Raw genomic sequence first — 288358 nt, 5'->3', positions numbered from 1 at the left:
AAGTTTTTCATCCTGATTGTTATTTTATTAATTTCTTTTTTTGAGGGAAATTGAAGATTTCTTGCATATAAAGTATTAGATAAAAGTACCTGCTTCTTCAGGAAATCAATCTCAATAAGAACAAGCAGTACCTTAACATAGAAGTAGATTTCCACATGCTTCAAAAATTGAGAATAGGCCAGGCACAGTGGCTCACGCCTATAATCCTTGCACTCTGGGAGGCCAAGGTGGGAGGATCATTTGAACTCAGGAGTTCATTACCAGCCTGAGCAAGAGTAAGACTCCGTTTCTACTAAAAATAGAAAGAAATTAGCTGGACAACTAAAAATATATAGAAAAAATTAGCCACGCATGGTAGCACATGCTTGTAGTCCCAGCTACTTGGGAAGTTGAGGCAGGAGGATCGCTTGAGCCCAGGAGTTTGAGGTTGCTGTGAACTAGGCTGACACCCACTAGGCCCACACTCTAGCCTGGGCAACAGAGTGAGACCTTGTCTTAAAAAAATATAAAATAAAAATTGCAAACACTACTTTAATGATGACTGTATTCTTTCCTATGTATTCCCTATTTGTGACCAAATTTTATTACTATCTAACTATATATTCACAAAAATATTTCTATGCCCTAATGTATTATTGTCTTATTTTAAATAATTATCAATAAAATATGATTTTAATACAATGAGAACTCTAAAATTGAAGCTTCTAAAAATTTAGATATTGGCGTAAATTACCAATTTTCCTTAACAAAGATTTTAAGGAGAATGCACATTCAGAAGGCAAAATCATGCACTGGGGTATACTGCAAATAACACTTGCAATTTCAAAGCAAACAAAACTTAATTTTGTGCATGGATATCAGAGAAAGGATAGATGATTCATGCCACTCCTTTCAACCACTACCACTTACTGGGCATTTTCTTTGACTATAATAGGCACTAATACAGTCAATTTTACCTTTGCCCATTATGTGAATATTTTTCAGAAAACTGAACTTTAGTTTGAACAACCAAAAAATCCAATTCTAGTTTTTTAAAAAGAAAATATCAATTGAATGGAGAAAATGGATGGTTACTGATGTATTTACAAGCTGTGTAGGCATTAGCTTGTAGAAATGTGTTCTTTATATCTTGTCAGGAGTATTCCAACTCTTTTTGAAATGGTCTCTGCAATAGAAAAAGGACAAAGCCTAGTAATGGGCTCTTTCATAGATCATTTGCAATACATCAGGTAGGTTCATTGCAGGAAACAGATGGTACGTCTAAAATAGAATAATTCCAAGAGAATTTTTAAAAAGCACTAATTAAAAAGACATGGGAAGCATGTAGGAAAAGCAGGAGGGATTATGAAATTCCCTGGGATTAGTAACAGTGGGACGCAGTTACCACCCCTAAACCTGAATGAATGATGGGGAAAGTGGTCATTCGCATAGAGCAGGAGACTCATGGAGGGTACCAACTTGAGAGGAGTTGTGCACTTAATTGAGAGACATGACCAACTTAACAGTAATACACAGAAAAAACTGAGGGAATAAATACCCAACTTCAATCTTCTTCCTTCCTCCAATCTCCTGCCAGGGCTTCCCATAGGCCAAACTCAACTGGAAATTGGAATTTCAAGGAGCAAATGGATGCTATTTATAGAGCTCAACTTCCCAGAATAAAGAGCAGCATGCAGAAGGATAAACATGTACCTAGAAAGGGAAACAAAAATATACAACACATGACCCAGTGGTTGTAAATTTTTAAATGAAGACTTAGAGTCTTAAGGATAAAGTGACTTGCTCAGGTTCAACCGGTAAATCAGAATCAACTAAAACCAGAAACTTATTCCCAATCTACTCCACATCTCATGGAAATCTGCTGTGTCCCACTTCCAAAATATCTTGCTTTAGGGAAACGGTCCTGATTGGAAGGGATCTGATGAGACTCATGGCTCAAAATGGCAAAGTAAACACATGTAGTTTTCTTCCCTTTGTTCTGGTGATAAATCCATGTGTTATAAACTACCTCAAAAATGATGACATTTAATGGAAATAATTGTATTGAAGTATATTCTGGATTGTGTGAGTCAGAAATTTATATAGAAGCAACAGGGGTGACTTTTTTATATCCTCAATGTTTAGGGGCTAACTGGGAAGACTTGAATGGCTGTTGAATATAAAATGGCTGGAAATTAGACTCATCTGAGGACTTCCTCATTAACATGTCTGCTACTGGGGCTGGGATTGGAATGACTTGAAGACTAGGCTGAGCTGGGCATCTACACATGGCCTTTCTGTGCAGCTTGGTCTTTTCACTGCATGATGGATAGATGCTGAGAGAGAGTCCTGAGATGAGGCATCCAAAGAGTAAGCACTCCATTGAACCAAAGCAAAGTAGCAATGCTCCTTCTGATCTAGCCTTGAAGATCCTCTGCCAAATTCTTTCGGTTACAAGTCACTTAAATCCATTCCATATTCATGTGAGTTACTGAATCTGCTCCACCTCGTGATGGGGGAAAGGCAAGTTCACATTGTACAAGAACTTGTAGGCTAGTAGATATTTTTGTGGCCCTCCTAGTAAAATACATCCTAGTAAAATACAATTTCCCAACTCCTTCAAAGACCACATTTAAATAAAAGCAAAGAAATTTAAAAGTATGAACTAATGTTGAAAAAGGGAATGGATCTGAGAGTCATCTAAGGAAAGAAAAAACAACAAATTTTTGGAAGAAAGAAAGTGAATAAAGGAGGATGTAGCTGAGGAGGTAGAGTAGATAAAGCTGAATCTAGTACAGTTGACTCTTGAATAACACAGGTTAAACTGCATGGGTCTAAGTACACATGCATTTTTTTCAACAAATATATGGAAAATTGTTTGGAGATTTATGACAGTCTTAAAGAACACATGGACAAATAGCATAGCCTAGAAATATAAAAAAAATCAAGAAAAAGCTACATATGTTGTGAATGCAATATATATATATATACACACACTAGTCTATTTTATCATTATGTATGATAAAACATGCACAAATCTATCATAAAAAGTTAAAATTTATCAAAACTTACACTTACAGACTATACATGACACCATTCACAGTGGAGAGAAATGTAAACAAATGTAAACATGCAGTATTAAGTTATAACTGCATGAAATTAACTGTAGTACATATTGTATTACTACAATAATTTTGTAGTCACTTCCTGTTGCTATTGTGGTGAGCTCAAGTGTTGAAAGTATCTGCTTAAATGATATATTACACTAATCGTCTTCATGGGAGCAGTTTGTCTCTCCAGCAAATTGTGGACGGCAGTAAAAAGTGATCTTTTGTGATTCTCCCATATTTTTCATCATGTTTAGTGCAAAACTGTAAACCTTAAATAACACCACGAGACCTATACAAAATGCCACTAGTGATTCTGGCTGTGTTCCCAAGAAACAAAGAAAAGTCAGGACATTACAAGAAAAAGGTGAATTGCTTCTTATGTGCTTTAGATTGAGGTCTGCAGCTGCAGTTGCCACCATTTCAAAATAAATGAATCCAGCATAAGAACAATTGTAAAAATTGAAAAGGAAATGTGGGAAACCATCACTGCAGAACCTTGCACTTTTTGCAAAAGACGTTTTTATCTCATATTAAAAATTCAAATTGGCATTAATGGATCAACACCTAAGTGGAAATATAGGAAAAACATTTATTGGGTGACAGGCAGGTGGGAGTGGGGAGGAGGGAATGGGTATATACAAACACAATGAGTAAGATGTGCAACATTTGGGGGATGGTCACGCTTGAAGCTCTGACTTGATGAGGGAGAGGGGCATGGGCAACATACATAACCTTAACATTTGTACTCCCATAATATGCTGAAATAAAAAAAAAGAAAATTGAAAATAAAAAAAAATGCTACTTTTATGTGGGTGCAAGATTGCTGTAAGAAAGGCATACCTATAGATTCTAAAATGGTTCCCCAAAAAAGAGATTTCATCATATGACAACTTAAAGCAAAAATAAAGTGAAGGATCTAAAGCTGGATAATTTAATGCCAGGAAAGGATGGTTGGGTAACTTCAGAGGAGGTTTGGCTTTAAAAAAAAATGTCAGGATAACAGAAGTAGCTTCTGCTGACCACAAGGCAACAGAGATTCCCAGATGCCATTAAGAAAATGATTGAGGAAAAAGGATTTGCACCTGAATAGGGTTTTAATGCAGATTAAAGGGTCCTATTCTGGGAGGAAAATTCCACAAAGGGCATTTATTAGTAAGGAAGGGAATGGAGCACCAGGATTAAAGGCAGAAAGGGATAGGCTAACTCTACTGTTCTGTGCAAATGCACTCAAGTTTATGATCAAGACTGCCTTTATTTATAAAGCTGGTAACCCTTGAGCTTTGAAGGGAAAAGATAAACCCCAGCTGCCAGTCTTTTGGTTTGTACATGAAGACCTGAATGAAAACCCTATTTTTGGATTGGTTCCATTGATACTTTGTCCCTGAAGTTAGGAAGTACCTTGCCTGAAAGAGACTGCCTTTTTTTTTTTTTTAATATTTGACAGTGCCCCTGGCCACCTAGAACCCCATGAGTTTAACACCCAAAGATATCAAAGTGGTCTACTTGACCCCAAACACAACATCTCTAATTCAGCCTCTAGGTCACCGGGTCAAAAGGACTGCTAAGGTACTTTATGGAAAGGACAGCTAGCGCTGTAGAAGAGAACCCTGATAGAATATCAGGAGAGTCTGGAAGGATCACACCCCTGCAGTTATAGAAAAAGCTGTGAAAGCCATCAAGCCATCAAGCCCAAAACAACAAATTCCTGCTGGAGAAAACTGTGTCCTGATGTTGTGCAGGACTTCACAGAGATGATCAAGGAAATCATGAAAGAGTTTGTGGAAATGGCAAACAAGGTTGGGGGTGAAGGATTTTAACATATGGGCCTTGGAGCAATTCAAGAGCTAATAGACACCATACCAGAGGAATTAACAGAAGATGACTTGGAGATGAGAGCTTCTGAACCAGTGCCAGACGATGAAGAAGACATAGAAGCAGCAGTGCCAGCAAATAAGTTGACAATAGACAATCTGGCAGAAGAGTTCTTATTATTCAAGACTGCTTTCAACTTCTTTTCTGGCACAGACCCTTCTATGATATTCATACTGAAACTAAGGCAAATGGTGAAAGGATTGATACCATATAAAAACATTTTTAGAGAAATAAAAAAGTGTAAAAGTCAACATTATGATGTATTTCTGTACAGTAACACCAAGCATACCTGCCTCTTTGCCTCCCATTCCACCTCCTCCACATCTTCCACTTCTGCCCCTCCTCCTCTTCCTCCAGCAAGACCAACACTTCCTCTTCCTCTTCTTCCTCAGCCTACTCAATGTGAGGACGATGAGGATGAATATTTTTTCCATTTATGATATTCCATTTACACTTCATGAATAGCAAATATAGTTTATCTTCCTTATGATTTTCTTAATAATGCTTTCTTTTCTCTGGTTTACTTTTATACAAGAATACAATATATAATATATATAACATACAAAATACGTGTTAGTTGACTCTTTATGTTATTGGGTAGGCTGCTGGTCAACAGTAGGCAACTACCATGTTTCCCCGAAAATAAGACAGGGTCTTATGTTTATTTTTCCTCAAGAAGACACCCTAGGGCTTATTTTCAGGGGATGTGTTATTTTCTTTAAGTATGCTACAGTAATCTACATTTATTCAAATATAGTTAAGTCGTCTTCTTCTGGAACATCATCATAACTCTCCAAACCCCGAATTCCATCCTAAGTTTCTTGCGACTCTATTTCCTTTAGAACCACTGGCCCAAATCTCTCATGTTGAGCAATAGAGCTCTCATGGGGCAGATGGGAAGGGCTGCTCCTCTTCTTTACTGCTCCACAAGGAAATTCACGGGTTGTGCAGATATGCTGTGTAGCCACGCCCATCACTAGGTCTTATTTTCGAGGTAGGGCTTCTATTGCACAAATGCTTAGAAATCCTGCTAGGGCTTATTTTATGGGTAGGTCTTATTTTGGGGGAAACATGGTAGTAGTTAAGTTTTGGGGGAGTCAAAATTTGTAAGTGGATTTTCCACTGCTGGGGTGGAACAGAACCTCTAATGCCCACACTGTTCAAGGATCAACTATATATGCATAAACTACAAAGTCCAGAAGAAGATAGTCTTTCTCTAGACATGCAGAGAAGCTCAGGACTTATAAAGACCAGATGTAACAGGAATATGGAATGTGAAAACAGGGCTATTAACCTCTCTGTACATGTACTAGTCAATATTCATTTCACACCTTATAGCAAAATTCATGTAAACTTGTCATTAATGCTTATCTATTAAAAAATTGATATTAAAAAAATAATGGATTCGCCTCAGGAAATTGAGCAGCTACAGAACAAATACACTAAACTTCTGGCAGTTAGTTCCCTACTCAATGATCTTACACAATTTTTTTCCTGAAATTTTGGAGGAAGGAACACTTCTGAATTGATTTGAATGGATTAACATAAATCTGACACCAAAACAAAGCACAATATTACAAGGAAAAAAATTGAAGATCAATAGCTTCAAGCAACATAAATGAAAAAATTTGTTAGAAAACAGCAATATATGAAAAGAATAAATATGTCATGAGGAATTGAGCTTTAGCCCAAGAAAGCAAAGTTAATTAAATATTTTTAAAAATCAATTAATATAATTCTTATAATTAGCAGAATAAAGGGAAAAATCATGATAGCTCAATACATGTAGAAAAAGCATTTCACAAAGGTTTATATCTTTTATGGTGTTAACTTTAACACACTAGTAATATAAGAAAACTTTTTCAATTAAGATAAAGGAAATCTATGATAGAGCTTCAGCAAATACCATTCTTTTTGTTGAAAGACTGAACACCTTACCACTAAGATTGGAAAGAAGGTGAGTCTATCTGTTCTCACCACTCCTATACAAGATTAAAATTTTCCCACAATAAAATCTCTAGGCACCCAAAGGTTCCCTGATGAATTCCTACAAACATTCAACAAAGAAATAATATCAACTCTAACCAATGCTTCCAGAATATTGAAAATATCTCATTCCATGGGGACAGACACTCATACCAGACAAACTCATAAAAAGAAAACTATAGGTCAACATCATTCATGAACATAGATGCAAAAAAAATCATTTAAAAAAGTAGCCAATTGAATTCAAGAATATATGTGGAGTTCATCATGTTCTAGTCAATTTTGTCCTAAGAATGCAAGGTTAGTGTAACATAAAACAAAATGAACCATTGATATATACAATAACATAAATAAACATGAAAATAATTACCCTGAGTGGAATACTTAGTTACATACTTTATGATTTCATTTATATAAAACTTTAGAAATGGATACTAGTCTACAATGACAGAAAGTAGATCATTGGTTTTCTGGGGTTGCCCAGATACGGCCAAGGGGGATAAACTCTGAGGGAGAACAATAAAAATTGGAGGGTAATAGGTATATTAACAAGATTGTATTGATAGTTTTATGGTTGCTTATACATATCAACACTTACAAAAACTTATCATAATGTACATTTTAAACATGTGAAATATATTATTGACAATTTTGCCTCTATCAGTCTGTTCAAAAAATACTGTTAACTGAATAGGCAATATAGGCAGAAAATATTCCACACATACATATCTGGCAAAGGGTTTGAAACCAGAATATATCTATTTTTAAATTTTCCTATTTTTAGAAGTTAAAAAGTTTTAAAAAATTTTAATGGGCAAAAAAATTAACTGGTAGGTCACAAATGAAGATATATAAATGGCCAATATGCACATGAAAAGATGCTCAAAATTTTCATCATCATAGAAATACCAATTAAAACCACAATGGATATGACTATATATCCATTATAATGGCTACAATAAAAACACCAACCATCCAATATTGGTAAAGATATGGAGGTACTAGAAGTCTCACATATTGCTGTAGAAGTGTAAAGTAGTAATAATTTTACAAAACTGTTCGGAAGTTTCTAATAAAGTTGTTAACCCTATGACTCAGCAATTTCACTCCTCGGTATTTATTTAAAAGAAAGAAAAAAATTTGTGTGTAGTCTTTTACAAGAATGTTCATAGCAGTTTTATTCACAATACCCCACACCTGGAAACAACCCAGCTATTTATCAATAGGAGAGTGAATAAACAAATTGTTGTATATTAATACAATGAAATATCACTCAGCAATAAACAGGAATATACTTCTGAAATAAGCAAAAACGTGAATGAATCTCAAAAACATGCTGAGTAAAAGAAGCTATACAGAAGAGTACATACTGTGTGATTCCACTTATATGACATACCAGAAAAAGAAAACTTACCTACAGTGTTATCAATCAGAAAAATGGCTACATCTAGTGAGAGTGGGACAGCAGTTGACCCTAGCAATTTGGGGAGTGATGAACATGCATTTTCTGTATCTTGTTTTAGGTAGTAAGTATTGCATGGATATATTCAATGGTTAAAACTGTACCTTTAACATCTGTAGGTTTCACTGTGTATAAATTAGACCTCAATTGAAATAAAAGAAGAAAAACAGTGAGTTAGTTTCCAAGCAATAATAATACAAAGAAATTTCCCCCACAAGAAATGTGTCATTAACCTTTGTCTTTAAATGAAACAGCCCACTGAAAACTCAGAACAGTAGATTCTATCCCCTAGCCAAACTGTCTTTCAAACATATAAAGTCTCTTTGAGAGATAAAATGACTCAGAAATGCTTTTCTTCCCCTCTTCCATAGTGGGGAGTTAATTGAAAATTGAAAAGATATTCTAGCAACATAAGAAAATAGTTAAGAAAGAGAAAGATATGTATCTAAAAAAAATAGTAAAACCAAAATGGGAGAGTAATAAAGTGAGTCCCCAAATTAACAGTTTTACAGACATGTAGGGACCAATTTACACAGATTAGAAGAGTCCCTGGAGGGAGCTGTCTGGGGAAAAGGTGGATTCCTGAGACATATAGTTTAGAAAAACCTAAGAAGATGATAAATATTAATTGTATATGAAAAATTGAAACAATTAATCTTTTTCTTATTTGTATAAATGTATGGGGCACAAGAGCAATTTTGTTACATGCGTAGTTTGCATAGTGGTGAAGTCAGGGATTTTAGAGTACCCATCACCCAAATTACATTGTACCCATTAAGTAATTTCTCATCATCCCCCTCCCCCAGCCCCTATATGCCAAAATAAAGAAATCCAGAGTGAAGATCCCAGGGGTAAGAAGGACGACTGGGAAGTATGGATTCCTTTAAAATACAGACTGAACAGGAAACCATATGACAATTCTAAATGTCATTTTAAATAAGTTTTTTCCCCTTAGTTTTGGAAGGATTATCTAGAATCTAATATTTCTTTTGTTGGAAAAAATAACCCTGAAATGAAGCAAATATTTGTTTCAAGTCAATTTTATTTCCTTCTGTTTAATTCATGAAAAGATAAATTTCATATCTTCTCACCAAAAATATTTTATGTAAAGTATGATCCCATTTTATGAAAATTATTACTCAGTCTATTTACCTAATCATGCTTCCCTCTATGTACATATGCACAGAGAGCTGCCTGAAACCATGCCTGTCTAATGTTCCTTGTATTGCTCAGTGGTGGTGTTTGAGTGACTTTCTTAAAAATCTCATCTTTATACATTTTTATAATGCTCGAATTTTTACAATGAGAATGTCATTCCTATAGCAACAACAAATAAGAAAGCTCTAATAAAGGAATCTTCACCAAAGCTTGAGAAATGTGTAACAGCCTAAATCTGCATTGGATTCTATCATTTCAACAAGGAAAATTCCGAGGCCAATTAGAAGCATGGGAGCTAGCTGCTCATCCAATTTACTGCTAGACCTCAAAGGCTTGGCATTTGCCCTTGGCCTCCTCTCTCTCTTATTCTAATGGCCTTCCTTTGAGGGAATTGGCATGGCCATAAAACACTGCAGCCAATATGCTTGGTGCAAGAAAAACAACTGCTTAGTCATTTCACTCTCAATTGCAATAGAATTAAGAGAGATCAACACCTTCAGTCCTTTATTTATCAAGTATTAATTGTTGAGAACCTGACGTGGAGCCTGGTGTTAAGTATGTAGGGTAAACAGGATAGATTTGTTTCTTGCCCACTTGGTACTTCAATCTATTAGGCATGAGAGAGACTAACAAAGTAGGTAATTGAAAAACTGAGGTAAGGACTAAAAAGGTGGTTAGAGAAGGCCTGCTTGGAAAGAAATGATCATTAGAGACAAGAACTATAGAGTGAGGACTGAGTCATGGGTCATGCAAAAAGGGTGCAGTCCAGGGCTCTTCTTGCAGAAAGTGCAAGGACTCCAAGGTGGGAAAGGGTTTGGTAAACTCAAGGACCTGGCAGAGGGCCAGAGTGGCTGGATGGTTGTGAGGAAGGGGACCAGTGACTTCTGAAGTAATGGCTTCAGACAATCCAAGCCAGCCGTAGCGCTCGGAGCCAACTGGTGAGCTGTACTGCCTTGGGCAGCAGAGCTCAGGGTCTAGCCTCAATACCATAACAGAGGACATTTTCTTGACGTTTGCTGAATGGTGATGTCCCAAAAGATATGTCCATTAGAATCTGTGAATGTGGCCTTATTTGCAAAAAGGGTCTTTGCAGATGTATGAATATTTAAGTTAAGGACTGTAAGATGAGGTCATCCTAGATTAGGGCAGGTCCCATATCCAGGGTTAAACATCCTTAGAAGAAAAGGGGAGCACACACAGAGAAGGCCATGTGAGGATAGACATAGACATGGTAGTCACACTGCTTCAAGCCAAGGAAGCTCGGGAGTCACCAGAAGCTGGAAGAAGAAAGGAAGGATCTTCCCTGGAGCCTTCAGAGGGAGTATTTTCCTGCCAACACTGTGATTTATACTTCAGGAATCCAAAACTGGGAGAGAATAAATTTCTGCTAGTTTCAGACACCCAGTTTGTGGCAATTTGTTATGGCAGCCCTAGGAAAATAATACAGCTGCCAATGTTTCCAGCTGTTTTCCTTTTCAAATTCTTTCTCTCTCAGAATGACTTGGACACAGAAGGTGATAAGATTATAAAAAGGGAGGGAAGACAAGTTTCCTTAGAAACAAAAGATCTGGCTGAACCTACCCATCCCTCATGAGTGCACCAGCATTGTCCAACGGGCACAGCTCAAGGCCACCGAGCCCTGGCTATAAAACCCTCTTGCCCTCTATATTTTAAAGAACTTTGGCTGTCTCTGCCTTTGGCAGATGTTCGTCCTTTTAAAGATGTTCTCTCTTTAATGCTCTGGGATCCCAGTGTGCTCTTCAGCCATCATTTAAACAGTTTACATCAAATCTCTTGGGAAATATGGCTGTTGATTTGTTTCATTTAGTCTTATTTACCTTCCCACCTCTTGCAGGATGCTATTCATCCTTGACTCTGGACTTTCACACTCACCTGAGGAGGGATTTCAGCTTCAGGATCTGAGAGCAGAGTTTTCAACTTAGATTCATCTTGAGTGGCATCTACCTCCCCAAGGAACAGACATCCCTTTTAATGCAGCCATGGACCATTCTCCTTAAAATTTAATTGTTCCTGCTGACTGGCTTGCTAGAACTCTGTTTGCCCCACGGAACCCAGCAAGGAGAACTTCCCTCTGCACAGACATGAAAGGGGCCTCAAGACACATCTTCCCAGTTTCCCAAGAAAGTCACAAGTTACTTAGGGCAAGACTGCCTTGCGGAATACAAGGGAGAGTCAGGTGGGTAGAATGCCCCCTCCTCCAGTAGTTTGGCCTGCCCAGTAGGACTGTGTCTGCCTGCCTGGAAGAATGAGTCTCACCCTTGGCTGCACACAAGGTCAAAGGTGGAGTGAGCCAATTAACCAACACTAAACCAGGGAAAGAAGGGGTGGAGCCCTGGGGAGTGCGGCTTTGGGTATGAAGCGAGGACTCTAGGGGGAGAGAGCAGGAGTTAGGAAAACAAGGTACATGCAACAGAAAGGGTCCCATAGACAGAATACCAAGGAGGACTGTTGCCCACAGATGAGTCCTGGATGTCAGCCCCTGTGCCATGGTGGTCAGCCAGCTAGACACCAGGCACCAGAGCAGAGCCCCAGAGAAGCCTAAAATCTGCCTGTCTTTGCCGGGCTATTGGCATGTCCAATGACAGTGGCTTGCTCACCTGCCTTCTCTGCATGTCAAACCTTCTCCAGAACAAATGTCAGAGCCTTAAATTGAATGGAAGCTTTAAGACAAGTCAGTAAAACTCTCTTAATTATCCTCAGAAATTTTTGGACCAGTCCATAGACCAGACCCACCACAGAGAATATTCCCAAATTGTTTACATTTTTTTTGCTATTTCAGAAGTTCTCAAACTTGGCTGCCCATCAGAATTGGTTGGGGGAACTTCTTGAATTACAGACTGCCAAAGCCTTACCCTTAAGTAATACTTGGGAGTAGGGCCTAGAAATATACATTTGAACATATATTCCCTAGGTATTATGATATAGCTTGTCCAGTGAGGAAAGTTTTGGGAACAATTGTCCCTATTGGATTAGTGTCAGGAGTGAGACCTTGTTTCACACCCAGCCCCTGGCCTTGTGCATGGAACATGGGAAACAGTGAATTCGTTGGGGCCCAAACTGAACTAGGACATGCATATCTGAAGTTTGGCAGGATGCTATGGGGAAGCACCTATGAGGATAAATCACACAACCTAAGGAACAGTCAAGCTGAGCATCAAAAGCTACATGGGAGATTGGCAGGTACACATGGGGTGAAAGATCAAGAACCTTTCAAACAAGAAGTATTTACAAAGAGCTGTGGAAGAAGGTGGAGGACAGTGGGCCGAAGGTGGCAAGGGGAGATACCCTGCTCTGCTCCTCTTTACTTTATTGGGGCATTTTTGCTCTGCAAGGTGCTTTCCTGTAGGGTATTTTGTTCAACTGTTACAACAAGCTTGTGAGGTAGCTATTACTAGCAACACCTTATACATATGCTCACTGAGTTTCAGTAATGTCTTCATCCATTTGTGTTGCTATAAAGGAATGTCTGAGGCTGGGTAATTTATAAAGAAAAGACATTTATTTATCTCATGGTTCTGCAGGCTACAGAAGAAGCATGATGCCATCAGCTGCTTCCTATGAGGACCTCAGACTGCTTCCACTCATGACAGAAGGGGAAGTGGAGCCCATGTGTGCAGAGATCACATGGCAAGAGAGGAAGCAAAGAGTGCAAGAGTGGAGATGCCAGACTCTTTTTAACAACCAGCTCTTGATGGAACTAATAGAGTAAGAACTCATTCATTACCTTGAAGATGGCACCAAGCCACCCATGAGGGATCCTCTCCCATGACCCAAACACCTCCCACTAGGCCCCACCACCAACATTGGGAATCAAATTTCAACAAGAGTATGGAGGAATCAAACAAAGTATAGGAAGTAATGTTACCCTTATCACACAAGCTTTCTTCTTCTCCTGTGTAGATGCCTGCTAAAATGGTTTGCACAATTTCAGTGACCCTCCCTGATTGTGTATTAAGAAGTAGATCTGCATTTTCAGATTACCAGTAATTATTAAATGCTAATGTTCTGTTGTGTCAGAATGCAAGATTACAAGAGAAACATTTTCAGGGACAGTTCTTTATTGATAAATATATAAATATAAAGGAAATTTTTGAAGGTTTATCTCTATTTAGAAGCAATTGCTGCAAAGAAGAGAAAATTCCCAGTAGAGTTTGGACTCATTTCCTGGTTCAAGAGCTTCACTCTGGCTGGAATCAGAGTTCCAGTGCAATTCCTTGGAGAGCAGAGAATACAGGTCCTATAGTCTCAATCAACAACACTGAATGGGCTCTTCTAGAGAATGACTGGTTTCCCTTTCAAAAAATAAAAGTTTCAGTCTTCCAATTGCCTAATATAAAATGGGAGCAGCAAGACCAGCCAAAATATGATTTGATGTTGAGTAGAGGATGGCAAGAAACTGAACAGCCTCTCTAGTTTCTCCCCTGAGAAAGCAAAAGTGATAAAGAACAAGCTCACACATCCCTCACTAGCACCGGACACTCCACTCCCACTCCTGTGTTTTCGCAGAGACCTGCCATATCTCTAAAACAGTAAGCAGCACAACCGTGATCACTGGGTTATGTGCTTGTCTGACACATATTAAGCTCTCAGTAATTCTTTTACTTTTTTCTTTTATATCAATAATGATAGAATGCATACATGATTGTGTGCTAATTGTGACTTTGTTTCTAAAGGTGACACTCCCAGATTCAGCAGAGAAGGGGTGGGTGGCAACAGGGCACTCTTTGATTGTACAGAGTTATCTTTGGGAAGTGACGTCCCACCCAGGAACAACCTTACCTAACCCCCTCCATCTAGGTATGACCCTGTGAACAGCTATGTGAAGAGAAGGAAAGTAGAAGTGACAGATGCCTCGCCAGGCTGTCTTAAGCTTTCTATCAGCCAGATGCAAAGAATGGTGAATCTATCACTAGTCCCTGGATCCCAAATAGAAGAGAGCTGCCTGACAAAAAAAAAAAATGCCCATCTCAGACCATTATGTACAGAAGAAATAAACTTCTTTTGTATTGGGGGGGGGTCTATTTGTGAAGGCAGCCTGGCATCCTCAAACTCATTAACGATAGGAACATGTGTTACAGGTTCAATCTGTAAACAATGATATTCACTCATACACCAAAAATGGCTCATATCCAGGGGACCCTGTCACCTTGCAGGAATTTTAGCCCACAATTCTGTATATCGACATTAATGCGACCCAACTCAAAAGTTTAAACGATGGGAAGCAGTTTGAATTTCACTCACACAGGTGCATGAGGAAACCATTAAAGTGTTTTAAGCAGGGAAGTGATGTGATTAGGTTTGCATTTTAGAAGGAAAACTAGTTCAAGACCAAGAGCAGAAACCAGGTTGAATGCTATTGCTGGAAACTAGGTTCCTGGCAGTGTAGACAAAAGATGATGAGTGTATTCAAAAGTCCAGAAAAGGGAAGGGAGAAAGGGCAGTGAGACATTTAAGAGACAGGTAGAGACAGAAGAGCCTGCTGAGGAGGCTAGAGAAAGCATGTATGGAAGCACAAGGGAACCAGAGGGCTGTTTTGCGCAAGGAAGGGAGACTGGGAGAGAGACTTTCCGGGGCGGGTTGTAAATAGAGTCAGATAGTGCTGAAGGGCAAATGAGCCAAGTATGAAAAGGTGCCCATGGGATTCAACAAATGAGAGCCACGTCCATGGGGTGGCCGGAGCAGGGGTGGCTGTACCACATTGCCCCAGGTAGAGGAGCAGATATAGCATGAAGTCATGGAGATGGGATATTTCAAAAACTCTTTCAGGGGGGGTTGATTGTGACAGCAGGAGAAACCAGAGAGGCAGAGAAAAACAGGTTGCAGGAGTTATTTTCTTTTTTTGTTTGTTTGCTTGTTTCTAATATGAGAGGATTGTTCAAATGCGATTGGAAAGGAGCATGCAGAGAGGAGAGAGAATAAGCAATGCAGCGAGTCCCTGGGGAGAGAGCTATAGGGGCTGTGGGGCAGAGTAGGCAGAGAAACTGACTGTTGGCAAGAGGAAGACCCTCTTTTATGATAAAAATGAGAAGTGAAAAGGAGGGAGTGCAAACAGCAGTCATTTCTGTTGAACAGAGTAAATGTGAATGGATAATGGGAGCAAGAAATGTGTGTTGTCTGCAGAAGGGGAAACAGGAAACATCTATTAAGCCTATTAGAATTTCTATTAGTTGAAAGGAAAGCAAAATGGCCCTACATGTAAGTGTGACTTAGAGGAGGGATACGCATGAAAATGATCTAGACAGAATCCAGGGGAAAATATCAAGAAATAGGTTGACCATATAATCTAGTGGTTCAAAATACAGCCTTTGGGAAAAGAGAAACAAGATTTTGCATTCCAGTGTCACTTAGTACTGGCTGTATAATCTTGTACCCTTTGCATGTTCATTCTAAGACAGCAATTTCTAATGTATGCAGTGGGGTTCTACACACAAAACAATGACTATTTGGGATAGCACATTATTAGCTCTCAAAGTGCTTTTGGCATAATCATTATTATCTGTCAAAAGAGCTAATGAAACTATGATTGCATATCAAGTATAGAAATGCAGGGATTACAGGTAGGAATGGAGAGACAAAAGGGACAGCATCCCACAATCTTCAGGAGATGAACAGAGATTTAAACAATGAGAAAGTCAGTGCATGTGGAGGACAGATATGACTAACTGATATTCCAGAACAAAATATCAGACAAAGAGTAACAGAAACTATAATCAAAGATACACATCTAGGCCGGGCGCGGTGGCTCACGCCTGTAATCCTAGCTCTCTGGGAGGCCGAGGCGGGCGGATTGCTCAAGGTCAGGAGTTCGAAACCAGCCTGAGCAAGAGCGAGACCCCGTCTCTACTATAAATAGAAAGAAATTAATTGGCCAACTGATATATATATAAAAAATTAGCCGGGCATGGTGGCGCATGCCTGTAGTCCCAGCTACTCGGGAGGCTGAGGCAGCAGGATTGCTTGAGCCAGGAGTTTGAGGTTGCTGTGAGCTAGGCTGACGCCACGGCACTCACTCTAGCCTGGGCAACAAAGCGAGACTCTGTCTCAAAAAAAAAATAAAAAAATACACATCTATATTATTGCTCTGTTTATCAGTTATTGGACAGTACTCCCACATGTTTATAAACTGCCCACTTTTGCTACACAGAGCCGGACTTTTCCCCACGTCTACAATACTGAAGCTGGTTGCAGGCAGCGTAGAGGCATGCCTCATAAAGTATTGCTCGTACATGTTTCCATTTGAGGGGTTAGAGTTTTATCTTTAATAATGTTTTAATGTGTTATAAAATTGATTCCCAAACACATTTAAACCATCACATGTAATTTACAGAGACCAATAAATAAATACATAAATAAAAGTTGACAAAACGGCAAGCACCAATATTGCCATTATTATCAAAATCCCTGTTATTTCAGGAATTTTTAAAAAATATAATTGCATAATGATAGAGATTGTAATTATCTATACTATGTAATTATTGATATTTACAGCTTAAAGCTGGAAGTTTCTTTTCCATTAATAGAAGCACAGCAGTTTTTATATTAACGTTAATGATAAAATGTATGCGTTCTGCCCACTAGCTAAAGCTTTGGAGCCTATTAGGCTTGCATGGCAGGGGCTAATTGCATCAGAGTGCTCGGCTGACCTAGGGACACGGACACGTAAATGAAATGGTTCTCAGTGCAGACAAAAATCAATGACAAGAGATTCATGCTAGGAGCTATTTTTCTAATTACATAGATAAAAGAAAATCTTCAAATGTCGAGTTTTGAGATGATGATAATATAAATCAAATCTTTTCCCCAACTCACACCTCTAGGTTTAGAAATCGGGCAACACAGATGGAGACTGTGAGTGCCCTATTGCTGATAAAACTCGTAGGGGGATGCAGTGTAGAGTTGGTGCCATGAGGGCACCATGATGAATCTATGCTGCTCAGTGCCCCTCTCGGAACAGAGTCATGAGCAGAAGTAGATGACCTCACAGCTCCCTGACAGGCAGAAGGCTGCTTACACATGGCAAAGGAAGAGAGATGGAATGTTTTGGTGGAAGAGTCTTTGGGTTCCTGAGTGCTGTGTCTCCAGCACAGTAGCCTGGACTTCTTACATGGCATCTCACAGGAGGAAGCAGACACTGCCAGTCCTGCTAAGGACTAGCCCCTAAGCTGGCACATCAACATCATTTCTACCATGTTCTACTGGTCAAAGCATTCAGGCCAGCCCAGGTTCAAGTGGGTGGAAGAATAGATACCGTGAGTCAATGAAGGACTGGCATGTGTGTACAGAGAGGGAAGGAATCCATGGTAGGTAAGCCATCTCACACTCTAAGGGATGTCAGGGTGCCTTATGGTCACCTTTGTTAGGTCTGGGGCGGGGGTAAACAAGTGGCAAGGGAGTGGCTAAGCCTGGAGAGCAGAACCAAATTGTAGCTAGGAACCAACTTGTGGCTAGGAACTGTTCCCTGGGGGGAACATACATAGTAAAAACTTCTCAGTAACCTTTAACTAACCTACAGCTCATTACCATCTAATTAGCATAGCATGGTGGAGATTGAGGAAGGATTCTGTGGAAGACCCATGTGCAAAAAGGGAAACTGTTACATAACCAACCTGTTATGTAACCTGTTCTATAACCCCCAGCCTGTCAATCACCCTCAAAGGTGGGAAATGGCAACCAATCCTGCCTGAGAAAAGGCGGCACAAACTAATGGGCTCATGAAGGGCAGCATGTTCTTAGCCTTTGGGGTCTTTCTCCACTCATGCAGACAGACCTGTTCCACTCTCTCCAGAATGTCTTTTCCTTTGTGTAGTGTCGGTCTTTACTTTCATTCTTTCTTTTATGTGATAAACTGTTTGTATAAAGTTGCTCTGTGTTTGTGACCACTTCATCATCAGACTGATTTGGTACCAGTACTCATTCTAGACACTGGGAACCAGGGGACCAGGGAACATCCACGCAGATAAACCTAACATTTGGTGCATAAACCTGGGAACTCCTTCTGCCTTTGGAACCCCTTCTAACTCTGGTAAGGTAAGATGACAGAGGGATGTGTGTTTGTTGGAGGCTGTTTTGTGTGTTTGTTGGAAGCTGCTTTGACAGTGCAACAAAGCAGCACTGTCTTTATGTCAGCTTATTTCTCCACATTTGGTGCCCTAAGTTTTCAGGACCTCCGTTTCCTTCCCCTGTCTCCACCATGGGAGTGGAAGATAAATTATAAGCCCCTGTGTATTCCACAGCTTCTCTGTGCAAGGCTTTGTTCAGTCCTTCTCTGGTGCTTCCCACTCGCCCTATCCCTACTGGGAAAAGCTGTACTCTGTGTTGCAACATTTGTTTGGCTGTGTTGCATCTTTTCTCCTCTAGTCTTTGCTTTCTCAGCTAACTTCGCAACGTTTAGCCACTATTGCCTTGTTGGCTTTCTTAAAGGGAAAGAGAGGGTAGAAACCTTGTCCTTACTAGTTCTCAGCAAGGCTTAGGGGCCTCCCTAAGCCCTGTGTCTAACGGAAAGCCTGTTCAAGATGGAGGTGACGGCAGGCATCCCGCTGGGATGCCTTCTTTACAACTGGAATTAATTTAGAGGGTCTAAAAAGAAAGAAATCTTATTTCCTTTTATGTCTCATGATTGGAATTTGGAAGGAAAATTGGATTTTTGTTTGTGTGGTTTTGATAAATGGGACCAATTTTTGGTATTATTGGTTTGGTGAAAACAGCTAGGTCTTCTGCGTTATTGGTGGAAATGCTCATGTGTTTAACTTTGGGGGTCTTACTATGGTGAATGCCTGGTTTTCATAGGCTATAGAATAATAAATTAGATAAATATAAACAAAATAGATGCTTATAATAGATAATTCAAAATTCCCTTTTTTTTATTTTTTTTTTTCACTGAAATTTAAAGCTACTAGGGATGGAAGTTCTGGTCAATGCATGTGGTTCTATATATGGGGTGAACCAAGAAATGAAAGTTTTATAAGCCCACTAGTCTGTCCTGCCTTTTCCCTGGCAGGGTTGGTTGCCATTTCTCACCTTTGGGGGTGACTGACAGGTTGGAGTTATGTAACAGTTTCCCTTTCTGCACATGCGTCTTCCCCAGAATCCTTCAGCAAGCTCCACCCATGCTATGCTAATTAGATGGTAATGAGCTCTAGGTTAGTTAAAGGTTACTGGGAAGTTTTTGCTATGTATGTTGCCCCCAGGGAACAGTTCCTAGCCACAGTTTGGTTCCTAGCTACAATTTGGTTCCACTCTCCATCCATAGCCATTCCTTCACCACCTGTTTACCCTCCACCAGACCTAACACCTCTGCTTACCAATTTCAATTCCGCGTACATGTTATACATGTTTCCATCAAGCAATGTTGTTCTGGGCTCTGAGTGTGGAATAAAAACAGCCCTGGCATGCACAGGTTTAATAAAATTCTCCACTGTTATGGATTTTTATTGCTCTCTGACTCAGATAATGATACATGAAGCTTGTTATTCTCTGGCTATTCAATGAAAAATGAGTCTCAAGAAAGGTGAATCAGTAGAGCCTGAAGATTTTATTTGTAACAAGAGCCTCATATTCTTAATGCTTAAAATAATCCCTTGAGTCTAAAAAGCTGTAGAAAAATTATCATAATATGTTATAATTTCTACATTTTTACATTTAAAAAAGTGTTTTTTCATACATTATTTCATTTGACTCATCACAGTCCTATGAGAAATTGTTAGGCCTGAATAAAAACTTAGGCTTTCTCCCTTAAAAATAAAACGGTTTTTTTTTTAGTGGTAAAAATAATAAATAAAATAATTTTTTTAGTGGTAGAAAATCTAGACAAACCAAAAGCTTTAGAATTAAAAACATTCCCTGTAAAAGTACATCGTAAAGATAAGCATTATTACCCTTGTGATTTAACTTCCAACATACTCGAATCTGTTTCCCCTTCGTAACCAGCCATAAAAAGACCTTAAAATCTACCAACATCACATGTACAGTTTACAGCTGTAATCATACCATAAAACAACAACTATGTATAGCTTTGTTTTTCCTGTCATTAAACAGTGTTCAAAACATAATTAGTAAATATTTTAATCTGACTGTATAAATGGATACATTGTAGAATACTTCGAAGGTACAGAGAAGTAATAAGTAGTTAATTTTTTTTAATTCTCTGTATGCTCTTTACTCATAGCCAGCAATTGCATTTTTATTGTATTTCCTTCCAAAAATATTTTATTCAATATGGATAAAGGGATTGAAAGTAGGATATACATATCTATCTACATCTCTCTCTCTCACTATATATAAACACTCATACATATAAATATATGAGTCTATATATACATACTCAATCTCTCTCTCTATATATATACACACACTCAGCATATATATATATATACACACACATATTTATTTACAAAATTGTGATCGTAGTATAAGCTATTTTATAACCTTCACTTCATTTTTATTGAACAACATATGGTGAATATTTTCCCATGTTTGCTTTCTATAATACCATACCATCCAACATGTTATTATAAAAGTTTTCAAACATTCAGAAAAGTATAAAGAATTGTACATTGTACACCCATATACCCACCACCTAGCTTCTATAATTGTTGACACCAATTCTCAATTCTCATTACTCTTTGGCTGGGAGCCTTACTTTGGACTCTCTCTGGCACTCCCGGCCTGCTGTGCAGTGTGTGTGGACGCGTGCAATGCACACCACTGCAGACAGCAAATACCCTCTGGCAGTACAGGGCTAGGGCAGACAAGGGAGTATGAGTGGGGCACTGACAGGGTAAATTGCAGAAAGAGATTATCTATGGTAAATGGCCCCAGGTCAATGCTCTATTACCCTTCCATTCATCATACTGCAAAGAAATTGTTTTTGTTCCTGATAAGTGGTTGGATTGGCCTTTTAGCCTTTATGCACATAATCTAGAATTTCAACTACCCTTGCTGTATGAGAGTGCAATGATCCACTTAGAATAGCACATTCATATCACATAAACACATTGACCACAAAAAAATCAGGAATTTGGTGGAAAAAATACAGCACTCAAATTCTTTATAAAACTCTCTCAATGTCTGCGATCTAAGTGGTACCCAGGCAACTGCAAAGAGCTAGAAACAGCTGAGTGGACTCCCCTGAAGTTTAATCCTCTTTAAGTAAAACTAAGGGACTTCAGAAAGAAAGAGCTCAGCTTTCCACCAGGTAGTGAGATTTCACTCACTCTCACAGATCAATAAACCCTTAATCTTGACCTCTGCATTCCCACTCCCCTTTTTCCAGGGTAGGGTGAAGTGGAGAAGAGCTTTGAATTTCTCCTTAAGAAAAACAAGTTATAATGATGGAACATTTTAAAATAACCATAAACAGTACTGTCCTTGACATTATTTCATTTGCAACTCTGTGAGGGATTAGAAAATATTACTTACTCCCTATGTGTGAGAGCAAGATTCAGAGGCTCACACAAGTATTCAGATCTAGGTCTTCTGACCCCTCACTCACTGTTCCTTCCACTCTTACAGAGTGGTAAGGAAATGTGATCAAGACAGAAGGCTGGACACAATAACAGGCAAAGTGACTTTATTAAGAAACAACTGTTTGACAGCTTTTTTCATTCCACAATATGGTGTCTATAAAATGTGTGTTGCCTTCAAGGAATTTAAGAAGTTCAGTCTTCCTCCTTTTCCTTGTGCAACTCCCTGCAAATTGAAAGCTATTCTGACAAAATGATTAAAGGGAGCAGCATGCTAGCTTCAAGGTCTCTTAACTCTCATTCTGCTAAAATGAAATTATGAGGTAACTGCCCACCTGAGAAACTTTACACAAAGTAATAGGGCAGGGCTCATTAATCAACAGGGCATTGTTTACCCCAGTCTGCTCTTGGCTCTCTGAGGACCACCTCCTCAGTCTTTGGACCATGGAGGAACGTCAATAATTTGCAGTCATAATAGGTAAAATCACTATATTGGAGCGAAGTCAATGAGTTCTGTGCAACTAACATAAAGTGATTTTTTTTTTCTTCCCAAAAGCACTCAGATAATAGGAAAAGAACTAAAGCACAGAATTTCCAAAGAGCTTCCTCTTGTCTTACACGATACAGTTAATCTGAGTTTCTGATTTTCACTCAGAGGACACTAGTCTACCCCCTCAAATAGAGATCCATAGTTCTATGAACATGTTTTTCTGGAAGAACCATGAATGTTGCCATATCTGACTCAGGTAAACTTTGATTCATTCTCCCTTAACTAATAATGTATATGTTATCTCTACAGCGGTGGGCCATCTTAACTTTGATCTTTAATTGGCTTTTGAAAGATTAAAAGCTCACACCTGAGCCTCTGGCACTTGGCAATTATTACTTCCAGCAAGTAAAAAAACATAGAGGCAGATAGAAATTCTGAAAAAGTAGGCCTTCCCCTGAATGAAGCGAATACAGAAACTCAAGTCTCAGTAATTTTTTAAAAAATACTATCCTAATTTAGATTCGCTGTTTATTTCCCTTGTTCTTAATTTAGCAAGCCCTTAAGGCTTTCAGGCCTGTTTGATCTTTCAAGGACAAAATCCCAGAGATTCAGCAGCCTTGCTCTCCAGAAGGTCTGCTACAAATCAAGGTAAGCAATTGTGATGATTTCCTTCAGAGATCAAACAGAAACACTACCAAATTTTCTACTGTATTGAGTTCTAGGATTATTTCTAAATCTACAAAATCAAGCTCTTTTTCTGCTTGAATTCCTAGTCAACATGGAAATTTGAAACTCAACTAAAGAATCATGAGGTTTGTAAATTTGGAGTGGAGAGATCTGCAGCCTGTAGGCTGGCTATCAGCACACTGGACAGGGTGGGCTCCAGCAGAAACTGGAAGCAGGCACTGTAAGGGAGGGAAGGGTGTCATAGGAATTTTTGCCAAATGGGTTGGCTGAGTATACATATTTAACAGGTTATAGGAGGAGTTATGAATATTCATGATGGAGGGGACACACATGCATAGTAAGCAAACACGCATGTTACATGCATCTCATATTCACTTTGGGGTGGAGACTTAACATTTAAATATATTACAATTAGGCTCCATGTGTCAAAAGGTGAAACGGAGGACATAGAGGCATCTGCTCATTGCCTCTGTAAACTGGCTAGAACCAGTCCATGGCCAAGTAGTCTCTTATCATCAAGGAATGCTGGTCAGTTGTTGTGTAAATCCACAGTGGAGCAAATGTTTTGGAAGGGCTGGTGTTCTGGGGTGGGGCGGTCTATGCAAATATACCCACAAAGACCAGGGAAGTTGAAAGGCCAAAGAAAGAGGCTGACTTGTCCAGCTTCTCAGCAAGAACCATTTAATAGGGATTTACAAACAGGAGCCATGTCCCAGGCACTGGCTAGATGAGAAGAGGTGCTGGAACCTCGTGCCATTACCCCAGAGATCCAGGCTTATATATCACAGGGAACAAGTGTGTAAGACCATTGAAGTCAACTCCTCAGGGAAAGGCAAGAATGCTATGTGAATATGCCTAAGAGCAAAACTTATGGTCAAGGTTGTTTTGCTGAAAGGGTGACAGTAGATAAAGTAGAAATCTAGAGGCATTCCTGGAACTGAGGTTAATCAGAAGTCATCATCCAAGGTGGAGTTGCTTTAGCCTCCACAGCTGGTTTCTGTCTAACTCTTAGGAAAGAAAGCTTAATGGTGGTTAGCGAGGGAGGGGCTTAAAACAAGGAGTGTCCAACTGCCTGTTTCATCATGGCCAGGAACTCAGGTTTTAAGGCTTCTCTGGGGTCCCCTTGGTTAAGGGGGCATCCATTCATTCAGTTGGGGAGTGCAGGATGTTATTTTTATTTCTCAAGACAAAATCTAGTAATATTTCATGGGATGCTTTGGCCAGCCTGGCCCCACGTGGTCACATAACCGTGTTTTTTTACCTGTAAAATCAGCCTGTTGTGTTAATATATTATGCCTCCTTCCTGACTGCTGCTTCCACTAACCTTCCCTTCTTATGTTGCTGTCCAAATCTTTATTTTAATAATAACTTGTGATGTTGACATTAAGTGGTTTTCAATTATTCCTGGTGAATCACAAAGTTGGAGTGGGAGGAAAAAAAAATGGAGATCACCTGGTCAAACCATTTTTCTTTTTTTAAATCAAGAAACTAAGGCTCAGAAAATTAAGTGATTTTCCCAAGAAAATCTTGCTTGTTTTTGACAGAAATTCTATGCTGATCTCTGACTCAACACTGCACTCTTTCCTCACACACCATGGATTCAGAATATTTTTAGTCCCTGGACTCTTTCTGCTAATTCAATAGTATGAGGAAGGCAATATACAAGAAAGATAAATTCCAAGCAGAGGTGGATCCTAGAGACCCACCTGCTCATAGCCATACAAATGGAAAAGATGCTCAACATCAATAATTATTGATGGAAATGGAAGAAATAGAAATGGAATGGAGAAGTGGAAATCAAAACTACAATGAGATGCTACCTCACACCCATTAGAATATCTACTGTCAAAAACCCAGAAAATAGCAAGCATTGCCAAGGACATGGAGAAATTAGAACCCTTGTGCACTGTTTGTGGGAATGTAAAAAGGTACAGCCACTGTGCAAAACAGAATGGTGTTTCTGCAAAAAATTAAAAATATGATTACCATTTAATCAAGCAATTTCACTTTGGGATATATGCCCCAAAAATCTAAAAGAAGGGTCTTGAAGAGATATTTGTACATCCATGTCCATAGCAGTATTATTCACAATAGCTAGAACATGAAGCAACCAAGGGTCCATTGATGAATGAATTAATAAATAAAATGTGGTGTATACATGCAATGGAATATTATTCAGCCTTAGAAAGGAAGGAAATTCAGACACATGCTACAATGTGGATGAACCTTGAGGATATCATGCTAAATGAAATAAGAGAGTCACAAAAATACAAACTGTATGATCTCACTTATATGAGGTACTTAGATCAGTCAAAAATCTTAGAAACAGAAAGTTTAATGGGGAGTTAGTATTTAAGGACATAATAGAGTTTTAGTCTTACAACATGAAAACAATTATGGAGATGGGTGTGATGATGATAGCATAATATTATGAATGTATTTAATACCACTGAACTATACACTTAAAATGGTTAAGGTGGTAAATTGTATGTTATGTGTATTTTACCACAATATAACAATAGGGGGAAAAAGAGATGCATCAGTCACAACTATAGGACCACATTAATGCATACTGATGGTCACAAGTACTGCCTTGAATGGGCTACTCAGAACAGTCTATAAACCAGCACATTTTGCAATATTAGCAAGGCTAAAGGTGGAAAAAAGTAAGCCATCCAGCATTTCATCATTTAGAAAATTCTAGAGATTTGAATTTACAACATTGTCTGATAGAGGGGCTCATGTGTAGTCTCAGATTAATTGTATTGTCAACTTCCTTTGAAAGAAATCACATTAAAAAATACAGACTTAAAGTTCATGTCTTCAGCTAAGCAGAAAAATCTCCACATAACGAATAAAAACTTTGCTAGAATTTCACACGGGGATAGCAGGAAGTGCCAGTAATCCATGAAAAATGGCAGATATTTGAACAAAGAGTTCAAATAAAGTTTGAAGCTTGTGATTTTGTCTATGTGTGTAAGTGGAGGTGGTTTTGAAAAGTAATGTGGAAACTGAAAACATGTCTTAGAAGAATCATACTTAGAAAAGTAGTTAAAACATACGTACACACACACACAAATCCCAAGAAACCTTTCCATCACTTGGCAGAAGGAAAAAATCAAGAAGCTGAATCAATGTTATTTTCACATCAAGACTACCTTTTTCTCAGTGGAGAAGGTAAATATAGGAAGGAAATAATCAAAACATCTGGAAAATGACAAGCAAATAAATTTGATTGGTTAATGTTTTTCATTTGTGCATTTTCTGATTCCTACCCTGGGATGTTCTGTACCCTAAAGACAATGTCAATGGGCATGTCAGACTTTCCTCTTTGCTGTGGTTTGCATGTATGTATACCTCCAAAGTTGGTATGTTGGAACCTGATACCCGATGTGATAGTAGTAAGAGGTGGAGTCTTTGGGGCAGTGATTAAGTCATAGGCACTCCACCTACATGAATGGAATTAATGCCCATATAAAAGAGGTTGAAGGAAGAATCCTAGTCTCTTTTGCCCTTCCACCTTCAGCTTTGTGAAGACACAGCATTGACCCCTTCCACCACATGAGGACACAACAAGGTGCCATCTTGGAAGCAAAGAGTGAGCCTTCAGCAGACACTAAATCTGCTAGTGCCTTGATTTTGGACTTCCCAGCCTCCAGAACTGTAAACACAAAATTTCTGTTATTTATACATTTCCCAGTCCAAGATATTTTGTTAGAGAATCTGGAACAGACTAAGATACTCTTCAAACTCAGTTTACGATGTAGAGTACAAACTGTGAAGCCACAGTTAGAACGTTAGAGATCGAGACCCTGTTGGATCACATAATTTTCCTGGCTCTAGACAATTATTAACCTTTAGGAGTCTTGGTTTCCACATCTGTTAAATGTAATGAAGAATTTTTTACTAACTTTATTGCTAATATAATAGCTGAGAATTTTAAGTTTACTGATATTATTGACATTTTTCTGAGGGATAAGAGAATGACTGGAGGTGGTATATGGCCCTGAGGGCGACTTATTTTTCTAGAGCCCACAAAGGATTAGAAAGGAAGCTTCAAGGAGCAGTCTTCTAATCCTCTTCAGAATTGAGTGGCTTATTGGGAGCTATCAAATCATGTTCTAGAGTGATGTGATATGTTTATGTATCTATGTATAAAACCAAGCATTCAAGAGAGAGTCAAATATTTATCTCCAAATCATTTGTTTGTTTCCTCTCATTGTTTGTTGCAAGCATAAAAAAAAGTCCTAAGGGATATAAATAGATTCTACATCAAACTTACTTGTATCATTTTTTAAAACTGTATATAACAAACACTTGTACATCCCTTACTGCATATAGGGACTATTGTAAAAAGCTCTTTAAGTATTAACTTATTTAAAGCTCAAATCTGTGAGGTAAAATATCCCCTTTAACAGATGAGAAAACTGAGACACACAGAGGTTAAGTAATTTTATCAAGGTCACATGGTTCATAGGTCATAAGGTTAACATTCAGACATTCAGACTCAGACATCTCACTCCAAAGTTCCTGTTCTTACCTATTACATGTTGCTTCATCACTGAAAGTAAAATATTCTTTTTTAGAAGTTCCTTGACATTGTATTAGCTGAAAACTGAAGTTGTGAGCCTCAAACAATGTACTAAGGGTCCTTGGGAGCCAACAAGCAAAAGGTAGAATGATTTTCCTAATCTCCTTTTACCTGCTGGATTGTATAAGCACTTAATCCTCTTCAATGCTGAATATTAATCTTTAGCAAGTGGGTGCTTCCTGAAAACTCTGCAGGATAAACTAAAGTGGGTTTTACAAACAAAAGCTGTACTTTAATTGTGCTCTCTGGATTAGCAGAATGGTGAATGAGCAGATCTCAGGCTACAGTAAAGTCCTGTTCCAATAGATTTCCTTCTAGTAGGCTTTCTCCAGCTTTTCAGAGGCTATTTACGCAGAAGCTACACTCAACACTATGCACATAAGGTTGCAATGGCTACTATTTAGGGGTGGTCCCTTTCCTGGGACTAAGGAAGAGACTTAAGTAGCTGAGTCAAAGCTCTGAACATCTGTTTTCTTTACTAAGATCAAAGTGAACTTTTCCTCCCTATGAGAGACCCAAATCATAGCAGTAAAACACAATATGGCATCAAGTACACAAATGCCGGCCAGGCGCTGATGGTTCACGTCTGTAATCCTAGCACTCTAGGAGGCTGAGGCAGGAGAATCGCTTGAGCCCAGGAGTTTGAGGTTGTTGTGAGCTAGGCTGATGCCACGGCACTCTAGCCTGGACAACAGAGTGAGATTCTATCTCAAAAAAAGAAAAAAAAAAAAAAAAAAAAACAAAGAAAACAAATGCCTGAACGGAAGCATATAAAGACATCTCTTTGATAAGAGGACTTCCACCTTTGATGATTCAGTTAACATGGGCTTTTGTAACAAGAATGGGTTCAGGAATCAGGAATGAGGCTATAGACCAAGGCAAGGTCAATGCCATTGTTAATAATCAAATTTTAATTCCTCGAATGGGCCAACTCTGGTTTCTCTTCAGAAAAATATACATAATCATAATAGCTGTGTTTTCCTTTAGATTATCTAGGAAAAAGAACTACGGCCCCATTGATGAAGAAAGCAGACATGCAGTTTAAGCCAGTTACACCCTTCCACACCACACAACAAATAGGACATCCCTCCCCTCTTCAGAACCAAGGGAAGCCCAGATAGAGAAAAACGTCATTAACACGGGGCTGCAGACTGGGTGAGCATTTGTGAGACATGTGGAGGGACACCGGAAGTTGCTGGGGCAGCTGGTATCATATGGGAAGAATGTCCTGAAACAGGGGGTAAGAAAGGAGAGGGGAAGCACAGAGGATGGTAGGGATGGACAGAGTTGGTTGAAAGAGGGAACAGCCTCATGGGACACCACCGAAGGCCTAAGGAACGGGTCTTGTCTCTGACTTCTCCCCCAGTCTCTCACTCTCCTTCCAAGTTCAAGGGTATGGATTAACTAGATAAAGTCAAAATTTCCAGTCATCAAATTTGATACTGATTTGGGATACTTATAATACTTGAGCCCTTTAATAAGAAAAGTGTCATGGAGATATTTAGGGTGAAGAAGGTGGGGTGTTGGTAAGACACATCTTTAAAAACAGCCCTGATTTGTAGCATTTGCCAATTGCCTTAGTGTAAATTGCTGATATGAAGCTACCAAGGTGATGCCATTGTCTGAATGCAGAGTTTGTAAGTGGTGCCCACAGCCGCTGTCTTCTGAGCCAGTACAATCTGGCCATGGCATCCCACACCACTGGATTGGGTCCACATTCCCTTCAGATCAAGATCCTATGTCCTATGGGTTCTTAATTTAAAAGTTTATAAATCAGCAAATGATGAAACACACTTGAGAGACCACAGACTAACTTCTGGACCTTTTCCTTCATGCAGAAGTTATGAAAGGGATGAATGTAACTAAGGTAACGACCGTGAAAATACACAGTGATTGAAAATACATCTGTTTGGTGTAACAGCACCATGATCCCCAGTGTTCACACAGACCAAGTGCTGAATACTGCACTTGGCCTTTGCAATACCCATGTGCTGGTTGAGATCCACCTGAAAAATAAGTCAAATAGTAAACAAAATACCACCTTATCACTGGAAACGGCTACTAAGAGGCAGGGTTGGAGAATGGTGCTTATATCCGTGGACAAGTGGGCTTCTACACAGGAAGCTCCCTGGAAGGAAGGGTTGGGGAGGAGAAGACACTTTTACAACGAGAAGCATGGAAGAAAGTAACTGAAAGTCCATGCTATCTGCAGGAAACGTAATTCTCAAGGGACTTTAGAGGGAAGAAGTGATGGGAGGAAAGTGACTTAAACTAAACAGATAACCTGTCCTGCACAAGCAATTCTGGACCAGAGCAGGGCTCCTAAAGATTTTTATGAATCCATGATCTTGCTAAGGGGTGAGAATTACAATGTGGGGGTGGGGGGCAGAGGGAAGTATTCTTCTGAAGGGCAACTTCAACCAAGAGGGAAGGGAGAGAGAGTGACTGAACATATTTCCTCCATATAATACACAAATCAGATCAGTAACTCCCAGGGGCCAGGCTTGTCACAATTATGGATGTCCCTCCACATGAAGGGAGAGACTGGCACCAGCCCCACACCCTTACACTGCCTGGCTTATTTTTTATCTTAGTCTATTGGGCTTCTGGTCACCCAGGAGTATGGCTGCTGCCTCAGGGGAGATCATCACAGGTCTGTCGGGCTGACCTGCCCCCACCTTCAGTCGGCCCCTCCCCAAGCACCAACGTCTGCTTCTCCATGTATCCTCATGGGGCTGCTGATGGACAATATTATAATTTGCCTTCATAAGATTCAGAAATTGGTCAGAACGGCTAATTTATTAGGACAGCCCCAAGGTCATTTTGTTCTCAAGGCTGAAAATCTGCCCTCTGTTTTATGTCTTATCCCAAATTATGTCCAGACAGCCTATAAGAGGTTCTGCAATAAAAAACAAATGAATAAAATGCTAACTAGATAGATATGCCCTGAATTTGACTACTAAAAACTTCGTCCTTAATCAAATTTCAGAGATAAAGTTCAAAGATTAACACTTTTGGTTGTTAAACTCCAAAATTGATGCCTTCTGATTTCATATTCTGCTCCTGTCCGGTAAGAGGTTATTCTAGAGCCTTTAACTGCACCTGGAATGGCTTCCTGCAGAACTCTCAGGATCAAGGTCATGGGAGAAGCCACTCAAATAGCTAACTCACCTCCTTGTGGTTTCACAGACTCCATGAAGCAGTGATGGGCCCAAAGTTCCTTGACTTGCCTTCCTGCTACAGCACGTCCATATGCTTTTTCATTTTCTGTGTCCCTCCTGCTCCTTTCCACTGCCCCCCCCCCGACCAAAAAAAAAAAATGAATTAGTTTGGAACTGAAATGCACAGATGTGCAGTTGTCTCACCTTCAGGTTTTATGTAGTCAAAGACTTCAATGGATACTCCTAATTGCTCAGCAAAATATTGCAAACTGGACTTTTGGTATGCTGTTTTATCTGTTGTTACATAAGTATAAAATTCAAAAGTCTCTCCTTCTTCTGTACTTTTAGAAAAGTACAGATCTCTATGGTTCATCCCTTTGCCAAGAAGGGTTGCTGTTATCTAGTAAGAATCTTCTCCTCTTACCTTCTGGGTATTTCTGAGCATTAAATATCTTAGAAACAACAACAACAGCAAAAAGGAACATATTTATGCTGTGCTATATTAAGAGAACCTCAGCAGTATTGTCCTTGGGGACCATGCCACATAATGAGACTCATTGGTTTGGGAGCATTGCTTCATGAGGAAGTAAAGTCGTTTTACTTACCTAAAACTATAGTATCAATTTTTCTACTTCGCTAATCATTGCATCCAACTTTGATAAGTAACTTGTGGCTTTTAAAATGCAGCTCTCGAATTTCCCTTCTCATTAAAAGGAAAAAAAAAATAGTTTTGGGAATAACCATCCCTCCTGGCCCCATTACTGGATGATTCACTTTTTAAATAAATGCTTTCACTATAAAAGTAGAGCATGCGTACTAAAGAAGGTCTGGGTACCCATGAAAATAGAGAGGAGGAAAAAAGGCACACTCAGCCCCATTACCCAACAAAAACCATTGTTAACATTTTGATGGTTTCATTTGTGATTTCTTCTTAGTTTTTATCCTTACAAAATATTTCCTCAAATTGAAAATAGGTCAATTACCCATAAATTAAGCTATTAATTTAATGTAATTCTAAATTGCGATTCCTTATTAGAATGCAATTCTAGCATAAATCCTCATGGGTTTCTTTTAAAGCTTGATTAATTCACTCTAAATTCAACCTAAGGTACAAATGGATTCGACTATGTAAGAAAAAATTTAGAAATAGCTAAGAAACAAAGAGCCTGGTAAAATATACTAAAATTAAAAATGCATATACTCTTTGATCTAACACTCAATTTGAGGAAACATTCCTTAAAAAGTGCAGGACTAGTATGCAAAGATATATATTAAAGGGGATTTTGGGGTGGTTTTGTTTCGTTTTGGAACTGCAGGTACAGAGAGTTGAATCCCTTACACTTCTCAACTCATGAAATATTAACTTCCATCATCCACACATGGAAGGACTATCTCTTGTTATTTCTCTTGGGACTCATTCTTGTTCTTTGTTTGCTTCCTTTAGATTCCCAGTTTTCATTCCCTTTTTTCTTCTTTTCCCAGTAATCATATACCAAATGACATGATCCATTCTTTTAGGAATGGCACCTAAATTGCCCTCAACACCTTTTTATCACAAGCAATGCAGCAATGAACATCCCCATGAACTTTCCTTTATGGACCTCTGTAAATATTTAGCAGGGACACAGGATAATATATATAAGAATATGTATTTTCTTATTTTCTCAAAGTACCTTTGAATTGCTTTCCATATGGTTTCTACCATTTTTTTACTGTCATCTACTGATCCATAAGGTTAATTTCCTCTCGTTCTCACCAATACTTGTTATTACCTTGTGTCAGTGTAACAGGGATAGTGTAGTGGTTCACTGCTGTCATAATTCACATGTGTCTGATTAGTAAGTTTGACTATCACTTTATATGGTTGAGAGCCATTTAATCTTTCACTTCTGAGATTTGCCTACTTTTTCTTTTTGGTGTTTTGACATTTTCCTAATAACTTAGAAGGAATCCTCTAAATATTCTTTATTTTAATCTCTTGTCAGTTTAGTTTTGACAAATATCTTCTTTCAGTCCATTGTCTGTCTGTTAATTTTGTCTATGGTGTTTTTCATTTAATAGAAATCTCCATTCTGATGTAATCAGACTTTGCTTTTTCACATTGTGGGTTATATATTTTAAGGCCTTCTTTAGAAATATTCATCTGACCTGAAGTCAGAAAGATGACCTCCTATACTTTTTTCTTGTTAATATCTTTATATTTGACCATTAGTATTTATAATTCAATGGGATTCATCCTTGTATTTTTCTTGATATATAATTCTTCATATAATGAGCTTCTATTAATAATCTACTTTCTCCCCCATTGTTGTGGTACTGCTTACAGTAAGTTCCCTTAAGTTCTGACTTTCCATTAACTTCTGTTCCTCAATTTGTATCTGAACCAGGAGCTCATCTTTTATGACAATGTCTTTGCATTAAGGCTTATTTTCTGGTAGGGTTAGTCCTCACTATTTGCTTTACTTTCTAAAAATGATTTGAAATTTTAAAATCCAATATAAGAAGACAATAGAATTTAAAAAAATAAAAAATTAGTAAGGATATATAAGATCTGAGAGATAAAATTTTTAAAAATTGACCTAAGTGGCATATACAGAATGTTGCATCCAACAATGGGAGATTCCTCATTCTTTTCAAGTGCACATAGTATATTAAGCAAAAATTATCATATTCTGGGCATAAAATAAGTGTCAACAAACTTTAAAGGATCAACATCATTCTTTATAAGTTCTCTGGTCATAATGGAATCAAGCTAAAAATTTTAAATACAAAAATAAAAATAGAAATTAAACAATACCCTTCTAAGAAATCTATAGGTCAAAGAAGAAATCCCAATGGAAATTTGATAGTATATAATGGAACTGAGTGATAATAAAGAAATGACATAGCAAAACGTGTGGAATGTATGGACTTCATAGCAATAAATATAATAAAACATGAAGAAGAAAGGTAGGAAAAATCCACCATATAAATTTCCATTTCAATAAACCAAAACAATAAAAAACCAGGAGCAGCAAATCAAACCCAATGAAAATACAAGAAATAATAAAGATAAGAACAAAAATCAATAAAATATTAATACAAGATAAGAATACAATATAGAATATCAACAAATTCAAAAGATAATTATTTAAGATGAGTAATAAAATTGAAAAACTCAGCAAGATTGATCAAGAAAAAAACACAGAAGATACGAATTACCAATATTAGGAATGCAAAAGGAGACATTTCTGCGGATTCTACATAGAGTAGTCCCTTGGTATACTTGGGGAATTAATTCTAGGACTCCCTCCGCCCCCCCACCATGGATATCAAAATCTGCACATGCTCAAGTCCGTTATATAAAGTGGAATAGTATTTGCATATAACCTACTCATATTGTCCTATATCCTTTAAATCATCTCTAGATTATTTATAATACCTAATACAATGTAAATGCTCTATAAATAGTTGTACTGTTTTTTATTTGTATTATTTTTATTATCGTATTGCTATTTTTTATTATTTTGTAATGTTTTCAATCTGTGGTTGGTTGAATCCACAGATGCAAAAACCATTGGATGAGAAGGGCCAGTGTTACATGAAGCAGAAAATTAACTTTATAATAATATTTATGACACTACATTATAAATTAACAGTTCTTTAGAAATTACAAGATAGACACACAAAATTAGAACTGTGAGTAGGCTTCCATATCCAATAAAGAGACTTATTCTATTATTAAATGTTTCCACAAATCAAATTATATAGCCTTATAAGTATTCTTTCAAACGTTTTAAAAAGAGATAACACAAATCTTACACAGACTCTTCTAGATAATAGAGAGAATAATATTAAACACCTTTTTATAAGACCTTTTATAATCTTGATTTCAAAACTTTTTCAAAAGGATATTATTATAAAAGAAAATTATCAAATAATCTCTTTCATGAGCATACATGCAAAAATTCTAAACAAAATAATAGCACTGAATCCCATTGCATTTATGTAGGATATTTTATCACCAAATAGTATTTATTCTAAAAATATTATGTTGCTTTAATGTTTGAAAATTAATGTAATTAATCAATATAATTGATTAATCAATTGTAATTGATTAATGTTTGAAAATCAATGTAATTCTATACATTAAGTGAAAAATTTTGAAAACCATCATTTCAATAAATGCAGAAAACATATGTGATGAGACTTAACACCAAATTATAATAAAACCCCTTAGCAAATAGGGATAGAAAAGAACTTCCTTAATTCGATTAAAAGAATCTACCCTCCCTCCAAAAAAACACAAAAAATGTTAATCTTAGTCACAAAATGTTGAAAGTTTTGCCTTGAAATAGAGTAAAGAGACAAAGATATCACTCTTATAGTCAGCACTGTACTGGAGTTCCTGCCCAGGACAAGAAGATAAGAAAAAGACATAAAGGTATATATGAAATGGTACCAGGGTTGTCCTTCTACTAGAAGGACAGTAGATGAAGTGCCTTACATGGTGAAGTTTTCATCAACAACTTCTGCCCTTTCCCCAAGGTTTATACCCGTTTAGAGGCTTACTCAGAGGGATAGGAACATTGTCAAAAACTGGTGATTTAAAAAATGGGCAGGATCCTGTGACCTGGAAAGTTTAGTGCATATAGTAGCTAGCTTAAACCTCTCTGAAATCATATGAACAGGAAGGAAACTTTGGGCAGTCTCTTTCCTGGAAAAGTTCTAGAGAAAGGTAAAAGGAGATCTCCAGTATTCAGTGCATTAGGAGGTAGAGAAGGTGCTACAGTTTGAATGTTTGTCCCCTGCAAAACTCATGTTGAAATGTAATTCCAATTTGACCACATTGGGAGGGGAGACCTTAAAGAGGTGTTTGAGGAGACTAACACCATTATTGTGGGAATGGGTTTGCACTCTCTTCCTCTTTCTCTCTCATCCTCTCTTTGCTCTTTCACCATGGGATGACATAGCAAGAGGGGCCCTTGAAAGATGCTGGCGCCTTGATATTGGATTTCCCAACCTCCAGAACTGTAAGCCAATAAATTTATGTTGATTATAAATTACTCAGTCTGTAGTATTATTATGACAGCACAAGGGGAAGAAGCCCCCAGCAGAGCTCTCCCTTAGAAAATAAATCTTAGGGATCCTGAAGAAGCCCTGTAAATGGACAGGAGTTATCCAAACTGGAGAACAGAGAAGGGGAACACGAGCTGCTAAAACAGTAGGTATTTTCCATGTTTTCTTATGTTTACCCTTCATATCTCAACTTAGGGCTACAGTTATACAGTGAGACTCTGATGTACTCTGAGGCATGCAGGATAGTTCTTACCAAATTGCCCTAATTTCCCATGGAAGGGTTCTTGAATAGGCTAAAATCCCTCTGGATTTAGAAATGTGTAGCAGATCATATTTCCTTTCCTCTGGGCACTTGAATAGTCTAGGAAGTCAGCTCTTCATCCACAATGGAAAAATAAATATTTCCATTATCTCAGTACCCAAGTTTATGGAAAATTTTAATTTAGTAAAATGATTCTATTCACATACCTCCTTATGAGAGGAAAGGAACAGATTTTCAGTGAAATTTTTCAAAATCATCCTCTAGTCTCATTAAAAAACACAATGCAAAAATCCATTAGGAATGTATGCTTTCTTTTTATATGAAAGGTCACTGTAGACAATACTATAATAAGAAAGCTCCAAATGAAAGAGAGCTGGAGATTATCCTGATAAACATTCAGTTAGCAAAATACCACAATTTCCAGAGCCACATTTCCTTTATTTTTGCAATAACTGAAACAGTGGCTGAAAATGTAGATCAAAATGGATTATTTTCAAAGACTGCATGGACAGCTTCTATCAAGAGGTCACAATTCAGGTTGCTCAAAACATGTTTTCTGTACCCAACATGACAATTTGTCTTAAGCTCTTATCTTTAGAAACAGAGTTTTAAAGAAATTAAGATTTTTACATTCTGTAGGTTGTCTATTCACTCTATTGATTGTTTCCTTGGCTGCACAGAAGATTTTTAATTTAATCAAGTCCCATTTGTTAATTTTTGTTGTTGCTATGATTGCCTTTGGGGTCATCTTCACAAATTCTTTGCCTAGGCTGATATCCAGAAGAGATTTTCCAACATTTTCTTCTAGAATTCTTATAGGCTCGTGTCTTAGGTTTAAGTCTATTATCCATCGTGAATTAATTTTTCTGTTTGTTGAGAAGTACAGATTCTGTTTGAGTCTTCTATGTGTGGCTATCCAATTTTCCCAGCACCATTTATTGAATAGGATCCTTCTCTGACATATATGTATTTTTCTGCTTTGTCAAAGATCAGATGGCAATATGAGGATGGTTTTATATCTGGGTTCTCTGTTCTGACCCATAGGTCTATGTCTCTTGTTTTTGTGCTAGTTCCATGCTGTTTTGGTTACTATAGTCTTATAGTATAACCTGAAGTCTGGTAAAGTGATGCCTCCCAATTTGTTCTTATTGCTTAAGGTTGCTTTGGCTATTCAAAAAAATATTTGCATGCTATACATCTGATAAAGGGCTGATAACCAGAATCTATAAAGATCTCAAACAGTGAGAAAAAATCAAGCAATGCCTTAAAAAAGTAGGCAAAAGATATGAGCAGAATCTTCTCAAAAGAAGATAGACTAACAGCCAATAAACATGAAAAAATGCTCAAAGTCTCTAATCATCAAGGAAATGCAAATCAAAACCACAATGTGATATTACCTAACTCCAGTGAGAATTGATTTTATCAAAAAGTCCCAAAAGAACAGATGATGGTGTGGATGTGGAGAGATGGGAACATTTATACACACTGTTGGTGGGACTACAAACTAGTACAACCTCTATGGAAAATAGTATGGAGACACCTTAAAGAGCCAAAAGTAGACCTATCATTTAATCTAGCAATCCCACTATTGGGTATTTACTCAAAGGAAAAAATGTCCTTTTATGAAAAAGACCTGTACACTCAAGTGTTTATAGCAGCACAACTGAGAATTACAAAGATGTGTAATCAACCCAAGTGCCCATCAATACATGAGTGGATTAATAAAATGTGGTATATGTATACCATGGAGTACTACTCAGCTATAAAAAAAGGTGAATTAATACCTTTTGTGATGGAAAAACAGAAACCACATGTACTCACTATTAAGTTGGGACTAATCAATCAACACCCATGTGCACATATGGTAGTAAAACTAAATGGAAACCAAGCAGGTGGAATTGGGGAGGAGAGAGATGGGTAAATACACACCTAACTGGTACAATGCACATCTATCTTTGTGATGGGCACACTTATAACTTTGACTCAAACTGCACAAAAGTAAATCACATAACCAAAACATTTGCACCCTCCTGATACTCTGAAATTTAAAAAATTATTTTAAAAAGGAAAAAAAATATTTTTAATACTTGGCTTGGTCCTCTTTTTTTTTTATGGTCAATATATTTTATTAATGACTTGGATGTGGACAGAAATGGTCTGGGGATCTGATAACCCTGGTCAGAGGGTATGGAGAGGGTCAGCCTGGCTGCCCCAACACAAGAAGTAGATATTAGCATATGATCAGGTAGAACCAGGTTGCAATACGGCCCACTGTATCAGATGGGAGCTGTTCTCTATTAGCCAACCGTATGCTTATGTAGTTGCAGATTTGGTGAAAATTAATAAAGCTATGTGACTTCCAATAGAGTTGATGTAAGTCTTAGCCTAACATGGTATTGGGAAAAAAATAGGGTCCTAGTCCCAATGTGTCCTGAGCCTGTCATACAGTTCAGCTTCATGACAGAGTTCAGTTCTGGATCCACCTAAGAACTGAGGGACCCAGAAGAACTGGAACGTGTTCAGAGGAGGTGAAAGCATGAAAGTATTGTTACATGGCGAGCTGTCAAAGAAACAAAGAGAAGATAAGATCCATGGAAGACACACGTGTGTCCTCACACACTTGAAGGGTTGTCATGCAGAAAAAGGAGAAGACTAACTGCAATTGCAGCAGGGGCCGACTGCACACCCATGTCGAAAGAGCTAGAAAAGAATAAATAATCTGCCTAAGTAGGAAGTGAGGGCCCCATCTCTGAGGAGTTTAAATAGACAGGCATGTGTTGGGGAATGTTTCAGAGGGATGCTTCAGTTAGAAATAACAGGCCTGGAAGTGTCTGTGGATTAGAAGAATGGCCGGGGTAGTCTCTGCTGTGCGCTTCACACCAAACTCCTACAAGGCTGTATGTGTGAATCGGATTTCCCTGCGGTGTCTCCTTCCCAACTGTCACTGTTGCATGAAAGTTCCTTTTTCTGTGTGCCACCTTCTTCAGTGGCCCCAGACAGAGTTCTTCTCCCCCTTGTTTTTACAGCCTTTACAGCACCATCTCCTGCCTTGTACTTGCTTTTTTGTTTTTCACTTGTCAAGTACTTCTGTACTTGCTTTTTTTTTTTTTTAATTTGTCTTTCTTCCCCATCTGACTGAGTTCTGACAAATTAGGAGCAGGCTCTCACTCCCTGTCAACTGCATGCCCTTTATCCAAAAGCTGCTTGTCAGATGTGAGTATGTGCATCCTTGTAAATAGCTACACAAGTGACTCTGAGGAAAGAGAAGAATCTTCTGTAAGAAAAAGGGGATTGGTGAGAGACCTCAAATACTCATTTTATGAAATGCAAAAATTAAGGGAGTAAGCCAAAGTGTAGATGCCCCTTTATATAACCAACTGGAATTGTACTTATGTAAAAAAATAATTTCTTCTGAACTGGAAAATACCATTTACACATTGAGGAAACTGGTGCTTTCTGAGGTCAATCAGATTACTGCTCAGGATAAAAAGGATAGAAATCAGGAATTCATGAAAACAGAGTAGGGGCTCATTAAAGCCTTCTTTGAGCCCTGGGGTTCTGACCGTGCTGGATCTGACATGCTGGACAACCAAACCCAAAGCCAACAACTGTCAGTTTTCCAGAATCATTATATGGAAAATCCTGTCTAGCAACTTCCTGGACATGCAGCTTCTTCATGGGGACTCTACCTGGTTTACTTGAGGCTAGAGTTAACTTGCAAATTTGTGACCTTCACTCTGCAGGGAGAAGTTACGAGATGGTTCTTTTGGACTCTGCATGTGCTGGAAAAGCTACAGCCGTGGGTGCAGCCAGGGGAGCTGTCAACCCTGCCACCCACAGTTACAATGGCTGAGGGAAAAGCAAAAGCGCACATACTAAGTGGGAACGGACATCTTTGAAAGCAGTATATTTGAGACTGTCAAAAGTAAATGTATTAGGCCGGGCGCGGTGGCTCACGCCTGTAATCCTAGCTCTCTGGGAGGCCGAGCCGGGCGGATCGTTTGAGTTCAGGAGTTCGAAACCAACCTGAGCAAGAGCGAGACCCCGTCTCTACTATAAATAGAAAGAAATTAATTGGCCAACTAATATATACAGGAAAAAATTAGCCGGGCATGGTGGCGCATGCCTGTAGTCCCGGCTACTCGGGAGGCTGAGGCAGTAGGATTGCTTGAGCCCAGGAGTTTGAGGTTGCTGTGAGCTAGGCTGATGCCACGGCACTCACTCTAGCCTGGGCAACAAAGTGAGACTCTGTCTCAAAAAAAAAAAAAAAAAAAAAAGTAAATGTATTAGAAAAGTTTCTTTTAGTGGCAAAACTAGAATATGCTTTGATGTCATTGGTTAGAATTAACTCTAATATTTAAATAATTTGCCTGTGCCATCTGTCCATACATTTACTATCTGGCAACATCATATTACAAAAGAAGGCAGAATAAGGGGTCCCTGGCCTCAGGACGATTACAATCATTTTGGGGTGTGTATCTGGGGTTTACCCCAGGCTAATGCCAGAAAACGAGGGACAGAGGAGAAGCGAAGAGGGTTGAAGTAGTGAGCTCTCCTTCATTAGAGCACATGCTGCTGAGAAAGCCAGTGTACCTGAGCAATTTGGGGCTCCAGCGATTGGGCAAGCATCAGAGCCACAGTGCCGAACCACTGACCAGGAAAGAGCAGCAAGAGAGTCCAGGATCCCAGGGTCCAGCTCCGCTGAGGGGTGCCACGCTTCTGACTGATCTCACTGTTCATGGCATGAGCCCAGCTTGGGGCTGGGGATAGCAGAACAGGAACCTCCCTTGGAAGCGGGTAACAAGAGCTGGCCGCCAGCAGGGCAGGGCCAAGGGAAATTAAAGGGGACCACCAAGGACATCATCATATAGGTTCTTCCAAGGTAGCAGATCTCAACATGTTCTGCTGGGCCGTAGGGGATGGATGATGTTCACCTGCACAACGCAAACCCATGATTGTAACCCAACCTTGACAGATACATCTCCCCTAAGAATTATTTGGCAGATGTTTTCTAAGCATTTCAAAAACTATAAAAACAATGAAACCAGGCACTTAAAAGAAGTTATCGTTTCAAAGAAAATAATAATAAATGTACTTAACCTCATTGTTTAAACTTTTAATTTAAAAACGAGTGGCATCTGTTGCCTGTGAGGCCCAGCTGAGAAAGGTAGATGGGGTTGTTATAATTCCAGCGATATTCGCTCCCAGGCCAGCCCTTTCTCTCCCAGTCAAAGTTCATGTGCTAACTACAGAATGATCAATAACCTATGCTATAATCTCTAATTGGTGATGAAATTAAAGTATCGCCATAACTTCATTCAGTACTGGAGTACCAGCAAACCCCCTCAGAATTCATCATAGCCCTCCCCTGTGTCAACACCGGGTATGGGAGGAATGGGGTTCTGGGACCTGGTATGCACTCTGAAAACCCCCGAAGGAAATCTCCTCTTGTTGTGGAAACATCCTTGCATCCAGGCCCCTTCTCCTCTCTGATGCCACTGTCTCTAGACATCAAAGGGCAAGACCTTAATCTAGGAATAAGTGAGAGGAGGATGAATGGGGACCCAGTGAGAGAGACACATGCACAGAAGAGAAAGACAGAACAACTTCTCCTTCTCCTCCTCCTCCTCCTCCTCTTCCTTTCTCTCCCCTCCTTCTCCTCGTCCCCTTCCCTCTCCTACTCTCTTTCTCGCTCTCATTCTCCTTTCTCATCACTGTCAGTTCAAGGAGAGAGGACTAAATAACTGCAGGAGATTGTTACAGAAAAGTCCAATTAATGTGTGATAAAAGGGCAATCTTTTCTTTCCCACGACCTTCATTGGAAACTGAAGGACCAGAGTATTCTTCAAACACAGTATCTAGCCCCAGATAAAACCCGGAATATTGGGTTATTGACTTCTCTCGGTCACTTAATTATTCTTCAAGTAGAGGCAGGCAGGACAGTGGTTAAATGCAAAGGCTTTGACATGTGATCAGGATGGTTCATGTTATAACCGAACTGTTTACCATCTGTGTAATCTTGGGCCTCAGTAAAAAGTGATCATGTATATAAAGTGATTAGCACAGTTCCTGACATGCAGTAAGCACTCACCTCAGGCCAGCTGATGAATAAATCCAGTATTAACAAAAGTGACAATACAGTTGGCCCTGTGAATCCGCAGTTTCCACGTCCTTGGATTCAACCAACCACAGATCAAAAATATTTAAGCAATAAATAAATAATAACAGCACAATAATAAAAAGTAATACAGATGAGAAATACAGTATAACAACAATTTATATAACATTTACATTGTACAATCAGTCCTCCCTATCTGAGGTTTCCATATCTGTGGATTCAACCAGAGATCAAAAATATTTTTAAAAAATGTCTGAACATGTAAGACTTTTCTCTTATCATTATTTCCTAAATAATACAATGTAACAACTATGTACATGGCATTTACTTTTTATTAGGTGTTCTAAGTAATCTAGAGATGACATAAAGTATATGGGAGGATGTGTAGGCTATCTGCAAATACCACATCATTTTATGGAAGGGAATTGAACACCCACAGATTTTGGTATCCCAGGGTTTTGCGGGAAGGTCCTGGAATGAATCCCTCATGGATACCAAGGGACAACTGTAATGACTGCAAAGCATGTGGACTCTGAAGTCACACACTGCCTGGGTTCAAATCTTGGCTTCAGTTCTTTATGTGACATTGAGTCAGTTACTTGCATTTCTATGCCTCAGTTTCCACATCTGTAAATGGAGATAACAATGGTACCTGCCTTGCCAGATTGCACTGAATAGTAAATGATATAATCACAAAAATGTTTGCAACACAGCCCTCATAACTGTTAGCTGTTAGTTGTTACTATCCAGCAGAAGTGAGAATCATTCCAGCCCGAACTCCCCCAGGTGTATAAGAGATCAGCACACATCTTCCCCTCTCAGATTAACTTACAGTTGAATTGGAAACCAAAGACAGTGGCTTCCTTGAGCTGATTCTAGGTGGTTGTTTGTGCCCCTCCTGCCAATGGGCATTCTAGTGGGCTCTCCCACTAGCAATGGCAACCTACTCTAAGCCCCAGTAACTGTGAACTTCTCAACGCTTCTTAAACAACTCTGGACAATCATGGGCAATCCACGCTTCCAGGACACTGCCCATAGGGCACCTTCTCTGAGGCACACCTTTCCTCACCTCTCCTCGCCTTCCTGCAAATTCTTGCTCAAGTCCATGACTCCCCACCTCCCTTAGTAGAGACAGCGTTTCCTCCACTCGGGTACATGGCTCTTGTTCATAACTATTGTGGGATTTATCCTGCGGTATTTTGACTGCCATGGGTCATCTTTTCAGCTAGACTGTGAGCTCCCTGAGGTCAGTGACTGCTCCTTTCATCCCTTTCTTCCCAAGGTTCACCCGAGGCACAAAATATGTGCTCAGTAAATCTATTAACCTAAAGAAAGTAAATATGTTCAACATTTCAGTATATCATATTCTTAGCTTCTTTCAAGTTCCCCCATCACCATTTCTAGCCTGAATGAATCTTCAGGGCAGGGATGGTGTGTGTGTGTGTGTGTGCACGCGTGTGCGTGTGTGTGTGTGTGTGTGTGTGTGTTTAAATCTCTAGAGCCCCAGGACAGCCAAGCACATAGTAGATACTTAATAATCATTTGTAGGATAAATAAAAGGATGGATTTCTTTTGAATATGAGCTTTTATTAGCATATAAATTAAATCAATATTTCTTGTATCAGATAAATAGTATGACAATCAAAATTAGGTATTATGTTATAAGTAGAATGTTTAGTTGATACAATAAATTATCAGTCATCTAGAGATCCTGATGCTTGGTCCTCAGGCAAATTAATAGCAATGTCTATCACTTGCTTTTAAAATATGTGAGCTTTTAAAATATGTGTTCTCAGGTTCCTACTCAACCTGTGAAATCAGTCTCTAAAAATGAGCTTAGACAGATCTTTTGTTTTGTTTTTCCAAATATCTCCAAGATGTGAAGTCTGTGTTGAGATCCATTTTGGCCCTATAACTTGCTAATCCTGTAATCTTCAGCAAATTTTTAATTTCCCTAAGCCCCAATATCTTCATCTGTAAAAGGAAGATAATTATGTCTACCTCCTAAGGTTGAGTAATAATTAAATGAAATAATCCCATAAGAAGTATTGAAGGTGGTACCTAAACTACCGAAATCTCTTTATAATTTGTCTTATTAGCAACACCATTTTTATCATTGGCATACAGGTCACACCACCACCCGTGAGCCACTACTGCCACATCTTGGCCAAATATCATAACTGCAGGTTCCTTTCTTTTGTTTTTGAATAGTTAGCTTTGCTTAACAACCGGATACGTGCGACATCAGGCGATTTTGTCATCGTGCAAACATCAGAGAGTGCGTTTACCCAAACCCAAATGGTATAGCCTACTACACACCTAGGCTATACGGTGTAGCCTGTTGCTCCTAGACCACAAACCTGCACGGCCATGTTACTGTGCTGAATACTGCAGGTAATTGTAACACCATGATAAGTATGTGTGTATCTAAGCATATCTCAACATAGAAAGGGTGCTGTAAAAACACAATATTAAAATTTTATGGGACCATCATTGTATGTGCAGTCCGTCATTGACTGAAATGTCATTATGTGGCACATGACTATACTTGAAACTGGACCAACCTTCTACCCCAAACTAAACCTGTCAGGTCAGAGAAGGGCAAGTTCATAAATTTCCAACTATTTTTCCTTCTATCTGCTAACAAGATCCAAAATTTCCCCAGCTATTTCTAAGCGTTAAATTATTTGAACCTCATTTAGGTTTGAGTTTACTGCTTCCCAGAGGAGAAGGAAGCCAACAGAGAAAATACTGTAGAATAAAACTTCCTAAATATTTATCCCCAAGGGTGAAAAGATGGCTTGAGAAAATCTGTTAGGAAATTGTTTTGAAAGATAATTTGGATTGATTCATTAATTTCCTTTATGTTATCCCTCTAAATGTCCTTATAACTCTAGGAGGTCTCTGCAGTGTCCATTTCTATGGCATTAAAAAGGAGCTAAATGAGTACATTCTGTGCAAATCACAGCTCACATAAACTCTCTATGATAAATTCAAAAGCCAATTTCTATATTAATAGGAGGGAAAACAGGTAAATATGTATAAGGAAAATAAATGCTTAAGGGAGGAAAAATGAGCCTCCTTAAAGAAAGCGGCCCGATAATCTTTACATTCTTCTAAGAAAATAGAGGTGAGAGGAAAATATTAATAGAAACAACATTCTAACCTTAATAAGGCATCAACAGAGTGTCTTAGAGACAACACCAATACAGTGTCTACTACCTACCTCATCTTCACATATATTATCAAAGATAATCTTCCCAGTGACACTGAGAGGAAACTATTGTTATCCCACTATTACAGATGAGTAGATGGAGATGCACGAGGTGGGACTTCACAAATCCACACAACCGTTGGGTGGCAGAGCTGCGTGAGACTCAACGCATGGGTCATTTCGTGCCATGGTTCACCTCCTTCTATCAAACTATCCTGTGTAGCACAGAGAAGAATCCACAACTGTCACAACCCTTGCTAACTAAGACAGAATATAATGTGATTCATGCATGAGAAACGCTCCAGAAATGAGCACAAGGCTCAGGGGGAAGAGTTTGTTGTGTGGAATGCTACCCCGTGCTGCCTAAGGGAATGAATGGTTGCACAAGAACAGGTTCTTATTCATTTGGAGGTCATGAATAAAACAGTTCTAAACTTTGGAGCAGAAAGAAATTGGTTAGGGGGCTATGGGATGATTTTTCCCCCTTAGGTCTTCATATTTTAATTAGTGGAAGATTTCTTTTTCTTTTCTTTTCTTTACTTCTTATAAAAAAGAAAAGTTGTCCCCAGGACCGCACTGGGACATTTCTTCTGTCTTGCCAAGTTAGGAGGACTCAGCAATTTTGTTTTGCTCTTCCTTTATTTCTACTATAAGAACAATAAAGCTTTTAATAAAAGTATTTGCTGTTTTCCTAACAATTCCTCAGAATCTTACCATGTGTTGGAAAAATCCCAAGTCTTCCTGAAAGCTCAATGCCTCCTTCTCTTTACAAAAGCCCAGTGAGAAGGAGGATGTTAAAAGGATGATATTTGGAGAGTACTCCTAGGGCTAGGTTTTGAGCAAGTAATCACAAATTTACCACAATGTCTGAATTATCTCTGTACTTTGGTTTCTTAAAACTGACTTGTATCTCACAGAGTTCTTATGGGGAAAAAAAGGAAAAAAAAACCACAAGGGTAAACAAATCCTTCTGCAAAATTCTACTAGTTTTAAGTGATAATTTTGTGCCAAGTACTAAGCTCAGGTCTTCACATATATTGTCTCATTTAGTACTTAAGACAACCATTATTATCCTCTTTTATCAGAAAAGGTCGCTGAGACCTAGAGAGGTCAGTTAGATTTCCCAAGGCCATGCAAATCCTGAGAAGTGGAACCCAGTTTCCTTCATCCCTGACCTGTGTGCTTGTGCGGTGTAAGGACTTCAGAGTCGAAACGCTTGGCTTCAAATTCTCACTCCACTAGCTGTGTGACCTTAGGTCAGTTTCTTAACTTCTCTGTGCCTTAGTGTCTTTGTCTCTAAAACAGAGAATAGTCATAGGAAGAGTACATACATCATAGGACTTCTGTGAAAATGAAAAGAGTTCATATATTTCAAGAGTTTAGAACTGAGATTCCCAGCCTTTGTGCCAACATGCCCCAGGGCACCCGTGGTCAACTCATACAGGGCTGTTGGTTGAAACATTTAAAATTTTCAAGGGAAATGTGGGGATACACGACATCTGTCAGTCACCGAGTGAACTAGCTAGAGGTAGTTCACAGTTTCAACATTAGATCACACCACACTCCTTTTGATGGCAGTATGTCTTCACAAAGCTGGGTTTTCAGCTATTGCTGTGATGAAAGGCATGCACTGTCTGAAAATCGATGTGGAGCAGGGAAGGAGGATGGAGGTGTCCAATCATGACTCCAAGGTTTCAGCACCCAACAGGTGCACATGTCCCATTAGTAACTATTGTGTTATTTAAGAATGAGATAAAAGTATTATCATTTCTTTCAATTTATGCATCTTAGTTTTTTTCAAATCTCTACCAAGTTGTCGGGACATAAATATGTATTAAGTTGTTGACACATAACTACTTAGTAAATGGGTACAATGGGTATTTCTGTTGGCCGATGTGCTATGACAAAATTACCATTACTCTGAATGCCATGAAACGAGAACATTTGGAACTTCTGGCTTGGAACAATTCCTATTTGTATAGTCACACTGTAGATGGCAGCTGTTATTATCAACCCCCACGCTGAATCTTATAAGAAGTTTTGCCAGTTCCATATGATTAACATAGCTAATTTTTGTGTCTACACTCTGCTTAAACAGGTTGCGAGAAGCAAAGGGCTGATTTTTACAGAAAAGAATGTCGGGGTAAGACTGGCATGTGACTTGTCACTTGGCTAGGTCCTAGGTCACTTGACCCACACAAACTTCCAGAGAGAGGGGAGCACTTGTTTCTCTGAACCAGGGGTTCTTCAGAACAAAATGACACAAAATAAGAAAAATTTTTACAAAAGTCAAGATTCTTTTTGGTTTTTTTCCTCCACCATGTTCAGTCCTTTTCTTTCTTCCACCATCAATTCATTTGAAAATGTGTTATTTAATGATTTTGATGAAAGTGTCACTCTGCTGATTGGGAAGATAAATAATCAGAATTAATTTTCTTCTCTAACTGGGGAGGCTTAAATTAAGATCCCAGAATGTCATTGTGGAATTCAAATTTCTGTTGCTTCTATCTCCATGGAGACAGGAGCCTTCTGCTGCCTCCTAGGGACCATGGCAGGCTCCACTGAGACCCGGGCAGTAGCTGGGATGCTCTAGTGTATGGACTCAGTTCTGCCATTACTAAGAAGTGAGGGAAAATAGCACGGAGAAAAGATTCCGTTTGATGCCTAAGTGTGCAACTGGAGGCAGAGCCTTTTTGGACTGTTTCAAGAAGCTGCATTGAGGGGGTTGTGCTTTGTTGGTTGTTTATATTATTTTTTAATTTTTCCCCTTAAATATTTAAGGTATTGATTTACTTTTAATATTTTTATAGCATCCCCAGGGTCATTCCAAGGAAGTACTTTATATCAACTGCAAGTAATTTGGCTATTTCTGCTAGTTAAGGGATTCTACAAAAGGTGCTCTGAGAAGATGAGGTTCTCAATGACCTTCAAGTGTCCAGCTTTAAGCCTTTAAGCCTCTGCACCCATCCTCTCCTGCCGCTTACTAGGCACCTTGTGAAGGGCATGCTCTGACATACATGTTCTGTTCACAGACTCAGAGCTCAACTGCCTTAATGGATTCCCTGAACCTCCTTTCTTGCCCTATGACCTCTTCACTGCCCAGCCCCCTGAGTCTGGCTCTGCTGCAGTGACTGGGGCTGTCACCTTCTTAGCTGTGAATGTGATTCCTATCATGAGGCAAACATAGTGCTGGACTTCTCATCTTAGCAACACTTTGACACCACCTTAGATCGAACCACTTCTTGTAGTTTGCACCAACCCCCATGGACTTTCCTTCCTGGCACCCTTAGCATTATATGTTATCAGTATTATTAACATAACCTCTATTTTATTAATCCCACCATGTTCCAACCAGCCTTATGTTCTGGTTGGTGATAAGGAGATAAGCACATCTAATTTCTAGAATCCTTGCAAGACTTAAATGTCATGATGAAGGTCATGCACTTAGCCCAACCTCACAGGCTCACAACAAATGAAGCCTTCGTTGTTATGCAAAGGAGCCCCACCTCTTCACTCAATGAGGACAAACAGAAACTTAAATCTTGAGGAAATCAGAAGGGTCTCCTATGATGTCCACACTCTCTCTTATCCCTGGATCCTGTGAAGATGCTACAATATGTGGCAAAAGAGATTTTGCAGGTGTGATTAAAGTTATGGACTTTAAAATCAGGAGATCAGCCTGGATTGTCAGGTGGGCACAGTCCAATAGCATGAACCCTTAAAGGCAGGAGAACCTCCAGCTGGAGTCAGCCAGCTGTGGCAGAAGGGGAAGTTAGAGATATTCGAAGTGTGAGAGGGACTCAACATGCCACCGCTGGAAGGGCCGTATGGAAAGTATGAGACGGAATGCGAGCAGCCTCCAGGAACAAAGATCTGCCCCTGCTGGTGGCCAGCAAGGGAATGGGGACCTCAGGACTAGAGTGGCAAGGAACTGAATTCGGCCAACAGTCTGAATGAACTTGGAAACAGATTCATTCCCAAAGCCTCCATTATAAAACACTGTCCTTCCGATACCCAATTCCAGCCTTGTGAGACTCAAAGCAGAAGACCCAGCTGAGCCACTCTGTGTCCAAACTACTAACCTACACGACTATGAGATAACACTTGTGTTCTTGTAAACTGTTAAACCGGTGGTCATTTGTTACCGTGGCAATAAGAATCTAATAAAGCCTTTAAGCCAGATTAGGTCTGGTAGGAAAACGATCTCCAAAGAAATGCAGAAGAGCTGCATTTCAAGAGCAACACAAGAAGAGCTGCACAACAAGAGCAACAGCCATAGGAAGCCAGCAGCCGCCTTGATACAAGGCTTGGCAGAGGGACTTAGACAATAACTCTACTTTTAACAGTGCTGATGGCCACAGCCAGGAGAATTGTGAGACCTCTGGCACCAGAGCTGAAGTGTAAAGAAACTGGGGGAGGTGGCATGCCAGCTGGCAGGACTGGGCCAAAGGCCAGTGTGTTGCATCTAGCAGCCAGATGCATGTGCTGCTATTATGCACCTTAAGGTCAGTTTAGCAAGGATTGATAGTGCTACCAAACAGATGAAGTTGCTTTTCTGTCTTTTTACTGTTGCACAGATTTGGCGAGCACTTCGTTTAGCACTTCTAAATGAGTGACCCTCTAGTCCTTGATACCTAATTAAAAGGATAAAACACAGGTGTCCCCGTGCTCAGAGAAGTTAACCTCTGAGAGAGCTGGGGACTTCAAACACATTTAGATCTGGTTTCAATAACAGAGCCCACCTGTCTCCTACGAAGTGTACTTTTTCTCTTTATTCTATAAATGTAATTTATGACAGAACTGTCTCTTGTCCTTTTGTATTAGTAACTCCTTCCTTCCCTTGGCCCACAGTCTATGAGCATCACAAATATAGTATTCTCATTTTCTTTTATAATAAACAATATCAGTACTACCTGTTGAAAAAATAAAGACCTCCATGATCTGGCCCCTGCCAGTCATGATTCTGCAGCAGGGATGGTGCTGTCCAGTCCTGTCCCACCCTTTCTGCATATAGTTTTCTGTCTGAAATGTAATTCTTTCCTACCCATTTAACTAACTCCTAATCATGCTTCAGATTTAACTCAAAGCATTTCCTCTTGATAACCTTTCCCCGCTGTACCCCCAGTCATTCATTTTACAGATATTGTGAGCCTTACTCAAACTTCCTTATGTTATAGAACAGAATTCAACATGTACCCTCTAAATCTATAAAAATAAAAATTTTTTAATTCCTCAGGTTAGGGATATAGAAGTGAATAAAAATGAAACGATCTCTACTTTCATGGAGCTCACAGGTTAGTGGATGAGTTAAACATTAAGTAAATAATTCGCATGTAATTACAGACTGTGATAAGACTGCTATGCCAGGATGATGATGTATTAATAATTTAATAAAGAAATTACCCTATTCCTTTTTATTCTGTAGATAATTTATTAAGAAAAAATATGAAGGTATTTTTTTTCTCTACCCCTTTATAAAGATACTCAGGCTTTGAGTAAAGTAGTTTCAGGGCTCCCACTCTCTGGAGATAGAGTTTCCAAATGGGAAGGGGCCCGGGCCCCTGCTCTGGAAGGTTTAGAACAACACTGTATAATAGAAATGTAATGAGTTACATATATAGTTTTACATTTCCTAATAGCCACATTAAAACAAATAAAAAGAAACAAGTGTAATTAATTTTTGTAATAAATTTTATTTAGCCCAATATCTGAAGTATTATTTGAACATAATAAACATAAAACTTAACTTATTGAGATATTTTACATTCTTTTTTCATATCAAGTCTTCAAAATCTAGTGTGTATTTTACTCAAAGCACAGCTGTGCACACAAACTAGAAAATCTAGAGGAAATGGATAAATTTTTGGAAATACACAACCTCCCAAGTTTGAATCAGGAAGAAATAGAAATCAAGAACAAACAAATAATAAGCAGCAAGGTTGAAAAGGTAATAAAAAATCTCCCAATAACAATAATGACAACCACCACCACAAAAGCCCAGGACCAGATGGATTCACAGCCAAATTCTACCAGACCTACAAAGAATTGTCAACTATTCTACTGACACTGTTCTATAACATCAAGAAGGAGAGAACCCCTCCCCCAACTCATTCTATGAAACCAGTTATCACCCAGATACCAAATCCAGGAAAGGACAAACAACAACAACAAAAACACTACAGACCAATATCACTCATGAACATAGATGCAAAAATCCTCAAAAAATACTCGCAAACAAAATTCAATAGCACATCAAAAAGATAATTCATTATGATCAAGTGGGTTTCATCCTAAGGATGCAAAAGATGGTTCAACATACACAAATGAACAAATGTGATCCACCACATAAACAGATTTAAAAACAAAAATCATATGATCATCTCAATAGATGAAAAAAAAATCAATAAAACCCAGAACCCCTTTATGATAAAAACCCTCAACAAACTAGGCATAGAAGGAACATACCTAAATATTATAAAATTCATATATGACAAACCCACAGCCAACATCATACCGAAAGGGGAAAAACTGAAAGCATTCCTCCAAAGAACTGGAACAAGACAAGGATGCTCACTGTCACCACTTCTTTTTAACATAGAAATGGAAATCCTAGATACAGCAATCAGGCAATAGAAAGAAATAAAAGACATCCAAATTGGGAAAGAGGAGGTCAAACTATTCCTGTTTGCTGATGACATGACCTTATACTAGAAAAGCCTAAAGACTCCACAAAAAGATTCCTGGAATTGATAAATAAAGTCAGTAAAGTCTCAGGTACACACAAATTAATGTACACAAATCAGTAGCATTCCTATACACTAATAACAGGTAAGCTGAGAGTCAAATCAAGAAATCAACACCATTACAATAACTGCAAACAAAATAAAACACTTAGGAATATACTTAACCAAGGAGGTGATAGATCTCTACACAGACAACTATAAAACACTTATGAAAGAAATCATAGATGATACAAACAAATGGAAAAACATCCCATGCTCATGGATTAGAAGAATCAATATTGTTAAAATGCCCATACTCTCCAAAGTGATTTACAGATTCAATATAATTCCCATCAAAATACCATTGCCACTTTTCACAGAATCAGAAAAAAAACCCCTAAACTTCATATGGAACCAGAAAAGAACCCAAATAACCAAAGCAACACTAAGCAAAAACTACAAATCTGGAGGTATCACATTACCTGACTTCAAATTATGCTATAAGGGTAGTAACCAAAACAGCATGGTACTCTTATAAAGGTAGACACATAGACCAATGGAACAGAATAGAAAACTCAGAAATAAAATTAAATATCTATGACCAACTGATCTTTGACAAAGCAGACAAAAACATGTGCTGGAGAGAAAGGATGCCCTATTCAATGATGGTCCTGGGAAAATTGGCTACCATATGCATAAGAATGAAACTGGATTCCTACCTCTCACTATATACAAAAAATAACCAAAGATGGGTTACAGATTTAAATGTAAGATCTGAAACCATACAAATTCTAGAATAAAATGTAGAAAAAACTTTTCCATTCATTGGCCTAGGCAAAGAACTTATGACTGAGACCCCAAAAGCAAATACAGGGGCCATAAAAATAAATAAACAAGATTTAATTAAACTAAAAAGTTTATGTTGGAAATAACTAACAGAGTAAATAGACAACCTACAGAATGGGAGAAAATATTCTCAAACTATACATCTAACAAAGGCTAATATCCAGAATCTACAAAGAATTCAAACAAATCATCAAGAAAAAAACAAACAAACAAATAACCCCATCAAAAGTGGGCAAAAGACATGAACAGGGTTTTTTCAAAATAAGATAGCCAAATGGCCAGTAAATATATCAAAATATGGTCAGCATCACTAATCATCAGGGAATTGCAAATTAAAACTCCAATGAGATATACCACTTTACCCCTGTCTGAATGGCCACTACTAAAAAATCAAAAGACAATATATGTTGGCATGGCTACAGCAAAAAGGGAATGCTTATATACTTGATGGGAATGTAAACTAGTGCAATCTCTAATGGAAAAAAGTGTGGAGATTCCTTAAAGAACTAACAACAGTAGACCTACCATTCAATCCAACAACCCTACTACTAGGTATCTACCCAAAGAAAAATACATCATTTCACAAAAAGACACCTGCACCCAAATGTTTATCACAGCACAATTCACAATCACAAAGATAAGGAATCAGTAACTAAATGCCCATCAACTGAGGAGTAGATAAAAATAATGTGATAGATAGCTAGATGATAGATGATAGATAGATAGATAGATAGATAGATAGATAGATAGATAGATAGATAGATAGATAGATAGATACCATGGATTACCACTCAACCAGAAAAAGGAATGAAATACTGTCTTTTGCAGTGCTTGGGTAGAACTAGAGACCATTATCCTAAGTGAAGTACCTCAGGAATGGAATAATGAATATCACATGTTTTCACTTGTAAATTGGAGCTAAATAAGGGCTATATGTTTTCATAAAGTGGTGTAATGGACATAGAACACTGAGCAGTGTGGAGGGTGAGGAGGCGTGAGGAATATAAATCTACCTGCTGGGTACAATGTACACTATACTGGTGATGGGTACACTAAAAGCCCTGACTTCAGCATGATAAAATTCATTCGTGTAACAAAAAACACCTGTGTCCCCTACATCTATTGAAATAAAAAAATCTGTAATTTTACTATGCCTTTTCTATGTTTAGGTACACAAATATTTAATACTTACCATTGGGTTACAATTTCCTACAGTATTCAGTACAGTGACATGCTATACAGGCTTGACGCCTGGGAGCAATACGCTATACCATATAGCCTAGGTGTGTAGAGGGTATGGTATTTAGGTTTGTGTAAGTACACTCAATCATGTTCACACAATGGTGACATTTCCTAATGACACATTTCTCAGCATGCATTCTCATTATTAAGCATGCATTCTCATTATTAAGCAACACGTTTGCACAGTGAATATTAGATCTTAGAGAACTATTAGATATTAGAAAACCATACTAGTTTTCTTAAATGCGATAACATAGCTAAGTGGGAGAATGCCCTACTTTGGGGAGTTTCACAAAGGAGTGTTTAGGAGTGAAATGTTTTAATGTGTGCAAACTTAATTCAAATAGTTTCACAAAAATGATGACAACAACAACAAACACACACACACATGGGGGATGGGATGAGTGGAGAGCAAATGTGATCAAATATGAATAATTTTTTAACTTGGTTGTAGGGCATTGTACTATTGTACTATCCTTTCAAATTTTCTCTATGGTTGAAATTTTTTATAATAATACATTAGGGAAAAATAAAGAAATTAGGATTATTCTATGGCGTTAAAGTTTGCGTAAAGGTCAAGGCAAGATCTAAGAAAATCTTTAGAAAGAAGGTGGAGGTGGTGACTGGAGACATTTAAAAATGTGTCACCGCTTGTATGATGAGGGTTGAAGTCGGAGTAGAGGGGGTTTGGAAAACAACAAGGCAGCTTGAGAGGTTCACTCACTCTGAAGCAGCCGTCTCCAGCCTTTCTGGCACCATCGACTGGTTTCATGGAAGACAAGTTTTCCATGGACAGGGATGGGGGAGGTGGAGCTCGTGCGGTGATGCAAGTGATGGGGAGTGGCTGTAAATACAGATGAAGCTTTGAAACTTCTCTTGCCCGCTCATGTGCTGCTTACCTGCTGTACAGCCCAGTTCCTAAGTTTCATGAAAGACAATTTTCCACGGAGCCGGTGGGGGAGCCAAGTTCAAAGCGTTGGTGCTGCTGGTTCCTAACTGCCCACGGACCAGGACGAGTTCATGGCCTGGGCGTTGGGGACTGCAGCTCTAAAAGATAGGAAATTGTAAGAAGAAAATGGGTTGAGTTGCTAGATCAAGTACTAAATTATTGATTTTTAATAGAAAAGACAATATCACAGTAGTATTAAAGGACCTTTGAATGAGATAATGATAATAAACTATCCATTATTCTACCGCCCTCCTTTATATTAATTGTATATATTACAGTCTACATTCAAATTTTACTAATATTGCCATGTGTGCTATTTTATAGTCTACTTTAACTGAACATTATGTTAACACATAATGTTACCACATAATGTTTCCATATTGGTAAAAACATTTCCAAAATAGCTTCATATTTTATTATGCTTTTGTGCATAATATTTATTTATTAATCCATTGCTCTATTAATTGCTTAGGTAGAGCATTCTTTTTGCTAAAATGTATGGTGATGCAATATATATAATTATGTACATATTCTTTTTAATAGATTATATCTTTGGTATTAAGTCATAGGAATAAAATAACTGGGACAGAATGTATGAGGAGTTTTATGTTTTATTATGCTGCCTTCCAAAGTGTTTTGCCCATATACAATATTACCAATAATGAATAAGTGTATCTGTTCCACTCAGACCTCATCTGACACCACTATTCACCTGTCGTCAGCTTGAACGGGTAGTCAAACCTCTCTGAGTCTCTGTTCCTTCATGGACATTTCCTTGTAAAAGGTGGGCAGAGAGATGCTGAGTCTTAAATGTACACATGGCCTATTAATATCAACCACACAGGATATTATGAAAAGCAAAGATGATATGTCTAAAATACTTAGTATTGTGTCTTGTTCATAGTAGGTACCCAATAAATATACTTATCAATCTCAATATCCTGCTGAAATGATCAGAAAAAACTATACCAATGCTGGAGAAACAGTTACCCTATTCTCAGGACAGAGTCATCCATGAACTTCTAGCTCAGATGGGACTACATGGAGATGAAGCTCAACCAACTCATAGAATAAACATACTTGAGAGTATGTTCCAGAAGTATGTGGAATGTCTTCCCAGCAAAATCCATTATACAGTCCCTACCTCAGGTAAGTCGGGGATAGAGGCTGGATTAAGCTGTAGCAGCTGAGAGGAGGGGAGGAAAGTTTTACCTTCAGTAATAACTTTGGGAAATGCACTAGCTGCCATGGAGCTCTGAGCTCTGGGACCTGAGTTATTGCTAGAATACATGTGCCATTCAGCAGGCAACTAAACAGGACAAAGTCAGAACCACAGAGAGCTGAACAAAGGCAGTGCCTCGTTTAGAGATGATGGGCAAAGCCACAGCAAATACATATAGTTGGATACCTCAGATATTTCATAGGGTACTTTTCCAACTTAGTGTGACAGGGTGCCAGAAATCACCTGAAAATCTTTAAAAGTGGCCGGCCTGGTAGGGTAGAAGGCTGTACTCTAGAGTTCCTTGGGAGATTTCTGCCAAGAACTGAGGATATAGAGGATCCCTGGAAGCATTTGGAACACTCTCCCTTATGACGCTGATGAGAAATCTCACTGTTCACTTAATACAGGAATAGTTGGGCCTTTTCTGATTTGAGAGTCTAACCTTACCGCTTGGATATAGAGCCATAATAACAGAAGGGGGCATTAATTCTTCATCCAAGAGAGGAAGGACACCGGAAGGAGGCCTGATCCAGGCAGAGTTCCTGATGTTGGATGGGGACCTGGGAAGAGGTTGGGTATGGAAATAAAGAGTCAAGCTCTAAATACCCAGCATGAGGCCTCCTTAGTTGAACCCGGGATTTATAATGGTATGAAATAGAAACATTCCAAGCACTGCATGAGAAAGCAATGTGAAATACATTAGGGCATATCATTAAATGAAAACCATTCAGTGTCAGGGTCCTTGTCAGCCACAATCCAGTCAGGGAATTGAGCGTACAGGTGACAGAAGAGCTGAGAAGACAAACACGGAATGAGGAGTCAATGCAGAGAGTAGCAACAGCAGGAAGCTCCCCTGAGCCTGGGCTGATGACAGGAGAAAATGATGTTTCTGGAACTAGAAGCTGAGGCATTCCTGTGGGAGCTAGGTCCCACAGGGACCGGGGGCCAAAGAGGAAAGGACAGTCCTGTTCCTACTGGAGCCAACCAAGAGGCTCAGTTGCTGTGGGAAGTCACACCCAAAGCAAAGGGAAAGGTAGAGAGATACCCTGACTTCTCCTTTCCAGTCTTCTACCAGGTCCTCCCATTGGTGAATCTGACTGGAAGTTAGAGGTGAGGGAGCCTGGGAAATAATTCCCTAAAATTCAGAAAGTTGGGGGTAATGAATCAGAGAGGAAACAGCAATAAGCTGACATAGCTGTTATATTATGTAGTACTTACTGTTGAGGAAAAAATATCCATGATATACTTTACGGGAAAAAAAAAAAAACAGGTTACACATATTTTTATTGTCCAAATAGTCATATACATACACATATAAGCACATAGAAAAATGTCTAGAGAATATACACCAAGATATTAATATTAACATTGACTGGACAATAGCATTTTTAACTTATCTGAATCCTCTAGTTATTCTAAAATAAATATATAACACTAGTGACAAAATAATAAAAGAATAATTGTGTTTCTGTGTTTAAGAAAAGAACAGCTAGATTGCTAGCTCCTTGAATACAGGATATGAAGTGAAGCGATCTTTATCATTTTTAGATTTCTTATTTTAGGGGCCAAAGGTTAAATTTTTCTACCAATATGAAATACACCACTGCATCTACTGATCTTTACCATCAGACAAAATGTTCGCTGTATTTTCATTTTTGGTTACCCTTTTCTACTTCCATGTATAATTGAAATAATAAGGTATATTATATCTGATTCCTTTTTATCTCTTTCAATAATACATTATGAATCATCTCCTATAAGAATTCCTTTCACCATGGCTTCTTTTATTGTCATACTAACTTCTATAATTCATAGGGTTCTATTTTGTGGTTTTCATAGTTCAATATCATTTGTCTTATAACAGGTGTTCCCTATCCTTTTGTTTTTAATCTTGCCCCTTTTCTCCCTCAACACACCTCAACGTTGTATTTGAGGAGTAGTAGAGGGTAGATCTTAGTGTGGAAGGATGATCCTGACACCAGCTAGAAATGGTAAAATGAGAAACCCTTACTTCTCCATCAATCAACAGTCCCCCTTTTTCTCAGCTTGTCTCTGTCAGTATCCAGTAAGAAGATAGTGACCACACCGGTTATTTGCATAGAGAGCATTTAATGTGAAGAGTATTAACTACTCTTCACTCAGGTATTGGAGAACTCACTCAGGTAATACTCAGATATTGGAGAACTGAAAGTGCAACTCCAGGACACTGAGACACTGAGATATTTCAGAGGTTGTAACTGCAGGAAAATGCAACTACTGCCTTGGGTTAAGAGAAAGCATTGCGATTATAGAAGTTTAGAGAAGGGGTCCCAAGGAATCGGGTTGGACACCTCCAAGGCAAGGGCATTCACCACCTGACTGGTGCTGGTGTGACGCTTCAGGGACTTGCAGGAGGCACCCTGTGGAGCTGGCGCTCAGACCTCTGGGCTGGGGGCTCTCCTGGCCAACACAGCCAGTGCCACTATCCCTGAGAAGATACCATGAGGCAGGTTCTAATGACAAACAGGATAAGTAGTGCTGCTAGCACTCATTGCCACTGCCAGGGTGGACCACCACTGCCGTGGTGTTGCCGAGGTGAACAGGAGAAGACGTGAAGCAGCAATGCTTGTTCCCTCTTCCATCTGGCCACCCTCCCTCTAGCACCCCCTACGGCAGAGCCTAACGGGGCCCCGCTGATGGAACCAAAACGGGGCTTGCCAAGTCCTGGCCCAGGTGGCAAAAACTGAATCCAGAAGGGTGGTCTGAAGCTGAGAGGTATTGACACACAACGCCTGTCAAGAGTATCTGAAAGTAATGAGACTCTTTGCCTATTTGTGAGAGTGAAGAGGAGGACTGAGAACCAAAGAAGAGTAGAATAGGCTTGGAATAAAAATTCTGAGACTTTATCCTACCAAATAAGATACCAAGGGGAAGTACCTCCCGCTAACTCAGCCATTGCTCCAGGCAAACACGCTTTGGGCGTTCTGATGCCAAGACCCTCCAACTGTATCACCACGTACATTTTGCTGTCTGACTATGCGGCTCCAGGCAGGTTTTGCCCCATTTCCTGTTATTATTAGTCCCCATTGAACCAGATAATGAACGAACGAGTTTGGATTTTTGAGTTTTGACCCCGACAGCTTTCCATCAGGTACAAAGTGTGTATGTTCGCCCTCTGGCCTTTTAGATGATATCCCTGTCCAACAAGAAGTGGTCAGTAGTATTCTACCTTGGTATTACCGTTTCCCATAGAACCCGTGCTGGCTTAAGAGAGGCTGAGAGAGGCCTGCTCACCCATGCACCAACTCATTCAACAAGAGTTGTTTGGAGGTTCTGTGATGGGCATTCTTCTAGACACTGGAGATAGAGCAGTGGGCAAAGCGGACCAAGTCTCTGCTGTGATGGAGCCACACTGTAGTGGGAGGACACGGGGAGAGGCAGGGGAGTGGCAGGCAATACACCAAAAGATACATGTTAGCAGATGATGGAACCTTAAGTCCCATAGAGAACAATACAGAGAGTGACCTGGATGTAGGGACATTAAAGTGATCAGAGAAGGACTCTGAAAAAGTAACAGTTGAACAGAGGTCAGAATGATAGGAGTCACAGGAACATCTATGGAAAAAGCGATGCCAGGCTGAGAAGATAAGAAGTGCAAAGGTGCTGAAGCAAAAGCCCTGAGCACTGAGCTGAGCAGACAAGCAAACAAGCCAGTGAGGCTGGCAAGAAGCTGGCCCGGGTCAGATATGGGATGACATCAGCAGGAGCAAGTCACACAGGGCTGCACGGGCCATGGTAAGGGCCTCTCAATGCCTTCCCATGTGAAAGAGAAGCAACCTGGGGGGAGTAGAACAGGAGACAGAAGTCTGTTGATTTGCATTTAAAAATCATCGTGGCTACTATGTGGATATCATAGACTCTATAATCCAGTCAATTAGAAGGAACACCGTTGTTGTGGGGACCACCAAGAAATTGAAAACACTGCTAATTAAACTTCACATGAAGTTTTCTTGTGACTCAGAAAATATTTTGCAATTGTTTAAAGAGTTGTTCTAAATTTAGTGAGACATAGGTTTTTATTGTGTAGCATTCTTGTGCATGTATAAAAAGGGAAATATACATGGAATTAATTGGTTAATTCCTAAGTCTTCATCAGATTCAGAGTCCAGCCCTCCTGAGCCACTTTTTAATTCAAAGTCATCAAGGAAACCAAAATATTCATTGATTCATTCATTTATTCAGCACATACAATCAAGGATGTACTATGTAGCAAGCACTGTTCTCAGTGCTAAGATGTAGTCAAAAATATGACAGACGCAATCTACAAAAAATAAGGGAAGAGAAGGGCAATAAACACAAAACAGAGACAACACTTCTGCCAATGGTCTGTCCTCATAAAATGTTGTTAACAACAGGAACTTGAATGTCAGACAAAACTGGCTTTGAATCTTGACTCTCCATTGACCATTTATGTGTCCTTGAACAAATTATTTGACACCCCACCCTGGGTCATTCATTTTCTTCTAATATATAGAGTTGTTATTAGGGTAAAATAAAACAGTGTATGTAAAGCCCTTAGTAGAGCATTAGCTCTAATTTCAGAATTCATGGTTACTACATGAGCATATATATTTTCGTGTTTAAGCATTTTTATATGGTTCCCAAATTAATTCATATGGATCATGATACCTGGGACCCTTTGTGAGCACAGCTATAGTGCCTTCTTCCTTCTTTCTGTAACCCTTAAGGGGTCTTCTAAATATATGCATGCACAAAATTGTAGCAACATGATTATTTTGTCTTCTTATAATTACGTATTGGGTTGACTTCTTGTTTCTCCTTCTAACTCATAAAATCTCAGTAAAAGCATCTCTTGCTAACAATTATGTAAAAGATATAATTATTACTTACCTCTGTTTGGCAGAGGTAAAAATTGAAGAACTGAAAGGAGATGGGAACACAGGCTCAAAGACACTGCAGGACAGTGCAGGATTATTGTAAATAGCTAAGCTGATTAAAGGAAATACTGAGGAGTTCCATCTAGGCACCCCCATTGCTTACTTGGTTCTTCTGTGAGTGTTGATAACAAACAGTTTTCTGTCAGTTTATGGAGTTTCACGTCAAAGGCCTCTTAGGCCTGAAGCCAGAGATGCTGCTGATATTCATAATAACACACTTCATGATCCTGTTATTGCAATCTTTCTACTAACAGAACTGAAAAGTATCTATAGCCTGGTCATCTTTCTGGCCATACATTTAAAGGTCTGATTGGGCACTGTTTCTATTCCAAAAAGCCTTGTGTAGAAAAGAAAACCATGACTACAACCTCCTTATCTTTTAAAGCATAAATGATGTAAATTGTTTCTTTGCTGAAGCTTTCTTTGTATAAGTTTCCTTAAAGTAAAATGCATAATCTATCTCCAAAATGGAGTTAGATTCTATTTCTCTTCTAATTTCTCAAACTGACTGGAGACTTCATTTGCCATCTGGCTCATTTGTGACAATCCCCACAAAAATTGGAGTTATGACCTGGAAAGAAATACATCTTTCTTTATGTATTGTTTGTGACTATATGGCATAGTGTATGTACGACCAGTGATATGTCCATGCATGTGAGAGGGCCATCCTGCTCCATGCCCACCCTCTCTGTTCCAGAGTTGGTGCAATGCTAAAAATCAGACAGTATGTCAACAGGATTCTGTGGTCCCAATATGACTATGAAAGCATAAAGTACCTTTCAACTCTTAAATATTTTTAAATAGAGTAACTTGGGGCACTGTGAATCTAGAGTATGACCATAAATGGCTAATGATTAAAGTCCCATTACAATCAAATCACTAAAAAACAATGAGATTAATGAATTCTTATCCAGGCAACATATGGTCTCCACTATAGATACATGACAATGTTCTAGGTTTATAAATTTCTAATTTTTCAAAATATTCCAAGCAGCTCAAATTAATTTGTGGCATTTGTTGCTTTTTAAGACACATTCCATCTTTCAATTCATAAAATAAAATTAATTTTTTTCTCTGAAATTTAACTTATACTGATAATTATGTGTCAACCATGTAGATGGAACTCATTTCATCCACATTGTGGGCAAATGGAATTTTAAGTCAATGATGTTTATATCTTTCCAAAGTCTCTCCTATCCTACTTTCTGCACAATTTCTTTCATGTCCTGCTCTATGTTATACAGTAATTCCTCCATTTTTAACTCGCCAGAGAAAACTGTGACTCTGAGACTGGAAATACCTGGTATAAGGTTTACTCATGGTTCCCACTTTCCTCTGAAATTTTCTAATTTACTCCCTACACTTATTGATGGTTAATGATGATGATGATGATATATTTTTTTATTGATTCAAATGTCTTTCAATTGTCTTGTACTATAATGCTTTTAAAGTACTATCATATTTATTACCTCATTTAATTCTCATATTAACTCTGGTATGGAGAGGGCAATACTATTTTATTTATTTTTATAAACAGTATAAGAGAGATTAAATTATAATTTTTTAAATTATAGAATTATTAAGGATTGGTTCTCAGACCTCCTTACCCCAGCACACCATGTTCTCCATGATGTCCTACTTGGGAAAACTTGAGTTTTGCTATTGCATATATCTCAGCTGGAACTTTCTCTCCACTCTTCCCTAGCTGGGGAAATGTGACTTTAGGTAAACTCTTTAAAACTCTTCTTGAGCTTCAGTTTCCTCATTAGCAAAATGGAAATAATAAACAACGTATATAAAACACCTGGCCCAGGCCCCGCATGCCCTAAGTTTGTAATAAGTTGTTGTTGTGAGGGTCCTACTGGGTGCATAGCAGAAGCTCCATAAATGCAAGTTTCTCCTTTTCCAACCAAATGACATCATGGCTCATTACAAATGATATGTCATTACAAATGACATAGTTACTAAATGAGAGGATGGAAGGAGTAAAAAAATACAAATTAAGTTGAACAACTACAAACAATAGTTAATATTTATTTAGCTCCTACTATATGTCACATGCAGTCTGCCCTCACAGTGAATCTCATAGTGCTTTATATGCAAAGCGAGGTGCTGTTAGTATCTCCAGCTTATACATAAAGAAACTGAGGCACTAATAGGTTAAGTAACTTCCCAGAATTACACAGTGAAGGGTAGCAGAGCTGGGATCTGAACAAGTCAATCTGGTTCCAGCGTCCTCCAACTATAGGTCAATTGCCAATATCAATGCTATGTCCAAATTATTACAGAAAGTACTAGTAGTAACCTTGATGAGAACTCTAAGGATATACTGGGACATAGGGCGTCCAAATGCTGTGATCCACCAGTGGGTGCGGGACAGGCAGCAGGCGTGGACAGTGGGGAATGTGCCCAGGTCTGACATAAGAAACGAGAACGTGGTGGTGCAGTATTAAGAAGTTGCTTCTTCTCTTGGCTTCCTCATAGCCATTACCCAAATCAACTATTACCCAACTCACCTACTCTACAGCCATTTTCAACACTCTTCTTCCTTTTTGCTTCCTATTACTAAGTATTTAAAAGCCAGGCACTCATTTTCCAAACTCCTTTATGTAGGTAAGGATTGCTATATAATCTAATTCTTGCCAACAAGAGAGAACGAGGTAATTGCCAACACCTTCATGAGCATTGTGAAAATATTTTCCTCTTTGAAAAGGGAGGCAGATAAGAAGAACATATTCCCCCACCCCCACCCCCCGGACCAGCGTCTCCACTATACCCAGCACCATTCTTGCTTTCTGCTTTGGATGCTGACATGTAAAGGTAAGATGCTTAGGGTCTGGCAGCCATTATGTAATCATGAAGGGAGCCATCTGCAGCATGACAAAAATGACACAGAGGAGAATGAAAGGACTCTGGGTCCCCTGGGGCCTCGTTGAGTTACCAGACTTACCTTGATACTGCTCACAGCCAGCCCTCTGTGCTATAAACAATACGTGGCTTCATGGTTTCATCTACCGTGAATTAAGTCATCTTCTCCTTGTGGTCCAAGGCATCCTAAAACCAATACAACAGCAGTAACTTTTTATATGCTGTGCCCTTTTGGGCAATGTAGATACAGGCTAGAACAAGAAAGTCACTGAATCTCTGAGTGACATTTGTGTGAAGCTACAGAAGCCAAAAACACAAGTCTTAAAACACTTAGCTTTTATTTGTAAGAGCCAGATGGCCAGATTCTTGGGAAAATTCCTGATGGACTTGGAGCCTACAGTTTATACAGTGAGGCAGGAGGAGGAGAATTCTGCCTGAGAGTTGTTTTCTCCCTGTGCACAAAGAAAATAAGAATATTTTCTAGAGAGGATTGGTAATGGAGAGCAAGACAATAGATGCTGATGTTGAGCCCTGCTTGTTGGCTGCCCTTTCCTGCAGGGTTTACCCAGTGGTAGGAAGTTGAATATAGCAGGCTTGGGGATCTGAACACAGAAAGGGCTTGTACCACACACTTCCTGCCTGGAACTCAGAGAGGAGACAGCCTTGCAGAGAGCCTTGCATTGACGTAAGCAGACTGCTGTAGATACGTAACATGGCATAGCATAGCAAAACCAACCCATCTCAGGCCTTGGAAGAGATTTCAAGAAGTTCCCAAGCTTCCCCCAAAGGGGGCCAGAGGACAGCTGAGAATTAAGAGCCGGTGTGCATCAAGATTCGCATGCCCAGAGCAGAGCCTCAGAAAGTGGTTATGCCTGAGAGATGGGGCATAATGAGTAGAAATGAGAATGAGTAGAAAGAGAATCATGCAGACAGACTGAATTTTAAAATGAATTACCTCGAAATGGGAAGCTAAAGGTTTTATTCCACTACAGAGCAAAAGTGATGGTTCATGACCTATGTTCATTTCTCTTAGGAAGGAAGTTGTGTTTTGCCCATCTGAGTTGATATTATAAAATTGAAAGTTGCTGCAGACAAAGTGACATCCCTGGAGTGTAAGACATTAGGATGCATTTCTCTGAACTAGCAAAGGCTTCCCAGTAGAGCTGCCAGTGGCAAGCTGCCTGCTGTGTTACCATCACTCTGACTTGTTATTTGTCTGAGCCAAAAGATGTTATCAACTCATACTTTCATCGGACCTAAGGGGAAAGACCCAAGTTGAGAATCTCCAGGTTCAGAAATCCCACATGCTAAGAAGTTGTAAGCATATTTCACAACCATGAAGAGCAGGCACAAGTCCACCAGATGAAGATGGCTTGATCAGCCTCTGCAGCACTGGCTGCACAGCACGTCCATGCTCAATCATAGAAATAGACCTGGTTCAAAGAAAGCCACATCACTCCACTGGATTTGCTTCTGATACCAAGTTCCTGGGAGCTACTGACCTGTCATGAGTCATGTTTCATTTTTGGCAGATAGGCTTCTTAGCTCACCGTGGGTGACTTTTCATGCCATTTAAAGCTCTGAAAGGCCCAGAAAGAGAATGTTCAAATTAGGAACCAACTCAGAAATAATGAAAGAGAGCTTAGAGAAGTTGTGGGCACTCTCCTTCATTCCTCCCATCACAAGTATGCTTTTCCTATTCTATGCCTGGGGCCCTGGGTCTGGCCAGATGTCTGCAGACCACCACCTTCAGGCAGAGGAGCCAGATGCACTGTGGAACATATTTGGCATTGGAGTCAATAGAGGACAAAGGACAAGGACAACTTGAACAGCCCATGTCCTATTGTCACAGCTTCTGCCTTGTTGTGAGTTCATGGTCAACCATGGTCTTCCCTGGAGTAATTGTTACAGAGAGCATCCCAACAAAGAGGGTATAGACAATTTCCCCAAATCTAATTCATGGATCAGAAGCCAAGATGGAGAGAGACCAAGGTCAGCAAATGAATGGGAAGTTGGAGGAGCCCAGGCCAGGCAGGAGCAAGCTTGGAAGAGTGGAGGAAAGGTCTGGGGTATGAGGGTGCAGGTGTGATATGGAATTGGAAAGCGCCACTGAATAAGCACAGCAAGGAAGCAGGGAGGCAGTAAGGAATCCTTAAGGACTATTTCAGATTCTCTTCCTCCATCCCCACCGCAATCAGACACACACAGGCATTGGTATTTTTGCCTCCTGAATCTCTGGGATGACACATCAACCATATCATTTGCCCTGGGGATAGGGTCTTTGAAACTAGCACAATAGCTCTGATTTTTCAGCCAAACTGTTAATCAGAAAGTGGCCTAATACATAAAGAACAGGGATCTATTGCTTTTGTAGACTCCTTATTCCTTGGGCAAGACATAATTCTAACTTGCCTTCTCTGATTTTACTCTAACCAGGGGTGTAACAACCATCTCAAGCTTCCCAAGCTGTCCCTTTTCACACCAATAGCTGAATTTGAAAAATTGGGGCAGTAATTTGATCTCCTTCTTGTAAGGCCCAGTGAATATATGTTGCCAAGGGACACTTTGAGTGTTGGTTCTCTAATCCTGCAGAAACTTTTTAACTAGTTGAAGTTACTGAGATCAGAAACTGTACATCTTTTGTCACCCTGTATTCAGAATGCTAATCTGTATTTTCTTTCTTTAACGCGTTCTATAGATCAAATGGCAGATGCGTTCTCTGCAATAATGACAAAAGGGGCACTCTTTGGGAGGTCCAGTTGGTCTACTGAGTTGGAGGGAACCTTCCCTTCAGCTCACATACACAGAGTACCTGATATAATCAGCATGCATTAGGCTTACAGCAATAAATCTTCTCTTACTTAAGTGACAGGACATTGGAGTTTTAATTTTATTTTCAGCAAATGTATCTTAATATGGATATGTCTAAGATTCTTTACAGCACTATAATTTAGAAGAGTTTAGTGTGCAATATGGAGCATGATGTTCTGATTTTGATAGCAGTTAGGTCATAAATGAGAGAAGGGAGAAATAAAAGGCTGGTCTTTCAGATAAGAGAAAATAATTGGCTGGAAAGATTTTATATTTGAGACTGATATAAAAGTGGAAATTGAAATCATTGACATGAACTGAGGACTTTGACAGACCTTTACTCTGGAACTGAAATTACCCAGCTGTGCCTGGCATCATCCCCTGGGAAGTCAGGGGTGGGGATATAAACCTCCCCTCTCTCATTTTACACTAACCCAGCCTGCGATAGACATCTCATCCTTCCCCAGATAGTCCACGTCCCTTCAGTACCTGACTTTCCCACCTTGCTATCTGTGGATCAGGGCAGCAATTCAATTGCCTTCTCATACGGTCCAATGAATATGTTGTCAAGTAAAGTACAAAGATAAGAGCTCAAGAAATTTTCTACTATATATAACTGAGTTTAAGTCATAGTAGGCTATGGATGAAAACAACACACAAATCACCAAAGACTTACTAATTAAAGTTTCCCATAAAATATCCTGGTGCAGTCATTGTCAAATTTGTGCTATATGTCAAAATCACCTGGGGAACATGGTAAAAAATACCTAAACCCAACCCCTTACCTATTTCCCGAGCCTGAGCCTCTGTTCTTTATTTCCTCTCCAGGTGATTCTGAAGCACATTTAAGTGTGAGAACCACTGACACAGTGCTATGGAAATTAAGTAGAATAAGGATGGGCTGTAGGTAAGATGGCAACATTTTCTGTCACTCTTCTCACTGCAATGTTGGAGTATTTTGAGAAGCGGTTTAGCTGGATGGGAAAGCAAGTGCCCCTTTCCATTCTTTTTCACTGAACAGGCATTGTTTTAACTGTAGAGCCTTCTTCCTCTGACTTGAGGGAATGTTCCTTACCCATACTCGTGTTACAAACCTGAGGTTATGTGGCCACACAGTCACATGCAAAAAAGACAAGGACCTGTTTGTTTGCCAATTAGACACATAGGGACATGCTGTTTACCCCAGATATGCAGAAACCCTGCAGGGGCTGTGCTGTTTCATTCAGTACTTCTTAACCATGGCCACACATCAGCATCACCAGAAGAATGTTTCGAATGCCCTAATGCCCAAATATACCCAAGCCAATATACCCAAATAATGCCCAAGCTGTACCCCAGACTATTTACAGAAAAACCAGGAGGTAGAACACAGGCATGGGTGGTTTATAAAGCTCCCCAAGTGATTCAGAGTCTTACCCAAATTGATAAACACTGGCCCAGATTCTCACAAATGAGACAGATTCTCCATAGATTAAGAAAGCAATCTGTAACTTGAAGGATACACCTTCTATTGCATACTCTCATAATTTAATATCAGATTGAAGTAGCTTAAAATATGAGAAAATGTGCAGAACAAAAGTCCTAGAGATATGATCGTCCATATTCTTGCAACTTTCCTACAGGCCTCAGTCTACATGCAAATGAGAATATAACCCTGCTCTTTTCAAAAAGAAAACACCCACAGCACTGAGATATGGAAATAACAAAGAATATAGACTTGATTCCTTTCTAAGATGAGTACAGAGGTAAATGAAAACAACAGGTATGGAATTCAGAATTTATAAAGAAGTCTTACAACTCTATAAAAGTGCAAGTAACCCAGTTTTTTCAATGGAAAAAAGATTTGAATAGATATTTCACCAAAGAAGATATACAAATGACTAATAAGCACATATAGCGATACTCAACATCATTAGCCATTAGGAAATGCAAATCAAAACCACAGGAGATAACATTTAGTCCTCACTAGAAAGGCTATAATAAAAAAATTTTAAAACCACAATAAAACTGATGTCAAGGATGTGGAAAACTAGAACCCCTAGTAATCTATCCAAGAGAGGAAACATGTCCACGCAAAGATTTGCATATGAATGTTTATTATTCATAATACTGAAGAAGTGGAAACAACCCAAATTGTGGTACTTTGCATTGGATCTCAGGGCCTCCCTGTCACAGGGGAACACAGCACAGGTCAGAATGCTGCTAGTGTACACAGAGGGAACATTTGGGCCATTCTGGCCAGAGGGAAATCCTCCACCTGGAAACCTAAGTTACAGTTAGCCCCACCAGCCAGCTGACAAAAAATGGCCTGAGGCCTGGAATAAATTTGTGAGGCAGTCAGGCCACCAAGATTACAGTGGTTGGGCAATTCATGCGGCTGTGATGGCTTGAAGCCAGTGGACTAGGGGTGCACGTGACCCAGTGAGACACCAGTGCTGGCAGCCAAGCCAGGGACTATGTCACCCCTTCCTTAACTCCAGGCAATGCAGCTCAGGGAGGGTCTTCTTCCACCTGAGAAAGGAAGAGAAGAATTTAGAGGGCTTTGTTTTGCAACTTGGGTACCAGCTCAGCCACAGTAAAACAAAGTACCAAGCAGACTCCTGAAGCCCCCACTTCCAGCCTTAGTTCCCAGATAACATTTCTAGATAGAACTGCCATATGACCCAGCAAACCCACTGCTAGGTACATACCCAAAAGAAAGGAAATTGGTATATTAAAAAGACATATGCCCTCCTGTTTATTGCAGCACTATCTACAATAGCCAAGATTTGGAATCAACCTAAATGTCCATCAATTGATGAATGGATAAAGAAATTGTGGCACCAACATACAGTGGAATATTATATAGCCATTAAAAAGAACGAAATCCTGCAATTTGCAACAACATGGATGGAACTGGAAAACATTATGTTAAGTGAAATAAGCCAAGCGCAGAAAGATAAATCTTGCATATTTTCATTCATATGTGGGAAATAAATAGTAAAGCAATTGATATCATGAAGATAGAGACTAGAATGATGGTTACCAAAGTCTGGGAAGGGTCATGGGGGAGGGGAGATAAAATGAGGATGTTTAATGGGTATAAAAATATAGTTAGATAGAATGAACAATATTTGATAGCACAACAAAGTGACTATAATTAACAAGTTAAGGTATAGTTTAAAATAAGTAAAAGAGTGGAGTGTTCCTAACACAAAGAAATGATAAATGCCTGAGGTGATGGATACTCCAATTACCCCGATTTGATTAATTCACACTGTATACCTGTATCAAAATATCACATGTACCCTATAAATACATACTATTACGCCCATAATTAAAAATAAAATTTTTAAAAAATAAAATAACAATACACATTACTAGAACCAAAAAAACCTTGTATATCTTTCATGTTACAGAAGAAAATAGAACTGAAGAAAACTTTAGAAAGATAATGTAAAGAAAAAAATGCAAAGATAACACAAAAACTAAAGAAAATATTTAAAATAATAGGAAAGGACAAAAAATAAAGGTAAGAATCAGAAAGTATATAAAGAGACCAAAGATAGGATGCCTAATACCAAATATAAATGGTTAAACCACTTTTTCATTAAAAGAAAGATACCCTCATATTACACACACATGAAAGTAAAATCTATTTAAAAGACATACCTAAAGCCAATGATTAAACAATATAGAAAATAAAATGATGATGAAAGATATGCAAAGGAAATTAATAGAAACAAAAAAGACATTCATGTCAGAAACTGCTATCTATCTAACCAATACAGTCAGCCCTCCATATCCACAGCTTCTATATCTGTGGATTCAATGAAACATTAATCAAAATATTGGGGAAAAAACATAAAAAATAATAATTCAATAATAAAAATAATACAAAAAATATAACAACTATTTACATTGCATTTACATTGCAATGCATTTACATTACAAAGCATTTACATTGCATTAAGTATTCTAAATGATCTAGAGATGATTTAAAATACATGGGAAGATGTGCATAGGTTTATGCAAATGCTATGTCATTTTAGATCAGGGACTTGGGCATCCACAAATTTTGGTATCAGCCAGGGTCTTGTAACTAATTCCCCATGGATACTGAATGACCACTGCAAGCTTGTCTGACTTGCTTAACAAATCCTGATTTGGGGGCAGGTAGCAGTGGCTCACATCTATAATCTCAGCACTTGGGAAGCTTGCTTGAGGCCAGGAACTTGAGACTAGCTTGGGGAACATAGCAAGACCTCACCTCTATGAAAAAAAAAATTTAACCAGGTATGGTGGTGTGTACCTGTAGTCCCAGCTACTTGGCAGGCTGAGGTAGGAGGATCATTTGAGCGCAAGAGTTTGAGGTTGCAGTGAGCTACGATGATGCCATTGCACTCCAGCCTGGTCAACAAAGTGAGATCCTGTCTCAAAAAATATTAATAATAATAATAATAATAATCCTGATTTTATGGGGTGTGACAATATTCCCAGCCTCCCTTGCAAATAGGAGAAGCCATGTGACTAAGTGCTAGCCAATGAAATATAAATAGGAGCTACTGGGAGAAGCTTCCAGGAAAGCTCCTTTTAAAAGAGCTAAGCTCCATTTGCCTTTCCCCCTTGCTCCTTCTATTACCTAGAATGCAAACATGATGGAGCTCGAATGTCCATCGTACAGCCATAGGGTGACCTCAAATGTGGAAACACTTCATCAAGGAGACTGAGCAAGAAGATACAAGGAGCCTGGGTCATTGATGACATCCTGGGACCACTTTACCACCCCCTTAACATTACCACTAACTTCTTCCCATGCTTTCCTACATTAATTCAAATTTTACTTAGTAGAAATTGTTTTCTGGTATTCAATGCTGTGAGGAAAAAATCCAGGATATTATTTCTTATTTACTTACTAAATTAATTAATACTTCTTTTTAAGTGACTTACTTCTATTGAATACATGTGAGGCTGTTTATTAATCCTTGACATACAGGATTTCTTGGTATAACCACTTTTTCTTTTTACTATTTTTTCCTCTATATGGTGAACACTTTAGTGTTACAGATTTAGTGTAATAAAATAGTTAAAAATAAAGGCCTTGAAGGCTTATATAACTGAAAGTTTTGGTTGTATAACTTACCAACTATAGTTCTTAGGCTCAAAGTAGATCATGTGATTTACCATGTGACTTTAACAACTCTTTGACTCTCTATTACTTGAGGGGGGGAAAAACTATCCTGTTTAAACTACTCTTTTTCAGGACTCTGTTATTTGTATCCAAAAGCAATTCTTAACTGATACCAGATCATAATATTAACATAGAACAAATCAAAATCCAAGGTGAAAAAAGTTAAATGTGATAGGGTATTTTTACTTACTGATTAATATAACACAACATAAATATATGTGTCATAAATCTTTCTATGACAACAATACAGAATCAAAATGTATAGAGTAGACCTATAGGAAATACAGGGAGAAACTTACAGGGTATTGATAATAATGGGAAACATAAAAAAAAGTCTCTGTGTCTGACAAATTAAATAGACAAAAACTAATAGGTAAAGAAATGATATTCTGAAGAATACACTGAAATTAATAAGTGTATCAACAATATGCTTAGAAAAATATCTGTGTGTCTGTCTGTCTGTGTTTAATTATTTTGTAAATAAAATTCCAGGTATTTTTTTCAAAAATCAAACATATATTCATTTTAAATGTTTCAAAATATAGATTTTTGTCTTTGAAATATAATGCAAGAAATAAATAAAAGTATAAAATTAAATGAAACTCAACAAAAATATAAATATTTGGAAGGCATTCACCAGCAATTTGGTCTAGGAAAAAAATCAAATATATATTACATTTATCATAGGACATAATAAAAATAAGAACACTACATATCAAAATCTCCAGGTCATAGCTAAAGCATCTCCAGAGGAAAATTCATTGACTTAAACACTTCAATTATAAACATTAAAGAATTATGAATTAATAATATTAATGAAAATAAATATTAAGCATTTAATCCAAGGGTTTGGATTTAAAAAAATAGAAGGAGAAGGACTAGATGAAGGAGAAGAAACAGCAAGTATACCTCAATAAAATATTTTAATTAAATAATTAGACAAGAGCTCAAAAATGTTCAGTGATCTGTTTCTGAAAAATTAGAAACAATTTTAATTTTAGTTAGTATAGGGATTATTGAATAAATCATGGCACATCACATATTAGAGTAACAGAGAGACACTAAAATAACACTTATTATTTCTTTATATAAAAACCTACAGTATGTGAAATAGAAAAGTAGAATGCAAAGCAAAGTATAATATGATCTGACATGGGCATTGAGTATTACGTTAGTAGTTATAACTTGTGTCTTTCCATGTTCAGAACTTTATTCAGAGTAGGCACCTTTTACTGTTATAGTTAGAAAACGCAACCCTAAAAGCATAGACTGTGAAATCATATTTTTTCTAGTATCTTCTTTAAAGCAGAACATTGCATTCCATTTCTTAGGGGAATCTATCTCGTATTCACTGTAACATGTGTAAACTCTCATCCCTATTAGAGCAAGCAATTACCAGATGTAATACTGCATTTGTCCTTTTTCCAGAATCCCAAGGATTTCGCTCTGTCTTCAAAGCAATCCTCTCTAACACTGAGCAGAAGAGGCTATTATTTCATACTAATGATTTAGAGCCCTCACCACAATATCAGAATGCCAGGCCAAAAATAAGGTACTCTGAGAAGTTACCTGGCAAGGAAAGTCAATGATCATTTTTCATTCTGTTTCTCTGCTTGAAAAACTTTCCTTTATCAAGAGCTCTCTGCACTTTTGCTATGGGAAAACATGTGCTCAATTTAAAGAAACACTCTGGGAATTAAATGCTGTGACAGCTGTCAAGCACCCAGCACAGTAGTTAGATGGAACCCCCCCTTTCCCTCCCCCATATCCTTTCTTGCTCCAACCTCTATGACTATAACTCTTCCAATCAATCCACTTTTACATAGTTTCTAGAAGAGCCACTTACAGAGTAAATGTCCCCGTGCAGCAGCTGTGGCATGCCTTATTTAAATAATGGTTGCACCATTATGGCTCTTTCAAGCTTAAATTGTCAATTCATTCCTTTGAGAGAAAAGTCATGGGTGTGGGTGTCTATTCACACCTTAACTCTCAGAAATTGAATCTCTCTGCAGGCAGTGACACTTGCTCTTATCAGAGGATCAAAGTCCCGCTGCTGGAAGTTTATTTCCTTTGTCCACAATCCGCTCTTATCCACCATTCTCCACGCAAGTGAAAAAAGAAAACTTTGTGTTCTTTATCCAAAGTAACTAAAAGCACACACACACACAAAATTTAAACCTCAAAACTCTGATCTCTGTTTCCGCTGAACTCAAAATATAATCTAGAGATTAATCACACTCTGCCTTTATCACCGACTGCATTTGCATTGTTTTACTCCACTTCTGTCATTTAACCTGTAGAGTTTATGTCTGTTCTCCCCAACAAAACCATGAATTTGCCCATGTCAGAGACACTCTGGCAGCATCTGACCCAATCTTTTCCTCTTTTGTCATTAGCTAATACATTTCTTATGACTGAATTGTCAGCCAAAAACATTTTTTTTTAATAACTTGCATTTTAAAACATTTTGGAGGTGTCAAAAACCAGTTTGGTGCTTAGGTAAGAAGAGGCTTTATCCAAAAATGCTACCAAGAGGGGGACAGAGGCCATCACAATAATGAGGGGGGAGATCGTAGTGTGGAGAACAATCGTTCCTATTATAAGGTCTGCAAGCAGCTCAAGGGTTAGGGGACAAAAAGGTTTTCTTTTATACAGGGAAGTAAACAAGCTTAGAAAAAACCAGGTGCGGAGTAGTGGGATGACAGGAATAGTGTGATCTGTCAGCAAATGAGGGGACTTCTTACCCCTGCAGGTAACAGCGAAACAGTCTTACCCAAAGTTTGCTTAGCTGGTGTTTCATTCTGATTGATCAGTGGGGACAAAACAATCTAGCTAACCATTTATGAGGCAAAGGAAGGGAATTTGGAGGGTTTGCACTCGGCCTTGTTCCCGGGTGTTTATGACCCACGAGGGCTCGTCAGTGAGTCTGTCCTGAGTCACAAGGAGAGCCAAGGTTCCTTGCAGTAAGCTGTTTCAGGAACACAAAGCCATGCGGGCATTTCTTAACCACCTCTGTTTTCTAGGATCACAAGGTTCTGGTAAAGTTCTAAATTGTCAAACAATACAAAAAGAAAAGGGGCAACGTCTCCCTTAAGAAATTTGGAGACTAGATGAAGAGCCAAGAAAAAAATCTCACATACTAAAAAAAAAAAAAAAAAAAAAAAAAGTAACGATGAAGGAGAAAAGCAAGACAATCAGCATTAATGGATAAGCATTATCTCATTTAGTGCTCTAACACCTTCGTAATGCAGGCACTACAGTCTTTCCAGTGAGCAGACGAGGAAAAAGAGGCTTGAGGCTTAGGGGTGTTAAGTAAGTAATCCGAGGACTCACAGACAGGAACTAGCAAAGCCAACTTTGAATTCAGATCATGTTAACAGCCCTGATCACAGTTAATACATGAAAATGCCAAAATTTCAGCTACAAAATGCATTCTCTAGGCAGTTAGAAAATACCTGCAACCTCCAGGATTTTCTGTCTTGTTTATGTAGACCTAATAAGAAACCTCTGGACTTTCATCCTGCAATGAGGCAGAGTGGCAATCCCTATTGAGACGGACCCCAATGATCATTAAAAATATACGCATAAGTAACAAGTTTCAATATTTTGCCTATAATTTTTATTCCAAAGCTTATGAACTCTTTCCTTTTAACATTACAGGAAAACAATGTATTTGTTCAAGGACGTAAATTTTGTAGCCAGGACTGCCATAATGAATGTCTGAAGCAGGAAGCTGGAGGGAATTCATGGAACCTTGAGCATCTCTCGTCCAAACCTCTCCATCACTCTGTTTGCTGAAGCTGAAACACCTGTCCCAGGGGCAAAGCTTTTCATCCTGGGAAGGTCAAGATTTAAAAATGTTCCTACCAGGTGGCTCCAAGGGGTACATGACTGATAGGAGGCTGATTCTGAACAAAGGCTTTCCTAATGGAAATGTAGAAGGGAGCCAGCAACCTGGTGAAGGTGACCTTCCTCTAGGAAAGGAAGAGGCTGGATATCCAGTTTTCCTAACATCATTTGTTATAAAAGAAAACAAGCAAAAAGGGGAAGGGAGAGTGGGAAGAGTCCAGGAGGGAAGGGTGAAGAATACCAAAAGGTCTCAAAACAAAGTCAACAAAATCTTGCCCCTTTACAATGATCAAAATATTTTAAGATAATATATCAAATGTAAATTGGTATATTCCTTTCCCTCCACACTTATAAAATCTCATTGTCTGTAGACCAAGGTCATCCCCCTGTCAAGCTTGAAGAGCTGGACCCTAGTGACCCACTGCTTTGGAGGACAGTGGTCACTGTTGGGGGTCATTTGTGAGCCAAGGACAGAGGCCTTGTGGAAGTGCAGTAGGCTCCCAGCTATTCTTTCGTTGGCATCTGGTAACAGCCCACTGTCCACAGTGGCCAGCACATTGCCACCAATTGTCCATTAGGTCTCTGCCCCCTTCACACCCAAGCCACTCTGGCAATGGAGTGGGAGGCAGCTGGGAGCAGAGCCAGCCAGATTCCATGTGACCCTGACATTGGCCACAGAGGACATTTGTTTCAGCTGAGGCTTTCTGGTTTTCCATCTTACCTGCAGGGGAGGACACAGCACACGTTTCAATACCTACTGGAGATTGGAGAGTGACCAAGGTGATGAGGGAGGAGGGGTTGTTTCACTGAATGCCACTGAGTGATGTGAGATGCCATCTTCCAAACTAAATGCGTGAATGACATACATCAGGAAGAGGTGGGGTGTCTGAGCAGAGGAGAATTGTGCTGGGGACAAGGTAAATCAAGAAAAAAAGTGAAACTCTCCAGATGTCACCTCTTTTCCAAAGCTCCACAGCCTGAAGTATAAACTGTGCCTCACAAAGCCTCTTCTTAGTAGTTTGTGTGGATTTCTCTTTTGGTATCTCCAAGCCTTGGTCAAGTCTTAATGTGATGCCCTAGTCTGGTATCCATTGCATTCTCAGGTATGCGAACAGAGACCCACTTTTCCGAGATCAGAAAGGCAAAATAAATTACTGAGCCACCCCAAAAGCAAGAAAATTTAAGAGATGTAGTTGGAGTTTTGTAACCTATGTTCCCTTTCTTACCTGGACATTCTTTCAGGCTCATGTTGGATATTTTTTCAATAAGGCAATACTTAGTCCTAGAAATGTGATCCAAATTTAGTGTCTGAGAGTCTCTAAAAATGGATGTTACCTTCCTGTTGCTGAGAAAGAGAGAAAAGCTGGTGTCCCAAAGATAAAGAAGTAGAAAAGTTGACTTCCTTTCTCCGCTCCTCTGAGACTATGGCTACCCGAGGGCTAAAACTGGATCTTAAGAAAGCAGAGCACACAAATGAGGTCAGGCTCTCTGTGCGTCCCAGCTGTGCCAGCAGCAGCCCTCGGGGCTTCAGACCAGGCAGGACTGGATAATTAAGAGAGAAGCCCCAGAATGAAGACTGCAGGGCAGGCAGCAAAAACGCAGACTGGGAGTAGGGACATAGAATTGCCATCCTCCTGGGACTGGGATTCACCTCCTTGGATATACATAAGAATCACCTGGGGAGCTTTAAGAAATCCCAGGGCACTGGTTGCATCCCAGAGCAATCTTTCTGGAGCCTTAGGAGGTGCTGCCCAAGCATTAGTATTTTTTAAAGTACTCCAAAGCATGCTCCAAGTGCATCTAAGTAGATGCTCAGTGAGGACTGAAATTCCCTACTCTGGTAGGCAGCAAACATGTAAAATGTGGGGCTTTCCAGTCTCCACAGGTAACACAGAGATTTGATGCTCACTTTATTGCAATCTGTTATCAAACCACTTACTAAGGCTTGTGTTAGGGGATGGTAGGGAGGGGAATGCCTAGCTGGCTCTGCTGATAGAGTTAGCAGAGACCAGGACTCTCGGAGCAGAGTACAATCACTGTGAGAGTAGCTGCCAGGCCCTGCCTTGAGCCAGTTTCCCCAGCACCATTGGATATTCAGGGGAAAGAGTCTGAACTTCACCATCACCACATGCTTGGGTTTGTAGTTGTTGTCATTGGTTAATACCTAATTCATAAAGTTAAAGTCTGGCATTTTCAAATGATTTTCCTGTTTTTGTTAAATTGGGAAACTTTCAAGGTTTTCCTGTAACAACGCAATACTCATCCATGTGCACTCTGGTAGGTTAATTCATTCAACAAATATCTAACACCTGCTATATGCATGCCAAGCATTGAGTTAGATATCAAAGATAAGGCAGTCAGTACAACACCTGTGGTCTGTGCCCTCTCAGAGATTACTGTCTATCAGAAGGCAGAAATACTTAAAGTATTAAAATGAGATGAGCATTATGATGGATAGAGAAAAGGCTATCAAAGGGACACAAAGCAAAGGGCTCTTTCTTGGCAGAGGTAGAAAATCCCCTTCTTGCCATGAGACCTAAGTGGTGAGTAGATGCTGAGGGAAAAAGCAAACGATGATGTTACAACTAATGATGAGGAATTGCCCAGAGTGAGGAGCCTACCTTGAAAGCTATTAATATAAAAGCCACCATCTCTAGAGGAAGTTATTAGTCATCACAATAATTAGCTATCATAATACTACAATACAGCTTACCTCCCTACAGATTTGGTTAATTCATCAGAATCTCAGTGATACATGGGAGGAACTGTTCCAGGCCTGTGCATCACATTAAAGGAAAGGTCGAGAACCACAAAACTGTGTTTGGAAATATGGCAAAAGGTAATCACATTTATCTTATGCCTAAAGGCCAACGGATTGATGCATTTCTATCCCTCCATACTCCCACTCAGGCAAGTCCAGCCAGTGTTATCATTTCATTCTTCTGATGACTCTATAGCCTTCAACATGCTTCTCTGGGATAGTGCTTCTCAAACTCCAGCAGGAATCAGGATCATCTGAAAAGTTTGTTGAAGCAGATTCCTATGCCCCTCCCCCAGAGATTCTGATTCAGTAGGTCTGGGTGGGGCCTTGGAATTTGCATTTCCAGCAAGCTCCCAGGTAGTGATGCAGATGCTCTCAGTCCTCTGACCATACCTTGAGCATCACTGTTCTATAGCACTAGTTCTATTTCCTTGAGAGGAAATCCCAACACATTTGTAGCCAGCTGAGATTCTGCTCCATTCTTTCCTTTTGACTACAATATCCAGAGAAGGTTCTGAAGCAGGATACAGACTTGGAATCTGCTGCCCCCATATTTTTATTCTGTAACCCTTAGAAAGGAACTTCCAGAAGAAGGATTTCTAGGTGTTGGCTATTAAACTTCATGAATGTAACAGTCCAATATTTGACCTTTCTCTCTGATAAATTTATATCGTACTAAGCAGTGCTCTCAATCATTGTCTAATGGAAGAAACTATGTAACAAATGATAAGATTTTAAAAAGTAATATCATTGTATATAAAATATAAGTTTATTTGTAGAATGGTGTCAATAAATTTCTTAGACCATATATACATTTTTATTTCTTTAAAAAAATCATTTGGGAGAAAAAGGGGGCAAGATGGCTGATGGCTGACTGGAAAGATTGGTGGCCAGATCATCTCAGAAAGAAAGAAGTTTTAGAAAAGCTTTAGAGAAAACTCTTTACAGAAAAAACTCTGTAGAGAAAAAACATAGCTCAGGTGTAATTCTGAGTAAAAAGTACCAAAACCTACTGGAGACTCTATAGGAAAAAGTTGCAGAGCAGAACAAGAAGAAGAAAGATATCAGCAAAGATCAACCCCCAAGAAACTTGGAGTCCCATGGGAAGGGTAGGTGGGGGGTTTATTTCTACTTCCCTCACACCTCCACTAGTCAGCAGCATCCCAGGCTACTGGAGAGCTTCTCCACTCTCACAAGCCCAAAAGCTGCTGCCACCAGTAAAACAGGAGCTTCTTGAAAACAAAGCACTGGGCCACCACCTCTCCTACTCCCCATTCCCATGAACCCAAGCAGAGATGGCATGCCATGCTGGTTTTCCACCCATTTTGTGCCTTTGTCTTCCCCTGGGACCATCAGCCCTTTAGTTTTTATGTCACTGGTGCCCACACAAACAGTTCCCAACTTCTGCCCAGACTGCAGGGGCCACACGGGCTGGTGTGCCCCAGGAGAACTATGGATCCCGGAGCTTGGACATTCTGGGTGGGCTGCCTTCTGGAAAATGGGATAAAAGGTATAAAAGTGCCAGCTCTCCTCCATTCAGATTTTTTCCTCCCCCACCCCTCCTCTACCCACTGCTGCTGAGTGTCACAGGTACCCCAAGAGAAGATCTCAGAAGCAGCTGCTGTACCCCTATTGGCACACCCACTACACTAAGGCTTATACAGAGAGTTGGGTTCATGCTTTTGCTCTTAAAGATCCACAGAAGAGCAGGGCATACCCCAAAGCAGAGGGACCCCATAAAGCCTGCTTGATCACTCCATGGGCAACTCGGGACCAGCAGCCTTCTCCCTGCTGCAGTTAGGGATTGAACTTGGGGGACCAAGAGACAGGACTTCAGTCCAGATACCATACCCTCTGAGCTTGAACATGTTGGTTGGGGGCATGGAGGGGAGATTTGTAAACTAATTTGGGGAGGCAAGGGAGTCCACATGGGCAGAACTGAAAGGAAAGTACAGTGTGGGTCTGAGCCACAGCACACTCTTAGAGCACCCATAGGAAAGCCACACTTTCTGTCTGGGACAGATCTTTGGCAAGGAAAGTCCCAGCCACAGCACTGTTGCTGGTGAGCTCAGCTAGTTGGGGCTACTGCTTGCAGCCAGATGCCCAGAAGGAGACCTTGGGGCAGGGAAGGAGAGAGAAGAGCAAAAACCATTCCCAACAGCTAACTGTGAATCCCAGAAAGCCCCTCCCCCACAACCAGACTTTCTGGCATGGTGGGGCCATTTCACCTCTCTGTGATGACTTTTCCCACCAGCCTGGGATCTGACCCGTAATCCCTGTGGAGACAGCTCCCTTACTGGCCTTTATGGAGCCTGAACACAGCTCATGCAACCCAGCCTGGCCAAGACTTGCTCCTCCACCCATCTCGGCTGTGGTGGAGAATAACAAGTCCCCTGGGAGCTCCAGGGCCCTGCCCACCACCTGTGGCATCAATATGCTTCTCCTGATGGACTAAAGTGGTCACAAGTCCCAAAAAACAACACTGCAGGTGGCTTTTTCCTGCAAGCACCACCTACAGGGAGGACACCTGGCAAGGAAAACAACTTATACAGCCCATGATACCATTTACTAATTCAATCATACAGAACATGGATGACTCTTACCCACAAGCACCACTCAGTGTCTCAGAGATTTAACTGGACATCCAAATATAATTCACACAGTTAAGAAGACCACAGGGCCTGGGAAAAACAAAATATTTCAAAGACTTCCATCTTCCCATGTCAACAAGAGATAGAGCATCTGCTTATGCACATAGTATACCACCAAGACATCCTGCAAATAATGAGCAATTAAGAAAACCACCACACTAAGGATATCTATTACTAAGGTATCCATCCAGAACTGAGATCCCTATCAAAGTACCTACAAGCAAATCCAAAGGCCCTATCCAATATATGCTGTGGATAGATACTTAAGAGTAGAGTGGAAGGAAAGCCCCATCTAAACAAAAGAAAATCCTAAAATAAGAAGCAACAGCTGTTCCAGATGAAAAAGAATCAATGTAAGAACTCTGGAAGTATGAAAAATCAGAGTGAAAGGGTACCCCTAAAGGAGCACACCAGCTCACTAGCAATGAATCCCAACCAAAATGAAACACTGAAATGACAAATAAAAAATTCCAAATATGAATTGTAAGGAAGCTCAGTGAAATACAAGAGAAAATGGAATACCAACTCAAAGAAATCAGAAAAATAATTCAGGAAATGAATGAAAAATTTAGTAAAGAGATTGACATATTTAAAAAAAAAGAAATAAAATTTCTGGTAATGAAACATTCATTTAGGGAAATGTGAAGCACAGTGGAAAGTTTTAAGAATAGACTAGACCAAGTAGAAGAAATAATTTCAGAGCTTGAAGACAATTCATTTGAATTAACCTATTCAGTCAAAAATAAAGAACAAAGAATCAAGAGGAACAAAGTCTATGAGAAATATGCCAAATGTAAGAATCATAGACATCTCTTAGGGTGAAGAAGAAAAAGCCCAAGACCTGAAAAACCTATCTGAAGACAACTTCCCTGGTAGAGATTTAGACATCCAGATACAAGAAGCTCAATGAACATCTGGAATATTCATTGCAAAAAGGGCATCACCAAGGCATGTAGTCAACAGACTGCCAAAGGCAACATGAAAGGGGAACTACGGTGAGCTCTGAGGTGAAAATATCAAGTAACTTATAAAGGAAAACCCATCAAACTAACAGCAGATTTCTTAAGAGAAATCATTTAGGCCAGAAAGGAATGGGATCCTATTTTTAGTCTCCTTAAACAGAATAATTGTCAGCCATGAATTTGAATTTTGTATCCTGCTGAACTAAGTTTCATAAGTGAAGGAGAAATAAAGTCTTTCCCAGGCAAGCAAACAATAAAGGAATTTGTCACTAATAGACCCACCCTACAGGAAATGCTAAAAGTACATTATACAAGCAACAGCACAAAAGACAACAACCAGTGTAACAACACCCAAAAATTATAGCTCACAGCCCTTATAAAACAATACACAAGGGGAAAAACAAAACAATAAAGTATCATTGAATATGATGAACAGAACAACATCCCACATATAAATACTAACGCTCAGTGTGAATGATTTGAAGGCCCCTCTTGAAAAGATGTGAACTGGATTAATGGATGATAAAAAACAACCGAAATATCTGTTGTCTCCAGGAAACATGTCTAACCCACAAAGACTCACACAGATTCAAGGTGAAGGGATGTAACAGAATATTTCACACAACTGGAAACCAAAAGTGAACTGGTATGGCTGGTATATTTCTATATACTAATAACAGTCAAGCAAAGAGTCAAATCAAGGACTCAATATCATTCACAATGACTACAAGGAAAATAAAATATCTAGGAATGTACTTAACAAAAGAGGTTAAAGACCTATACAAGGAGAACTACAAAACACTGAAGAAAGAGATTGCAGATGACACAAACAAATTGAAAAAGATCCCATGCTCGTGGATTGGTAGAATCAATATCATTATAATGTCCATATTTCCCAAAGTGATTTACAGATTCAACACAATTCCCATCAAAATATCAATGTTTTATTTCACAGATGTAGAAAAAATAATCCTAAGCTTCATTTGGAACTAAAAAAAGAGCCAAGGCAATCTTAAGTTAAAAGGACAAATCTGGAGACATCACATTACCTGCCTTCAAATTATACTAGTAGGCTTTACAACAAAAAGTATAAAAGTAGAGACATAGACAAATGGAACAGAATAGAGAACCTAGAAATAAAACCATCAATCACAACCAACTGACCTTCCACAAAGCAGACAACAACATATACTGGGGAAAGGAAGCCCTATTTAATAAATGATGCTAGGAAAATTGAATGGCCACATGCAGAAGAATGAAACAGGATTCTTATCTCTTATATAAAAATTAATTCAAGATGTATTAAAGATTTTAATGTAAGTCATAAAATCTTTTAGTCATCAGCCTAGGCAAAGAATTTATGACTAAGAGCCCAAAGGCAAATATAGCAGCAACTAAAATAAATAAATGGGACTTTATTAAATTAAAAATCTTCTACACAGCAAAGGAAATAATCAATAGAGTAAACAGACAACCTACAAAACAGGAACCAATATTCATAAATTATATATCTAACAGTGGGCTGATATTCAGAATTTACAAAGAACTCAAACAAATCAGCAAGAAAAAATCCAAACAACTCCATCAAAAAGTGGATGAAAGACATGAACAAAAATATTTTAAAAGAAGATAGACAAATGTCCAAAAACAAACAAAACAATGCTCAACATCACTAATGATAAGGAAAATGCAAATTAAAACTACAGTGAGATAGCACCTTACCCCTATCAAAATGGCCATTATTGAAAAGTCAAAAAATAATAGATCTTGGTGTGTATGCAGAGAGAAAAGAACCCTTATACACTGTTGGTGGGACTACAAATTAGTACAATCTCTATGGAAAACAGTATGAAAATTCCTCAGTGAGACAAATGTAGACCTAACATTAGATCCAGCAATCCCCCTGATGGGTATCTACCCAAAGGAAATAAAGTCATTTTATGAAAAATACACCTGCACTTGAATGTTTATTGAAGCACAATTCACAAGTGCAAAAATGTGGAATCAACCTAAGTGAGCTTCAAGTCATGAGTGGATAAAGAAAATGTGATACACACACAGACACACACACACCATGGAGTACTACTCAGCCATAAAAAGGAATGAAGTAATGTCATTTGTGGCAATGTGGAGGGAATTGGAGGTTATCATCCTAAGTAAAGCATCTTAGGAATTGAAAACAAAACAACCATTTGTTCTCACGAATAAGTGGGAGCTAATGGATGGGTACACATCGGCACAAAGTGACATAAAGAATGTGAGAAACCAAAAAGAGGGGGAGGGCACGAGGGTGGGTGCTGGATAAAAGCTTACAGATTGGGTACAATGAATGCTAGTCTGGTAACGGGCACACCAAAAAGTCCTGACTTACAGATTACAAGATATCCATATAATAAAAACCCTTAAAAAATAAATTTTAAAAATCACTTGTTATTTTTGTCAAGATCATCTGACAATCTTGAGTACCTCCACCAGAATAAAAACTGGCTCATTTTGGAGCCATGAATGTTTAAAAAAAAATTCTTATATTATGCTCACCCATAAACCTTAGCTTTTCTAGATATAAGATTATAGACTTGAAGGTATTTTTTAAAATCTCCAAAACCATTACTCAACTATCTTCTCGCATCCAGTATTGTTATTGGCAACTCATATACCAATAGCATGCTTATTTCTTTGCAAAAGTTCTGGGTTTTCCTCTTTGGAAATTTTTAGGATTGTCTCCTTGTCTTTAATTTTCTTAAATTTTACTACTATTTTTATTTTCTTCTCCTGTTTCACACTTGCTGTATCCTCTCGATTTAAGGATAATTAGATGATAACTATCATCTAATTATCCTTTATATGATATTATATCTCTCTTTAATCTTGAGAAATTTTCAATAATTATTTCTTCAAATATTTTCTTGTAAATTTTCTCTAATATTTTATTGTAAAAATTTCCCCATAGAAAAGAATTATACAGTGAAGACTCATATAAAAATCTCTTATATTCTATCATTATTTTTTTATTTGTCATAAAACTCTCACTCTATCTCTTTATCCATCCATCATTTTAGGTTTTTGTATGAATTTCAAAGTAAGCCACAGACATCAGCATACTTCCTCCAAATATTTCAGCATGCATATCCTTATATTTTTCCTTAAATAAATGCATACAAATATTTGTTTATATTTCCATTTTGCCTCTTCAGATAAAAATTATGTACAATAAAATACACAGATTTCAATTACATCATCCAATAAATTTTGACAGATGCATAAAACTGTGTATCCTAGACCTCTATCAAGATACAGAACATGACCATCACCTCGACAGTTCCTTATGCCCCTTCCAACCATCTCTACATCTAGCCCCATCTGCTTGCCCACAGATGCAACCTCTGTGCTTAAATTTTCCACCACGAATTAGTTTTGCTTATTCTAGGACTTAAGATGAATAAAGTTATATAGCATGCATTCTTTTTTTTTTTTTTTTTTTTTGAGTCAGAGTCTCATTCTGTTGCCCTGGCTGGAACACCGTGGCATCAGCCTAGCTCACAGCAACCTCAAACTCCTGGGCTCAAGCGATCCTCCTGCCTCAGCCTTCCGAGTAGCTGGGACTACAGGCATGCGCCACCATGCCTGGCTAATTTTTTCTATATATTTTTAGTTCGCCAATTAATTTCTTTCTATTTTAGTAGAGTCGGTGTCTCACTCTTGCTCAGGCTGGTTTTGAACTCCTGACCTTGAGCGATCCACCAGCCTCGGCCTCCCAGAGTGCTAGGGTTACAGGTGTGAGCCACCATGCTGGGCTCTGATATGCATTCTTTTAAGGTTTCTTTTCATTCAGTATGACTATGAAATTAACCCATGTTGCACCATGTATTGTTGTTTTGTTCCTTTTTATTGCTGACAGGTGTTCCATTGTATGAATACATGGTTTATTTATCTATTCTCCTATTGATGAACACCTTGAATCTTTCCAGTTTGGGGCCATTTTGAATAAACATAAACCTCCATGGCGGTACCATTTTTATTCTTCCCCCAGCAGAGTGTGAGAGTTTCAGTCAGTTCGCATCTTTACCATTCCGTTGTCAGTCTTTTGAATGTTAGCTGTTCTTGTGAGTGTGTAGTGGCATTCATTGTGCATACCTCTGACCATTAATCATATGAGCACTTTTTCAAATGCTTATGGGCATTCTCATATCACCCTCTGTGAGATATCTACATAAATCTTCTCTTTATTTTAATTTTTTGTCTTATTATTATTATTATTGATATATCTTTGATACTGGTTCTTTGTCAGATATATGTTTTATAAATATTTTAACATCTTTTTTCCAAAAGAAGACATTTTTAAAATATATTTTGGTGAGCATAACATTTCAATTTTAATAAAGTCTAGTTTATCAATTTTTCTGTTATGATTATTGCTTTCTGTATCCTAAGAAATATTTTCCTAACCCCAAGTTATGAAAACATCCTCCTGTGCTGTCTTCCAAAAGCTTATAGTTTTGAGTCTATGATCCACCTCAAATTAATTTTTGTTCCTGGTGTGAGATAGAGGCCAAGCTTCATTTTCTTTTTTACGTGGTTACCCAGTTGCTTCATACCATTTGTTAAAAATACTTTTCATTCCTCATCAGATTATTTTGGCACATGTGTCCAATATCAGATACCTATACAAGTGGAGGTCTATTTCTGTATATATAAAATATTTTATTCCATTAATCTATTCATCAGTCCACACTGTCTTGAATTCTGTAACTTTATGGAAAATCTTGAAGTCAGGTAATTTAAGCTCTCCAATGTTGTTCTTCATTTTCAAGAGTACTTTGGATACTCAAGATTCATTGCATTGTCATACAAATTTTCATATCAACTTGACAGTTTCTTCCGAAAATCTTGGTTTGATAATGACTAGAATTTTACTGAATCTATAGATCAATTTGGAAAGAATTGACATCCCTAACAATATAGAGCCCTCCAATATAGAGCCTTATTTGTTAAATAAGAATTTTAAATTCCTAAATTTCAGGAATTACTATGGCTTATAAGTGAAATTGTTTCATGAATCTTATTTTTCAGTCCTTTCCATTTATTTTTAACTCTTCCACTGGAGCTCATATAAATGTTCACACATTGACTTCTGTTGTACATAGTCCTTAACGATTTTTCTCTCACTCCTTTCATGATTTTATCACTTTCAATGTCTTCTGAGAGTTTTCTACCTGCCTTTTTAGCTCATTAATTCTTTTTTTCCTGACATTTGAAACACTTATTAAGTTCTTTTTTCCAACTATTTATTTTTATACTCAGTATTTCCAGTTGATATGCCTTAAACTCTTAGTTCCACTCTACCCTGATCTTTTCCAAAAGCTGCCTCCTTAGCTGTGAACACCTAGCCCAAGGAGTGGTATAGAGGACAGACTTTAAGGTGACGTGGTGATACCAGACACCTGGTATTCACACCTTTGTATAATCCTCTCCTCTTGGGTGTGAGCAGCCCCTGACTTGCTCTCAGCCAATGGAATGAAGCAAAGGTAAGTAAAAATATATGCCATTTCTCCTTACTCTTGTCAACGCTTGGGGGTAGTCATACCCTAGGTAAAAGTTCTTATAGTTTTGAATTGCTTTTCCTTAATTGTTAATGTGGATGAACATTTTTTTCACCATGTTTTTTTTTTATTTTGCCTGTGAGAATATGCTGTGCTCATTTTGTGATTGATTGGGTTGTTATTCTGTTTTGACCTTTCCCTAAGAACTCATAGCTCATCCAGTTTTCTGGACAACTCCCTCTGTTGGCTGTCCCTTCATTATGGACTTAATGTTACCTCGTTACTAGCACACTGTACTCTTCTTGGGGCTGGATGGGTCATGCTAAAGCTTTGCAAGGAGGCCTCAAGAGGGCCAGGTCTTTTATGATGGTCACTGACCCTGCTACCTCTTATCCCAGGTGTCATAAACCAGTGGGGGTGTGAGGGTCTATTTGGCTCACAGAGTGTTCCCATGTGAGTAATCAGGTACGATGCTTGGTTGCAATACAAGCAGCTCACTTTCTATTGTTTTACACCTGGCTGCTACCCTTATCCATGCTAACTTCATGCCCTGGCAGGCATTTGAGCTTTAATGCAAATCAGTGTCTGTTACGATAAAAGCACCGCTGTCTAAGAATTTCTGAAGAGATGGGTTATCAGCTCATTTCTGTCAGCAGCTGTGGGATCTTGAGTAAGTCATTTCACCTCTCAGAGCCAGTCTCTTCTAGAATAAAAGGAGAATATACAGATGCTAATAGTTTCCCTGCCTAACTCACAGAATTGTTTTGAAAATCCAGTGAAAGAACATGTAAATGTGCTTTGTGAGTTTTTTTGATGAAACACGAACAGCTTTTATTATTCTTGCCCACTCCTGTCTATAGTGCCAAGGACAGACATGCACGACCACTTTCTACCCTCACCCTGAGGATCGGTCCTACGCAGGAACTGAGGAAAATATACTAAAGGCAACAAGAGAATGAGAGTCTTCACCAGACACCCCTAGTCATATGTTAAGGGTTTCTGGCTTATTGACATGCAGACCCTGTGCTCTTCTGAGAACTGCCCTATGACAACTTCAAACTGCAGATATGAAACACAAATGTACCATTTGCCTACATTTACGGAAATAACATGCATGCCAGTAAGTAAATGTCAGGGTGAGGGTTGTGAGCAGAAAGCAACCTCAGCCGACACAAATGCACAATTATAATTTGATTTCATAAGTGCAAACATGACCTGAATTAATGGACCTGCTAATTAGTCCAAATTCCTGTATTGTGGAAGCTGGATCAGAGGTAGGGGTCCATTGTGAAAGTTAGCAAAAGCACTCCAGGGCAGGGAGGCCAGGGCAGGGGGCCACGTAGAGGGCTCTCAGGGTAAGGCCTGGGCCCTGGTCCGGACGGCAGGGTGGTGAGGGCTGTGCTGGCTGCTGGATCGGATCATATCTGCCAAGGAGAGAGCAGCACGTGGATCCTCCTGTCGTCAGGCAGAGCTCTTCAGTGAGGTGGGCTCAGGGAGGGCTCTGTGCCTCTGCTCAGCCGAGCTCCAGCCAGAAGCCTTGGGAGGCAGAGGAGGTGCTGAGCTGCAGCTGCTTCCCTGCTCTCCGGAGGCGAGCTGGGCTCCCTCACTCTGCTGCAGGCGCAGGGACAGCGAGGCTCAGCCCCACCTGAGCCATGGCAGCCCACCTCACAGAGGGCAGCCCCAATTCCAGCGGGACCACGCAGACGCTGGATTCTTCTCCAGTGGCTTGCACTGAAACGGTGACTGTCACTGAAGTGGTGGAAGGAGAGGAGTGGGGCTCCTTCTACTACTCCTTTAAGGTAAGTTTCCTGCCTTCCACTCTGAACACTGACTTGAAATAATGAGGCGGGAAGCACTTAATAGAGCCGGTTAGAGTATCATGGCCAGTGTTGTGAATGGGTATTGTTTATTTCTTTACTAAAAAGGATTTTAAAAAAACCTGATGAGCTAAAGCAACATGCTCTAGTGTACAAAGATCCATATTGTAGTTTCTCATGAATACAGGTGTTCTTTTTTTCTGCTGCTGCTGAAAATCATAAGCAATATTTATGAGTGAATGATTTTTATTTTCCCCCTTTCCTTAGGCAAAAGCACCTTTAATTAATAGCAGTGCTTGAAATGTCTGTTTCTAGTAGGGGTTAGAGCTGTGAGATTCCTGCTAGGAACACCAGAGGTGTAGAAAGCCCATGTCCCAGGGGGCAGTGACTGATGGAATGAGAGACAGCAATCAGCAAGGGAGCGCTGTCTTTCTTTATTGATCCTTTTCACTGAACATCAGTGAGAAATTGATTCTTTGACGGTAGTTAGTGGCACTACCTTTTGCAACAAGTTGCTTCCTATGACAAATGAAAGAATCAGAGTTTGTTAAGTTTCAGCTTCAAAGTATCCAAGGGTCACATTGAAAAAAAGATCTTCATTAAGCCAATACTGTGCTTTGCCCTATTCTGCAACAAGATCTTGTGAACAGGAACAGAGCAGGCAACTGAAAAGCAATAGTTCTTTGCTTCTTGCATCCAAACACTGAGTTGTCAGGTTATGTCCGACACTGCCTAATGGTGCATTTAGTTGTTGCAATAATTCAAGGTCTCAAACTGGTTCTTTATATCAAAAAGGGAAATACTTCAAGAAAAATTCTAGTTGTTGCTTTATTGTTGTTGTTTTTTAATCCTCTCCGTGTTCTTGAAATGATTTGGTTTCTTCACAATAAGTTAGAATTACTGTGTCATCCACCTCCTACTGGAGGTTCGCTTCTTTGCGAACACTCAGAATAAAACTTTCAGCAGGGAGCTGTCCCGGGAGTCAGCCTGGCACTCGAGGGCTGGAGAGACTCTGTAGCGAAGCAGAGCCGGCACAAATCACTCCTGGCTGCAGCAGGGTCCGGTCCCTGGGAATCACCTCCTAAAGCATGCACACGTGCACCGCCCAACTGCTCGGCTCCGAGACGTGGCATTGAAAGTGAAATTAGAGTTTGTTGCCATTTACTGTTGACTCAATAATCCCCTTTATGAAATCAACCTGCAGATCCAGAGATTCTATCTCGGCAGGCTTTGTGCACCCGGGAAGCACAGGACTCCGTTCAGTGACGCTGCCTGTGCAGCCTCCTTGATATTTATAGAACAAGACAGCAAACAGAATGGAGACAGACTGACCGTCACAAAGGGGGTAATAATCAACAGTGAGGCAGTTGTTCTGAGACTCGGGCCATAATCAGTCTCGGCTGAAATCTCATTTGCCGGTTTTTGAATACAGCACCTAAGGGGATGCTTTGAATATGTGAACAAACAAATCCCGGCTGGCTGGCTCTCTACAAGTGTTTGTCCTCTCTGAACTAGCAACATCATCTCTAGGCACTAAAAAGAATCACATCATCTTTATCTCATTCCTACTGACATGTTTGCAGCAAAACAGCTAGACCACTGGACAAAGAGATAAGCAGGAAGAGAGGAATTATGTCTTGCCAGGAGCTCAGAATGTTCCACCTCATTTTTTGAGAGATACATTCATTAACTAAAACATAGTGATTTTTAGTTGCACAGCGATCAGTGGTAGTCTCTGTGGAAACCTAGCTTAAATTTCTTAGTGTAACTTTTTTCCTTGGTCACCTTTGAGCTCAAGTAGTTTTGATGCACTGTTGATACAGAAACTGTTCTAATGCAAATGATTGTTTACTGAGAGTCCTTTTGTTCCACGTATTTCTGAAGAAGTAAGTCAAAACTCTGCCCCTTTGCAATCTCTCAAATGTGTCCTTTTAATCCCCACTGCCTTTACCGAAAGCAGCAAAAATAGCACAAAAATAAAAATGGTGAAAGTAGCAGAAATAATAGCAACAGTGGTAGCCACACCTCTCATTTGCTCCGGGCATTTTTGGTGCCAAGAGTCTTAGCAAGACTCACTTAGCAAGTGAGCTCTGTGAAGTATCTCATTTAATTCTCACACCCCCTGGGGTAGCTTTCCATCCAGACCTGCCTCCCATCTTCAACTGCGTTTATTTAAATTCTACCCATTCTTTAAGGCTCAGCTTCAGTGGCTTCCTCCACGAAGCCCTCCCTGACTCATTCCTCCTCTGAGTTTCAGCTGTCACTGACTGTACCTCTCTTCTTGCCACACAATGCAACTCTGCTTTAAACTGCTGCTTCAACATGTGTTGGGTAAATGTGTTACAGTCATTAAGCTCTTTGGGTGAAAGGAATGCCTTGTGTTTCATGTTCTCTTTAGGCCCCAGCGCCATGCTAAGATACCAATAAACATTTACTGCATAAACGAAGTGTGGTGGTGTTTTCCTGTCAATTGCCAAACTTTGTCAAAATGGGCAACAGACAGCTTGCTCTCCCTGTGCCAGAGGTGGGGCGGGGGAGAGTCTTGTGAACCACAGTTCTACCCCGCAACCTCTCCTCTCCCTGGTCTCTACCAGCTGTACTCACCCAAATCCTATGATCAGCTCATCCCTACCCCATTTCTAAGCCACTGGGACCCAGGTAAATTACAGATCCTGGTGGGTGGGGTATAGAATGAGTTGTGGCACTGTGGGCTGCTGTCCAGCTTGGGTTAGCCCTGGAGGATCCGTACCCACCATGGTGCAGCCTTACCTAGTCTTAGCTGCCCTGCTTGGTCCACATGCCTGGGCGTCTACCTTAGCTTTCCACCTCACACTCTAGTTCTTCTCCTCTGAACCCCTAAACTCTCTTGGGGGTCTAGTTCTTACTGGCATCCCCTTCACAGGTTCAGAACCTTTTCCTTCTTCCTGTCTCCACCATCAAATCCTAGCTTCTATTTTCACCACTCTAACCTACTCTGCCAACCTAAGCACTTTGGGCTCTTGGAAATCAGCAGGAAGGTTGCGGGTGAGACCACCTACCCCTCCTCTATCGTGGGTTTGGTTTGACTAACGCTATTCGGTCTTGGGTTCAAAGTTCTCAGCTCAGACACTGGTTTTTATTTTTCCATTTTGTTCCCAATTTCTTGTATTTTCAAAGTCACATCCATCTCACCTCCTCAATTCCTACGCCCCAGCATTAAGAACTTATATGGGCTTCCAGAATCCGCTGGAAGTGGATTTAAGGAGGCTGGGACCTAGCTCATCAGAAAATGAATGGGGCATCTGAGTATATGGTTGTCCAAATGGAAGACAAACACAAAACTCACACAAAGCACTTAATTTTGCCAGTGAATTCACTAACAATGTTTCCCGAATCTCTGATTCTTCATGATGGGAAACCTAATTAGAAGTCACTGGAAGGGATACCTGTCTGAATTAGTAAACTACCTAAATTATAAAATAATGCAAATGAAACTCAATTTTATTACTCTTTGTAGAAGAGAGAAACATGAACCCACACTGCTAAATATCCCCTAATGACTATCTTTTGTTGAGCCTCCTTCAGTGGGTAGTTACAAATGATATGTGATTAGTATAACCATTGTTTATATGTAAATCTTTGCTTCTCTGTGCTTGAGGGTGATTGGACACAGCTTGTTCCCTTTGTTTGTGTACTCTCCCTTCCACCACACTCTTTTACTGTTAATTTTCTTAACATATCCTTCCTCCATGAATATAACAAAACCAATTTCAGTTCAAGGCATGTCCCAATTATCTCACACTATGTTTTTGCAAGAGCTCAGTTTAAGGAGCTTAAGTAGGCTGTGCTTGTTTTCATTATGGTTAGGTTGACAACTCATTTTTATGACCTCGTTCTACCTTCTGGATACTGGCATTTGCACCTCTGACTGTCACCTCAACTCCTCTCTGCCCACTTGCCTGCTTCCCTGTGCCCCCTCCCCACCCTCCCCGGCTCTCCAGGGCTCCTTTGTCTCCCTTCCTGCCCTGGACCCAGGATGGTGGTAGGGCTGCCCTTCCCGGAGTCCAGGAGCCCTAAATTCCCGACCTTCCCATGCATTTCCTGAAATTTGTCACGAGGAGGCTTGCATGTACATCACGTAATTTTTATCCTCTTCTAATTAGTCTCGCTCAGTATGTTCAGTTTGAGTTTCTACAGCTGAACACTGTGGCTGTTCCTAAGGGAATTACTACCAGTTTTACTCAGTGAAACAATTATTAAAGGTTTGATTTCTTCTGCTTGGCTTGTTCTGCTCCCCACACCTGGCACTCCACTTTCCAATCCCCAACCTGCCACCACGCAGCATGTCCGATTTCACTCCATGCGAATGAGAAAGGCAGAGGATAGCACGCAATTTCCTTCTAGCCTTTCTTAAAGCGATAGACACTACTGTGTGAAAAATGAAATTTTCCTCAATTAAACTGCTCTTGGCATTACTAATACATTGGATGGCAGGAAACACAATCTTAGCTAGTTCAGAGCAAACCCAGTCATTGCAGAGCATTTCAGACTAGGAAGAGTTTTCATATTCCTCGGTTTAGGGAAAGCATCTAACTCTAGGGCCATTGCTTTGTAGGGTCTTCCTGTGGGAGGGGATGGGAAGCGGGTGGTGGAGGAGGCTTGATCTTGTAAGGAACCTGGGAAAATTAGCCTCAGCTGAAACAAGGCCTGTGTGCCCCTTAGACATGGTCATCCTTGTTCTGGACCCTTGCCTGGGTCCCCATCTGACCCATGTCAGGACCACACTGCTTTCTCTCTCCAGGTACCTGGTGCTCAAATCACCCTCTCTCCCTTTCTCAATCCAGACTAAATTTCCACATCCTTACTAGCAATGGCAAGTCTGACTGCTCCCCACTCATTTCTGGGCAGTAGAAACATAGTGACATTATCTCTGACCCTCTCTCCTGCCACATAGCCATCTAAATTGTCCGACTCCCACCTCCAAATACCTGAGAAAATCCGGGAGGCTGCCCTTCCTCAGCCCCTACACAGTATGTAGACCTCAGCACCCTTCTGATCCTGTGCTCCTCAAGTTTAGCAGATGTCCTTTCTCTCTCTCTCTCTCTTTCTCTCTCTCTCTCTCTTTCTCTCTTTGTGCTAACCCTTAGAGGGGGGCAATCCAATGCCATCTCATAGGTGTCTGAGCTCCCCCGCATCTATTCCAGGATGCTACACCACTACTGGACCTCCTAACCCTTCCGTCTCCCTCAGCCTCCCTTCTCTGTCCTGGGAAATTGACCACACAATGCTCCTCCCAATTTATTATTCTGGGCTCTCTGCTCTGAATGTTCAAAAGGCAAGAGCCATTTCTCTTCAAGCTTCTTATGATCGCCTCCGGGGGGTATTTTGAAAGCTCAGAGCTGACTTGCTCCTCCCAGTCTGCCTTGGTGGAGCTGAGGTTGCACCCCGAGGGCAGTTGGGTAGGGGCGGGAGCTGCCTGGGCTGGGCAAGGTTGTATCAAGGAAGTGGGAAGCAGCACATCCTTTAAGGCTTCAAAATGTCACTCTGTCATCCTTGAAATGATTTCCTGTTGATACAGTGAGTAAGAATGTTTCAAGCGGTGCACTCAAGCAGACAAGAAATTGAACTTTGTTTTTCTATAACTAGACTTAGCTTCTCTCTGGACCGGTCAGTCCACCGATTGCAGAGAAGGCGGCTTCGTCAACCCAGGTGAACTCAGCCTTGAGCTTTCTCCACCAGTTCCGTGAGGCTTTAGGGCCAGACTGCTGGGGCCAAATCCCAGGGCCACCACCATCTAGCTGCGTGACTTGGGGGCGGTTCACTTCTACCTGTGCCTCAGTTTGCTCATTCAACAAACAAGGCTAATAACTGAATGTTCTTCAGAGGGTTGTTGTGAAAAGTCAAATGACAAAATGCTTGTAAAGCCTTTAAGAACAGCAAGTGGCCCAGAGTAATAGTCAATGTTAGCTATTATGTTCCCAAGAATTAGTCATTTCTCTCTTTTCTGAAGGCTACAACTGAGCGGTGAGAAGCCAATATTACCTATACAGAAGCAGCTTCTAAACACGCTTGGAGAGACGCTGCAAGCCGAAGCACTTCAGCACAGCTTTAATATGCACCTTGCCCTCAGACACTGGTGGTGGATTGAACTGCTTCTTTTGTTTTCTTTTTTAACTAGATCATGAAAAACTGTAGACTAAGATATATATATATATATATATATATATATATATATATATATATATATTTAGGGAAGATTCCATTTCTTACTTTATCATCCTGATATTATACCTGACTATTATCTAGGCAAGCTTAATGGCCCACTACATGAAAGGCTATTTGCAGAGAGGAGAAATTATGCCCTGCCCAGAGAGAGAAAGAATTGGCTTCTTCTGTGGCAAAAAGCTTTTTCCCGGCCACAGATGGCAAAACCCAAGGTCGTGATGAGGTTGTAAGCAATAATCAAGGTTCTTGTTTTCCCACTTAGGCAATATTGATGGCTGCCTAAAAGTGATGGATCTCTTACTCTTGTCGCACATTATAGTTTGCAATGTGATTTTGTATCATCACAGTTGAACTTCCTATCATCTCCAAGGGGGGTTAAGATAGCATTTTTTTTTTTAAACTAGATATGAAAAGATGAGAGAAGTTAAAGTGTTAACTTCCTAAAAAAATAAATTAATAAAATAAAAAGGAAAGAAAAGAAAAAGGATCCTAAGCTGATTTTAGTCATGATAGGTCAGGCACAGCAGCAGTAAAAACCAAATTCTGAATCTCAGTGGATTAACACACCAAACGATTATTTCTCTCTCACATTGTGGTTGCAAACAGGCCAACTTGTAGCTACACTTTCTTGACCAAGTGGCTTCCAGGGGAGATGGCAAGCTCTTATTGGCTTTGGCCTGAAGTGACACATAACTTTGGCTCACCTGCACTGGCAAGAATCTGACAGGCATGGGAAATGCCCCCGTGTGGGGGACATAGTGCATGGCTTTAAAGCTTTGGTCCTCACCTTCTGCAGGATAAAACCCAAATTCCTGGGCCCCCTTTGCTCCTCTCCTCAACCTGGACCACGTTGCAGTGAGTGTCTCACCACAGTCCAAGAACAGAAGATTCTGTTTACCCTGTTGGATATGCCTTTTTCACGCCTTTTTCTTCTGTTATCACTCTAAACTCAATCTCCCCTTCTTTGATGCAAGCTTCAGATTGGTTTAGTAGTCCAGTGTCATCACTATACCTGTGTTCCTGAGGCATCTGGAATCTCTGTGCAACACGATTCATCTCCTTACATGCGTGTTTGCCTACACACGCACATATGCACAAACATACATACAGCCATGAGTACATACACACGGACACACAGAGACACAGATATATACACACACAGGTACACACACACACAGACACAGACAAACACTAGATGTCAGTCACTTAGGCACAACTCCAGGTCCTGCTATGCCTAGTGCAGTACCTGACACATAGCAGAAAAATGTCAATAAATAGTTTGTTCAATGAAAGAGCATACCAAGGAGCAATCTGTATAACAAGTTTATTGCTCCAGCCTCAATAAATCCATGTGAAGGGATTTGGGTGGATGCAGTCTTAATCCTTATTCACCAACCATTGGGTTTGGATTTTAAAGGTGCCATAATTTGGGAGGATTCCTGACACCATGATAAGCCATGTTGAAGGGATGCACGGACAGGTCTTTAGAACGGAAGCAAACAACATCCAAGGCCTGTCTCTTTCCCTTCCTGTGCTGCCACATTCCACATCCCAGGCCTTGGGATCAACCACTTCTGAGCCCCAGGAAACCAGGCAGGCATTGAGCAAAGCACAATGTTAACAGTCACATCTCTGCTCTCCATATGTGTCCTGATGCTGATTATAAAAGCACAACCACAGAGAGCTTCTGCAGGGTGCACCGGGCAGAGGGCACCATTCATGGGATAAATGGATCCAGCCCTATCTACTAGAATTCTCAATCAGGCAGTCACATGTGATTACTGCCTCTGGATACTTCTAGAAGATACGGCAGTCCTGTCAGCAGTGAGACTACAGCTGCTTTCTCTGGGTTGAAGCCCATACCAGTACTAGAAAGCCAAAGAGGATTTATTACTGTCCTGAGGCTGGTAAACTAATGTGATAATCCAATCAATATTACTATAAATGATTTTAGGCTTGTAAATCCTAACACTTAAGGATAAATATAAATATTTCTTACTCTTATTCAATTTAATTTGAATTTTAAAATTAATATGATGTCTATAAACAGTCAAAGCATGCTAATGTGAAATACATGCTTTTAAACTATATTCTTTCCCTCCCTATTACAATAGGCATCCCTTCACCCTGCTATCTTGAGAATGACAGATTGGTTTGACCAAGTAGAATCGTCACTCAGTATCCATGAGGGACTGGTTTCAGGACCCCTCTCAGATACCAAAATCCATGGGTGTTAAGTCACCAATATAAAATGGTACAGTTTTTACATGTAACTTATGCACATCCACTTGTATACTTTAAATTATCTCTATATTACCTATAATACTAATACAATATAAATGCTATGTAAATAGTTGTTGTACTATATTGTTTAGGGAATAAAAACAAGAAAAATGCCTAACATGTTCAGTATATAAGCAATCATCTATTTTTTTTCCAAATATTTTCTTTAAATTTTTATTTTTGAGACAGAGTCTTACTCTGTTGCCCGGGCTAGGGTGCCATGGTGTCAGCCTAGCTCACAGCAACCTCAAAACCTGGGCTCAAGCAATCCTCCTGCTTCAGACTCCTGAGTAGCTGGGACTACAGGCATGTACAACCATGCCTGGCTATTTTTTTCTATATATTTTTAGTTGTCCGGCTAATTTCTTTTTATTTTTTCTTGGAGACAGAGTCTCGCTCTTAAGAGCTCAGGCTGGTCTTAAAAACTCCTGAGCTCAAACAATCCACCTACCACGCCCCCCCAGAATGCTAGGATTACAGGTGTGAGCCACCGCTCCTGGCCTCAAATATTTTCAATTCACAGTTGGTTGAATCTGCAGATGAGGAACCCACAGATGGGGAAGGTTGACTGTATTACCTTAGACACTGGGAGTTCAGAGATAGACAAAACAGGTGCCTTGCCCTCAGGCAACTCTATTGGGAAAAAACAAACATTTGGTCAGTAATTACTTACATACTGGGCACAGTGGCTCACACCTATAATCTTAGCACTTTGGGAGGCCTAGGTGAAAGGGTCACTTAAGGCCAGGAGTTTAAGACCAATCTGGGTAACCTAGTGAGAACACATCTCCATAAAAAATAAAAAGATTAGCTGAGTGTGGTGGTGCACACCTGTAGTCCCAGCTGCTCAGGAGGCTGGGGCAGGAGGATTGTTTGAGCGCAAGAGTTTGAGGTTGCAGTGAGCTATGATGATACTACTGTACTGTAGCCTGGGCAACAGAGTGAGAGACCCTGTCTCAATTTTTAAAAAATTACTTATAATACAAATGAAGAAGATGTAGTCATTTAGATAGAAGAAGAAAAGATGGGGGATGGGGTAGGGAGAGGTATAAATAAATGTAAAGAAAAAGGATTTCTGCATAGAACATTAAGTTGACCTACATAGTTGGAATAAAGTTTAGGGTTTAGGTAAAAGAGTTAGAAAAGTTAAAAAAAAAACCCAAAAGAACCAAGTGGACCACCAGACTAAAAAATATGTTTTTTTTTCTTATATGCAAGAAGAAATCTTTGAAGTATTATTAGCAGAAGATGTTAACTGTTCAAAATTATGATTTTAGAGAGATTAATCAGGTTGCTGGGTGGATTTGGGGGAGAATATGCTGGGGAAGGGAGGTCAATTGTGATGATCAGTGTTAGAGGTTGGGTGTCCAATCAGCCAAGATTGTCCAAGACGGAGGAAGAAGCACCGGGTGTCATGTGGGACCACATGTGGGGCTGGGGAATCATGAGAGATTGGCAGAGGCAGAGAAGGAAAAGAGATGAAGGTCAAAAATTGATAAGTTGATTCTACAATTTATTTAGACAGACAAAGGAAATTGAATATCCACAATAATTCTGAACAAGAATAAAGTTGGAGAACTCATACTACCTGGTCTACGGTCTTACTATAAAAGTACAGGGTAGTATTGGGGAGAGGACAGATGTCCAGATCAATAGAGCAGAAGAAAGAGCCCAGAAATAGCCCCCCAAACATATATGGTCAATTGATTTTTGACAAAGGTATAAAGGCAATTCAATGGAGAAAAGGAAAAATGGTGCTGGAACAAGTGGATAGTCACATGTAAAAAGTGAACCCCAACCCATACCTTCAACCCTATAAAATTAATCCCAAATGGACCATAAACCTAAGGGAAAATCTAATATAAAGAAAATATAGGAGAAAGTCTTTGTGATCTTGGTTTGGACCAAAGTTTCTTACATACACCATTAAAAGCACAATCCCTAAAGGAAAATTTTGATAATTTGGATTTCTTTAAAATTAAGAACTTCTGTTCTTTGAAAGATGCTATTAAGAGAATAAAAAGGTAAGTTCCATACTAGGAGAAAATATCTATAAATCCCATATCTAATAAAGAATTTGTATCCAAACATATAAAACTTCTTAAAGCTGAATAAAAAGAAAGCAATCAACCCAATTTTTAAAAATAGCAAAGGATTTGAACAGACATATCACCAAAGAAGATACACAGATGGCAGATAAGCACATGAAAAGATGCTCAGCATCATTAATCACTAGAGAAATGCTAAATAAAAACACAATGAGATGCCACCACACATTTATTAAAATGGCTAAAATAAAAAACAATACGGATAATACCAAGTATCCGTAAGAACGTGGAGGTACTAGAGCAATTATACATTGTTGATGGCAAGCCAAAATGGTAAAGACATTTTGGAAAACTATTTGCTATTTTCTTATAAAGTTAAACATACATTTACTATACAACCTAGAAATCCTACTCCTAGGTACCTGCCCAAGGGAAATAAAACACAAAAGGCTGCACATTAATATTTATTGTGGCTTCATTTGAAATTGCCAAAAACTGAAAACAACAACAACAAAAAACACAAACATTTCTCAGCTGGAAAATAGATAAACAAATTAGTACATCCACATAATGGAATATTATTCAGCAAAGAAAAAGAAATATACTTCCAGATTATACAACAGCATGGATGAATTTCAAATGCATTATGCTAAGTGAAAGGAGCCAGACTCAGTTGCTACTTACCATAAGGATTTCATTAGTATTATATTCTCAAAAACACAAAACTCTAACAATAATAACAAATCAATTAATGCCATGAGCTGGGCAAAGAGGACAGGGTGACTACCAATGGACACAGGGAAATCTTTTTGAATGGTGGAACTGTTCTATGTCTTAATTGTAATGATGGTTACATTTGTCAAAACTCATAGAATGGTGCATTAAAAGGGTGGATTTTCCTCTTTATAAATTATACCTTAATTAAAAAAATAATTACATAGGGATTTATATCATGAGTTTAATTTTCAGCAAAGCATGTTTCAGTTTAAATCGTAGATCTCAAGTGACAGCATAGTGACAGTATAGCCGAAGCCCCAGGAGAACCTGAAATGGGATGTAGATTTAGAAGTCATTAGTACAGAATTAAAGATGGATAAATCCCCAAGAGCAACAAGTGTGGCGCAAAAGGGGCAAAGTGACAAAGGCCTCACTTGGGTCTCTGCTCAACTGTCACTTTCTCGAGGGTCTTCTTCGATCCAGCCATCAAGAATGGCAACAGGCCCATCATCACTCTCTAGCCTCCCTCAGGGTCTATCTTGCCTTATAACACTTGCATGGCATTATATGATATGTTTATGCGTGTGCTGTCTATCTCATAGTTTTTAGAAATTATGGTCCATAAAGACAGGAGCTTCGCCTTGTTCCACTGCCATGTGCCCAGTTCCGGTAACCATGTCCTGCCCAGACTGGACTGTCACAGAGCCGTGGAGAGTGAATGAATCCTACTACAGACTTAGCACTCAGATAGGCATAAACTGACAAAGAATTCAGGACATAGTTCTAAGAACATTTCCCACTTTACAAGTATGCATCATTCACCATGAATCTTTACTATATTTTATTTAGTACCAGTAAAGAATAACGACAATGCTACTGAATTTTAGGAAACGGCAATGGCATTGGTGAAATGAGGCACTAGATGAGCCTGGAGAAGGGAAAAGGAGAGGGAATGGATTCTTAATAACCAGTGATGTTGTTTGCTTGACCCAAAAGTTAGTTGATCTCAATCCCTTTCTCACTTTCCCAGCTAAATACTGACTCTCCTAGTCTCCCTTGCAGTTAAAGGTAGCAGAGTTTGGGAAACTTAAGGAAGTCTCTGAGATTTCTGATAGATGTTTTTCCTTTGCTGATGAAAGGAGAAAGACATAGCTGGCATTTTAACGCCCACCCTTCCTTCCATTTGAACTCAGATGCAATGCATGGTGCTACAGAAGCTATTTTGTGACCACAAGAGAAAAGCCAAGGTAACCTCCGTGAATTGAGGTTGGCAGAAATCTATCTTCAGATTTCTTATTATATGAGAAAAATTATTTGTTTAAGCCACGATTGAGTGGACTTTCTTTTATTTTGTGCTGAATATTTTCCTAAGTGATACGAATACTAAGTGTAATACAATGTTAAGAGTATTTTAAGCCAAGGCCTTAAAAAGTGGCCCACGGAAAGTCAGATGAACATTTCAGTTATATGGGCAGTGCAGAGGTTGGCTCTGCCCGTGTTTCTCGTGCTGTTGTTACCTAGATTACAGAGGAGTTAAATAGATTCTTATAAACATTGATTAACACTAGATTTTATGTTTCTGAATAACCAAGAAAAAGAAAAGTCTCTCCCACTCCCTAAAGAAAAAGAGCCTTACTTTTTCAGATGATTCTCCACATTCTAGATAATAACAATGCCATGCATTTTTGTAATTTTATGAAAAAATACTAAAAGCCCTCAAAAAAAATACCCAACCATTAGATTATTTGGATTATGCAATCCAACAGAGCATTTTTTATTCCCCTTCAAAAAGCATAAGGAATCTCATCCTTTCCTGGCATTTAAAACAATCAAAATAAGTGTGAGTTAGAGACATGTGCTCTGGACCCAGCAGCCAGTATCATGCTTTGGGAGCCTGAGCACATCACGCAGCTGCTCTGGTCCCAGGCAGCTCTGCTCCCGGTGCAGAAAAATGACAACCACCCTCCCTGGATGGGGAAGTAGGAGGGAAGCCAGTTCTCATGTGGGAGGCAAAGTTGTGGGAGAGAGAAGAAGGGAGGTAGACATGGAGAAGTTCTGCTCACTCATCCCCTGTGAGGGTCCTCTCAGAGCCCAGAGCAGGAGGGAGGTAGAGGAGTGATGCCCCTCCTTCTCAAACCCCAACCTCACAGCTTCTCTGTCCGGCCAGCTTCTCCACCCTCCCAGCTTCTCCATCCACCCACAATCTTTCCAGACTCTCCCTCTTCCCAGATACTCTACCCTCCAAGATTCTCCAGCCTCCTAGCTTCTCCATATACCCTGATTGTCCACCTTTGCAGACTCTTCATCTTCTCAGATACTCCACACTCCCAGATTCTTCATCTTCTCAGATACTCCACATTCCCAGACTCTTCATCTTCTCAGATACTCCACACTCCCAGACTCTTCACCTTCTCAGATTCTCCAGCCGCCCAGACTAATCGCCCATTGCTAAAGGTGAATAAAGCAGAAACTTCCTGGGACTCCTCCCCCTTCTGAGTTCCATTTTCGAAAGGAAAAAGAAAGTTCTCCTACAGGCAGGAGTAGAAAGTTGGGGAGGAATAAGAAGCAAGCATAACCTCAACACAATGCATAAGAACCCAGAGTAAGACTCCCTGCCCTCCCACAGCCTCTCTTTCCCCACCTCCTCTGCCTGCCCTCCTCCCCACCAGGGTATTCAGCTGGGACCTCCTCGCATGCTATGTTTTTTAAAAAACTTTTTTCTCTTTCCCCTAGTTCCTCTTTTATCTCATCTTAACTTTTTTCCTTGATAAACCAATTCCGAGTGTTAGCATTAAAACCATTCTGAGTAAACCACTTCCATCCTGCAGTGTCTCTCACCTTAGTCCCCCTAACTTTCCATGGCTGTTTGCGTTTTAAAAGAGGTCTTTGCCAAATGTAAATAAACTCCTATTCTCCTGAGCTCCCCTGGCATGACATAGTGAAGGTCATATGGGGTCTAGAAGATTCTTGGAGTTCCTTGAAGAAGCTATAACTCTTCTGCTAGGCCGGACCCACGATTCACTCAGGCCTCTGAATCAGACAAGAGGTCTCCCCAAAGCACTCAGAATTCCGTTCACATACAGAGATTGAATCGAAGTGTTTATTCAAGGGACGTCACTCGCAAGTCGTAGTTTGATTTAAAAAAAATGAAAAGAAACATTGCAAGTGCTCAAATGTAGGTTTCCCTTCTTTTGTCTATTATTGTAGACTATAACCCTTGGCAACAGATAGCAATACATGCAAATAGAAGATATTCTTATGACTAAGAATATATTTGATTCCTTTTCCAACATATTTAGTCCCATTTGAGAATTTTTGGCCAAAGTTATGTAAACGTGCAAAGTGTATTCAAGAACACAGAAACTATTGGCTGAAAATAAAACTTAAAATAATTTATTGAATGCTAGCTCTGTGCAGCCACTTAGTCTTTTCCATTGATTATTTGATTGACTACCTCATGAATCCAGTTAAGTTGGGTTATGCTGAGGTGACAAATAACTGGGTATTCTCCTGGAGTTAAAACCATTATGCTTCAATGTTTATTTCCTGCTCCTGTCCCATGTCCATCACAGGTTAAGAAGGGGCCTTGGCTTGTTCTGTTCTCTCAGGGATTCAGACCAATGGTAACTCTGTCTCAATACAGGCTTCCTCAAGGAGGAAGCTATCTCATAGTTTTTAGAAATTATGGTCCATAAAGACAGGAGCTTCGGGACAGGAGCAGAGCTTGGGGAGGATCTTGTCATAGTCGGCCAAGGGGTGTATCTCAGAGAAATTGAGATACACAATTTCAGGAGGGAAGAAGAGAGAGAGAATAACAAAACTTGCCCTGGCTCTCATATCTTCTTTCCAGAAATGACACATATTACTACCACTCACAACTCACTTGCCAAAAATAAGTTCATGGTCAAGTCTGATATCAATAGGGCAAAAAATATAATTATATTGTTACAGCAAACAGGACCAGGAAACAAACAGAAAGTCACACTAGAGTGCTGCAAAACAGGCTTTTTATTACACCTGGGCTCAGAGGGGGTCTCACCTCCAAATTCTGAGCAAATGGGGTTAATAATATGCTGTTTTTATATGCTTTGTTATGAGGAAGTTGGTGGTTACAGAAGAAAAAAATAGTTACAAGGCTTGTATGAGGTAAGGGCTACAAAAGTTGCTTATCCATGCCATTTGGCAGTTCTGCTATTGTAAAAGAGAAGTTACAAAGGTTGCATAAGGGCAAGGTTTAGTCCAGTGGTTTCTTTTTTTCTATAGTTACTTAATCCTGTTATTATTAGGAGGAGAGTGTAGAATTTTTCCCTTACAATATAATTCTCCCTCTGGGAAAGGCAAAGGATATTGGTGCTCAGTAGCCATTTACTGGGACTCCTAAAACTCTTAGAAGAAAAGTGAGGCTCAGAGAGGATGAGTTCACACACTACTTAATAGTCCAAAAATATGAACCCAGACTTGATTTTCCCATTTCATTTCTTTCTCCTGTCTCTCATATCAACTCCCCTGACCCTTATTATTTTTTCATGCCTCAAACACCAGTTGAGATCTTGGTAGTGGCTCTTGGATTAGACATGCAACATATGAATTCTATCCTTTGGGGAAAACCCATTTTTCCAATCACCTGCTGTTTTTCTACCATCACTGGGATGGGCTGAAGCATTGAGTGTGCATGGACTTCCATGTCAAGTGGACAAAAGCAGGAAGATGGATCAGACAGAGGTGGGCATCAGGCTAGAGCATCAACCTGGCCCTGGGTAACCAGGGATCCACCAAAATCCAAGAGACTAGGATCAGCATAATACTCCGAGTCAGACAGGCAGCTGCATCTACAGACCTCAACTGGGTTTCCATGGAGTGGCTGATGAAAGCTGGAAGAAGGAATGTCTGACCCCAGGCAGGGGACTTGCATGACACAGACAGCACATGGTGGGCCCAGAAATGCAGGCAAGGAAAGGAGAGGACAAATGAAAACCAAGGCAGATGACCAGCTGTATGAATTGGGTGCACACTAACTCATTAGCCTTCTAAATCTTGCTGACCAGCCACCCAACTTAGTTGCAGAGAAAACAAAGTTTCTAAGAGTAGCAATTTAGGATGTTGTCCCAGGAATCTTCCTACTGTACCTCTCTCATGCTTCTCTCTCCTACCTGCCATCACCTCCCAGGATGTTCAGCTCCAGGTGCTTACATCTGCTTCTGCTCTTCCACGCCTCAACTCTTTCTGCTTTCTTTTATCTACTTGATTTTGAGCCTTCTGGATGGACCGGAAATATCAGAGTCTGAGCCGAGGTGGGCCCCCAGGGGAAAGTTCTCACATGCTGTTGGTTAGCTTCACTAGGACAGAAAACAAATTCTTGCAGGTTTTGTTTTTTTTTAAATTATGCAGGTCATCAGGAGCAATACTTCCTTGGTATTTTTATTACATGGTAATCACTTTGGTTTCTACTACATTGTAGAAATTTGGACCTAATTTACCCAAATGGTAGTTTTCCATATTTCAAGAGTCCAGAGCTTAAATAGCAATTTAAATGTTAATCTTAGTTCTTGGTACATAGCAGACATTTCATTCGTTTACTCAGCAAATATTAATTACTACATAGACCTGAAGCCCGGTGGGTTTTCAGATGATTTCTACCATCTGTGGTTTGGTATATTATGGGAATTCAGATGGAATCCCAGAATTTAATTGTTTCAAAGCTTTCAATACATCTTATTTGTGGTTAATCTGGAAGTCCTCTTGTGATCCAAGAAAGAATAGCAAGAAAGGATTCACATGAAAATGAATGCAGACCATTAGTATTTCTGTTTCTGGTGAGATCCATGGATTCACTAGTAACCAGAAAGCTGAATCAGACAGTAATGTCAATGCGGTCTCACCTGCCAAGCCCTGATTGAAATGAGAACAATTAGGCAGAGGGAGATTAGCTTTGTTAATAAAACATGATCTCTGACCCACAGCACTGACTATAAAACATTCCAGAACAATAACTGACCGTTCCCAGCCAGAGCAGAAATGGCTAATGCAATTTATTCAGCGTGTCCTGAAGACTAAACTAAGAAATAATGTGTTAGGCAATAATCCAAGGTCCATTGAATGGCTTTCCTGCCCAGTCCCAGTCTAAAGGTGCTAACATTATGTTCTGTCACCTGTGACAGTGTATTGAGAGGTAGGGCACAGGCCATACAGACAATGAAGGCAATTGAAGAAGACCCCAGATGGACAAGAATCTTTCCCCTTGGCAGCAAGTCCTTCTAACTCTGGATCATGACGCAGGTCCCGGACCTTGTCCCGTTTTTTAAATAAGTGGTTTGGTTTTCAGGATCAATCTCCAGTTTCCCATCATAAATCTTTCTCTGCTGCTACCACACCTAATGGGCCTGGATGGCCACTATCTGTCCCCACTAACCTGTAGTTCTCACCCTTCACCTTCACTCACACTACCGCCGGGCACCCTACTTCTTAGCTTGGCTACTTCTACTCATTTGTTCAGGCTCAGCTCACATACCAATTTCTCTGAGACACACCCCTTGGCCGACTACGACAAGACCCTCCCCAAGCTCTGCTTTGGGATTCCACATCTCTGTCACAGATGTTCACATTGAATATTTTGCTTTACGTACTTTCCTCTACCATCAGACTCGGAACTCCTTGCCTTAGCCTTCCTTATGTCCCCAAAGTATGTCGAACTTTGCTACTAGATTCTCAAAACATGTTCATTGAACTTGATTATACAGACTAGAAACCAGTATAACCATGTCCACAGTTCCGTGATTCCCAGGACAGTTTCCCACTTAGGGCCTGAATATCATTTCCACACCAACGTGCATACGCCAAGGCTCTCCCCTGGGGTAAATGTTTCCCCCTCCGTCACACTAGAGTTCACAGAATGACTCTTAGTCCTCAACTAGTTGGGACCCTGTGGTCCACAGCCCTGCTCCTCACCTCAGCAGGCCTAACGTCAACTGCAGCCCCATCCACGTTCTCTGTTCTTCACGCAGGAGGCCCCATCAGCTTGTCCTGCCAGCCCCTAGACAGGTCCAGAGGTCCTGTAGAAAGTGCCACTTCCATCCCTGCCCTAGGCCCCTGTCAAAGTGATATGAAAAGTCTTACAAAGTTAGTAAACCTTGCACTACTATCAACCTTTATATGTAGCTTTATACAGGTTTATTATTTTTTTGTAATCATGATGAATTAAAAAGCCTTGTCATACATGTTTTCATAATCCCATATTAGAAAAGACTACCTTGGGTAATCCAAGATAGAACACCCATAGCTGTAGGTAAAATAGTTAGAAAAGGTGAATACATAACAGTGATTGCGATGACAATGATTCAGCTGTATTTGCAAGTGTATCTCCCAGCTGGGTTATGGGAGTTGGGGGGCAGAATTTCAAAAAGGGCATCATTTGATGAAAATGGCTGTAGGGAAGGAGGAAGGGGGTTCCCTCCTGTGCTGGCCCAGTCCTACCTCCGGGCCTCCTCGTTGACCGTGGCTGGTTGTTAACCACCCAGCAGTGCTTCTGAAGCAGCAGGTGGAGTGAGATGTGGGGAGAAGCTGGGACAAACTCCTAAATGACAGGTTTTCAGTTACTGCTCTGAAGTCACCAGATCCTCATAATGTAGTAACGTGTCTCTGTCTCCAAGTCTAACTGAGCAGCTTCAGGAATCCAAAGCTTGCTATCTATTCCTACTTGTTTCACTTAAAATTTAGTGCCCCTGTGTGCATGTGCATCTCTGTGTTCCACCATGACTCATCCTCAATGGAATTGGAAACCGCAGTTCTTTGCTTGTGGTGTTCCCCACCCACCTGAGCAGGTTAATGAAGCTTGAGGCTTTGAGTAGGCCTAAGAGCCTGGGTGCTGGAATGATAGAAGCCACACAGATCCAGTAACAGGACAGCAAAACTTCTCTGCCTGTTCACTGAGAACTGACATTGAATCTTTTCTCTGAGACTTCATTCCCTGTCTTAGAATCGCTACTTGATATTCCCTGTCTTGATATTAACTCCTTTCTGTGTTTGAGATATTCCTCTTCAACATCACATAAATAACATTCATAAAACAAATCTTGAAAACATGAAGGGCACAGAAAGTCTTGTGACCCCCAGGAGTGATGATGTAGCTACATCTTGTGTGACATTTATGGCTACTGCTGTGTGGAAGCCACATGTTGTTCCCGTGTCCAACTGTTCATCCAATGCATTAACTTTACACTCAGTCCTGGGAGAGACAGTCATGAATCTGACCAAGGCATGGAAACCCAGCTTCAGACAAGTTTTGGCTCAGAAGGAATATGAAGATTTTTGTTTCCCACTTGAAAATTGAAAGTAAATGAAGCAAATCTACTTTCTCTGAACCAAAATTTGAGCAGAAAACCACTACAGTAAGCAGAGTATGGACTTTTCAGTCAAGCAAAGCCATGTTCAAATCCCACTCATCACTTATAAGCCAGTGACCCAGATGAGTAACTTCTCTGAGCCTCATTTCCTTACCTATAAGACTGAAGACAGTGATAGCTCATTGGCCAGGCTGTGATGGTTAAGTGAGCAGTAAGTAAAGCTTCTCAAATGACGCTTAGCACCTGACAGTTGATCAACAGCAAATATTTATTGCTCGCCTACTATACATTATAAACCAAGTAAGCCAGGTGCTGGATTAATGTGATTCACTCAAATAATTTCATTCCCATTCACTGTACAATTGTTAAAGATACTTGGACTTTTTATCTTCCAGTTTCCAGGACCTTTCTGGAAAAGAGGATTATCATTCTTTGGATCTGGATAAGTCATATTTTCCACTCCCGACAAGCCTGGCTTGTCCAGATTCCATTAGAGTAACTGAAAGTCCAGTGTTCCCCATTTCAAATGACCTTTTCATTTGAATGATCCCTATAAGTACCCTTGCACTTGTCATCAACCATGTATCTATCCATGCAACCGATATGTATTAAGCACTTTCTGTGGACCAGACAAATGTTAAGCTTGGAGTGGTGACCCAGACCCAGTGCTTCCCTCATGGGCATCCTTTTAGCTCTGGAAGCATGGCCCATGGGAGCTGTATCCCAGGTATTAGCCCTGTTGCAGCACCAGCATCATGAAGAGAACACTGCAGTTCATCTCTCTAAATCCCAGCTTGCAATTCTTGGAATCTGCAGAGTGCTGATGTCACTGCACAGCCTGAGCAACTTGAGAATGAAAGACAACCAGTCATGTGACAGCAATCATGTAACTGAGCTAAGAACACTCCAGCCTTTAGCTACTGAAACATCTTAAATACACTTATTTTCAACTCAGTATTTGAGCGTCTGGCTGGGGTTTTTCCTCACGTAACCACTAGGGGGCATTTAATCTCTAACTATATTTTGCAATAGATTCACCAATAGTGTTGAGTAAGACATCATCAGTACTGTGGGGTGGGGGTGGGAGGTGGGTAATATAGGTGGAGTCCTTATTAGGTGAAATTCCAGTAGATCTGTACTGCAAATAGGATGAACAGAGTGAATTCAAGCATCATTCTGAAAAGGTAGTGAGTTATTTATCACTCCTCAAATGTATGTATGTAGGCAGTTCATACCACTAAGAAAGAGGATAACCCAGTTTTTATTGCATGCCTACGAAGTGCAAGGCACTGAGCTAAAAATCTCCACCTTCATCATCTTATCTACCTACCACAACTGTCCTGATATAGGTTTTGTTTTTAATCCTTATTTTATAAATGAGAAGATCAGAGAGGTTATTATGACCAATCACACCTCTAGCAAGCAGCAGAGACTCTGAGTCCAAGTCAGTCTGGCTTCAAAGCCTACCTCCTTTTCTTCCATTTAGCTCACCTGGTTGTGATGTTCTGACTCCCCTGAAATTGTTTCCTCAACTCCCATTACTGTAACTCTCCAAATTCTCATATTACCCTGGGATTTGAGTGTATCTGTGTATGTGTGTGCATGCACACATGAGAATGCTGTGAATAAACAAGCCTTCAGCTAAGTATTTTCATACTTAGTGACCTTTACGCTATTTGATGAAACAGAATTGAAACTTGACTGAGTATAACTTATACCCTCTACATGTTTTTTTCTCTCTTGTAGGATCAACACTTTACCCTGTGTCTAGTACATAGTAGACAATTAATAGATGTTAGATAAATTCATAAATAGATAAGTAAACATAGCTCTAAAGAAGACCCCAGAAAGCAACAGTGGGAGCTTCTTGCATCTGGAAGCTTCCTGAAACCTATGGAGAGAATGTGAGATTCTCTTCAGAGGGAGTGGAGGGGGCCTGATTTCATAGGATTTACTCAGCCTGCCCTAGGGACCATGAGCCAATCCTAAGGATTATAGATCCCAATCTATTTACAAAGCTCCTTGGACCTACCAGCCCAAAGCAGATTTACCTCAAACTCCTAAGAAAAAGGCCCAGTCCAAGCAAGCCCTGGCTATGAACTTCCCCCTTAGCGTTACGTTTACTGTATCCCATAAATTTTGTAAGTCTGTGTCATCTTTGTCACTCAATTCAAAATTTTTTTTAAATTTCCATATTGATTGCATCATTAACCCAAGGGTTGTTCAGCAGCAAGTTGTTTAATTTCCATGTATTTATGGATTTTTAAGAGGAACCCATAGAATTGATTTCTAGTTTTATTCCACTGTGGTCTAAGAAGATACAGGATATGATTTTAATTTTTCTAAATTTTCTAGGACTTGTTTTGTAGTCTAACACACGATCTATCTTGGAAACTGTCCCATGTACTGATAAGAAGAATGTATATTCTGCATTTTTTGGATAGAATGTTCTGTAAATGTCTGTTAGGTTCATTTGTCCTAGAGTCTTGTTTAAGTCCATTGTTTCTTCGTTAATCTTCTGTCTTGTGATGTGTCTAGTTCTGTCAGTTGAAGACCCAGCTATTATGACCTTGCTGTTTATTTCTTTCCTTAGATCTAGTAGTATTTGTTTTATAAATCTGGGAGTTCTAGTGTTAGGTGCATAACTATTTAGGATTGTTATATCTTCTTGTAAAATTTCTCCCTTTATCATAATATAGTGACCATTTTTGTCTTTTTTTTCACTATTGTTGATTTAAAGACTATTTTATCTGTTATAATAATAGCTACTTCTACTCATTTTTGGCTTCCATTTCCATGGAATATTTTTTCCCACTCCTTTACCTTTAGTCTATGAGAATCTTTGTGAGTGAAATAGGTTTCTTGGAGACAGCATACATTAGGTTGTGCTTTTTAACCATTTCACCAGTCTACATCTTTTAAATGAGGGCATGAAGACCGTTTATATTCAATGTTATTAATAGTATTGATATATGAGATATTGTTCTGGTCATCATTTTGAGTGTTACCTAGTTACTTTGTTCTCTCCCTTGTGTTACTGTTTTATAAGAACTGTGAGCTTTAACTTTGGGGTGTTTTTACACTGGTGGGCATTGATTATTGTGTTCCATGTATAGAACACTTTTAAGCATTTATGGTAGGGTAGACCTAGTGGTGACAAATTCCTTTAGTATTTGCTTATCTGGGACAGACTATTTCTACTTCATTTATGAAATTTAGTTTTGTAGGATATAAAATTCTCGGCTAGTAGTTCTTCTGTTTAAGGAGTCTAAAGATAGGACCTTATTCCTTCTTGGCTTATAAGGTTTCTGTGGAGAAGTCTACTAGTAGTCTGATGGGTTTTCTTTTGTAAGTTACTTGATGTTTTCATCTCACAGGTCATAGGAGTTCCTCTTTCAGATTGACTTTGTCCAGTCTGATATAATAATAATAATAATAACCCCATATTTCTCATATACTGTGTTTATTCACCTTGATTCTTTGTTCTTTATTTTTTTACTAACTTAGTTAATTTGAAAGACCTGTCTTCAAGTTCTGAAATTCTTTCTTCTGCTTGCTTGAGTCTATTCTTAAAACTTTCCACTGTGTTTTGGATTTCCCTAAATGAATTTTTCATTTCCAGAAGTTGAATTTGTTTTTTTTTTAAATATGTCTATCTCTTTAGTAAGGTTTTCATTTATTTCCTGAATTATTTTTCTGGTTTCTTTGAGTTGGGAGTTGGTTTTCCATCTTCTCTTGGATATCATTGAGCTTTCTTACAGTTCCGTATTTGGAATTCTTTATCTGCCATTTCAGCAGTTTCATTTTTGTTGGGATCCATTACTAGAGAGCTCGTGTGATTCTTTGTGGGGAGGGGGAGCAGTCCTTTCACTCTGATTTTTCATAGTTTTGGAGTTTTTGAGCTGATTCCTTCTTATCTGGAGAAACTGTTGCTTCTTGTTTTTGGATTTTTCTTTTGTTTGGATGGGACATTTTTAGCCCTCCCTCTTAAGGGTGTGCCAGGAGCGTATGTTAGGTAAAGACATTTGACTCATCCTTTTATCAGGAACCCAACCTGCAATAACTAACCCACTTAATCCATTCATGATGGCTCTGCCATGAGGTGAATTGAATTAATCCATTCAATCACCTCTCAAAGGTTCCATGGAAACACCATTGCATTGGGGATTAAATTTTCAGCACATGAACTTTAGTGAACACATCCAAACCATAGCACATTATTCACCAGAACTTTGTTATTGCTATCCTCTGAAATTATGTCAAAAGAAAAAGAGAAAAGAGAACCCATAATCACACTACCCTCAAGTAACGACTCTTAACATTTTAGTGTACTTCAGTGTTTCCTTGTGGGTATAAATGTGTATAAATGTGGGTATAAAAGAGTTGTGATCATACCCAATATATAATTTTATCATGTTTTCCCCCTTACCATTATAAGTATTTTTAATGTTTCTACACAGTCTTTATAACCATCATTGTTAATAGCTACATCATAGTTCACTGAATTAAAGTGTTTTAGTTGGTTAACTATCCTGTTATCTTTAAACAATTTCTAATTTATTTTTACAATAATATGCACATCTTTGTGATTATAGTATTTTTTTTTCACACCTTGAACTCTTACACCAAGTTAAAATTACTTGGCCAAAACGACTTTTTTGTTTTTAGTTTCTTGACATGTATTTCCAAATACATTTTTTTTAAAAGAGTGCATCATCAGTTTACTCTGCTACTGGTATACATGAGGATCATTTTATCATTGTTACCTTGAGAGCACAGCTTTGAAAGGTGGGGATATGGGACCAGAAGAAACACAGCCCTGCACCAAAGCCTGGGCCACACATTCTGTAAAGTGCCCTGGTCCTCACTGATATCCTGGTGTTATGTTGCTATGTTTTCTTCCAGACTGAGCAGTTGATAACTCTGTGGGTCCTCTTTGTTTTCACCATTGTTGGAAACTCTGTCGTGCTGTTCTCCACATGGAGGAGGAAGAGGAAGTCAAGAATGACCTTCTTTGTGACTCAGCTGGCCATCACAGGTAGGTCACTGAAAGAGGAGGAAGCTGTGCCCCGGTTCCTATGACTTCCTGCTTTGAATTATTTTACCAATAGAAATGTAACACAAGCAGTCCAAAGGCAGGAGCAAATTTGGGAATAGTTTCTATAGGGATATAAAACTCCTGTTTGAATATTTCCTCTGGCATATTTAACATATCTCAATGTCTGCAAGGTTCCATTATAAAAATAATTCACTACACTGATGGAAATACCATTATCAGCACCACCACCGGGTTCTATATGGTTTCACTCTTAACCACAGCAAGCTCCATAGTTCACTAAGGTGACATTTCTATATCATCCCATATTATGTGCTTAAAGAATACATGGGAGAAAATGCACCGGAATTATTTCTACTCAATAATAAATGTGAAATCTCAAATACTTTGCAGATTAAAGCCTGCAAACATTGCTTTTGAAATGCAAATGATGTGTAACACCACTGCTAGGGTAGTATAATGAAATAAAATACTCTCCAGGATGAGGATCCTTAAATGTGGGCTTTGGAAATGACCATTTCAGGAATGTGAGCACAACACACCTAGAAAAGGAAAGGTGGAAATCTTCCCCAGAAAGAAAATGATCTGAGAAAGATAGACTCCCCCAGGAATGGGTAGAGGCCAAATTGATAGAGCTCATGTTCAAGAGGAAAAGGAAAATACAACCATGGGAAGAGTCCTGTTCTATGGGCCAGAGAAGAAAGGGGGCAAATGGGATTCACAGATGGTCCTGCATAAGCCAGGCTTGGCGTCCTGAGCTCTGGGAGCAAGATGGACTCCGATATTACTTTAATTTGGATCAAACCATAGGAAAAATGAAAAAAAAATTTTAAAAGTGTTAAGTGCCTACAAAGAGAGATAGTAGATGACTTTCAGAAAGGGCTGTTTGGTGCATTTCAACCTGTACTATCATCTCATTTGCAGTAATGACAGTGCCATTCTTGGGAAGTTAGTCTTGAGCCACAATATGAAAAAATATGACACTGTAACTTACAAGGGAAACTTAGCCATACATTGTTGGTGATATTAATGGAAACAACCCAAACTCTGTGAAATAATTCAAAGAGGTTTATTCAGAGTTGAGTGTGTGGTGTGTGACTGACAAGCCCAGAGCACATGTTCCCAAGAGGTTCTGAGAAAATGTGCCCATGGTAGCTGGTTTACAGTTTGGTTTTATACATTCATGGAGACAGGAATTACATGTAAGATTATATAATAAGTCAATATGTGGAAGGAATTCATTGGTTTAGCCTGAAAAGTGGGCCACCTCCAAGTGGAGGCTTATAGGTTATAGGTGAATTTAAAGATTCTTTGATGTATATTAATAATTGGTTAAAGAAATGAAGCTTTGTCTAAAGGCTTGGAGTGTTTTACATTAAAATAAGGCTGTCTGTTAATCAGAGACAAACCACTGGGGACATTTACCAAAACTCAAGTAACCCATAGTAAACTGATGGCCTACAGGGATGGTTTAAGCTTTGTCTTACATGGCCTTGGGCTTGTTAATGATTTATTAATCATATCTTGTTACAAAGAGTAGCAGAGAGGGAGGAGGCATAATGAGGTCTGTCTGATCTCCCTTCTTTTCACGGCTGGCAACTCAATTTTAAGTCTGGGGTCTCCTTGGCCATGAGGAGGTCCATTCAAGTGGCTGGGAGGGCTTAAGATTTTTAGTGCAGAATAACCTGAAACCCCCCTTTTCCTTTTTAACAAAGTGTAGCAAGCCCATCCTGCGTGAGCTGGGTTGTAGTGCCCAGAGTGAAAATCAAAAGCACCATTGAAAATTATAGGGAAAGTAAGAGGAGGCTGAGTCACACAGGTAGAACTTGTGATGGGGAAAGGCTCCTTTAATCTTTCCTACAAACACGTGCCCCATTTTTTCATTCCTATGATTGTAGGAGTAGAGGATAGTTAGGATTATCCAGCAAATGCTGAGCTGCAAAATCTTTGGATGAGGACATTATAGCTTACTTCTGTGATATTTCTTTGGTTGTAGTGCTATAACCCACACTCTGTGGAACCATATATTCTTTTAGAGTGTAAGGATTTAGAGGTGGCAAGGATATCAGCTTAGAATCTAACGTTTTTGTCACAAATAATTAATAAATGAATAATTGAAATTTTGCCATCTATTATCAGAGAGAAAAATTGTGTGTTCTGTTCTAATTCACAGTCTGCTGTATCAACCTGGGCTTGAGTTCTCATGAATACTCCAGACAGTTTGTTTGTATTTGTTGATTCCTTCTGGAAATCCCAAGGAGTCAGGTCAGAAGCATTTCAAGTGAACAAGAATCTTAGGTGAAAAAAAGCATTACCAAAAGTCTAGGACTGAAGCTCAAGGGTCTGAAATTGAACTCCTTATATATTAATATTAAAATTTCTTCCATACATATTTCACCATGATTGAAGATCCTTTGATAGAAGAGGTAAGAATAACATCTGAGTCTTGAGTTTGTAAACAACAGTTACTCAAGCATTACTGAGGGACCCTATTCTTTGAGATTTATGTAAATTGGGTTTGAGTGCCCTATCCTACATCTGTGTCCTCCTCAAGATGTCCTCAAACTTTCTGGGCCTTATATTCTTATTTATCATTTTAGATTCTTGTTTCCTACCTCCAGTAACTCCGCTGTCTCTCATCTTCTTCCCTAGTTCATCTTTTTTTTTTTGTTCTATGCTACCCCTAACAAGGCACTCAGCCCTCATTTTCTTTATTTTCTTTGAAAGCATCCACAGAAACATTACTTCATATGTTTAAAAAACTTTTCTGAATATTCCAGGCAACATAAACATACTATTTTGTAAATATCGCTCTTCAAATTGATTATTTCATAGTCTCAAACCATTTAGCTTCCACCAGAAATTTCTCAATATTACCTTGCTCCAGCCTTGTGTCTTGTCTTTATTTTCCTACTTTCTCTCTCTTCTAAAGGTTTATTATCCTATGCTAAGAATCTTTTAGTTTTTCTCTGCTTTTTTTGTTTCTTTGTTTTGTTTAGTTTTTATTCCGACCAAACCATGAACTTGGGGACTGAATATATTCCAAAAAACAAATGTCATGCTGTTTTCTTTAACAGAGGAAGTTGCTCCCTAAAATAGAACCCTGGAACCAATAACAATGATAAACAGACAAACAAACATATATGCTTATATTTTTATTTACATGTGCCATGGCTAAATAAACTAGTCTGAATTGTATAAAACTGTAAGATGCACAGTGATAGATTAAGAACTATTATGTGATCAGCTTTCAAAAATTTTAAACTCATTTATTTAAGACCATTACTCCTATCTATAATACAATAATTGGAAAATCTGGACAAAGTGTAAACATCCATTAGAAAGTATCCCATAGCTACCCAAACAGCTAAGACTTGGGGGGCCAAGATGCCACAGAGTAGAAAAATTCAAGAGTTAAATACATTACTTGACGCTACTATGCCCTCAAAGCATTAACTGATTTTAAAGCAGAGACTGGAAGGCTGAAAACCTGAGTAGAGCTTAATGGGGCAACAATTAATCTGCCAAGGCATAATAGCTTTGGTAAAGACTCCTGATTTTCTGTTGGAACTACTGAAGAGCTAGAACCTGCAAGTAAGAGTGAACTGAAAATGGATCATCCCTCACAAAGACTGAAATATAGCTCAAACCCTGAATGGAATCAGATCTACCTCTGCATATACCCAAACTGTCTGCCAGGGCAAAAGTAATTCCTCTTTGGAGGAAGAGTGCATTATCAATAATACCAAATTAGCTATGATTTTTCATGACCAATGCTCAACACTTGATTAAAAAATAACCAGGAATTCAAAAGGATAAGAATTGATCAAAAACAAAAAGAAAAAAGGATGACAGAGTTGCACAAGAGATCCAGCTATTGGAATTATCTGACACAGGATTTGTAAATGTTAACTAATCTGTTTATGAACTGAAAAATGAGATGAAAGATTGAATGTCCTAGAAAGGACTAAAACAAAAAATTTAGAAGTTGAAAATTATCAAGTAACTGAAGCTGAAAATACAATAGTTGAATATAGCAGCAAATTAACATAGCCAAAGAAGAAGTTTGTTGAACTAAAAAATAGATCAGAAGAAAATAATCAGATTGAAGCATAGAAAAACAAAAAGACAGAAAATACAGAAAGAAAATTGGAAGCATTTGGAAACAATAAATAGGACTCCCAGAGGAGATAAGACAGAGTGAACAGAAGCAATATTTAAAGATATAACGGCCAATGATTTTTCCCAAAGTCTTGAAAGATATCAAACCACAAATTCATAAAGCACCATGAAAGGCAGCAGGATTAACAAACAAACAAACAAAGAGAATTAAAACACATGAAGGCCGGGCGCTGTGGCTCACGCCTGTAATCCTAGCTCTTGGGAGGCCGAGGCGGGCGGATTGCTCAAGGTCAGGAGTTCAAAACCAGCCTGAGCAAGAGCGAGACCCCGTCTCTACTATAAAATAGAAAGAAATTAATTGGCCAACTGATGTATATAAAAAATTAGCCGGGCATGGTGGCGCATGCCTGTAGTCCCAGCTACTCGGGAGGCTGAGGCAGGAGGATCGCTTGAGCCCAGGAGTTTGAGGTTGCTGTGAGCTAGGCTGACGCCAAGGCACTCACTCTAGCCTGGACAACAAAGTGAGACTCTGTCTCAAAAAAAAAAAAATAAATAAAAAAAAAAAATAAATAAATAAAACACATGAAAATGATGAAATTAATTAAAATCTCCATAATATTGAATTTGAAATTGAAGTATCTATCTATATTAACTCACAGTTATGCATAAAAGGAATCTTTATCTTTTAAAGACATATACGGAAATGTTTGCAAGTAAATTGATAACATGTTTTGGGTTTACTTCAAAATAATTTGAGGGTGGAGAAAGGTAGAGATATGGATGTAACAAAATTGATATTGATAATTGTTGGAGCTCGGTGGTAAGTACATTGTGTTCTTTATATTTCTTTTAAAAAAAATTCAGAGACAGTGTCTCACTATATTGTCCAGGCTAGTCTTGAACTCTTGGCCTCAGGTAATCCTCCTACCTCATCCTCCCAGTGGGGTTCTTTTTATTTCTTATACTATTCTCTCTACTTTTATATATGTTTGAAATTTTTTATTAAAAATTTTAAAATAAAAATAAACAATACACATGACAATAAGAGAACAAAATAAAGACATTTGGAGAGTTAAAGACGTTAAAGTCCTTGGATTGTCTGGATGTAGTGAAAGTACTAATTTCTATTATATTTTAATTTCAAAGAGGTATGTTGACATCTCTGGGATAATCTCCCCAAATTATGAAGTTATATTATTAGCAAGCTAAAAGAGATATAAAATGGAATGTTAAAATATGTATATATATAAAAATTTATATAAACAGTTGTCCCACAGTATCTATGGGGGGTTGGTTCAAGGACCTCCCATATAAAAATTTGACAATGCTCATCTTCTATATAAAATGACATTATTTGCATATAATCTATGTACATCCTCCTGTATACTTTAAATCATCTCCAGATTACTTATAATACCTAATACACTGTAAATGTTTGTAAAAATTCGTTATGTTATATTTTTGAAATTTGTATTATTTTTATTATTGCATTGTTATTTTATATATTTTCTAATAATTTTGATCCACAGTTGGTTGAATCCACAGACGTGGAACCTACAAATACAAAGGACCGAATATAATACATATGTATCACATATAGTTAATCTAAAGAAAGTTAAGATAAGAGAGAAAAAATGTTAGAATTTTTGGAGTAGGTAAAACAAATAGGCTAGTACATTTAACCTCAAATACATTAGTAATTGCATTAATTATAAATAGACTAAATATTCCAATTAAAATAACAAAACTGTCAGAGTAGACTTTAAAATTACCTATTTTATTCTATTTATAGAAAAATGTGTACCTTAAATATGATGATGTAGAAAGGTTACAATTAAAAAGAAAGCTAAAGAATATTAAAGTGATTAAAAATAATAAAACAAGAAAACACAAACTGAAAGATAGCCAATGAAGCTGTATGCTTATACCAAAAGTTTGTGTATTCACTGTGCTTCTTGGCATTACCTGAAGCCTAACCAATGTCTTAGCATTTGCTTTGAAGGGAACACCAATGCAACTAGCTTCTAAACCTAGTCCTGTTCAATTTATTGATTTTTCTTGCAGTTATTTGGGTATGCTCCCCTTATAAGAATTCACCAAACTATATGCTTGTGATTCTGTGCACTTTTCTCTATGTAGTTTATTTAATAAAAAGTTTACTTACAAAACACATCACATCAATACAGAGCTGGGGTTGCAATCTCAAATGCCTTCAGGAACCAAGCAGATAATGTAAATGTATAAAAGAACCGCCGGGAACAGACAAGTGAAATGAAAACCGAGATAAACTAGAGAATGAATGCCCTGCCTAAAGACAGTCAAACTCAATTTTTGTCAAACGCTGTGCTGATGAAACAAACCATACATGCAGACCAGATTCGGCTGAAGGGTCACTTTTTTATAACCACTGCTATATGCAATTTAAAAAAGCAGAGTTTGAAAGCTTATGCCACGTAAAACTCCAGCCCATCTCTAAAGTATGAATCCCACCTTGGGTCTGTGAGGTGGAATAGTAATCTTTTGTGGTGAGTTGTGGGAATTGAGGGCAAGGGGCTGGAGAGCTTAACATTTACAAAGGTTGAGAAAAATCACGTTTAAAAAGTTTTAGAATTCACTCTGTTCAAAGAAGATGTTATGTTAGGACTTTCTTCTCCAGTTTTTTTTTATTATTATTATAATTTTTTTAGAAATATGAACCATTATATGCCTCAGAGACCCTAAAAGTGGGAATGAAAATATAAAGGAAATTTTCCAAAGGATAGAAAGCTCAACCTGATAATCTTCATGATTGTCAGATAACCACCTAGATCAAGGATAAAAGTCAAGGTTAGCAGACACTCGTATCTGCTTATCACCAGAATTCTTCCATTAGCAGACCATATATTGAGTTTCTCTATATGAGGGGGAAATGAAAAACACTGACAAGTTACTGGCCCTGTAAAAATGATATTAAAACAGAGGCTACTGGCTTAAGCCTAGTTAGCATGGATGGGTTGTTCTCACATAAAGATGCTGTTATTATTAGTGTTTCCCTGTAATGCTAATATGCTTACATAAATATAGCTATGATTTTATAGGCATTTTCCTCTTGGCATCAAAAAGGGAGATATTTTTATGATGAGGGACTGCCATGCCAAAATACGACAGATTGGGTGGTTTAGACAACAGAAACTTACTTTCTCATAGTCCTGGAGGCTGGAAGTCCAACCCTAGGACACCAGCAGGATCAGGTTCTGGTGGAGGCCTCTCTTCCTGGGTTGTAGAAGGTGCCTTCTCGCTGTGTCCTCCTTTGGCCTTTCCATGATGCCTCTGCACAGAGAGAGAAATGGTGAGCTCTTTGGTGTCTTTTCTTATAAGGACACTAATGCTATCAAATCAGGGCCCTACTCATAATCTCATTTAACCTTAATCACCTCCATAAAAGTCCTGTCTTCAAATACAGTCACACTGGGGGGTTAGGAATTCAACATATGAATTTGAGGGCAATTCAAACATTCAGCCCATAACAGGTGGAGAGAGCTAGGTACATCGGGTTGGGTGGCACACAGCTGGTGGACAGAGGTGCCGGAGGAGAGATAGCAGTAGCCAGATTTGAGGGTGGAGGGCAGTGATAAGAGGAGCTTTATAGTCCTTGCTAAGAAGTTCAGGCTCTACTTCCTGCTAGCTTTGTTCAGGCCATTATTGCCTTTTATGTGGGTTACTACACAAGCCACCCAAAGTGAAGGAAATAAGAAAACACATATGGAAATTAATCCATGGCCAGGTTTTGCAGGTAACATGGGAACACAGTAAGGCAAGAAAATTAACCTTGTTGTCAAGAAGGCGAAGCAAGTGTTGAACCACAGAGACCATAGCTAAAGAAAGAAATGAAAGCAGGAACAATCAGAAAGCCATAGAGACAATAAAAGGCCAACGAATCAAAGGTCTTCATAAAGGTATAAGGTGGGTATCAGAAGAGCACCTGAACCACAGAACTGGAAGGAAGGAAGGACGTGTTCAGGAAGCAAGGTATCCACAGATGAGTATTGCAGAGATGGTGCAGTTCAGTGTAGTCATTGTGCTGGGTAGCCAAAGTAGGATGACAGGGAAAGTCACTAGCAAACAGGACCATAATAATAGAAGCTAAGGTCTATGAAGTGCTTACCATGTACCAGGCTTTGTGCTAAATGCTTTATGTGAATTATCTCATTTAATTCTTACATAGAGACTTAATCCCCACATTTTTCCAAAGAAGATACACAAATGACCAATAAGCACATGACAAGATGCTCAATAGTCACTAGTCATTAGGGAAATTAAAATCAAAACATTGCTGAGACATCATTTCATACCCATAAGAATGCCTGTTCTATAAACAAATGAACTAAATCACTCTTTAAAATACACATAAAATTCCACAAACTTGCCTCTTTGGATGAACGTTTTGCTCTGCCAGTGTTTTAGGTTATTCAGACTTGAATTTAAATCTTAGCAATTCTGCTACATAGCTCTGTGGCTTTGGAAAACAGACAAATTCTCTGAATATAAGTATCCCAATCCAAACAGTGGGGATAGCTCTTAGAGTTGTGGCGTGGGTTAAATGAGATAATACATATAAGTGCCTAGTACAGTGAGAAGCACATTATTGTTCAGTAAATGCCAGTTGTGAATGCTACTGCTGTGGTTGTTTCATTCATTGTAAAAATGATCAATTTAAACCCCTTCAAGTAACTTGCTGAAGAGCGAAAGTTCTTCAAAAGGCCTAAATTTCATTGCAATCCTCCTCACCTACTTTGCTCTTTTATTCAGGACAATTAACACTGCTTAGGTGTGTCTTTGGCTCTCGAGTGTTGCTTCGAATGATAACCAAACTTTTTCATATAACATTCTTGAAAGAGTTCAGGACATTCTATCCCCAAATATGCTGCTTTGGTATATTGATTATTTTGAGCCGAAAGCACTTGAAAAATAGCAACTGCAGAGAGAGGCTTTCTCTGAACTATTCTTACCTGCCTAAAGACAGATCCTCCAAAAGGAACTCAGTTGTCATAAATTCTCTCCCTGGGGTTTTATTAAGCAGGGAAGATTGACAATTATCACAGGAGAGGAGACTAGAAATCAACACCACACTCAGATAAACTTTTTCTATAAACTATTTTATCTCCCACCTCTTCTTCTAAGAATGCATTTATGTTTTCTAAAACATAATCATTTACTTTCTCCTAAGTGACCCACATCACCCCTCCCATTCCCCTATTAAGACAGTGGATAAGCTCTTAAATCTCACCAATTTTAGGGATATTCATTTTTTGCTTGATGCCCCCTGCACATAATATTAAAAATTAATAAATCTGTATACCTCTTCTCCTGTTAGTCTGCCTAGTGTCTGTTTATTTCATGGACCCAGCCATCAAATCTAGGAGGGTAGAGGGAAAGTCTCTCCTCTCCCACATTCTTAAATCATGAGATTCAATTGACATCAGCAATGGCACAAATACTTGGAAAACTAAATTCGGAGGTATTCTACCTGGCTCTTCTGAGAGAAAAAAGTAAATGCTAACAGACATTGTTGAGTAAGGCAATACTAATGTTCATCATTAAATAATATTGTTCATCATGACCCACATCTTGAAAACAGCTTCCTACTTATGGACCAATAACCCTGAGTGATTCTTTGAGGATCGCTTTGATTTCCATTTGATTATTTATTTAGTTGATGAATCAGCTGGAATTAGATTCAACTGCACATACCGTGTTTCCCCCCAAAATAAGACAGGGTCTTATATTTATTTTTCCTCAAGAAGACACCCTAGGGCTTATTTTCAGGGGATGTGTTATTTTTTTTTAAATATGGTACAACAATCTACATTTATTCCAATATAGTTAAGTCGTCTTCTTTTGGAACATCATCATCACTCTCCAAAACCCCGAATTCCATCCTGAATTTCTTGCGACTCTATTTCCTTTAGAACCATTGGCCCCAATCTCTCATGTCGAGCAATAGAGCTCCCACGGGGCAAATGAGAAGGGCTGCTCATCTTCTTTCCCGCTCAGCGACGAAATGCATGGGTTGTGCAGATACGCTGCGTAGCCACGCCCATCACTAGGTCTTATTTTGAGGGTCAGGCTTCTATTGCACAAATGCTTAGAAATCCTGCTAGGGCTTTCTTATTTTCTGGCAGGTTTTATTTTTGGGAAACACGATACATAAAATCCAGATAATGCCGGCTTAAGTTTATATAGATTTATTTTTATTATATATGAAGTGCTGAGGTAGGTAATCCAGGGCTCATACTGTGTTTCCCTATCATTAGAAACCCATACCCCTCTACATTTCTACCCTATTAAGAGACTTTCATCCTCACGGTACGCATGGCTCCTGGTTCGAGATGGCTGCTAGAACTCTGGCTGTCATCCCGAATGGAAGGAAGAGGAAGGAAGAACAGAGGAGCTCATGCCAGCTGTCTGCCCTCCTCTTAATTGGCATTCCTAGAATTCCCTCCCGTTAATTGTTCCTTGCATCTCATTAGCAATCTCTAACTAAAGAAAAGCCTGGGAAATGTTTTCATTCATTCATTTATTTATCTTTCAACCTGGGCCCATCGGCCAGCATAAATAAGGTTGATTTTCCTAAGGAAGAAGGAGAGAATTGAGTTAAGCAGCAGTCTCTGGCATAGCTTGTCTTCCATACTTTTACTTCCATTGAGAACTGAGACATTTAGACAACAAATCATGTCTGTCTACTGTTCCCCTACTTTGACAATGCTTCCCACACAGTGCCGTGTTCTCACCTAACGACCTATTATCTTGGCAGGCCGTGGTTTGTACATTCTCCATATGCTGCTGTGATGATCGTTCCATTACGTAGATAAATTCCTATTGCTGGCTGTTTACATTTTTCCTCCCAATTTTAGGCTAATTTTCAGCGATTCTGCAATGAACGTTCTCATAATTAAATCTTTGTGAGCATTCTGTATTAATTACTCAGGGAAGGTTTGTAGGAGTGGACTTATTGCATCTGAGAAAGATACTTTTGTGGCTTTTGAATTGTCCAATGTCCTTTTAGGTCACCCACATCTAAACGATGATGGGAAATGCCATGGGACAAATCTTTTAGATGCTGTCAGCATAGACTTACACTGAGTTTTGTTTAAAAAGATTCCTGAAAACAAAAGCCTCATTGATTTTCAATAGTTATAGAATCATAATCAGTTCCTTGAGGGCAGAGATCGCTATTCCTTCCTTAATGATACTTAACCACCTACTCACTGGTAATTTGCTTATTTTCACAAGGAACATTTTCTTCCACTCTAGCCAGAGCATCAGAGAAGAATCCATGCCTAATTGTCTTCTTTTCCCCATAGAGCCTATAGAAGCACTCATGTATCTGTGAAAAGAGAGAACATAGCACCTAGCAGAACATTTGGAGGAAGTGTTTTAATATTTTTCTTCCATGTTTAAACCCACCTTCCTCTTCTTCAATTCCTTCCTCTTCACAATTCTGACCCCTTCAAAAAAATGTTAACTAATTCCTGCGTATATATTCCACTGGGACTTCTGGCAGTAGGGTTAATCTTGAGGTTGGAAAGAAAACAAATCTTGAAGCCGTGATTTTGGCACATTCTGCAACTTTTAGCACTTTCATGCTAACAATTTTCTGGATGAATTTAATGACTGTTTATATTTTATGAGCTAAAGTGCCAATTAAAATTTATTAGTCATTTATCATCTTCAAGACTAACTTGTCTGTTTTATTCAAATGCAATAAAGAAGGGAAACTAATGAGAATAAATCCCATTGAGTGCTCAACAAAGGAAAGAGAGAAAACATATTTTTTGGCACACATTCAAATAATTTCCTTTTTCTGGTAGGGCCAAATCATATTGCAAAAGGAAATTAGCTTTGCCTCAAAGAATTTTCTGGAGGGTAATTTACTAATGAATGTAGGAATTTTCTACCCTAGCATCCCTCCTATGTATTACTTGAAAGCAGAGAAAATAGACAGAGATTCAGCAAGGGAGGTGAGGCCAAGAGTGAGGTGTCCAAGCCCATGGGCAAAGTTCACTACCACTTTCCTCTGTAGATTTCATTAATTTTTTTTCCCTGGATTTTGAGTTACATGCTCAATTTATTTATTTATTTTAATTCTTATTCATAATGAAAACATTGAAGCCTATGCATTTTTTTAATTCATACATTTTTATATGCAATGTTATTGTTTTTATTTTCTAAATATTTTAGTGTTAAACTAGTTCCTCTTTCACAAGATAACCACTTAATAGCTTTTGTTGTTGTTCATAATTTCTAGGGGACTTTATTTTTCTTCAACATTTTGTAATTTACATTTAATTTTATTGCCTTATAGCCAAAGAATATTTTTGGAAGGGATTCTGCTCTTTGAAACTTATTAAATGTGTCTTTGAGGTGTAAAAATGTAATCATTACCTTGAAAAAATATTTACTATATACTAAAAAAATAAGACATAATTTATGTTGTAGAATTAAACGAAGACCACCCAAATGAGAATGAGCAACAGCTATTTATTTACTCGGATATTGTGATAGCAAGGGAGTTAGTCACCATCACCTGTGTTGATAGAGACTCAAAGGCAAGGAGAGGAGTTGGAAAGTTTTGCAGAGGAAAAAAGAAAGTGAAAGTTTCAGGTGTGCCCTGGCTGGAGGCTGTTGGCCTGGGGAAGCTGTAGGCAGGCTAAGCAGAGCACAGCATCCTATGCGATGGGTTGGGAATGCATATTTAACTCTCTTGTTGGTCTTAAGTTGGAAGCAAGGGAAAAAAAATGCAAGAAGTTATCCATCATTAATCAAGTTCTGGATGTTTGGGGGCAAATGCTACTAGTGGTATTGTTTGGCTTTGTCATCCAAAAGACCACCAGGTTGGCTACATAGTAGAAAGAAAAGTTTTATTGGCAATATTGGTTTGCAAATTGGGAAGAGAAAGTCTCCAGGTGCTTTCTTTTGAAGAAGGCACTGTTCCTCACTGGGCTGATATCATACATATTCAGCAGGTTTTAGAGAAGAGTTGTATATATTTATGAGGGAAGCTGAATGCACGTGCAATGGGCAAACATGTATATAACATACATCCCATATTCACTTGGGAGTAGGGTTTTAAAATGAGGTCGAATTTGGCTCTTTCCATCAAAAGGTGAATTATGGCAGGGGTCCCCAACCTATGGTGAGTTGTATAATTATTTCATTATATGTTACAATGTAATAATAATAAAAGTAAAGTGCACAATACATGTAATACACTTGAATCATCCCAAAACCACCCCTCCCACTGCCCCATGGTCCTTGGAAAAATTGTCTTCCATGAAAACGGTCCCTGGTGCCAAAAAGGTTGTGGACTACTGAACTATAGGACACAAAGACAACTTGTGCACAGCCTTTATAAACTGGCTGAAACTGGCTTAATGTTTGCAATAGCTTATCAGAAAAGAATATTTTTGTAAGGCTGGTCCTCTGTCTAATCAGAGTTGTAGTGGTCTGGGTTATACATAAGCCTGATAACTCCCGTTGTTAGGGAGGTTAGCAAGGGTGTGTTTTTTCTTGGAGCTGTAGGAATTTAGATATTTTTCATACTAGCTGTGCCCTCAACCTGTAAGTCATTTTAGTTTCCTTAACCTTAGGGCCTGCCTTCATTGATAAAGCAGCATCTATTTTGACCTCTCAGATCACAGCTTCCTGGACTGGTTCCTGTACACGGTAGTTTCACTTCCTGAGCTAGTTTCTGCAAGTTGTGCATCAGAGTTCTATTTTTATATAGTCTGGCCATTGTGTCTATATATTCAGTTTCTCAATGTTTTCTTTGTACTTATCTTTTTAAAGTTGCCTCATTAATTATGGTCTCCAAATTGTCTCTATTTTCATATATTTCTTACCTGTTTGATATTTTGATCCATAGGTTAAAGTGATTTTCTAGATTATTTTACTGATGTCTTTGAATATAGACCATCTTCCATTTTTCCCTACCTCATCTTCAGGAACACTTACTATTCACACATTAGTAATTATAGTATTTTTCTACCATCATTTAACTATCTTTGTCCTATTCCTCTATGTCTGAAAGAATTATTTAAATTTTTCTAATCAATGATTTTATTTTGATTCAATTATTGGCAGTGTTAACTCTACTTTTTAGTGTTACTAAAATATCTTAAAAGTTGCTTTGCCTATGATAAGTTTCAAAACATTCTTTCTTTATATTATCTAGTGCCTTTTTATTTCTGTCAGCTTCTCAGTATTTTCCTTTTCACAACTTATCTAATGTCTCATTATCCCATCTTTCACCCTTTTATTCCATAATGTCAAAGTGTTCCCAAAATGTAAAAAGAACACAAAACTGATACTGCGTAAAATTTAACTGTGTTTTTCCTGAACCAACTTTTTTTGAATATATATTCTTTTTGTGCTCTTTTTTACTTACTTTATGCCAGGACATTTCTCTGCCATATGACTCACTCACTCCACCAAGAGTTGCTTAACTGGCCAACATCTGAATAAATGCACGCATCTTTTATTTAGATTATTCCTCCAGTAGCCGCACAGTGCCATCAGTGTTTCCTCTTCTGAGAAGAGATGGTCTCTGTTCATAAAGAAAATCAGTTTTTCTCAATCAGGAAAAGAAAGGCATTGTCCTATCTCTATGGGAATAGTTTAACTAAAAGGAATGAGCTGTTCTCCCAGTAAAGCTTTTTCTTCTTCAGAAAAATTGGGTTTCTTTATGTTCCCACTTTTTCTCCACCATTAGCACATCATTAGACCTTGGGAAAGCACTTAACCTTGTTAAGCCTTTATTTTCTCTCCTCTAAAAGTAAGGGGTTATCTCCATGGTCCTCAGGGGGCTGGAAGCAACCTAGTTCTAATGGTCCTTTGCTTCTAATTAGAAATTTCCAACTGTAAAAGTTGAGGGGAATTCTCACATTTTCAGAAGTCTACCAATTACACAACTTTTATTGTAATGAGTGCCAGTCACCTTTATGAATTAGCTTCATCACTTAATAACAGAAATATCTGACTTCTGGCCCATGCAGCAGGAATGTGATCGATAAAGTGTAGTAACAGGTTGACTCTCATTCTCCTGCTGCTCTGCTGTCTCAGTTTCCCAAGTCAACATATTAATACTACAGTTCCATACTTTGCTTGCTAATTCCTTCCTTGCTTTACTAATTCGACAAAGAGTAGTAAGCACTTACTGTGACAAGGCATGAGTCTAGGTGCTAAATACCCTCACATATTTGGTTACAAGTTACAGCTCAAAGAATAAAGCAATAAAGGGGATAATTTTTCTTCTGTCATGTAGAGTTCAGTGGTAGAGTGGGCTTTGAGCATGATTTGCCATAGCAATTCAGCAATGGCAGAAGGCAGAAGGGAGCCTCAGCCTAAGCCTTGCTCTACATCCTGATACTGATTAGTCTACCAGGGCTGCCATAACAAATACCAAAGACTGGGTGGCTTCAATAACATAAATTTATTTTCTCACAATTCTATAAGCTAGAAGTCTTTGATCAAGCTGTTGGGTTAGGATTTCAACATATGATTTTGGAAGGACACAATTCGACCCATAACAGATGCCTACTAATAATTTCCAGGGAAACCTAATCCACATGTATAGTCTATGACTTCTAGAAGCTTTCTTAGATGTGTAGGCAGAAACTCTTCCAAGCAGGGCTCAGCAAACCTGTCCATGTGCCTCACTGACTTGAGTTCTATGCTTATATTTGAACTAATCCATGTGAATGAGACATGGATCACACTGATGACTTAAGGCTAAAGACAAATGCCCCACCCTTAGAGACCCAGTTTGCCCCCAAACATTGGAGTAAGTGGAATGGACTCTTGAATTAATAGCCTGGGTGCTTAACAAAAGAAAGAGGAATAGGTGCTTGGGAAGTAATCCCAATGACCACCGCTATGAGGAAGAAAGACAGAGTTCCTAACATGCAGGAGCTTACAGTTAGAGGAAGTCAAAATACAGCGTTTCTCAGGGCTTCAGGACTCGCCGAGCTGGGCGGTCAGTGCCTGGACTCCAGAGCAGGGCAGAATACGCCTCTGCCCACAATTCAGAAGCCTTTTGAAGATCTTTGAAGATTAAAAACACTGTAACACTGAGAAAAGTAATTTTATGAAGTTATAAATTTAGCCTATTCCATTCAGTTCAGGGGGACTTGCACAGATCAAGTAAACTGCAATGTGTTTCTCTCCCTGATATTCTCATAGAAAGACGAGTGGTGAGCACTAACTTCACGATATTTACAAATATCATCCTCACTTTCATCCTTACACCAGCCTTATGAGGTTAATATTCCCATTTTCCAGATGATGATAATGAAGCTCAGAGAGGGTTAAGTAGCCTGCCACACTCTTCCAGCTGAATTATAACCAGCTTGATCTGCCTTCTGCATTCCACCATCCTGCCTGTGAGGGGCACAGGAACGAGGAACCAGGAGTGACAGGTATTTGTTTTCCTCTAAAGAGGTTTAAGAGCCACCAAGCATCTGTTCAAGACACCTTTGAGAATTCAACAGCCTCCCCAGCTTGTCAGCAGTCCTTGGGGCCACACTTTGCAGATCCCAGGAGGAGAGTGAAAATATAAGTACTGCAGCCTCCTCCTGTGCAAGTGTGCCTTGGCACAGCGATCACTGACTCCATTTGGGGTGAACTCTGCCAGAAACTCATAATGTTAATACCTATTGCCTGTTCCTAATTTTAATCATTAGGAGAAGTTTTACAACTTCCAGGGACTTTTAATTCCATTTTCTTTGGCTCACTGCCCCTGGGTAGTAACAGTGTGGTCATTGTTGTACAAACAGCAGCTAGACATGGTCTATGATCCACTTCTTCCTCCACAATAATCTCTCATTGCATCCTCCTTAATTATCAAGGCTTTTGTACAATTTGGTCATTGTTTCAAAATCTGAGGAATTAAGACTTGTGTTAAAACTGCGTTCTTGTAAGATGCTGTTTAGGCCAGCCAGCTCAGGGCACTCCATCCGAACTCGTATGCTCACTGCTTACCCACTATGTCTAAAAGTCCCCTCTTTATGCACAGTTTTCCAGTCTCAGTTGATGCCAACACATCACATCTTTGAAGTCGCCCAGGATAAACATGAAACCATTCTAGACCTCTCTCCTCTTCTCACACTGCACAATTGATTCATCAGGAAATCATCTGAATTGAAAAAAGTAAAACTAAACTGAAACTCAACCACTTTTTGCCATTTCTGTTACTTCCACTGTGGCCTGAGTGACCATCATCTCTTGCTTGGAAAGCTTCAGAATCCTCCTAGCAGGTCTTCCTGCTTCTATATTTGCCTTATAGTTTGTGCCAACCCTAGCAAACTATGACCCACAAGCCAAATCTGGCCAGCTGCCTGTTTCTGTAAATAAAGTTTTATTTGAACATAACCAGGCCCATTTGTTTATGTATTGTCTATGGCTGCTTTTGTGCAAAAATAGATGTGGCAGAGATTATATAGCTTGCAAAGTCTATAACATTTACTATCTGACCCTTTAGAGAAAAAATTGCTGACTTCTGGATGATTTTCAACTCTGCAACCTAAAAGGCCCTTTTGAGATGAAAATCAGATCAGCTCATGCCTCTGCCCACCTCCCTCCTATGACTCCTCATTCTAGTTGCTGTAAAATCCAAAAGGCTTTATAGAGGTTGTCCAGGCTACATGGTCTGGCCTTTCCTTTGCCTCTCTGACTTCCTCTTCTACTACTCTACCCCCTCATTCACTACACGCCAGCCCAAAGGACCCCTTGCCATTCTTTCAACATGCCAGGCATAGTCCTGCCTCAGGGCCTTTGCACATTCTGTTCCTCCTGCCTGGAGAGCTTCCTCCAAATAATCTGCATGGCTCACTCCCTCAGGTCCTTCAAATCTTTACTCAAATTCAGATTCATATGAGGCTTTCGTTGACCAACCTAATTAATACCTCCTGCCAGTCCCAGACCCCAGCATTCCTGACTTCCTTTACTCTGCTCTATTTTCCTTTCTTTTTTACCATTATTGTCACATTCTACAATATTATAATTTATTTACTGAGTTTATTATTGATTGTCTGCCTACTCTCCGTAGAAGACAGGGATCTTTGTTTTAGTCTTTATTCTCCAATAACTTAGAACAGCAGTTATTTAATAAATATTTGTTGAAGAAATGAGTGAGCAAATGAATGAGTGAAAAATGAATATAAAAATACTTAGCTCCTAATACTCTACTAAGCACTATGAGAAATATGCAAAAATAAGTGACATGTTTCTTTACCTCAAGAATTTATTATCACATACACTGTTGAAGGGATTCATTAAAATATAATTAGCATTAATATCACTTGTATTGCTGAATATAACAAGCAGATTTGAGTAGAAGAGAATAAAGTAGCACAAAGAGGTTTAAGAAGGGTTCCGTGGAATACCATGAACCATTCCCAGAAAAAATGGAGAGAATGACATAGACAGGAAGTGGGTGGAGGGAGGGTTCCATAATATTCCAAGTAGAGGTCACAGCATAAAAAAAAGCCAGGGAGACAAGGAAGAACAATCCCTACCCCAGCTGACGCGCAACAAATTATTAGCTAGCACTAGCTCAGCACTCCAGTTTTGAAGTTTTGATCTTTCTCTATCAGTTGATCAATCAATCAGTCAATAGGACATTGAGGAGCTTGGCCTAATTCTCCAGGAGGGTTTGTGCAACAAAGGCAAGCTGTGGAAGGGGACATAACCTTCTGAAGGACACCTAGCAAAGTGGTGCTGGAGGAAAGCAGGTGCGGGGTGTGGCTTTAGTGGAGCTTCTTTGAGTTTGCATGTAGGAAATCCTGGTGGGCCTTCAGGAAGCCTCTACCCCAAGACACAAGGGTGAGGAAAAGAAGGTTCTCTTTTAATAATTAAATTTACTAAACCGATCCATGATGGGAAAAGACGAGAGTCTTCTGGACCCACTGAAATGGCTATTTTACTGTAGCTTAAGCAGTGATACTAAATCCTCTAAATATGTAATGCAATATATATTATATGTTATAGTTTTACATAATATATATTATAATATATCATTATTACTCATATCTGCATCTGTATCATCTGTATATATAATATATACAGATATATGGTACATATATTGTATATTATATATACATATACATATTTTATATATAGATACCTATATATCTATATTTTCATATGCACAAATAGAGATAATAGATACATAAAATTCAAAGAGACTAACATTCTGAATTTTTTTTAATAAAAAGAAATTGTAGAATCAAGTTACCACTACTGGTCAAGAGAGAGGCACTTAATCAGGTCGCTAATGTGGCATTCTGTCCTTTGAATCAGCGATACCTCATCTGTCCTTGATTACGTATTCATTCAACCAGCCAAAACCCTTTGAGCTTCAAGCTCGTGTTAAGTGCCAGGGATCAGGTAATGAAGCAAAAATGACAGCGATCCTGCCCTGCGTAGCCTCAGCCTAGCTGAGATGGCAGAGATTAAACACACGCTGGTCAAAGAGGTGCGAAGAGCCTCCAAGACCAGTCACCCCTTCTTGCTCTGCCTCTATCATCCTGAAGCAATTTTCCAATGACTGCTTCAGGCCCTCAAATAGACGGTTATCAGGAAACTGTGCGGGGCTTTGAGAGGAGGGCATAGCAGGAGGGCCAGATTGGAAGCCCAGTTTCTAGACCCTCCGTGCTGAGGACAAAACTACCCATAGGCCCTGGCAAATTCCCCATGGGAAGGCCAACCAGTAGTCTCTTGCAGGCCTTCTTGGAGACATCTTCCTGCTTGCTTTGAAAGTCTTTTCCGGAGAAATTTTTTCTTGGACTTTCTTTCCTTTTCCTACTTACATTTTTCCATTTCTTCCTCTTTCTTCTGTTTTCCATAAGTTTTCCTTAAAATAAGCTTTTCTTGACTTTCCTTGGTTCAGTTTTGCCAGATTGTCTGTTCTTGATGCAACATCATTCTTACCCCTCTCTGGATTTTCCTGCGCTTCACAGGAGAGAAGCCTGCGTTTCTCAGAATTATTTTTCCCATTTGCTCCCAGGTCAGGTTCTGCCACTGAGGGGTACAGGCATGAGGTTTGGAAGATAGGAAAGAAGGGGAAACCCTTATTCTCTGGTGGCAGGGCTAACAGCACATGGGCAGATGGCAAACATGAGATTAGCAGCACCTTCTGGGCTAGCTTCTGGCAATCAGCTGACTTCCTGGTGCTTCCAGAGATTCCTAAGGTTTTCAGAGACTCTTGGGTGAGCTCCTGCAAGCCACCTGTTTTGGTGCTGCGGACACCTGCAGTAGCTTTCTAGCCATTCAGGCTCTTGCTCACTTTACAAACTCAATCCATAGCTCCCGTGACCTTCTCTTCCTGAACACTCTTCAGTTTCCAATCCCCTCTACCTAAAACCCTTCCTACTTGGAACATCTAGAAAGGCTACTTTCTGACAACTTGATAACTTTGGCAGGTTTATAGAGGGAGGATAATTAGATTATTCCCAATTATTTTGACCCTCACCTCAAGTTCCTAAGAGCAAATTTACAATCGCCCCTCTGCAGGGAAAAGAGAGAAAGCTGAGGAAAGGAGGACAGGCATCACTATGAGTGAATTATCTGTTACTCCATTCTATTAATGATTGAAGTGCCCTTTGAACTTTCTGTATTAGATTATCAAAGGCCATGAATGATTAAAAGTTTGAAGAGAAGTACCCCAGCCAGTAAGAGAAAGTCAGACCTTGACATCTGGCCTGATACTGGATAATGGAGACGCTGTCCTCGGTCTATGGCATGACTCAATGAGCAAATACGAACTGGGAATCTGTTGCACACAAGGCACTCTGCTAGGCACATTGGGGAAATATTTGTAGGAAAATATTTGTAGAGAAATATTTGTAGGAAAAATAGTCTTTCACTGAGGGCCCTTTACATAGCAGAAAAGACACATTGAAGTTGCAAATTGAAATGGCACAAGACAGAAGGAAAAGGTCATAAGAAAAATATTCATAAAAGCAAGAACTAAGAAGGATGTCAAAGAAAGTGAAAGTTAATCCTGATAAGGCATCACATTGCAGATGAGAGAATTCAGCAAGGCCTTTCTGGAAGTGATAGATCTTAATGATGGGTAGGTTTCCCAAAGAGATAGGTGAGGAGACCATTCTAACCTAGCAAACAGGATACCAAGAGGTATGCAGCATTTTCAGAAAATGGCAAACAGGCTTGCTTGACTAGAGAACAGAGACTCCATAAAAGAATAGGTTCATAAATACAAGCGCTAGAGAACCCTGCAGAGTCCAAGGCTAGTGGTTCTCAATCATCCATGCTTATAAAAACCAACTTCAAGAGCAGTTAAAATACACACACACACACACACACACACACACACACACACACGCACACACGCACACACACGCACACACACACTAACATCCAGGCCTCACATCAAAGATTCTGATTTAATTAGTCTGGGGCCAAACCGAGACATCAGTATTTTTTTAATCTGCAGCCAGGGTTGAGAAACACTGAGAAACATGAAATGCCTAGCACAGGGCCTGCTCAGAAAACGTCAGCCTTTGTTGCCTGCTATCACTGTTTGGGAGATTGAGACTGGGGCCCAGGCTTCCTAGGGGATTGTTCTATCCATTGCCTCACAGCTGGCTGGAAGTGGTGGAAAAACTGACCATATGGCAGCACTTCTCAGCACCAGCTACCCATCTGAATCAATGAAGGAGCTTTGCCAAAGTTTGCAAAAGATGCCCAGGTCTTGCTCGGACCAATTCAATCAGATTCTCTGGAGGTGGGACCCCGGCATCCACATTAATTATTTTTATCATAATTATTTATCCCATTAATTGTTCCACAAATACTCTCCACATGATCGGCTCTGTTTCCTCACAATAACTGATTTGCACTCCTCCATGCCATTGCAGCTTTCACAGGTGCCTGTATTACCGCTGCTTGTTTATATTCTCTCTCCCACTGTGAACCACTGGAGATCAAGGACGACGTTTTGTTTTGTTTATTTCTGCTTTTATTCACTCCCTTTCCCCTTGCACTCAGCACACAGCAGAGGTCTGACACATGATATATATTTAAGGAATATTAATTTCATTAATTGTCAAAGACTGTAACTACCCAACTATAGGATTCTCTTGACTCTTCCGCTCTACTTTTCCATTTGTCATGTCTTCCTTGTCATGTTCTTAAATCCTTTTTCACTCTGTAGCCAAAGTGATTTTTTTTTTCAAAATTCAAATCCACTTTATTATGGAAGCTAGGTAGGTGATGGGGATAATAATATAAATGCAATGGTATAATTAGCGTGCAGTTAGCTACAATGTTCCATCTATTTTTGCATAGGTGCAAAGCCATCTATCATTCACAAAGTTTCCCAATGATTCAAGAATGCTACCAAAGTTAAAAACCATGGCTGTAGGAGTAGGTTAAGGCCAAACTGTAGAAGCCTCCAAGATGCAGGACCAGGAGCTGGAGTGTAATGAATTAGGGCACTGAGTCATCACTGAACTCCTTGAACAGAGGCGCTACCTAAATAGACATTTTTAACCTTATAAACCAAAATAAAACTTACAGCTTGAAGGAGACTTAATTACTTTAAGAAAAGCCCTTTATTCATTTCTCGATGGGCTTATGTAACCATCTCAGTTCTGTCTCCTGTTTCCCTCCTTCCATAATTATGTTTTCTCCATTTACTTGCCCTGATGGCCTTATACTCATTTGGGTATCTGTCAAAAGGCTACATTTCAGTACATTAATTCTCTTGCTGAATGGTAGCAGCTTGAATTCCCATCTGCTAGTTTTATTAAGATCTAACTGGAGAAAAGAATCCTCTACCTTATCTAGGAGATCCACGTGAGCTGCCTGACCCCATTGGCTGTCATCTGGTGGACATGGATTACCAGTGGGCATGGTCTTAAGGACACAGCTCTTTGGTGGCTGTTAAGAAAGACACAGACTGGGTAGGGTGGTACCACCTGATCAGTAGCCATCAACGCTGGTTCCCACAGCAAACAGAATTTCCATTGTCAGATCCAGCCTGGTGGAACAATAGAACACAACTGTGAATTTAATAATTTGGAAACAGAGAACACAATCTCACTTTTCTTAATGAGTTTGTGTCTTTAATAAGAGTCAGCATATTCATGGTTGTGATAGCACAGTCTTGTGGTGTAGGGGGCAAATGCACAAAAATATTCTAAAGAAAAGATGGGGAATGCAAGTTAAAAAGTCAGATGGAGAAGCCTCTGGAATTCTTCCTTTCTAGCCCATCCTCATACCTCACTCCAAATTAGAAATTCTAGGGAAAAAAATATTTAAAAAATAATAATAATTTAGCTCAAAAGTAGAAAGTGAAATTTCTAGGTGTCCACCAAAAATGAAAACCAAATGATTAGGTGGGAAGGCTCTAGGAGTTGAAGTTCTGCAGAACATTGTGGGGATCAAGATGCAATATTTAGAGGTTGGTGTTTTCACTCTCCTGTGGGGAAGTCAAGATTCAGCTCTGGAGCACAAAACTGGGCTCCCGAAATAAGCCGGGAGCTGGCAAAGCTCAGCACAGTCTGTGAATGAGAGATGGAAAATCTCTTCCCACTGGCCAGGAAGCCAGCCATTGGTCTTAGGCCTTGTCCCGGATCCCTCCAGAAAACGGGAGCCTCAAGAAATAGGATTGTAAACCCACAGCGCACCACAAGCCAGGTGTCATGTGTATGGGACACATGCAGGGAACATCATTCACATAAACAAGCACCTTTGTTCTGGTCATTAATTGCTATGTAACAAACCATCCCAAATGCTAGTGGCTTCAAACTCTCATGTTTTTGAAGGTCCAGAATTCAAGTGGGACGCAGCAAGGCAACTCATCTTTGCTCCATGCTGTCTGGGGTTCAGCTGGGAATGTCTTGAATGTCATTGTCAGCGTGTTGGTGCTGGCTGTCTGATGGGAGCTTAGCAAGGACTCTTAGGCAAGTTCCTCAGTTCCTCCTCATTTGTGCTTCTCTAGAACATACTTGCTGGGTGGCACCTGGGTTCCAAGAGCACAAGGCAAAAGCTGCAAGGATTCCTATGACCCAGTCTCTCTATGTCACTTGTGCCACATTCCATTGGTCAAACATGAGCTCCAGCTGCAGCCAGGGTCTGAGACGAGGGGACCACACTAAAGTGTGAATAATATGAAACACGGCTCAGTAGGGGGCCGTCTTTGGAGACTCATGACCACACTACTGGAATTGTGCGGTTTTCCAGTATTTGGCTGTGGTTGTAGAAAACCTAGTGTAAAAACTAAATAGAAACATGGGCTGAGAATAAGTCAACCCAATGGTGCCCTTCAGAAGTGACCATGAAACTGTAGAAGGATCTCTACATATTAGAGCACCTCCAAGACTCCCTCAGAGTAGATGGTAGGTCTCATGGAAGGCAAAATCGAAGAGAAGAACCAGAGCTGGGCTGTGAACTTCAAACCCGGCCCACTTGCCCAAGGGGGGTGCACAGGGTTACCCATCCTAGACCCAGTCAAGTGTTCCTTACCAGGCTGTGGACTGAAGCAGAACCAGGGTCCGAGCTGGGTGGGTCAGTGGGCTGCCCATGACTTTAGCTGTGCATTGAGCAGGGCCACAGAGACCAAGACCCAAATGAATGATGATTTGCTATTATCTGGAAGAACAAAAGGCCACATGTATATCTATAAGGAATTGCACCAGGATCCCAATTCTCCCGTCTCAGCCCAGCAGCAGTGATCTCTGAAAAGAAGCCCCATCCTACACCCCAGTCTGATGCAATTCACAGTGAAGACATGTGTTCAGATTAGCACGAATGGCAAGTTGCATTGTGCTACTTCTATCTGGAGGAGGACTGAGTGACGACACCTGGTGTGAGAAAGAGCATGAGAGAGGCCCGGCTGTTCGCGCAGGGATGCTGCATTGTGGCAGGTCCTCCCGAGTCTGGTAGATGCTTCAGAATAGAGCAGAGACATGATGGCTTCATAATTTGAGCTTCTCAAAAGGAGGCAAAAAAAGGAAAATTACCTGATTTAGTAAAATCAGGAAGCGTAAGCATGGAAAGGATATGCTAACCAAAGCCGGCATTGCTCTTGAAATAAGTAGATGGGAATGTAATTCCAGAAAGTTCTTCACGATGAGAAATCCTCTTTTTAACAGCCAATCGGGCCCAAGTGGTTCATAACGTAGCCCAAGCATTGAAACATTTAAGAATCAGAAAACCCTTACATCATTGGAGCCTCTACCAAGGAGTTGTCAGTCAGCCTTGCAGAGCATTCTTAAACTTGTGGCAGAAGTAACACCATGATGTTCATCATATCCCCTGGATAGGGTCATGTGATGTGTTCAGGCCAATGAAATTTGAACAGAATTGACTATGTCACTTCCAGGCTGAGGCCATGAAAAGCCTCTATAAGATCGTTCTGTTTCTCTATGTGTAAAGGCCACTTGTTGAGATGATAGGGTCCTTAGATCAAGGGAGCCTGGATCCCCGAGTGACTGCATTTGGAGCTTGTGTGCTACTGCAAGTACCATAAGCCTCACCTATTCCATTACCCCAGAGACGTACTGGGCTCACCTTTGCAGCCCAGGGGCACAGTGATGCTCGGGCCACCATTTGGAAGGGCTATTCATGGGGGGCAGCACCTGGCGGGAAAGCTGGATTTTCAGCTTGGAGGGAAGTACTGCCATGAGAAGAAAGTTTAATGAACACAAAAGTCAGAATGAGGGAGGTAGTATTGGTTAAATCCAAAGAAGGAGCCATAGAAAACCTTGGGGAAGGAGCAGTGAGTGAGATGAGACCATGAGACCACCAGGATGTGCTACACATTATGCCTGGGATTGAGTTGTTCAGGACTCAGTCTACAAGTGGGTGAGCGATGCCTTAGTGGAAAACATAACTTGAGATGAAAAGTGTGCCCTGTACTGTGTCATCGGAGAGTCTTGTCTCTTGGACCATGAGATGAGTAAAACAAAGGCACTGCTGTTTATCCACCAAAGGAGGAAATGGGCAGACATATGATTGCAAGCCCATGAAATGATGGAAAACATCACAGCCCTCCAACACACTGTACCCAGTACCATGGAAAAATCTGAGCGTTGTTGGGAAACCATTGCCTTCCTACTCCAACTTTGACCTAAGAAGAGCAGAAGGGTGTACAGATTGGGGGTAGATTCCAGGGAGAGTTTCTGGTTCAAATCCTGGCTCTCCTGCTGTTACTGAACCAAACCTGGGTCTATTCTCCCCACTGTGAAGGCAAACATCCGCACCAAGGTTTGTAGTGACAGGAGGGTGTTTATTTGCAGTGTGCCAGCCACGCAAAGAGAATCAGGCAGTTCATGCTTAAGATTTGACCTCCCTGATGGCTTCTAAACAAGGGCTTTTGAAAACAAGGGTACATTTCAGGAAAGCAGAAGTTACAGGCAAAATCAGAAATCAATAAATATATGGAGGTTATACATTGGTTTGTCCCCAAAAGGCAGAATATCTTAAATTGAAGGCTTATAGATCATAGATGGATTCAAAGATTCTTTGATTTGAGATTGGTTAAGGAAACAAACCTTTGCATAAAAGTTAGGGTCAGCAGAAAGGAATGCTGAGGTTTGGCCTGTGGGAATGACTCTCTCCAGGGCTCTCTGGCAGAAATTTAGAACAAAGAATGTTGATTGGGGTTCAGTCCTCAGTTCTTTCTCATCTGAGGTCTCCGTGACAATGCTCAGTCTGCATTTTCCACCTGGTGGGGCACCAGGTTTCTGGAAAACAACTCAGAGACATATGTCAAGATGTTATCTTTAGTTTCTCCAGGGAACCAAACATCTTGTGACTCTAACTTACTTGGGTGGCTATTATTTGAGCTTATTGTTATCTTTGTGCCAAGCAGGTTATTCATTTATTTCTCAAGACTAGCTAGGTGCCTGGAATTTCCCTTGAAGGAACTCAAGATGTTTTCTTCATTTCCATGCTTCGGTGTCCCTGGCAGGCCCCTAAGAGAGGTCCCTGCTCTGTCTCACTGCCTTCTATTGGGAAATCTTGCATGTTAATTACTCGACTTCTTTCTGCTTCAATTACTTCCTCTGTCAAATGGAGGTAAAAGCAGTTCCTTTTTCATGAGGTTAGTATAAGAATTGCAGTGGACCATGAAGAAAAGTACTTAGCCCTGGTTCCAGTACAGATGTTCTCGGTGGATGTTAGATATCATGATTGTGCCAGGATCCTTTAAAATACTGGCTGGGTATCCCCAGCCCTGTGTTTTCCTCTTCTCCCCACCACGGGCTCAAGACAGGCCACTTCTCTTTCCACACCTGCAGTGCAATTCCTGCGGTCTCCACTCTGGGTTGGGGACATCACAGTTTAAGGGTCCTAAGTCTTTTCTCTGTCTCTGGATGTCCCGAGCCTCTAACTTGCTGTTGTCCTTGTCTGCTTCACCCCAAGCCCGGAGCGTCAGGAGCAGAGCACACGGAGTCCTACAGCAGCTGCTCTGCTAACAACGGCTTCCCTTAGAGGCAGGGGAGCCAGACAGTCCCCTCTTGGTGTGCTTTGGTGGACACCAGAAAGTCCACTGCCAAGAACATTTTATCACTCACTTTCTAATGTCTAAAATTCTAGAAGACAGGACACACGCATAGACTAAAATAGAAAAATTCCAGGGAAAGGATACGTAACAAGTCTTATCAGTCATGTACACCTCAGTATAAGTTAATTTCTCAGATTCCTTTCCTGAAAGTAGGTTAGATGAAAGGAAAATGTAAGTCAGAGTGAAATATTTGGGCATTTGAGAGGCAATTGAGAAGGAAAAGGACCCTAAGGGCCCCCAAAGACAGTCACTGAGGTGGTACTCACTGGGTTCTGAACTTCTACTACTCCTGCTCCCAGCTGGCCATGCCCAAAATGAGGCATTCCTCCAAAGGCCCAGTAGGGCCCCCAGGGTCTCACCTGGGAAGAGCACAGATTCCAAAGCCTGGGGTTGCAGAGTGCGTCATGGTGAGCTGAGGTGCTGGAGCTTCTTACCAGTGAGCAGTCAGTAGTCAGAGTGCAGAACCAGCAGGCCAGGTCTGGCACCAGAGGCCTTTTCATGAAGACATGTCCTGCATGGGAAATTTTAAGCACCATCAGACATGTCAAATGCCTGCACTCCCATTCATTAAAGTCCCCAGGATCCCCTGACCCAATAAAAGTGCCTCTGTGGTCCTTCAGGGAGTGTAAGCACAGAAATGAACACAATGGATAGGCAAAGCCAGCTGTGTGTGCATTATCCTGGCATCGTGTTTGGTGGCAGCAGTTTTAAACCTTTTATTTTATACCTTAAAAATATTATGGAGAATCCCAAGGAACTTTTAATTAGGTGGATTAATTTATCTCTGCAGATGTTTAATATTTTATATTAATGTCGAGAAATTTTAAACCTTTTTATTTGTGAATTCATTTTAAATAACATTAATAAATTGCTAACATAAATAACATGCATTATGAAAGCTGACTATATTATCCAAAATGAAAAAAAAAGTGCTTGCATTGTTTTACATTTTGGCAAATCTCTTCAATGCTTGTTTCATATCACTCACTATGTAGCCTTTGGAAAACTCCACTGCACACACAATAGAAAATGGACAGAGAAAGGTAAATTACAGCTTAAGATTGTTGTGAAAATGTAGTTTGACTTTGCAGTCCCCCTGAAAGGGTCTCAGGGACCCACGGGAGGCCTTGACCCCACTTGAAGTTCTCTGCTTTAGGGGATTGGTCTGTTCTGAAACGGTCCATTCCTTGGCTCCTAAACACCTCATGCAAGTCTCCAGGGTCCAAGTAGAAGGTCAAACACATTTCCATGATTAAGGTCATGCCTAGATTTAAGATCAAGGAGTCCTGGAGTTGTAGAATTATGGATTAGGATAAGACATAATGGTTGCAGGTTTCTTTGTTGAGCAAGTCTTGGACCCAGAGTGGAACAGCTGTGGCCTGAGGAACAGCCATGGAGAGGTACCAGAGTCTGCCACTTAGCTGTACCAATGTGGGCAAAGTCATTACATCCTTCCAAGATTTCCTTATTTGGAAAATGGAGATAAGGTCCAAGCACTTTATGAAGATGTCCTTATTTAATTCAAGCACAGAGATATGCAAAATTCAGGAAAGAATGTTACACTGTTTAACAGATGAGAAATCACATGCTCAACAAATTTTAACTTGTGTTTGTTTGACCTCAAAGCCCATAATTCTTCCAGTCCTGCTAGTTTGGTGAGATGGTGCCCAGGCTCAGCAGGAAGCAGAGAGAAGTGGAGGATGAAGTTTGTCCTGGAAGTTTATCCAGAGCCCGTGGCATGTGGTAACTATGCCAGGAGTGTGCAAGCACTCAATACCTAATAAGTGCACGTGGGAGAGTTAGAACAGGAGCATAAAATAGAGAGGTAATCTGGCTGATTGTCAGAGGGGCCCAGTGAGTGTACACACCCTCGGGGCCCGTACGCTGTGCAGGCATGTGTGAATACTGCGCGGCTCAACAGAGGAAATGAGGGAGAGAGTTTTCTCCTCTCTTTTTGTTCAGACATGCTGGTGCCTGGCATAATTTGCTGCAAAGCATTTTTCTCTCTCAGGACTTGGTTAGGAGAGTGGAATCAGAGGTTAGCATGCTAAATTGGTCAGAGCTTTGGTGAAGCAGCAGGTGACCTAGAAATGATTTTCCCTAGGAAAAAATGTGATAACACACTGTCCCTGGATAATGATGACATTCTGTCTCAGTGCACTGTTAAGAAGCTTCAGAAATATTATGGGAAATGAGAAATGGATTTTTCACACAGCTGGTACCTTACTAAATAAATATACATTTCATACCTGTTTGGGTAATGAGGATTCAAAATGTATTCTCGGGTTACTGCCAGAGTATCTCTGTAAATCACAGACAGATTGTTTCCATTCTCTCATGCAAAAAAATCTAGATGGACTCCCAGTTCAAGATGGTGCCTGGCTAACAGCCCTCAACACAACCTGTCCCATTTTCTCACTTAAAAAATATGACAAAAAGTGAAAACTCTCATTACCAGGAAAAACCACCAGTGACAGACAATCTAATGTCAGAATCAGAGAGAAACTGACATTAATCACAGGCAGATGGAGCTGCATTAAGAAACACCAAGCCAAGGAGCCCTCCTTGCCACACCTAGACTAGTTTACAAAAACAGACTGGATCAGACCGATTCAGACTGGACCAGACCAGACCAGACTGGACCAGACCAGACCAGGCTCAGTCAGAGCAGAGGCACATGCAGAGCACCTCTGTGCCAGGATCCAGTCCACCAAACAGGGGACTCTAACCTTCAGATGCTGCCAGGCTGTGAAGCAAGCAGAGTGTGGACTACTCATACTATTTACCACCATTCTTTACTTTCTGGAAGGGAATACGAGTCTGGGGGGAGGGAGGAATGAGCAGCGTGTAGAGGCAGACACAGGATATAATGCAATTTGTAGTCCCACAAATAATGAACTGGATGTGTGAGTTGAGGGACATCCTCTGGTTACAGTTCCACATTGGGAGTTGTGTGTGGTGTGTCGTATGTGTGGTGTGTAGTATGTGGGGTGTGTGGTATGTGGGGTGTGTGGTATGTGGGGTGTGTGTGTGTGTGTGTGTGTGTGTGTGCATGTACCCAACTGCAATATTTAAAAGTCCTAAAGAATCAGGCAATTGAGAAAGAGGAAGACTTCCCTTGGATAAGGGACTTGGAATTGGCCGGGGGCTGTGCACATTGACCTGCCTCCAGATGCATCTCTGGAAAGAGTCTTATTTGTTCACCATACAGCAAACAGAAAGCAGGAACAAGAGTAATTCATTTGCCATAGCTGCTTCTAAACATCAAGTCTGAAAAGAAATCTGGATTTTTTTAAAGAAAAAATAAAGAAGCCATAAATAATTTGGAACTGTAGAAGCATGCTTTATACCAAGAAAAAGGAAACAGCATCTGGAAGGCTCAGAAGAAAAGGATATCTCTGAAAAAAAATACCTCAGTGACTAGCAAAAGATATTTCAAGGAAATGTTTTGGTGTCATCCAAAGTTGTAGGAAGATATAAATAGGAATCGTGTCCTAAGCATAAAGGCAGGGAAGGTAAAGGGATGGGATGATCTGAACGAGTCAGAGTGACAGAGGGGAGTCGCACCTAAAACAGCACTGGAGACACCTACGGCCAAAAAGGCACAATTCATGATGCATCAAATCTGATCAATTCCAGCAAAGATAAATTTGAGAAGCCTTTCCAGAATGCCAAAGGAAAGGATAAGGAAATGAAAACAATGTGAGAGGAGACAAGAATGGAAGACAGCAAAGAGCATTTCTGGAAGAGAAATAAGAATAAATGGAAGAGAAGCAAAATCAAACCTATATAGAAGAAACCTTCCTGATTTAATAAAAAAAAAATGGGGGAGGAAACTGTGTGTGCACATTCCCAGGGCTCAGCACTTTCAAGCACAGTAATTAAAAAGAGACTCCACTCCCCACTTCCATCATGACGTCTTGCCAAAGCATTTTTACTCATTTGCCCAACTAACACTTATTTTATTCTAACTATGTGCCAGGCATTGCAATTGTAAAGGTTAAAGAAAGAGTCCCCACAGTTTTAGGTTGAACAAAATTGTTTATTTATAATACCCAAAGTGACTTTAAATTTCTTCGCAAGAACAAGTATCAAAACATCGTGGAAAGACATCTATAGTTTTAAGAGGATAGTTTGTGGCTCAGGGATTTTATATGCTGCAAAGTTATCTTTTATGTATAAAAGCAACAGTTTTAAAAGCCGTGGTGTTAATATTGATGCTCAAAAAAATAATTAAAGGCCTAAGAGTAAAGAAGTCATGATATAGAAGTTGTGAAATTACTAAAATGCAGTTAAGCAAAAATAATTGGTACACGTATTATAAATTGAAAATGTCTCAAACATCATACTAGGAAAAGAATATATATAAATGTCTATACCCATGACTCAACTATTCTTTTTTTTTTAAGAAAAAAGGAGGTGAAAGTTTAAGAGAAGGAGGAGTAGGAAGAGGAGAAAGAAAGGATCAACACCAATTCTACTGGTAGAAAAATTTCCCAAGGAATTATTTAAGGATGAGTATAATGATTTCTAAACAAGGTATAATCTACAATGTTATTTACAAAGTGAAAAAAATTAAAATAAGAATAAGACAATAGTGGATTTGTTTATATAAACAATAACTTATAATGTAATAGAATAGAATAATGATAAAATCCATCTATAGGTAATAAGGTGTAATATGTTATCAAGTTAAAAAAAAGTTATGACCCAATACTACAGTATAATTCTACTTTGGAAAAATATGTATATATCACATAAATAGAAAGTAAAGTCTAGAAATCTCTGCAGTTAAATGTTAACAGTTGTTATATCTAGATGACAAGATTTTGTATGTTTTTTATTCTCTGTTTTATGTTGGTTTGTTTGGGGCTTCTCTGGACTTTTTAGTCTTTCTACAAGTTACATGTGAAAGATTTAAACAGGACTATGGGATACTTAGATTTTCAAGGGTAGAGACAGGATTGCAGGGGGCCAATATGAAAGATAAGGTAATTGAAGCAAATCAGGTGAGAGATGATGGTGTCCTAAATCCAGACAGTGGCAATGGGAATGAAAAACAGTGGACAGACTCGAGTGATTCCAAGGCAAGGAATTGACGGGGTAGGAGATTGATGGGATATGGGAGTGACACCGCAGATAATTACAGTGCCGTATGCCAGCATCAGTGCAGATGGAAGTGTCTCAGGCCACTAGGAGATCAGTCTGGGAGGAGCTGGCAAGGCCTCTGAGAAGAAACCATGAGTTTTAAAAGGTAAGGAAGAGTTATCCAGGTGGAGAGGAGAGGAAGGTCATTTTAGCTTGAAGTGAGTGTCCCATTATTTGGCCTGCCTCACGGTGGCTTTTCCCAGCAAAATGGCAGAGTCACCAAATTTGAACATTTCTAAAGGGAGAGCAAAGCACTGTCCCTTCTGGAACCTGTGAGCACATTCGGTCAGAGCAAATCCACCCGTCCTGGCTGCAGACATCCGCAGACCATGCTGCCCAAGGCCAGGCTGCTTTGCAGAAAGGGGTTATTCTCTGTTAAGCGCCTCATTTACTTCTGAATGGAGAACTCCTGGGAATCCTGGATCAACCAAGCACAGCGCAGTTGCTATTTCTAGGAAAATTTCATTTGACCCCAATTACTTAAAATAGCAGAGGGATGTCCCATTATCCAGTAATAATCACCATTGCCTTCATTAGGACTAAGTGTCCTTTCCCCAAGGACCTGCTCCAAAATGCCATCCAGCAGATCCGAGCTCCTGTCGGAACACAAAGAGTCATCATGCTGACAAGATCTCCCGGAGGACTCCAAGTGCCTAAGGATTATATAAAGCATCATTTTATGTGCAGGATGAAGGGGGCATAAGATTTCTAAATAGCAAAAAATGAAGATGAACTGTAATTATCTATCTTTAGCAGACATTTGAAATAGAAATAGGTCATTGGGATTTCCATTTCAAATCTTCATTGAAATTCTTTACTAAAAAATATTTCTTTTTCACTTGATCTATTCAGCATTCTTTTAAGACATAGGGACTTATTATGTTGCCCAAGCAAGATCAAACTCCTGGGCTGAAGTCTTCCTCCACCTCAGCCTCCTGACTAGCTGGAACTATAAGCACGTGCCATTGCACCCAGCTCCGCATTTTTTATTAGCTATGATTTGTAATAATAATGATGATAATAATCATAACAAAATAATATGAATGTCTATTACTATTTGTTAGGCCCTGTTTTGACGGCATCTAATTTTATCTTTATAACAATCACATGAAAAAGGTAATTCAATTTCTACAGATGTCAGAGAGAAAAATTATCCATCTGGTTGAACCAAAACGCATCTACCTCCCACACTGAGTTAGTCTTTTATTTTTAAAAATATGTTGCTATCATGAAAGAAGTTCGATCCATTTATACTTTCACTGTGACCTTTTCATTTAAAATCACCCAAACCTGAATTACTAGCTGGTTTCTCCAAAAGCATAATTAATATTGACTTTCTTTTTGTCACCTCCTATAACTAGATCTTGAAGAATGGTATAGCTAGCACAAAGAAAACCTTCTAAACAGTATAGCCATATTGCTAGAGAAATAGATTCAGAAAAATAAACCTGAGAACTCTAGAGAAAGAATGCATGTTACGTAAGTTTTTCCCTAGAGTTTGGCAGCCCTTGTTCATAGTTGGATATGAACTTACGCATTTCTACCCATAAGCCCACACAACTTCACTTCCTGACATCTGTTCTCTCCTCCCAGGATCTGGAAGGTTTCTCCCTTCTGATACAGTGTGAAACATTTGTAATACAGATAAGGTAGGTTCAGAAAGGGAGAGAAAAATGACAGCTTGATTCATTAGCTCTGAGGTGTTATCCAGGAAATTGGATTATTTTAATTCCTCCTTCAAAGTTATTCCTACTCAGGTGGTTTGGGGATGGCACTTCCAGAATCTCTGGGGGGGATTCTTGGTGGTATGCACATAGTGGTTAGGAACGTGGCATCATAGAGTCTGCGGTGAAATCCCAGCTCTGTGCCTAACCAGCTGGGTGAACTTGGCAAGTCAATTCACCATCTAAGCCTCAATTTCCTTGTTTTCTAAATGAGGGTGATAATATTCTCAAAATGCTTAGCACAGTGTCTGGATTACAATGGTGAGCAATAACTTGGAGTGATGATCATCATCATTGTATTATATAAAAAGTATAAAGCAAGCAGGGCCAAAGCCCTCATTTTATTATACAGAAGCGATTAAACAAAATCCCCAAATATCTCTTGCCTATGGGGTTAGATGAGGGAAATGTCTAATGATAACAGAGAGCAAAGTGTTACCAAGCTGCTCAAATGGATGATCCATTTAAACTTCTACTTGAAAAAGGAATAAAAATGGAAAGGGGCCTCTGAATCCCTTCTAAGCACAAAAACAGCTCTCTTAACACTGCCAACTGCCAAAGGGTGACTGCAGATACAACTTTCATAACCATTCCTGAAATCACTCATATTCCAAGAAAAGGAAATACTTATAAGACCAAAACTTAATAATTAAGATACTATAGCCAAAAAGGACATCACAATGCATGTCTCAACACCCATAATAACACTTACGGAGAATGTACTGTGTCCCATCAACTACACCAAATCCTCTACTAAGATGAGATCATTCTATCTTAACAGGCCTAGGAGGTAAGCATTGGTTTTATCTTCATCTACATTGAGGAAGAGATTCAGTAATCTATCCAGGCTGCACACCTTACCAACAGCAGAACCAGGACTCATGCCCAAGTTAACAGATCCCAGACCCCGTGCTCCTAAACACAGCCCTTACACAGAACTGCCCATTTATTAATAGTTAAGAACATAGTGGAGTCCCCAGAAGTTGAGAAAAATGTAGTGCAGAGGCTGTTTTTTCTGCTTCATATCAGCTGTTATCACCAGTTTGCTAGTAAAAAGAAAGTGGATCAAGAGAATAATAAGACAAGCCACAAACTGGGAGAAATTCTTGGCAAAAGACACATCTGATAAAGGACTATTATCCAAAATATAGATAGAACTCTTAAACTCAACAATAAGAAAAAGAACTCAATTAAAAAATGTGCAAAGACCTGAACAGACACATCGCTAATGAAGACAAACAGATGACAAATAAACATAAGAAAAGATGCTTCACATCATACCTCGTCAGGGAATGCAAATTAAAACAACAATGAGATACCTCTATACATCTATTTGAATGGCCAAAATTCAGAACAATGACAACACGAGTGTTGGTGAGGATGCGGAGAAACAGGATTTCCATTCACTGCTGATGGGAACACAAAATGGGACTGTCATTTTGGAAGACAGTTTGGCAGTTTCTTACGAAACTAAATATACTCTTACAATATGAACGTATAATTGCTCTCTCCTTGGTATTTGGACAGATGAATTGACAACTTATGTCCACACAAAAGCTGGCACATGAATGTTTATAACAGTTTTATTCATACTAGCCAAGACTTGGAAGCAACCAAGGTATCCTTCAGTAGGTGAATCGAGAAACTGTGGTATATCTAGAAAATGGAATATCATTTGACAGTAAAAAGAAATGAGCTATGAAGTCATGAAATTACATCAAGAAAATTTAAATGCATAATACTTAGTGAAGGAAGCCAATCTGAAAGGCTACTTATAACATTCTGGAAAAAACAAAACTATGGACGCAGTACAAAGATCAGTGGTTGCCAGGGGTTAGTTAGGGGGTAGGAGGGATGAATAGGCAGAACACAGAGAAGTTTTAGAGCAGTGAAACTATTCTGTGTGACACTATAATTGTGGATATATGTCATAATTTGTTTAAACCCATAGGATGCACAGCACCAAGAGTGGCCGTAATGTAAACTGTGGACTTTGGGTGATGCTGATATGTCAGTGTACTTTCATCAATTGTAATGAATGTTCCACTGTGCTGGGGGTTGTTGGGAGTGAGGGAGGCTGGGTATGTGTGGGGGCAGAGGGCATATAGGAACTCTTGCACTTCTTACTCAATTTTTATTTATTTATTTCATCATATTATGGAGGTACAAATATTGTTGGTGATACAAATATTGCCCCTGCACCCCCTCCCCACCCCCGATGTGTCCAATCCCCCAGTGGTGTGCACCACACACGTTATGGAAGCAAACACACCTTTCTTCCTCCCCTCTCCCGCCTGCCCACCACCCGATAAAAAGTTTTGTTTTGTTTTGTTTTGTTTGACATTTTGGTTTACATTGTGTATCTTTGCCTCTCCCTAAGAAGGGTTAGAGTTATGCCCTTCCCCTCCAAAATACTCGCCACCTCCCTAAGATTGGGTCCCCCCCCACCCCCGAATCCCTGGTGAGCATTGCCACCATTTGAAAACCATAGTTTTAATCAGTCAGTACCAATTTGATGGCGAGTAGATGTAGAGCCCATTTTCCATGTCTTGTGTCGCCTCGCTTTGGATAACGTTCTTACTCAATTTTTTTTTACGAACCTAAAACTGCTCTAAAAATAAGATCTGTTTATTAATATTTAAAAAAAGAAGTATATTTGTCAATTATACCTTAATAAAGCTGGGGGGCGGGGGTAGAGGCTAACTTCCAAACACAGGTACAGCCTTTTATAATTTGTTTATAAACAATGATTTCCAGCATGGCAAGAATCATGTTTACCTTGTTTGCTTTTTAAATTTTATTTTATTTCAAAATATTAAGGGAGTACAAATGTTTTTGTTGCATGTACACCTTGTATAATGCTTAAGTCAGGGCTTTTAGTATGCCCCGCACCAGAATAGTGTTCATTGTATCCAGTAGGTAAATTTTATTCCTCACCCCCTCCCACCCTCCACCTTCTTGGTTTCTAATGCCCTTTACATCCCTTTGTGCCCATTTGCAGCCAACGTTTAGCTCCCAGTTATTAGTGAGAACATGTGGTGTTTGTTTTCTCACTCCTGAGACACTTCACTTAGGATAATGGTCTCTAGTTCCATCCAAGTTGCTGAAAAAGACATTACTTTGTTCCTTTTGATGGCTGAATAACACTCCATGGTGTCTCAGTGTGTGTATAATATACATGTATATATACACACATACACACACACCACATTTTCTTTATCCATTCATGAATTGATGGGTGCTTAGGTTGATTCCACATCTTTACACCTGTAAATTGTGCAGCAAAAAGCATTCAAATATAGTTTCTGTGTGTAGAGCTTTTTGTAATAGTCACATGATATTTTGTATTTCTGTGATATTAGTTATAATTTCTCCTTTTTCATTTCGGATTGAGCTTATTTTAGTCATTTCTCTTCTATTTCTTATTAATCTGGCTAGTTGTCTATCAATTTTGTTTACCTATTCAAAGAACTAACTTTTTGTTTCATTCAATTTTTGCATCTTTTTTGTTTCCATTTCATTTAGTTCTGCTTTGAGCTTTGTTATTTCTTTTCTTCTGCTGGCTATGATTTTGGTTTGTTTCTCTTTTTCTAGTTCCTTGAAATGTGACATTAGGTTGTCAATTTGTGATTGTTCTGTCTTTTTGATGTAAGTATTCAAGAGTATAAACTTTCCCCTTGGCACTGCTTTTACTGTATCCCATAGATTATGAAAGATTATGTCCCCATTTTCATTTAGTTTGAGAAATCTTTTGATTTTCATCTTAATTTCATCATTGACCCAAGAATTGTTCAGTAGCCAATTATTTAATTTCCATGACTTTGTGCAGATTTTAGAGCTTCTCTTCGAATTGATTTCTAGTTTTATTCCACTGTGGTGTGAGAAAATACATGGTATGATTTCAGTTTTTCTGAATTTGCTGAAACTTGTTTTGTGGCCTAAAATATGATTGATCTTGGGAAATGTCCTATATGCTGATGAAAAGAATGTTTATTCAGTAGTTTTTTGGTATAATGTTTGTAGATGTCCATTAGAATTATTTGTTCTAGAGTCCCAGTTAAGTACAGCATTACTTTATTGATTTTCTGCTTCAGAGATCTGTCTAGTTCTGTCAGTGGGTGTTGATGTTTATGGCAATTCTGAAGCTATTGTTTATTTCTTTGTTTAGATCTAATAGAATTTGTTTTATGAATCTGATAGATCCTGTGTTAGGTGCATCTATATTTAGAATTGTTATGTCTTCTTTTTGAATTGTTCCTTTTGCCATTATATAATGACTATTTTTGTATTTTATTTTTTACCATTGTTGATTTAAAGTCTATTTCATCTGATATGAGAATGGCTATATCTGCTCACTTTGTGTTTGCATTTGTGTGGGATATTTTTTTCCATCCCTTTACCTTGAGTCTGTGAGTCCTTGTAAGTTAGATGGGTTTCTTGGAGGCAGCATATATTTGGGTTGTGTTTATTCATCTATTCAGCTAGTCTATGTCAGGGTTGGTATTAATATGTGGGATACTGTTCTGTTCATCATGTTGGATGATAGCTTGCTGTTTTATTTTCTCTCTTATGTTATTATTTTATCAGAGCTGTAAGTTTTAACTTTTGGGTGTTTTTTATACTGCTGAGTATCTATAGTGCTGTTCCATGTATAGTTCGCTTTTGAGCATTTCCTGTAGGGCAGGTCTAATAGTGACAAATTACCCTAGTAGTTTGCTTCCCTGGAAAATTCTTTATTTCTGCATCATTTATGAAGCTAACTTTTGCAGGATACAAAATTCTTGGTTGGTGGTTGATTTGTCTAAGAAGACTAAAAATAGGGCCCCAATCCCTTCTGACTTGTAAGGTCTCCACTGAGAAGTTGGTGTTAACCAGATGGATTTTCCTTTGTAGGTTAGTTGTTGTTTTCATCTTGCAGCTTGTAAAATGTTTTTCTTTACTTTGACTTTGGCCAGTTGATGACTATGTGTCTTAAGATTCTTATTTACTATGAATCTTCCCAGTGTTTGATGACCACCTTGTATCTGTATATCTGAATCTCTGATGATACTAGGCAAGTTTTCCACAATAATTCCCTTGAATAGGTTTTCCATGCTTTTTCCGTTTTGTTCTTCTCTTTCTGAGATACCTATAATTCATATATTGGCTCTCTTCACATAGGCCTATATTTCTCTGAGTGATTGTTCATTTTTCTTTTTTTTTCTCCTTTTATTTCATTATATTATGGGGGTACAAATATTGTTGGGGTTACATATATTGTCCCTGCCACCCCTCCTCCCCTCTGTGCCAGCACTTCAAGCATGTCCAACCTCCTGTTGGTGCACACCACACCCTGTTTATTTTTCTTCACTGCTTTTTCTACATCTTTGACTGACAAGGTTAGTTCAAAAGCCTTATCTTCAAGTTCTGAGATTCTTTCTTCTGTTTGGTCTAGCCTGTAGTTGATTCATGCTGTATTTTGAAATTCCCTAAATGACTCTTCCATTTCTTTAATTTTAGTTATACCCTTCTTATAATGTCTATCTCTTTAGTGACTTTTTCATTCTTATATTCTTGTTCTGAAATATTATTTTGACTTAATTGTGTTGGTTTTCAACTTTCTCTTCAATCCCATTCATTTTATTTGCCATTCATATTCTGAATTCTATTTCTGACATGTCATCAATTTCCTTTTGGCTGGGTCCATTGCTGTGGATCTATTTTGATCCTTTGGGGATATCAAACTAGCTTGTTTTTTCATGTTACCAGAATTCTTTTGCTGGTTTCTTCTTATCTGAAACCTCTTCTCTCAACTCAGGGCAGGTATGTTTGCAGCATATCTGTTCCCCTTCTATAGGAACTCACCTAGTTAGTGAGAGCAAAGTAATGTCCCTAGATGATGCTTTTGTGTCCTACTCTAGAAGATTGATCTAGCAGGAGAAGGGTGGTTGCACGGAGAGCCTGTAATGTTCTTTCTGTTTTGTCCTGTTCCCCTGTGATTGTCATAGTCCAAGCTATTGCTAGATGATCTTTGTGCAGAGTGGTGGGTTATTCATCAGGCTGCTGTTGGAAGTTCAGGTGGGGGTCTGGGCAAGTCCCTCTCCATAGAGGTTGGCATTGCAGGAGATTGTTCTGCCCATGTCTCCTCATGGAGGTGGCTGTGGCAGCTGGGTGAGGCTATCTGAGCAGTGGCTGTAGGTTTTAGCACTGCAGATATTTGCTCCACCCAGGTCCAGGTGCAGTGGTGGAACATGGCTAGCATGTCTGAGGAGGAACATTAAACCACAGAGGTGCGTCCCACCAGGTGGTGGGTGGAGCCACAAGAGTAGGGGCACAGGGCCAGGCAGCGGTACAGGAGTTGCAGGAGCCTCAGAGATTAGGCTGCAGGGCATGGGGGCAGCACAGGAGCCTTGGAAGAAGGAGCTGCAGGGCCACAGGGCAGTGGGGGAACTTCAGAGGCATGGCTCTGGGGCCAGGCAGCAGTGAAGTTGCTGCAGGTGTTCACTTTTTAAAAATTTATTTTGAAATGTAATGAATTCAAAGGAAGTTGCAAAAATAATAGACAGGCTCACTGTATCTTTCATCCAGTTTCTCCCAATGGATTTTGCAGAGCAATTTACATAACTCTAGTTCAATATCAAAATTAGGACATTGACATAGGTACAATGTGTGTTTTTAGCTCTATGCCATGTTGTGACATGTGTAGGTTCATGTAGCACCATCATAATATCTTGCTCCCTTTTGTCATATTCTTGTGACTCAGTGAACAAAAAAAGTAAGCAAATGACTGAATCCATGACATCAATAAGCAGCACATGGTTCTTCTGATTTGGGTGTGGGCTTAATCTCACAGATCATGTTTATTTGTATAAAGTCTTGAGCTGAGAGCTGTTTATAACTGCATAGGGTGGGAGCACCTCCCATACTATTAAACTGCCCTGCTCTCCACTTCAAATTGGCTAATTGAGCCTATGTGAGTATAATTGCCATCCTTCAAAACATTCTTATTGAAATAATATAACATAAAAATAGTAAAAAATATTTAAAAATATATCCCTGATGATAGGCAAGAGTGCTAGCCATATAGAAAAAAAAAAATGAGTCTTCTTGACAGATTCAGAACAGGTGAGCTGGAAAACCACCATGTGGGAAGAAAAACACAAACCTATCTTTGTAGTGATTGGAAAGTATACCCATCAAGACTCTATTTTCAACCCCAGAACACAAAACACCAAGAGCTGGAGATAAAAGGGGTTTCCGGTGTCAATTATGTAGGAAATGCACCAGACCCTGTCACAGAGCAGGGGATCATAGCGTCCTCCCAATCTATACTGGGCAAAGAAGGCATGTTGAAAGTGGGCTGGACTGGGCTTGGGGAATGGGAGTGAGGTGCATGCTGGCAGAACTAGCTCCTACCTGGGCCAGTAATGCTAATTAGAGAGGTGTTCAGTGCCTTACCCCCTGACAAAGCTCGAGCTCCAGGTGCAATATATGCTCTTGCCTTAGTCTCTAAAAATAACTGAACTTTGATCTGGCCAAATGGAGCTGGAAAAAATTCTCCCTCTTCTCTCTGCTCACCTGAGGTTTTTCAGGAACCATTTGAGCAATTGGATGATGTTTTAAGGAGTAATGTTATCTCAGGAGTGTTATTATCTCTGAAGGAAATAATCTTTGCCCCAAGTCTGGTAGCATGAAAGACCCTCAGGCAAAAACCCTCTGCTGGGCTTGAGTACTGGTTTTCTTCTCACAGGAAACTCATTGGCATGAAGATGGTAGCAATTGACCTTGGTCTTTGTGCTTCTTCTCAGCTAAGCTACAAATAGGAACAAAGAGAACATAAAATGTCTGTAAATTCTCATTATAGTCCACGTTTGTTTAGAAAGCATTTCTCCTTACCTTTTATATTTCTATTAAAGAGAAGAGAGAAACTTACTCCACAGCCTCCCAAGAGAAGAACAAGAGTTAGATTAGAATTCATAGCATACACACAGTTCCTGAAATAAAGACATTACTAAGGGAGTCCAAACCCCTCCCATCTATTCTTTGCTAGAGCCATGACCCACTTCCCTGCTCCAAGGTTCAGCTCTGAGCAAAACCCTTCTGAGCCTCTCTCCGGGAACCTTATAAACTCAGGATCCAGAACTGCTTGGCCTCCCCAAGAATCTCATTGTTGCAGTGCAAGTGATATCTTGAGACTGTTTAGTCTTATACTTGAAAAGAAATAAAGGCAAGGGAAACCTCTTGATTGGTCTCTGTGTGTCCTGAAATTTCCATCTCCTTATCCCAGACAGAATTTATACCCCTGAATTTTGCAAGATTTATAAGATCATGAAAAAATTGACCACCCTCTGGAAAGATAAGAAAACTAGAAAGATCAATGAGCACATACAAGGAATCTTATCTAGGTGTCTTATCTATAGCTAGCAAAAGGAATTTATCTGATTCAATTCAATAGGAAAACAACATAAAAGATCTAACTGAAAAAATAAGTGAAATTATCAGTTTGCAAATGATGTGACTAAGAAGAAAACACAAGATTGTTTCTAAAACCCCTTAGGCCTAATAAGAGATTTAATTAAAGAAGTTGATTATAAAACAAACAAATATAAAAAGCAATTAGTTTTTCTATATACTAGCAATAACCAATTAGAAAATATAATTTAAAAAAACAAAAGATTGAATTTTCAGAAGCAATCAAAATACAAAATGCATACAAACAAATTTTAAAAGAATTATGGTGACTTATATGAAGAATATTGTAGACATTTACTGAGTGACATTTTAAAAATTTAATAATTGAAAAGTCACTCAATGTTTCTTCTAAGGGATCAGAATTAATGGCCAGAAACAAATCAAATATACATAAGAAGTTAGGACTGAAGAAAAGTGCATTTGAAATGAATAGGGAAAAAAAGATGTATGAAATAAATAGTGGCAGAACCATGTCTCTAACAGACTGATTCTCTCTTTTATGAACACACTTAACTCCATGCTGCCAAAAGACCTCTGTACTTGCTATTCCCTCTCACCAGAACAATCTTCTCCCAAAACCTATTCCTGGTCTCTGCTCAGTGTTCCTCCAAAAGGTATCAGTAGCTTGGCGTCTTTATAGTTCTGGGTCTTATCTTATCTATGTTTAGCAAATGTTGGGCACAGTTTTGCAGAGTATGCAAAGCAGGCAGACTCTAAATGGTTACATATCTGTTTATTAAGGCTATGTTTAAAACAATTGAATGTATTAAAATTTGAGTGTGGTGCCAGCAGGCATTTGCACTAATGGATCTCAGCCTGCTGTGAAGAAGTCAGTAACCTAGGAGCCAATATACAGGGATCATCTTTGGTTCATTTACATAATACACCCTCATCCCCAATCTTAAGCTCCTCCCCCCACTTCATGTGTTTAAATACCTATCACTGTGGGACATTTTATCTGTTTTCCTCAATAGAATGTTAACTCTATGAAGGCAGGAACTGTGTTATCCCTGTTCATTTTATTTCCCCACTGCCAAAAAATTGAGTGTCTAAACAGAATGGGGACCTAAGAATCATTCACTGAAGAATGCAAGAAAGGAAAAGAGGAAGGGAGGGAATATGCTAACATATGTTAAATATTCCAATACAACCATGAAATTATTTTTAGAAAAAAATTTCAATAATTAGAGTAGGCAAAGATTGTTTCATAAGCATGACAGCAAGGAAGAAATCATTAAGAAAACCAGCTACCAGCTCAAGACTCAGGGGAAGTTGAGTTCGGTTGCAGCCTCACCTTCTGACATGGAAAAAACATATTGTCCTCACTGACTCATCATCCAGACAATCAGTGAGAATTGCCAGAGTCACTTTTGGACTATTCTTTTTGCCATACCAGAGGTCCATGACACTTAAAATTAATTTTAATTTTACTGAGGCTGGATTTGACTCATCCATGCTTGAAGGGTAAGGTGCAACACACATCACTAACCTAGTGATGCTATGTAAGTGCTCAGAACACTTACATTAGCCTACATTTGGGCAAAATCAATCTCCACTGACCACCACCAGTCACATCTCAATTCAACTTCTTTTCATGTATGTATCAGCACATAGTCATGCTCACTTACAGAGGCGGCTATCTTGTGAAAACTAGTCACAAAAGGATACTATTTTCTAATGTTAGTGATGGTTCATAAAGAAAGAATTTGTTATTTCTTAGACAGAAAAGAGAGGTTCTGGATATATGACAAAGAAGAAAAATACTGACACATCCAAAAGTTTGAATGTAAGCAAGTCTCACATTTAGAAAGAATTAAAGGTGATTTGTGAAACTATTTTAATGATTTACTGAACCAATTCAAAAATTCTTCATCAACTTGGAAATAAGATAAATAAATGATGAAATGATGATTAACTTAGAGTGTTAACAGGTGTCTGAGCCTTTACAAGAATCCATGCAGAGCAAAAGTACTGTCGAGTCTTTGGAACAACATATTCTGCAAAATAAGAGTTAGTTGGAAGTTTTAGGAAATATTTTTCCTTGCAGAATTTAGATAAGTCTTCATGAAGAGAGACTTTTCATGATCACACCTGTATACAAATGTGGACTCTATAGGAATAATTAACATCATTCATCACTCTTGGTTAGTGTTACTATAGAGATGTAATGCAATATTGTGTGATTATTCTCATGACAAAATATACTGTAATTGCTACTTAAATTATATTACTTCTGCGTTTCTATAATCATCATGGAAGTCACAAGTTTTTCACTTACAATTTACTGCATTGTATGGAAAGAAATTGTGTGACGTTCAAGAAAATGAAGCTTCACAACTGTTTTGAGCTATTTCTCTTATGAATGCCACAGACCACTTTGTCACTGCTGTAGGAAAAACTGGGAGGGGAAAGGGACAGGAGATGATGTTGAGGAGATGAGGGCAAAACATACCATGAGGTTTTCTTTAAAGACATGCATAGGGGTTAGGGTCATGGGAGAGTCACAATCATGGGAGAGACAGAATCAGATTGAAGTTCTACAAATATTCCCCTGAAAATGGTATAGAGGACAGATTGAGAAGGAACCAGACTGGAGGAGGCAAGTTGACAACTTGGGAGACTAGTTTAGTAGCCCTGAGATGATGAGGATCTAAAGTTAGCCTCAAATCCTGGCTGGATATCACAGTTAGCTAGAGAGCTTTTGAAAGTACAACTGTCTGAATATCATTCCAGATCAATTATATCAGAATACCTGTGAATGACACCTTGGCATCATTTTTTTTTAAAGTCCTCCAGATGGTTCTGATATGAGAATTGAGAATGCTCCTCTAAAGCAAGCAATGGCAATAAATGTAGATACTTCAAAAAGCCTTTAGGAGATAGAACTTGATGATGATTGTCTGATAGGAATGGAGAAACAGGAAGGGTCTAATTTCAAGGACGGTAGGGTAGGAAATATCAAGACGAAAAATATGAGAGCCCTTCTCAAAGCTGAACACTCTTCAAGTTTTGAATACATGCCAAGTTATAGTTTATTCAAAATCTAATATGCCTTAAAACCTACAGACCTGGAGTGGCAATCAGCAAAGAAAACCTCTATTATCTGAAAAGTAATTCTTTGCTATTTTTGGGAAAAGTATACCTTCTCAAAAATCACAAGAAAAAATGGCTTGACTATAGATACCTATTGTCAAGGAAGATCCAGATATTGAAATAAAAGTATCTTACTAAAAGGATTTTGCTCCTATGTGAGATTAGACCAATGATTTCCTTAACACTGAAGTGGAATAAGTCTCCTCAGAGGACAAGATTTCTCAATAAAATGGTCTACACAGCCACAAAGTTTTATAATAATAGTAGATGCTCCCCAAACTATGATGGGGTTATGTCCTGTTAAATTAATCTTAAGTTGTAAATATCACAAGTTGAAAATGCATCTGATACACCATCATAGTTCAGCCTAGCTTACCTTAAACAAATGTGCTCAAACACTTACACTAGCCTAGAGTTGGGCAAAATCATCTAACATACATATTGCTTCCGCACCATCATACAGTCAAAAAATCATAAGTTGAGCCATCATAAATCAGGAGCCATCTGTATTAGATTTCAGTCTTCTTGAAAACCCATGTCTCCTGCTGGCCGTATCTGTTGCTCTCTGCCCATTTAATGGCTGTATTTCTTTTCTGAGATGGTGTTTCCCTCAGGCAGGATCTCTACACAAGGCACCTCAGCAGCACTAGGCTCAAGTCGCCCTCAGAGCTAGTAACCAATCACGATGGCCATGTATGCAGGTGACTACTCTGATTGGCTAGGCCTGGGTAATGAGTCCTCCCTAGGTGGGGAGAATGGAGTCAACACCACGGAAAACATGTGAATTAAGACCTAGTTGGGGGGGAGGATAATTGAGATTGTGTTATAAGAAGAAAAGAATATTTATAGGGTAGGCAAAAACAATAGACAATGAGTGAAACCTCAGTGGATCTCTGATTTTCTACTCCCCTGACCCTCACCCAGGTTGTGACCCACAAAAATGACCCCTGGATTACTGTGTTCCCTCTCTGGTCTCCACGCATAGCCACGAGTGGAGGCAGGAATGGCCATGCTTCATGCAGAAGCCCTAAAGGTTTCAGAGAAAAGACCACGCTGAAGGTCAAAGGTAAAATGAAGGCTAACTTGTATCATTTTTGGCAGGGCTATCCCTCCAGTTTCTTATCACAGAGCCCTGTTCCTTGGCTCTGTCCTTCTGCTGGCTTCAATAAATGAATAAATGAGTGAATCAATATGAAATGAGTATATATCTGGAGGACATCTGTTCCCTACGTACCCCATGCCAGCCTTGCTCCTTTCCTCCAAAAAATAAATTGAGTGATTATTGGAATATAAGAGCTGAAAAAGTGAGAGCTATCTGTTCAAGATCCAGAGAAAACAGAATGGGACTTATGAAAAGTAGTGCTTAATGAGTTAATTTCCAAAAGCCTGAAACAGAGTTTTAAAACATTCATTTCTTTGAAATAGTAGTTAAGATTCTGATAATCTCCCCTGAGGAAGTCATCTAAAACTGCTGATAAAGCTTTTTGCAAAGAAATTTTCATCGCAGGGCTATTTATAACAGTAGAAAATTGTAAACAACTTAAATGTCCAACATTGAAAGAACAGTTAAATAACAGATGGTAAATCTACTCAAAGAATATTCTGTATCATTAAAACTAATGTTAATAGTAAATTTGTAATAATATAGAAAAACTCATAAAATGAACAAAAAGCAAGATAGAAAATTGTATACGCACTATAAACTCCAGCTATATAAAAAAGTGAAGGCTTACATTTTTTAAAAATGGGAAGGATCACTCAAGAATGTAAATAAGTGTTGTTTTTGTGATGATAAAAGATGAAACATATGATCCCCTTCTCCCACCTTTCCACTTTTCTCTGGTTTCCATATTTTAGGTTAGCATAACTGATGTCTAGTTCTCAGTCTTCTTCTTGATTGACCTGTCAGCAGAATTTGATACAGCTGATCACTCCCTTCTCCATGAAAAACTTTCTTAATCTTCCTTCCTGAGCACCACACTCCCCTAGTTTTTCTCCTACCCCTTTGGTCCCCACTCTCCTGCCTCCTTCCCTTGTTTCTCTTCTGATCCCTGGCCTCTTAGTCTTCATGTCCAAGAATCTGGTCCACAGACCTTTACGGTGCTCCAACTGCACCCACTTCTTTAGAGATCTCATACAGCAGCAAGACTTTAAATATCCTTCATATGTCAATAACGCCCTCATTCATATCAACTGAGGATGGTTGGTCTAAGCTGGGCTTGGCTCCAGGCTCCAGGTTGTGATCTCAGTGTGTTCCATGTGTCTCTCATTTAGCTTGCAGGTAGCTAGCCCAGGATGTGTTCCTCTCATGGTAATGTAAGAAACTCAAGAGAGCAAGTTGACCACAAACATATGTTCCAAGCCCTTGCTTGCATAATGTCATGACTACCTACGTTTAATTAGCAAAAGCAAGTCATACGGCCAAGTCCAGTATCAATGGGGCAGGGAAATTTGTTCTACCTAAAATCTTATGAGTATGATCCCAGGGAAGCATAAAGAAGTGGAAGCAATAATGCAATCTACCACATCCTGGAGTGAACTCCATTCAGCAATATAAGCTATTCTTTGACTAAACCGGGTACTCTTGGTTTAGGGTATGTGCACTGGCTGTTCCCTCTACCCACAATGTTTCTCCCACAAGAACACGTGATACCCACATGTCAACTCCCTCAGTCTCCTTCAAATCTTTGCTCTAATTTCACCATGTCCTTGATCATTTAATGTAAAATTTTAACCTGCCCTTCAACACCCTGGCTCTCCAGATTTATCTTACCCAACTCCCCCTTTATTCTCTACAGAACTTCCAGCTTCTAATAACCTACATGATTTCTATATTTATTTATTTATTTTTTAATTTTAGCATATTATGGGGGTACAATTTTGCTTATGGTATGTCTTCCTCCACGAAGACAGAGATCTTTGTGCATCACAAAGTCTTGAAACACTGTATGGCACATAGTAAGTGCTCAGTAAAAATTCTTGTAATGAATAAATAAAGGAACATTCAAACGAACACTGAGCTGCACTTTGGCTTGATATTAAGGCTCCAGGAGCAGTCATGTCACCAGAATTAGGCTATTTCACTGCAAGCCTATTCCAGCAACTGAGGCCAAGGAAGAATTGATTCTTTCTCCCTGTGGTGAAAATCACTTGCAGCAGGAAGCAACCATCTTTCTGGTTGGCACATGCCTTCCCAGAGAAAATCTCCCAGCCCCTCATGAAGCTGGAGTCCTGAGGAACTGAGGATAGTCAGTACTCTCTGACTATCACACCAACAGGAGGAGGTTACAGAACCACAACAAGGGGGCAGAGAACCATGACTGGCACTTTAACATCCAGCCACCGAGATGCTCCAACTCTGTAGCAGCCAATTCCCACAGACAGCCCTGTGAATCAGGAAAGTCCTCAGTCTCCCATCCCACTCCCTCCTCCTTAGATCCCAGTGCCCTGTAACCCTCCAAGAGCCATGACTGTACCACCAGGTCAAAACTTCCCAGCCCAACTCATCTGCCTCCCTTTGCCCCACCAATCCCATGAGAACATTCCTATCCCTCATGTCCATGAGGACATTCCTATCTCTCACCTGAATGACAGGTACTGGTGAAGAAAACTCTGCCAGATTCATTTCCCAACCAACCACGTGTAAAATAAGAAATAACATCTTATTTTATTCTTCACGAAGTCCACCAGGAAGACACAATGGAGAGCTTCCATTCCTCTGACTCTGAAGACCTTTCGACCTTCTTTGGATTGAATTCAGTTACCTAAACATGGAGCCCTGAAGTGCAGGTACTTGGGCTAGAAGAGGGCTCAGGACTTGTATTGTCTCTTGGCCCACGAAGATCATGAATTTGTGTTTTTCAGCCCTGTTCTGCTGCCCTTCACTAGCTACGTGACACTGGGCAAATTCATTTAACGACACTGAATCTCAATTTCCTCATCCATAAAGTAAGAATAATAAGGCTGAAAAGAAATTTTAGAAACAAAAAAACCCCCCACAGTTTTGCCATCTTAACAGTAGCTTGTTTATGCCAGCAGCACAGAAGTCTGGAGAGTGGTGATGAAATCATGAAAGGCACTTTCCACAGCTTGTTGAGAATTGAATGTTTTTCCTTGCAAGCAGTGTTACAAAGCCTGGAAGAAGTGGTAGCCAGTTGGTGCAAGGTCTGGTGAGTACGGTGGATGACAGAGAGTTTCCAAGTCCAGCTGCTGTAGTTTGAGCAGGGTTGTTTATGCGACACATGCTCATGGTATGTAATTCCTTAAATATGCTGCTGGATTTTGTTGACTATGTTTTCTTTGTTGTTGTTGTTTTGTGGTTTTTGTGTGTGTGTGTGAAGATTTTTGCATCTTTATTCTAAGGGATATTTGTCTATGGCTTTATTGACGGAGCAATGCCATGTCTTGTCTGGCTGTGGGGTCCAGAAAATGCTGACTTCATAGAATGAGATAGGAAGCATTCACTCCTCTTCCATTTCTTGGAAAATTTTGAAAAGTATTAGTGTTAGTTCTTTAAATGTTTGGTTTGGTAATATCCTACTAGAGTAGTAGTTACCTGGTCCTTGGCTCTTCCTTGTTTAGAGGTTTTTAATTACTGATTTAGTCTCTTTGTTTTTATAGGTCTGTTTATATTTTCTATTTGGCCTTAAGTTAGTTTTTGGCAGTTTGTGTGTGTTTCTAGGAATTTATCCATTTCGTCTAAATTATCTAACTGGTCAATATGCAATTGTTCATAATTTTCCTTTATAATCCTTTTTATTTATGTAATGTCTGTAGTAATGTCTATTTGTAATCCTTTTATTTACGTAATGTCTGCCCTCACTTTCATTTCTTATTTTGTAACTTGAATCTGCTCTCTTTTTTCTTAGTCAGTCTAGCTAAATGTTTGTTGATTTTGTTGATGTTTTTGAAGAACCATTTTTTTTTATTTTATTGATTCTATTAGCTTTTTATTTTCTATTTAATGTAATTCTGCTCTAATTTATATTACTTTCTTCTTTCTCCTAGCTTTGGGTTTAGCTTGCTCTTCTTTTTCTTAAGAATTTTTAAATTTATGTTACTGATTGAGGACCTTTCTCTTTTTATAATGTAGGCATTTAAAGCCATAAATCTTCCTCCACACACAGTTCTTATTTCATCCTATTTTAAAATGTGTTTTGAGGTTGTGTTTTTGCTTTCATTAACCTCAAAGTATTTTTAAATGTACCTGTGATTTCTTCTTTGATTCACTGTTTACTTAAGAATGTGTTAATTTCCACATATTTGTGAATTTTTGAGTTTTCCTTCTGTCCTTCACTTCTAGCTTCATTGCATAATAGTTGGAGAAGATACTTTGTAAAATTTTAATTATTTAAATTTATCAAGACATGTTTTGTGACCTAAGCTATGGTCTATTCTAAACAATGTTCCATGTGCCTTGAGATAAATGTGTATTCTACTCTTGTTGAGTGGAGTGTTACATAGAAGTATGTTAGTTCAGTTGATCTACAATGTTTTTAGGTCTGCTATTTCCTTATTGACCTGTGTAGATGTTATGCCCATTATTGTAAGTAGATATTGAAGTCTCCAACTATTATTATAAAACTTTCTATTTTTCCCTTCAAATCCATAAATTTACTTCATATGTTTTGGAGGTTTTTTGCATATATATATATATAATTGTTATCTCTTCTTGATGAATTCACCTTTTATTATTTTATAATGTCCTTTTTTGTCTCTTGTAACAATATTTGTGTTAAACTCTATTTTGTCTAATATTGGTACCAACTCTCTTTGGGTTACTGTTTTCATGGGATTGTTTTTCATCCTTTTGGTTTTATATTATTTATGTTTTTGAATATAAAGTGAGTCTCTTTTAAGCAGCATATAGTTGGAAATAATTTTTAACCATTCTGATATCTCTGACTTTTTATTGGAGAATTTAATCTTATTACATTTAAAGTGATTGCTGATAAGGAAAGACTTTTGCTACTTTGTTATTTGTTTCCTATGTTTACAGTTATTTTTCCTCAATTCCTCTATCATTGTATCCTTTTGTAAATAATTGACTTTTTTCTAGTGAACAGTTTTTATTCCCTTTATATTTTTTTCTATATGTTTTTTTAGGATTTTTTTCCCAGTGGTTACCCTAGATATCTTAACATTCTAACAATCAAAGTTTAAATTAATAACAACTTAGTTTCAATTGTATATAAAAAAAACCTTGTTTCTTTACATCTCTGCCCCTTTTATATTGTTATTGTCACAAATTACATCTTTATACATTGTGGGCCCATTAACATATATAAATAATTATTATTTTGTAAATTTGTCTTTTAATCATACAGGAAATAAAAATGGGAGTTACAAATCAAAAATGCAATAATATTGGCTTTTATATTTACCTATGTAGCTAAGTTTACTGTTGTTCTTTATTTCTTCATGTAGCTTTAAGTTACTGTCTAGTAGTCTTTCATTTCCTAAAGGATTCTCTTTAGCATTTCTTCTGAGGCATATCTACTAGAGATATTCCCTCAGTTTTCATTTGTGAGAATATCTCAATTCCTCTTCATTTTTAAAAGGTAATATTATTGAATATAGAATTTCTGGTTGCTAGGATTTTTTTTTTCTTTCAGTACTTTAAATATTTTATACCATTGCCTTCTATACTACGTGATTTCTGAAGAAAAACCTCTGCTAATCTTATGGCGAATCCTTTATACATGACAAGTTATTCTTTTTTTTTATTGCTTTCAAGATTCTCTCTTTGGAAATCTCTCTTTGATCTTTGAAAAATTCAGCTATAATGTGTCGTGGTGTGGATATCTATAAGCTTATCCTACTTGGAGTTCATTTTACTTCTTGCATGTATGTAGATTCATGTTTTCTTCAAATTTGGGTAAGTTGTAGCTATTATCTCTTCAAATATTTCTCCTTCCTCTTTCTTTCTCTCCCCATCTCTCTAAGTTATCCAGAGGTGAAAGATCAGGGTCTTCTCATGAGATTTTTAAGAATTTGTCCAGTCCCTAGCATGTTTTTAAACTTTTTAATTCACCTGTACACATTGGTGCTTTTAAAAATCATTATTCCCCCACATATATTCTTTCCCAATGCCATTCTTTCCAAGCTTTTCAATCAATTGTTGGTCATGACTATTATTCCTTGCTCCAGGCAGCTGTGACCAATACTTTTGCTTTTAAATATTTTCAGCAAATGCTGCTCAGAATATAGCCCTGGCAACACTCTAAGTCACATGAAACAGCTGCACAGTTTGTACCATTCCTTCAAGGACTTGCTAGATACGTCAAAACACACAACCACAACTCTGAGAATAAAGTCTACATTGCCCACCTATGGCACTAGCAAACTGTGCCAGTAGTGTGCATGCAGTGTGTTCACAGCCATCACTGGTCTGGGGAGGATGGGTGTCAAACAGGCAACTTGGCCATGACAATTTTTTACCACAGTGCAGCTGCTTCTTTCTTCATTAAGCTTTCCCCTGGTTGATAGATTTTTACCACATTCTCCAGTTCCGTGAAAGTTAATTCTGCTAGTTTTTGCCAGCTTAGTAGTTGCTGGGGGAATGGAGCCCTGGAATTCTCTACTCTACCATTTTCAGTAAAATAACTTCCACCTTTTCTCTTAAGTTAGATGCTTAGACAATTTATTTTCACACTTTCTTCTTCTCTAATATAAGCATTTAGGGACCATAATTTTTTCTTAAGAATTCTTCAGTTTCATCTCACAAGTTCTAATGTGTTATTTTCATTACCATCCCTCATTATGATCACTTAATCTCTAATTTTTATTATGATTTCTTTGTTGACCAATTTTTATTAAGAAATGTTTTTAATTTTTGAAAGTGTCAGACTTGCCTAGTTATGTTATTATTTTCTACCTTAATTGCCTGTATGTTTTAGGTTTTTTTGAAATTGAATGAAACTGGATAAATGGTTTAATACATAATAATTTGATAATGTGTTATGTGCCCTTAAAAATATGTGTTTCCTAAAATTGAGAAGTATTCTTTTTTATATTCACATTAGGTCAAATTTGTTTACCATGTCATTCAAATATCCTGTATTCTTATGATTTTTTTTTATCTACTTGATCTGTAAATAAGAGAGGTTGCCAAAATCTGAAGTTATGATGATGGATTTGTTAACTTCTTCTTATAGTTCCATTAATTTTTTACTTTATTTAATCTAATAGGTTTAGAATTGCTACATTCTCCTCATGAATTGAACTTGCAATCAATATATTATAACTCTCTTTATCTCTAGTAATGCTCTGAGCTTTAAAGAAGATTTTGTCTTATATTGATGTAGCTATAGAATCTTTCTTTTAGTTAATACTTGCCTGGTATATCCTTTTATTTTTTACTTTAACATTTTATTTTTTGTTTTATGTGCTTCTTTTTTTTTTTTTTTGAAAGCAAATTTTTATGAACCTTGCCCTGTGCTCCTATGTCCAGTAGACCACCTTCCATAAAGGTAGCAGTGGGGCTCAGGACAGAAAAGGCAAGGAGGAACAGGAAATAGGAAGGGCCCCCCATGCTAGCACCTGGCAGGGATTCAATAGAAATTCATTGGCCTGTCAAAGTGAATTCAGATGGCTGGCATTCCTCCTAGTGCTGGCCTTGGGCCCAGATGAAGTCTCCCCATGTCTTCTTTATGATTGAAACTACAGGTGTCCCATTGGGAAACTCTGATCCCCAAGGTCTTCTGTTCATGCTGAATACTCAATCCAGTTTGTGATTCAAAGCAACTTCCATCATCTCTATGAAACTATTTCCTCATCCTGAATCTGTGGCATTGTCTGACATAAGTATGGGATATTTAAAAATAGGACCTTGTCAGGTTCCCTGTATCTGAGTGCAGTTGGACCTCCATATCCATGGATTCCACATCCATGGATTCTAACATCTGCAGATTGAAAGTATTTGGGAAAAAATGCTTCTGTATTAAACATATACAGACTTTTTTTGTTGCTATTCCATGAACAATGTAATATGACAATTATTTACACAGCACTTGCATTGTATTAGGTATTATAAGTAATAAAAGAGATGATATAAAGTATATGAGAGCATATGTGTAGGTTATATGCAAAAACTATACCATTTCATTTCAGGGACTTGAACATCTGTGAATTTTGGTAGAAAGTCCTGGAACCAATCACCATAGAAACTAAGAGACAATTATATTGTCATTGTCATTGATTATAGAAAATTTCTATACTTTACCTCAGTGCCTCTTTCTCATTGCCTTAATTATCTCCTCCTGTAATTCTGGTGAGATTTTTTGTTGGAATTTCACTTCCTATTCACTATCCTCTTGACTTCTCTTTGATCTACCTCTTTGTCTCTCTATATTGCCTTCTGAGAAATTTCTTTGGTTCAGTTTTCAAGTTTACCATTCCTCTTTTTACATGGAACAAAAAGGTACAAACTCAGAATGAAGGTGATTGCCAAGAAGAAAGTCAGACACTTACCCTTAGACTTCAGTTACTCTTCTACTCCCTCTGGATTTGATCCAGAGAGTTACAAAGCAGAGAAATGAAGAAGAAAAATTATGTAATAAGTTGGAATCTCAATAAACATGTCAATTAGGATAGTGGAACCATGGACTTTGGAAAACTCAACTGTATAAACATGAACATCTGTGTACACACAGAAATCAGATGTGCAAAAAGAAAAGTACTTCATATATTGGAAATATCAGGTAAACAATATTATTTAATATTTTTAAATATGTACTTAAATGTAAGCAGAAAATTTTTGATTAGATTAAAAAGTGATTCTCTACTTGATCAGACATATTGAAGCAAAACCAACAGTCTAGGATGCAAGGGAGGGAGAAACTAACTGTTCCACCTACCCATCTCACTGGTCTCCAAGCCTCTCAAGGCTGATCTCAGCTGATGCCTTTCTCCTTCTCGTTCAACTCCTTGACCTCTTCCTGTGGGGTCTCTTATGGGTTCTGGCACCCTTCCTTCAGACTCTCATCTAATCTATGTTTGTCTTTCTGGTTTTGTTTTTTGTTGTTCTTGTTGTTGTTTCTTTTTCTCTTTCATCTAAAACTTCTCCCTCTTACAGAGATGCTCTGGCTGGTGGTGTCTTTGGTCTACCATCTTGCTCTGCTTCATGATAAGTGTTCTATTTTATTAGTAGTAATTGTTGTTATTCTCTTATTTTGCCTACTTTATGAATTAAACTTTATCATAGGTATGCATATATAGGAGAATGTATATATAAAGTTCAGTACTATCCATGGTTTCAGGCATCCACTGGGGGTCTTGGAAAATGGACAGGGGAAGTTTACTGTAATATTTTTATAATATTTTCCTAATATATTTCTCCCCCTCCTCACCCCAGCCTTAACAATCCCATCACTACATGATTCTCCTTTTGGGCAATTGTATCAGGAGATTTTTGCTGCCACAATGCAGGTTAATTAGAAAACAAAAAAAAACCCAAAATAATCTACTTCTTGGTTTTGAGTTTCAAGTGATTTGTAAGAAAAAATGAAAAGCCAGGCTATTTGGATGCAAGAATGGGAAAGGGTAAAGTGTGTGTGGGGAGAAAACAAGAGCTTAGACATGGGTGTATGGCTGAGAGACCTTGAACCTGGCACCACCCCAGGACAGACACTGACGGGGATGTGAGACTTGGCACAGGAGTGACAGGTTGTAGAAATTCAAGAGCAAGGGGATCTGTAACCCACTCTACCCACTTTCTCAAGAGACAATCGATGGCATAAGAAAGGCGCTGGGTCCCTCCTCCACCCAGCATTGAAGGTGAGACAAAATGTCCATGTGCCTGCCTACTCAGAGAGCCTGAAATAGTCACATATGGGTCTCTGCACCCCGAGCCTGGTGCAGGGCTTAGGGGAATGTACTCTGAACAACAACAGCCATGCCTTTGTGGCAGAGAGCACATGTGGTGCAAAGAAGCCCTGCAATTGGAATAAGGTAGGCCCTGCTTTGATCTGCTGAAGGCCAAAGGAATGATAGAATCAGAGACATTTCAGTAGATGCCAATAATAAGAGATGACAGCAAAGACCAGAGGCCTTACGCACATACGCACAAACACACACACACACACACACACACACACACACACACACACACATACACACACGCCTTAGTACTACACAAACTTTCTAAAGCTTAAAGATAACTATAGAGTTGGGAAAGAGTAAACACTTGATTGACTGCAATTAAGTTTTTGATATCCAACAGGCTAGGAGCTTATACTAGCAATTAATTTCAGTTTTAGAAAATGAAGTCCAGTGTTTCTTCATTGATTTTTCTGCTTTGATGATCTATCCAGTTCTGTCAGTGGGGTGTTGAAGTCCCCAGCAATCATGATGCTACTGTTAATTTCTTTGCTTAGATATAGCAGAATTTGCTTTATGAATCTGTGCTAGGTGCATATATACTTAGAGTTTTTATGTCTTCTTGTTGAATTGCTCCCTTTGCCATTATATATAATGATAATCACTGTCTTTTTTTTACCATTGTCCATTTAAAGTGCATTTTATTAATATTTGATATGAAAATGGCTACACCTGCTCACTTTTGGTGGCCATTCGCATGGAATATTTTTTTCCATCCCTTCACCTTGAGTCTGTGTGAGTCCTTAAGAGCTAGATGTGTTTCTTGGAGACAGCATATACTTGGCTTATGTTTTCTCATCCATTCAGCCAGTCTGTGTCTTTCAAGTGGAGCATTAAGACTGTGTATTCAGTGTTAGTGTTGTTATGTAGGCTATTATTCTGTTCATCATATTAGATGATACTTTGTTGTTTTGTTTTCCCTCTTGTGCTATTGTTTTATAAGAGCTGCAAGCTTTAACTTTCAGGTGTTTTTACACCAGCAAATATCTATTGGGCTCTTCCACGTATAATGCACTTTGGAGTATTTTCTATAGGGCAGATCTAGTATTAACAAATTCCCTTAGTGTTTGCTTGTCTGGAAAATCCTTTATTTCTCCATCCTTTGTGAAACTTCTTTTTGCAGGCTGCAAAATACTTGGCTGGCAATTGTTTCTGTATAAGAATACTAAAAACGGGACCCCAATCTCTTCGGGCTTGTAAGGTCTCTGCTGAGAAGTCTGCTTTTAGCCTGATGTGTTTTCCTTTGCAAGTTAGTTGTTGCTTTCATTGTGCAGCTTGTAGAATTTTCTTCTTCCTTTTGACTTTGGCCAGGTTGATGACTTTGTGTCTTAGAGATGTCCTCTTCGCTGTGAATCGTACCAGTGTTTGATGACCAACTTGTGTCTGGATATCTGAATCTCTGTCAATACCAGGAAAGTTTTCCTCAATAATTCCCTCAAATAGATTTTCCATGCTTTTTCTCTTTGTCCTTTAGGGATATTTACAATTCATATGTTGGCTAATTTCAAATAGTCCCATATTTCTCTCAGTAAAATGAAAGATGTTACCTTTCTTGTATAACTGCAAAAAAAAAAAAAAACCTGTAATGACTGCACAGATTCCAGGATCCTGTAGCTCGGGGACAGGTGGCATGTGGTGGAGGGGATCCGAGTGCTGCTGCCTCACTGGCTTCCTTCTATCCAGGCTGCATTACAAACAAGGGAAGGCTCTTGCGGCTCCAGGGAGGTTTACTAGTTCTGCACACAGGGCTCTTGGCCAGGGAACATAATTGATGTGCGCAGAGCTGAGCTCTTGCCAACTCATGGAGGAAGGGCCTCTAATTCAGAGAAAAAGGAGTTGGACCTCTGCCAGTCATGTACCTTTTATGCTTTCATATAGGCATCAGTTAGACCCTGATTTCAGTCTGACAAACCAGAAAATATAAAACTGTCAGAATCAAGGCACACTCTTTACTGGGTCTGTTAGCCTGGTAATGGAGAGGAATGTTATTGCTCTAGTCATTTGCATAATATCTATTGATCAAGCCTCCTGGAAGCTGCTATTCCTCATGCCAGCTCTGGTTTCAGTTGTCACCCTCACAACCTTTTTATACAGGGCCACGGTTGCTAACACAGCTTGAGAAAGGGGCAGGAAGTCCCCAGGGTGACCAAACAGGAAGCAGCCTCAGGAGGGGGCTAAAACCTAAGACTGGGAGTTGGGGCGGCTGGGTTTTATTCACACCTTGCTGTGTAACCTTGGGCAAGCTGCCAGCCCATTCTGTTTCTTGCTGCATTCCACACTGCTACTGAGTCACTCTTGAGCCAAGGTTTGATGGCTTTATTAAAATGAAAATGCAGTTGGGATAATAAGTGGCTTTAGTCATTAGCCCTAGAGAATTAGTTCATCATTCAGATTTGTTCACAACTGAGAACTCTTTCAGTTTGGGTGGTTGGGGGAGCAGGTTGAAGGCTTGCTGGGGTGTAGGGAATCTGTTGCCTGGGAGAAGGGTGGGAGTAGGGGAGGATCCTAATTAGTTGCTATAGAATCATAGCACATGTCATTGCATCCATCTCCCTGAGTGGCTGAGTCCCCCAGAAATGGACTGAGGCTCTCTGCTCAGTCACCTCTAGTGATGGGATAATTGCCTCCTCCTAAAACAAGCTACTTGAAAGCTCTACGATATTACTGAGAAAGACCCTGATACCAGCCCCATATTAGTCCAAAGTTCTGTGCTTCTCCCAGGTGACATCCTTTAAAAGAGTACGAGACAAGCACTATGCCCTCTCCCTCCCCAAATCTTCTCTTCTTCTGGATAAATAATACCTGGTCATTTTTCTCTGCAATGTGTGCAGGCCAAACAAAGTTGAGCCTCCTTGTCGCCAGTTTCAGCCTCATGTTGTGCCCCAAACCTCCAACTTCAGCCTTAATGCCTGGGAATGTTTGAAAAATTGCTTGAAACACAAAAACACAGCAAAATGTCTTAAACTTCCTCTCTGCGCATCCTTCTATCTCTCCCAAAGTCTCCATTAGCTGCTCAGAATCTCTTTATTCCCTATCTCTTAGGCTCTTTTCTCAAAAATCTTTTTCTAAAACTTCCAAGGGAAAGGGACAGAAAAGAAAGTGAGGAGAAGAAAGGAAGTAGAGCTTGCATTATTATGTTCCAAACACTTATGACATTTAATCTTGATGAAGTAAGTATACTTGTCTCAACTTTATCAGGGAGAAACTAAGACCCAACGTATCTAAGTAAGTTGTCCAAGGTTGCAAAGCAATTACTTGGCAAACAATGGATGCAGATAATGACTATATCACAGGCCAGGCCAAATTACACTCAAAATAATTTATGTCCTCCTGAGAGGCAAGCCCTGGGGACCTGAGAAAAGGGCATTGAATAAGGGCTGAAAGTACAGAAGAGACAAGTCGCTAATCACAGCTTGACCCTGATTATAATAACTGCTACAATTAAAGTTCAATTTCATATCCTTAGAAGGCTTCAAGGTTGATGGGAAGTTCACATTCCAAAAATGAGGATCTGTTGAATGTTTAAAATTCAGGTCTTCAGTTAAGTCTTTGAAGATGACTCTTCCTGTGTTTGCTCTTAATCTTTTATTTCGATCTAATCTGAATGTTCAGAATTTTACTAGGTGTTTGGGGAAAAGGGTGAATAGAGAATCCTGAGTTAGGAATCTTCTCCATGAGTGTCTCCCAATCTGGTTAGAAAGACTAGTAAATTCAATGATGTATTAAATAAATAAGTGACGATCTGTAGTGCATATTTCCATACTCCCCTGGTTTGTCTGGCAAAGCCCTCCTCATTCTTCAAGACACAAAGCTGAAGAGGCACTCTGTGATGCCTGCCTGGTCCACTTGGTTCCTACCCTAGAATATTCGATCAGTCACCCCTCCTTTGGACGGATATTACACAATACTGTATTTACTTGTTTCACATGTCTCTCCTTGATGCTAGAATGTGAGCAAGTTGAAGACAGGAATGGAGTTCTCTTCCTTGTATCCCCATACATGGCATGGTCTCTGAAGCCCAGGGGTCAGTGATCAATAGTTACCGACTGTGTTGAAAGAAGTACTAGATGAAGTGATGCAAATCAGAGTCCCCCAGGAAAACATGATGGGGACTTTGTGGAGCAGGTGGAACTTGTTTTGGGCCTTAGAAAATCAATGATATCTAGGGTTGCTGATGCTGCCAAAGATGCAGGAGAAAGCTTCCAACTAGAAAGATAAGGGATAAAAGGCCAGAAATACAAGGATGTCTTCCCAGGTGTTTCATGATGGTCCTGGTTTCATATATCCCATTCTATTGTCAAACAATGTCACAGCTTTGGGATGAAGAAAATGGTTTCACAGAGATGATGGATGCTGTTTTGAATCACAAACCCAAGCGAGTGCTCATGGAGAACAGAAGGCTGGTTGGGCACAGTGGTCCACGCCTGTGGTCCTGGCTACTCAGGAGGTTGAGGCAGGAGGATTGCTTGAGCCCAGGCATTCTGGGCTGTACTGGTCTATGTCCACAGGGTGTCCACACTATGTTCCCCATCAATATGGTGACCTCCTGGGAGCACGGGATCACCAGGTTGCCTAAGGAGGAGTGAACTGATCCAGGTCAAAAACAGAGCGGGTCAAAACTCCGTTTTGTGCCAATCAGTAGTGGGATTGCACCTGTGAATAGCCACTTTACTCCAGCCTGGGCAACATAAAGAGACCCCACCTTTAAAAAAAACAACAGAAGTCTTTGAGGACCAGAGCTGCCCAAAGGGATGCCTAGACTTTCAAACATAAAGTAGGCATGGAAGACTTTATCAGGATCCCAAGCCAATCCTAGAAGAAAATCTGCATATCTCAAAGCCCCTCAATTAACAGTTCTATGAACATTTGCTGAAACTTTGCCAGACCCAAGAAGGTCATCCAGTGTTGGAGTTCCTTCCCATCTCCTCTGGTCTCCCTGTCCTTCTCTGAGACCTGTGCCCCCTTTATAGCAGGTGGCCGACTGGACATAAGGCTAGGCATATCAAAACTTGCTCACAGGAAATAAGAAGAAAATAAATAAACAAAATATACAAAAGCACACATGTTCTTGTGCATCAGCAACTACCTCTGGATAGTCTGTCCTTGGATATTCTGATAGCAACAGTCATCGCTTCTCAGAAAGGAGCTGAGTGACTAAGAATCAGGAGTTGGAGGAAGGCACTTTTCCTAGTTTTGATTTTTATTAACTTTATCGAACTATCAAGTCCAATCCTGTGCACACATTACAAGTATGAGCTGATGAATTTTCACAAGCTGAATACACCAGTGCAACTAGCACCCAAATCAAGAAACCCAGCATTACCAGCTGCCCCCAGCCCACTCCTACCAGCCTCCAGTCGCTACCCCTCACCCCCAGCAAGAGTAAACCCTGAGGCACAGATGAGCTTCATCTCATTTTGTACTTTTTTCTTTTTTTAAACAGCTTTATTAAAATGTCATTCACATCATATACAGTTTAACCCATTAAAAGTGTAAAATTCAATGGCTTTCAGTATATTCGCATATATGTGTAATCTTCACCAAAGTCAATTTTAAAACATCTTCATCACCTCAAAAAGAAACCTCACCCCCTTTAGCTATGAATTCCCATTGTCCGTGTCCTCCCGAAGTGGAGCCAACCACCAATCTGCTTCCTGTCTCCATGGAATTGCTCATTCTCTACACATCACGGAAATGCAATCATGTGATATAATGGCCATTTGTGTTGTCTTCTTTCGCTTAGCATAATGTTACCTCTTTGCTGTAGCATGTATCAGAACTTCATACCAGCAGTGCGTGAAGTTTTCCATTTCTCCTCATCCTCACCAACATTTGTTATTTTTGAATCCTTCAAATATATTAAATAGTAGTTACCAGGGTCCAGGTGGGAAAGAGGAAATGGGGAGATGTATTTCAAAGGACAAAGAGTAGCAAATGTGTAGGATGATTTTATGCTTTATATAGATGGAAACTTGCAGTATGTGTGCTTGCTTTTTGTATCTGGCTTCTTTCACTCAACACTGTGTTCATGATTTCTCAACATTGTTGCACAAAGTTGTAGACTGTCTACTATCCTTATTGAATGGTGTCCTACTGTGTGAATATACCAAAGTCGATTTCTCCATTCGACTAGCGATGGGCATTAGAGTCATTTCCAGTTTAAGTCTTTCATGAATGGTGCTGCATTGAACATTCCAGGACACAACTGTTTTGTGAGACGTTTATTTTTATTATTTGTCCTACGTGAATTTTGTATTGTCTTCATGTATTACTTTTTAAAAAATGCCTTAAAAAATTCTCTCCAGGGCTTTTTAACTAGGATCAGAAACTTAGCTTTTCCCTGCTGACAAGCAGACAGAAAAAAATAAAAGTAATAGCTAATATTTACTGAATGCTCACTGAGCCAACTCTTTGTGAAAAGAAAATATTTCCATATATTTTCTCATTTAATTCTCCAAATTACCCAGAGCTATAGGCACTCTCATTATTTCCATTTTAGACCTGCAGAAACTGAGACTGAGGGAAGTTAAATAACTTGTGTAAAACCAAACAGCGAGCAGATGGGGAACCACAGATCCCTGACTCTGATGCCTGTGCACCCAACCTCCAACTATGCAGCCTCCTATCAGACATGGCTGGGGGTCCAGGGGGTCTCTTAGACCTTGGGAGGAAGAGCTGAAATTAGAGCAGCTCAAACTGCCAGCTCAGCCCAGCCCGACAGCACAGACTGTTCTTCCCCCCGCCCCACTTCATGTCCTAATTAATGAGGTCCTTTTGAACATGAAAGCGAGTGAGACTGGATTTTTGTTAAGATGAAAGAGAGGAATCTCTTCCCATCTGGCACCTTCAAAACTCTCCTATTCAAGTCAGCAGGGAGCATTTAGTGCAAACTGCATGGCAATTTAATAATTCCCCAAGAATGCTGGAAGATTTAGCCACGTCACAACTGATCTGGATTATTGAGAATAATGGAAAGAGCAAGGGCCTAAGGTCTAGGGCAGGGATCAACCAACTTTTTCTGTAAGGGGCTAGGCAGTAAACATTTTAGGCATTGTGGACCATATGATCTTTGTCTCAGCTACGCAACTCTGCTATTGTAACATGATAGCAGCCATAGACAACATGTGACTTAATGAGCATGGCTATGTGCCAATAAAACTTTATTTGTGGACACCGAAATTTGGATTTCATGTAATTTTAATGTGGCTAGACATGTACTTCTTCTTTTGTTGTTTCTCCAACCAGTAAAAACATTTAAAAGTCATTCTTAGTTTGAAAGCTGTACCAAAATAGGGGACAAAGTCAAGAGCCCTGGGTACAAATCCTGCCTCTATCATTTCTGTGGCTTTTGACACATTACTTAAATTCTTCAAACTTGATTCCTCTCCTGAGGAAATGAGCAGAACAGGTACAGGGCCTCCCTTGTGCCTGGCATGAGCCACATGCTTTATATGCTTTACTTAATTTCATCCTCATAATAACCACGAGTGCCTGAAATTATATAATTGCCTTTCATTGGGTAGCTATGGTGATTAAAATAAATTATGTATATAATTGTGCCTAAGCTGGCCTTCATCATTCATTGAGGTTGGTGCTTCTTGTATGCAGAAGTCTCTTTGTTGGTTCAATGAGAGCGTGCCTGCTTCTTCTAATATTCTGTAATTTTTTTTTTTTAGTAGCTGTAGTTGCATTGCACTTAGAGTGAATCACCATCTAATTACATTATTCTATTCAATTAGAATTACATCAAACTCCAATTCTCACTCCAAATTTCACCAAACTTAAAGTTGAATGCACACTCGGAGTGGTCACTACTTCTACGCATGCACAAAGTAGGCAGTTCCACTCAGACACACTCATTCAAAACACTGTGGTAATAAGATGATATATGTTAAACATATTGAACTATGTTAAATAAGACAATATATGTTAAATGTCTAGCACAGAGCCTGGCACACAGGTGTCAGCCAATATTTACTCTCACTTTCTCTTAGTGACAAAGATCAGACTCAGCAACCTTTGGGGAAAGATGAATGCTACATGAAAGTTGAGGCCAAAGCACTGTGAGACACAGGGGAACAAACAAGGCTTTCCAAGAAAATAAACCCACAGGGTCCTGTGTGAGTTCTAGCTCCAAAACCCAGCCTGTTCTCTTGTGCCTAGACTGATCCTCCAGTATTCTGCCTTGATCAGTGCCCAACCTAATAGGCTGGGCACTGCTTCCTCCCATTCCTAGTGGCTCAGCTGGGGCCCAAATTCTCCAGCTTTATTCTGGCCCTGAGATTTGGCTCTGCTGATCTGCCCTGCACACCTGCTCCTGAGTCTTTGACGCCACCTCCAAGTGTTGATCCATTCCCCACTCAATACAGACGACTGTGTCTGCCCCTGTGTGTGCAGCAGTGCGGACTCTTCTGGATGACTCTGATCCTGGACACTTCAGTGTAGTTTATAAGAGAAATCTGGAAAGAAGAGTTTCATTTCTCAGAGCCCCTCAAGAGACAGAACAGGCTAGCCAAGGCTCTCCACCTTATGTGATCAACCTGGACCCAGCTGTACATGAAGTTCCCTTTCCTGCCAATATTGATATTCGTGACACTGTCAAGTATAACGAAGTCATGAAACAATATGGACTTGGGCCCAATGGTGGCATAGGGACCTCACTCAATCTTTTTGCTACCAGGTTTGATCAGATGATGAAATTTATCGAGAAGGCCCAAAGCATGTCTAAATAAGTCCCAATTGACACCCCTGGACAGATTGAGGTATTCACCTGGTCAGCTTCTGGAAGAATTATCACTGAGGCCCTGGCATCCTCAGCTCCAATAGTTGTCATCTATATAATGGACACATCTCGAAGTACCAACCCAGTGACGTTTATGTCCAACATGCTGTATGCCTGCAGCATCTTGTACAAAACCAAGCTGCCTTTCATGGTGGTCATGAATAAAACTGATGTCACTGATCACAGCTTTGCAGTGGAATGGATGCAGGACTTTGAGGCTTTCCAAGATGCCTTGAATCAAGAGACTACATATGTCAGTAACCTGACCCTCTCAGTGAGCCTGGTGTTAGATGAGTTCGACAGCTCATTGAGTTCTACAGTACCTATTCTGAGTACTGGCTTAGATGAATTCTTTGTGCAAGTCGCCAGTGCTGCAGAAGAATATGAGAGGGAATATCGTCCTGAATATGAACGTCTGAAGAAATCGTTGGCTAGTGCACAGAGCCAATAGCAAAAAGAACAACTGGGATGACTTCAGAAAGATACGGGCAGGCTCTGTAGCCTTGGACACAGGCACTGCCAAAGACAGCTTATCTCCTGTGCTGGACCCTTCTGATATGATCCTGACTCGAGGAACCTTCAATGAAGAGGATGAGGAAGCAGACAGTGATACTGACAACACTGACCACAGCGTTACAGAGGAAAGCCAGGAAGAGCCAGCATTCCAGAATTTTATGCAAGAATCAATGGCACAGTGTTGGAAGAGAAACAACAAATAGGAGACTTTAGGAAACTTTGACTTGTTCTTAGAAATCCAAAATTTTGGAACACCATCTAAAGGAACTACTATCCTTATCTCTGATTGGGGGCTACTTTATAAAGGAGAATTTTCTTGGAAAAAAAAAGAGAGAGAGAGACAGAAGAGGAGAGTGGTGAAGAGAGAGCCTGGCCTCTGGACCCACCTTGGCTAGCTTTTCAATCCCAGCTCCTCTACAGGCTAATATTTGGAGGAGTTACTTTACGGGTCTCTACCTCAGTTTCTTCATCTGTAAAATGGAGATTATAATAATATCCTCAATCCCATAGGATTATGGTGATGATTAAATTAGTTATTATATATATAGTGCTTATAGCAATATCCAGCACATGGTAGCACTATATATATTAGCTGCTGTGTTTGTTTGTTATTAATGGCATCCATATTTCTAGGTCCTAGACCTCAGGGAGTATGAAGTTTTCAGTGTTTTCTTGGAAATACATATGAACACACCTCCTTTCTCAATCAATGCTATAAAGGTTTCCAAATGATAATTTTCTAATTCCATCCTTCTTCTACATATTTTTAGTTGGCACTTTACTGTAAAGAGCTTTCCCTTCTCTCCCATTTATTTATTTATATCATGGATTCTTATTTTATTCAGGGGGTTGTAATTTGTTACTATCTTTATTTATGTTGATGCTCAGCTTGCCAATTTGGTCAAGAAGAGCCCAACAATTTGGTCCTGGGCAATCTGGAGTTACCATAAGACTGGAGCAGCAGGGGTAACTTCTAGCATTTAGTAAGCACAGTCCAGGAATGCTGAATTTCCTGCACAGGACTATCCAGCCTAACAAAGCATTTCCCCATAACTAGCATCCCATAAATAGAGTCTAATCCCTTAACCACTCATCACAGCTAGTCTTTCTCATGTTCTAATCTCTCAAGGATTGGCTTGGTTCTTTTCACCTTGTCAGCCATCAGTTAATTTAATCACTACCGTTTTCTTGGTGAAAATCAAATGTATTAGATTAATCAGATGTTGTGAACAAATGTATTAGATTTACTAGCATGCATTATAGCAAAGAAAATAGCCAGTCCTTATTGTAGATCTAGTTTAAACAAGGCTGCTGTTATGTATCAATTTTTCCAGAAAACTATCTTTCAGCAAGTTGACCAGGACTTATGGTGAGACATACCCTCCCCTGCCCCATTCTTGCAGCTCTCTGCCTAGTCATTGGCTCCATCCATTGCATTGACACCAAGAACAGGGACCCAGGGTTTATGTGCCAAGCATTTCACTAAGTACTTTACACGCATTATCTCATTTAACCTCACAGTAAATAAATAAATCAGATACTCCTATTATCCCAATTTTACAAATAACCTGGGATTCAGTGTGGTTAGTAGCAAGCCCAAGATTGCACAGCCATTATGTGGCAGAACCACAGTCAGGCTCCAGTACCCATGCTCCACACACTGTGCATGTAAGAAAATACCCAATAAAATGAAAAGTACAAAATAAAAGAAGAGGGTCATAGAAAATACTAAACCATAACTGTGGAGAAAAAAAATAAGCTTTGAGGTACTACAATATTACTGCAACCTAGCCATATTTTATTCTGTGCTTCCTACTGGCCAAAACTAAGGACAAAACTGTTCAGATAAGATTTGCTGTAGTCTTGAGAGAAATGCACAGCAAGATGTTTCCTGATCAAGAAAACAGATTCTACGGAGTTTTAAATTCAGGACTTCGATAATGCAGCAGTAAAATGTCCTCAAGAACATCCCTACAATGGATAAATCAGTGATTCTTACAGACCTCCTGTAGGAGCCAAAAGCAGGATGCCCAAACACAGGCATGTTGGCTGCATGGCAGACAGGCTCTGAGCACAGCAGTCACCATCGCACAGTAATCTCCAGCATCCTGATAGCTTTCTCACTGGATTTATTTTTTAATAAATGGGCTTTTCACTAAGATCTTAGATTATGCAACAGAAGCAGCAATAAAGACCATCTGTAGACCACGGGATAATCTCATGCCCCTCCCTGCCTTACCTCTTGCTTCACATTGGGGTCCTTGACAAGCAGATGCTGAAACAGAATGAGGCATACAAAGCTTTTGGGGGGAAGTCACACCTATGGAAAGAAAAGGAAAGGAACAAGATTGAGCAAGAAGACCCATCAGAGCATGACCTCAACCTGGCAGTCCCTGCCAGCTCATTAAAGGATTCCCCTGTTGGGCGGAAATGACTAGACCCTTCTACTGGCATTTCCCTTAATCACTGGTAAAGGTTATACCAAGAGGAGCATGATTTCTACTGGAAAGCTGAGGCAAACTCTGAGAAATCTAACAGCTGGAGGAGGACTGTAAACCAGAGTCCTCACGGCTGGACATTCCTGATGGGAGATCTTAGCAGCATACCTCTGTGTCCACCTGACCTCCCTGTGTACAAGCCTGTACTTGACTGCAGCAGGATGAGATGAGAACCAAATATTTCTTGTTACAATCTATAATACCACTTCCACGTCAGCCTGTACAACTCTGCTCTCCTTGAACACAGGGCAAAAGACATTTGAAGAACTTGACTCTTGGATAACTAAAAATGGAACTCTTCTCTCCTTCCGTTGGATTTCTAAACATCCCAGACCATTTATGTGAGTTCTTCTTACCAGGAAAATAAAATCCCTTTAAAATTGGGAACAAGTCCATTTCTTACATTTACACTCAGAGCCAGTTTGAGCCCATGTTATGCAGTGATGATTGGACACTACCATGCTTCAAGAAATTTCCCCTTAAAGGGGATTGAGACATAGTGGCAGCTTGTTGCCTTATTTTCCATTATTTCAAAAAAGCATTTGCTTTTGCTGAACCTGCCACTTGCCCCTGCGAACACAAGAGTTCTTCATCACCCAGCAGTGACCGACAACCCAGGCAGGTTAGTCGGCCTGATAGAATGAGATTCTTCGTTTCTGCACACAAAAGCAGCAAAGAACATAAATTTTATGAAAACGTGGGTTTCCTTAATTAGACACAGGATTTTTATTTGGTTAAGGGGACTAATGGAGAAAGAAAGGTACTAGTGGCATTTGTGACTTGTTAAGACTAATTGAAAAACTCAGGAACAAAGCTTTCTGTGACGCGAGAGCGCTGTAATGAGAATGAATGTGATGATTATTTACCTAATTGAGCTGTAATGACTGAGGTGCAGGCTACTTCCCCAGGATTAATAAAGAGCTGGGGAGTTGACAGTTTAGGCCATTAAGCAAAGCTGGTACTTAATCTTGGCAAAGGACACAGTGCCAGAATCATATTAATATTGTAAAATAGGCCCAAAACATAGAGATACAGGAATATACTTTTTGAAAATAATTTTAACTGCCAGTGAAGTACCTGATGTCAGGTTGGGCAATGTAATTCTATCACTAAACAAATACTCACATAACGTCTTTGAGACTTGTTCCATTTAGAGTGTCCACAGCATTTTGTTGCAAAAAAAAAGCAAAGTGGAAGGAAGAAGAACCCTTAGCCAGATCAAAAATAGTTTATCGTGCAACCACAAACAAGCAAGCTATTATCACATACCCAGCCTTGCTCGAAAACAACACTAAAGATATTGAGTTGAACTGGAAGCGTGGCATACTCTGAAGATTCACAGTTGGTATCGTTACTCACAGTGTCCATCCAGGAAAGCCAGAGAACTCATCCATAACACACAGTTAAAGCTAAAAGGATATTACATTATCACAAATGTCAGTATCGTCATAAAAACCATGTTTGTATTCAATATCCCCCTTATCCAGTGTGACAAATGTTCATGTGATACTCACTTGCCCAGAAAAAGAGTTACTCGGCTTGCTAAGTGTTTATTATTCCTATGTCTGTGCTCTGCATGGTAAAATGCAAACAGCAGCTGAAAGCAAGTGGGAATCTAAGAAATTGGTAACTCAGCTTGCCCTTTACATGGGATGAATCCTGCACTAATGGTCTTTGTATTTTTAAGAAGTTTGCAGATATGTTTGGTTGGTCAGCATTTACTCCTCTATGTAGCAAGCACTGAGTGGCTAAGAAAAGAGTTGAAACTGTAAGCATGAGTAAGGCACAGCCACTGCCGATCTAGCTTACAATCTAGCAGAGACGTTAGAATCCAGGGAGCTCTTTTACAAATCTGTTTTAGGATCAAAACACCCAATCATGCTCCTCCTTCTGGCATCTTGATTCCACAATCATTATTTTAATCTACATTGAAGATGATTAAAGTGGCTCATTCTGCTCTGTGAAATCACCTATGCTGCAGTCACCCAATCAACATAATGCATTAATAGCAGTAATAATGTATTAATTCATGTAATAGAAATTTACCAAGCTGTTACTGTGTAATGTCACAATTCTAGGGCCTGGAGCAGTGGAATGAATAGAAAAAATCATCTTTGTAATCCCATAGTATAGTAGAATAGGAAAGAAATTTTTTAAATGAATGCATTCGTGGATGTATTATAGATACTATAATAATAGATTAAGTCAAGGCACAGAGGAGGGAATTACTAAGCCAATCTCAGTACTCTGAAAAGGATTCATAAAGAAGATAACCTTGAAGTACACCTTGAGGAAATAGGAGATATTCTTTGGGTATAGGTGCAGAGAGAGCTCCCCAAGCCAACGGAGCAGCATAAAGAAAGGGCATGGCAGAGTGAACACTTGGGTATGGCCAAGGAATAGTTAAGTGATTTCAATTAGAAGCTCTCTCTACTGCATCTCCCTATCTGCCTCACTAATCAACACTCTCTATTCTTCCAGCAAACCACCCCTGACTAACCAAAACCTATGACTAGCACTATAGCCCCCTAATTAGCCTGTCCACTTCTGCTCCCACTTTAGGAAGACTTGACTTTTTTTTTCTTTTTAGTGAGTCACTAAAAAAGCAGTGACAGAATTAAGCTCAGGAGATGGAACTATAAAAGATGAAGAAAGATTATAAAAATTCCTACAATGAGATCCTGCTTCAGATTGCTTTGCTGATATGTCAACTTCTTACTCCAATTTAAAGAAAACCAAACTGGAAATAATAAAAGATGGGTTATAGGTATATTTTATGCAAAAAAAGATGAATAAAATCTAATAAAAGGCTTTCCCCTACATAAAGAAATGACAAATGTACATTTATATATTTTTTTAATTTATAAAGAAAAGAGATTTATTTGGCTCACAGTTCTACAAGGCTGTACAAGGAGCATGGGACCAGCATCTGCTTCTGGTGAGGATTTCAGGGAACTTCTAATCAAGGTGAAAGGTGAAGGGGGAGCAGGCAAGTCAGGTGACGAGAGAAGGAGCAAGAGAGAGGGAGGAAGTGGTGCCAGGCTTTTTTAAGCAATCAGATCTTGTGGGAACTAACAGAGTGAGAACTCACTCATTGACACAAAGAGGGCACCAAGCCATTGATGAGGGACCCGCCCCCATGACCCAAACAACTCCCTTTAGGCCCCACCTCCAACACTAGGGATCAAATTTCAACATGAGATTTGGAAGGGACAAACATCCAAATGTAACATATGGCAAATGCTTATATAAAACATTCGGTATCCCCCTCATCCAGTGTGACAAATGTTTCTGTGATACTCACTTGCCAAGAGAGAGAGTTACTTGGCTTGCTAGGTGTTCATTGTTGCTACGGCTCTGTTCTGCATGGACCAGAGCAAACAGGCTCACCGTGTTAATACGCAGTGGTGCAGCAATGCTGGAACACCATTGGGCAGATTTTTATAAAGTTAATCATATACTTACCCTATGGCCCAACAATTCTATTCCTGTGTATTTATCCTATAGAAATAAAAATTGATGTTCACACAAAAACCTATACATGAATGCTCATATCAGCCTTGTTTGGAATAGCTAAAAACTGAAGACAACTCATATATCTTTCAATAAGTGAAAGATTATGATATATTCATAAAGTTGAACACTATTTAGCAATAAGAAAGAGCTAAGAAATGATATACACAATGACCTACATGAATGTCAAAGGCATTATGCTGAGTTTTTTAGAAAGCTAATTTTTTAAAGGTTATAAATTATACAATTTTATTTATATAAAATTCTTGAAATGACTAAACTCTAATGATAAAGAACAGATTAGTGTTTGCTAGGAAATAGAGACAAGTGGAGGGTGTGACTATAAAGGGACAACACAAGGAAATCTCTTAATAGTTTTAGAACAGTTCTATATACTCACTGTGGTGTTCGTGACATGACTATATATGTATGTTAGATTAAATTTTGTAGATACATAAAAGTGCTTAGAAAAAGTGGTAATATCCGAATAAGTTCTGCAGTTTAGTTACTAGTATTATATACCTAGTATTATACTGATGTCAGCTTCCTGGTTTTTATCGTTATACTGGTATCAATTGTGTGAAGTGTACATGAGAACCTTCTGCATTATTTTTGCAACTTCAATGTGAGTATAAAATGATTTCAAAATAAAAACTTTTAAAAATCCTCTCTGCTAAATAACCATGATTAATAGGTTAGTTTCTAGGGGGAAAAGTGGACAATATGGATGTACAGTTGAATGATTTCAATAGAAGATAAAAACTATAAGCAAAATTCAAGTGAAAATGTGAGGGGAAAAAAAACGCAGTAATAATTCACAGAATTCATGCAAGAAATAGTCAGTCAGTAGACTTTATACAGCCAAAGGAAGAATTAGGTCATTTGAACATAGACCAATAAAAATTACCCAAAGTGAAAATCAATGAGAAAAAGACAAGGTCGGGGGCACAATTCAAAAACTGTGACACTCTATCAAATGGTCTAACATATACATAATTGAAGTCACAGAAAGCGAAGAAAATGGACCAAAGAAATATTTGAATAATAGCCAGAATTCTCCAAAAAATAATGAAAAACATCAAAGCTAAATTCCGAAATTCTTAAATAACCTGAAGCAAGATAATTTTTTAAAAGAAAACTAGATACAACTTATTCTGATGCTTAAACTACTGCTTACAACTGCTGCAAAAAAATAAAGAGAAAACCTTGAAGACAGCCAGGCAAAAAAGACAAGAACACATTAAATACAAAGTTGTTAAAAGAATACAAAATTACAGCTAGATAGGAGAAATAAATTCTAGTGCTCTATACCACTGTAGGAGATAGTTTCAAATAGCTAGAAGGGGGATATTGAATGTTTCTAACACAGAGAAATGATAAATGTTTGGGATGGTGGATATGCCAATTACCCTGATCTGATCACTATACATTATATGTATTGAAACATTAATGTGTACTCCATGAACAGGTACAATCAATATTTGTCAATTAAAAAATACAAATAAGTAAATAAATACAAATAAGCAAACATAAGAATTATAGCACACTTCTTGTCAGAAACAACTCAAGCCAGAAGATCAAACAACATCTTTAAAACCAATTAGGGGATAACTGTCACCCAGAATTCTACATCTAGCAAAAATATCTGTTAAAAATGAAGGCAAAGAAAAGACTATTCAAGATTTTTTTTTAAATGAGGAGAATTCATTACCAGCAGACCTGTACTTCAATAAATATTAAAGAAAGTTCTTCTGACAGAAAGAATATGACATCAGACCAGAAATTTGATTTATATAAAGGAATAAAGAGCTCTGAAAAAAAGTAAAAATAAAGATTAATATTAAAAAATACATTTTTCTTAGTTTTAAATAACTCTAAAAGGTAATTGACTGTTTAAAGCAAAATTGTAGCAGTGGGGTTTATAGCACATGTAAAATTTAAATGTCTGATAATGGCACAAAGTTTATGAGGGATTTGAATGTACAAGTCCTCACGCTATATAAGAATTTGTATAATAGTATATAAAACAACTGGTAACTGGTACTCAGCCTTTAGTTACTGCAGGGAGGATCAATTCAATGGGTGCAATACTGGAATCACCATTTAAACTAGTTAGGAAACTGCAGAAGCTCAAGAAAGACATTATCAAATAGCAGAAATATAGAGAAGATATAGATCTGACCTATACTTTATAGGGTGCAATCAGGACGATTTGGTAACTGAATATTGAGATGTTTTGAAAGTGAGATAGAGGGAGGATTCTACAATGCATTATGAGTTCTTGGCTTAAGTATCCGTGGTAGGTAGTGGTGCCATCAATTGAGTCTGAAAATAGAAGAATATGAGCTCATTAAGATGAACAGTTATGAAGTTTGGACTTAACTGGCATTTCAGATAATTTACATGCAATGTTATTAATGATATGTTTAGGTTGAAATCTATCATCTTGTTAGTTGCTTCTATTTGCTCCATCTATTTTTGTTATTATTTTCCTTCTATTTTTGCCTGGATTAATTGAATTTCTTATGATTTCATTTTGTCTCCACTATTGACTTGTCAATCACATCTTTTTATTCTATTTTTTAAATGTCAACCTAGTGTTTACAATATATACCCTCTCTACATCTCTACTGTTATTTGATATACACTAGGTAATGATCATTTATTTTTGAACTTCTGCACAGTTCTCTGACTAGTCTAAATAGTAATTCCAGTATAGGACCTACACTTTTCTAACTAGTCTAAATGGCAATTCCTGTACCGGACCTAACAAATTGATCTTCCCCACAGAAACTAAAGAAATCTTTTTAAACTACATGTTTGAGTGCTCCACATCTCTCACAGTATAAAGGAAAAAGTGCAACCTCTTTGAATTGGCACAAGACCCTAAAAGGTCCGCATTATTCTTGTCTCTCCAGCTCCAATTCTTGTCACTTCCTAGCTCCTATTTAGGCTTCAGCAACAACAAACCGATGTCATTTCAACTACACAAGCCACTCAGTTTCTCATGTCCATAAGTTTGTTCATGCTGCCATCTATGCCAAGAACCAATGTCCTTCATTCCCTGTTCATCTGACCAGTTCTTACAGAACGGCTCAGCTGTTGCCTCATTCTTCACTTCTTCCCACTCCACCTATATCTGTACTCCAACTGGGAACCCCCATTTAATGTTTCCAAGAAACCCTCAAAGGAACAATAAAGCCCGCTGTGAGTCTGCCTTGGCATTTCAGAGCATTACAGTTTTCTTAGGATCTTTCACAGAACAAATTTTAAAAAGCAGGAGTAATGCATGGAAGTGATTAAGTCCTTAAAGTGCATCCTTTGTTCCCAAGGTCCTGTTAATTACCATTTAGGAGCAGCTTATTTGCAATGTACCCAATTACTTAGGTAACTAAATAGCTTTTTACTGATCAGATTGGGCATCGTTTGCTTAATAGCAACTAACAAATGCTGTGGCACTGTTCCACTGATAATCCACTCCCAGAAATAGGCTTATTTAAGATTGAGCTCCAAGGGAAAAAATATATTTTACCAAAATAGATTTTTTATTGTTTATATAGCCACTTAGATCTACCTAGAGAAAAATAAGATAATTTTTTTTTAAATTAAGCAATCAGTAAGTCAAAAGAGAATATCCAAGTAACTCTGATGTCCATTCTATTCATTTGTTCAGTCCATTTCTGCCAGGAAAAGCTTCATTATGTTTCTGTTTGATCAGTCACAACCCACAACTCTCAAGGATTATTTGAGTCTGACCTTCTCAGTAAGAATTTCTCTTAAAACCCAGAACAGTCATGGGGTTTTCTTCTCTCCAAGCTTTTGGCACTTCTGTTGTAGGCCCCATGCACTTGCCAATGCTACTTCTTGTTACCTGTAGAGAAACAAAGGGGCAGAGACAGACAGACAGGCCTAAGCCTGGGAGAGCCACATGCCCTCCTGTGGTGGACCATACCATGTGAATGGTCAAGGAGAGCTTCTAGAGAAGGAGATATATTAGCTAGGTATTGAATGATAAATAAGAATCCAATAGGCTGGAAAATGGAGGGAGGCTGTTCCAAGCAGAGAGAATCCCTATCTGGAAGTAAAGATGTTTGTACAATACGGGATTCAATGTTGAAATGCCAAATGGGGACTTGCCAAGAGGTAAGTCATCTTATCGTCCCAACCATTCATTCTTGACCAAAGCTCAGAAACATTCTAAAAGCAGTAGGATTTCTTATACTGCAGCCCATACATGCTGCAGAGCCCTTCCCCACCCCACACCCACTCAAACCTGTGAGGCCGCCGTACCGTTCAGTGCCCGGGCCAGAGCAATATTCCTGCATGTGAAATGTGTTGCCTCCAGAACCCAAAGAGGCCTCGCAGGTGTCTTGCTTCCTTTACTGAGGTAGAGAATGCAAGATGCAGCAGTTTACCTTTTACTTGGAAATGGTGTGTGTGGGGGGGGGGGGTGGTATTCTAGCAACTCCTCACTACTGAACCACTGAAAACTTTACTGATGTGGCCTGTTCCTGAATTTTCACAGGGCTTATCTCCCACCTTCCAGAGTGTATGTGTCTGACCAAGGCCTGTAATGTACTAGTCACCTCATGCTTGTCCTTCTTAATGATGTTGTTAATGTAAATAGATCGATGTGATACTCTGCAGAACGTCCAGATGGCCCAGGTCTCTTCAGACTTTATTATGACAGATATTAGGAGAGTTAACATAGCCCTGAACAAAACAGAAAATGAGTGTTATCGTCTGTTTTGTGTGAGTGCAAACTCTTCCTTGTCTTTTTTTCTGGTCAGATTAGAAAAGAACACTCTTGCCAAATCAATGCCTGCATACCCCATACCTAAGACCTCATTAACCTGCTCTAGCAAAGAAACTATGCTTGGTACTGCTGCTACAAACAGGACTGCTACTTATTTGAGCTTGTGGCAGTCTACAGTCATTCCCCAAGATCCATCCAGTTTCTTTAGGGACCAAACCAGTGACTTGAGGACTTCCACTTGGCCTTCCCTACTATAATGGGAAAACCCTATGGGGTTACTGAAACTGCTGCATATATCAAGCCCAGTTAAACACTTGGAGACCAAAGGAATAACCAGGAGTGGTGCCAGACCTAGCGGACCATTTCACTGCAGCCAGGATTCCATTTATTACCCAGCCCCATGGGATTCCACTTTAACAGTGGGGTCATAATGACACTTCAGGTATCTGAATTTCATGTCAGTTAAGATCTTATACTTAATAGCCCTTAAAATGTCTAGGTAACCTCCTTTCCCCAGTGTACAGTCACCCAAACAAACAGCCATATGTCCTTTTGAGGAAGGACTCGGGGAATCATTGCAGTCCGTACTTGCCATAGTTCTGCAAGATCAGGCTTATAACTACTTCTCCCACCATCCTTCCTGGCCTGCAGGTGGAAGCCACCACTGGGCCTCTTGGGGATGCTAGTGTCCCTCTCACCAGTGCATTCCTGGTGGTTTTGACAAACAATATGCCTGCTAAGCCCTCCCACAGGAAATAAATCTCTCATGGGTCTTCTGGCTTTACACAGTCTATCCACTGCAGCATGCCCGCTTGCTTCAGCCTTTGTTTTCTCCCCCTACTATCTACCAGAGCAACCAAGCACTTCCATTTTGCTTAGGAAGGATCATCACTTTCTCAAGGCTTCCAAGAGCTACCCTAGCAGTGAATTTGCCCTGACCCCAGCATCCTTGACGGAGTGTTACATCCCTTTTCCCCAAAAGGTGACCCCAAGTCAGTGAATTCTTGCTTATTTGGTCTTATGCTCCAGTCCTATCGATCAAACAGCAGAGAATCCCTGCAGCACTGTTTTGAGAAAGATTCTGGAACAGATGATCAATTATGATCAATTATTAGTGACATCTGTCACGGAGGGGTGACAGGGAGCTTCTACACATGTTTTGCCATTTCCACTGTAGACATCTGTGCAACTTGTACAGCCTGTAATTGTGGCATTGAGTACAAATGATATACCCACAGGAGAACAAAGTTCTGACCTTGGCCTTAGTTCCTCTGTAGTTTATCCAACTGTGTTAATTAAATTAACACCTCATGTACTTGATTTTTTCCAAGGGCAGATGTTGAAAGGGGAAAGGAGAAGAAAGTAGAGATAGCTGGGGGGAGGGGTACTGAACGGGGGGGGTAGGGAGATAATAAGAGATCTAAGCTGTAAAATAATGGATGCAGAAAGGAGAATTTTGAGGGTTTTTCTAAAGGTAAAGATTTTGCCTTTCTCAATTTTGCCCTCTTTTGATTCTCACACAATGCTTTCTTCAGAACAGATACAGAACCCCTTAAAACTCTCCTTCTGTGACTTAAAAGGTCACCTCTAAGATTAGTGTGATTCTTCTTTAGTCATTACTGAAATTCTTCCTGAGTGGTTACATCTAAGTGGTAACAAGCTCCAGTAATAAAAGTCAAAGGACTCCTGTGTTGCCTTGCTTGTCCTCTGTGGCCATCTGATAAAGAAGAAAAAAACAAAAATTTCCTCAGGAATTTATTTCTATTGTAGCATAGCTATAAATTTGAAAAAGATTGAATTTAAGCATTTATGTGTTTTTGTTAGACTCTTTCACGGGACTGGTCAACATCCTGACAGATATCATTTGGCGATTCACTGGAGACTTCATGGCGCCTGACCTGGTTTGCCGAGTGGTCCGCTATTTGCAGGTATGTAGCACTTTCCGAATGTGATGAACAAACTGATGCCAAAGTTATCTTTTAGATTCATCATAACAAATATAATAAAAATCTCAGCACTTCTATGAAACAACTGCCTACTTTCTCTTGGATGAAAGAACAAGCAAAATTTGAAAGATTTTTAAATGTACTTTTTTGCTAAAAAAAAAATACATATATAAAGAAAACATAAATAAGCAATAATAAAAAAAAGCATTCATATTTCCAACATTAAGTAAAATGTCTGGGTCAATATTAAGGTTTTTGACATATTGTGAATAAATAATCCCCACAAAATTTGCCAATTATATGTACCTTTTATCCCTCGAATTGAACTGGCTACTGTTCTTTTTGGAAAAACGTGGGGAATTTGTTAGAAAATAAGTATTTTGTATTTAATTAGCACCTAAATTGCAGTATTATATATTTAATTACCTGCCTAAATTGCCTGTTATGCTTTTTAAATTTGGTGTAACTGGGATACTTATTATTTTCTGAGTTTTGCAAAGTTTTATTTTTAGATTAAAAATATGCACACTCTGCATGTCAATATTCTTCATTATAAGTCACATTTATGTACCATATGTATATTTTATTTAACATGTTACATATATACCACATACTTGTATTATTAATACATCATATATGTATCATATAGATTAAGACACTTCAACTAAGAATGGAAAGAATGGACCATTTCATAAGTGGTGTTAGAGTTGATGTACTCTGTTTTTGAGTTGACATACACTGTTTCATAAAATTATTTTTCATTAATATATTTTTATTCTGATGCCAGTGCTTCAGATCTAAATTATTATAGATTTACAGATGTATAATGCATTTTTAGGAAGCCTTACCCTGCCAGATTCCATTTGTTAGTAGGATTTTTTAGGATCTTTGTATCTATATGCATAAGTAAGACTATGATTTTTCATTTACTTTATGACTTTCAAATTTGGTGATGGAATTATTCCATCTTTAGAAAATGAATAGGGAATAATTACAATTATAATCTCCTTTTGTGCTCTGAATATAATCTTGAAAGTTTGAAAGATATGAAAGATATACTATTACTATATGGGGCTAATATTTTCTTAGGAGTAATTTTTAAACCATATTTTAGTTTCTTCTTGAGAATTTTTCAATTGTCTATTGTATTAGTAATCAATTGCTGGGATACAAATGATGATAAGACTTAGTGGCTTAAAACAATTAAACATTTATTATCTCACAGTTTCTATTAATCAAGAATTCAGAAACAAGTTGTCTGGGTAGATCTGAATAAAGTTTTATCATAAGGTTCACTCAGATTATTCGTGGTACTACAGCCATCAGAAAGCCTGGTGAGACACAGGTGAGATAATTCACTTCCAAGGTGGATTACTCAGATGGCTGGAAAGTTAGTGCTGGGTTTGACAAAATACTCACTTCTCCACATGAACTTCTCCACAGGGATCCTTTAGTATCCTCACAACTCGCAGCTTGCTTTTCCAAGAAGAATCTGTCCAAGTGACCAAGAAGGAAGTGGCAATGTATTTATGAACTATTCTCAGAAGTTATACACCATCACCTCACGCACCTTTTGGTCACACAGTCAACCCTGATTCAGTATGGGGAGAAGGAAACCAAAAAACACCAGGAGGCAAGGATTCCTAGGGACAGATTAGAGGTTGGCAACCACACATACCTTCACATTTTTTGAACTCATGTTATAAGCTATATTTTTTTCTATTAACTTAAAAATATCTGCTTGATTTAGAAAAGTTCATGTCAGTACCATTTCTTCTAACTATTTTACAATGAATATTAAGATAATACTATACATAAAATATATCTTCATGATAAAACAAAAATGTCAGAGAAAGAAACTTTGATAATTCTCTTTTCTATAAAAGCAGCAAAAAAACTGGCAAAAAATGTCAGAATCAATTTTTTTTCAGGACTCTAGAAATTAACCAAAGGCTTATAGGGAGCATTTATTCAAGAAAATGGCTAACGCTCAGTAAGAAAAATGAGATGCATGGTATGTTAGCTTGCATTATTCTCCTCCCCCAGCACCTAGCTCTTTGGTTGCCTTGAAAATTAACAGATCTTATTCATGGTTAAAACAAATAGTCTGGCAGCTATGGGAGAAAGCAAAACAGGGCTAGAGCTCTTGAAAGCCTCATTCCCAAGAAATTCCCATTATTTGACATGTCTGACAGTTCTCTGAATGCCCCCACTTGCAAGGCTGTCTGTATTTCACTTAATTTAGAACACACCCACTGTGAAAAACTCTTTTTCTATGGATATTTTTCAAAAACAATTATAGGCAATTGATTAACTTCATAGATGCCTGAGGTATTAGATAATAGTTGGGGAAAACAATAGACTAACCAAAGTTTATAAACATAAGCTGGGTAAAGAGATATTCACAGGGGCTTTGAAAATTTTTGACATATTCCTGAGAACATAGAAGACCAAATACATTCCCAGAACAGTGCCCATATTCATGAAGAAATAGCGAAAGCCCTGAGATGTTACCTTTGACCTCAAGGCTCTGTGCGAGCAGGAAGGCACTTGAAGGCAAAGGCAGAACAGTCAGCTTCCTGGCTGAGTGTCAAAATCATGCCCCAGCATTCACACAGAGCCACTCGCCAATGACTGGGAGACATATTAGTTCCAGGAATTTAAAAATATATCTGTTTAGGAGACATTACCAATGGCAGAGTAGCAGAATGTCAACACAAAATAAGTGACTGAGGCAAAAATCTCAATCAGTGAGGTTTATTGACTCAAAGTTGAGGATGCACCTGGGAAAAACACAAACCACAGATAAATCTGTGGCTCTTTTCCTGAAGGGGAATTTGGGAGTTTCAACATTTAAGGGCATACAGAAAGAAAAGAAAAGGCAAGGTGGGCTAGTGAGACAAAATGGTTACATTCTTATAAGACCCAAGAAAGTCTACATTTTATATATGATAAGGTGAATGTTAGAGGAGAAAAAGGGAGTGAAAGTAGCACCAATTATATAGATGTCCCTGGGTAGGTAGAAGAATGTCTGATTCTGCTTCTCGTTGTCCTGCACCTGTGAAAATAAACTTATAATTCATTATTAGAGTAGAATTGGAACAGACTGTAGTTGTAAGAGCTAGACATAACCTATAGACCTAAAGTTACAATTTGCATGTCCTGCTTATGGGAGCCTAGCAAGAAATTTTCTTAAAGAATGATCTGTGGGTTGGGGGGAAAAATGGAGGAAGAAAGGCAGCTTGCCAGCACACTGCTCCCAAGGAAACAAGTGAAAGGTATAGGCAGCTGCCTATATACAGATCACTCTTCTCAGCAGCATTGTGAAATCACAGAGAAGCAGCATGGAACACTCCAGGCTCTAACCTGAGAGGATTTGGGTGACCACTGTGGCAGGGCCTGGGTGAGGAGGGGAGAACTCCATGGTGCCTGGGCCACCAGAACTGACATCTGCCCACCTGACTTGGCATTCACAGGACCCCTGAGCCTATAGAGCAACATACAATCTACTAAGTCCCAACTCCCTCCAAAGACCCCAACTGCCTCCTACCTGCTTGGCCCTTACCCTGCCCTCCAGGTTGAATCAGCCCTGCTGTCCACACAAACCTGCTTCTGGCTCCTCAGCCCTGCTTAGAAGCTCTGCTTCTGGCTCCTCCCTAGTCCTGCCTTTGAGACTCTCATTCTGGAGCCCAAGCCTCTGCCTCTGTGCCTCCAGAACCCCTTCCAGAACACAATCCACAAGTTTCCACACTGCACCTGAACCTCAAGACCCCATCCCAGAGCCTCCACCACCACAGCAAGCCCAGAAAAACTACTCCAAAATCCAATGCCCTACCAGGCCTCAAGCTGCCAGTATACTGCAACCTGGTTTGAGCAAATGCACACAGCTTGAGAACCCATGAAAAGCACATACAGCTGCTGCTATTATCTCTGTGGAGAAATTCTGGTTAGAGTAATCCCCACAATACCAGCCTCAGTGAAAAGGATCTCACCCAGCGCCCAAACCAAACATCCTACAACTATCTGGTGAATGACCCAAGCAGCATTTAGCACAGGCTCCAGCAGAGGCAATCCCAAGTAAACAGAATAAATCAGAAGAGCTGAATTACAAGCTTCTAGAGCACATCCACCTCCTCTGCCACGTGAATGTCTTTCCAGAGTGGGGGTTGGGGGGAATGAGCACCATCTAGTAACATCCCCTTGCTCTAATCAAGCAGGAGAGTTTCCAGCAGGGAACAGGAGCCCTGCAAAGCTATTAGCCCTGAGTTGAGCAAAGAGGACTCAGATGAAAAGAAACCAGCAAAACAACCCTGGCAATATGAAAAATTAAAAGGTCAACACTCCCAAGGAATCACAATAGTGAACTCCAACTACAAGGAAACTGTCAAAATGACAGAAATGGAAATCAGAATATGGGTGGCAAATAAAATGAGTGGAATTGAAGAGAAAGCTGAAAAACAACCAGAAGCCCCAAAAATATATCATGAAATTAATGAAAAAGTCACTAAAAACTAGATAAAATTAGGAAAGATATAATAGAACTTAAAGAAATGAAAGAGTCATGCAGAGATTTTGAAAACACAGCAGAAAGTCTAAGTAACAGATTAAACCAAGGAGAAGAAAACATCTCAGACCTTGAAGTCAAGACTCTTGAGCCAACCCAATCATTTAAAGAGGCAGAGAAGAGAAGAAAGGCAGAACAGTCACTTAGATGTGGGACCATGTGAAGCAAACAAACATGAATTATAGGTACACCTGAGGGAGAAGAAGAAAGTGCTACAAGCAAGCAAAATCTATTTGAAGGAATTATTCTAAACTTCATATGTAAATACAAAAGATCCTGAATCGCCTAAACAATCTTAAACAAAAACAAACAAACAAACAAAAATACCAAAGCTGGAGGCATCAAAATATACTACAAAACTAACCAAAACACATGATACTCGCATAAAAATAGGCACATAGATCAATGGAACCGAATAGAAAGCCCAGAAATGTATCTACACATTTATTGCCAACTGAATTTGGGCAAAGATGCCAAGAACACAATTGGTAAAAATAAAACAGTCTTTTTAATAAATGGTGTTGGAAAAATTGGATATCCATATGTGGAAGAATGAAATTAAGTCTTTATCTCTCACCATATGCAAAAATCAATGCAAAATGGATAAAAGATTTAAATATAAGATCTGAAACTATGAAACTACTAGAAGAAAAGATAGGGGGAAATTTTCATGACCTTTGTCTAACTGAGGATTTTTTTTGGATATGACCTTAAAAGCACAGGCAACAAAAGCAAAAATAGACCAATTAGATTACACACAACAAAAAAAAGCTTCTGTGCAACAAACGAAACAATTGACAGAATGAAGATACAACTTACTGTTGGGAGAGTATATTTGCAAACTAAACATCTGATAAGTGGTTAATATCCAGAATATATAAGGAACTCAAACAACTCAACAGCAAAGAAACAAATAACTCAATCAAAAAATGGGCAAAAGATCTGAATAGATATTTCTCAAAAGAAGACATACAAATGAACAAAAGGTATATGAAAAAATTCTCAACATCAATTGTCATCAGGGAAATGCAAATTAAAACCACAATGAGATATCTCCTCGGTGTCGTTAGAATGGCTACTATAGGAAAAACAAAAGATAACAAGTGTTGATGAACATATGGAGAAAAGGGAACCCTTACACACTTTTGTGGGAATGTAAATTAGAATAGCCACTATAGAAAACAAAATGAATGCTCCTCAAAAAATTACCATATGATCCAGCAATCCCCCTACTGGGTATATATTCAAAGGAAAGGAAATTAGTATATTGAAGAGACATCTGCATGCCCATCTTTATTGCAGCACTATTCATAATAACCAAGATACGGAATCAACCTAAGTGTTCATCAATGAATGAATGTATAAAGAAATTGTGGTATATACACATAATGGAATACTATTACTGTCATAAAAAAGAAGAAAATACTGTCACTTGCAATGACGTGGATGAACATTAATAATATTATTAGTAATAATATATTTATCAATACTATTTATTAATAATTAATACTATTATCACTATTATTAATAATTAATAATATTATTAATTATTAATAATTAACAATAATGTAGTGCATATTTCAACATAGCTAGAAGAGAAGACATTAAATGTTCTTACCACAAAGATGGTAAATTTTTAAGGTGATGTATGTTTATTACCCTGATTTGATCATTACACACTGTATATGTATATCAAAATATCACATTGTACTCCATAAATATATATATTATTGTGTCAAAAATAAAATAAAACTTTTAAAAACTTTTAATGAAGAAATATTATGAACAATTTCATGCCCACAAATGTGATAACCTAGTTAAAGTGGACCAATCCCTTGAAAGATACAATCTACCAAAACTCACGCAAGAATAGGCAATCTGAATAGTTTTATATGTATTGAATAAATTTATTATTAATAATAATGCTTATTATTAATTGTGAATTATTAATGAATTATTAATAAACTTCCAAAATATAAAGCACGAGGCCCAGATAGATTCACTGGTATATTCTACCAAATACATAGGAAGAAATTTTACCAATTCTCTATGATCACTTTCAGAATATATTAATAGAAGCAGAGGCAATACTTCCTAAATCATTCTATCAATCCAATATTACCCTAATACCCAAACCAAAGATACTGCAAGGAAAGTGCAGGCGAATGTCTCTCATGAACATAGACGCCAAAATTCTCAACAAAATATTAGCAAATCAATCCAACAATTTATAAAAATAATTATGTACCATGACCAAGTAGGATGTATCCCAAGTATGCAAGGCTGGTTCAACATTCTAAATCAATTAATGTAATCTGTTACATCAACAGGCCAAAGAAGAAAACTAATATGATTATATCAATAGAGTTGGAAAAACTGCTTAACAAAATCCAACATCTATCCATGATTTAAAAAATGAAAAACTCTCAGTAAACTAGGAATAGAGGGTAACATATTCAACTTGATAAATACATCTACAAAACAGCCTACATCTAACGTCATACTTAATGGTGACAAAGTAGGAGCTTTCTTGCTAAGATCAAGAATCAGGCAAGAATTTCCCTCACATGTTCATTTTCAACATCGTACAGTAAGTCATAGCTAATGCAATAAGCTAAAAAATAAATAAATAAAAGATATACTGATTGAGAAGGAACAAATGAAACTGTCTTTGTTTATTGATGGCACAATTGTCTATATAGAAAATCCAGAATAAGTGACCCCCAAATACCCTCCCAGAACTACTAAGCAATTATAGCAAGATTGCAGAATACAAGGTAAAATATGCAAAGTCCATTACTTTCCCATGTACCAGCAATGAAGAAGTGAAATTTGAAATTAAAAAACAATACCATCTACACTAGCACTCAAAAAAAAAGAGAAATACTTATGTATAAATCTAACAAAATATGCCCAAGATCTATATACAAAAACTACAGGCCAGACACGGTGGCTCACGCCTGTAATCCTAGCACTCTGGGAGGCTGAAGTGGGCAGATCGCTCAAGGTCAGGAGTTTGAAACCAGCCTGAGCAAGAGCGAGTCCCCGTCTCTACTAAAAACAAAAATAGAAAGAAATTAATTTGCCAACTAAAATATATATATATATATATATTAGCTGGGCATGGTGGGGCATGCCTATAGTCCCAGCTACTTGGGAGGCTGAGGCAGGAAGATCACTTGAGCCCAGGAGTTTGAGGTTGCTGTGAGCTAGGCTGACGGCCATGGCACTCTAGCCCAGGCAAAGTGAGACTCTGTCTCAAAAAAAAAACAACTACAAACCTTGAATGAAAATAATCAAAAAAGAACAAAATGCATGAGGAGTTTTCCTTTTATACATAAGAAGATTCAATATTGTCAAGATTTCAGGTCTTCCCAATTTGATGTATAGGTTAAACATAGTCCCAGTCAAAATCTCAGCAAGTTATTTTGTGGACATCACTAAACTGATGCTAAAGTTTACACAAAGAGGCAAAAGGCCCAGAATGGCTAACACAACATTGGAGGAGCCTAAATTTGAAGGACTGACACTACTCAACTTCAAGATTTACTATAAAACTACAGGAAATTAAGACAATGTAGCATTGATGAAAGAATAGACAAATGGGTCAACAGAACAGAATAGCAAGCCAGAAATAAACCTACATAAATATAACCAACTGGTCTTTACAAAGGAGCAAAAGTTGTACAACAGAGAAAAGATCATCTTTTCAACAAATGGTGCTGGAACAAGGGGACATCCACATGCAGAGTAATTACTCTAGGCACAATTCTTGTACCTGTCACAAAAATAAACTTGATATGGATCACAGACATAAATGTAAAATGCAAAACTACAAAACTCCTAGACAATAACATAGGAGAAAACCTGGGTGACCTTGAGCATGGGGTTGATTTTTTGCTACAACCCCAAATGTATGATTCATGAAAGAAAGAATTGATAAGCTGGACTTCAGTAATATTAAAATTTCTGTTCTGCAAAAGACACTTTCATGAGAATGAGAAGACAAACCACAGACTGGAAGAAAACATTTGCAAAAGGCATATTTGGTAAAGAACTGTACTGCTTAAAAATATACAAAGAACTCTTAAAAGTGAAGGATAAGAAAATGAAAAGCCTGATTTAAAAATGGTCAAAAGAACAGACACCTCACCAAAGAAGATATATAAATAAATAAGTACATGAAAATATGTTCAACATCATATATTATTAGAGAATTATAAATTAAAACAAAAATTAAATAATACTACACCTCTATTAGAATGACCAAAAGCTAAAACACTAACAACACCAACTGCTATTGAGAATGTGAAGCAACAGGAACTTTCCATTCATTGCTGGTGGGAATGCAAAATGGTGCAGCCACTTTGGAAGACACTTTAGTGGTTTATTCCAAAACTCTTACTCTTACTCTCTTACTCTTACTCTTACTCTTAGCTACACAATCCAGCAATTGTCCTCCTTGGTATTTACCCAAATAAGTTAAAAATTTGTCCACACAAAAATCTGCATACAAATGTTTATAACAGCTTTATTCATATTTACCAAAACTTGGACACAACCAAGATGTCCTTCAGTAGGTGAATGGAAAAATAAACTGTAGTACATCCATAAATGGAATATTATTCAGTGGTAAAAAGAATTGGGCTATTAAGTTCATTTAAAGCCTACATTTCTCCTGTAAAGACATGGAGAAACTTTAAACTCATATTACTAAGTACAAGTGCCAATCTGAGAAGCTACATACTGTAGATTCCAACTATAAGACATTCTGGAAAAGGCAAAACTATGGAGACAGTAAAAGAATCAGTGGCTTCCAGAGGTTGGGGATGGGGGAGGAATGAATAGACACAGCACAGAAGATTTAGGGGTTAGTGGGACTACTGGTATGATACTGTAACAGTGGATATCTGTCATTATACATTTGTCAAAATACAATATATAGCACAAAGTGTGAATCCTAATTTAAACTAGGGACTTTGGTTGATAAGGATGTGACAATGTAGTTTCACTGATTATAACAAATATACCACTCTTGTGTGGGAGCTTTATGATAAGGGAGGCTGTGTAGGGCCAGGGGGAAGGGGACTTATGGGAAATCTCTGTACCTTCTGCTCCATTTTGCTGTTAATATAAAACTGCTCTAAAAATAAAGACTATTTTTTAAAAAATGGAATAGAATTTCCAAGAACTATAGCATAATTACACAAAATGTAAGCACATGCAATGAAATACTAGAAGATGAAAGAAAGAAGCAAAAAAAGTATTTGAAATAATAAAGAATGAAAATTTTCCAAAATTAATGGCAGACACCAGTCCACATAGCCAGGAAGCTCAGAACACCAAAGCAAGATAAATGCCAAAAATATATATATACCCATAAGCATATCATATTAAAACCACAGAAAACCAAAGATAAAGATAAAATCTTGATAGATGTTGGAGGGAAACTTTCTTATCAAGGAACAATAATAAGAATTTCCTTTGACTTCTTATCAGAAATCAGGCAAGTAGTAAGAGAGTGTAATAAAATATCTAAAATATCAAAAGAACAAAAAGCTCACCAATCTAGAATTCTGTAACAAAAGAAATTATCCTTCAAAAATAAAGAAGAAATAAAGACTTTCTCAGACAAACAGAAACTGAGGGAATTTCTCATAAGTATACTTGTCTTCCAAGAAACGTTTTTGAAAATCTTCAGAAAAAGGGGAAAATGATAAAGTTGTAAACTCAGATCAATATAAAGAAAGGAAGAGCATTAAAGAAAGAATAAATGAAGGTAAAATAAAATCTTTTATTTTTCCTATTCTTAATTGATCAATAGACAGATGTTCAACATAATAATAGCAACAATGTATTGGTATTAGATTTATAGATAAGTGAATTGAATGGCAGCAATGTTAAAAAGGATGAAAAGAGAGATATAGCTAAACAACTATCAGCTGAAGTGAACTGAACTATTAATGAAATTGATCTAGTTGGCATTTATAAAATTCTTCATCCAACAATAGCAGAATATATTTTCTTATCAAATTCACATGGGACATGCACCAAGAGAAAAAACATATTGGACCAGAAAACACACTTTAACAATGTGATGAAATAGAAATCATAGAAAGTATGTTCTTAGATTGCATAGAATGGAACTTAAAATCAATAACAGAGAAATAGCTGGAAAATTCCAAACTATTAAAGATTAAGCAACATACTTCTAAGTAATACATGGATCAAAGAAGATGACTAGAGAGAGGTCTTTGAGAATTTTGAAATAAATGAAAACATAACATCACAATTTGTGAGAAACAGCAAAAGAAGTACTTTGAGAGAAATTTATAGCATTGAATGCATATATTAAAAAGGAGAAATATGTAAAATCAGCAATCTAATCTTACACCTTAGGAAACTAGAGAAAGAAGAGCAATGTAAACCTAAAGCATGTAGAGTAAAAGAAATAATAACAATTAGAGCAGAAATTATAAAGTTGAAGTAGATCTTAAATGTTCTCACCACGAAAAATTTATGTGAGGTAATGGATATGTTAATTAGCTTGATTTAGTCATTCCACATGTATACATACATTCAAACATCATGTTGTACACCATAAATTTATAAAATTTCATTTGTCAATTTAAAAAAATAGTTAAAAATACAAAAAGAAACTGTTAAATTTAAAACAGGAATTTGATAGTGAAAAACAATAAAACTAAGATTTGTTTCTTTGAAAAGGTAATAAAATTGATTAATTTCTATCCAAGCTAATCAACAAGAACAGGGAAAACACAAATTATTAATATCAGATATCAAAAAGAGGTCATCATTACTGATCCTATGCACGTTAAAAAAACAATAAATATTATAAACAATTCTGTGCTTACAAATGTGATAACCTAAATTGAACAATTCTTTGAATGACACAATTTGCCAAATCTCACATAAAGATAAACAGATAATCTGAATAAGCTTATACCTATGAAAGAAATTGATATAATAATTAATAATTTTCCAAGAAAGAAAGCACCAGGCCCAGATGGGTTCACTGGTGAAGTCTAGCAAGCATTTAAGAAAGAAATGATAACAATGCGCTACAATATTTTCTAGAAAATAGAAGAAGAAAAGGAAACACTTCCTAACTCATTTGATGGGGCCAGCCTTGCCCAAGTACAAAACCAAAGACATTAAAAGAAAGGAAAACTATAGACCAATATCCCTCATGAACATAGAAGAAAAAATCTTCCACAAATATAAGCAAATTAAATTTTTGTATAAATGTACAATAATGCCCAAGTGGGATTTATTCCAGGCATGAAAGTCTGGTTAATATTTAAAAATTAATTAATGTAATATATCACATACACTAGGTAAATAAAAAAAGATATATCAATAGATACATAAAAAGCATTTAACATAAGTCAACCACCATTTATGATAAAAACTCAGCAAACTAGAAATGGAGAGGAAGTGCCTTGACTTGAATAATAAAAAAATCTACAAAAAAATCGACAGCTAACTTCATATTTAATGGTGAGAAATTGGATGCTTTTCTCCTAAGACTGTAGACAAGATGAGGATGCTCTCTCTCACCACTCCTATTCTACATTGTACTGAATGTCCTATCTAATTTAATAGAATAAGAAAAGGAAATAAAAGGTTTATAGATTGAGAGAAAAATGAAATTAAAATGTCTTTGCATAGACATGATTGTCTATGTCAAAATATGAAAGAATAGACCAAAAAAACCACAAAAACGAAAACAAAAGTGAAGACAAAACAAAAAAATCAACTCTGGACCTAGTAGGCAAAAATAGCAACATCGCAGAATATAAGGTTAATATGCAAAAGTCAATTAATTTTTCCTGCAATGAACAACTTGAATTTAAAATTAAAAACACAATGCCATATATGTGAACACTAAAAAGATGAAAACTTAGGTGTCAATTTAATGAAATATATACCAGGTCTATAGAAAAAAACTATAAACCTCTGATGGAAGAAATCAAATATCTAAATAAATAGAGATATGTTCCATGTTCATGAATAGGAAGACTCAATATCATTAAGATGTCTATTCTGCCCAACATGATCTATAAATTTAACACCATCCAAATCAAAATCCCAGCAAGTTATTTTAAGGACTTAGATAAACTCTAAAGTTGATATGGAAAGGCAAAAGACAAAGAATAGCCAACACAATATTGAAGAAGAGTAAATTCAAAGGACTGACACTACTTGACTTTAAGACTTACTATAAGACTTTAAGACTTACTACATAAGACAGCATGGTATTGGCACAATAATTGACAAATATATCAATGAAACAGAATAGAGAGCCCAGGCCAGATGTGGTGGCTCGTGCCTATAATCCTAGCACTTTGGGAGGCCATGGCAGAAGACCAGCCTAAGTAACATAGCCAAAACCCCATCTCTACAAAAAAATAGAAAAATTAGCCAGACATGGTGCCATGCACCTGTAGTTCCAGTCACTTAGGAAGCTGAGGCAGAAGGATCAGTTGAGCTCAGAGGTTTGAGGCTGCAGTGAGCTATGATGATGCCACTACACTGTAGCCAGGGCAACAGTGTAAGATCCTGTATATAAAAAAAAAAAAAAAACGGACAAAGATAGTTAACTGATCTTTGAGAAAGGACCAAAAGCATGGAGAGATACCGGATTTTCAAGAAATAGTGCTGGAGTGATTGAAAATCACATGCCAAAATACAAAAACTGTGTGAACAAAGACCTTCTACCTTTCACAAAAACAAATGCACGATAGATCATAGATATAAATGTGACACTCAATAGTATAAAACTACTAGAAGATAACATAGGAGAGGATCTAGAAGACCTTTGGTTTGTTGATAAGTTTTTAGATACAACACCAAGCGCACAATCCATGAAAAAATTTGAAATGTTGGACTTTATGAAAACTTAAAGCTTCTCTGTGAAAGACACTGTTTATGAGAATGAAAAAGCAACCTACAGAATGGGAGAAAATATTTGCAAAATAGATATTTCATAAAGGACGTGCATCCAAAATATACAAAGAACTGCTAAAATTCAACAATAAGGAAACAAACAACCTACTCAAAAAATAGGCAAAAGATCTGAACAGACACCTCACCAAGAAGATGGCAAGTAAGTATATGGAAAGAAGCTCAACATCATAAGTCATTAGAGAAAATTAAAGCAACAATGCAATTAATGCAAGTTAAATTAAATTTAATTAATGCAAATTAAAGCAACAATGAGCTACCACTGCACACATTAGATAATGGCTAAAATGCAAAAACCTGACCATACCAATGTCTAATGAGGATGTATATTAACAGAAACTCTCATTCATTACTGGTGGGAATTCAAAATGATATTCACTTTGGAAGAAAACTTAGTAATGTCTTATAAAGCTAAATACAGTTTAACCACACAATCCAGCAATTGTAATCCTAGGTATTTACACACCTGAGTTGACACTTAAATCCACACGAGAATATTTATGGCAGCTTCTAATCACCAAAACCTGGAAGCAACCAAGATGTTCCTCAAAAGCTGAATGGATAAATTAATTGTGGTATATCCATACTATGGAATATTATTCAGTGATAAAACAAAGGGAGCTATCAAGCCATGAAAAGACATGGAGGAATCTTAAATGCACATTGGTAAGTGAAAGAAGCCACTCTGAAAAGCTACATACTATATGATTCCAAATATATTACCTTCTAAAAAAGGCAGAAGTATAGAATAGCAAAAAATCAGCAATTGCCTGAAATTTAGAGGAGGAACAAGATGAATAGATAAAGCACCAGGGCTTTTTAAGACGGTGAAATTTTTCTGTGTGCTCCTGTACTGATGAATACATGACATTATACAACTGTCAAAACCCATAAAACTGTGCAACACAAAAGGTGAACCTTAATGTAAACAATGGACTTTAGTTAATAATACTGTGTCAGTATTTATCCATCAGTTTTAACAAATGTACCACACTAATGCGAGATGTTAATAATAGGAGAAACTGCATGAATGGGAGAGGGGTAATATGAAAGCTCTCTGCAATATCTGCAATTTTTTTTGTAAACATAAAATGGTTCTGAAAAATAAAGTCTATTTTCTTAGTGTCAGTCCAGGGATCCTCCTTTATATATGAATACAATCTGGCATTTTTCTAAGTAAAATTTCTCTGTTTCTAGCATTTGAATCTCACTTCTCTGTGCAAGATTTTCTTGAGTTTTCTATTTCCTAGGTCATTTCTGTCAGAATTAAGGGGTGGGGTAGTGAGAATTCAGACATATGTCCCCAAGCTGCCATCTGTTCTCCGAATGGTGTCCCATATGTTGTTGATGTGTGGAGTTTTCATTGTTGACATTTATGAATTGACTATAATTGTACTTTGATTTCCTTCTTGACTCAAGTTAATTATGAGGGTGTTTAAATTTCCAAGTGGTATTTTTTTTTTAAATGTTACCAATTTCAGCTTCATTGCTCATTGTTTTAAATATGCAAATTGCATAAATCCTACTTTTTGGAAATATTGAGGGCTTAAGGGTTTTTTTTTTTCCTTAGCAGTTCAGAATAGGACCAATTTTTGAAACATTGCCTAGGTATTCTATAGCAATGTATATCATTCTTATATACTAAGTTTAATTTTTTTCTATCTATAGATTTTTGTGTTTTTTCATCTGTAAAATTTTGAACACACTTGTTATATATAGTTATATTACTTGTTAATATAAATTTATGAATATTCTATTGCCATTCTGTATTATATCTTTTGTCAATATAAATAATCCTTTATCACGTGTTATTTGCCTTAAATTTAATTTGTCTAATAGCAGTATTGTCATGAATGCCTACTTTTAGTGTTTAGTTGCTTGATTACTTTTGACCATCCTTCTACTTCTAAACTTAGATATCATTTCATGTTCGAGGTTTCTCATCTAAACAGTATAGAGTTGAATTTTAGGGAAGGTTGGTGTTTTTAATGGTCTTTGTTTTAGCAAAGGAGCTTAAACCATTCATATTTATTGTGACAGATAGTGTTTAGTATTATTACTATTTCAGTCACTTCATTTTAATCTTCCTGTGTTAAGTTTGTCTTGCTATTTATTGGGGATTTTTTTTCTTTTTACTTGGTTATTAATTGTAAGCTAAAAAAAAAAAAAGGGCCCACCAATTAGCCATATCCTGATCCCTGGAACTTTTATATGTTAACTTATATGACAAAAATGAACTCTGTAGATGCAATTAAGTTAAGGACCTTAAAATGGGGAGATTATCCTGGATTATCCCAGTGAGTCCTAAATACAATCATAAGAGGGAGGCAGAAGGGGATGTGACACGCAGAGAGAAGAGGAGAAGGATTATAACCACAGAGGCAGAGATTGGGCTGATGCAGCCGCAAGCCAAGGAATGCGGGCAGCCACTTGAAGCTAGAAGAGGCAAGGGGCGGATTCTCCTCTAGAGTCTCCGAAGGAACCTTGGCCCTGCTTACACCCTGAGTTTGGCCCAGTAGAACGGATTTTGGACTTTTACTCTCCAGAGCTGTAAGAGAATAAATTTATGTTGTTTTTAGCCACCAGATTTGTGGTAATTTTTTGTAGTAGCCATAGGAAACTAATACACTAATTTTCTTTATTTTATTATAGCATAGCTTCTCTTTAATTTAGATTTACTATATCTCTATCAAAGTAAAAAACAAAAGAGATATCTAAAATGTCTAAATAGAAATTTAACATAACTTGTTTCCTTTTACTGTCTCTTCTTACTCAACTCCTTAGATTTCTGAAATGTTCTCTGTCTATTTTTATAATTATTTTGTAAACACTTTCTGTTTTTCTAACTTCATTGCTTACCATAGTTGTTATTTTTCTATCTCCTTTTTTCTTCTTGAGTTCTTAATTTTGAAACAATTCTCAATCAGCTGAGTATTTTCTCAAGGAGCATCTTCAAGAAGAGTATATGATGTTACATTTTCTTCCTTTTATATTTCTAAGAAAGTTGTTCTATGCCTTGGCACAGAAATGATATTTACAAAGTTCTTGGATCACAAATTTTCTTTCAAAACTCCGAACGTGTTTTTATACTGTTTTCTGGCATTTATTTTTGTGGAGAAGAGGCATGATAATTTGAGATGCATTTCTTTTAGGTAACCTTTAATTTTTTTTTTACCCTGCCTAGATGTTTAAAGATGTTTAATCTCTGAAATTGAATACTCTTTTTGATTGTGTCTCAAAGTCAATGTCTTTTTGTCAGCGTTGCCTGCTCCTCTGGACACCGTATTTTTGTGACTCTTCCTCTTGCTCCAGATTCTGAACTGTGTAGGCCCCTCACTCGTGACAGCTGCAGATGTCCCGGATGCTGACGACCTTCTCGCCGTGACCTTGCACCCTAAAGGGCTCTGCCATTGGGCGCTCTCTTCCCTACCCTTCTCTGATGCCACCAGCTCCTCTCCTGTGTGTAGCCGGCCTTAGTAACTTCGAATTCATGGATGACACATAGAAACCTACATTTTCTCTAAGTAGAAAATTGTCTGATTTTTTTTTTTCTTAAACTTAGCAATCCTTTTTCTCTTTCTCCATCTATCACCTTTTTTTGCAAGAGGAGAATTTCTTCTTATAACCCCCAGAAGAGCTTCCGATGTCTGATCATTCCTCAGCAGCCCCTCCCTATACAGCACCTTCCCCAACACTTAGTGCTGAGATGCCTTTGGGGTGGTGCTATAGAAACAAAAAAAAAATAATGAAGAATGACAACAGTGTTGGCCATGAGACCAAACAATAGTTGGCTGTTATTTGTCTGAGCCAGGGAAGGAACAAAAAGGTACAAATTCAGAATGAAGGTGATTGCCAAGGAGACAGACACTCACCTTTAGACTTCAGTTACTCTTCTACTCCCTCTGGATTCGATCCTGAGGGTTACAAAGCAGAGACATAGCTGGACTCTTGGTAGAAATGAGGCTCCAAGTTACCTGGAAATTTTTCACCTTGAGCATCCTTTCAGAGATATTTCATTTAGTATGAAATAAACATGCTCCTCTTATGAGAGATATTACCTTCTTCTACCCCAATTTCCTTTTCTGTTAAATACACAAATAGTACTATACTCAAGATAATTAAATAGTGTGAGTAAATCTGTTAAAAGAGAAAGTGGCAAGGAGAAAGAGGAGATGCAGGGCCTGATCCTAGTGAAGTGGAGGGAGGGGAGGAGCCCTCTGATGGCGTCAGCCCTGGCGGTGACAAATGCTCCTAGACAGCACATGGGCTCCCTGAAACCAGAGCCATTCTATCATCTCTCAGCAACTCGCACTGATAAAAGACAAATGAACTTTTGTTTCTAATTATTCTGGAACATCAATTGTGGCAGAGAAAATTAGTTTAGCTTTAAAAGTTAATTACAAACAAATGTACCATGCAAATGTCAAGAAGGACTGATCCTGAAATATGGCATTTCCAAGAAGCCAAGTGAATGACTAATCAAGAAAGAGCTGGAAAAAAATCTCACGCATCATGGCTAGCAACGCAAATTCCAGCACCAAGAAACAAAATCTGCTTCCTGCATGGAGAGTCAGTTACTTTCCTCCCCACCCCAACTCTCATCCCTACCTTGTTTCAATTCCCAGGTTTCTAAATGGCACCAAATGTTATTCCTTCTATTCTGTGCAATCCCTCATCTCTACGAAGTCACATACCACCCCTCACTTCTGTCTTTAGGTCGTGCTGCTCTACGCCTCTACCTATGTCCTGGTGTCCCTCAGCATAGACAGATACCATGCCATTGTCTACCCCATGAAGTTCCTGCAAGGAGGTGAGCTGGCCATGGGCAAGGGTGGAATTGGTTTCACTAATTGTTTCACTAATGTTTTACCCTTAATAATAATTCTCTTCCTCCCCCTTTCTTCCCTTCCTGCTCTCCTCTGTTCTCTTCTTCCAACTCTTTCCCTACCCCAGTTCATGAGTCTGACTGTCTGAAAAGGTACAGAAAAGAAAGCTTGGGGTGGTGCATGATGTCTCATGCTTATAATCTCAGCATTCTGGGAGGCCAAGGCAGGAGGATTGTTTGAGGCCAGGAGTTCAAGACTACCCTGAGCAAAACAGAGAAACTCCTGTCTCTACAAAAAATAAATTTTAAAAAAACATATAGCTGGATGCAGTCTGTAGCCTTAGCTGAGGCTGAGGTGGGGGCATTGCTTGAGCTGGGGAGTTTGGGGCTTCAGTGAGCTATGGTCATGTCACTGCACTCCAGCCTGGGTCACAGGGCGAGCCTCCATCAAAAGGAAAGGGGAAGAGAGAGAGAGAGCCAGTCTTGAGCACCTGGGAGAATACTGACTGATCATTCCTACAGATGGTTTAGAATCCTTAAGGAAGGTGAATTGCTGGATCCACTTTGCTGAATCCACACAGCCTGTGGTACCCCCAAGCGAGGCTGCAGTGATTCAGAAGTGTTTAGAACACTTCCTGAACGGACTGCATAAATGGCCAGCGCAGGAGAGGACAGGGGCAACTGACAGGGAGGTTCTGAAGCACAGCACAGGGGGTTAGCCACAGCATGTCTCCCTTCCTACCACCCTCCCCATCCCAGATAGGAGGTCTCTGCTCCCAAGTAGAGATCTTAGTGGGAACACTGGGTTTGAAGAGACAGAGTGGGGTCCTGGAAATCAATGTGCCCTAGAAGGATGATCTGTTTCTACTCACAAGACTAGCGGCCCATTGCTCCACCCACGCTAGCCTCCCTGCACCCTGAAAGCAAGTAAGAAGCCAGTGTTTTTAGGGACCTCTACTTCCGTTCCTCAAGCCACCATGAAATCTGATAAAATAAAGAACCTAACAGGCAATCTTGACTACAAAGATGAGGTGCAATCAAATGTCATAAGAAATGTGACAAGATCTAAACTGTGGAAAATAGATAACACATTCAAAATAATGCTCCATGGAATTTGCACCTAAAAATGCAAATTTAATAGAGAAAGCAGAAATTTAGCATAAATATAATTACTGTCATCAACAACCTGCAAGAAGGTGGAGAGATAGATATGGTAATATTTTCTATTGACAGGGGTATAAATTGGAACAGATATTTTGAACGGCAAGTTAACATCTCATTAAAACATAACATGTACAGCCTTTTGACATGACTTCTTGGTATCTACTCTGGAGAAACACTCACATATGTGCATATGTATTATGTGTTGTATTTTGTAGTATTGCTTAGAATAGCAGGAATTTAATGCTAACCTTAATGTCTCTCAGTGGAGGAATGGCTAACTCTCCTATGATAGAAGTGTCAGTAGTTTGGGTTTATTGATTGTATATTAAGTACCATTCATGATTCTAAGTTCTTTACATAATTTAATTACTTTAATCTTCATAACAGCTCTGTGAGATAGATTCTATCATTATCTGCATTTTACAGTCAAGGCAATTGTTATTCAGAGAGTTAAAGTAATTTGCAAACTTCACATAGCTAGTAAGTACAGGGGCAGGATTTGAACTCAGGTAATCGGGTCTAGCTTGGGTGCCTGTACCTACTATATATCCTGCTTCTCAATGTGATAGGGCCATGGGCAGTAATATGCATTGACAAGAATATATCCACATCACATGTTGAGTGATAAAACAACAAAAATCCATGCAGTATGATAACATTAATATAAAGTCAAAACTGAAAACAATACAAGGTACTGTGTACAGAGAGAGAGAAGAGCACAAGGAAAGAACATGAAAGAGAGCTCTAGGAATAATGAGCAACTGTCTGCAATGACATACACCAACTTGACATTAGTCCTCACATCTGGGAGTTGGACTAGCTACCAGGAATGACCACAGGAACTTATTAATATATGCAAAGTGGTAATTTTTATACAAAAATATCAATGTGTTGTGTATAATGAAAATTAATTTATTACAGTCATGCAAAATAAATAAGTTCTGGAAATGTACTGTACAACATAGAGCATATGATTAACGATATTGTGTTGTATGCTTAAAATTTTGCTAAGATGGTAGATCTTATGTTAATTGCTCTTACCACAAAAGTGAAAAACAAGACAAAACAAAGAGGATAGGAGGAAGCTTCTGGAGGTGATGGGTAAGTTTATGGCATTGATTGTGATGATGATTATACGGGTGTATACATATGTCCAAAGACATCAAGTTGTACGTGTTAAATTTCTATAGCCTTTTGTAGGCCAATCATACCTCAACAAAGTGGTTTTGAAATTATTTTTTAAATAGAATTTACACCTGTTTCTCCGGCTTTTCCTCAGTTATTTGATTTGTCTGTTCTGTGAAGGTGTGAGACTTGCATCAAGTTTTCTGGGCATAGTCAAGCCCTAGTTATTAAGGTCAAGGAGGAGGCAGGGAATGGGATGGGGCAGGGGAAATGGGGGAAACATTCCATGATGTAAGTGTGCAAAGGTGGGGCACACTTATTCATCCATCTATTTGTTTATGCCAGGCAGGCTCCAGAAAGGATCGAATGTGGTGGAGAAAAACACACATGTGCCAGAGCATTTTAAGGTGAAGAAATCAAAGTGAAGGGAAAATAAGTCTAAAAATTGCATGATGGGAGTCCCAGGATACTTACTAGAGGTGGAGGCTTAGGACCCTTAATTAAGTGGGGAACGTGGTCAGTTACATGTGTTACCACATTGATTAGGCAAAAAAATTCAACTGTTCACGGAAAATACAACCAATATTGGAAGACATTCTGTAATATTATGAACAGTGCCCTAAATCACAGGAAGGGCAGCAATGAATATTATAGTTCTCTTTGAAAAAGATGTAAAACAAATTATTCCCCACTACAAAATTAACAGAGGCTCAATGGAGGGCACTTAGAAAATAATCATCTTCAATAGCTTCTGGGAAAGATGAAAGTTTGGAAACGGACATTAGCCATCCTCCGTCTTCTGTCCAGTCCCAACTAATGTCACAGAAGAAACGTAAAAACAAGGGAGACCTGTAGCTAGAACGGGAGCCAAGGAAAGGAGCCATCCACATACCAGAAACTTCAAAAAATTCCCAGCACTCAAGCGAGCAGATTAAACACACAAGCCAAGTGTCAATTTACAGTTTAGCCCCTGGGAAAGCTACACGGCCTTGTAGAGACTGAAAAGATCCTCACGGTTTACAGGGTGAGGGCAACAGATGAATACGGAGCATGACCTAAGCTGGAGTCATTTCATGCTCAGCTCATTGCAATTTAAGAGCATCTGTAAGGGGCGGGGTTAGGGGTTTATGCCACTCACCGAGAGAAGGTGTGAGAAAGAGATTTCCCCCAGAATGGCTGGGCTCGCTGTGGAGAGTCTTGGAGCAGGAAGAGGCCCAAGGGAGTCACATTAGCTAGACAGGCATGCGGCAATGGCAGCTAACCAAGGGGAGAGGAGGAAAAGGGAAAGCCAAAGTTGATTTTTTACTGCTTTTCCCTAAAGTGGTAGTTGCCTTAGGCAACAACTCCAGAGAAGCTGACAATTTTAAGGCTCTTTAGGAAAAATAAATATGAGAATAATTAGGAAAATGTCAATAAGAAGAGAAAGACATAGTGTCAGATGCTACTACTGATAAAGTTGGAGTTTAGTGTAACTGGGAAAAAAATGTTATCGGTGCTTTTCAGATTGCACTTCACACACTCGCCCCCAGGGGGCTCATCTGTTGGACTGTTCCAGGGAGGGTCTGGTGGATGCTGGCTGTCACCCAGCTTCCACTGTGCTCCCCAAGCTTTCTGCATGTTTCTGGGCTCGAGATACAATTATATTTGAGGAATGGATCTTACTACCTGAAAGAAGTCTCGATGCCACTTGTACAGATGCAGATTTCTTAACATTTTTTTTCAAAGAAAAATAGGAGGTTACAAGGCAGCATATATATTACGATCTCGTTTTTGAATGTGCAATGTATATATTATATACGAATGCATTATCAACATTTACACTGGCTGCTTCAGAGTGATGCTATTATGGATTCTTTTCTTCTTTTTGCTTATTTTTATTTGCTAATATATCTGTAACCATCATGGGTAACTTACATGATTTTTTTTTTAAAGATTATATGGTGCATGGAATGGAGGAAGGCTGAGGTAGACAGGTACAGAATTGGACAAGAACAGATGGGAGAAGGAATCTGACTCTCTGTGGGTGAGAGACACAGGAGACAGCCCAATTAGCACTCATACCTGCATTTCGTCTCTCCCATCCCAGATCCTTCAGCCCTGGGCAGTTGGTCATTCCACATGGCAACAGGCCAGCTGGCTGGAAGGCCAGGAGTCTTCTTGCTATGGCGGCCACGTAAGAGCCCAAGACAGTGAGGCTTTCTCTAGACATCCCAGAACCAGTCTGAAAAAAACAGCTCCAAGCTTGTACCCTGCTGGGACTTGGAGGAAACATTTTTAGGTATCTTGGTAGAGTTAATTCTAAAGCATAATTTTATATTCTTTTAATCCAATTGCTTCCATGTCCATCCCTCTTAAAAGTGAAGGCACTGCTAACCCATTGAGTAGAACCTGGATGGGGGCCAGGAGTCACAAGTTGCCTTTAAAAGTCTAGGCTTTAGGACCTAAAGAAGGGGATGACATTCGAATTCTAGCCCATGAAAGACAACACAAAGGCAATTACTAATATTGCCAAGGTCCACAGAAACACATTGGGGTTCACAACCCTGCCATCAAGAAGAAAATCCCTCTGGCCACATTTCCTGCTCTTGTAATCCCATCCTGCTTCTTTCCTGATCCAAACTCTCACTGTTCCTCTCCACTTCGCATTTTTTTTCTATTCCTTCAGGAACCAACTCTTCTAGGCCACCAACCTCTTCACAGGAGGTTCCCTCCACCTCCTGCCTCTTGAGGTGCCCAATGTCCCTAAAATCTCTCATGATGGTGCTCCTCAGCCCTCCTCCTTGGGTACTTCATTGCCTGGTGATGGTGGAGGCATTTTCCTACCTTTCTGGACCATGTCTGGACCATGTCCCCTCCATTGTCGTATATGCATGTCCATTCTGTTCCTTTGGTGCTGTCAGTCTAGACTACCTTCTCCCAGGCCTCCCCTGTGTCTGTGTACCGATGGACACAGCCCACATCCAGCAATGATATTGGCACTATTCTCAACCTCTCTCTTACCCGTCATGCTGTTCTCACCCTGGGTGACTTTGATGTCTACATAGACAAACCATCCAACCACAAGATCTCTCAGATTCTTTCTCTCCTTAAGTCTGGCAAGAGGGGTTTCAGAAGATGACTCATGGAGCTTGACGTGGTCCCTGCATTTGGGGGCACTGTGGACCCATGACTAGCTCACACCTGGCAAAGCTAAAGACAGGCTGGCTGATGCCCTGCAGCCCTAGCCCAGGGGGCTGATGTAGAACCTGCATTGAGAAGTTCGCATGGGCTGTGTTACAAAAAGATTCTGCCCTAGATATTTCTGCCAGATAAGCCTCAGAAGAAAGAGGCTGGAGGTGACTAGAAAGGAATGGAAGGGCACTGCCCAAGTCAAGCAAGTGACAATCCAGAGACCCCACAGGAGAGTTTCCAAAGAACCCAGAAAAGTTCTTCAGAAGACCAAGAATCAGCTTTAGACAGCAGCCAGGCACAGAGAGCACAAAGCTGTCTTATGACAGTATCAGTGAAGGAAGAACTCTCCTGTCCCCTGTCTCCTCCTTGTTCCCTGCACCCCAGCTCCAGAGAGGCCCCAAAGTGGTCAGCAACCTGGGGACAGGGTAGAGACACCAGGTGAGAATAGAGAGCAGGAACGCTGGTCCCCCTTCCCAGACTCCAGGTTCTTACCTGAAACAGGCCCACCTGGGGAGAAAAGATTTAATTTGAAATCATCTTGGTACTTTTGAGTTTTGATTGGTATCTAGCCTTTTACCAATTTTTATGTTAGTTACTAAACTGGTGCAATGCTTATCACTTAAAGTGACTGTGGGACTTTTAAATCACCGATGAGTTATCACTGACATCAAGAGGCTGGCCTGAGTTTTCAGACCAGAGCAGGAGAACCACCACCCCCACTGGATGACTGACATGTGTAAAGGGACAAGGAGAAGATCTAGTCCACCTGCTGTTATAATTCTATCCCAAGATTTCTGCTTGTTCAGTGGGCCGGCAACAACTTTTTTCTGAATGAGTCTGATGTCTCTTTCCAGTGTGTATAACTCAGCAAGAGGAGAACCCTAGATATCCTCTCAAGGATTCAAAATTGTGATAGTATCCCTAGTTTCTTCTAGAATTTTTCTTGGTTCTTATAGCTCCTTGACCAGAGCCTACACACCATTCTAGGAAATCACCTGACTCGACATTCCAGCCCCACCCAAAGACCCACATCTACTTTCCAACTGGACAGTTGGGGAGCCCGGGTGCTTTCCTGTCTCTGCAAGTAGGAGGCTCCCAGCACCAGATCAGTGCGGATGGCATGGCGAGGCAAGGGATGATGATAAAGAACTCCAGCAACAGCTTAACAGAAAGCATCACTTCGTAACGGCTGGTGTTTTTGTTAAAAGCACTTTCACATACGTTAATTTTCTCTCTCAGGCCCAGCCCCATGACCTGCTGAGGCGGCCAGAGTAGGTCTTTTTGAGCCCATTTTAAAGTGGAAAAGCTGAGGCTGAGACTAGGTGGTTTAGCCTAGGTCAGAAAGTTACGACTGAAAGAGCCCAAATCCAGCGTGTAGAGTCATAGCCACAAGGCTTCAGGACTTGGCCGAAATAAGCCCTACTCTCCAGAACCAAGTTCAGCGTTCTTTCTCTGCCCCACAATTCCACCCATGTTCCTACAAAGAAAAGACGTCTCCCTCCCACGTGACAGATAGCTCTCCAAGACTGTCCCCGTGGTCCGCAGTGCTGAGTACAATGGAAGGATGCCAGATGGACCCAATGCCGTATCCCTGCCTTGTAACCAGAGAGGCAGACCACGTGTTGGTGGACACAACTCAGCATTTGCACAGAAACGTATCAAATGCACATGGTGCCAACTGAGCTCCCTAACACTGTAGGAATGAATGCATCAGCATCTCAAGTCGGGTGGGCAAATCAGGGAAGTGGAAGTGGAATAGAAATTGGGCAGCCCAACTTTATGCCAGACGGTGTGCTAGCTTCTGTTCAAGCTTCTTTTTATCGTCTTTATATCATCCCTCTATGTTACATCCATCCCATATGCAGGTACCATCATCCCTCTTTATACATGAGGAACCGTGAAGGCTCCGGAAGGCTCTGAGAGGTCCCAGGTGGCTTTCCCACTGTGGTCATTCTCTACACTAGACTCCACTGTGCTCCCAAAAGATGTTTCCACATACCCAGGCATCCCTTTCTTTTCTTTGAGCAGAAAAGCAAGCCAAAGTGCTCATCATGATTGCCTGGATCCTGGCTTTCCTGTTCTCCATTCCCACTCTGGTCATATTTGGGAAAAGGACTCTCTCCAATGGCGAAGTGCAGTGCTGGGCCCTGTGGCCTGATGACTCCTACTGGATCCCGTACATGACCATCGTGGCCTTCCTGGTGTACTTCATCCCTCTGACAATCATCAGGTAAGAGGCCACAGGCCAGACCCATGCCCATGGCGGCTTTCCTGCTTAGCCAGTGGCTGCTCTCAGCCCATGAGGTCACTCATGGTTCCTAGTGCCCTTGGGGGAACTCGCCAGGCCACAAGATTTTAGCTAAAGCTACCATGAGCTCAGCCCAACTCCTTCGAAATAGAATAAGGAGGAGAGAACTCGAACGTACTGAGTATGTGCTATAGGGGCAGCGATGTGCTAAGTAGCTAATAATTATCCTGTTAGCCTCAGTACAGGCCTGTGAAATAATTGCTGTTTCCCCCATTTTATGAATGATGAAGCGCAAGCTTGGAGAGGTTTAGTAAATTACCCCATATCACTTAGGACTGAAATCCAGGTTGGTCTGATTTCATACTTCTTCTTTCTCCTATACCATGCAGCCTTTCAAATGCAAGGCAAAATAACAGTTTCAGAGATCTTATTAATGAAGAGATAGACATACTTGAAACAAACTCATCAGAAAACTCAGTACTCACTAATACGCTAGACTGTGTGTATGGTAGAATCAGGTAATGGCAAGGATCACCTCCTGGAAGCCACCATGGGAGAAGGGAAGGATTCAGGTAGGATAAGGAAAGGTGAGGAGGAAGCAGGCTCTGTGATGGCCAGAGGTTGGAGTGAGTGTGGGGGCAGTGAGTGGACAGGTCAGCAGTGTCAGTGGGACAGAAGCTGGCGACAGGCTCCTTCCGGTGGCTGGGGGGAGGCTCACCTATGAAGGGCCTTGGCAGCCAAGCCACAGGATGTCCCCTTGGTCCTGTAGCCGGTGGTGAGCCACAGCTGGTCTTTCAGCAGAGTTGAGCACAGCCACCTGGGCAAGGCAGGTTTCACTTGGCCATGTGGCAGGGCCACCCTCTGGGACAGGGGCTCTGCATGTGTGCATGGGGTGGGCGACTGTGGGGAGAGACCTGGCAGGTTGACTGTGTCCCTGGGCCACGCTTATCTGCATGTTTTGAGTGCTCTCCAGCCTGCCATGGTGTGGCACATGTCAGGGGCGAAGGAAGTTCAGCTGTTGGTTTTTTATTATATAAATAAGTTCTGCGATAAAAAAATCCTCGTACTTAACATTGCACGTGAATCTCTCTCTGATTATTTCCTCATAACTTATTCTGATGGAATTGCTAGAACAAAGATGAGGCTCGTTTTAAGAATTTTGATGCATATTCACAACCTGCCCTCTAGAAAAGGTAAATTCTAGCTAACACCACACAAGGGCTCTTTCTTCCTCCCCTGATCCAACGGAAGGTATTATCATTTCTTTATTAAATCTTTCCCAACCTGAGAGTTTAAAAAAAAAAGTATCTCTTTGTTTTAATAAGCATTTCTCTGATGATTAAGGTGGTTGAGTGTTTTTCAAGTGCTGTCTGACATTACAGGAGTCACCTTTTCTGCTCATTACTCATCTGTAGTCTCATAAAATACTAAAGCTGGGAGAAATGTTGTCCATTATGTGGTCCAACCTCTGAATTTTTCACAAGAGTAGCCTTAGGGCTCAAAGAAGCTACGTGACTTCCTCCCCATCAGGGGTGAGCTAGGCAGGAACAGAGTGACCCCAATAGCCAGACGGCAGCCAGTCATCTCTGCCGGGTGGACGAATTAACACCTACATTTTATTTCAACTTACTGCCCTCCTGTCCACCGAGTGAAGCTTGGGAGGAAGCTTGAGGGAGAAGAAAGTTATTTAGACAGCCGATCAAAGGTAAGTCACAGCAGCGTAGGGAGGGGACATGTCAGAGGAGGAGGGAGAGATGCATCAGAAAGGAAGCAGCTCCGGCCATCACAGGCAATGGGAGGCGACAATCTCAGTGGCAGCACCTGTCCTGGCGTCAGTGACTCCTGATTCACTTCCCATCATCAGCTCAGGACATGGGCTCCAGGCAAAGCCCCGCTCCACAGAGCAGAGGTTCAGGATGGCCTGAGTCGGAAACGCCCCATGCATTCAGGCAGCTGCTTCCACCAGGACTTCTTGGAAATTCGCCTGCGGGCTAACATGTGCGTGTTTTTTTAGTGTCCTTGAAAAGGCAAAACTTCATGTGTTTGCTGATGAAAGGAAATGATTTCAACGGCAGATTTCGCTCAGCTCCTGTCGAACTCAGGGCCTTGCAAGCCCTGCTCCTTGTTCCTTGCCTCTGGCCTTGGCGGAACCAGAAACTCCACTGGAAACTCCACTGGGACCTCCCTCATGCTAGAGGCAGCTGGGCCTTTCCCTTCTCTCTTCCATGGGCGGGAGCGCTGCTCCTGCTAACGAAGAAAGAACTTCTCTGGGGAGCACAGCATCCCCCACCTCCTGCTGCAGCTCCTTCTCAAACCAAGGCCAGGCCCTGGGGGAATTTTGTGAGGAACTTGTTTTTCAACTACTTCCCGCCTGCATTGCTATAATGTCATCTCCCTCAGAGCTAAGGTTTAGCTCTTTTCCTTCCTTCCTTCCTTCCTTCCTTCCTTCCTTCCTTCCTTCCTTCCTTCCTTCCTTCCTTCCTTCCTTCCTTCCTTCCTTTTTCTCATACTCTGGCCCCCTGGGCTGATTCTATGGCATATGCCCCTTTGGAGTTAGGTTAAACTCTTCATGCCAAGCTCAGGTAGACAAAGAAACAAAGCTCAAAGAAGATGTTCACTTTGTGCACGGAGCCTCATTGCTTCTCATGCGTGCTGTATAAATGAAGTTAAAGACATTTTGTATATTTATTATTGTTTTTTAAATAATTTTACTTTTTTACCCATTTTTCTTGTTTGAATGTTTTTATTTTCTCTATACTGTATCTTCAGAGATATTCTTTCAACAATAGCCTTTTCTTTTTTTATATGTTGCAAGTATTTCCCTAATTTGCCATTCCCTAAATTACCTATTGAAGACGGTTTTATTTTGTTTTCACTCACTAGCAATTGACATAATTAAGAAAATGAGAAAAAGCACAAATAACCAGATTAATGGCTTTTCTACCATGAATACTACGTTGTTTTACTTGTCGCAGCTTTGCATGCATTAATATCTGCTAAGACAAGAAGCTTGTCTTTTTCAAAAACTCCCTGGCTACTCCAAGGGGAGCCACTGTCACCCGCTGCTTGCACTGATAGCCTCAGCCAGGTAGCAAGCCATTCGTTGTTTCCAGAACACCTGCGCTCCTCTCGCCCCTGTGCCCTGGGCACATCATTCCTCCTGCCTGAACACTCTGCCAGGCTCCCCCTGCCTTGCGTCTGGCAAATGGGTTCACATCCTTTGTGTCTCGTTTCTAATACAGCTGGAGCTGTAATACAGCTTCTAATACAGCTCCACAGTGGAGCTGTCCTTGCTAAGCCTGGGCCAAGTGGCACCTCAGGGCTTCACTCCCTAACCACTAACATCGCTTTGTCCATGTCATTAAGACTTCGTAATAGTGTAATCGCCTGCTTGCATGGCTGTATCTCATGAGTGCGGGGACTCCAAGTGCCAATCCAGCACTCAACAGACACCTGGTAAATGTTAGCCTGAGTGAACAAGGCAGGCCTGGCTGACAAACTGCACCAGTCACACAACAGATAAGTCGTGTCCCTCTCTCTCTCTCTCTCCGTCTCTCTCTCTCTCACACACACACACACAAACACACATGCACACATGCCCCTGATATATAAATGCCTGGCTATATAGTGTCTAGATCAATTTTTGGCATATGATAGCTCCTCCCTAAATATATGCGAGAGGAAAGAGAGAAAGGAAAGGAGGGGGCAGGAAGAAAGGCAGGGAGGGAAGGAAGGAGAGAGGAAGGAGTCGTACCGTCTGTGGCTAGCTCTCGTGAAGGCTGTGCATGAATAAATATGTAGCTGTTCCACCATCAACTAACTCAGGCTCCCAGGGCTCGAAACCACAGTGACTGACAGCAAAGGCAACACATTGTCTTTCTGGGGCAAAACAACTCCTGTTGTTTCAAAATTCAGTTGATGTAACTGTCTAACTGTTGCTGAGCAGGTTATTAGCCTTGGTGTAATTACTTTGCTTTAGCTGTGCTTATTTTCTTGCTACTTAATTGATTTCTCATCCTCCTATCATTTTTATCTCTGTAACATAAAGGTAGAGGCAGAAAAGATCCATGGCCGACAATTGCAAAAGAATGAGTGGGAAAAAAGCACATTAGTCATGGAGCACTGATTTGTGATATGCGAGGAAAATCCATTTATTTTGCTTGGGAGATGGAGATCACACTGTAGGAGAGCCCCAGGCCGGATGCATGCAGCCCTGGGGATGGGGTGTGCAGCCAGGGCGGGTCTAAGGGCCACAGGGACCTGGCCAGCTCTGTCCATGGGCATGAGGTCCAACGCCGTGGAGGATGACAAGAACCTGAGGCAACTCATCACATCAGGAAAGGAAGTGACATCCTATATATTGTTACCTGAGAGGTGGCAAAAGGTATGTCTTTTGAAAAAACCTTTCTCACTGCATTGCTAAGTTATGATAGAAATTTGTGGTTGAATTTCCAGCATGCATTCCACTTCCTCTCTTAAACACTCAAGGCAGCCCCTCTCTGTGGCATGGGAGTAGCTCAAGAGTGGCCGTGTGATCCTGTTCTGACCAGTAAGATATGAAGGAGTGTCTTAGGAAGAGATCTTGGAAAAAGTTTCTCTATCCTCGAAAAAGAATGTCTTCTCTCCTTCTGGACATTGGTTTGCCTGGAAGTGCTGGAGCCTGAGTTAGGAAGACACCTACTCTGAAAAGAAAAGGAGGGATTGAAAGAAGCCCAGCTATTTAAAGTTTAGCCTTGGCCTCGCCCTACTTTTGAAGTTGCAATTATGGGAGATAAGAAATATTCAAATAGCTTAAACCAATTTGGGCTGGGAGTTTTCTGTAACTTGCTACCAAAAACATCTTGACTGATACCCACCATTCACACTTGCTGGTTCCAGACATCAGTGAATTCATTTGAGCTACTGAGGGCTTTAGAGTCCATAACTACCCTGTTTAAATCCCTACGCCATGCCACAACCAGAGCCAGCATTTTCTTGGAGAATTGCTAAGCATGCAAAAGTCTATGAAACGAAAATTTAAAATCTTCCTTCCACTCCTCCCCTTGTCCCAGTGCTGAGAAATAGCACCGTAAAATGTTCCTGAATGCCCTTCCAGGACTGTTCACTTTATACACCAGCATATACATGTGTAATTTTTCTTTTTTATACACAAATGAAAAGAAATTATAAATGTTGAACAATGCCTGATCCTTGAACAACAAAAAAAAGTGGGTCAATCATTTTTCCTTCCTGCTTAGAGCCCATCAGTGAGTTTTCACTGTTCCAGGATCAAGTGCAAATTCTCTAGCCCAGCCCACAAGGCCAGGGGTGATCTGGTTCCTGCCTCACTCCTCTGTGAACTCATCTTAGACCACGGAGGCTGCCTTGCTCTCCAGGCTTCAGCCATGCTGGTCTGCTCTGCGTCCTTCAAATGTGCCACATTCCCTCCTGCTCTAGAGGCTTTGCACATGCTGTTCCCTCTGCCTGAATGATCACCTACCTCTGCATTTAGAAAACCTATTTACCCTTCAGAACTCGGCTGAAATTTCACCTCCTCTGGAAAGGCTTCCTGACTTCCAGAACAAGTCCTGGCCCCTATTATATACCCTTGTACCACTTGTACTGTGTCTTTATAGCACTTTGTCCTTTGCACTCACATGTTACTTGCATCCTAATTTTATTATTGTATCTCCCTAAATAAAATGTGAGCTGCCAAAGGGCTGGGACCTTGCGTGTTTGATCTATCATAGCATTCATAATGGTTCACTCAGTTCCTGGGACAAAGTTAAAGCTTCAATAAATATTATGAAATTAATTAATTAATGAAGGGGTGAGACACTTTAGGCCAGGGACTATGTTTAAGGCCCCTGCTAGGAGAAGAAAAAAAGGGGGCATTGTCAAGTAAAGGTCCAGGTCCCTCCACTTCTCCCCAAGCTTGGCCACTGGGCTGAGCACAGGGTGTGCAGCCTCTGGTGCGATCTCCAGAGCACAGCTGCACGTCACACTCAGGCCCGGTGGGGGTCGGGAAATCCAGCCTGCAGGGATGGGAGCTTAGGCCCTCACTGGCTCTGAGGTCTACAGCTCCAAGACTGTGGTGGATGTCCTTCAAGTCCCCAAGCCTGTGCTGAGCCCTGAGCCGGTTATGAAAGGGGCATTTATGTTCTGAGTGGCTCTCTCCCCATTGCGTCTTACGGGGGGAGCAAACCATTTGTTCAGTTTCCTGGATTTCTCCCACATGATCCAGAAATGAGACTCAGGACGCAGCTTCTAGCATTCTCCTGGACAGTCCTGTAGGCCTTGCTCTGGTTCCTAGGGCTCCACATTCTCCCATTGCCGTGAGCCACCTCCATGAAGGAAGTGAAGGAAAACAGGTCTGTGTTTGGATCGTTTTCCATGAAGTCAGGAAATAAACTGGCCAGTTACAAGGGAGGGGTACCCTTCTCAATCTGAGCATGACTTCGGTTTGCAGATTTCTAAGAAGCTTCAAGAAAAGCCAGACCTGTTGAAAGAGTGAAAATAGAACAAAGACATGGAGGAAGCTGCACCCAAGAAAGTGAGGATGATTCTCCTTAGCTCTGTTTATGAGAATGGGCTACTCTGGGTTCACGTGATCCTTGAGACATGACCGCCATAGACAAGACCCAGTGCCAGGAGGGTTCTCCCAGCATGGAGGCCCCAATAAGGGGGAGCTGGTCACTGAGGAGCAACAGGGCAGCTCAAGAAGTTTTCGTAGCAAAGTGGTGTTAGGCCTAAATGGACTAAAAATGGACCAAAATGCATGCCAGACAGGGAGAGCAGAGCAGGTACAGAGAAAAGCCCTGGAGCTCACATTCACCCGAAGTCTAGTGTGGAGTCAGGGTTGCTTTGGCCGGCCTGCTCCTGGTGGCTGACCACACAGGGGAAAGGTGTGTGGAGAGGCAGTGGGTTCAGGGAGGCAGAATGGTGATGGTGAAGGAGAGGAAGACTGTGGGAGTTTGGATGCCCTACTGAAGAGACTGGATAGCATCTTATGGGCAACGGGGCCTGCTAGGGGTGGGGGCAGTGGTTAAGCCAGGGAATGGTGCTCTATCCTAGAGCCCATGCACTGGACATGGTGGCAGGCTGGGAGTGTTAGAAGACTATGACAATAATTAGGCAAGAGGCTATAAGAGGTGCTTGTATTGGCAGCATATTGACTAAAATGGGAATGATGCAGAGATTAGCATGGCCCTTGCACAAGGATGATATGCAAATTCATTAAACATTCCAAACTTTGTGTGTTTAATGGGGACGGAGTCTCTCGGCTGGGGAAGATGGAAAAGTTCTGGAAACAGAGGGTGGTGAAGGTTGCCTAACAATGTAGACGCACTTGATGTTACAGAGCTATACACTTAAAAATGATTAATATGGCAAATTTCATGTATATTTCACCACAACTAAAGGAGTCATCAAACTGAAAAAAGAAAGATTGCAAGGGTCTGAACTCATGCTGAAGAGCCTTGGATGGAGAAGAAGTTACAGATTATGGAATCATTTTGAAGGGACAACCCACAGAACTTGCTGATTAATTAGATGAAGGAAAGAAGAAAGGAGGAGACAAATCGTAATGCTGGAGTCTCTCTGGTGCATGACTGCTACACTCTAAGAAGTAGCCTGGGTTGGGCAATAAACACTAGGGGCACCCGGATTATTAGGTGTTTGGCAAGCTAACAGAAGACCTGGGACTGGATTTTCACTCATCTGAAAGTGAAGAAAAAAAAGAGGGTGTGACTTGGGCCCAAATCTCTAAAACAAAAGACCTTTCTTAACTTTTCAATTGTGTATGTGGTGGATGGTCAATAAATATTTCAATTATTGATCAATCAAATACTGAGGTTGCAATTGTCATCATACACTGTTAACATTTCCTGGTGGATACAACCTTACCTTGTATAGTATTTCATTTATCTGGGAAAGAATTTTCCATGTTCTAGAAAATATTCAACTTAGGGTTGAACTCACCAATAACTTTTTTCTCATTTTTTCTTTACTGCAGGCATACACATTTCAAAAAAGTCCCTGGGTAGTTATATGAGAAAGAATGGAAATGCTCCAAAAAGGCCCCGAGCTTTCCTGGAGCGCTCAGAGGGGTTCGCTGAGCAAGAATGGGAAAAAACAGTGAGAAGCAGAGCCTTAACACTGTCATTAATTAAGTTATATTCTAAAGATCATTAAAAGCAGTTAGTGCTTTGTCAGCTACTACAAACTGGAGCTCTGATTTTTTTTTTTTAACTAATGATTCTCAAGAGGGAAAGTTGTGCAGTTTTAAAATAAAGCACTGATTTGTCCCAAAAGCTTTTATTCAAGGTGCTTATATTCAAAATGTCAAGTGATGTTAAAGAAGAGTATAAATTTTTACATTTATCAAAGAGGACATAGGGTACAAAATTTGCTGATGCTTTTGGGTCATTAACACTTTGTTAGGCACAGATTATATCATGCAAGAATTGATGTGATATACTGTGGAAAATGAGCAAAAAAGAGGGGAAAGGATATAACATTTTTTTAAGTCTCCACTAATTTTTCAAGCACTGAACTTAGCACTTTAACTATTGTCACATCTGATACTCAAAAACTTTGAGAGGTTTTGTATTGTTAACTCCATTGGACAGAATTTCAGCTAAAGCTCAGTGTATTAGTTACCTATTGCTACATAACAAATTATCATGAACCTAGTGACTTAAAACAATACGCACTTATTATCTCACAGATTCTGTAGGTCGAGGGTCCACACATGGCTTCACTGGGTCCTCTGCTTGGGCAAGGCAGCCTTGAGGTGTTACCCAGGGCTAAGGTGTCATCAGAGGCTGGACTGGGAAAGAATCCTTTCCAGTCTCCCTCTGATTCTTGGCAGAATTAATTTCCTTGTGGCTGTAGGATTTGGATTGGTGGCAGCTTGCTTCTTCAAAGCCAGCAATGAAGAGCGACTCTAGCAAGACAGGCTGTACATTCTACGTAATCACACATGTCCCATTGTTATATTCAAGATTTGCAAGGCTGCAGGACAGAGAGACAGAGTCACCAAGGCTATAATTATCAAAAGGAGTTTTATTGTCTAGCTCGAGCTAGGGTCCGAGTCCCCAGAGTGCCAGCACAGTGGCCTCTTCTCCAGGCAGGGACCCTCCTTTGTGTGTTAGTCCCCTTTTTATAACTCGGTTGTTTACACACTGGTCGTGCATCCGCCCCCACAGTGATTCTTACTTCATCCTGCCCCTGATAGGCTCTAACCTGTTCCGGGTCCTAGCTGAGAGACTCCGGTTTCTGCATTCTTTGTCTTTTTCCTCTGCATCCCATAATGTACTCATAATGCCGTGCGGTTAGCAAACAAGCAGTAAACAGAAGCTGGAAGGCATCCATTGTCCTTATAGCCCAGTATCTTACACCATCACCTTTGCCATATTGCATTGATTAGAAGCAAGTTACCGGCTCTGCCCACAGTCAAGGGGAGAGAATCACACACAGGCTCGAAAACCAGAGGCAGGGATCAGCAGATGCCACCTTAGAAACTGTCCAAAGTCAAGGTCACACAGCAGGCCAAGTGGTAGAGCAGATCTAGGTCTTTCTGACCACAAAGACTGTGTTTGGATTCTAATCGTGGCTCTACCGCCAACCATCTGGGTTACATTGAGGAAGTTGCTTAACATCACCAGGTTCTAACCTTTTCGCTTAAGACAGGACTTGCTCCATCCAGCTAATTTTTAGGGTGCTTTTCAGTTTTTATTGGCTATAATTCTACAGTCCACAAGTATGGGGCAGGTGTGGTTAAGGGATCCCTCTCTCCACCCCTCACACTCAGGCAAGTGGGAATGGTTCTCTCTATCCTCACAGTAGGGATCCACCGGCTATTTTAATATTCCCTTTGGTCTTTTCCGCAGCGTCATCTATGGTATTGTGATCCGAACTATTTGGATTAAGAGCAAAGCCCATGAGACAGTGATTTCCAACTGCTCAGGTAAGTCTCTGATGTGCATTGCAAACTTGCGGCGAATTTTGCTCCAGCAGGGATTTTCCTCTAGCAAATGTGAGCTGGGCTTCCTGCATGTATGAGCCCAGGATTCTATCAAGACCCAGTCTGCAGACCAGACCCACTAACATCTATCCCAGGCAGGCTCTCTCTTCCCTACATGACCTCCCTAAGAAGGAAGGGGGGACTTTGGGAGAGTCAGCAGAGAGTGTCTTGAAGCAGACTTTGAGCTGGGATCTGAGCAGGGAGACTGTTTGAGGAGGATATCACACATACAGCAAACACGAGGATAGACTTTCCTATCTGGCTTGAACTTACAGATGGGTCAATCTGCCATCTGTCCATAGAATGATCCTGGACTCTAAGCCAGGCAAGGCACAGTCCCTACTTTCCCTGCTGCCCCAACACACCAGCTCAAACCAGACTGAGCCTGCAACTGCCTACAGATTCCTTCCAGTAAACCTATAGAACAGGCTCTGAGACCTGTAGTGCCGCCCTACTACCCAGGCAAACACTACTGGAGATGAAAGTAGTGAAAATAGAGTGGGGTCAACCTGGAGAAAATACAGAAAACCAAAGTGTGGGAAAGGAGAGGAAAGGGCACCTAACTTTCTGTTTATTATAACATGATAGCTCTGCAGGAGACTGGCTCTGCTCAAAGTCCATGCCCTCCCATTCCCCTTGCATATGAACACACACACACACACACACACACACACACGCAACAAATGTTCACATACACCAAAATATACACAAATACACACACCTCCAAACACCCATTCTCTTTCTTTTTTTGACCTAGAAATTGCTCTTTTGCTTCCACTTCCCTGAGCATTCCAAACAAACAGCAAATACACACACATACTTGGGTGCACAAACATGTACATACGCCCACCCACTTGCACTCACATGAGGACAACAAGCTATAACACACGTGTCTGGAATAAGAAGAGCTGCTTTCTGTTCCAGATGTACCACTACAAGCTGTGCTGCCTTGCATAGCCATGTAACCTCTCTGGGCTCCAGAAGATTAAAATAAGAGGATAGACAGGATCCTCTCTAAGTCCTCATCTTTTCACACTTTGAGCTAATACCTTTATTGGACCAAAACTGAGCTTGTTTTCTGCCTCTCGAAGCCAAAAGGATTCTCAAGTATTATTGGCCACTGATGGTCTGTGTCTAATTCCCCAGGAGAATGAGTAGAGATGTGTATGTCTTGGTGTCTCCAACTGAATTCAGTTCAATTCTGTGTTCTCCTGTATGTCAGGAGTAAGAGAGGGGGAGAGAAAGAGAAAGGAAAGAAAATATAAGTCATTGTTTATAATGAGGAAAAATTGAAAAAGATCTGAATGCCCTACAATGAGGGACTGAGTATAATTATATAGCCATGCAATTAAATATGACAGCTGCTGTAAAAATTGTTGAGTATATTTATACTTATAGAACAATGTCTACACTGTATTAGGTTAAGAAAAAGAAAATATGGTATCACTTTTCTAAATATGTGCATATACAACATATAGTAGAATATATGTGCATGTGTAGGTAGATGATAGCTAGCTAGACAGAGAGATGGAAAATATCAGGAAGGTCAAATACTAAATGTTATAGTGATTATCTCTGAGTGATAAAATTTTACTTCGTTTTTATTTTTTTCCCCCATTTAACCATATATTAACATTTTCTGTAATTACATAAATTGTATAACATGAAACAATAGCCCAGTGGCCCCTTAGCCTGATAAACAGCCAATATTATTCTAGCTGTATATATATGAGATATTACTTTTTTAAATCGTCAACTCAACCCCTACAAAGAAGTACATTTTTGATGCACGTCTCTGTGTAAACTTCATGCTTAGACCCTATAAGGCCCCATGCTGGGACTGATAATATATGTATTTATTGACACTATGAATCCTAAACTTCTACAAGTTTAAAACTAGCATGCTCAGTGAATGGGTAATCGCCAAGATGAGATATATTCTGATACACAGGTATGAGACTAGGTGCCACAGGCAATGGAAGCACCAGAGGCTGATACAAGAGTTGTCACAGATGCTCTGCCTGCCTTCAGTTCTCTCCTTGCTGGGCTGCCCATGACACCTGAAAGTCACATCAATGAGCCAGTCCTTTTTCATGTAGATATTATCCCTAGGAGAGCCCAGGAGGAGTACATTTGTTGCCCGGAGTGAGTAATGTACCTTATATACTAGTATAAACTGATTATGTGGGAAGTCACTTAACAGAGGGCATGAGCTGAGTTTGATGGTGGACAGGCCAAGTGTGGTGGGACCAGAGGGTTTAGGAAGGTCCAGAGCTTTGGTTGGAGGGGAGCAGAGGGGATAGGCAGTGTCCTAGTCTGCTTGGGCTACCATAACAAACTACTATAGACTGGGTGGCTTAAAAAACAGAAACAGTTCTGAAGGCCGAGAAGTCCAAAACCAAGGTGGCAGCCAGTCCATTTCCTGGTGAGGCTTTCTTCCTGGCTTGCAGACAGATGGCGTCTCTCTGTGTTCTCACATGGCAGGAAGGGACAGCCCAAGCTCTCTGATGTTTCTTTTTATAAGGCCACTAGTCACATCATGAAGACTCCACCCTATGACCTCATCTAACCCTAATTACACCCCGAAGGTCTCAACTCCAAATATCATCACATTAGGGCCTTGGGCTTCAAAAAATGAATGCTGGGGAGACACAAACATTTGGTTCATAACAGGTGGAAAGGCGGGAGAGAAAGACTGCAGAAAGAAAAGACCAACAGAGCAAGAACAGACGAAGGCTGCTTATTCAGAGCTTGTTACTCTCTGTCACAAGAGAGTCAGCTACATCACTTGCCTTTTGACAGAGGAGTGGGAAGGCTTTATAGTGGACAAAAATGCAAGGCTCCAGGTGGACCCTGGTTGGGGGCTTTGGCTTGGGGAAGCTGTTGGTGGACTAACCAGGTGCAGGGCACTTCCTATCAGAAGGAAGAACATTTAGAAAAAGAGGTGGTAAATAACTGAAAGAAGAGCTCAAAATTTAAAAAAAAATTATTAAAAACTCAAACACAGGGTCTTTAGTGTGACTTTCCCTCCATGGCACTCCCTCCAGTGTCCTTCTGTCTTCAGAGAGCTATTCCAGTCTCATCTCCTGAAGTTTTTGTTTTGATATATTTAATACCTAAAAGCTGAGTCATGACTGGTAGTCAGGGCCCAATGTTTTCTTTTCTTTTTTTTTTTTTTTTTTTGAGACAGAGGCTCACTCTGTTGCCCGGGCTAGAGTGCCATGGCATCAGCCTAGCTCACAGCAGCCTCAAACTCCTGGGCTCCAGCAATCCTTCTGTCTCAGCCTCCTGAGTAGCTGGGACTCCAAGCATGTACCACCATGCCCGGCTAATTTTGTCTATATATTTTTAGTTGTCCAGCTAATTTCTTTCTATTTTTAGTAGAGACAGGGGTCTCACTCTTGCTCAGGCTGGTCTAGAGCTCCTGGCCTCAAGCATCCTCCAGCCTCAGCCTCCCAGAGTGCTAGGATTACAGGCGTGAGCCACTGCGTCTGAGGGCCCAATTTTGTTGAGGCAGGTGAGATCATCCTATACATTCAGACTCAAATCAGATTGGTTTAAACTCCTGTCCTGTGAATTCTACCAGTTCCAGGAGGCTGGCATGCTCCTCTCTGCCCCTCTGAGCTCTCGCCCTTCCTAGCTCGCTTCCTACAGCTCTCTATTCCTTCCACTCCCAGCCCAGTGAGCCCCCAAGCCCACCCCATTTTCCTTGAGTTCACCACTCCTGCGAGCGCATAAGAGCAGATGCCACTGGAGGTTTGGTGACAGGTTTCCACACTTGCCAGCTACCCACCACCGTTTCCCAGCAGGCTTCTCCTCACTGTTACTGAGCTCCTGTCTCTCTCCGGAGTCCCCCATGTCCCTGCACTCTTGGGCTGCCCCAACCGCCAGTCTCTGAAATGGCACAAAGCCACTTAGAGATTTGTTTCCCACTGATAGACAGAATGTCATTACGCCTCCCCAAAGGTGGGAATGGCTACAGTCTGTGTTTATTGTTTAATACAGTTTTATATCCCCATTACACTTATTTTGTAGTTGTCTGTATCTTTTATTACCCTCAGTGACCTTCTGGAATGAGGGCAGCTGGTATTCTCAAAAGTTCATATACTCTTTATTTCTTATTCATGAATGGAGCTCCCTTGATTTCCCATCTGTCACTACAGCCAAGCCGCGCTGGAGTTGGCAGGTAAGTAGGATCTCCAGCTGTGTCGGCAGGCCAGGGTTATTGCTCGTCAACAAGGGGACATTAGCCGTGATTAGTGTGCACAGAAGCTCACTTTGTAAACACTGGCTGAAAAATTCAAGCCATTCTTGGTGTAAGAACCACTCTTCTTGCTGACAAATCTGTCTGTTTTCTCCCACTCAAAGGCTGACAGAAAGACAAAGGACCGTTTCAAAAATGATTTAAAGACTTCCCCACAAACAAGCGTGCAGGGCGAGAGGTAGAGGAAATGAGGTTTCCAATCTCATATGTTATCTTTCATAAATGGGCATGTTGTTCATGCCCAAGGGGACGGGAGATTGGGGAGCGTATCCATGGAATATGCAAAGCGCAACATATCTAGATATAACTGTGTCCAGCCATTATGCTTGGCAGATGTGATCCATGATATGTCCAAATCGCATGGTTCAAATTAAATGAGGCAGAATGGGACGGAGAAAGATGCTGTGGATTAGGAACTTGGTTGGGTCCTATTCACTTTCTAGCTTAATGAATGTAAGAGAAGCACATTAATTGCTCTCAGTACCAACTTCATTATCAGTAACAGTGGACAGAATGGTTTCTCTACCAATAACTACATTTTTAAAAAGACGTGCAAGAAAGACATAAAGATACAAATATAAAAGATTATAGCATGTTCGTGAACAAGAAGATTCAATGTCATAACGACAGGGTTGACCCTTCCCCAGCTGATCTTCAAGTTAATAAAGTTCCAGCCAAAATTGAATTGAAACATTTTATTGACTTTGACCAGCTGATTTAAAAATATACATGGAAAATTCAAGAGCCAAGAATAACAAAGACATTCCTGATGAAGAAGAAAAGGTAGAGGAATTTGCTGCACCAAATATGAGCTTTATTATTATAAAGCCATTGTGATTAAGAGAGTGTGGTATTGGCACAATACAATAGACAAATAGAAAAGAAAACAGGTCCCAAACTGACCTACAGTTACGTGAGAACTTGATAGATATCAGAAGACAGGGGAAGAAATAAAACTGGATCTTTACCTCAATCCATAGGCAAAAGCCATTTCCAGGGGATTTAGAGACTTAAATGTGGAAAATAAGACTTTGTCAATTCATTTAAAAAATATAGGATGATATTTTTATGATATTGGGGTAAAGAAGGATTATTTCTTTTGGGATTTTTCCCCAACATATTAAGGGGGGTACGAATGTTTCTGTTACATGGATATACTGTATAATGCTGAAGTCAGGGTTTTCAGTGTGTCCATCACCAGGAAACTGTTCATTGTACCTGATAGGTAAGTTTTTATCCCACACCTCCATTTCCATCCTCTCCCCTTCCTGGTTTCCTGTGTCTTTTGTGGCTGTGAGTGCACCCATCTGTTATCTCCCACTTATTAGTGAGAACATGTGGTGTTTGTTTTTCCATTTCTGCAATACTTCATGTAGGATAATGGTCTCCAATTCCATCCAAGTTGCTACAAAAGACATTATTTCATTCCTTTTTATGGCTGAGTAGTATGGTATGTAGATACCATATTTTCTTTATTCATTCATGAATTGATGGGCATTTAGGTTGATTCCATATCTTTGCAATGTTGAATTGTGCTGTGATAACCATTTGAGTGCAGGTGTCTTTTTGATAAAAATGATTTCTTTTCCTTTGGGTAGATACCCAGTAATGGGATTGCTAGATCTAATGATAGATCTACTTTTAACTCTCTGAGGATCTCCACACTGTTTTCTGTAGGGGTTGCAGTCCCACCAAGAGTGTATAAGCATTCCTTTTTCTCTGCATCCATGCCAACATCTGTCATTTTTAATAATGGTCATTGTGACAGGGGTAAGGTTATATCTCATTGTGGTTTTAATTTGCATTTCCCTGATGATTCATGATGTTGATCATTTTTAAATATGTTTTCTGGCCATTTGTCTATCTTGTTTTGAAGAATTTCTGCCCACTTTTTGACGGGGTTTTTTTGTTTCTCTTTTGCTGATTTGTTTGAGTTCTTCATAGATTCTGAAAGGAAGGATTATTTCTTAAACAAAATATAAGAGATATTAAGTTGAATATAGATATATTTGAGTCTTGTCAAAGGAAAAGCACCCAAAGTCTGTAAAAATAATCTAAAGAGGTTTATTCTGAGCCAAATATTTATGACCAGCCCGGAGCACACGGCCTCCAGAAGTCCTGAGGATTTGTGCCTGCAGGAGCTGGGTTACAGTTTGGTTTTATACATTCACAGAGGCAGGAATTACATGCAAGACCCTAAGTCAATACATGGAGGGCATACAGTGGTTTGGCCTGAAAAAACGGTACATCTCAAAGTGGCTTCTAGGTTATAGGTGGGTTTAAAGATTCTTTGATTTGCAATTAGTTAAAGAAATGAAGCTTTGTCTAAAGGCTTGAAATATTTTAACTTAAGATAAGGATATCTATTAATCACAGACAAGCCACCAGACATTTACCAAAATTCAAGTGATCTGTTGAGTAAATTGATGGCCTGCAGGTATGGTTTAAGCTTTGTCATTTTTTTTTTTGATAAAGAGTCTTGCTCTTTTGCCCTGGCTAGAGTGCTGTGGCGTCAGCCTTGCTCACAGCAACCTCAAACTCCTGGGCTCAAGCAATCCCTCTGCCTCAGCCTGCCAAGTAGCTGGGACTACAGGCATGCGCCACCATGCCTGGTTAATTTTTTCTGTATATATTTTTTTAGTTGTCCAGCTAATTTCTTTGTATTTTTTTGGTAGAGATAGGGTCTTGCTCTTGCTCAGGCTGGTCTGGAACTCCTGAGCTCAAGCAATCCTCCCACCTCTACCTCTCAAAGTGCTAGGATTACAGGCGTGAGCCACCATGCTGGGCCTAAGCTTTGTCTTGTACAACTTTATGTCTGTTAATGAGTTACAAAGGATATCTCTGAGAAGGGAAAGGGGCATGACAAGGCATGTCTGACCTCCCTTTTCATGGCCAGCAACTCAGCTTTAGGGTATTTCTGGAGTCCCCTTGACCAGGAGGGGGTCCATTCAGTCAGCTGGGGGCATAAGATTTTATTGTAGTTCCCATTCTGTTGACATTTAAAAAGTCAATCCACTAAGTGGGAGTGTAACTGAGTCTAAGCTGGTACCAATCGCTGCAGGACAATCAATAAGTTGAGAAGCAAGGCATTGGGGAAAGGAAAGTGATTTTTTATTTGAAGAGTCAGCAAACCAAGAATATGGCGAATTAGTGTCCTAAAGAGCTATCTTAAGTTGGTATGAACTTTAGGCTCTTATCTTAAGGGAAGGGGGATGGGGAGCTGTAAGGGGTAGTTGAGGACTGTGTATTAGCAAGGGTCTGAGGAAGTTGTAAGACATCTTTGCTCTTGGTCAGTTAACTTTGGAGGATGAAGGTCAGGTCAGGATGTTCCTACAAATCTTTAACATAGCATTGGTACTGGAACGTGTGCTTTCCTTATCTCCCTTGGGGGTTAGTTTCTGGGAAACGAATGATTGTCATCTTTTTTCTAGCCTATGGTGCAGAGCTGAGCAAAAGCTTTTAACCTAACGGATGTTACTGCAGGGGGTCAGAAGCAAAATGGAACTAGTTAAGACTGCTTTCCACTGTCATAGGAGAAGCTGTTTGAAGCACATATATCTGGAAAATGATTAGTGTCCACGACATATGAAAAACTCCTAAAAAGCAATTAAAAATATTTTTTAAAAAGACAAATCGGTTTGAAAAATCAGCAAAGCCCAAACAGGCATTTCACAGAATTGGAAACAGAAATGGCCCAAAATAAGATTTTCAACCTCATTAATAATCAGAAAAGTGAATGTTTAAACCTCAATTAGATATAATTTTCCGCCCACAGGATAAGGGAAATTTTAAAAGTCTGATAGATCTATATATTGACAAAGACATAAATTTCATGGTTTATTCTGGCAGTGTAATTCCTCAAAAACTTAGTAGGTTCTGGTCTATTTGCTTCCAATTAGTTTCACGTACCAGCAACCATATCCAAAAAGAGTTTCTTAATATAATTCTCAGGTCTGATTTGTTTCTTTACTTTCTTGCCCAGTCTCTGTCTCTGAATTTATTGGAAGCTAGTTTGAGGCCGTCTAAAACAATAGGCAAGAGGCCACATCCACACCCTGTGCTCTGCACCTCACGGATGAATCTTAATGGGTCTCTGCTGGTTAAAACCTCTCAAAGTTATAGCTTAATTTGGGGACCAGAGCCATCTTTATTGGCTGGGACCTGCACACTTGGAAGGAGCCCACGTTTGGTTTAATGCTCTGCCTGCGTTTTCATTTTGTACTGGACCACACGCAAAGTATGCAGCAGCACTGTTGGGAAATGGAAGTATCTGGCATTTGCAACTCTGCAAGATGCCAAATTTGGGGACTTTCTATAACTCCCTTTCACTTTTGTTTGTAAGCCAACCGACTCTTGTCTAGGTTCATTTCTTTTTCCCAATATCTTACTTAACACAAGTGGCAATGATCAGTACATGCTGTTAACAGGCAGTTTACCAACCTCATCCCCTGGGCTCGAGGCTCAGTAGGCACAGTCCGCCTCCCCAGGCATCACGTGGGACACTTTTGTGTGTCGGATCTCCAGTGCGTCCCAGCTTCCAACCTCAGTTCCCTTGCCACACGCTCGCTGCCTGCTCACTGAGCCAGTGCCACATGTTTTAGTTTTTTAGTAAGACAGTACTACATATGAGGGACCAATGTCTGCTTTAGTTAGGGAAACACTAGCAGCTGTGTAAACTGCAAAATCAGTAGCCTTAACAAAATAGAAGTTTATTTCTTGCTCAATTAAAGTCCGATTGGCAGCAAATGCCCAAGGGAAGGGCATTGTTCCACATGGTTATTCAGAAATTCAGGCAAGTGGAGATTCCGCCACCTCTAACAGAGGACTGCTAAGGTATTCCTCAGCATCTACTTTCAGCAGGTAGGGGTAGGGAAAGAGAGGGAGTGGAGGATTACCCACGTGGTTTACCTGGGCCAGGTTTGGGGACACTAGACATCAATTCTTCCCAAGTTCCTTTAGGCAGAACTTAGCTGCATGACTACACCCTGCTGAAAGGAAGGCTAGGAACTGTAGTCTAGCTGTTGTTACCACCCAGGTTCATTGCCTGCTGCTCAAAGGGAAGCCAATACACTGAGACAGCAGACATTGCAGTAGAGAAGGAATTTAATATTGCAGGGTGCCAAACAAGGAGATGGGAGAAATTTCTCAACTCCATCTCCCTGAGAATTTGGAGGCTAATGTTTTTAAAGGTAGTTTAGTGGGCAAATGGCTAGGGAATTTGGTCTATGGTTTAGCTGGGTATGAATTCATAGGGTTGGGAAGCAGAAATTGTCTTCTTGCCCTGAGACAGTTCCTGATTAGGACGATCACAGGACCCATTGAGTCAGTTTCCACATATGGCCACTGGTTGTTCCTCCTGAATGCAGAGTCTGTAATTTATCTCAAAGACTAGTCTTAGGTTTTATAACAGCAATGTTATCTGTGGAAGTGATTGGGGGAATCACAAATCTTATGCCTGTCAAGGATACATGACTCCTGAGCAGTAAGCAATTACAGAAAAATAAGCTAGGAGACAATGGCTGGTTTTGTTTGTTGTTTGTGTGTTTTTTTAACTATGCCTACACATTTGCAGAGTTCAGGCCCTACCACAATTCGGCCTTTTATTAATCTTATAAAGGGCAGTCTCACTGTGTGCCCAGGCAGCAGGGCAAGGAACAGGTTTGGCGAATAGCTCACCTCCCTCTGCATAATTATTTTAGGCCTTTCAGAATTTCTGGCTCTGCCTGATCTGAGGAACTGAGGTACAGGAAAAACTAGCTGGTGAGTTAGGTGATACCTCCTCATAACTGGCTGTGACTTCTGGCTTGCACTGGGCTAAAACCCTCCTGAGGAAAGAACCATAAATGCTTTCATGCTTGCATAGGTCCAGGTCTATGCAGATATGTCCAGCTAGTGGGGAGAGAGTGAGTACCTCAAATGACAAGAAGGGGACAATAAGATCCACGAAAGCAAAAACATGCTGGAGAAGATGGGCTCGGCCAAAGTGAATGCAGACCGGGAAGAGGGCCTTAGAGTCAAAGGGAACTGTGAGCTCTGAGTCACTGTAGGGCATTCCTACCTAACCACTCCAGCCATCTGTCAGCATCAAGGGGGGGAAATGCTGTGTGTGAAGCTAACGGAGCTGAACTCCTGGGAGCATAAGCAACCATGCTGCAGGCCCCTGGACCAGCAGAGCACAAAAGAACAAGGTTATTTTCTTGCTTCTTAGTGGAAGAGCTTTGAGAGCAGATATCGCAGGGGAGGGTAGTGGTGCTGAATAATCCCCAGCCCAGAGATGGAACTGAGACCCTGAGAGGCAGAGCAGAAATGCAAAGCAACCACGCAAGGGCACAAACAATAATGACCCTTCTAAGTGAGCTTAGAAGTGACCGTGGCTGCCAAGTAGCTGGCACCCAGCCAGAGCTCCTCCGGAGGAGATGGCTGACAAAGAGAGGTCTGCGTGGAGTGGCCTGGGGCTGCCCAGGGCAGCTGCAGTGACCGTGGGAAGCAGGATCCAGACAGAGTCACTGCAGAGGCTCAGGAGGTGGCCCAGGCTGAGACACTCCCCTGGTTCTATCAGAAAACTAGAGATTCAGAAATATCCTGGGAAGGAAATGATTGATGTCCCACAGCTAGGTGTACAAGGCCTAATGTACAAGGCCTTGTTTAACTGATAAGCTCCAGAGGCATTTTCTATATTTGTATTTATAGATGCCATTACTGTTTAAAATGAATTTCAAGTTTTAAAAATTTTAGAAATCAAAAAAAAAACTGCTAAAAAGAGTTTAATTTTTTAAATCAACCTAAAGTACATAAAGTTTCCAACATATGAAACATATTTATTTATTTTTTATTTTCTTTTTTTTTTCTTTATTTTTTCTTTATTTTTCTTTTTATTGCCTTTCCTCCACCCAAGTCAGAGCTCAAAAGTAATAAGATTTTCAACCTCATTGGGTGGGTGCACCACACCCATTAGGTGTGAATATACCCATCCCCTCCTCCCCGTTCCCACCAGCCCGACACCCGATGATGAATATTACTACTATATGAAACATATTTACTTTTAAAAATTGCCAGTTAGACTTCCTTGTTTCCAAACAAATCACCTGTACTCATTATAGGACCACAGGTGAATCCCCAAACTCCCAGGAATAAATTCTGCCTTCATTTAGCATCCCAAGGTATCCTCCCAACTTCAGGCACTCAGCCCACATAAAGATGGGTCCCCAGTGGTTCTGTACGAGGGAGGCCTGCAACCAGGGAAAGTGAGGAACCAGAAGTGGCCATTTGGTGACCAAATTTCCAGCGTGGGTCCCATTAGGGATGTACCTTGGAACTAAAACAGTCAGTGAGCTTCTTCCAGTCCCAAATCGAATGAACCCGCCACCTCCAGGCTACCCAAGCTGTTAATGCACAGTGACAGCTGAATTTAACTGCTTTTTACTCCAGCTCAGCGCCAAGGCCTGAGTAGAAATAATCCTTTTATCTCCCAATAAAGGAGAATTACTGGCATTCTGCAGCTCAGCTCTCTTTGAAGAGCCATCTTTAGAAGCCGGAGGCTTTGCATTTCCTACAGTGGTCAGATTAAAGACACTTTTCACTGATCTCAGGGCAGGTAGTTGATTATATTGTCACCCAGTTGCCCTGTGGAAAGGTACTGCGAGTTACTGTTTTAAACAGATTTCAAAGCACAAATGTCATTCTCAAAATCTTTCTGAAAGACCAACTGAGTGTTTAGAGCCATACTGTTTAGAGGCCAGCTGTTACCTAGGGCCAGCCTGCAGGGTTGCTTGGAAACAATGTAATTTAGTCAGCTGTCTTCTTTCCTTGCCCCCCACAGGTAGAATCCCACCCTCATCATTCTCTGCTGTATGTAATTCTCATACAGGTAACATCTTTGTGTAATACATGATCTAATTTAGTCAGACCTTCTATTCGCTTTTATAAAGACAGTTCATCTTCCACCTGAAATACCATTAAAACTTCATTCACCCCAACTGATAAAGCAACCAACACCCCCAGCATGTGACGTGGTACTTTGAATACTTTGTTATTCCTCATAGTAACTTCATGAGTGTGGTTTTCTACACCTCATTTTTTAAATGGGAAAACTGAAGCTAGGAAGTTTGGTTAATTTGCCTAGCTGGAGGATGGATTCCAGCATGACCCCAAAGCCTGTGTCCTTCCCAAGATACCATCCTGAAAATCAGGGTTTCGCCCCCTTGGCATGATTGGCATTTTGGACTGGAATATTTGTTGTCATAGGGGGCTGTCCTATTCATTGAAGGATGTTTGGCAGCATTCCTGGCCTCTGTCCACTAAATGCCAGTAGGGCGTATGCACGTGTGCGCACACACACACACACACATACATGCACACACACAATTGTGACAACCAAAATTGTGTCCAAGCCAGGTGTGATGGCTCACACCCATAATCCCAGAGCCTTGGGAGGCTGAGGCAGGAGGATGGCTTGAGTCCAGTTCAAGGCTCCAGTGAGTTATGATCACACCACTGCACTCTAGCCTGGATGGCACCCTACTTCTAAAAAACACAAAATAAAAAATGTGTCCAGACATTGCCAAAAGTCCCCTGGAAAGCAGTTACCCCCAGCTGAGAACCACTGCTGCAAATACTTCTGAAGCATTGTCTTCCTTACAGTGCTAGGTTTTGTGGACCTATGAAATGCACAGAATAATTTGAAGACCATGAGAGTACTCAAGAGTGGACTTATGGGTACACATTAAGAAATATGAGTTAATTATAATTAGTATTTTAGTTATTTGTGCCCAAAGAGCCCCTATTCTTGTTATACCTGATAATAGCTTGTAAATATTCACACTACAAAAACACTCCAAAGCTCCCATGGCCTCCTGCTGCTTCAAAAATTTGGTCCAAACACCTCCCAAAGACAGTCAAGCTCTCTGCAGTCTGCCCTCAGTTCTCCTGTCCACCCTCAAATCCCACGCGCTTGCAGGCTACAGCCAAGCAAGATGACTCACTGTAGTTCAAACGCATCCTACATTTTCTTTTTCCATGTCTGGCTGAGGAGACTCCCTCTGCTTCCCACGTCTCCCAGTCCCACGCCTGCACCCTGCCTTCGCCTTGGGCCCCTTCCCATGCCATTCCAACTTTCCCGATGCTCTCTGTGCCTCCCACACCGCCTCCCTGCACAGCGATGGAAAAATGGGTCTCTCCTCTGCCTACAGTCAGTTTGCATTTGTCTTAGACCATTTTCTGTCATTATAACAGAATAGCACAGACTGGGTAATTTATTTAAAAAAAAAAAAGGGATTTATTTGACTCATGGTTCTGGAGGTTGGGAAATCTAAGAGCATGGCCCACCTCGGCGGGGGAGGGTCATCCCAGGCAGAAGGTCAAAGGCAAAAGTGGACATATGAGACAGAGAGACAGTCAGACCAAACTCATCCTTTGTACCAGAATCCCACTCCCGCAATAGCATCATTAATCCACTCATGAAGGCAGAGCCCTCATGGCCTGGTCACCTCTTAAAGGCCCCACCTCCCAAGACTGTTGCAATGACAATTAAATTGCAACACAAGTTTTGGCAGGGATATTCAGACCATGACAGCATCTCTCTCGTCTCCCCCAGCCTTCAAAGAGTGTGCAATGGATTAACAGTTCTTGGAGAACAAGAACTCTATTCCAGCCCTTCTATTCAGTCCTTATCTTTAGCAGGTGTGCTTTGCTTGTTGGATTGGGCGGATTGGATTGGGGATGGGATTGAAAGAACATGGCAAAGGTAAACTTGTGACCCAGTTTCTGTGGGGATCAAAATAAATTTCATATATGAGAGCTGAACGGTGTCATGAGGACAATTGAGCACAGCACTCCCTAGTGTGCAACCTCCCTGCCCTGTGTGATTTAGACGCACCGGGTGGCCACCGGCCTTGGCCATCACTAGGGCTGTGCCCACAGAGCCCCACACAACAGCTCCCAGCTGAGGGGCACTTGGGGCTGGCATCCTTCCCTGCCTTCCTCACTGAGTATGCTGTGGGCAGGTCTGCGTTCATCTAGAGGAAAGGCCCCTTTTCCTCATTTTCACAAAGGTGCCATGTGGGCTGGCAGAAGCCCTGACAATAAAACTCTCCCACAGAGGTAAGGGATACTGCATCCAATATTTTCGTCCCCAAATTTGCCATTTATCCATTCCTTCTACTAAGATCTATTCCACTGGGTTCTGCCCATCCTAACCAACCTTTGTTTTACCACTACTTCTTGACTAGTCAGAGGTTGGTATTGATCGATTCATTCAACAAATATGCATTAATCACTCAATACGTTTATAGACTACGGAAGTAGAGAAAACAGAGCCCTTGTCCTCATCGAGCTTATATTCTAGGGGATTCTTACATTAACTTCTCAAGTGTTTTACAATCAGAAAACAACCAACATATGATTCAACTTAAACTTCCAGGCTCCTATTTGATAGCTCTGGCTTGAGCTTTTCTTAAGAGTGAACTTCTTGAGCTAGGTGAATGAGTTGGTCTGGGGCAACAATTCTAGGAAAATGACATAGCCCAGGTTACTACCGTGACCACATAGTATCTCAGTATAGCAGGGGTTCAGGAAATAGCCCTTCACAGGGAAGGCCTCACCCCCTTGTAGTCTCGTGATCTAATTCCAGCTGCAGCTGGTTCAGGCCATCCAACCAAGCCTCTGGAGAGGGTCTGGGTGTTCCACAGCATTTGCATATGATATTAAGCTGCAAACTGAGCATTTTTCAGCAACCAACCCAGGGCAGTCTTTACTCTGACAATTTCTGAAGAAGGCCTTCTAGGCTTAGGTGAATAGGATATAAGCAGTCCTATCTGTATGCAAATTGTGCGCCTAACCTTTGATGTTTCTATTGGCAGAAACAAAATGTTACATCTTGAGCACTTCATTTTACCATTTCCCCTGTTGTGTTGACAGGTGGGAAACTGTGCACCAGCTACAACCGAGGGCTCATCTCGAAGGCAAAAATCAAGGCCATCAAGTATAGCATCGTCATCATTCTTGGTAAGCAGCATCCCTCCTTGTGTCGTGGAACTGTTTGACCATTCCAAAAGCAAACTTGCACCTGGGACTTGGTGGCAGAAAGCCCACGCAAGAAAGGACTTTTTCTATGGGCACTTCTGCTTTTGTCTGACTGTCAAAGAATGTGTGGAACCCGTCAGTCCCTCTCTGGCTCCTTCAAGAGTTAATAATTGGTTCCTAATGCCTCTCTTTATGAATACAGTCGTCACCAAGGCCATCTATAGGTTGGATAATTTGGAGAAAATCTGATTAGGACCTAACTGTCCGAGGCAGATGGTCACATCACCTGCTCTGTCACTTCCTTTAAGACACACTCTCCTCAGGGCCAAAGTTCATGAGTAAAGGGAAGATAAACGTGGCTTTCCATTTCTTCTGGATATTTAATTTCAAGGTCACTACAGATCCCTCCCTTATGGCCACCTTATCTGCCCTTCCACCCTCCTGTCTTCAGCCCTTTCCACTTCCTTTCTTTCTACTCTTAAAACCATAAAGTCACCTTGCAGTGTTTCCCATCTGAAATGCTCCTCTCACAGGTGCGTGTCTGGCTTACTTCCTAGCCTCATTTGTTCACCAACAATGCCACCTCCCTGAGGCCTCCTTGACAAGTCTTTTAAAAATAGCCCTTCTCTAGTTTCCACTTGGACTTATTTTTCTTCATGGGTCCTACTTCTACCTGACACTACAGGATATATATTGATTTTCTTATTGTCTGTCTTCCCTGCTGGAGTAATAAATCCACAAGGGCAATGACTTTGGCTTTTGTGTTACTTACGTTATTATCACCAACTCCTAAAATTGGGTCCCACACATCCTGTTCAATTAATATTTATTGAATGAATGAGTGCGGATATACAAGTAGGAAAGGGGTTGGTGCTGTTTTCTTCTGATTTAGCTCAAATGCCCCCCCGCCTTGCCCCTCTGGCAGGTTTTGAAGCTCCGAGAAAGCATAGCTCTTCCATTAGCTGCATGTCAAACCACCAGAACGGTCCTTCTCACCTTTCTAAAACACAACTGCAAAATGCCAAACAGACCGCACACAGCGTGACTCAGCCAACAGAACACACACACACAAAACAACGCTGCAGGCAGAACTAGGATAAAGAACATACAACCCACCAAGGCTCAGAAACCTTTCTTAGAGGCTTCTGAAGCAGATCAAAGACTCCCTCGCTTCCCCACACGATCAGAATCGCCGGTGCACCTTCCCTGGAGGTTGAGTTGGGAAATGTGTGCTTACACGTGCGTCCCAGAGCCAGCCCTTTTCAATCAGAAACCATTTTCCCAGACCCTGTGGGGTCCTTTCCGTCTGTAAGCAGGGGTGTCCACTGGACAGTCAGCAGGCGCTGACACCCCCATCAGACCAGAATGGCACTTCCTACAAAAATATGTTATAGTGCCCCTTTACCACCCTGAAACAAAAGATATACATAATATACTACTACCTACCCACCATAATTCTTAAAAAAATGAATATATTGTCCCAAAAATAATATAAAGGAGGGATAGAAAAAAATCTATAATAAAGCACCACCAATTTTAATATGCAAATTCTTCAGCACAACTACACCAGAAGAATAATGAAGTAGTGAGAAGCTTACACCTAGACCTAGTATCAGCTACAAATGAAAAGCAATACAGGTGTGTTTCATGGAGACATAAAAAATGTAAGCAGTATTGCTGTCAGTGCCTTGATTTTCTGAGCAAGTGGAAAAAAGTAAAGTTTCAAATTGGAGAAAGAAATCTTTTCTCTACTTATCAGGAAATTGCATTTCTGGGAAGTTCAGTATTTTTAAAAACATATGTGTTCATTTATAAAACAGAATTAGGTTTCAATGGGGTAATTATAAACAGCATTCTCCCCTACGTGAATGTCCAGTTGGGCATTCAAAGGCTGTACAGGGCATGAGACACGTCATGGCTGGCTGGGCTGCCCATACCATGCAGGAGGTTGGGAGGGCATCCCCCTGACAACCAGGATCACCCCACACACACTCACAAGCACACAGGGCCATTTGCTCCTTCTGACCCAAACCACTCTTCTGGGCCAATGTTGGACTTAACCCCCCAGAGTCCAGCTTGCTCAGTTGTCTCTGTGTTTGACTTGCTCCCCTTTAATACATTGCCAAGGTCTGGGGTGGGATGGGGGACCATAAGTCAGACAGTTTCTCCTTCTAAAGCTCCCCAACAAGTCACAGAATCCCCACTGAACAGTGACAGAGGGAAGTTTGCCCCTGCATGCAGATGGCCAAGGAACCAGACTTCTGCTCTAAGAAAAAATCCCATGGCTGTGAAAGGGGGAGCCAGGGGGTGCAGAGATTACGGCAAGAAAGTAGGAGACACATGTGTGTCCAGTCAATCCTAGAGTGTGTATTAGTCTGGTATTTCCAGAGAAATCAGGAGGTGGGATGGGGAGGAGGGGAAAGAGAAATACTAAAAAAAAATTGGCTCATATGATTATGGAGGGAGGAGTCCCAAGATCTGCAGTTGGCAAGCTGTAAACCCCGGAGAACCAATGGTATAAGTTTTAGTCCAAGTCCAGAGGCCTAACAACCAGGAGAGGTGGTAGTGTAAATTCCAGTTTGACCCCAAGTGTAAAGACAGGAGAAGACCAATGTCCCAGCTCTGAGACAGGCAAGCAGGGAGAGTGAATCTCCTCTCACTTAGCTTTTTTGTTCTGTTCTATTCTTTAACAGATTGGATGAGCCACACACACACACACACTGGGAGGGAAATCTGCTTTTCTTGGTCTACTGATTCAAATGTTAATCTTATTCAGAAGCACCCTCATACACATCCAGAATAATGTTTGACCAAAATCTGGGCAACCCATGACCCAGTCAAGTTGACACAAAAAATTAACCATCACACTCTGTATCCCCGCTTTCTACCCACTTCCCCCATTTCCTTGAGGATTGGGAGCCAAGTAGAATTGGGGTCTCACACACATCAGTGGATTTGGAGAGGAGCATTGGGTGGGTGTTACATGGAGAGACTAACTTAGAAATGGGACAGAAATTGAGAACATCGTGATGGAGCTGGGCTGTGCTGTGAAAACATGGGGATCGCCCTTTCTCCTGCCATACCCCCAGAGAAAGAGTCACCATCTGGCCAAAATGCTTCTTGTTCTTTTTCCAGAGAGTCTCCCAAGGATTTGTCCTGTTTTTCTTTAGCCCTGTGTTGCATGAGAGGGTACAGCCATGTACAGCCATTCTCAGGCGCTCAATACGGAGTCCACAACAGTAGAAATTGGACCTCCCCTTGACAGATGGAGAAGCTGCAGAGTATTTACTCAGTTTGGGGAATATGTCTAAAGCTGTACGTGTGACTGTGTTGAAGTGGACAAGACATCAGTGCCAACACAGACCACTGTTCTAAGCGGCGTACCCAACCCCAGTATTTCTGAGAGATCCCAGGTGCCAAAGCACTTCTTAGCTGAAAGTCCAACCAGGGCTAACCAAGAGAGACTGTGGCCTCGGCTGCAGCCTGCGACGGTGCTAACGCGCTCTTCTCCCCCAGCCTTCATCTGCTGCTGGAGTCCGTACTTCCTCTTTGACATTTTGGACAATTTCAACCTCCTCCCAGACACCAAGGAGCGTTTCTATGCCTCTGTGATCATTCAGAACCTGCCAGCCTTGAATAGTGCCATCAACCCTCTCATCTACTGTGCCTTCAGCAGCTCCATCTGCTTCCCCTGGGGGTAAGGGAAGCTCTTGCATGGGTCAGACACGCTGATGGGGCAGTTGACTGCGCTGGGATTCCACCGTATGTGTTGCTCATGCCAAAACTCCCTGGCAGGTTATGGAATCCCTTTTTAGTATATGAGACGCTTGAGAGTCAGGACATTTCCACTAGTGTGACAAATTCAAACCCTGGCCCAGTCCACAGCTGATGCTATTTCTCCTACATCATTTCATGACATATTTAGAAGACCTTTCTTTTCTTCAAAGCTCACCCACATGAATTGCTTCAATATAATCCTATGGTGACAACAGGACATGGAGCATTATTAACATTTTACAGGTAAACAAAGTAAGGCTTATGAGGTTAAGTGACATTATTGAGGTTATATGAATAATTAGTGGCAGAGATGAAATTAAATCCCTCTCACAACTACTCTAATTCTGTTGTCTTTTGGCTGTTTTTTTTGCATGAGCTACAGAGCATAGGTAGAGAAATCCACAGGAAATAAAATAGTAGAATGATTTAAGGCTTGAGCTTAATGCTATTGGCTGAGGTTCAAATCCTGCAATTGCTTATTCCTAACTTGGAATAAGCAATTGACCTTGGACAAGTTATTTAACTTCTATAAACCTCAGTTTCCCTATCTGTAAAATGGGACTCGTAACAGTGTCTACCTCTTGGCCTGTGATGCCTCCTCTGTCCACTGGGCTCGGTGCTGACCAGTGGGAAGGAGGGCTGTGAGTAGTGGAGGAAGAAGATTGGGGATGTCACATGTCAAATGCCTAACACAGTTGTCTGACCTTTAAGACATTCTCCATAACTATTATCTCCCAACACCTCTACCTCCTCTTCATCAGGTTTAATTATTTTCCCTCCCTGCTTTATTCCTACTTTCTCCAGGGAGCAAAGATCACAGGATTCCAGAGTGACATTCCGGGAGAGGATGGAGCGGCATGAGATGCAGATTCTGCCGAAACCAGAGTTCATCTAGACTTGGGGGCAGTGGCAGGGCTACGCTGAGCCCCATCAGCTCTCCTGGGTCCCCGTCACCAGCTTGGGCATGTGCATGAAACCTGAGCCAGCTCTCCACCCTGCTTTTCATCTCTTGGGGGATGTACCAGACAAACGTTCTAATGCATGTGCGTCACCTACATTGGCAAGTATTGACCAACAGGAGCTCACCAATTATTCACGCCAACCAGCAAGGACACACCTTCCGTCTTAACCATTCCCATCCCTCCTTCCTGCTGGTCAGCACCTGAACCCGATGGACAGAGACATCACTGGTCCAGGGTCCTGGGCGGGGTGTACTGAGGAGACAGGCAAGCAGAGGGCACAATATTACAACTGAAGACGCAAATAAAGGACTTAACAAAACCTAGACATTTTCCCACAGTTTTGGATTGGAGGTGTGGTGGTTGTAGCCAAGAAGATGTTTGTCCCTGGAATGCCAACAAATTCGTTTCTAGGCATTGGCGCTCTGCACCTCCGCTGCGGATAGCCTTGGTTCGCAGATGGATGTGTCGGCAGCAGCCAAGCTCACACTCGCATTATATCCACAAATGATTTGTGGAAAGATCACAACTGCTGGCCCTTCAGGACGAGGTCAGGATGGAGGGACATTTTCTCGGATGAGAAAAAGATTGTGCTAAAAAGCCACAAGTTCCTGACCTGTCTCAGACAGTTACGACCCAGAACTCGTGTGTCTTTGACGCTCTCTGAAGGCTCCTCCCTCTGCGTTCAGCACTTGGGCCACTCTGGGCTCCAGTCCTCACACCTCAGAGACAATTCTTCCCCTCTTTTAATTCTCTGAACCATCTCCCTTTAGTCGAGAGCTGAATTCCTGTGGCTTTTCCAGGCTTGATGTTTCTGTAAGCTCTTTATCGTTTTTGAACGTCGCCTTTGTCTAACACCTCGACCGGGAAGCGCTGGTGGGGCTTATTTTGACAGGTCTGGAGTTTGGTATTTATAAGCATAATCCAAGTGAAATATGACTAAATGTTTTGTAGTCAATTTCTCCCATCAGATTTTTCCAGAAGTGGAAGCGGAATAATTTAATTTGATTATATATACATCCCCACCCACGGCTCTGGGACGAGTGTGAGCACCTTATTTTTAGCTTCACATACATTCTTGACATTAAAATCTCCTTGGCAAAATCCTCCTTCCCAGAATTATTCAGAGCTTAAATCTCTCTCATTTTTTTTTTTTTTAGCCTATTGCTAGTGGAGTCATTAAAATGTTCAGTGTATTTTAATAGCATCCCATTCCTCATTATGGTGCCAACTCAAAGTCTGCACGTTTAAGGTCATGTTGGCATTTTTTTCCACAAACTCTCTTTTCAGTTCCATCAGACCTTAGGTAAAGTATCTCTTGAGGCAGAAATCAGACCTCTTAGTCATCGTCTCTTGGAGAATTATTCTCTGGATTTGAGGAGCCCGAATAATCTAGTTTTATGTCTACACAACGGTTTTGAAGGCTGCCTCCCTGTCTGTCCAGACAGCTAAACTTGAGCAACCCTGGAAGCTTCGAGCAGTTGAGAAATGCTTTTCAACATTTCACTTTAAATCAAGAGGTGCCACCGAAGACCCACAAAAATTGTTGCTAAAATGGTTGCCTGCACAGGAGCCAATTAACACAGCAAAATCTGGCGGGTGTCCTAGACGGCAAAACAGGAGGACCAGGTTCTCTTGACAGATGCTCTCAGTGTTTGTCAAGTCTGGTCTGCAAAGACAACACATGCCTTCCTCATCCATCGCTAGACTCTGAGAGTTAAGGAGAGGGGGGATCGAGGGGCTTCGTGCTCTACAGAAACTGTGAATATGATTTTGTGGGTGTTGTGATGCTGTCTGTCATTCCCAGAGACTGGAGATCGCTAAGATAATGGTTGCTGGATACACTGCCATTAAAATGAAACTCGCTTTATATTGATGTGGATTCTGGAATCCTCATTTCCATGTTTTTGCTGAGCTTGGAGAAACATGATTTAAACATTACGAGACCACTGGTAATTGCTAGTCTTATGACCTTGGGCAAATCATTTCGCGTCTCTGGGTATCAACCGTCTCATCTGTAAGACGGAGACAAAATCAGGCTGGAGCAGAGGATCTTGGTGGTTCCTTACAGACTCTGAGGTTGTATCCAGAGAGCAGGAGCTTCTGGAATCCTTTCCCCTGGGGACCAATGACTCAGTGACTCAGTGCTGAGTCATGTGCCCTTCAGAAGTGTGACTTCCCTATCCATCACTATGAACTCGGAGAAACATCATTTCCCAACAGGGAAATACAGTTTGAGCTCTTGGAAAAAATTAGCAGCTTAGTGCTGTGATGTCACTATTTATAGCTTCCGATGCCCAAGTGGGGTCAGAAAAGTCAGTAGGGTGGTTTACAAAATAAATGCGCTTATTTCCTGCGCCAAGATGTCAAAGAGGTCCATGGTTACCTAATCACATAGCTTCAGGGACAGGTGAAAATTTAGGATAACAAGAGGAGATGTGCTTAATATATTTAGCCACATTATTGAAAACGAGTATTTCCACTTTTCTGAACTAAGTTAAATATGAATGGTAAAACCTTCTCTGCTTGTAGGGTGTTTGTGGAACATAATTTAACTGAAATTTAATTTCACCAAGCAACATCTCCCATGGTTTTTCCTCCAGAAAATGGTTAGCACCTTTTTAATGACTTGCATCTGTGATTAATCATGAGAAAAATTTCCCTTTTAAACCAGACCAACGTGGAGCTCAAACTTTTGTCCCAGCTTCATTCAGACAACTCTATTTACACATTATACAGAAATGACCTTGCCTCTTCCTGCTGCATTCATAGTGTCAATCAAAAAAAGCCACAGGCCTGAGTCTGAGAGGAAACAAGAAAAAAAAATATTTTTAGCTGGAAATAAAGTGATTCTGGTCTTCTGGAATTATTTTAGGTGAGCTACAGACCGCTGGCAACACCAAGTTTTTTTTTTTTTCTTTCTTTCTTCCTTTCTTTCTTTCTTTTTTTTTTTTTTTTTTTACTGTCATTTGAATATACTTCATCTACAGGCACCAGTGTTCCCTGCAGCTTTTCAATTGCCTTCAGTTGCAAGGAGATGGCCCTAACTGTTTAGGTGCCAACGTCCTTGGTTTTGGAAACATGAAAACCCTGTGTCTCATTTCTCTGCAATTGCATTTTAAAAATGCATTATCCATGAAGGTGATGGTCCAGTTAACATTTTAAAGTGCAATTCTGGCTGGACACAGGCAGAGGCAGCAGGATCCCTTAAGCTCAGACCAGCCTGAGCAAAAGTGAGATCCCCATCTCTACTTTAAAAATAGAAAAAGTTAGCCAGTGTGGTGGTGCACGCTTGTCGTCTCAGCTACTTGGGAGGCTGAGGCAAGAGGATCCCTTGAGCCCAGGAGTTTGAGGTTGCTGTGAGCTATGATGATGCCACTGCTCTCTAAGCCTGGGCAACAGAGCGAGATTTTGTCACTCACTCACCCAAACAGTCAATTAATAAATTGCAATTCCAGGCTTATAGAATGTTAAAGATGGGGTCTTGGATCATCTAGTCTCATGGTTTTTAGGCTGTTCAAGGACTCCCAAAGTGTTCCAAGAAAGTGAACAATATTCAGTATTAATATTCATGCACACAACAATAGCACATAAATCTAGAGGAAACTAAATCTAGTTATATAGTTTCAAGTTCCCTGAATTATCTTGCATGTAAAATGTGGATTAATTGTAGACATTGTTACACCAAAAATGCATGTTATAATTTTAGGGTAATTACTAAAAGAATAGAAGTGAAGAAGTATATATTATAACTTCCAAACTAAAAGAAAGAGAAAACTGAATGATAAAGTCACTCAGGTAATCCAAAATAAGGTAGTAAGAAAAGAGAGAAACAGGGACATAGAACAACTGGGACAAATAGAAAGTATATAGGAAAATGGCGAATTCTTTATCCAAATGTATCAATAATTATAATACGTGCAAAGAGATTAAATACTCAAGTTAATCATCAGAGAATTTTCATTAGACAGAATTTTTCTGAAAAAAACAATTATCTGTGTTTACAAAAGACATGCCTAAAACATGAGGATACAGAAAGTTTAAAACAAAAGAATGAAACACGATATTCCATGGAAACAATAGCTAAAAGAAAGCTAGTGAGGCTATCTTAATAAAGACTAAATAAACGGTAAGGCAAAAGTATTAGTAGAGTTAAACAGGGACACTTCATGATGATAAATGTTTTAGTTTAATAAGATGAAATAATAATTCTGAGTTTCTATGCATTTAAAAATATAGCATCAGCCGGGTGCGGTGGCTCACGCCTGTAATCTTAGCACTCTGGGAGACCGAGGCAGGCGGATTGCTCGAGGTCAGGAGTTCAAAAACAGCCTGAGCAAGAGCGAGACCCTGTCTCTACTAAAAACAGAAAGAAATTAATTGGCCAACTAATATATATAGAAAAAATTAGCCGGGCATTGTGGCGCATGCCTATAGTCCCAACTACTTGGGAGGCTGAGGCAGGATCGCTTGAGCCCAGGAGTTTGAGGTTGCTGTGAGCTAGGCTGATGCCACGGCACTCACTCTAGCCTGGGCAACAAAGTGAGACTCTGTCTCAAAAAAAAAAAAAAAAAATATATATATATATATAGCACCAAAATACATAATTTAAAAAGTTGTCATAACTATAAGACAAATAGAAAAGTCCACAACCATAATGGGGTATTTTCTCACACTTAATTTCAGTAATGAAAGTGGAAAAAAGTTATGAATGACCTAGATAATTTGAACAACATAAATAATGCAGGTAGAGTACTTTACCCTACCACCCAAGAGTAGACATTTTTTTGTAGGCACATAAAAAGAAGTTACAAAAGCTGACCATATGCCAGGGCATAAAACAAGCTTCAAAATTTTCACAATATTGAACTCATAGTTTTTCTGAGCACAATTCAATTATGCTAGAACTCAAGAGAAGGAAAATAACTAGAATATTCTGATAGGTTTGAAATTAGGAAATACACATCTAAATAACTTATTGTCAAAGAAGAAAGCATATGAAAATTAGAAAAGAATTGTACTGAATGCTAGTGAAAGTATTATATCAAAATTTGTGGGCTATAGATAAAATAATATTTAAAAGAAAAGAAGAAAGATTAAAAATCGATAAACACATCATCTATCTCATGAAGTTAGAAAACTTCACCAAATTAAACCCAAGGGAAGTAGAAGAAATAAAATAATAAGAGGAGTAAAATTAATGAAACAAGAAACAAATATAATAAAAAAGACTCAAGAAAAGTAAAATTCTATTCCTGAAAACAATAATTAATTAATAAATCTCTGGTGACACTGGTCAAAGGAAAAAAAAGAGAAGGCATAAAAAAGCAGTATTTTTTAAAGGATGTCACTATAGATCCTGGAGCCAATAAAGAGATAATAAGAATATTATGATCAACTTTATGTCAATACAAATTGAAAATATAGATAAATGGGATAACTTACTATAATTGTCACAAAAAGAAACAGAAAAATCTGTGTAATATCTATTATAACTGCTAAAGAATATGATTTCATTCCTGAGTTCTACCAACATTCAAGGACAAAGTAACTCCAATTTTATATGCTCTTTGGGAGAATAGAAAAAAGGTGACTTTTAAGATGGTTTATAAGGTTAGGAAAACCTTAATACAAAAACCCTACAAAGACATTACAAGAAAAGAAAATTACAAGTCAACTTTGTCATGAAAATAAATGCAAAAAATCCAAATAAAATATTAACAGTTAAAATCCAGCAAAGTATAACAAGGCTGATGTATATGACCAAACTGAATTCATTCCAGGAATACAATGTTGGATTAATATTAGGAAATCACTCAACTTATTACATTAATAGATTACAGGATAAAAAATATATATCATCAACTTAATAAATGCAGGAAAAATGTTTGATAAAATCATTCAACTTCCTTGCATGACAAAAGATTTTTGAAAACTTGGTATAGAAGGAAATTTATGAAGCCTTTAAATTTTATGCATAAAAACTCAAAGGACATCTTATTCTTAATGGTGATGCTTTAAAAGTGCTCCCTTTGAAATAAAGAATTGAGTAAAGAACTCCAGCATCATCACTTCTAGTCAACATTGTAATGAGATCCTAGCCAATGCAGTAAATCAAGAAAAAAAAATAAGACAAAAAGTATATGGATTGGCAATGAATAATAAAAACTGAGATAATTGATATAAATATATCATTGAACATCCAAAATAATATACAAATTAATTATTAGGATTCATCAGGAAGTTTAATAAGGTTGCAGGATACAAAATTGATATGTAAAAATCAATATCATTTCCACATAGCAGCAAGTGAAAACTCCATTTTTTTAAGTTATTTACAGTAGCCTTAAAAGATGAAGGTCCTAGAAATAAATTTATAAAAGATACGTAAATATCTATGGAGAAACCATAATACTATTGAGAGATATTACAGAAAAACTAATTAAATGTAGAAATATATGGTGACTATTATTATATTATAAAATCATATCATAAATATCATATTATAAATGAATATCATAAATGATCAATTCTTCACAAATTGACCTATAAAGATTCAGTACAATACAATCAAAGTCCCAAAGGATTTGTAGAACTTGCCAAGGTGACTCTAAAATTGATTTGGAAATGCAAAGGGCCCAAAATAGCCAAGAACTAAGACACTGTTGACTAACAAAATGGGAAAGGTTAACTGACCACACATCAACCTAATCATGAAGGTAAAATAATGAAACCTATAGTATTTACTCCAATGTAGACATATAGCAAATGGAATAGAAAAAGAGTCCAGAAAAAGATGCCCACACATAGGAGAAGTTGATTTATTCAGAGGTAGCATTGCAGAGGGATGGGGAAAAGGTGTTCTTTTCAAAACACAATCAAGTTATATGTACTTGACTGTTATATGGGCATTTATATGGGAAAATTTAAATGAATATTTATTGGATTATATGTAAAATCAGTTTCAGCTGGATTATAGATGTAAATTCATATGACAAAACAACCTTAAAGAAATAATACAGGGGAATATCCTTAAAGATCTCAGGGGAGGGAAAAGCTCTTAAGCAAAACACAAGACCACTGTATTCATGAAGGAAATATTCATAAATTTGATTACTTAAAATTAGAAGCTTTTGTTCATCAAAGGACATCATTAAAAAGGCGCAAAGACAAACTATAGAATATAAAATAATATTTTCAAAATATGTAACTGACCAAGATTCAGTATAATATTTATAATATGTAAAAATTCAAACAAATCAGTAAGAAAAAGTTTTTTAAAAACCAATAGAATATACAGAAACATGTGCGAGACTTGACTTCAGAATAGAGGTTATCCAAATGGACACAAAACATACCAAAAAGTGTGTAATCTCATTAAAGAGCAAGGAAAAGCTAATTAAACCACAATGAAATATGAGTATGCACTTGCAAGATTAGCAAAAATTTAAAACTTTGGCAATATTAAGTGTTAGTGAGGCTGTAGGACATCAGAAATTTTCATCTTGGGCTGGTTAGGAGAATAATTAGTACAACCATTCTGGAAAATTATGTGCCTTAAACTAGTAAAATTAAGGATGTGTATTTCCTAAGACCTTGAAATTCTATTCTGAGTACACACCCTACAAAAGTGTAAAATTATGTGAGCCATAATATAGGTATAAGAATATTCATAATAGTGGCATTGTTTTCTGAATAGGAAGAGAAAAAATTTAAAAAAACCCATAATACACTAAAATAAAAAATAAATAAATAAATAATAAAAAGATATATGCAGTAAAAAATAATTTTAAAAAAGAATATTCATAATAGCATTGATTATAAGAGCCTTGAATTGGAGGCAAAACTAATGCCCATCAACAATAAAATGGATAAATAAATTGTGGTGGTATATCTCATATAGTGAAATACTTTACAGCGACAACAAAAACATGAAGAATCCACAGCTTCTTGCAACAACATGAAAAAATCTTTTTAAAACATAATGTAAAGGTCAAGGAGAAAGACATCAAAAGATACCATATGATTCCATTTATATAAAATTCAAAACTAGCCAAAATTAAACTATCGCATTTGGCAATGCACCTATAGGTGATAGAGCTCTAAAGCAAAGCAAGAAAATCAGTTTTTATAAAAGTCTAAATTGGAGCATCTTCATGGGGAGAGAAAGAACAGCATTTGGGAGAGAATGAGCAAAAGAGGCATGACAAGGTTCTATTTCTTGCTCTTGGTGGCAGTTTGAAGGGCATTCACTTTATTCTGAAAGCAGTGTAGAGAAGGGAGCCAGACCAGAAACAGGGAGGTGATCAATTGGATCTCAGCTACATACAGAAAACAGCAGAGACAGCTGAAAGATCCTTCTCTGCGTTCAGAGGCATCATCTATCATTAGCATCCAGTGATAGCAGGAACATTGATGCCAACATTTTTCAAAGTCTGCAGAACCGTCTTGGCTCCTCCACACAGCCTTGTGAGTCAGTTCAGCAGAAATCAATATCCATCTTCTGTTCTCTTCTTGCCTGCTCAGGGGCCTGGAGTCCTTATGCCTTTGCTTCTGGGCTCCCATTTCCATATGCATCTACAGAGCCTCCTGCTCCTTGGCCCCATTCTTTCCGCCCTTCCTTGTCCTTCAGGGTGGAGACCTCAGGTGTACAACACCCCCACTAAGATGTTACTCCCAGAGCCCGGCTGAACACAGCATTGCTCAAGAGAGCATTTGTCCTGCAAATAGGGAACGCTGGAGATAGTGCTACCCTCACCCCAAAGATCCAATCACCAAACGTAGGAACTTTGGGTCTGCAGTAGGTGGCTGGGAGAAATCTTTGGGGCAAACAGCATAACTCACCCATCTCCATAACTACCTGACATACTCTAAGGAGGCTGATCAAATAGTCTCAACCTGGCTGCTTCATGAATCACCCAAGGAAATTAAAAAAAAAAAAATACAGATGTCTGGATCCCTAATCCCAGAGATTCTGATTTATTGGGTTCTGGGTAGAGAAGGGAAATCCCTATTTTTAGCAACCAACCCGGGTGATTCAGGCAGGTGGCTCCAGTGCAGCTCTTCCATGGGCTGGTACTTAGGAGCCAGGGAGCAAAACCATCCCAGGTGGTTACAGCTGTGCAGCCTCCCTTTGCTTAGGTCCCTGTAGCTCCCCTGGGTCCAACCTGAGCACAAATGTGCTCTCCAAAGAGTCCAACTTTATCACTTCTTACAACTATCCAGATATCTGTTGGTAAACTCAGGACATCTCTAACTCTTCTTCCTTCCACTCAGATTAAATGCATTTTTGTACATGAAGACGGACCTTAATCTAAAGTGGTTCTGCATTCACGTAGATACCCAAAAGAGAGCCAAGTTGGGAAATATGGCCAGGTGTTTATGTGATGGTTTGAGACAAGGTAGGACACCTCTGCATATATGTTTTGAGGACTATAACATAACATGCTGCTGTGATATCATAGCAAAGCCCTCTAGAGTAGCCTTTCCCAAATGTTTTGGCCTCAAAAAGACCCCCAAAAAACCCATTATGCTTGTTTATGTGTATTATATACATTGATATTTACATTGATATTTATAATCTATTGGTGTTAAAAATTAAAACTGGAAAAATTTCTAATATTTGTGAATCATTTATAAATAACAATAATAAACTTATTATTTATTAACATAAATATCTTTTATATGAAAAGTAACCATTCTTTAAAAATTTAGTGAGAAGAGTGACATTATTTTAACTTCTTACGAATCTCTTCAAGTCTGACTTCTTAATAGAAGACAGATGGATTTTTCATATTTTCTGCATTTAATCTGTTACAATATGCTGTTTTGATGGAAATATATAAAGAAAATCAGGCCTCACGAATATGTAGCTAGGAAAAAAAAAGGAATATTTTTATCTGCTTCTGCACTTAATGTGTTGTGCTATAACTTGTGAGGTAACCCCTGGAAAATTCCAATGTATACATGAGAGAATGAAGATGAAAAAGGCAACTAAGTCTTATTGTTATAAAAACAGTCTTGGCTTCACAGACCCCCCCCCCCAGAAAGGGTCACAAAGACTTGGCCCTCCACCCAATCCTCCCCACCCCCACCCTGCTTCTGGACCACACTTTGAAGACTGCCTTTATAAAGAAAACAAGGTGCTCATTTGTCTGCATACAGCCATTGCTGTAATACCGTTGTCTCAGATGCGAAGCTGAGGCAGGGGAGATGTACAAGCTGAGGGACCACTTGCATCTCTTTGCAAAGCCTTTTAAACTGCTAACTCTAGCCAATGCTGATTGAGGCTCCAGAAAACAGACACCGCAGCGGCTCACCTCGTGACTAAACCTGCCTCTGCTGGGGGCCAGAGCCCAGGTGCCCTACTCACACCAGCTGCTCAGGGAGTGTCCAGGACAAGCGACAAGTTGTCAATGGGAAAAAAAGCCAAACTCTGTAAAATAATTTTAAAGAGATTTATTCTGAGCCAAATTTGAGGACCATGACCCGGAGCCACGCTCAAGAAGCCTTGAGCAGTGGACTCGCTGCGGCTGGGTTACAGTTTAGTTTTATACATTTCAGGGAGACAGGGGTTACAGGTAAAGTCATCAATCAATACGTGGTTTGGCATACATTGGTTTGGCCCGAAAAGGTGGGCCATCTCGAAGAGGGGGGCTTACAGGTTACAGGTGGGTTTAAAGATTCTTTGGCTTGTAATTGGTGAAAGACATGAAGCTTTGTCTAAAGCAAGGGTCCTCGAACTTTTTAAACAGGGGGCCAGTTCACTGTCCCTGAGACCGTTGGACAGTGCACACTGTGGGCCCAGGACTAGTCGGCTGCTAAGCAGGACAGGCAGTGGCAGCAAAAATACGGGATAAATGTGCTAGGCACCCGTATGTGGCCTGCGGGCTGTAGTTTGAGGATGCCTGGTCTAAAGGCTTGCAATGTTTCTACATAAGGAGCTGTTATCAGGGATAAGTCAGGGACATACATTTGTTGTGTAAATTGAGGACCTGCAGGTTTGTCTTGTATACCCTTAGGCCTGTTAATGGGTTACAAAGGATGTCCCCAAGAAAGGAGGGGGGCATGATAAGGCATGTCTGACCTCCTTCCTCCTGGCAAGCAATTTTGTTTTAGGATATCCCTTTGGCCAGGAGGGGGTTCATTTAGTCACCAGGTGAGGGGGGGGCAAGCCTTAAAAGTTTATTTTAGTTTACAAAGTGATTGCTTGAATTAAAGAAGAGAATGGTGAATATACACCTCAAAGTCTATATGGCATTGGCTAGGGTTCCGAGTGTGGGCAACAAACAGCACTCACTCCTCACCATTGTCGGCTGGGCCCCTGGGTCATTTCCTCTGACTCTCAGACCTCATCGTCTTCCACTCTCTCCATCACTTGCTCCAGTCCTGCGACACTGGCCTCCTTGCAGGATTCAAATACGTCAGGTGCAAACACTCTTAGGGCCTTTGCGGACTTGTTCGCCTCTGAGAATATGTTTCCCCTGATGTCCACTTGTCCAACTTCCTCATTTTTCTCAAATCTTTGCCCAGACAGCATTTCAGTACCATAACTGCCAGCCCAGCAATCCGATCCCCTGACTATTCTGCAGTAGCATTTATCACCTTTTAACGTACTATTTAACGTACTTATTGGTTATGTCTATTGTTTATTGTCAGCATCTCCCATGAGACAATGATGTTTGTCTATTTTGCTCACTGTTATATTCCCAAGGCCAGAATGGTGCCTGGAATAGAGTAGATGCCAATAAATATTAGTTTAATGAATGCACAGATGATATTTACACATGAAGGGGGACAGAACTTCAGCTTCCTGCAAGCAGCCTGCTCCCAAGAGAAGGGGAGGGCGGAGCTGAATCCGCCCCATTTATATAATCCACATTCATGACGCAGGTTAAGCCATTCCCTCCTCTGTGGGTGACTGAAGGGCAAATAGAAACTGGGAATGTGACATCTCCACAATGAAAGGAAGTAAGAGGAATGGAAAAGAACCCACCACTGACATTCTCCAGCTGCTTGTTCTCAACTCATTTGTGCTTAACTCTTAAGCCTGCAGCCACCCGGGGTTGTGGTGACCCTCAGAGGAAGAGCAAGAGTTCTGTCAAGACCCTTCTGCCCCTTGCCAGGCACCCCCCAGTGCCAGCTGCTGCACCTGTGCCCTGGTTTTCCTATTTTTCCCAGCTCCAAGGTGACCCTTCTATTCTATTCTTAATGCTGGGGCTAGGGCTTTGCAAACTACCTTTCTCAGACTCCCTCAATAGTTGGCTTCCTGTTGGGGTCTATCAAAGGGAGACAGGCAGGAAATTGGAAGGAAGAACACGATTTGGAGAGGTGGAGGGACACCAGCCTCACTATGTCCTCAGTCACAAGCAGCATGCAGGTGGCGCCTCTCCTTAGTGGCATGGAGTATCAGCTCTGGGACCTCCTCCAAACTCCTAGGATAACTTCGCCTTTTCCCTTTTGTTCCCCTGGGCTTAGGGAAGGTAGCAGCTTTCTGCAGTTATCAACCTCTCTGTTGCGCTTCCTTTTTGCCCTGAGCCCTCCAACAGTTGTGCAGCCAATTCCCTGCATTGAAGCCCCTCTATCTGAAATACCTAGTGTGGTTTCTCCTTCCCTGACTGGCTAAGCCCTGGGTGATGCCGCTGCTTCATGGATCCTTCTGAGACCATCAACAGACAAGTTAGAATTTATCTCCAGAGAGCTTTTTTGTGGGTCAGAAAGTTTCATTAATTAAATCTAGTACAAGGCTGGCAATCTATTCCCTATTCCACTTCTTTCCTAATTATGTCCTTCCACATTGTCTGATATACTAGAATGACTACACATCCCAGTTCACTGAAGACAGTCCAGGTGTCTGCCTGCTGTCCCAGGATAATTATTAATACTACTTCCTTTCTCTCTCAAAACTGTCCTAGTTTGGGTGACAAATTATATGGTCACTCTACATATAAACCACTACATCTTCTACAATGAAACTCAATGACAACATTAAGATACTTTAGCAATAAAATACCAATTACAAGATGTTCCAAGTTTAAATATAAACCCCTTCTCATCATGAATTTTCTGAGATGAAATTAAAGTTCAATGATTAAATTTGATGATTAAGTTAAAGTACAAAGATATTAAAGTCCAAAATCACATTTTCTTTCCCTTTTCTTCTTTTACTTAAAATCTCAAAGAAAATTAAAATCCAAAATCCATCCCAATTTCTTATTCAACTCCTATGTTTTATTTTTCAATGTTCCTAGGCCATGCAGCAAATGCTAGAATGGAGGTTTCTAAAAATAGCCTCTCTGCTTCATGAGATTTTTGAACAGATTATAAAATAAAACAAAAGATGGCAGAAAGGAGATTGAAACAAGCTTATTACTAACAAATGTGGCTTGTACCTACAGGCAAGACAGCCTACTAATAATAAACTCTAGAGCTGGTCTCCTAGCTGGCATAACAGCTACTGTTTAGCAACATCTGTATTTGCCCCTTCTTCTGTGCACAACTACATGGTATACTTCTCAGTCAACTCTGGTCATGTGATTGAGTTTTGGCCAGAGGAATGGGAGAAAAGTTATGTGCACCCTTTTAACATGGTTCATGAAAACATCTCATGAGTGCTTTCCATGCTTTCACACCCCCACACCTTTGTAAGCTGAATGGAGAGGACCGTGTGGGCTTACAAGAGGTCAAAGCCACAGGACAGAAGAAAACTAGGTCTCTGAATGACGGCATGGAACAGAGCCCGTCTCTCTACCACTAACCCCCACTGAACAATGATGTGAGTGAGAAATGCACACTTCCTTTTGCTCACCAGCTACATTTCTGGAAGTTGTTTGTTGAGTCCAGGCAGCCCAATATAGCCACCCAGGTCCTGGAAGCCCTGACCCAGGGCAGGTTTTCCTATGGCAGGAGGTTGACTGCTCAGGTGACACAGAGAAGCAGAAAAAGACATTGGTAGCCTGTGGACAGCCCACACCAGAGAAAGAGGGCAGGGCTGAGCTGAGCATGCTCAATACAACCTCCCCACATTCGGATCAGGCAGAGTGATAGTAACTCCACCTCCTCCCCACGTAGGAGGAAGGGAGCTACCTTCCAGAGGCTAAAATACTCACAACTCCACGTGGAAGAAAGCACCTCCCCACCAAATGCATGTTTCCTATTGTGCACTTCTTTTCTTGATCTCCAGAAATCTCTTCCTTGGCTCCCCATCCAGATTCTATTATTAATATATGCTCCTTCCACAGATATAAAACTCCTGGCATCCTTAGCAGATATAAAGCAAAAGGGCACTAACTACCTCTGTTTCCCTTTTTTGATTAGCCCATGGAAGGCCAGCCTTAGAGTGCCCTGTGGGCAAGGCTGGGTTAGAGTTAAAGGAGAAACAGCTCTTTCTGGCCTCTCGCCTTCCTGACCTCTCCCCACCTCCAGGTTTCGGATTTCATGGTAGTCATTCTCAGCAAGCATAAAAGGAGATCCTTGGTAATTTTTTTTTTTTAAGAATGCTAATTTTTTTTAAGGCTTTTCCTGGTGATTCCTAAGAAAAGTTTGTGTCCTCAGCAGCTTCCATAGTCCACCTCCCTAAAGACCCACCTTACTTCCCCTACCTTTATTTTAAAAAGAGAGAGAAAGGATCAGATCTTCACCATAGCAAGAACAGAGCTGGGACAGGCCCACTTCAGTGTGCTTGCCATACACACAGGCCCCACCCAGGGACCCTGTCCAGAGCATCCCTGAATACTGAGGCCAACATGTGGTCCCAGGTGGCCTAGCACATCCCAACCAAAGCAGATTAGACAGAGGTGGACACCCAGTGATCAGTGAGTGTCCATCCATAGACTGGTCAGCACACTATGGCCGAGAGACTGAGCCTGTTAATGAGGAAATGGAAACCTAAAGTTCATGATGTAGGATTGAAATGGGAGAAATCACAGTGACCACTTTGAAAACCATAGGAGAGCAGGACTCAGGAGTAAGCAGAGGAAGTTAGCTGGTGGGAAAGGACAACAGTGCTATTGTGAAGAGAAACGCAGACAGTGAGAGCAGAAAGGAGGGCTGGGCAGGGAGAACACTTGGGAGGACGCCATCCACAAAGGTTTCTTGGATGCTGCCAGTTGTTCACTTCTTACCGTGTTTATCATTATAAACTCCCCTTCACCTTGACCTGGCCAGAGTGGTCAAGGTCACTGGGCCTCACCTGACTGAAACAACTTTGCAACTGTGTAATCAGACTTTGGAGAGTGATCCCCTAGAAAACCATGAGCATATGGGCTTCTCCTCTTCCTACCTAAAGCAGATGCCTTGAGCTAAGAACTTTGGAGAAAATGTGTGAATAAAGGATAGAGAGTTTTGCAAGCTTTGCACTTTGGGAAGAAGGGAGAATAAGGTAGATGAAGCCTCAGGGAAGCTTTTAGGTTACCGTGAGGTTCAGAGTTTATGGTAAAGAAAAACTCACCCACAGCAGACAGTGCTAATTGAAAAATTCTCCAGGCCACCGTGGAAACAAGGGAGGTTTTGTCAGAGACATCATGATGCTAGTAAGAAATGAGTTTGGCCTTCTCTTCTGCTAGGAAGGGAAAATTAAAGCATGTCTTCAGTGTCATTTTCCCACCCAGGAAAGAGACTGGTCCCTCACACTATGGGATTTTTCAGGCCTAAAATAAGACCCTTCCAAGCAAAGGTAAAAGAGGCTCTGAGTACAGGAGCCCATACACATGCGCTATTGTAAGGTAGGAACCCAGAGCCCTGATCCTCAAGACCAACAAATGTTCCCAAGAAAGGGAATGGTTGCCCCGACAGAGTTTTAGGAGCCAAAAGTCTTTGTGGACCCAATCTCCAAAGCAGAGTGAGTGGGAGGGAGGAAAGATGAGTGGTAAGACTTATCCCCAAGCCAAGCCCTAGAAAGGATGGCAAACTGGCTTGTGGAAAGTTTGGGAGGTGTGGACTGAATATGAGGCAAGCTATGCTAGCTGATGCCTCACAAAAACCTGGCACTTGCTGCCTGTCCCTGCACCTACTGTCCCTATCTTCAGGAAAGGCTTGAGGCTGTCTGGAGCCCAGAAGCCAGGAGCTGGAGGGGACAGGCAATTGAGAGGCTAGCTCATCAGCCCAAGGAATGCAGGCCTAGGGCCCACTGGAGAAGCACATCTAAGTCCTTGTGACCCACACCCGTCATAACTATGCACTAGCATCATCTTTCTTCCTGGAGATTTCCTGTATCCTGTGAGGAACAACAAGGATGATTGATTTCGCTCTGGAAATTAGAAAAGGGCCACTGGGGACATTACTCGAACTATAGCTTCTTCAAAAAGAAATATCTCTTAAGAAATTACAAAGCAAGTGGGTTCCTCTGCTCAATGGTGTCCTTGTAGCATAATGTTCCCAGCCTGGGTTTCAGGATGTGTTCAAAACGGTCTGACATTCAATAAGGAAGTTCACTTTTAGAAGAGAAAGCACGCCACAATCTGTGAAATGAATAAGTGATAAGGCATGCCTTCCCCAAATGGGGAAAGTCCAGGTAGTTTTATTAAAAACTTTCAACCTTTAAAATTCACAACCTGGGAAGCTATAACATATTGAATTATCTCAGTGCCCTAAAAAAGCAAAGACATTAGTGAGGAAATCAGATGAGATGAATCTAAGACTGACAGTTCAACTAGCCAAATAGCCAAAGCATCTGGCATACATAGTGGGATAGTCGAATATTATTATTATAATAAATAAACCCTTGGTGAATTTTGTTTATTAAAGAGCAAGAAGTCCACAGGTCTCAGAAGCCAAGGGGCCTTACTTAGGTCCTTCCAGCTATGGCTGAAAGTGAAAGTGGGGGGCCTTTCTTCCTCCCCCAGCTGGGCTCACTGCTGGCAGGAGGCCCCAGAAAGCTGAGGTTTCTTCCCATCCTGGTGGTCCTCTTTTCACACCACACTCTTTGAAAGCGAGAAAGGATCTAGGACCCCTGCTGCTCCTGCACTAGAAAGCCAGGCATGGGAAGGGAGGGACAAGACAGTGGCACCCCTCAGCACCCGACGGCACTCACCTACTCCCGTCTGGCCCATGAGCCTCTCCCTCACCTTGACCTGAATAGCTCTGACCCGAATGGGAAGAAAAATAGAGTTGGAAATTTTAGTATCCCTGACCAATGAGGGTTGAGGGTCATTCTTCAGAAAGTAACCCTCAAGGTCAAAGGAGGGACACGAGGCCTGGACATACAGCTACACTTAACACCCAGCATGGACCCTGGCAGGACACACCGTGGGGTGAGCCTGCTCCCTGCATGAGACAGGAAACTCGCTCTAATAGAAAAAGGAGTCGAGCACTCAAGACTGGTCCAGTAAGACAAGCCTTGTTCCCAAGAGGAGAGGGGCAGTTCTCAGTCTTGGTGATTTGTGTTTGTCACCCAAGTCAGTTTCCAGGGACTCCCATTCAAGCCCATGAGGCAGGGGTGGGCGGGCTCACTGGAAGTCTGGTAGGCATCTGGACTGCTTTGTCCCTTTCTGTCAAATTATTCAGGTGAAGAAAGAGGTGCTGCCGACCTCAGACCACCAAAGGCCTGGATGGGGGTGGCTGGGAACAAGGAGCATTGCTACCTGTGACAGTGAGCCTGCTTATAGGAGACATGGGCTCCGGGTGGGGAGGACCTGGCAAGATGTCACACCCACAACCCACTCTGTTTAGCATTTAGGGTCAGGGTCCCCCGGAAGTGAGTCACGTAATGCCCATGGGAAGAAGATTGCCCATCTTGCCACCCTCCGAGACAGGGCTGCCACGTGATGGCAGCAGACGGGACTATTCATGAATGACATCCTCTGGAGACAGTGTCCTGTATTACTAGTAGAGGCAAAAATCAATGAACCATGGATTAGACAATAAAACAATTCAAGTGGAAAACAAAATAACTCAAGGGGAGAAAACACAGGCCATCATTCATAGCACTTTAAAGTGATTATTTGAATATGCAAATGTGATGACATCAGATCCTGTTTAAAACCTCTGCCTGTTCTCCATTCCCACCCAGCCCGCCTTGGCTCAGACATACTTACCCCCTGCTGAGATTATTGCAGTAGTCTCCTGATGGCCCTCAGTCTCACCTCACCCATCTGCCCCCACTTACTGCTTCCAGAACAATCTGTGTAACACTCCACGCCCATCACAGCGCTCCTTACCTCTAGAAACACTCCATGGCCTCCTACACCCTGGAGGGTAAGTCATAACACTTTATAGGCCCTCTAACACCCTCCGTTTATTCATTCATTCAACAAATATTTACTGAGTGCCCACTTCATGCCAGACTACTGTTAAAAGTGCTGGAAATTACATTAGTGAACCAAAGACCAAAAGTCCCTGACTCTGGGAAGTTACAGTCTAACGCCAAAATGTAGCACTCCCTCTCTCCTCAGCCTCTTCTGTAGCCTGCCGTCAGTGGTGCTGCTCCCCCATCTCCACCAGCCCGTGGATACCAGTGGTGCACATCTCTTCCCAGCTCTGCGTTCCGTGATATTGCCTCGGTGGCTTGAAATCAACCAAGGCAAGAGTATTTATACCATGGAAATCAGCAGACACTAGATTTTTCCTTCTTTCTTTCCTTCCTTCCTCCCTCCCTCCCTTTCTCTCTCTCTCTTTCTTTCTTTCTTCCTTTCTTTTTTCAGACAATAGGTTTTGAACATTTGCCAGCATACCCCTGCTTACATTCCAACGATAACAAACTGTTTGCATCCTCCAAACTATTCCAAATTAGTATGCCTCTGTACCTTAGCCCATGCTACTTTCTGTGCCTGGAAATCTCCCCTTGTAAAATAACTGTAAGTCATTTTACAAGAAGTCAATAGTCAAATAACTATTTTTAAGACTTAAGTCAAATATCATTTCCTGCGCAAAGCAGTTTTGGACCCAGGAGGTAGAGCTGACTTTTCCCTCCGAGCTGCCCTCTGCACCAGGTGTGGGTGTGCACACCTGGATCACCTTCAGCATTTAGCTGCTCATGTGACTGTCTCCCCTCTCTTCTGTAAATTTCCTGAAGCCAGAGACTCATCAATACCCTCAGCCCCTAGTACAGTGCTTGGCCTAGTTCCTGGGCCACTCGAAAATAAATTCCTGTTGAATAAATTTGAAACCAGGAAAAAAAATATCTTATTTTAACAGCTGTCAATCAGACTTCATTTTAGGAAAGGAATCAAGTGTGAGCTGAGAGGAAGTTGGAGCCCAAATTGTGGAGTAACCATGGAATTTTTAGGTATAAGAATATATAACATTGAAATTTCCTTTCTATGCTAAAATTATCCCATATCTACAAGACATTTACAGCATGAATGCCTTATGTGAATGGATACAGTGGTGGATATTAAGGAAAATGGCTGAGTCCCACAACTGAGTTAGTAGGGTATAGACCAGGGAATACATGAACAACATGCATGGTGATCCCTGGACCCCATTCACTCTCAGAATAGGGAGCCAGGAGCCAGAGGTGACCACAAATAATAATCCCCCTGGAAATTTACGAAAATCTTGGGGATACTCCAGATTTTTCAGAATCCTTGGAATAGGGCTTTTAATCCTTCTTTTCTAGATGTGAAAGAACAAGGTAGCCCAATTTGACATCGTGATCAGGAAGAAATGGGTGAGAAGGATGGATGGAGGTATGGATGGGTGGATTTCTGAAAGCAGAAGTTGTGCATGGCTTAGTGGAGGAGAGGGCATGTGAGCCGCATGCTAAAGACAGAGGACTAGGAAGGAACAGCACAGGCAAGGAAGGGGCAGGAAGACAATGCTGTAGCAAGCAGCAGGGAATGAAGCACATTCTTCATCAGTCCACTTTCCCTGAGTGCAGCAAAGAGGCCTTGTTCCCAGCCCAGAACTGACTGCTGATAAAGAGCTGAAGTTATTAATATAACAACCTGCGCCTGCATGGGCCACGGCATCAGAGCTGGCGAGAGCCCTAGTGATGCACCCTCTTCCTTTCACAGAGGAGGGCTCTGTGGCCCAGAGGGGTGAGTATATTTTCCAACAAGCAGAGAGCTGAGACTGGACTCCTGGTTTCCGGGCCCAGGCCAGTGCTCTTGGACAGTACTCATTGTTTTAACCGAGGGGAGCCCTGCACCCTGGCCACACCAGCCAAGTGATGGTAGGGGAGTCGCAGTGTTTATCTACACCTCACTTTGTGCATATTTAATGTAAAAACTATAATACTACCTGTCAGGATCTTCTTGTAAGAATTAAAGTACTTAATACCTTAATATTTTAAAACATAGTGGTGTCATATTTGAGCTCTGATTACCCGAAGATTCACCCTAGCAGAGGGCTGCCACAGAGAGAATGAAAAGATTCCTAGGTAGAGAGCGAAGGAAAATTCACACTGGTTAAATAAAAAAAAAGTGGCGAAATTGAGTGGTGAGGGGTTGTCACTCATTCTGTCCCCAGGTCCTACCTCTGGAATTGTGCAAGGGCCTCAATAGTCAAAAATGGATTATTTCACGGGAAGTTCGATGAGTATGGGACTATCTTGTCCCATTGCTTAAAACCACTGAAAGCTGAAAGGGCTGGGTTTATGGAGCTCCCCGAAGGACATCTTCTGGGGCCCCCAGGAATGGTGAATGGGGGTGGAGTAGGAAAAGAAGTGTTTAAATTGAGCAGAGCCAGACAAACTCTCTGCATGGGCCAGACAAATTACCCAAAGACTTTGGGTTCCAAGGGAAGTGCCAAGTTACAGGACCCGAGCAGGCTCTTCAGTTCCCCTTCCCATTTCTGGTCTCGCTGCTGCATCAGGGTTGAGCGGATCATTGACCCTCACTTTCCTCCATTCCCCTGGCTCCCACCACCTCTCCCTGTTTCAGCGATAAATGCATTTGTCAAGGGTCCTGCTCCGGAGAATTGCTTCCTCTATCATAGCATCTCGCCCAACACACTGTGCCCTAATTAGTGGTTCAATTGTCTGCTTCCACTCCCACAGTTACAGTTGTTCTATCTTCATGCCTGTGGTATCCTCACTCCTAAACGACAGTAGGCACTCCTTGCGTGCTTATTGGATGACTGGATAAATTAATGAAATTCTTCTTGACAATGTAATTCAGGCCTCAGTTCCATGCATAAGTAATCAAAGGCCAAAGTGCCCATACTGAGCAAATCCCTAAGCACTTGCTACTGAAAATATGGTCCCAGGAGCAATGTTGGTCTTTCTTGGAAGCTTATGAAAAATACAGAATCTCAGGCTACATCTAACCAGCATGTTAACAAGATCCCAGGGATTCCCGTACACGCTGAAGTTGGAGTCGCCCTGTTCTAAGGGGTTCCGTCTTCCAAAGAGCATAAGCTTAGCTGCTCCTGGTGCCCTGCCTCAGGGTCTGATTCAGGAAGGAAATGGGAGCTGCAAGTGCGGGCACATCACTATGGCAGCCCGGCCCCACGTCTCCATCCCTGGGCTATCCTTCACTCCAGACTTGGAGATCCCCAAGTTTAAGGCAAGGAATTGAAGTGGATAGACCAAAGATGGCTCCTGTAAATCTAAAAATAGAGTCAGTCTTGCTCTAACTATTAGTAAAAGGTCCTGACCGTGTAAAAAGTTCCCAGAGGAAGTTCCCAGAGGAGGGAGGAGGGAGTCAAGGAGACCTGTTCCCAAAAAGAATAGAGAAGCCCTATTCCAGGAAAAATCCCTTGTCCCTCAATGTACCTTTCCATTGTTCACTTGATTAACAACTAACCGCAAAGTTCTGCTTCTGTGATTGCTCGCTTGCATAGTTGCCAGCCTCTAAGATATAAGAAAACCACAAAGGCTTTGTTCGGGGCTGCTTCTCCCTCCTTGCATGGAGTGGTGACAGCCCCTGCGCAGGTATCAATAAACTAATTTGGCTGATTGGATTCTGGTGTCCGGGTCCCCTTGATCCGCTGGTTTACCACAGAATCAAGCCCTTCTGCAAGAGGGTATCAAGCCCCAGCACCTCCTAGAGCCTCCAGCTGTGCCGAGTCATGCTCTTGGCAGCACCTGGTCACTATTGTTATGGGAGAACAAGGACCAGCAGGGACAGTGGCACTGCACGCTCACTGAAAAGGCGAGGCTCCTACTGCATTCGGAATGACAGGCCCATTTTGTTTGGGAAAGAAGCACAATGGCCCTTTATTACAGGATTTCAATGGCAGGAACCAGCCAAATGGACCAGGAAATGATCAAGAGACAAAAACCAAGGCATTGTGTGTGCGCCGCTCTCAGTCCAGCCCTGAAAGCCCCATTGTCAGGGCCCCTGTTCCCGAAGCCCCTCCTGGCCCACCACCGCCCGCAGGAACACTGTGGCTTCCGGACGCTGTGGCGAGGCCTCTTCCTCCCTTCTCCAGGGAGAGGGGTAAAGCTGCAGCAGGCTCCGCCAAGGCCTGGGAGGGCTGGCGGGGCAAGGGGAGGTGAAGGGACAGAGGATGGGGGGGGGCAGCAGGTGACGGTTGTAGCCACAAGTGGATCAGGGAAGTGTGTGGACATCAGGGTCCATAAACTCTGTGCTGTGGCTTTGAGGAGAGGAAGAAGAGGGTAGGGAATCATCACCACTGTCCCCACCAAGGGGCAGGCTGTCACAAAGCCCAAACTCGGAACTTGCACCCCATGTACTGGCTCCATGGCTTGGGCATTTTGTTTACCTTCTCTGGGTCTCCTTTTCCTGGTCCGCAAAATGCAGATGCTGATATTTGCCCCATGAAGTGCTATGCCTGTGAAATTAACTGAAATGAAGCATAGGGAGGCACTTAGCGCAGCACCTGGCACAGAAACTGTGAGTGAGTTCCTGTTCAGAAAGAACTAGAAGTAGCTTCCTTTGCTGCTTAATCAAAACAGTTACCAGCATCCCAGCCCTAACTGTGTCACCTCCAGAGACAAGTGTGAGGCAGGATTCCTCTCAGGTTATCTGTATTTAAGTGGGTTCTCCCAAAGGGCCAGTGGCTTCTGGTTCAAAAGAAAGACTCTAATCATAGAAATGGTGTCAGGAGGGCTGGGAAGGACCCGGACTGGTGTCTCTTGAGTCATAACCTCTGCAGGGCCACTTTCCAACTGAGCATCTGTCTGAGCTCATCAAAATGATCTGAGTCCAGCATTGGTTGAGCAAGGTCAGAGAGCAGAAATGGACATGGGACACAGGGGCTCCACAGGCCGGCAGTGGGAGCAGAGGGCGGCAGGAGTGGGTGGGGTATCTGGCCAGGGGGAGTCACAGCTGCAGATGACACAGCAGTGCCAGCCACTCCCCAGCCACACCCACACCGCCGCCTCTCAGGAGCTGGGGAGTTAGGAGTGCTAAGCTCAGTTCATGAACCACAGGATGGAGCCACCAAGCCAACAGTCATTCTGATGCACCATACGACCCGTGTCCTGGCATGGACCCTGGAGCCGCTGAGCACTGATGAGGCACCATCTCGGGGTGGGGGGCCCAGGAGGCGCAGACAGGCCATGCGGCTTGCGTGTCTCGAGGGGGTGTGGCGGTATTGCAAGAACACAGGGCCAAGCTGAAGTCAAGGGGGTGGCGCCAGGACCTCTGATCCCAAATGTGTCACAGAGGAGCACGGCCAATCCTGCACCCTTACAGACCCTTGAGGGGAGGGCAGGCTAGGGCAGGAGCTTCTAGAACAAGCACAGCAGCCAGGCCCCAGGTGTTGGAACAAGTGTCCCCACACTGTTTGGGGGTGGGGCGTGAGAGGGAGGTCAGGGTCAGAGGCACAGCCTCAGAACAGCTGGGCAGAGCACGGGGAGTGTCCAGTGGCAGCCTGCAGACCCCTGACAAGGGCCTGCCCACCCACAGGGAGAGGGGCGGCAGCTTAGGGGCCTGGGGGTAGGGCAGGTGACAGATGGAGGAGCAATGTTGTGCCCCCGTTACAGCCATAAAACTGAGATGCCCGGGGAGTGGCTAGCTTGATTCTAAAGCCCCCAGGGAGGCTTCGAGCAAGCTGCTCCGTGGCCAGCAAGATGCCGCAACATCCAGCCGAGTGGCCAGGACATCCATCGTCCCTTCAAAACAGACACCCAGAACTGGCAGCAAGGCCCAGCCCTTGGGAAAGAGTTGGTGAGGATGAAGGAAATAGAGATGCCACCCAATAAAAGCCTGTCTTTGTGGTGGCATCAGACAGAAAGTGAAGAAGCAAGGTGGGGAGGCAGACAATATGCTTTAGGAGGATTTACCAAAACGAGGTCACATGTTCCTTCCTTTATGCTAAAATGGGCTACAAGACTGTGTAGCCCTTGTCCACGTCAACAAGCCTCTCTTCTGTCCCAGGGTCCTCCTTCCCACGTCCACCCCAGGACAGAGCTGGAAGGGTGCCGGCAGCTGCACCTTCCCGGGCTCTTCCCAGGGACAGCCTCCCCCTGCGCTGCAGGTGGCCCCGCACCTGGTGCCCCTTCTCGCTGCTTACTATGGCACACGGACACTGGCGGTTCCATAAATGGGTCACAGCAGGACAGGCTGCGTCAGAATCACCAGGGAGGCCTGTAAAAATGTAGACTTCTAAAACTGGAAATTTTGATGCAATAACGTGTAGGAAAGAGCCCAGAAATTTACAAGAATGTTTAAACTCCCCAGGCGACTATGAGACACAGCCAAGCTTGGGAAGTAGCGATTTATACACAGTGACAGTATTAATACTATGCAACTATTCAAAATGATTTAACAAAAGGCAATTAAATGCTAATGTTATAAAGAGTATATCTCCAATTTTGTAAATATATACAAATACACTTTGTGGTATGTAATAAATAACAACTTAGATTTTGTACACACACACACACACCTGGGTGGTAGGAAGGTAGAATTGCAGGATTTTTTGTTCTTTATTCCTTTCTCAATGTCCTAGCTTTCCTGTAATAAACATGTATGCCTTTTGTAGTAAAGATACATTGCTGTGAGCCCCATGGAGCCGATTATGACATGCCTGGAACTGCAGGGTGGCTTAGCGAAGGCTCCGTGCGTGGGTTTCCTAGTAACGCAGGCCTCCCGGAGGGAGTGCTGTTCCTCCTTCCTTCTGCAAAGAGTTCACCTGTGTCCCCTGCAATACACTCGCTCCGATCTGCCTAACGAATTGCACAGCTGGCTTTTGTAAATGAACACCGGATTAAATAAATATATTGATTTTTTTTTTAACAGGAGTTAAGGAGGAGGTTAGGGGTCTGCATTCAGGATAGGGCTCTAGTTTGCAGAAAACAGGACGACTGAGCAGGGAAACTGAGGCAGAAATCAGGATGGCAGTGAGGCGGGGCCACCGTGGCTGTGGGGAACCTCTCTCTGATGCCAGAGCCCAGCCGTGCAGGGGCTGAGTCAGCTGGAGGGGAGAGGGTCCGGCCGAGGCCAGTTTGAGCACTCAGCAGTGGTGTTCCACCTTGAGTGCACGGCTGACATGCTTTTCAGCGCCATTTTCTCACCTGCAAATGGGAATAGCCAAGCCCACCTCAAAGGCGGTGGTGACAGCTTAAAGGAATGGTAGCTGGTACTCAGAAGGCCCTCAATTAGCCCCCTCTCTGCCGCCAGGATGGGCTGTGGCCGTGGGTGGGTGTGAAATTGCAGGTGGCAGCCACCAGGGCTGCCAGGGAGGGTGGAGAGGAGAAAGGCCATGTGGGAGCCTCCCGCACACTGCACAGAGCTCTCTGCGAAGCCTGGAGACCTTCGGAGGCCCTAGCCCTTGCCATGCACCTGCCCCTCCACCCTCACCACCCAGAAGACAGGGAGTGACCTCAGGCGCCCTTGTCCCTGAGGAGTGTCTGACAAGTCACTCTGGTCTGGAGCCAACAGGCAGGGATGTCAGGGAGGCCTTGGAGCAGCCATCCTGGGCCCCCGTCCTTGCCTCGCCACTTGCAAGCTGAGCAAGAGATGTCATCGCTGTGCCTCAGTTTCTCCACTTGTGAAATGAAGCTAAATAATACCGTCTCCAGGAAGCTGTAGAGTCCCTGGCAAGGAGCACAAAGTAAGATGTTGAACAAACTTTTTCCTGCCCTGTCCCTTTACTGGCAGGAAGGAAATTCCTGCATATTTAATTCCAGTGAAGTCTCTAGAACATTAAATAATGTTGCTTGCATTTATTTCTGAAAGTTACGACACTCTTCTCTGTGTAAGCATGAAATTTATGAAGATTTACTTGGCCTTGTAAGGTAAGGACCCCTCCAGGCCAGGTCCAAATCGTCCAAGAACACCACTGCCTGCGGCTGTCCTCCCAGAAAATGGGGGGTAGAGGCTCATATGTTACCCTCCCCCACCTCACACACCCTTCCAGCCACCCCACCCACAGCAGTTGGTCCTGGTTAGCACTGTCAACCCTCAGAAATGTCCCAGGGGTCTCCATACGACACAGGATGACCCATTGCAGCGTAAAAAGTCTGAATGTTCTAGATAAATTTATGGGGTCAACACAGACTTCATTGTTCCCCCACCCTCCTCGCTACATGATGATCGCGAGTAATCTCAGCACCAACTTTTAGAAAGCACTTTTTTTTACTCATTTTACTTTAATTTCCATAATCCTTCTGTGAGATGGGGTTTTGGTCCCCATTTGATTCATAGAGAAACAGCCTGGAGGAGTGTTTGCAGTCAGGAGAGGGAAAAATGCAGGACAAGTTCATGTGCGTTCAGCTCTTCTAAATGGGAAGTAGAATTGTCTTCGTTTTCTGGGTGAGGACTTGGAGGCTCAGAAATGTCAAGTGACCCAGGCAAAGCTGGAAGCTGGAGTGTCTCTTGGTTGGACACTGAGCCCACGTTGGTTTGCTGTCAAAACTCACATTCTTCCCGCTATATTCACTGATCCAATCAGTGGTGTCACCATGAGTAACATGCTGTGTTCTGGGTGCTGGAGGGACAAAGATGGGCAAAGTAGACGACATGGCCCCTCCTCTTAGGGAGCTTACAGAATAGGAGGGAACACATATTAATTTATCACAGAAAAATGCAGAATTATAACTGTGCTAAATGCTTTGAAGGAACACATCTATGACACATGAGACCACTTCCAAAATCCTGGGCCAGGAGCTCAAAACCAGAGAGCATCTTATCAACCATGTGATCAGGGCTGGGCACAGAAGTTGTCCCTTGTCCACAGTTATCCCCACAGGTTGCCGTGGGGCTGGAACCCTCAGTCTTGATGGGCTCCGAGGGACCTTGCACTGCCCACTTTCCTATGCTGAAGGTCAGTGGTCCCGACAGTCACGCCAGCCAGACTCCAAGAGCAGCAGGAGGAGGCCCTGGCAGACAGAGGCCGAGCAGCAAATTGGAAGTGGTTAGGAAACCCCTGGGATGTGAGTCTCACCAGCTCACCTGCTGAAGGAGCTGTCACACTGCCCTGTAACAGGACATGGGGCAGCCTGGTTAAGAACTAGATTCTAGAGTCAGATAGAACTGGATTCAAACTCTGAGCCTGAGACTGAACACTCAAGCAAGTTACTGACCCTCACTGACCCAGTTGCCTGGTATCTGTTAGAGACGGCAACAGTCTCTACTGAATCAGTTTCTTGTCATGAGCATTGAGCACTCTACATGCAAGTAACTCTCCACCCGCAGTCATGGGGCACTCGCCATGCTCTGGCGTGTTGCTGCTAATTCTGTGACCTGACAGCCCACTGAAAGCAAGTCGCTTTTGTGGGCCAGGACCTCAGGACAGCATCTTTTACCAGCAGGGAGGGGAAAGCACGCTGCGGAGCCCAGATCACAGACCCCAGCGGGGAGGACGGCTCTGGGGGGGATGTTGCCTACTACCAGGTTGAGGACAGGGCAGGGTGGAAGGTTCTCAGGGGTTCTGGAAATACAAGACGTCTTCACCACCAGACAGCGTGACCTGGAGGGCAGGACTGGTGACAGCTCTTTAGACTCAATGTCTTCTGCCTGTTCCCCAGTGAGAATCTGGCTGGTCTAGAGAACTCCAGAGAGTGGAGATGACACTGCCTCGCTTGGTGGAGGTTCAGAGCTCGCCCAGTGTCACACAGGGAAACGCCAGGTGATGAGCTTTGAGATCGGGGCATCGAATTAATGTTATTCCAATCACAAAAACGTTATTAACCATCTTACCTCTCGACCATGTGTAGCGAGAAGGAGAGGGACAGGGACAGGGAAAGAGAGAGAGAGAGAGGCCTTGGGAGTTGGTAGGATACGGATCTGAGGAACTTAAAGTTCCAGTAAAACAGTTGCCTGTGGAATCAGGTCTTCAGTTCCTTCTGCAGTGTTCTCCCATGCCACCCTCTCTCAGAATAGCGACCTGGAAGAGAAAAGAATGAAAGAAAAGGAATCCTTGCAATAGGTCATCTATCTCCTGCCTCTGGCAGGACACAGGGGCACTGAGGGTTTCCCGGTGTATTTAACAAGAAGCCTGTGCCACAGATCCACACACACCCTCTGTCTTCTTTGCCTGAGAAAGTTCCATGCGTTTTCCTCTGCAGGCGTGAAGGCCATCACCATTGGCGCCCGACTCTATGATTGAGTGTACAAAGAGGCTGAAGTGCCACTACTATCATTTATCTACCCTCCTTGCCCATGGCGTTGACAAGGCTGGCATAAAGTGGTGGAGTAGGTTGAAAAATGGCCATCCAAAGATGTGAGTCTCTGTCCATTGCAACTTGTAAATGTTGTAAGGAGAAAGGGTCTTTGTAGATGTGACTATGTTAAGGATCTTGACATAGGGACGTTATCCTGGATTATCGGGGTGAGCGCTGAATGCAATCATAAGTGCCCTTCCGAGACAGTGCAGCAGAAGATCCTACTCAGAGAAGAAGGCAATGGAACCACAGAGGCTGAGATGGGAGCGAAGTAGCCATAAATCGAGGAGCGCTGGCTGCCACCCAAAGCTGGAGGGAGCAAAAGGCAGATTCTCCCCAAAGAAGCTCAGTCTCACATACTTTGATTTCTGTTCAGTCATGCTGATTTCAGACTTTTGGCCCCCAGACTGGGAGAGAATAAATTTCTGTTGTTTAAGTCGCTAAGTTTTTGAGAATTTGTAGAATAGCAATCTGAGAAAACTCATACCGATGGTAAAAGATGCATTCCACCGAAAAGTGAGAAAAGCAAAAGCAAACCTGTGTCTCCTGGCTTATGGCTACTTGTCACTGCAGGAATGACAGGCTGTCTGGTGATGCACACATGTGCTTCTCTGCAGAAAAGGAGATCCACGTCCATGCTCTGGGGCTCCATCCCATTAAGGAAGAAGTTAGGGCTAGAAGAAACCAATGTGTAGCCTGATGACCTCATTTTTCAGATGAGGAAAATGCAATCCAGGGAGATTAACTAATCTGTCCAAGAGCAACTAACTAGTTCCTCATGGTTAAAATTATGTTACTCTAGACCCAGTCTACAAGACTTTGGTATACACATACATACACACACAAAATTAGGTCATAGTGACAAGAATACATTCAATTAAATAACTATTAAAAAAGGGAAAAAAGACTTACGTATCAGGGGAAAATTCTATTAAAAGTAGAAGATAAAGACCAAAGCAAAAAATTAATAAAATGTAATGTCTGCTCCCCAGAGCCAGCAGACTATCTACAGTTAAGCTTCAAAATAGGCCCTAAAAAAAAAATGAAAAGAAAGAAAGGAACTGACTTTGAGCTTCCCAAGAGCCAATGCGAAAAGGGAGCAGGACCAGTTGCACAATTCTAATTATTGCAAGAAGAAAGCATGCCGTTTCTTCAGGGGATGCCAAGTATTTTCTTGCATTGGTTTTAAATGGCATTTCTCTTGTGAGACTTTACTTAGGATGCACTGGGAGATGTGATAGATGGTGACCACAGTAATATCTTTACAGCAGAGGCATAATGATTGTGTCTTGCAATGACCTTTGCTTGATGAAAGCCTCGGGCACAACATTAGGACAGTTCTGAAATGACGCTTCTATGAATGATGGCGTGCCTGGGGAGTGGATGAACGACCCGTCCATTTGAAGACCTCCTGCTGACATTTTCCTCAACTGGGCATTTTCTAGGCTCTCCGTAGCAGGCAGTCTGAGTCTGTGCTCTTGCACAAGGGTACAGAGCCCTGTTACTGTTGCCGTGTTAGACGTAGAGCCAGTCTTGCAGGTGATAATCTGACATCCTTTCATAGAAAGGAAGTCACCTAAGCAGTCGGGAAATACCACGTAACCTCCACCAGGTGTACCTGGAAGTGAAGGTGGAATTCTCCTGAGTACACAGGGCACATCTATAGAGTAAAGGCAATACTGGTGATAGTGGTGATATACTGACCAGCAGAGAACACCATTGCAGGCTGCCATTTAGAAGCACGGGTCTAAAATGACAGAGGGAACGAGGGCATGTTGCTCTGCTTTGTGCTGTCATTTGGATGCACCTGGAATATTGTGGTCAAACTCATGTGCCACACCTCAGGAGGGCATCTGTCTTAGTCAAGACTCCTTCTGTTGTAAGTGACAAGGACCCAGCTTAAAGTCACTTTGGTGATGACATAGAATTCATTGACTTAAGTAATTGGACAGTGTGCAGTAGAGCTGCCTTGGGCCCAGCTGGATCCAGGGGCTAAGCTGACATCATCAGGGCTCTCTGGTGCTCTCCTTCCACTTCCATCCTCCGCATGTTGGCTTCACCCTCAGCTGCAGTCTGTCTATCTGGCAGACTGGTGGCCACTGGCAGCCCCAAGCCACATCCTTGTCTCATGGATGAAAAAGAGGAGGACCTTCCATCTCCCGGCACCATGGAGAGCATCTCAAGGAAGGATTCTTATTGGCCTTGCTTGGTTCATGTGCCCACCTACAGATTCATTCATTCACTTATTCATTTATTTACTCAACAAATACATCTTTAGAGTGTGTCACATACTTCCCTAGGCCTGGGGTACAGCAGGGGGGAAAAAATCACTCCTCTGCCTTCTTGAATCTTAAGAACTTGAGATACAACATGTCATGTGGTTGATATACATGATGGAGGGGGGGGAAAGTGTGCCAAGGAGATAAAGCGTCATCACAAGGGGTGCTATTTTAGATAGGTAGGCAGGGACAGCCTCTCTGATGAGGTCATATTCGAACAAAGACCTGAAAGAAGTGAGAAGATAAGCCTGTGACTATCTGGAGGAAAAGTAATCCAGATTAGGAAACAGCAAGTGTAGAGGCCCTGAGATGTTTAAGAAACTACAAGGAAACTATTGCCTCTAGAGAGGCGAGAGCAGAGGAGACAGTGGCAGGAGATGAGGGCTGGGCTTTGGGCTTGGCTATCCTATAGAGCCTTGGAGGCCATGACAGGGACTTTAGACTTTGCTCTAAGTAAGACGGAGCCATGGAAAGGTGTTAAGCAGGACAATGATGCGTTGTAACTCTTTGGAAGGACCCACGTGCTGTTACGTAGAGATTGGACTGTAGAGGTATCAGTCCTAGCTGAAGAGAACCAGTCTATAGTTTGGCTCTGTTGACTCATTGCAATATGGAGAAGTGTGTGGTGTCTCAGTGAAAAGGTGATAGAAGAAAACTCCCTGCAGGATTTAGGGCTCTGTCAGGTGATTCGAGAGTGGGGCTTAGGAAGCAGGGCTGTGCTCCGGACTGGATGCCATGGGCTAATCTATGGTTGTGTATCGTAATCATTCTTATCTTAAAGGTGAGAAGAACAGAGTGAAGCTAAAGCTGTGATTGGAGAAGATGCAGCAGTTGCTCATCTTAACCACACAGGGAGGATATTTGATCATCCTTTATGCTTTGGACAATGTTCTCGTTTTTGCCTTGACTCCTCACGGTCACGGAGGGGCTCCGTGTGATGTGTGTGCTGCCAGTGTGAGTGCCGGGCAGGTCCCAGCTGTCAGGGTGGCTTTGCTCTCCCTCGGGGAGCCAGTCAGGGACTGAGACAGGAGGCTGTGGATGCAATTGTCTTCGTGGCTTCCATCGAGATCACAGCATTTCTAGAGGTTTGAAGAGGCAGGGTTCAGGGCATATTCTGTAGGTAGAGATGGAACTGAACTGGTTGGTAATTTTGTGAGAGAAGGCAAGGAGGGTTCAAGGTGATTCTGGGGGGTTTTCTAAGTGATGAAGTGTGGTAAATCGTGGGAAGAGCACGTTGAGTGAGGTGGTGCATGGAGAATTCAGTTTCAAACGTGCTAAATGTAAGATGCCTGTTGGACAGCCAAGTGGAAGTTCTGAATAGGCAGTTAGTTATGCAGACAACTCTGGAGTTCAGGAGAGTGGTCCAGGCTGGAGAATATATCTGCAAGTTACTAGTGCGTGGATAATATTAAAGTCATGGGCATGGGCGACTTGGGGCTTACGTGTAGATAGAGAAGGAAAAGAAAGAAAATGGGTCTGGCCTGAGTCATGGGATGCTCCAGTCTTTAGCACCCAACACAGTGACTGGGGTGGGGATATCCTGAGTGTCCCACCTGAGTCACATCCCACACCTGGCAAGAGGGGTCAACATGATGGACAGGTCCCTCAAGCCCCCATGGAGGGGGAAAGAGGTGATTTCCTACAGCAAAGAATGTTGAGTCTTCAAATACCACTTGCCTGATTGGGCATCAGATGAGGAACCCCCACCTCTCGGTTATCATGGTATTCCTTGATTAATCAACAGACCTTACCTGCTCCTAGGTGGCGTATGTGACATATGATCATGCCATTTCAGGAGTGTGAGGGTGGTTGGAATACTTGTCATCTTGGCCTTGAGAACACAACACTCTTCTCACATATTAAAAAGTGATCTTATTTCTTCTGTGTAGCCCGTCAAGGAAGAGTAGATAGCAGATGACTGGTGCTTCAAAGAGTCGCAACTCAGCTCGATGAAAGTCCGATGTTTCTAACCACGATCCCCTTTGCCAGCGAAATGGGGGTCCCCAAATGCGGGAGTCTCTGTCCTCACAGACACAGAGGCCAAGGCTGGACCCCCATGCAGAGGGATGTCTTGGAGAAATGCCAAGGGTGCAGGGCTGGATGAAATGATCCCGGTGATAAGACCATCGCTAAGACATTAAAGACAGAGTGATTTCAGCTCTTGTCCTCATTGGCTAAGTGAGTGACCTCGGACAAGCCACTTCACCTCTCTCAGCTTCTGTTTCCTCCTCCCTAAAACTAGGCATAATAGCACCCTTTCTCACAAGGTCGTTGTGAAAATTGAGTGCGATATTACTTGTGAGCGATTACAGCATCATGACTGACCAGTAACAGTACTTAGTAAATGTTAGTTTCTTTCCTCTTTATAATAGGCAACCTGCAGAGAGAGTTCCATTCTGGAAATTTTATTGACCACTTATTATGAATTCTGCAATATTTGGAGAGTGGTGGAGAGCCCGAGGGCAGAGGCTTTAATAAAGGAAGGCAGAAGCATTGCTCACCCTGGGGAAAAGGGGCAGCTATTTGCCTCTGAAGGAGTGGCTTCCCCAGGCTGTGATGGAAGGTGTCACCTCTGATTTACGCTCTCTGTCTTGCAGCTGAGTGGCTCCCACGATGCTAGGGCGATGGCATTTCCTGTGGACATCTGGCAGAACTGAGCACCACAGGCTGCCGAGGCACAAACGAATCTCCACTCACGGATTCAGAATAGGACAAAGACTGGGGAAGAGCTCTGGATGCTCCCAGGCTGGGGGCCTGGGGGGGCTGAGTAAAGTACACCAAAGTGTCCAAGAGGTGAAGGACCTCAGCAGACACCTGCCCTCCCCACGCATGCCACCAAAGATGCCCTAAGAGCGGCTGTAGGGGGTGGTTTCTCCAGTCAAGGATCCTTGACATGAAATGCTCCAAGGATGGGTCCTTCCTCCTTCTGCAGTGCAGCTGCCGGGGCTGTAGGACGAGCAGATTCACCCGCATCTGAAGTGACAACTAGAATCAGCTTCCTCCACTTCCAGCCCCTCGAGCTCCCCAGAGAGGACCTCATATAACTACCTTAGGAGAGTTCTCAGAAGCACCCACCCCGGGATAAGCCTAAGCAGCCCACACAGGTGTGAGCAGGGACCTTGGATCTCCAGAGCTGTCACTGCTGAGCCTGGTGTGTTTGAACCCTCAGAAAGCAGCAGAAGGAAGCCTGGCATGGCTGGCGGTCACACAACCCTCCCTGCATCTCTTCCACCCCTTCACAAGATAGCCAGGTATTGGGATTAATAACACATCTCTGAAAAATTCAATTATAGTTGCATTTTTTGACAGACCTGGAGCAGTTATTGTCTGCTACTAAGGTTTTCACTACAGATGTAAGAAAAAAGTCTCCTCCTGCTTCCTGTCTGTCTGATCAAGGCAGTCAAGATGGACTAGAGGAATACAGCAGGGAAATCCAATTACATAACAGAATTGCGATCGTATTTTTCAGAAATGCTTATCCTTTAGAAATGCATACTTAAATATTTATGAATAAAATGATATCATATTTTGGGTTAGATTAAAATAATGCAGGATGAGTGTGATTTCACGTTCATAAAGCTCAAAAGCAAACAAAATGAATCCATGCTGCGAGAGGTCAGGAGTGTGGGGCCGGGATAGTGACCAGTAGATGGGGCAAGTTGGTCACCTGGGATTTGGGTTGACACAGTATTTGCAGCTTATGAAATTTCATTGTGGTCAGGGAGGAGGATGTGTCATTTCAAATGTGGGTCGGGGCAGGCACAGTGGCACATGCCTGTAATCCTAGCACTCTGGGAGGCCTAAGTGGGCGGATTGCTCAAGGTCAGGAGTTCGAAACCAGCCTGAGCAAGAGCGAGAGCCCGTCTCTACTAAAAATAGAAAGAAATTAATTGGCCAACTAATATATATAGAAAAAATTAGCCGGGCATTGTGGCACATGCCTGTAGTCCCAGCTACTCGGGAGGCTGAGGCGGCAGGATTGCTTGAGCCCAGGAGTTTGAGGTTGCTGTGAGCTAGGCTGACACCATGGCACTCGCTCTAGCCTGGGCAACAAAGTGAGACTCTGTCTCACAAAAAAAAAGAAAAAGAAATGTCCGTCAGACAGTGTGCCGTACATTTTCACCAACGTAACTTTTGGCCCACACTGTCCAGCTACTTTAAATCAACAATTTCCCTCATTTAAAAGAAAAACACACAGAGAGATATAATTTTATACCTTTACCATATACATTTATATTATAGAGACATTATAATACACATATAAAACAGAACTTTTAAAGGAGAAATAAAACATATAGGTAGATGTTCTAATGTATTCTTCTACATGCTAATGGATATTTTGAGGTGCCCAGGTTATATAATTTGGGAAAAATAGACAACACAAACAATTTAAACAACCACAAAAGCAATAAATAAATAAAACCAAAAAACTAAATTCTGCTTTGAATATCATCTATGAAACTGACATCATGCTTTCTCCTGAATACCCTTGGCCTTGAGGGCTAATGTTCCAATGAGGAGACTTGGTGACTGGTTGGATGTGAGGAGACAATGAGGGGACAACGTAGTGGGAGAAACCTGGGTGGATGGTGATTTCACGGCAAAAGTGAGGAGTAAGAGCCAGTCTGAGGCATAAGGAGAGATGATGAATTCAGTTTTTGACATGCTGATTTTGATAAGCTTCCGGGACATACAAATGTGCTCAGCAGGGAGTTGAATATAGAAATCCAAAGCGGAGAGGAGAGGCAATAAACAAAGATAGAGGTTTGGGACTCAGCAGTGTGGATAAGCATTAAACCCGCAGAGAGTAGGCAAGGAGCAGAAAAGTCAGGTGTCGAGGAGAGAGCGCTGAGCGACATCATCACGGAAGTGGTGGGTGGAATGGCCCGAGTTAGAGATGGGAAGTGACAGGTGAAGCTGGATGGAGAGCCCCAGGGCATGGGGCATCTTGGAAGCTGTGAACTAGCGTCAAGGAGGTGAGGACGGTCAGTGGTGTGAACGGGCAGAGACCCGGGAAGACAGGGCCTGACTCGTCCATGGGTTTAGAGATGGTAGAAGTGACAGGTGACGGTGCCAGTTGTAGGGGAAGCAGAGGGCAGCCTGTCCTTGTGGGAACTGAACGAGAGACTGGAGAATGGGGACGGCAAGTAAATAACTCCAAAAGACACGTGGCAGACAGTGAAGGGGAAGGGGGTGTGGTGGGAGACAGGTGTGGACGGCCCAGGGCGGAGAAGCCTGCCACAGACCGCCGGCTAGAGGGCAAGGACAGGCGGAGAGACTTGCAGGCCACCGCGTGAGTAGAAGGGTGTCGTGCTGGGGCAGGGAGGAAGTGGAGGGCATCGAGGTCCCTGGGGAGTGCTGGCCTTGCCGGGGTGGGGAACCTGTGGGCTCAAGGCCACATATGGCCCTCCAGATCCCCAACTGCAGCCCGTCAACGGAATCCAAACTTCACGGAACAAATCCCTTTAATGGATTCAGTCAAAAGGCCACACTCAAGGAACCAGAAGGCTATGTGTGGCCCCAAAGCCACAGGTTCCCCACCCTGATGCACCCAGCCTCGGCACCAGGAGAAGGGCTTGGGTGGATTACGGGCAGGTAAATTTGTATAGGAAGGCAAGGGAGATCATTTTATCTTTGGCTTCCAGAGATCACATACTTCCACCTTCTGTTATCACATTAACGTGCTCACACGTCACAGAATTTGTAGGGCCGTGCTGAGCTTCCTGGGGAAAGTGTTCAGCTATGGTGGGGCCACGGGGAGGAGAGGCAGCACATGGGTGACAGAATTCAAGGTTAGAACCAGGGAAAAGGCATGATCCGATCATCCTTGTGATTAAGAAAAAATAGGGAAGGAGAGAACAAAGCTAAAACTCACATAGCCAGGGCAGTGACAAAGTGAGAGCTCTGAGAGTGCTTAACCCAGGCCTGGACTAGCAGACGGGGCTGGCTCCACCGTTTGCCCTGGTTTCCCGTGAGGGCCAGACTGAGGTGTGTGGCAGGGCTGGGGGGCAAGTGTGCTTGCTTGAGGTCTCCCACCCACACCACCAGCCAGGGGCCCCAAAGGTGTCCACACCCTAACCCAGGAACTGTTACCTTACATGATGAAAGGGACCTCATTGATTTGATTAAATCAAGGATCTTGGGACAGGAGATTGTGCCAGGTTACCCAGGTGGGCCCCAGGCCATCACAGGGGACCTTATACGAGGGAGGCAAGAGGCTCAGAGTGAGCGCAGAGGTGACAGGGCAAGCACAGAGTGAGGTGCAGGAGGGGCCAGGAGCCGAGGAGTGCAGGTGCTCCTAGAATGTGAGAAAGGCAAGGAAATAAATTCTCCCTGAAGCTTCTGGAGCACAGCCCTGCGAACACCTTGCTGCCTTCAGACGTCAGACTTCCAGAAGTGGAAAAGAAGAGAGTTGTGTTGTTTTAAGCCACTAACTTTGTAGTAACTTTATACCATGGCAACAGGAAGCGAGCACACTCCCATATAGCATAGGGAGGGTTGATGGGCGCACATGGGGGCCTTTGGGCTTTGGCCAAAACTTCCGGGGGCAAGACGAGTTGCTGGGCTGTTCTGCATAAGGCATGAGGTTCCCACCCCTTCTCTGGACCAGTCACCTATACGGCAGGCAGAATGCTTTTTGTATTGCCAGCAAGGTCTGGAACCCAGCCAGGCCATTTAGCGTAACAGATGCACCGTGGAAGGTTGGCGGCCCTGCATTTGTTAGTGCCAGTGGGGCACAGCTGCCTCTTAACTGAACCATGACCTGCCTCACCCTGTCACTGCGGGGGCACTTGGGAGTCTGCTCACCCTTCCTGGCTCACATGCAGAGCAGAAGGAGCTGGGGACAGTGAGCTCAGGCGGACTGCAGGTGAAAGGAGGCCATCTCATCAGGACCAGGTGGCCCATGAGGCCAGTGTCCAGCAACAACACCCACTAACCCCAGCCCCTGCCAACCGCAGCTGGCATCCACAGCACTTGCACACTGAAGGTGAAGAGACAGGAGACCCCTGGCTGCCAGCAGGCCCCATCCTCAACTCTATGTGGCTCATTCCCATCATAAAAGCAATTTCCAAGCTAGCTCCCTGCAGAGAATTAGCATAACATGCTAAGCCCTGACAGTACCACTCTGATTCTTTCATTTGGAGCACATGCTCATTATAGACTTTCTTTCAAATAAGTCATATTTGTTTCCAAAGGAGAACATTTTTCTGGGCTCACATGACACCCCAGAAAACAACAGCAGCAGCACAGTCTCCATTCCCTTCCAGGCACTAGGGCCTTCCCGTCAGAACCTGAAGAGCACCTGGCAATTGTAGCTGTGTTCCCACCACGCTCCTAAAATAAAGATCATTGACCTGCAGGTGCATGTTCCAGGGAATATTAATTTGCATGTACTCATCCTGCTCGAGGGGACTGGAACACCAGGCTGTGGGACAGCAGGGGCCACGGGCCCCACTCTAGGTCCTGGCAGGCTGTATAAGGCAGTAGACCCAGTCTGAGGTGACGGAGATGATCCTTTTGCCTAAGTTCCCCAAAATTCCGGCATACTTCCTAGGAGTAAGTGTAGCTCTCCAATGTGAGGCTACCTAAATTCATATTAGCCAAAGCAGTTCTTTTATCTAATTGTCTAAATTGGATTAAGGGAACAGAAAACAGTCATTGATTGGTCATAGCCACCTGGCCATGTTTTATTAGTGGCCCAGGATTACAGGGCCTTAAAGATCAGGGCCCATGTGCACGCGTGCATGCTCTGTTCCCTGCGTTAAGCACACCTGGGCCTGGCCTCCTTCTCATGGTAGGCAGGCTGGGGCGCTTTCTCTCCACCTCCACTCAGTGCTTGCAAATTTAGGCTGGTGTCTTAAATGTTCAGGAAAGGGGGTGATGACTCTCTTGGCT

At 40.5% G+C, this 288358-nt stretch overlaps 1 protein-coding gene, 2 non-coding genes and 1 pseudogene across 5 annotated transcripts; all 4 read left to right on the top strand.

Annotated features, from left to right (window-relative positions):
- Positions 1 to 89812: 89812 nt before the first annotated feature.
- Positions 89813 to 249666, top strand: NPSR1 (neuropeptide S receptor 1). 3 transcript variants are annotated; one of them, XM_076006167.1, is made up of 9 exons: positions 89813 to 89959; positions 114474 to 114606; positions 193499 to 193602; positions 211889 to 211982; positions 219486 to 219687; positions 229578 to 229654; positions 244890 to 244976; positions 248511 to 248691; positions 249576 to 249666. In XM_076006167.1, exons 1-9 carry the CDS (start codon positions 89813 to 89815, stop codon positions 249664 to 249666), a joined length of 1116 nt encoding a protein of 371 aa, XP_075862282.1. The 3 variants fall into 3 exon arrangements, with proteins under 3 accessions (XP_075862282.1, XP_075862284.1, XP_075862285.1); XM_076006169.1 differs by lacking the exon at positions 249576 to 249666 and adding an exon at positions 249328 to 249394 and having other exon boundaries at positions 248511 to 248688; XM_076006170.1 differs by lacking the exons at positions 193499 to 193602; positions 211889 to 211982.
- LOC105859523 (GPN-loop GTPase 1 pseudogene) lies at positions 180126 to 181110 on the top strand (annotated as a pseudogene).
- LOC142873162 (U6 spliceosomal RNA) lies at positions 226836 to 226939 on the top strand. The gene has a single exon (XR_012921210.1). It is a non-coding gene; the product is annotated as a U6 spliceosomal RNA (small nuclear RNA).
- Positions 249667 to 283755: 34089 nt separating the features above from the next.
- LOC142873197 (small nucleolar RNA SNORA31) lies at positions 283756 to 283888 on the top strand. The gene has a single exon (XR_012921240.1). It is a non-coding gene; the product is annotated as a small nucleolar RNA SNORA31 (small nucleolar RNA).
- Positions 283889 to 288358: the final 4470 nt, after the last annotated feature.

This window comes from Microcebus murinus, chromosome 9, assembly GCF_040939455.1.
Source record: "Microcebus murinus isolate Inina chromosome 9, M.murinus_Inina_mat1.0, whole genome shotgun sequence".
In the NCBI taxonomy this organism is placed as follows: domain Eukaryota; kingdom Metazoa; phylum Chordata; class Mammalia; order Primates; family Cheirogaleidae; genus Microcebus; species Microcebus murinus.
This window is presented reverse-complemented; position numbering and strand designations above follow the sequence as displayed.

Bases quoted from the DNA above. Each gene is read 5' to 3' on its own strand.
- NPSR1 (XM_076006167.1), top strand. From the start codon at position 89,813: ATGGCAGCCCACCTCACAGAGGGCAGCCCCAATTCCAGCGGGACCACG. The intron at 211,983-219,485 runs GTGAGCTGGCCA...TTCTTTGAGCAG, and splicing joins CATGAAGTTCCTGCAAGGAG to AAAAGCAAGCCAAAGTGCTC. The intron at 248,692-249,575 runs GTAAGGGAAGCT...TACTTTCTCCAG, and splicing joins TCCATCTGCTTCCCCTGGGG to GGAGCAAAGATCACAGGATT.